Source organism: Diorhabda sublineata, chromosome 3, assembly GCF_026230105.1.
Source record: "Diorhabda sublineata isolate icDioSubl1.1 chromosome 3, icDioSubl1.1, whole genome shotgun sequence".
NCBI classification, from domain to species: domain Eukaryota; kingdom Metazoa; phylum Arthropoda; class Insecta; order Coleoptera; family Chrysomelidae; genus Diorhabda; species Diorhabda sublineata.
In genome coordinates this window covers 22,381,312-22,661,735 of record NC_079476.1, presented here as the reverse complement: position 1 = coordinate 22,661,735, position 280,424 = coordinate 22,381,312, and the positions used below count along the sequence as shown (strand labels likewise).

General features: G+C 31.9%; 25 protein-coding genes across 40 annotated transcripts; 14 read left to right on the top strand and 11 right to left on the bottom strand.

Moving 5' to 3' along the window:
* Positions 1–15,601: 15,601 nt before the first annotated feature.
* Positions 15,602–31,650, top strand: LOC130441375 (uncharacterized). Its single transcript, XM_056775029.1, has 7 exons — positions 15,602–15,832; positions 24,887–25,098; positions 26,775–27,078; positions 27,522–27,770; positions 27,848–28,037; positions 28,092–28,322; positions 29,330–31,650. Exons 1-7 carry the CDS (start codon positions 15,722–15,724, stop codon positions 29,758–29,760), a joined length of 1,728 nt encoding a protein of 575 aa, XP_056631007.1. The 5' UTR covers positions 15,602–15,721; the 3' UTR covers positions 29,761–31,650.
* An 18,002-nt stretch (positions 31,651–49,652) lies between these two features.
* Positions 49,653–53,395, top strand: LOC130441130 (zinc finger MYM-type protein 1-like). 2 transcript variants are annotated; one of them, XM_056774676.1, is made up of 3 exons: positions 49,653–50,003; positions 50,954–51,132; positions 51,188–53,395. In XM_056774676.1, the coding sequence occupies exons 1-3, from the start codon at positions 49,969–49,971 to the stop codon at positions 51,757–51,759; spliced, it is 786 nt and encodes a 261-aa protein (XP_056630654.1). In that variant the 5' UTR covers positions 49,653–49,968; the 3' UTR covers positions 51,760–53,395. The 2 variants fall into 2 exon arrangements, with proteins under 2 accessions (XP_056630654.1, XP_056630655.1); XM_056774677.1 differs by lacking the exon at positions 49,653–50,003 and having other exon boundaries at positions 50,237–51,132; positions 51,188–52,646.
* Positions 51,872–53,319, top strand: LOC130441717 (zinc finger MYM-type protein 1-like). The gene is made up of 2 exons (XM_056775499.1): positions 51,872–52,585; positions 52,702–53,319. The coding sequence occupies exons 1-2, from the start codon at positions 51,872–51,874 to the stop codon at positions 53,317–53,319; spliced, it is 1,332 nt and encodes a 443-aa protein (XP_056631477.1).
* Positions 53,396–54,379: 984 nt separating the features above from the next.
* On the bottom strand, positions 54,380–79,575 carry LOC130441128 (annexin B9). 3 transcript variants are annotated; one of them, XM_056774675.1, is made up of 7 exons: positions 78,437–79,575; positions 77,697–77,744; positions 65,899–66,280; positions 60,254–60,333; positions 59,365–59,611; positions 58,985–59,166; positions 54,380–55,200 (listed from the first exon to the last, which is right to left on the bottom strand). In XM_056774675.1, exons 2-7 carry the CDS (start codon positions 77,721–77,723, stop codon positions 55,150–55,152), a joined length of 969 nt encoding a protein of 322 aa, XP_056630653.1. In that variant the 5' UTR covers positions 77,724–77,744; positions 78,437–79,575; the 3' UTR covers positions 54,380–55,149. The 3 variants fall into 3 exon arrangements, with proteins under 3 accessions (XP_056630653.1, XP_056630651.1, XP_056630652.1); XM_056774673.1 differs by having other exon boundaries at positions 54,380–54,791; XM_056774674.1 differs by lacking the exon at positions 78,437–79,575 and having other exon boundaries at positions 54,380–54,791; positions 77,697–77,874.
* Positions 71,692–82,719, top strand: LOC130441127 (heat shock protein 68-like). Of its 2 annotated transcripts, XM_056774672.1 has the most exons (2): positions 71,692–72,276; positions 80,590–82,622. In XM_056774672.1, the coding sequence occupies exons 1-2, from the start codon at positions 72,136–72,138 to the stop codon at positions 82,492–82,494; spliced, it is 2,046 nt and encodes a 681-aa protein (XP_056630650.1). In that variant the 5' UTR covers positions 71,692–72,135; the 3' UTR covers positions 82,495–82,622. The 2 variants fall into 2 exon arrangements, with proteins under 2 accessions (XP_056630650.1, XP_056630649.1); XM_056774671.1 differs by lacking the exon at positions 71,692–72,276 and having other exon boundaries at positions 80,483–82,719.
* A 922-nt stretch (positions 82,720–83,641) lies between these two features.
* LOC130442207 (protein Pixie) lies at positions 83,642–87,549 on the bottom strand. Its single transcript, XM_056776340.1, has 10 exons — positions 87,270–87,549; positions 86,916–87,132; positions 86,648–86,863; positions 86,389–86,596; positions 86,137–86,323; positions 85,293–85,414; positions 84,808–85,092; positions 84,601–84,716; positions 84,284–84,480; positions 83,642–84,087 (listed from the first exon to the last, which is right to left on the bottom strand). Exons 2-10 carry the CDS (start codon positions 87,126–87,128, stop codon positions 83,805–83,807), a joined length of 1,827 nt encoding a protein of 608 aa, XP_056632318.1. The 5' UTR covers positions 87,129–87,132; positions 87,270–87,549; the 3' UTR covers positions 83,642–83,804.
* Positions 87,550–87,630: 81 nt separating this feature from the next.
* Positions 87,631–88,260, top strand: LOC130441523 (prefoldin subunit 1). The gene is made up of 3 exons (XM_056775244.1): positions 87,631–87,729; positions 87,780–87,892; positions 87,960–88,260. The coding sequence occupies exons 1-3, from the start codon at positions 87,700–87,702 to the stop codon at positions 88,180–88,182; spliced, it is 366 nt and encodes a 121-aa protein (XP_056631222.1). The 5' UTR covers positions 87,631–87,699; the 3' UTR covers positions 88,183–88,260.
* A 376-nt stretch (positions 88,261–88,636) lies between these two features.
* LOC130442106 (DNA-directed RNA polymerase III subunit RPC1) lies at positions 88,637–99,399 on the bottom strand. The gene is made up of 22 exons (XM_056776145.1): positions 99,203–99,399; positions 98,850–98,985; positions 98,214–98,788; positions 97,673–97,762; positions 97,437–97,614; positions 96,486–96,821; positions 96,119–96,355; positions 95,040–95,237; positions 94,607–94,886; positions 94,055–94,163; positions 93,789–93,988; positions 93,401–93,514; positions 92,858–93,015; positions 92,232–92,340; positions 92,004–92,172; positions 91,533–91,808; positions 91,350–91,479; positions 91,141–91,259; positions 90,419–90,572; positions 89,520–89,704; positions 89,001–89,169; positions 88,637–88,933 (listed from the first exon to the last, which is right to left on the bottom strand). The coding sequence occupies exons 1-22, from the start codon at positions 99,244–99,246 to the stop codon at positions 88,715–88,717; spliced, it is 4,185 nt and encodes a 1,394-aa protein (XP_056632123.1). The 5' UTR covers positions 99,247–99,399; the 3' UTR covers positions 88,637–88,714.
* Positions 99,400–99,405: 6 nt separating this feature from the next.
* On the top strand, positions 99,406–109,430 carry LOC130442108 (mediator of RNA polymerase II transcription subunit 24). 2 transcript variants are annotated; one of them, XM_056776146.1, is made up of 9 exons: positions 99,406–99,934; positions 100,020–100,252; positions 100,622–101,313; positions 101,364–101,679; positions 102,093–102,432; positions 102,668–102,798; positions 103,180–103,508; positions 108,388–108,822; positions 109,247–109,430. In XM_056776146.1, exons 1-8 carry the CDS (start codon positions 99,624–99,626, stop codon positions 108,790–108,792), a joined length of 2,757 nt encoding a protein of 918 aa, XP_056632124.1. In that variant the 5' UTR covers positions 99,406–99,623; the 3' UTR covers positions 108,793–108,822; positions 109,247–109,430. The 2 variants fall into 2 exon arrangements, with proteins under 2 accessions (XP_056632124.1, XP_056632125.1); XM_056776147.1 differs by lacking the exons at positions 108,388–108,822; positions 109,247–109,430 and adding an exon at positions 105,512–105,707 and having other exon boundaries at positions 99,476–99,934.
* Positions 103,712–105,752, bottom strand: LOC130442109 (heat shock protein 70 A1-like). The gene has a single exon (XM_056776148.1). It carries the CDS (start codon positions 105,750–105,752, stop codon positions 103,809–103,811), a length of 1,944 nt encoding a protein of 647 aa, XP_056632126.1. The 3' UTR covers positions 103,712–103,808.
* Positions 109,431–109,585: 155 nt separating the features above from the next.
* LOC130441213 (heat shock protein 70 A1-like) lies at positions 109,586–111,734 on the bottom strand. The gene has a single exon (XM_056774785.1). The coding sequence runs from the start codon at positions 111,608–111,610 to the stop codon at positions 109,673–109,675; it is 1,938 nt and encodes a 645-aa protein (XP_056630763.1). The 5' UTR covers positions 111,611–111,734; the 3' UTR covers positions 109,586–109,672.
* A 695-nt stretch (positions 111,735–112,429) lies between these two features.
* On the top strand, positions 112,430–117,901 carry LOC130441716 (uncharacterized). The gene is made up of 6 exons (XM_056775498.1): positions 112,430–112,460; positions 114,758–114,916; positions 115,019–115,141; positions 115,204–115,418; positions 115,475–115,637; positions 115,695–117,901. The coding sequence occupies exons 1-6, from the start codon at positions 112,430–112,432 to the stop codon at positions 115,808–115,810; spliced, it is 807 nt and encodes a 268-aa protein (XP_056631476.1). The 3' UTR covers positions 115,811–117,901.
* A 1,300-nt stretch (positions 117,902–119,201) lies between these two features.
* LOC130441166 (heat shock protein 70 A1-like) lies at positions 119,202–121,448 on the bottom strand. The gene has a single exon (XM_056774728.1). The coding sequence runs from the start codon at positions 121,283–121,285 to the stop codon at positions 119,342–119,344; it is 1,944 nt and encodes a 647-aa protein (XP_056630706.1). The 5' UTR covers positions 121,286–121,448; the 3' UTR covers positions 119,202–119,341.
* A 1,852-nt stretch (positions 121,449–123,300) lies between these two features.
* On the top strand, positions 123,301–125,437 carry LOC130441228 (heat shock protein 70 A1-like). The gene has a single exon (XM_056774808.1). It carries the CDS (start codon positions 123,392–123,394, stop codon positions 125,333–125,335), a length of 1,944 nt encoding a protein of 647 aa, XP_056630786.1. The 5' UTR covers positions 123,301–123,391; the 3' UTR covers positions 125,336–125,437.
* Positions 125,438–126,836: 1,399 nt separating this feature from the next.
* LOC130440916 (uncharacterized) lies at positions 126,837–169,676 on the top strand. The gene is made up of 9 exons (XM_056774284.1): positions 126,837–128,111; positions 146,966–147,048; positions 149,274–149,622; positions 160,332–160,591; positions 162,343–162,496; positions 163,007–163,239; positions 163,391–163,537; positions 163,597–163,961; positions 164,764–169,676. Exons 1-9 carry the CDS (start codon positions 127,149–127,151, stop codon positions 165,138–165,140), a joined length of 2,931 nt encoding a protein of 976 aa, XP_056630262.1. The 5' UTR covers positions 126,837–127,148; the 3' UTR covers positions 165,141–169,676.
* A 148-nt stretch (positions 169,677–169,824) lies between these two features.
* On the bottom strand, positions 169,825–179,714 carry LOC130440917 (ATP-dependent RNA helicase p62-like). 2 transcript variants are annotated; one of them, XM_056774285.1, is made up of 8 exons: positions 179,582–179,714; positions 179,405–179,524; positions 177,138–178,325; positions 176,558–176,796; positions 171,587–171,765; positions 171,097–171,377; positions 170,660–170,883; positions 169,825–170,180 (listed from the first exon to the last, which is right to left on the bottom strand). In XM_056774285.1, coding segments are annotated over exons 2-8 (2,121 nt in total). In that variant the 5' UTR covers positions 179,407–179,524; positions 179,582–179,714; the 3' UTR covers positions 169,825–170,172. The 2 variants fall into 2 exon arrangements, with proteins under 2 accessions (XP_056630263.1, XP_056630264.1); XM_056774286.1 differs by having other exon boundaries at positions 179,588–179,714.
* Positions 179,715–181,341: 1,627 nt separating this feature from the next.
* LOC130441124 (ATP-dependent RNA helicase p62-like) lies at positions 181,342–187,842 on the bottom strand. 2 transcript variants are annotated; one of them, XM_056774668.1, is made up of 6 exons: positions 187,600–187,842; positions 185,238–186,347; positions 184,588–184,826; positions 183,067–183,245; positions 181,868–182,024; positions 181,342–181,763 (listed from the first exon to the last, which is right to left on the bottom strand). In XM_056774668.1, coding segments are annotated over exons 1-6 (1,695 nt in total). In that variant the 5' UTR covers positions 187,602–187,842; the 3' UTR covers positions 181,342–181,755. The 2 variants fall into 2 exon arrangements, with proteins under 2 accessions (XP_056630646.1, XP_056630645.1); XM_056774667.1 differs by having other exon boundaries at positions 181,342–182,024; positions 187,600–187,804.
* Positions 187,843–187,852: 10 nt separating this feature from the next.
* On the top strand, positions 187,853–192,034 carry LOC130441123 (HIV Tat-specific factor 1 homolog). Its single transcript, XM_056774665.1, has 2 exons — positions 187,853–188,325; positions 188,379–192,034. The coding sequence occupies exons 1-2, from the start codon at positions 188,274–188,276 to the stop codon at positions 189,629–189,631; spliced, it is 1,305 nt and encodes a 434-aa protein (XP_056630643.1). The 5' UTR covers positions 187,853–188,273; the 3' UTR covers positions 189,632–192,034.
* Positions 192,035–192,606: 572 nt separating this feature from the next.
* On the top strand, positions 192,607–206,878 carry LOC130441121 (uncharacterized). 8 transcript variants are annotated; one of them, XM_056774664.1, is made up of 9 exons: positions 192,607–192,659; positions 192,816–192,906; positions 194,217–194,417; positions 195,373–195,578; positions 196,363–196,889; positions 196,990–197,185; positions 197,275–197,496; positions 198,046–198,516; positions 201,646–206,878. In XM_056774664.1, the coding sequence occupies exons 2-9, from the start codon at positions 192,872–192,874 to the stop codon at positions 201,948–201,950; spliced, it is 2,163 nt and encodes a 720-aa protein (XP_056630642.1). In that variant the 5' UTR covers positions 192,607–192,659; positions 192,816–192,871; the 3' UTR covers positions 201,951–206,878. The 8 variants fall into 8 exon arrangements, with proteins under 8 accessions (XP_056630642.1, XP_056630638.1, XP_056630640.1 ...); XM_056774660.1 differs by having other exon boundaries at positions 198,046–198,588; XM_056774662.1 differs by having other exon boundaries at positions 197,263–197,496.
* A 6,425-nt stretch (positions 206,879–213,303) lies between these two features.
* On the top strand, positions 213,304–220,418 carry LOC130441120 (venom allergen 5-like). Its single transcript, XM_056774656.1, has 5 exons — positions 213,304–213,447; positions 215,117–215,275; positions 217,019–217,100; positions 217,980–218,130; positions 220,087–220,418. The coding sequence occupies exons 1-5, from the start codon at positions 213,310–213,312 to the stop codon at positions 220,346–220,348; spliced, it is 792 nt and encodes a 263-aa protein (XP_056630634.1). The 5' UTR covers positions 213,304–213,309; the 3' UTR covers positions 220,349–220,418.
* A 3,594-nt stretch (positions 220,419–224,012) lies between these two features.
* Positions 224,013–228,164, bottom strand: LOC130441119 (uncharacterized). 2 transcript variants are annotated; one of them, XM_056774655.1, is made up of 3 exons: positions 228,138–228,164; positions 226,960–227,110; positions 224,013–224,391 (listed from the first exon to the last, which is right to left on the bottom strand). In XM_056774655.1, exons 2-3 carry the CDS (start codon positions 227,077–227,079, stop codon positions 224,188–224,190), a joined length of 324 nt encoding a protein of 107 aa, XP_056630633.1. In that variant the 5' UTR covers positions 227,080–227,110; positions 228,138–228,164; the 3' UTR covers positions 224,013–224,187. The 2 variants fall into 2 exon arrangements, with proteins under 2 accessions (XP_056630633.1, XP_056630632.1); XM_056774654.1 differs by lacking the exon at positions 228,138–228,164 and having other exon boundaries at positions 226,960–227,381.
* Positions 228,165–231,198: 3,034 nt separating this feature from the next.
* On the top strand, positions 231,199–232,969 carry LOC130441118 (uncharacterized). Its single transcript, XM_056774652.1, has 2 exons — positions 231,199–231,544; positions 232,742–232,969. The coding sequence occupies exons 1-2, from the start codon at positions 231,332–231,334 to the stop codon at positions 232,916–232,918; spliced, it is 390 nt and encodes a 129-aa protein (XP_056630630.1). The 5' UTR covers positions 231,199–231,331; the 3' UTR covers positions 232,919–232,969.
* Positions 232,970–239,927: 6,958 nt separating this feature from the next.
* LOC130441117 (uncharacterized) lies at positions 239,928–242,538 on the top strand. The gene is made up of 2 exons (XM_056774651.1): positions 239,928–240,205; positions 242,010–242,538. Exons 1-2 carry the CDS (start codon positions 239,999–240,001, stop codon positions 242,196–242,198), a joined length of 396 nt encoding a protein of 131 aa, XP_056630629.1. The 5' UTR covers positions 239,928–239,998; the 3' UTR covers positions 242,199–242,538.
* Positions 242,539–244,263: 1,725 nt separating this feature from the next.
* On the bottom strand, positions 244,264–252,888 carry LOC130441116 (tektin-2). Its single transcript, XM_056774650.1, has 5 exons — positions 252,658–252,888; positions 251,028–251,216; positions 250,672–250,886; positions 245,655–245,993; positions 244,264–244,570 (listed from the first exon to the last, which is right to left on the bottom strand). The coding sequence occupies exons 1-5, from the start codon at positions 252,886–252,888 to the stop codon at positions 244,264–244,266; spliced, it is 1,281 nt and encodes a 426-aa protein (XP_056630628.1).
* A 4,832-nt stretch (positions 252,889–257,720) lies between these two features.
* Positions 257,721–262,198, bottom strand: LOC130441114 (protein arginine N-methyltransferase 7). Its single transcript, XM_056774649.1, has 5 exons — positions 261,833–262,198; positions 261,391–261,774; positions 260,058–261,106; positions 258,199–258,353; positions 257,721–257,975 (listed from the first exon to the last, which is right to left on the bottom strand). The coding sequence occupies exons 1-5, from the start codon at positions 262,110–262,112 to the stop codon at positions 257,744–257,746; spliced, it is 2,100 nt and encodes a 699-aa protein (XP_056630627.1). The 5' UTR covers positions 262,113–262,198; the 3' UTR covers positions 257,721–257,743.
* Between the last annotated feature and the right edge of the window lie 18,226 nt (positions 262,199–280,424).

Below are 280,424 nucleotides of genomic sequence, written 5' to 3'. Positions count from 1 at the left end.
AAAACATTTATGTTTACGTTTATTGTCGTTGATACCATACAGTTAAACTGTACCCATTTTTAGAACTAATTTACAAACTTGTGTAAGAGTTATTCTAAAAAGAGCTGTTTTGTTCGTTTGAGGACGTTACCCAATTACTCAGGTGTCGAAGTGTCAGTCCAACGTGATAAAATCAGAAATGATTATAAGTAAACAGTTTTGTTATTTCTACACAGTAAAATATTATATTATCACTTAGGCAAATACGTTAAAACGTATTGTAAAAGATATGAACTCAGCACAGCTGACAAATCAAAGCAAAATCACCAGAACAACGTACAGAATAGAATATTCACTAATATTTAATTTAAATAGTAGTAGAAGATGAACCGAGACTGTTTATGTATCAAAGTTCTTTTTATATAAGACAATCGAGGTTCTTCTAAACTCTACTGGTACCCATAGGAAGGTGTCTATGTTATGCGTGTCCAGTTTGTTGAAAATATTCACAATCACTTATTAAACTGATTGCAGAAGAGGTCAGAGCTTTAATAATTGCCTGGCTATCGGATAGAAATATCAGATCAATCCGATTTAAGTATACATACCACTACTGTTGACTTCGGAGCTCGACATTATTATATAAAGCGAGTTTTAGCATTATAGGATATAAGTAAATAATTTCACACCTTTACCAGTTCAATATAACTTGTTTCCTGCTATTCAAAATTGATGCTTTATCTTTTTGTACATTATGATAAGGAACATTGTCAATTTCGAACACAGACTTTGGAGGCAATTATTTTTCTAGCAACAAACTTTTATAATTTATTCAATTCATTCATTGTGCTAGTCCAAATACCAGCAAGAACAATAATTAGTCTTTGTCCCTCATACATCTAATGAATAATCTTAAGGTGTATAGCCTCTTATCTATTTGGGCTCATTCGTAAATAGTAAGAATAACCTAGAACGACATTAATGACAAATAACAGTTAGTTTGGACTCAATACAAGACTTTTAGATGAAATTAAGTTGTTGTCATATAAAACACTAATAATCCTCACCCTTGCATTTGGATCAGAAACCAGCATACTGAGCAGAACCGTCGAAAACCTAACCACAGATTCAGTAAAACGACACCAGAAGTAGAGACAGAAAAAAACTAACGAGTTTGTAGAAGATACTGTAAGATGGGAATTGGAAGAGGGAATTGATAAGTACAGTGGTGGATTTACGAGCAGACTAAGTAGGCTGTAGCCTAGGGCGACAGGCTCCAGGAGACGCTAATTTTATTTCCATTGTTTAAACATTTACGATTTACAAAATTAAAAAAAAAAACTACTGTTCACACGCCGAAGACGACAGTTGCTGATCTTCATGACTCACAACTGAACAAGAGAATTTCAAGTATCTGTTTCGAAGAACAGGCGATGGAATTAATCTCATAGAAAGAATATACCAGATAAATGAGGAAACGCATCAAAAAAGAAGATTTGCTAAAGTACCTGATGAAGATACCGGATTGGCTGCGAGAGATTATTTCAGAATTAACACATTTGAATAATTGACAACTAAGATATCGAATTTAAGAGATCCATAGAGGCGATAAAACATTAATAGCCTACAGGCTAATTATCTTTTGTGTGTGAGGACATTCAAGTACCTAGGTGTAATAATAATAAATGACGGAGATAGGATAAAAGAAGTAAGAAAGATAATATAAGCAGTGAATGGAGCAAATAGAAAAATGCTACAAAGCAAAGAAATGAATACAAAGATTGGCATATATAAAACAACAATAAGGCCCATCATGACTTATGCTGTAGAGGCAATGAGTTTGACAAAGAGGCCGAAATAATGCTGAAAATAGTACTATGGGACCGAAAAAACGAAGTGACGTTTACAGGAGAAGAACAAATAAAGAAATAAAAGAAGTGCTAGAGTAAGATGAAGAGTTGGGCGGAAGTTGGGGAAAGAATGAATGTATACTGGACGCAGAGTGTATGAGGAAGGTGGAGGTCAAAATGCTTGGATTAAGTGGTTATGGATTTTAAAAGAATGGATGTAAGAAGAACTGGGTCTCCCTGAAGAGGACTCTACACAGTTCAAAGGAACGGTCAAGTTCCACATAATGGACGATTTATGGCGAAACCAAGCTCTCTGAGAATTTATATATATATATATATATATATATATATATATATATATATATATATATATATATCCATGAATTTACAGTGTACAAATATGATGAACTTATTTCACCGCAAATTGAGAAGGGGTGTATATATAACTGACGTAAAAATAACTTTAACTGGAAAGAAATGATTTTAATCAACATGTTCATATGAATTGTCGTGTAGTATATTGACACATTTTCGACTGAAATGTTTAAAGTCTTTGTGTTCCTTTTAATGGTTTTTGAATCTTCTGGATATTTAAATAAAGTTTCATTGTTTATATTTCCAAAACTTGTGCAGGTGGTTGCTTTTCCACCGAATTTGGAAAACTTGTTTCCGGTTGGGTTACTAGATACTTTTCTTATTTCGGTAAGATCATACTTCTTCTATAAAGTGAAATAATGTATACTACTTTCCGTTTTTAAAAAATAAAAAGTTACATTTCCACAATAATATAATCTTTATAAAAATTAAGTGATTTTTATGCGTTTTGTGGTTTAATGACAAACATTTACAACTACGAATAAAAGTTTTGAAAATCAACTAAAAACAGTCTGCTATCAGTAAACTATCAATATTTCGCTTAATTTGATCTTTTGTAAAAACGCCGCTTGATACGAGCCAATCAACGTGCAATGCAATATGTTTCACCCAAAAGTATGTAGGTACATAAAAAGCTTAGCTGATTGATTAAGACAAGATCTTGACCAAATTTATCGGTTTCGTGTCATTTTTATGGCGTGCAAGCTGCAATTCTAGGTAGAAATTGGTTTAAGAACATCCAAATGTCGCTCATATCAGCTGATCTATTATTCAAGTCTCTGGTTGTTCAAATATGTCTACAACTAACCAAAAACTAGCCCTTCTCACTTCTATGTGGCTGCTAACTCACCAGGATTGAGGGTCAAGTAAATAAATGCTAGTAACAAACATCTCAAATCAAATAGGAAGTTTTATCCACCGAATGACGTGATGTGATCAACGTTTGACTGGTTGTTAAACCTATCGTGACCAGATTTGTCTCAATTACAACTAGCATGAAATTATATTGGCACCAAACTTTTGAATGGAAGATCTTTCCTGAATTGATTACATGAGTTTCATCTGCGTGAGCTTTTGATCCCAATACATTGTAATGCAAATCAAAATACGTAAAAGTTTTGCGTATTAAAATTGCAGCTAGCTGGTAAATAATTTTTATGTTGTATAGCGGCTCGTAAACTAACATGTTAAGCGACCTAAATTTTTTGTATAATTTTAGTGACTATATTTATTAAATTATATTTTGTAGGACCAGAAAAATGAAGAAGAACTTAACGTGATGTCTCGTATTCAGGACATCAATTACAACAAATTCAATAACAGATTATATTTTGGCCTGAATAAACAGGAACAAACAGGTTTTATTATCAAAGTTGTTCAAGAAAGGAATAAGAGATTTTCCACTTGTGAGTGAAATCAATTTCTATAATTTTTTTCATTATAAGGATGAATATTAACAGCCTTTAAGGTTACACTACATGTCATGTTTAGCAATTCTATATAGTTTATTCAGAACTTATAAGTTAGTATAGGTTAATGTTAATTTGATACTTACAGCCAATCATCTGAAATGATCCAAAAGAATTGATGAATTGCTTCTCCTTAATCTCCTCCATCATCCTCGCTCTCTTAATGATCGTATCGATGGAGCTAAGAAGTTTCAAATATTACAGAATGCATCGAAAACAGTGGAGCTCAACATAAACACAAACAAAACAAAATTTATGACCAATCTTGTTAGTTGCGAAGGCATTTCGTTGAATGGTACCTTTATTAAGCAAGCCAGCTCGTATAAATATTTATGGAATGAAATCCACATCGGGAGATACAATCAGATCTATGGTATGAAGAGTCGAATTGATTTGGCATGTGGTGCATTTGGAAAAGTAAAGCATAACTTCAAATCGTATATCCCAATATTCCTGAAGAGAAAGTTTATTGATGTGTTACAAAGAAAAATTGATGCTGGGCCTTTCTCTTAAGGACAAACTTTCTAATAACCAATTAAGCGAATTTCATAATTAAAATGGAACTGGGCTGACCACGTAGCTCTAAGTTTGCGGATAGACGCTGGGCGAAAAAGCTTTTGAAGTGGAAACTTCATCCAGGTCGAAGATGGTCCGACGATATTAAGAGAACATAATGAATACCTCAAAGAGACGACACAGGTGGATCTAATTATGTGAGGTATATGTCCAGCAGTAGACTCAGATGAGTTGAATGATGATAATGATCAGCAAGTCAACTGTAGTCAGAGTTTACTCGTTAAAGATGGTGATATTTCAAAATGCAGTGTTGCTATATCTAACTTCTTCAGATTCGTTGTTATTTCCAAATATACAGAGCGGCACTAGAATAATGCTAGTAACAGAGATATCGATGGATAATAACTTGTTGAGAAAGGATCGTTCCAAAAGTGAAGAAATAGCTATTTTCAGCTCCATTTGTGTAAACTAGTACACTCGATTCAATCAATCATATTGAAATCGATAAAATTGTTTCTTTTTAAATGAGTCCGTACATCTACAATCTAATTCAAATTTAATTTGATTTTTTTAATTTCAAAAACTCTTTCGTAATTTGGAATATTGCAGTATGATTCTCTTTGAAATATGAAATGAAATTTACGTAACTTGTTGCTTTTATTTTGAATGGTTCGTATTTTAATTACTAAAACTTATATAAAATCGAATAATAGATCAACTAATGGAATAATATGTAACAGAAATCACGTTTAGAATACGTTAATTTAAACCAAATTTTTGATTCAAAATAATGCATTTGTACTAATGGGTATTACCAATTAATCTGAATTAAAAGATTTCTTTTTGAATTAAATTCATGCTCAAACAAATTAAAAATGAAATTAGTCAGTCAGCAACTAGTAAAACAGATAGGTACGATTTTGTTCATTGGTATTCCGATGTTTGTTTGCATTTTCTCATTGGAACAGTTTACATATTGAAGACATAAAGAAAATAGGTAGAAGCATTAAGTAAACAAGTTTAACGTGAGTGTCATGGTTCACTATTTATAGAATGTTACTACAAAGACATTTACAAGGACAACAAAAACCTATTAAATTTAATAAGATTTAAGCTAATAAATGATACATTCGATGAAAACAATGTAATTTCCAACTTTACTTTTGCTAAGCATAACAGAAAACACAAAAAATGATACGACGAAGATAGCTCTGTAAAATGGCAGATTTTCGCAAACCAAATAAAATAAAGTTATTACTTAGACCAAACATGGTTGAATGTTGTACATATGAATGACTATGGGTTGATCCAACCACCACAAGCAGTTGAAAAATTGTTTTTAAAGGTTTATTCATAAGTTTTCAAGCACTAACAAGCATATAGTAATTCAAAGAGTAGGGATTTTCCTTGAGGTGGACATAAACGAACCCCTATTAACTATGTGATCATTAGAAACTTTAAGGGTAATGTACAACAGCTATGAAAAAAACCAATACGATAGTGCAAAAAAAGTTGATAAACATGAGCAAGGACTAAGAGCTTAAAATACAAAAGGATGAAGGAAAATATCCCAGGAAATGAAATGAGGCAAAAGAAGAAGCTATAAGATTCAAAATATTGGAAAGTATTAAGACAAATAGCAGATTCAACCAAAAAAAGACAACAGAAGATTTTCGACAAAAGAGAAATAAGATTAAAAATAAATGCAAAAAATAAAGATACATGGTAAACACAATCAAATGAAAATAGATCTATGATAGTACTACATCAAAATATAATCTAGAAAATGGAGAAATGGAAGAAATAATAAAGAGGAAGTTGAAAACGCAATAAACAAAATAAAAACTGGAAAAGTTTACGAATATTAAGAAAAAATGTTGTACTTGTAGTAAGAGTGAAAATAGGTTACCTAAAATAGAGACTTTTCGTTTATTTAAAGCTAGAACCAAACGCAAGTAGCGTTAACATACACGAGAAGACTCAGAAAACTATAAAGAAAAACCCAGGAAGGAGGAGAATTATATCAACATGCATAGATATGAGGACGGCTTTTGACACAATAGGTAAAGGAACATGTGGATTTGCTTAGAGGAAAGTGAAATACCAACGTAACTAGTGGAAGTAATAAAATGCCCCAAACAGTAAGAGGTCAGATAAGATTGGAAGAAGAGAATAATGTAAAAAGGAATAAAAAAGTAGATCGTTTATTTTGATCATAAAATAATTAAATGTATTACAAAAAGGGAGAGAACTAAATAAATAAGCAAAAAAAATGTATAAATCGTATAAATTTATTTTTCAACAGCAATATTGTGTAAATTTCAAAATATTTTCTATATTTACTTGATATTATCAATTAATTCCAGATCAAAACAATTAACGATAACATTTTCTTTTAGATTTTTCATATTGTCCTTTCAAAATATGCAAATTTGGAACGAGAAGAAAAGCTACAAAACTTACTAATAAACGTAGTTAATGTCAATTGTCATCAAGTTACTGAATTTTGAAAATAAAACATTGCGTTAAGTATATGTAGTATTGAAAGAAATATCGTGAAGTTCGACCAAAATACTTAGATTAAAAAAATTGTTATGTATGAAATGGATGTGGACTTAATGTTGGAAATCATTTACTGAAAAAAGTTAATTCATTAATAATGAATAGGGATTAAACACTCTTATATGCTCAGAAATTTTGTTATGTAAATAAATTTATACCGCTTGAAATGAATTTACACGGCTTGTTACTTTGAAAAAACTTATTTCAAAGTACCTACATATGTAGTGTGCATTTCATCGTAACAGAAATCTACATATAGATTCAGAAGTTGTTTATGACATGAAATTTTCAAAATCGATCGCATTATTTTTAGAAATTGGCTTTAGATCGTTAATACTGCTTAATTTCAATCACGAAACAACATTTGTTTGTTTATTTTTTGTCTAGTAAACATTTATTCTAAAAAAAATTCAATTATCAAAAAACCCGAAGATGTCTGCGTATGGTGATCAGTAATTATTGAGGATTATTCCGCTATTCTCTGTCTGTCCCATTCACCATATCTTGAAGAGGACTTCTAGGTGGATTCCTAGTGCTCTATCTGCTCTGGAAATCATAACCAAACCATGTTCGATAGTGTTACTATCAGGGGATAGAGAAAGACTGTCCAAACTATTGATTCATTCCGTTTCAAGCTAACCATGAGGTTCAACAGCAGCACGTGAAAATGAATTATGATGAATATTGCTTTTAATTTGCATTCGGTTCGATCATCCGATAACTCTTGTTTGTTCTCACCTACGAGACATATTCTTATGAAATAAATAAGAAGTTTGAGAACACTGATTTATATGTTCTAGAGTCCACTGAAGTCGGTAGATCTGGTCTTGATCATTCATCTTCTTAATGTGATAATATATACACCCCACAAAAATTATCGCATCACTCATTATTTTTTAAATATTTTAAATGTGTTGCCTGTTTTTCGAATTTTATTATTATTACTAATTATTAAAACACCAATAAATACGCCTTTAGCAACATTTATTTTATATCAGTTTAATCTACAAAAGACAAAAAGTTTGATTTACCAAAATATAGAAAATATAAAAAAAATTGTACAAAACATCTTTACAAAAAAATGAACGGTGCTTAAACTAAAACCAGCCAATGAATTTCTAATAGCGTGTGTTGCCGCTCCTCGCTATAATTACAGCTTCCATTCTTCTTGGAAGGCTTCTAAACAGGTTCTGGACGTATCCTTGCGGCATGTTTTCCCAGAAGTTAAAAAAAACATTTTGAAGATCATCTAGTGTTATTATTGGTGCCGGATGTTGCTGAATTTGCCATCCTAGATGGTCCCAGATATGCTCTATTGGATTAAGGTCTCGGCTACGTGCAGGCCAATGCAGGGTGGGTATCTCGACCTCTTCTAAGTACTGCCGAACCACTTTAGCAGCATTATCGTGCATTAGCATAGAGTTGTCACCGATATGAGGCATATAGGGCACTACATGGGGTTCTAGGATATTGGTTATGTACCTGTCAGCATTCACTGGTACTAACTCCGTGCGACCCTCGAAAGAAATTCCTCCCCAAACCATGATAGAGACACCACCAAAGCTTTCAGTTTGACAAAAATTAACCTGATCGTGCCGTTCAACACGTCGCTTATATACTGGTACACACCTATCTGATGAATACAGACAAAATCTTGATTCATCCGTGAATAAAATATTGGACCAATCTTGAATATTCCACTTTGCGTGCTCTCGAGCAAATTCCAATATTGCTACTCGATGTTCTCTGGGAAGACGTGGACCTCTAGTTGGTATTCTAGCTCGTATACCTGTTTCTCTCAGCCTATTTTGAACTGTTTGTAGGCTTATGTTATGTAGTGGTATGCCTAATGCTTAACGCCATTAACGATCATCTACTAAGTTACCCTTCTGCGGCCTTGTCCGGGTTAGCTGCCCTGTTTCTTGGTAGCAAATAACAACTCTGGGTATGGTGCTTCGTTGACCTCCAATTACCCCGGCGACGTATCTTTGACTGCGGCCATCTTGTATGAGTGCGATGTTTCTAGCGGCTTCTTCATTCGTCACATGTCTTGTTAAACGTTGAGGCACATCCATTATTAACAAAATAAATTTAAATATTCACTATACAATAACACAATTTGCTTAGAAAGTTCTCAATCTCAATGCATTCTCCAAGACAGAAATGATTTACTCGAGCATTTTTGCTTCCAAAAAAATTTGTAAGAAATTGTGATATTTTTTGCTCATGATAAGAAACAGATTGTCCAAAAAAAACTAAAATTAAGTATTAAAAATATCCTAAAATACCAGTGATGCGATAATTTTTGTGGGGTGTATATATTTCAATTTCAAGTGGCTATCACCACGCATTTCTTTAAAGTCTTGGTGATGATATGGGACTTTTGCCTAGGGTGAGTCTTTCATATCTAACCGTTCCTATCTTTATAACGATTCTATATACAGACATTGAAAAAGACCACATTACAGTTGAATAAGACCAAATACGGAAAATTTCCACATGTTTGCGTCTGTGCCGATTGTGTGAAAGTGTGGTACGAATCGTGCGGAAAACTTTGTGATCATTTAAAATTGAAAATACTAATCCATTTTAGATGCCGGTGGATTCCACAGTTTTATGTATTTTCAATCTCCGATGGACCAAGACCAAATAGTGAATAGATCAATTTTTGTCTATTTCAATTTATAGTGTATAGCTAGAAATAATATGACTGGATTCATATTTTTCCAACCATCAATTACGAGTTAGCCTGAGTGTCGTACACAAATTAAATTAAGCAATCTAACATTCTCAAAATCAGTTAATACCCATTTAAAAATGCTTTCTGTGTTGTTTGTCAAGTTATTTTTTGGATTTTAGAACTCATTATTTCCGGTTTTATTACGAAATGACTACTCAAAAAGTTGCTACTCAAAGAAGCGCGATATTTTCTATTGAAACGTGTTTTAACTGTTTGTAGTGTTCTGCTTAGTATAGGTAAGGGGTAAATATAATCTGAAAAGCTAGCATAATGAAAATTTGTAGAAAATGAATAGGATTCTGACTGATGCGCATCAAATAACTCCACTTGAAGCTTTAAGTTTGTCCTCATACTTTTGAGCTGTCACTGGGTTACCATTTTGCAACCTTACAAGGAAACACTCAGTTTGATAAACTTGAATGCAATAGTGGAGATTAATTTTCAAAAAAAATATTCTGAATTTTGTGAATGGCTCCAAAGCTTACTACAAAAATCCTGTAAAATTTTTACTTCGTTGTTTCGTTTCTTGTTTTAACCGGTACCAAGCTTTTAAGATATTCCCATAGAAATGAATCCATTGTATTTAATTCAGGGAAGCGTGGTGGCCATTCAAGTGGACCTCCTCGACCAATCTACCTATTAGGAAAAATGTTATTTTCTATATTTTAATTATCAATCTCTTTCAAGGTTTTCCTTATGCTAGTAATATGATCTTCGTTATTATGTAGTGTAAATGTTTATTCATTTATTCATCAGAAATTTTTGATTGTCTCTTTATGGCGAATGGCATATAGAACGATCTAAAAATATACAATTTCGCCTTTTTATCATAACGATTTTTTGTGAAATAAATGAGCCTTTAGCCAAATGAAGTTTAAAATGTAAAATAGCACACCTCACAATCCAATAGTTGGTTGGTCAAAACTAGCAAAAAATTAACAAAAAATGTTTAGTAGTGTTTTGTTAATATACTAAGTGCTTAGTTTCATATAAATTATAAAAATTAATCATATTCATGTCCGCAAAGAACACTGATGACTTCATTTATTACTAAATTAAGAATTTAGTTTAAAAAATTAGTATAGTAATCTTTGATAAACTTAGTGTTAGTTCAAGGTTATGGTTTAAGTAGTATTGTACCAATATTGTGTCTTAACTCTCGAGTACCTTCAAAAACTACTGATCATAAAATAAAGTTCTTCTTCCAGTGCCTGTTTCATTCTAATGAAGGTTGGCAATCATCCTTTGGAATTCCTCACGATATTCAGTCATGCGTATTAGATTTATGGCATCACGTACATGGAACAAATCTCGAAGAGTTATCAATCATGAAAATCTTTTTCTACCCAGGCCGCGCCTGCCTTCTATCTTCCCTTCCACGATCAGCTGTAACAAGGCCATTAGTCGATTAAATATGCACAACAAGACATCGAGTTTCCTTCTCTTTGTGGCGGTTTACTGGTAATTGTCCTATGTCAAACCATTGATTCTCTATGTCCTATGCAATTCGCTTATCAACTTTGTCTTCCCCTCTAATCTCACATACTTTTCTTGCTGCCACGGCTGCAGTAAGCTTTTATTTTTAATCATGACTTAACGATAAATAGTGAGAGAATGGTTAAAAGAAAGTGAAGTACTCTTCATAGAATTAGAGACTATTCTTAACAAGTTGCGACGTGTTTTATCTGGTCGTTTTTTATATCGTTTAATATTTTATTTCAGCCCAAAGCAACAGTATCTTCTATATCGTAATCGATAATATCCTATAAAAAATTTGATTACGTCGGACTAAATGTTAATGTTGTTCCTTTAGATTTCTGTATAACTCAATAAAAGTTTGCTGCAACTGGGCATTGCAGTACAGCTGAGCCATGTTGTCGCTGGATCTGGATTGTAAGGATTAAAAAAATATTTTTTAATGAAAATGTAGCCATGAATGTTTCCTTGATTGTATATTTCGTTGAAGGATGCGTTGATTGCCAGATGGCTGTGGGTTCCGTGTCTATCTAGCCAAAAATGCATCTTTCTTTTATTCGATTTATATAGATGTTTCATATATTACCAGATGGATAAGCGAAATATTGTAAAAGCATCTAGAGAATAATGTTTGGAACTACGTCCCTAGATGTCAACATTTATAATTTGTTTATATGTTAAATGTAAAATTTAGATATAATAAAATAGTAATAAAATTTTTTGGTTTCAATACCACTTTTCCGCCGAAATTTTTGATTTATCACATGATTGTGATATGAGAGTTGCAGACGATGTAATAAAACAGCAATAAACGAAAATTAGAAACAATAAAACATTGAGGTATGTAAGGCAAAAGAGATAGAAAAGGAATGAAAATAAACACAATGCATATTTTGGAATATGTGACCAAATAGATACGAAAACTGAAACTAACAGTTTAACAAAAATAAACACACTGAATTACGTCGGGTACTAAACTCATAAATAAAACGAATAAAAAGGAAAACAGAAATGAAATACTTGAGAAGAATACAGCGTGAAATGAAAGATAAACTACAGACTAAAAAAGTAAAAGCATACTTTTATAGTTTAACTGAAATATAAAAAATAATTCTTAGTATATAAGTAAGATGACTGTCGAAAAAATTAATATTCTACAAGCTTGGTACGACATTTTTTAACTACTTGCTTCACCTATTTTAACCAATCAAATTTCTCTATTCGTCGATCGCCCGTTTGGATTGAAATCCTACCTGGAAACAGAATCTATGCTCTTTTTCCTTACCTCCACGAAAAGCTTTTTCTATCTTTCTCAGCTTCAGCTTTCAACCAACGTTCACAAATTTTGAAAAACTGGTTAATAGGGACGGAGTTCAGTGTACTGATTCAATTTAAAATAAAGAAGTGATCAGAAGAAAAAGAAGCCTTTAATTATCAAGCCAAACAACAAAGAAAAAGTCAAGACGTAAGCAACAACTGTCGTCGCTGTTTAAACTTTCTAACGACCGTATACGGTTAAGAGCTACTAAATAAACTTGTCCAGGAGCAGACATCCGATAACCTAAATAAACTACTAAGTGACTTATCGTACAAGACTGAGTCCTACTACATAAGCTTGTCCAAAATAGAGAACCTTGATAAACAATAGAGTGATTAACCATACAACATTATATCCTATAATTATTTCTTTCAACTCAAACCCATCTTCCGGTAGTTAATATTTATTAAGATACTGATTTAATTACGCTCTCGTTGTAGTAGATTCAGTTTGTTATATTGTATGTCCGGAAAAAGGACATCATGAACTCAAATGTTTCTGATAAGGACAATGGGACAAAGTTATTAAATTAGTGTAGCTTCTTGGTTAAGTGTAAAAAACTGCGAATTTATCTGATCTTTTAAACTAGGTAAAACTGCTATTCCTATGATCCAGACAAGAGAAGAGAATGTTGAGAAAAATATTTCACTTAAAATAAAAATAAATGATTTAAATTGGTTTATTATTAAAAATATTATAACTACATAATATATTGAGGAGGTATTTGAATAAAACAAAATGAATGTTGATTATAAATAAATGAAAGTATACGTGCTAAAATATGGCTCACGTTAAAAATTTTATATAAAACAAACAGTAAGATCTCTTGTTAAACATATAAAGGAGCACGAACTTGATTACCATTTCCATAACTCAACCATTTCCCAAAATGTTGTAGAATAATTTCAACCAGAGCAAAATATCAAGAGTTGTGTACTTTTCTTCGGTTTCAGTTTAAGTATAAACAATTGGACTTAGATGGATTGGGGCATTAATATGAAATTAGATACCGCCAGCTTTTTATGAATCGAAAATAACAAGTTGAAGAGAAAGCTGGAAACATCTTATAAGCTATAAAAACAAAAAAATAATAATAAAAGCAGTAATATAATACAAACAACTTTAAACTTGTATATGATAGAGATAAGGAAACTTTTCGGAAGATGCTGAATGGTTGCAGCTCTCATTTTTTTTTTTGATCTAAGGGTTGATGGTGAAGTAAGTAGTGGTGGTGGTGATTCATTGTATTTTTCAATGTTGTCTTTTATGCTATTCCAGACGGTTGTGAAGGAAAATGGAAAATTTACAGACCAATTGATGTGTTAAATGTTTGTTCGATTTTTTGAATACGATGAGAATTTATGGATTTGGTAACCAGAGAATTGATTTGTTGTCTCTAGATAGTCTAGATTATAGAAATCTATTGAGAAAATTTTTTCTATAGTATTTTCTAGAATACAAATAGGAAATCGCGATTTATATACAGTTACGTCTATAAAATCGTTGTTTATTCCACAAGTGTCTGAGGGTATAAGGGTCAGGCGAGATAGCGGAAGTGGGTTCAATAGATATTCAGTCTGAACGATGCCACTACTACTATATGGCATGGTAATCAAATAATTCAGTTTTCATGTTATGTCGCGTGCCACGATCGTTTAGACGAGAAGGTTGTTACAAATTCGTCCAACTTTCATGATTTAGTGTGGAATTATTTCTATCAGTCTAGTTTCAATTAAACATCAACTTTTGTATGGAATTCTATTTTGAAGCGATTCGATTATAATCAGACATTTGGAAGACGATACAAGTTAAGTCACAAATTGGAGAAGGAAAGACTAATAGGTTGAGAAAGAAATGTTGATTTCTACATTATCAAATTCACTTAGTATTTTTGGTCTCACACGTATCTGTATAGATAATTTTATCTTTCTTCTTCTTATTAAAGGCAAAGGTTTTGGTTGGACATATATGTAACAGTAATTTTTGTGGTTGCATGTTTTCCTCTACATCATCCACCTACAGCACAAGATCTTATGATTCTGGTACATACATACTTTTAAAATTAACTCCTACATGAATTAAAAATTCAATATGAGGGTAATTTTGTAAATATCTGAGATGGTACTTTTCCAATTCAGTTTTAGGTAATTTTGTAATCAACAAGAAGCTTGGCGTTGTAAATTAGAAAGCTACAACAACAAAAACCGTGTTTTTGCAATAAATAGTTGCAAATTATCTCTTTCATAATATTATTATAAGAAAAAGCTTGAAAATATATTTGATGAATATCCTAATTAATTTTATTCCTCCTTTTCTTCCGAGTATCCTTCCCAATTTAGCTCAGTGAATGAACTGCAAGATCTGCCGAAAACATTGCCGCAGCACGTGGAAATGTGGAAAAGATCCCGAAGTGGTCGATTTCATGTAATGACTTGGACCTGTACAAAATTGAAATATCCAGGGATGAAGGTAAACGACAATAGATCACAACGTGTGTTTACTGAACAAGTTTTGAAGCAGTTTGTAACGAAAAATCCTCTATCTATCAGGCTCATTTCTAGATGACGAGCTAGCAAAATCATCTAATTTGAAACGATATTAATCCACATGAGATGCTTGAGTGTCCAGTGCTTTGCTGTTTAGTGTAGATTTTAAGCTGGCGACGTTATTGGTCCATATTTCTTAAAAATCGACCTGGACAAGGTTATCACGTTAAGGTCGTATTACCTACTGATTTTGCACGAGATTATACGATTTGAATGCTTTAGACTATTCCTTAGGAGGTTTTTCTGAGGCCGCGAGTATATCTCCAATCTCCAATGGCCATCAAAGTCATCAAAACCCAGGCTATCGGCAAAATTTAGCTTGATTCATGTACGAAATGCTTGCAAAGTTGGAGAAATCGTGGCAGACTGATTGATGGAATATTCCGTGCCAAATGGCATTTATAGGCATTCCAAAATAATTAAAAATACCCTTTTAGTTTTATTTAATTTTAGAGATAAAAGCGCTCCATAAACTTTGGAAACAAATGTATTTATATTATCCAAAATTTTTAATAAATCAAAAATATGATTAAATATTAATGTCAATAATCTGATAAACCCAAGTATATTGAAAGTATAACATAAAACACCCGGTAGATTGGAATTAGGATGAACCTAAATATATTCTTCACCAGATCCCTAGACTGTCACATCCTGCAGTTGTACAAATTGCAGCAGGAAGTCGAATTTACTACCACCTTATGTAACTCATTGCGCTGCTTCCAACGCGCCTCGGATCGATACTCTTTCGTGCTTTGACGTCGAAAGGTGCTTTTAGCTCTTTGTCATGACACCGCTTCCAGTATGCACGTGACTGAACACTTATATACCACGAGGAGCCACCGCTATGGATTCGTCGTTATCGTCGTCATCTTCGTGGGTTTTCTGCGATGTTAAACACGGAAAACGGTAAAGGCAATTTGGGAGACGGCGGTAGCGTGATTCAATCCAACAGGCTCCGCCGTCAGCACGGCTTCCAGCTGCCGTTGCATCCCCTGCAGGTGAGAAACCAGTTACTCCCTGAAGATGATATCCAGATTTTTTGCACTGTTTGAGCTTTGCTGTATTTTGCAGGGTAATTATATTTTTTTGTTATTTAGATTGCACAGTATATTATTAAATACCAGGCTTTTGTTTATTGTCAATGAAAACAATTGGACTTTATGCTTGTATATTTTTTGTATCGCTGAAAATTTTTTAATAAAGGCTACGTATTCTAGTAATAACGTTTGTTTTGCTTTTAGCAATGCTTATTGATGCTATCTATTATTAATATGTATTATTCACATTATTATCATTTTAAAAATTGATGTTGATTCATAGCATTTGATTTGCCGCCATTTTATGAGAATATTACCTTATTATGAGCGATCACAACAAACAGTTTCAGCTGTTGTAATATAATAATCATATTAGAAGATTTTATACTTAGATACTATCCACACATTGGATTACTTTATGTCTGTGCGGGCATTAAAACAGTTACTGAATTTTTAATAAAAAAATATAAAATTACATTTTTATATTATTTGGTTGTACTTACATAGAAATGGCAAGTCTAGAAGATCCCGTTGCTAGATAAATATCCTGCAGAAGAGGTTGACTCATAATCCATTGATGATTTGCTTGCTAACTTCTATGAAATGTCGTTGTTTTAAGGAGATGCTGTCTCCTTCAAATATCCTTTAGCAACTATTATGCAGTCGCTTCAACGTAGTTATATATGCAAAACGAGAAGTGTATTTTGTAATAATACTGAATATTTTTCCAAAATGTGATATTTATAACAATATATAAAGTACAGCGGCCGTGTGTATAAGTTAAGAATTGTCTTTGTTCTCAGCAGACATCGTCCAAATTAATACATCCACTTTTTCTAGTTGCAAATCTTTTGTTTTCCGAATTTTCGAAAAAAACATATATTGTTCATATTCCTGAAAGTCTTCTTTATCATCGAATATTCAACCCACAACGTACCTTCTACAGTAAAGCACAGTTTCGTTTTCTACGGCATTTTCTGACATCTCCACAAAAATTGTCATATTCTTTGGATTTTATTGGTAACAAATTTCGCGTTGCCTTTTCAGTGTTCTTTGCAATTTCGTCTGGAATATAATTCTAGAATTGAGACTTTAAAATTTTAAACATTTAAATATTATCTCAATATTTACCGGCCGCAAATGATTTAAAATTGTTTTTTCATTAACTGATTTTTCTGTTCAGACGCGACCCGTGCCACTGCACCTTGCAAGCGGCAACTAAACTAAAGTATTAAGAATAGACTATAATAAAATTTCTAATCTTCATTGGCAAAATCTTATGATACTGCTATGCTATATTTAATACACAGGGATTTTGGCCTGTTCAAACATTTTTCTATACAGTTTACGGTTCTAAAAGACCAATATAAGATCGAAAACTTGTATAAGCTCAGATACATTTTTGAAAATTTAAAAAAATAGTTAGATTATTCTGTAATAATAACCAAATAACAGAAAACGAAACATACCTATCCAAGTTTTAATAGTTTTATTATGATTTTTATTTTGTCATTGGCCACTGTCACATGACACACCCTATATAACTTTTTCCAAAAAATGCATATCTAGAAATACAAATCGACGTATCAAAGCTGTTTTATTAAAGGTTAAGTGATGAGAATTCATCTTTTTCTTTGAGGAAATTTGTATAATAAAAGTAATCAATCCAAAAAAAAACCAGAAGCAAAATCGACTTCAATGAACTACTAAAAACTCGCTAGACCTTAGCTGTTATGCGTTGAATAGTTATCAACAAAAGTCGAATTAAGGTCTAATAACAGTGTAGCGGAATTCAGAACACTTGATTGATGAGGTTATTTACCCTATCTTAAAACCAATATATTAAGGATAATCGTACTCATAAGTTCTTATTTTAAGAATCTAACTACTCTATTAAGTGGGTTCAGCAAACCCTCAAAATAGAGAAAGTGGAAATATAAAACATTTTGGATCTAATACATTGTATTGTTCTAAAAATCAATATAGCCAGTAGCAGAAAATGAAGTTCTGTAATTTTCAAAAAAATGATTCATTTGTCACCTAACACGAAAGTAAATATGAACGTTGACTTAGACCACTTAGAACATTAGCCCTTTGATCTGTTGCTGATTAATAATGTTAATAAAAACGATTAGAATCTTTCTTATAAATTCTGCTGAACTATAATCACACAATTGCCTTTACTAATAGGTTTTTTTCATTTAGAATATGACTGGAATATAAGTTTCATCTACATAAGTAAACAATAATTTTTATACTTCACACACACTTCAATTTTCTTCAAAATTCTAGGCTTGAATATTTAATTGAATCATTCTGAATATGAATTACGTAATATTTCAATTGTGTCAAGAATAGTTTTATGTAGATAATATTTTGTTTTTAACTGAAGAAAACGAAATATTAAACAAATGGAAGGAACGATTCAAAGAGTTACTAACAGCGGTACATATAGAAGCAGAAAAAGACAAAGAACAGTCAAAAAGAGAAAACGGATATACAACAGGAATAAGCGCAATATCTGCAGAGCCAGGACCAAAAATGAAAAAGCGTGAGGTGATAAAGACGATAGAAAAACTAAAAATACATAAAGCATTTTTATTAGATGAAATACAGACAGAAATGACAAGGTACTTAAGAAACTTGGGTACAGAATATTACTGGATTGCAAAAATTATAGGATATCGCTACTTCATACTACGTACACATGAAATGACACACAGACAACATTTAGAACCAATAGCTCAACGCAAAATTCGATTCTTTTTGATAACAGATACAAACAGTGGGATTTATGTTGTAGCAGTTGATTTACCAATAGCTCAACGCAAAATTCGATTCTTTTTGATAACAGATACAAACAGTGGGATTTATGTTGTAGCAGTTGATTTAGATAAAGCCTCCGATAGTATATGCAAAATACTTATACGGAAAATGATGAGAAATAGAAAAGTAAACTTATGAACATAGTTCAATATATATATATATATATATATATATATTTTGAACTATGTATATATATATATATATATATATATATATATATATTGAACTATGTTCATAAGTTTACTTTTCTATTTCTCATCATTTTCCGTATAAGTATTTTGCATATACTATCGGAGGCTTTATCTAAATCAACTGCTACAACATAAATCCCACTGTTTGTATCTGTTATCAAAAAGAATCGAATTTTGCGTTGAGCTATTGGTTCTATATATATATATATATATATATATATATATATATATATATATATATATATATATATATATATATATATATAATATAAGAAAACGGAGAAAGTGGTACGAGTTATAGAGAAGACGACAAATAGTTTTGTAACTTATAGAGGAGTGAGACACGGAGGCGTTTGAAGCCCGTTATTGTTTCTAATAGTAATGGACAAAATAGCTGAAGAAGTGAACTAAGAAGGAAAGAAAACACACATAGGATACAACACATTGAAACCAATCTACATGGACAAACTAATGTATGCGGAGGACCTACTCAACAAAATAGAATACAGAAGTGAAGTGATGGAATGGAGCAAATAAACATACTAAAGACATAAATAATGTTTTTCATCTTTGAAAATTCGACCAACAATTCGTCAATTCGTAACCAAGAGCATTTACAAGAATCTGATTTTGATTGACAGTAATTGAAAATACACAGTTGAAAGTTACATCAAATTGGTTGGCTTTCAATCTGAGAATTCTTAATGACAAGTTGGTATAGTCGATTTGAATAATTAGTATCTACTTTAAAAATCGATTCTATGGTTCAAACCCACAAACGAATAGGGTAGTTTAATAATAGATTTAATAAAATAGAAATTCTATAGTGCTTAGAATGTTAATTCCGTTTACTTGTTGAATAATGAAGCTATTTATAATATCTGCTTATTCATGAGTTGCAATCTGGTTATTCTCGGTTATGTATATTAGGAAGAATTACAACCACCTTTGGATGTGTTCCAAATGAAGTTAATTTCCTTAACGGGCGAAAATAGTAGAATAACCACAAATTAAATGTTTGCAGGTTAAAAAAATGGTAAATTTCAAGAGGATGTTAGGGAGAATTTATAATTTCAATAATTTAGTTAGTGACTAAGCTGTATTTTTAAGTTCTAAACAGAAAATTAATTGTATGAAGCACAACCAACGCAAAAACTATGGATAGATAAATGATAAATACATCAAATATGAGGACTTTACGATAACTGGAAACAAAATAATAGAATACTATCATAGAGATATGAAAAAACTGATAATACTGGTTAAAAATCTGATTGAAATAGAAGTGGCATTGACAAAATCAAAGGAGATGACATAAAAAACAACTTAACAGGTATGGTCATATAACCTAAAAAGGTTCTAAAGTGGACACCACAAAGAAAAAGAGGATAATAGAAGAGAGAGAGATAATAGAAAGATAAGGTAATGCAGGAGATAAGTGGATTCCAATATCTTGGAATGAGCTAGGATTAGATATATAAACATAGATGAGAAAACAACATATTCATTTAATAATAATAATACGACTTCTTCGCTGGCGCTACAGCCATTTGTGGACACTGGCTTATCAAGTATACCATTCCAATGTCTCCGGTCTCGAACTACCAATTTCTTATACCGAGTTCATTTCCGTACAATCTTGAGGAAGCTCTATCATGATTCATACGTGCCAGATGTCTCGATCTTCTAAACCCTTGCATTTATACCACTTGAGTTCACTAAAATCTATTTCCAGCTCAAAATTATATCGACTCCTCCATCTATCACCTCCACAATATACGCCGCAAGAGCAGTAAGTTTTCATCATTCTTTTTTAAGGCCCAAGACCCGCACCTACAAATCATTACTAGGTGTAGGAGTTTTTTCCGTAGAAGTCTAAGTAAGCCATGATAGAGTTGCTCGCCAGTATAATCCGCTGCCTTATTTCGGTTGTTGTATCACAGAGGGATCGTCTACAATCTCTGATCATCATCATTGTGTACCGTATTTTCTTGTTGATTGCTAATAGTTTCAATGTACTTAGTCTTAATATCGATAATCTAATTCCATTCTTGCTGCTTGGGCTTTAAGGTTAGGAAAAATTTAATTTTCTGTATGAGTACGTCCGGTGAGATCCAAATCCTCTACGAAGTCAGGTACTTCAACTAATCCTTTCGCTTATGTTTTTCTTATCTTATTTCCTTGGAATTATGGAATCAAAAATTGTTATTTTAATTAATTACACATGATATGAAAGCAATATAATTTGAAACTTTAAATGAGTGCAAAACATACAGGACGGTGCTTGTTCTAGCAGCTGCCCCAAAAGCTTTCTCTTAAGTAGAGCTTTTTGTAGCAATAAATTATTAGTTTTTATCATCCTTCTTAATTTCTTTATTCCATGTTTTCATGATTTTATACGTCGAGCAAAAATATATAAATTTTAATAAGTTGACGTTCTGTTTTTGTAACTACGTCATTGTATACAAGGTGTGGGTATTACTTAACGAAATTAACGCTATAAAATATTTCATTTCGAATTCATACATACATTTTGAATTACATAACTTTTAACTCTCCCTTCCTACAACTCCATGTAAACCTTGTATAAGATATTGCTGGTGGTCTTCATCAGAAAACTTACAGCTTTAACAGACTCAAATATTGTTTCTATTTATATACTCGCAGGACGCAGATAAAAATCAAACAATGCAAGTTCTGGCTAATGCCACAGATGGTCTAACACTGGAATTAGCTGGACAACCAATACTTAATAAGCCGGCGCATTGTTTTGATGTAAAATCGCAGTACGGGTTAATTTTTCATTATTCTTTCACAAAACTCAGGAAAAGCGTGAAAAATCTTGATTAATAGTTCAGGAATCTAGTGAAGTTACAAAATATCATAAAGATCAAAAACAAAGACTTTGAACATTGATCTGGTTATTTGATGGTCAGATTCAATCAGATTGTCGATTTGTTATTCTGATTTTTGATGAGAATCATTCGACCACATTGAAAATCCCTAGAAAATACGCCATAGAAACTCATTTACACAATCCCTATATTTAACGGAGAACATCTTGCTTTTTAGAACGTATTCAGCAATCTACTAGACCTCGAGAGGAAGCTTTTATTTTAGCTGGAAGTGCACATTCTAGACATCCTCTTCTATTGAAACAAATGTCATTTGCAATCAGAGATCGTTTATTTAAAACAAATCAACGCCCTGTAAATCATTTTGAAATTACATACAGAATCGCGCCTAGTTCATTTTTAAATCATATCTTTTATTTGAAATAACAAAAACTGATTTTTTTATTAAATTAAAATCCATATCCATCATTTTTCCAACAGCTGCTATTCTCAAATTATATATTGTAGCCCCAAATATTCAAAGATTCAAAACATTACGCGTTTTGTTGGTTGTTGTCATAGCAAAACTTACAGAACCGGAAGTAATTTGATATCCCTTTATTCCTTTTACGCTTGGTCGATTACCCAAAACATTTGAGGAGCAGACAGGAAAACGATAAAAGTCCATTAAGTGTCAAATTTATTGGTATGCGTCATCTTTGCCAACAGCCAACAGCAACCTAAATAAAGTGGAAGATCAATAATGGTCATATTTGGAAGTAACGATGAAAGTCCATGCGTGATTGATTTGTATTTGACTGGTTGTTATCAATATTTTATATCTCAGATAGCAAAATTTCTTTTATATACAATATTTTTCAAATATCCTCAAAAAAATAATCTAAATGCGATAAATCAGGAAATTTGATTAACGACTCTATTCTTCCAGTCGATTTGTCTTGGAAAACTAACATTTAAGTAATTTAAAACAAGGGTGGGGATGCCCGATGCTGTATTCAATGTTCCAATTAAAATAACTCCAACATTCACAATTGTGAGGATTAAATGTACCATTCATAAACGTGGATTCAGTGGAAAATACTGTCTTATTTGTAAAAATAATTGTATTTAAACATTTATTTTGTGAATAGAATTCGAAATATCTGAAAGATGAATTGGTAAACACTATTTTTACTTTTCAAAGGTATGTGTTCATCAAAGACAAAAGAAACAATCTCAAGATCAGTCTCAGACTGTTGTCTACTTGAAACAGATTCAAGAGACTCCACAGCAATAATAATTTCCAGACTTGGAATTTTTAATTCGTGTGATTTTTGGAAAATGGATTCGTGACAAAACGCTTTACTTAAATAGTAGACTACAAAATTTCCAAGCAACGGAAAATTGAAAAAAGGGTGGACTGGTGAGGAAAAACGTTATGGGATTTGTGCAGTGCAATTCGGACTGGCTACTGATTTAGAGATCGGCAAGCGCGATATAAAATTTGATTATGTGCTTCTATTTCCTGTTATTTCTATCTTTTTTTTTAAGAAACCCTTGAAGGTCTTCTTATCATTGTAACCTGGTCATCACAACGATCAATGTTCAATTACTATCGTAAAAATAAGGGTCTCACTCAGTAGGAGTTTCTTAAATTGTTCCACAATATAACACCAACACTCTGTTTTTACACTAAGCACTTGGATCTTCTCTCTCTAGGTCTCTATAGTCGAGGAGCTGGATTGCCTCGATATTACGATTTTTGGTAACTTGAGTGGATTCCTATTTTGAAAATATCAAGGTGCATCAAGAATGTTCCTTATAACTTTATCATTGATTCTCTATTTTGATTGGGTGTAGTTTTTGCTAGCAAATGCCCATAGTCAAATCCTGCAGGTCCAAACAGGTTTCGGATTTGATTATATGTGGTACTTGATCACCGTCTTTTTTTTTGTATACATAATGCTTCTTTTTCTTATTCATTTTTTAAATCTCATGATCTGTTAGTTTTGCAGGTTCCTCTGTATCTGCCAGCTGTCCATCCATCTCTTATGTGGTCGTCCGGGTTCTCTTTTCCCTATTGGTTTCCCTTCAAGTACGATGCGTGGTAGTCTACTCTCTTCCATTCTTCTCACGTGGGCGTACCAGTATCTTTTTCTTTGTCTCCCCCCATCTTACGATGTCTTGCACCCCACATGTCAGTGTTCCTGATTCGATCTACTCTTGTTTTTGCCACTATAGTCCTGAACGTTTTCATTTCGGCTAACCGCAGCATACTTTTCGTTTTGTTGGTTACTTCTCTGGTTTCTTTTTTATTCGTGAAATTTCATCGATTTATTCTTCTTTACGATTTTTGGGTACAATTATTAATTTATTCGATAATTGATTTCCTTCTTACTTTATTATGAAAACTCATGTAATATATGACTCTAACAGGTTTGCTTATTGTCTAGGCAAGGTTTGTTCGGTTCGTATTTGAGACCTTCATGCCAAACTTTGTCAAACGCCTCTGGCACGTCTAAGAAGAGCAGACCTTCTTTTCTTCTAGTGATGTTTCTATGACATCATTTATGCAGTGTACTTATTCCACAGGTCATGAATTATTCGTTTCCATCATAATTGTCAAAATTTGTATCAAACACTCCAAATTTCCCGTTTTCTTGGCACGAATAAGATAAAATTTGTTCCACATTCTAACCAAACTGTTTCACCTCATACAGATTAATCAGATCCATCGCCTCATCACCAGACTTCTTTCTTTATTTTTCTTATTAACACTCATTTTGATTGATTTACCAAAAATTAATAAATACACGGTCGCGGCTCGCTAGTTTCCAATCAGAATCTTCCAACATTGACTAAAAACCTGAAACCTTATCGCAACAGCTAGAACTTTTCTACGATACTGTACTCAGAGCCATGCCCATCTGCAAGTTCAGCCTCATGGCTACCTTCAAAACTATTTTGCCTCAGGTGTACACTACCATATTATAACTTTTTTTAGAGTTCATACATTCTTAAATTTGACCGTGTTTTCTCACAGGTGTGTTACTCTATTTTGACCTCCATTAAATGCTTAGTATTATTGTCAGTAAAAACATAACATTTCATATTATCAGCTTCTGTTAATCCAGAATTCGTAGTAATAAAATTATCTATTTCAGCTTACAGGTTGGCTGGCGTTAGCTATCCTCTCGGGTGGTTCATTTTTAATATTGATTCCAGCTTTGCCGATTCACGTCCAACCACCAGTTCTAGCAGTACTATCTTTATTGCTGTTACTCCATCTCACGACTCATCTGGGCGCTGCATTGGTCGATCCCGCCGAAGCAGCATTGAGAGAAAGAGAACCTGAACCAGTACCACAACTTGATAGGTATGTACTGTCTTATTATTGGTAACGTCACGAGTCTAAAAAAAACAACACGAAATGTTCTATAAAGAAAGGAGGAAGTTAGTTTGATATTTTAAGCATTGAAAAAAAAGCAGAATAACGGAAGCTGGAAAACCGAACAGGGATAAGAATCAAAAACATCATAAGAGGATATCCATCCAAAATCAATTTCTGTAAAAACAAGAATAAAGAAAAGGTGACGAAAACAAAAATAATTGAAAGGTGGGTTGAGTAATTTGAAGAGCTACTAAATAATGAAGATTCAAATAATGTGGAGCTAGAAATAAATGAGTATAGTGTGAAATATGTTGAAAACTGCGAACTATCAACTTTTTAGGAAATAAAACAAGGTACAAAAATTAGAAATTCACCAGAAGAGGAATCAATTTCATCAAAGTTACTGAAATAGGGAGGGGAAAGCCTCACAAGGATACTTAATAATCATTTGATTACTGCGTGGAAATAAATATCAATGCCAAAGCCAAAATTTCTTATTTTCTCTATAAATAAAAAAGAGACATACTGGATTGTGAATATTGCCGAATATTTACGATGTACTCTCAAGGAATAAAGCGATAGATTATAACCCTATGCTGAAAAAGTAATAGGCGACTACTAGTGTGGCCTCAGAGTTTGAAGGTCTACGACCGATTAAATTTTTAGTATCAGGAATGTCAAAATCACATTCTACATTTATAAACTTTGAGTAAGCATATGTACGAGTAGAAAAAAGTTGAACTTCAGTTTTAGATGATTTTAAAGTACCTAGAAAAATATAATACTTGATAAAATTACTTAAATGACTTAAAATAGCTTAACATAGTGAATTCTAAATACATTTTGGCATCCACTAATGATGTGGACTAATGTCTAATTAAGAACTGCACGGATATTGGGAAAAAGATAAATATATTGTGAAGGACAGACGAAACACTTCAGCAATATAGATACAATAAATACTGAACTTGGTTTTAAAAGAGTAACTCAATTCAATAAAACCAATAAAAAATTTTAAGAATTAGAAGTAATTTACAGTTGAGAAAGTTATAAATGATCACACTGTTTACAGACGTTAACCAAGATATCGTCTTCAGAGACTGAAAGTAAACTGTTTATCTTGGTGTAATGGTAGTAAAAACAGTGTGTTCAGTATGAATATCACCAACGATTCCAAAAATTACAAAAAAAAAGAAATAATATACGTTTCTAAAAACTAAACAAATAAAGTGGATCAGACATCTGCAGCGAATTAATGAAAAAAGTGCAGCAAAGAAGATCTAGAGAAGAAGATTAGAAGCAAAAAGAAAGATTGGACGCGCCAGAAAAAGTAGTTAGATGCGAGAACCAGGCCTAGAGAGAATGAAAGTTAAAAATTGGAAAAACGAAACCAGGAATCGAGCGAAGTCTCAAGTCTCAAGTCATCAATTTACTGTAGTGAATAAGTGAATAATGTCCTAGTATTTAGAAAGTTCTACCAAATTCTCGAAAATTCAATAACGTTCTAAATATATCCGAGGAACTTTTGTTGGTTGAAAAAGCGAATTTTCTTAGGTATAAAACAAAAATAATTTATAATGTAACTAACAATAAAACGATAATAAATGTTTTGATATGATTATTTAATTCCAAATAATTACACATAACATCCAATTTTTCAGAACAAAATACGCCCACGTGATCGAAAGCGGCAACTGTCACTTGTGCCTAATTCTGATCAGCGGTCCTAGAACAAAACATTGCAGCTCCTGTAACAAGTGCGTTGCACGTTTCGATCATCATTGTAAGTGGTTGAATCATTGTATCGGCGCAAGAAATTACGCACTTTTCGTAATGTGTGTTTCTACGGCAGTCGCAGCCGCCGCAGTAGTAACGGCGTTAGCCGTCGCTCAATTAGTTTTGCATCATTCCTCGTGGTATTGGAGTAATCAGCAAGAAGAAGGGGATTCAACTACCGACAAAAAGGTAAGCATCTTCAAAATGTTGAGAATTTAGTTAGAATCGTAATTTTTAGTATACAAATCCTTTGAAAAATTATCCAGAGGTATTTTTTAAATATATTCTTCCAATAAACAATGTCGAGAAGATATTGAGAAGCAAACATATTTTTAAATGTTAAGAACAAATGGATCTACCAGCTAGGAAGCAACTTTACTAGATGAGATGTTAATTAAATTGTCTTTTGGTACTTCTGAAGGAATTAAGAAACTACCTTTAATAACTAGAGCGATTACAATACTTTAGAAATGAGTAATCTGTACAAAGTTGAAGGGAAAGAGTGACCTTGAAACTATTTGTAGAGTTAATCGAACGTTCCAATTGGCTTAAGAAAAATAACACTCCAGATCAACAAACCTAACCTAACCTATCTATATATTTCAATTGAGTAAAGTGAGCGTATTTTTCAGGATTCATTTATACCTGATATAAACTCAACAACATCCTTGCCTCCGTCCTCACTGCCGTCCAGTGATGCCGCTTTTCTAGCAGTTGTAGCAGCCTTAGGTCTTCTGGCAGCCATTACAGCTGGCCTATTGCTGCATCTGTGCTTTTTTCACATATACATTTCATTTTTGGGTCTCACCACCTATGAATACATTAGAAATCAAAGACAGAATCCAGTTCCTGCTACCAGTTCTCAACAAGAAGAAGTGCAGGTATATAAAAAATTATTAATACCGTATTAAAACTCTTAGTTTCTCAGTTTGCTTTAACAAGTTATCTTTTATTTCAGATAAATAATAACCCAAATCTCAGACATAGACCTATAAATTTAGGTTGCGGTGAACAGAAAACCAAAACCACGCTATTTACGTGTACAGTTTTGGAGGAAACTTTCTCAAATTGTAATGTCGAACCAACACCAACTCCACCCAGTACTCCACAGGATTGCCAATTGTGCGTTATGTCCAATAATTCTATAGGTAATTTAACTCTATCAATCTAGTGCGGTAAAAATCTTTATATATTTCTTGCAGCTCCCGAAATCAAGCCAGTACAACAAAAAAAAGTTAGAAAAAAGTGGAACTGTTGTGTATCGGTGCCAGATAGTCCGGACGATCCCCATAGTCCCTCCGAGCCAAAGTGTCTTATATCTTTATGCAAGCACAAAGCGAAAAACAAGAATCTACCTGCACTAGAAGGAAGATCTCATCGAACACACGGGCATTGGTCGAGTGCTAAATTAAGAATGATATTTAGGGTGCTGGGTAAGTGAACCAATCGATATGTTAAACTTCCGTCTTATGTTTGCTTCAATTCAATATATAAAAGCTGAAAACAAGTAGCAGAAGTTGTTTAAAGTCGAATTTAGTATAAGAAGCATAAAAATTAGATTACGAGAACCGTTGTATTCGTAGAAAGTAGTCATTATAATTAGTCATCCCTTTACAGTAACTACACTCTTCACCCTCTACTCCCAGCAAGGCTAGAAATCTGCTGATTTTAACGTTTTTAACAGTGCAGACGTCTGCTAGTCGTCCAAAATCGAATAACTTTCGTTGGTACTTTTATTTATTTAGCCAGAAATCCATCGGGACCGAGTCTGGGTTGTACATAGGTTATGAAAGCGTTACAATATTATGTCTATTACCAAAAATTGCTGTTCCCTTAACGACGAATTCGTTGGCTCGTTTTCTTGGTGAAGAATTCACTGTGACGTACCTCTAGCCGCGGACACGTAACCTAGCACATAGCAAAAGGACAAACATTCGTAAACGCTCAATATTTTATGCTGTGTGAACGATCCTTGACACACCAGGCTTTTCGTTAACATCCACCGCCTTTCTCTAAACGGATTTGCCCATTTATACCCACGAGGAGTCGATAAACATTCCTCTCTTTACAGTTCTTTTGTTCTGTTTTGTCAAACTCACAATTCTGTGTTAATTTTTTGTGTTACTCATTTTGGTAACACGTGATTTACATACACTTCACTTAAATTGAACAACTCTTGTTTTAACGTTGATCGCATCAGCATTTCGTCAGTTATTTGTTATTTAATCGCACACATCGTGTAACTATGATTCCTTGCTTCCTGGACTCTTTAATACATGAAATCCTCGCTTTCTAGACACTCATCAGTAAATCCATATAGGTATAAGAACTATTATAGTTAGTGATTAATTCTCCGTTCTCTAGATATATATCAATTTATTGTCTTTTCATTGCCAATTAAAAAAATATATATGTACTAATGTAGAACTTTATATTCTAGGTAATTTGGGACACAATAAACGAAACCCTAGCCAACCCACGCAACTAACTAGAAACAACCAAGTGGTGCCTAATTCTGACCAAATCCTCTCTACTCAACCCATTCAAACCATCAACAATCTAGTACCTGTTACCTATCCAGAGGTAACTAGAAGAGCTAACACTTTACCAGCTCTTCCAGCCCCGCCCCGTCGTAGACTCATAAGTGAAACAGAACTGGCAAACGCGCTTTCCGTGTTACAACAGCAACAACAACGTTGCGGAGCCAGAAGGTCTCTTTATCGTAGAAGGAGAAGGAGCGTCGTCCATAGACCCAAAACCCCAGCCCTTTCTCCTATTAGAGAAAGCGGGCTGTCTAATCCTGCGTCTCCGTCCCGACAAACTTGCACCGTATCAGCATTAAGTGGAACTACGGGCAATCGTCCATTTTAAAATGTGAGCTAAAGAAAATATTGCATGGTCATTTTTTACACTTTAACAAAAGTAAGTTCTCCAAACTATCCACCACCTTCAATTCCAAAATCAAAATCAAATATTTTGCAACCATATGAAGGTTAGAAAATCCTTTAGTGAAAAATTATGCAAGTCTCAATCGATTTTAAAAATTGACCTTTCAATAATTTCAATTAACGCATTGATGTATGAAAGTCTATATCGCTGGCATTAAAAACCTCTTGTAACGTCAAACAATTGTATTTTTGCTATCAAAACTTGCAAAATTCAGTCAAGATTTTCTTCATTTTTATTCCATTTTGACATTCATATTCGATCTATTTGTTATTCTAAATTTATTTCACTCTCATTACTCTGGTGTAGCTGTTACGAGTATAGAAAATAGAAGACATACAAAACTCACAGACATCATAAGCTGTAAGTCAAAATGGAGATGGATAAGTCATGCTGGAAATCAAGACAAAGAATAATCTATCATAAATATCACAACATGGCGGCCAAGATAGACCAGAAATAGGAAAATAACATTGTATGCAAATGACACAAGACAGAATAATGGGAAAAACATTAGAAGATGTCCAAGAGCAGCAGATGGATAACAATTGATGAAGAAGAAAAGATTTTTTGTCTAACGACTACAAGCTACTGAAGTATGGAAAATCGAAGGCAACCAAATAATATTTATCTACATTGGGTACAATAAGGGAAAGTGTCTTTAAAATTATAGTCACACGGAAAACTAGTAGATCCTGTAAAATTAAAATTTGAAAATCACTTGATTTGCCAAAAAATTATCAATATATTTTCCAATATAATTAACAATTAGATATTTTTGATGATTCAGAATTAGATATATTTCTTAGACAGTTTTAAAAACAACGTTGAAATTTAAAAAAATATAATATCAAGTAGCTCGAATATATCTATGAATTAAAATTTTTCCTGAATTAGCTGTTGTCAAATTTGATAATGTTTTGCAGATTGTTACAATATTTATCGACTTGGAAACAACTTTTCAGTTAATAAATAAAAAATACTGCACACTGAAATAACAAAAATGAGGGTGCTAAAGACAAATATTAAAAGTAACACCTGGGAGCGTATGAAATAGAAGACGAAGATCTCTGGCAATTAAAGCCATCACACATTATAAACTTTATAAAAGGAGTGGGATCAAAAGATTAGCTGTAAACACAGGGTTCTCCAGTATCGTAGCAAGAAAGGGGGACACAATAAATCCTTTGGGTGGCAGTGTATACGAGACCCCAAATTCATACATACATACAAACCGAATTAATGTGGAAATATATTGTGTAAACATATTAACATCAACTTATTATTCAATTTAAAATAAAAATTTATACACAGTTTTTTTTTTCAAATGTTTCTGGGTTGAAATAATTTATTCACTATTGTATTGATTTATTTATTATAATTTTAGACTTGACACAGAAAATAGTTTGTAATTTAAGTAGGAAATCTGAAACCGTTGGTACTTTTCATCCTGTTCTCGTTAACCACTACACCAACACTCAAAATGACACTGTCTGAGTTTCCCTTCAGTCTCTGAAGACGATAAATTTGTTATCGAAACGCGCTTCAGACAGTGTAATTGTGAGTGTTAATGTAGTGGTAATGTAAACAGTGTATTCAAATTTTAATCAAAAGTGCTTTTAAGACTAATTTTAATATAAAATATAGGAAGTTTTCAATTGAGGATATTAAATATTGTAACACAATTAAAGAGTTGAATTGATGAATCTTATAAAACAGAACATGTTTATATAAAATGTTTTAAATCATTTTTTACTCGATCAAAATATATCAATGTTTTTGTGTTGAATTGTTAATAAAATTATATTTATTACACATGACTCTTTCTTTCGTATCAATATGGGTTGATCAGACACTTACTTTTGACTAAATTGAACTTATTTCAAAACTTAACTGCACTATCTCATCAGTTTGAACTTACCACTATATAATTATTTCTATTATTTTATTTATTTTTAATCAAATATTGTCATTATTTCGTTGTTAAAAAATTTTAATTATCCTTTTGTCAAATTTCTTAACTGTTTATAGGTATAAAAGCATTTCTAAGCACTGGGCAAAAATTTAGAGGTAAATATTATGGGAAATTTGAGTATCTCTTGACATTACTAAAGGGTGCATTCCGCTAAGCATTCACGGTGACTGAAATACTCTTTTGGGCGTTCCACATAGCGACTACGATCGTTATGGTCTCGACACTCCTTGTCAAGAAGTGGGTGGAAGCGACCGTTGAAAGAATTAGCGAAATTTTTGATAACTCCACTAAAAACTCAATAACTTACAAATTATAATATAACTTCTTAAAGCTTTCGCTTCATTTTTTTCAGTTTTACCATTCCATAATCTCAACGCTCAAAACGCCTCGTAATCAATTCCACTTGGCTTTACGATTATGAAGGTGGATTTATAAACTCTTAGACTGACGCTCTCGTTGCGTCACGTTCGACTTCACATTGGAAAGGCGTTTTTTAATTGCAGTTCGAAATATGTTGAACGCGAACGATGGCGCGGGAGTGAGAGTTTCTAAATTGACTTTAACGCTCTGGACTAAGTGGAACCTACCAATCATGACGCTATGTCAATATGTGATTCGCCAACAATTTTTGAACTTCCGCTATATTCCTTTCGGATTTCGGTACACAGGTAAAGTAAACATCAAATGAGAAAAACACAGAGCGTAATTATGGCGTCGCCACTCAGTTACTATCGATCTCACTTTAAGTATATCCATCTCTTTTACTCTGAACAGCCAGACCAGTGGCGTATCAAATACAAATTCAAACAGTTGATTGTTAACAGTATACTTAAGTTTATGTCAACTTTGTTTATTAATTTATTTATAATACCCAAGTCCACTAAAATTGGTAGATCGCTTGAAATTGGTTCAAGATTATGACAAAAGCGGATAATCAAATTAACAAATTACAACTGGCAATCTTACCAATGTTTAAACACTATTAGTTTGAATGTAATATTTACTACATTTTTAAAAAAATTCTTTAGTTTAACGTTAAATTTTGAAATACGGACTATATTTTTTATCAATTGATTCCTTTTCGCCCATAGGAGTAATGGGTAAGATGGGAAAACCATTTTTTTCTGTTTTTACTATATTGCTTTTAAAAGATGGTCTTATAAAGCACTAAACTCATATCTCAAAAAATAAAAATGAAGGGGACCTAGAAAGTAGGCAATAAAACAAATTTTCCTCATATCTGATAAGCTTAAAGCTTGTTTATTTATGTTCAGTTTATATTGAAAGCATGAAAAATATTAGCTAAGAAAATAGGCCTGTTACCTATTCATTTCCAAAGTTTAAAAGTTTTTAATTAATTTGACTATATTTTACAGTTACATCTTGCATTATTCACGTAAATTCAAGTGTTCATAACAAAGAAAAGTCAACCTAAACATAAATAAGTAAAGATATTTTGAAAAAATTTTCTGGCCTCACAAAAATTTAAAACAGCCTTTATCGAAGTTTGAAAAAATTATTTTCGCCAAATTTGAAACGAAAATCAAATAGAATTTACGTTAGTAACACGTTAAAGATGACAGTAATACCGGTTTTTACTACAACAAATAAATTTCTAGTTGATGACTAATATTGATTCATAGATAAACCGGTATTACAGGTAATTTTCAAATTAGTCATTACGGTGGCGCACATCTATCGGTGTGTATTGGATGTACAAATCTCAGTTTCTCTCGAGATACGGTCGAGGTCGGTGGTGTCGATTGCTTTGTTGTTAAGGACGCGGGTAAACCGTTTTATAATTTCATTGAAATTATTTTGTGTTGTTAGTTGCATTAGAGGATTATCTTCAGGAAAAAGGTGAGTCTTTAAGCTTTCTATTTTTTATTAACGAAAATTATACGTTATAAATTCAATTTAAATTTTATTTTAAGACAATTTAAGTACTTTTTAAATTAGAAGTAAGACTTGCGCTCTGATTAGCAGTTGTTTACATTCAATTTGCTTTGTAACTGCACTTTGATTTTCTTTCCTTTCCATTTATATTTTGAATTTCTCTATTTCCTTTTAGCTCAAACTCAATTTTTCCAGTTTTATTTGATTTTATTTTAATACTTCTTTTTAATCAATTCACAAATTTTCTTCTTTTCTCTTTCTTCTCTCCCATTTTATATTTTCAATAATTCGTTTCTTTCCAATTGTTTTTTTAATGGTCATTTGTATTTTATATTACTTATTCCCTATTATTTATTTTCAATTGACTGTAACGGCCACAACACTTTCTAATAAAATTTCTTCATCATTTTCACTGTCAAATAGATTTGACTTAGTCTATACAACTTTTACATGTAACTAATAATTGATATTACTCATGACAATAACAATGTTATTCAATTTTCAAGAAGATTACAATTTTCTAAGTTCTTCGTTCCAATTATTTCTCTTTTTATCAGTTGGCTATTATCTTTTCTTGTATGTCTGTATTTAAACATTATTTATTTAATAACTTTTTCCCTTTATCCTTCAATTATTTTTTAAATTTAAATTATTCAATTACAGAAACTCAAACGGAATCATTTCTACTCGTTTTCCTGACTCCATAAGAAGTAGTCGTTCTTTTTTCTTACAGAAACACGGACGTCACCATAAAGTGTTATGGGTAACAGCTCAACCGCGTCGTTCAGACTTGGTTTCAACCCGGGCTCTTACTCTTACTCCATACACTATGGAAGACTGAGAGTGTTTTCTGTTTATTTCCAAACTCCATCATTGCTTCTCGTCTATCTCATGCATTTAGAGGTGGTTGTTCTTTTTTTTTTTCGAATAGAAACATATAGGAATCATTTCCAACAGTAATTCTCTTTAAAAAAAGGGGTGCTTTCTCTTTCCTTCGTAGAGAAACTCAAACGGAATCATTTCTACTCGTTTTCCTGACTCCATAAGAAGTAGTCGTTCTTTTTTCTTACAGAAATACGGACGTCACCATTAAGTGTTATGGGTAACATAGCTCAACCGCGTCGTTCAGAATTGGTTTCAACCCGGGCAGTCGCACCTGAGCTCTTACTCCATACACTATGGAAGACTGAGAGTGTTTTCTGTTTATTTCCAAACTCCATCATTGCTTCTCGTCTATCTCATGCATTTAGAGGTGGTTGTTCTTTTTTTTTTCGAATAGAAACATATAGGAATCATTTCCAACAGTAATTCTCTTTAAAAAAAAGTGGTGCTTTCTCTTTCCTTCGTACATAAACTCAAACGGAATCATTTCTACTCGTTTTCCTGACTCCATAAGAAGTAGTCGTTCTTTTTTCGTACAGAAACACGGACGTCACCATAAAGTGTTATGGGTAACATAGCTCAACCGCGTCGTTCAGACTTGGTTTCAACCCGGGCAGTCGCACCTGAGCTCTTACTCCATACACTATGGAAGACTGAGAGTGTTTTCTGTTTATTTCCAAACTCCATCATTGCTTCTCGTCTATCTCATGCATTTAGAGGTGGTTGTTCTTTTTTTTTCGAATAGAAACATATAGGAATCATTTCTAACAGTAATTCTCTTTAAAAAAGGGGTGGTTTCTCTTTACTTCGTACATAAACTCAAACGGAATCATTTCTACTCGTTTTCCTGACTCCATAAGAAGTAGTCGTTCTTATTTCGTACAGAAACACGGACGTCACCATTAAGTGTTATGGGTAACATAGCTCAACCGCGTCGTTCAGACTTGGTTTCAACCCGGGCAGTCGCACCTGAGCTCTTACTCCATACACTATGGAAGACTGAGAGTGTTTTCTGTTTATTTCCAAACTCCATCATTGCTTCTCGTCTATCTCATGCATTTAGAGGTGGTTGTTCTTTTTTTTTTCGAATAGAAACATATAGGAATCATTTCTAACAGTAATTCTCTTTAAAAAAGGGGTGGTTTCTCTTTACTTCGTACATAAACTCAAACGGAATCATTTCTACTCGTTTTCCTGACTCCATAAGAAGTAGTCGTTCTTATTTCGTACAGAAACACGGACGTCACCATTAAGTGTTATGGGTAACATAGCTCAACCGCGTCGTTCAGACTTGGTTTCAACCCGGGCAGTCGCACCTGAGCTCTTACTCCGTACACTATGGAAGACTGAGAGTGTTTTCTGTTTATTTCCAAACTCCATCATTGCTTCTCGCCTATCTCATGCATTTAGAAGTGGTTGCTCTTTTTTTTTTCGAATAGAAACATATAGGAATCATTTCTAACAGTAATTCTCTTTAAAAAAGGGGTGGCTTCTCTTTCCTTCGTAAAGAAACTCAAACGGAATCATTTCTACTCGTTTTCCTGACTCCATAAGAAGTCGATCTTTTTTCGTACAGAAACACGATCGTCGCCATTAAGTGTTATGGGTAACATAGCTCAACCGCGTCGTTCAGACTTGGTTTCAACCCGGGCAGTCGCACCTGAGCTCTTACTCCGTACACTATGGAAGACTGAGAGTGTTTTCTGTTTATTTCCAAACTCCATCATTGCTTCTCGTCTATCTCATGCATTTAGAAGTGGTTGCTCTTTTTTTTTTCGAATAGAAACATATAGGAATCATTTCTAACAGTAATTCTCTTTAAAAAAGGGGTGGCTTCTCTTTCCTTCGTAAAGAAACTCAAACGGAATCATTTCTACTCGTTTTCCTGACTCCATAAGAAGTAGTCGTTCTTTTTTCTTACAGAAACACGGACGTCACCATTAAGTGTTATGGGTAACATAGCTCAACCGCGTTGTTCAGACTTGGTTTCAACCCGGGCAGTCGCACCTGAGCTCTTACTCCATACACTATGGAAGACTGAGAGTGTTTTCTGTTTCTTTTTGAACTCCATCGTTTCAACTCGTCTATCTCATGCATTTAGAGATGGTTGTTTTTTATCCGAATGAAAACATATAGGAATCATTTCTAATAGTATTTCTCTTACAAAAAGGGGTGGTTTTTTTTCCTTCGTACAGAAACTCAAACGGAATCATTTCTACTCGTTTTCCTGACTCCATAAGAAGTAGTCGTTCTTTTTTCGTACAAAAACACGGACGTCACCATTAAGTGTTATGGGTAACATAGCTCAACCGCGTCGTTCAGACTTGGTTTCAACCCGGGCAGTCGCACCTGAGCTCTTACTCCATACACTATGGAAGACTGAGAGTGTTTTCTGTTTATTTCCAAACTCCATCATTGCTTCTCGTCTATCTCATGCATTTAGAGGTGGTTGTTCTATTTTTTTTCGAATAGAAACTTATAGGAATCATTTCTAACAGTAATTCTCTTTAAAAAAGGGGTGGTTTCTCTTTCCTTCGTAAAGAAACTCAAACGGAATCATTTCTACTCGTTTTCCTGACTCCATAAGAAGTAGTCGTTCTTTTTTCGTACAGAAACACGGACGTCACCATAAAGTGTTATGGGTAACATAGCTCAACCACGTCGTTCAGACTTGGTTTCAACCCGGGCAGTCGCACCTGAGCTCTTACTCCATACACTATGGAAGACTGAGAGTGTTTTCTGTTTATTTCCAAACTCCATCATTGCTTCTCGTCTATCTCATGCATTTAGAGGTGGTTGTTCTTTTTTTTTTCGAATAGAAACTTATAGGAATCATTTCTAACAGTAATTCTCTTTAAAAAAGGGGTGGTTTCTCTTTCCTTCGTAAAGAAACTCAAACGGAATCATTTCTACTCGTTTTCCTGACTCCATAAGAAGTAGTCGTTCTTTTTTCTTACAGAAACACGGACGTCACCATAAAGTGTTATGGGTAACATAGCTCAACCGCGTCGTTCAGACTTGGTTTCAACCCGGGCAGTCGCACCTGAGCTCTTACTCCATACACTATGGAAGACTGAGAGTGTTTTCTGTTTATTTCCAAACTCCATCATTGCTTCTCGTCTATCTCATGCATTTAGAAGTGGTTGTTCTTTTTTTTTCGAATAGAAACATATAGGAATCATTTCTAACAGTAATTCTCTTTAAAAAAGGGGTGGTTTCTCTTTCCTTCGTACATAAACTCAAACGGAATCATTTCTACTCGTTTTCTTGACTCCATAAGAAGTAGTCGTTCTTTTTTCGTACAGAAACACGGACGTCACGATAAAGTGTTATGGGTAACAGCTCAACCGCGTCGTTCAGACTTGGTTTCAACCCGGGCAGTCGCACCTGAGCTCTTACTCCATACACTATGGAAGACTGAGAGTGTTTTCTGTTTCTTTTTGAACTCCATCGTTTCAACTCGTCTATCTCATGCATTTAGAGATGGTTGTTCTTTTTATCCGAATGAAAACATATAGGAATCATTTCTAATAGTATTTCTCTTACAAAAAGGGGTGGTTTTTTTTTCCTCCGTACAGAAACTCAAACGGAATCATTTCTACTCGTTTTCCTGACTCCATAAGAAGTAGTCGTTCTTTTTTCTTACAGAAACACGGACGTCACCATTAAGTGTTATGGGTAACATAGCTCAACCGCGTCGTTCAGACTTGGTTTCAACCCGGGCAGTCGCACCTGAGCTCTTACTCCATACACTATGGAAGACTGAGAGTGTTTTCTGTTTATTTCCAAACTCCATCATTGCTTCTCGTCTATCTCATGCATTTAGAGGTGGTTGTTCTATTTTTTTTCGAATAGAAACTTATAGGAATCATTTCTAACAGTAATTCTCTTTAAAAAAGGGGTGGTTTCTCTTTCCTTCGTAAAGAAACTCAAACGGAATCATTTCTACTCGTTTTCCTGACTCCATAAGAAGTAGTCGTTCTTTTTTCGTACAGAAACACGGACGTCACCATAAAGTGTTATGGGTAACATAGCTCAACCACGTCGTTCAGACTTGGTTTCAACCCGGGCAGTCGCACCTGAGCTCTTACTCCATACACTATGGAAGACTGAGAGTGTTTTCTGTTTATTTCCAAACTCCATCATTGCTTCTCGTCTATCTCATGCATTTAGAGGTGGTTGTTCTTTTTTTTTTCGAATAGAAACTTATAGGAATCATTTCTAACAGTAATTCTCTTTAAAAAAGGGGTGGTTTCTCTTTACTTCGTACAGAAACTCAAACGGAATCATTTCTACTCGTTTTCCTGACTCCATAAGAACTAGTCGTTCTTTTTTCGTACAGAAACACGGACGTCACCATAAAGTGTTATGGGTAACATAGCTCAACCGCGTCGTTCAGACTTGGTTTCAACCCGGGCAGTCGCACCTGAGCTCTTACTCCATACACTATGGAAGACTGAGAGTGTTTTCTGTTTATTTCCAAACTCCATCATTGCTTCTCGTCTATCTCATGCATTTAGAGGTGGTTGTTCTTTTTTTTTCGAATAGAAACATATAGGAATCATTTCTAACAGTAATTCTCTTTAAAAAAGGGGTGGTTTCTCTTTACTTCGTACATAAACTCAAACGGAATCATTTCTACTCGTTTTCCTGACTCCATAAGAAGTAGTCGTTCTTATTTCGTACAGAAACACGGACGTCACCATTAAGTGTTATGGGTAACATAGCTCAACCGCGTCGTTCAGACTTGGTTTCAACCCGGGCAGTCGCACCTGAGCTCTTACTCCGTACACTATGGAAGACTGAGAGTGTTTTCTGTTTATTTCCAAACTCCATCATTGCTTCTCGTCTATCTCATGCATTTAGAAGTGGTTGCTCTTTTTTTTTTCGAATAGAAACATATAGGAATCATTTCTAACAGTAATTCTCTTTAAAAAAGGGGTGGCTTCTCTTTCCTTCGTAAAGAAACTCAAACGGAATCATTTCTACTCATTTTCCTGACTCCATAAGAAGTAGTCGTTCTTTTTTCTTACAGAAACACGGACGTCACCATTAAGTGTTATGGGTAACATAGCTCAACCGCGTCGTTCAGACTTGGTTTCAACCCGGGCAGTCGCACCTGAGCTCTTACTCCATACACTATGGAAGACTGAGAGTGTTTTCTGTTTCTTTTTGAACTCCATCGTTTCAACTCGTCTATCTCATGCATTTAGAGATGGTTGTTTTTTATCCGAATGAAAACATATAGGAATCATTTCTAATAGTATTTCTCTTACAAAAAGGGGTGGTTTTTTTTCCTTCGTACAGAAACTCAAACGGAATCATTTCTACTCGTTTTCCTGACTCCATAAGAACTAGTCGTTCTTTTTTCGTACAGAAACACGGACGTCACCATAAAGTGTTATGGGTAACATAGCTCAACCGCGTCGTTCAGACTTGGTTTCAACCCGGGCAGTCGCACCTGAGCTCTTACTCCATACACTATGGAAGACTGAGAGTGTTTTCTGTTTATTTCCAAACTCCATCATTGCTTCTCGTCTATCTCATGCATTTAGAGGTGGTTGTTCTTTTTTTTTCGAATAGAAACATATAGGAATCATTTCTAACAGTAATTCTCTTTAAAAAAGGGGTGGTTTCTCTTTCCTTCGTACATAAACTCAAACTGAATCATTTCTACTCGTTTTCCTGACTCCATAAGAAGTAGTCGTTCTTTTTTCGTACAAAAACACGGACGTCACCATTAAGTGTTATGGGTAACATAGCTCAACCGCGTCGTTCAGACTTGGTTTCAACCCGGGCAGTCGCACCTGAGCTCTTACTCCATACACTATGGAAGACTGAGAGTGTTTTCTGTTTATTTCCAAACTCCATCATTGCTTCTCGTCTATCTCATGCATTTAGAGGTGGTTGTTCTATTTTTTTTCGAATAGAAACTTATAGGAATCATTTCTAACAGTAATTCTCTTTAAAAAAGGGGTGGTTTCTCTTTCCTTCGTAAAGAAACTCAAACGGAATCATTTCTACTCGTTTTCCTGACTCCATAAGAAGTAGTCGTTCTTTTTTCGTACAGAAACACGGACGTCACCATAAAGTGTTATGGGTAACATAGCTCAACCACGTCGTTCAGACTTGGTTTCAACCCGGGCAGTCGCACCTGAGCTCTTACTCCATACACTATGGAAGACTGAGAGTGTTTTCTGTTTATTTCCAAACTCCATCATTGCTTCTCGTCTATCTCATGCATTTAGAGGTGGTTGTTCTTTTTTTTTCGAATAGAAACTTATAGGAATCATTTCTAACAGTAATTCTCTTTAAAAAAGGGGTGGTTTCTCTTTCCTTCGTAAAGAAACTCAAACGGAATCATTTCTACTCGTTTTCCTGACTCCATAAGAAGTAGTCGTTCTTTTTTCTTACAGAAACACGGACGTCACCATAAAGTGTTATGGGTAACATAGCTCAACCGCGTCGTTCAGACTTGGTTTCAACCCGGGCAGTCGCACCTGAGCTCTTACTCCATACACTATGGAAGACTGAGAGTGTTTTCTGTTTATTTCCAAACTCCATCATTGCTTCTCGTCTATCTCATGCATTTAGAAGTGGTTGTTCTTTTTTTTTCGAATAGAAACATATAGGAATCATTTCTAACAGTAATTCTCTTTAAAAAAGGGGTGGTTTCTCTTTCCTTCGTACATAAACTCAAACGGAATCATTTCTACTCGTTTTCTTGACTCCATAAGAAGTAGTCGTTCTTTTTTCGTACAGAAACACGGACGTCACGATAAAGTGTTATGGGTAACAGCTCAACCGCGTCGTTCAGACTTGGTTTCAACCCGGGCAGTCGCACCTGAGCTCTTACTCCATACACTATGGAAGACTGAGAGTGTTTTCTGTTTCTTTTTGAACTCCATCGTTTCAACTCGTCTATCTCATGCATTTAGAGATGGTTGTTCTTTTTATCCGAATGAAAACATATAGGAATCATTTCTAATAGTATTTCTCTTACAAAAAGGGGTGGTTTTTTTTTCCTCCGTACAGAAACTCAAACGGAATCATTTCTACTCGTTTTCCTGACTCCATAAGAAGTAGTCGTTCTTTTTTCTTACAGAAACACGGACGTCACCATTAAGTGTTATGGGTAACATAGCTCAACCGCGTCGTTCAGACTTGGTTTCAACCCGGGCAGTCGCACCTGAGCTCTTACTCCATACACTATGGAAGACTGAGAGTGTTTTCTGTTTATTTCCAAACTCCATCATTGCTTCTCGTCTATCTCATGCATTTAGAGGTGGTTGTTCTTTTTTTTTCGAATAGAAACATATAGGAATCATTTCCAACAGTAATTCTCTTTAAAAGAAGGGGTGCTTTCTCTTTCCTTCGTACATAAACTCAAACGGAATCATTTCTACTCGTTTTCCTGACTCCATAAGAAGTAGTCGTTCTTTTTTCATACAGAAACACGGACGTCACCATTAAGTGTTATGGGTAACATAGCTCAACCGCGTCGTTCAGACTTGGTTTCAACCCGGGCAGTCGCACCTGAGCTCTTACTCCGTACACTATGGAAGACTGAGAGTGTTTTCTGTTTATTTCCAAACTCCATCATTGCTTCTCGTCTATCTCATGCATTTAGAGGTGGTTGTTCTTTTTTTTTCGAATAGAAACATATAGGAATCATTTCTAACAGTAATTCTCTTTAAAAAAGGGGTGGTTTCTCTTTCCTTCGTAAAGAAACTCAAACGGAATCATTTCTACTCGTTTTCCTGACTCCATAAGAAGTAGTCGTTCTTTTTTCATACAGAAACACGGACGTCACCATTAAGTGTTATGGGTAACATAGCTCAACCGCGTCGTTCAGACTTGGTTTCAACCCGGGCAGTCGCACCTGAACTCTTACTCCGTACACTATGGAAGACTGAGAGTGTTTTCTGTTTCTTTTTGAACTCCATCGTTTCAACTCGTCTATCTCATGCATTTAGAGGTGGTTGTTCTTTTTTTCCGAATGGAAACATATAGGAATCATTTCTAACAGTAATTCTCTTTAAAAAAGGGGTGGTTTCTCTTTCCTTCGTAAAGAAACTCAAACGGAATCATTTCTACTCGTTTTCCTGACTCCATAAGAAGTAGTCGTTCTTTTTTCTTACAGAAACACGGACGTCACCATAAAGTGTTATGGGTAACATAGCTCAACCGCGTCGTTCAGACTTGGTTTCAACCCGGGCAGTCGCACCTGAGCTCTTACTCCATACACTATGGAAGACTGAGAGTGTTTTCTGTTTATTTCCAAACTCCATCATTGCTTCTCGTCTATCTCATGCATTTAGAGGTGGTTGTTCTTTTTTTTTCGAATAGAAACATATAGGAATCATTTCTAACAGTAATTCTCTTTAAAAAAGGGGTGGTTTCTCTTTCCTTCGTAAAGAAACTCAAACGGAATCATTTCTACTCGTTTTCCTGACTCCATAAGAAGTAGTCGTTCTTTTTTCATACAGAAACACGGACGTCACCATTAAGTGTTATGGGTAACATAGCTCAACCGCGTCGTTCAGACTTGGTTTCAACCCGGGCAGTCGCACCTGAGCTCTTACTCCGTACACTATGGAAGACTGAGAGTGTTTTCTGTTTCTTTTTGAACTCCATCGTTTCAACTCGTCTATCTCATGCATTTAGAGGTGGTTGTTCTTTTTTTTCGAATAGAAACATATAGGAATCATTTCTAACAGTAATTCTCTTTAAAAAAGGGGTGGTTTCTCTTTCCTAAGTACAGAAACTCAAACGAAATCATTTCTACTCGTTTTCCTGACTCCATAAGAAGTCGATCTTTTTTCGTACAGAAACACGATCGTCGCCATTAAGTGTTATGGGTAACATAGCTCAACCGCGTCGTTCAGACTTGGTTTCAACCCGGGCAGTCGCACCTGAGCTCTTACTCCATACACTATGGAAGACAGAGTGTTTTCTGTTTCTTTTTGAACTCCATCGTTTCAACTCGTCTATCCCATGTATTTAGAGGTGGTTGTTCTTTTTTTTCGAATAGAAACATATAGGAATCATTTCTAACAGTAATTCTCTTTAAAAAAGGGGTGGTTTCTCTTTCCTTCGTAAAGAAACTCAAACGGAATCATTTCTACTCGTTTTCCTGACTCCATAAGAAGTAGTCGTTCTTTTTTCATACAGAAACACGGACGTCACCATTAAGTGTTATGGGTAACATAGCTCAACCGCGTCGTTCAGACTTGGTTTCAACCCGGGCAGTCGCACCTGAGCTCTTACTCCGTACACTATGGAAGACTGAGAGTGTTTTCTGTTTCTTTTTGAACTCCACCGTTTCAACTCGTCTATCTCATGCATTTAGAGATGGTTGTTCTTTTTATCCGAATGAAAACATATAGGAATCATTTCTAATAGTATTTCTCTTACAAAAAGGGGTGGTTTTTTTTTCCTCCGTACAGAAACTCAAACGGAATCATTTCTACTCGTTTTCCTGACTCCATAAGAAGTAGTCGTTCTTTTTTCTTACAGAAACACGGACGTCACCATTAAGTGTTATGGGTAACATAGCTCAACCGCGTCGTTCAGACTTGGTTTCAACCCGGGCAGTCGCACCCGAGCTCTTACTCCATACACTATGGAAGACTGAGAGTGTTTTCTGTTTATTTCCAAACTCCATCATTGCTTCTCGTCTATCTCATGCATTTAGAGGTGGTTGTTCTTTTTTTTTCGAATAGAAACATATAGGAATCATTTCTAACAGTAATTCTCTTTAAAAAAAGGGGTGGTTTCTATTTCCTTCGTACATAAACTCAAACGGAATCATTTCTACTCGTTTTCCTGACTCCATAAGAAGTAGTCGTTCTTTTTTCTTACAGAAACACGGACGTCACCATTAAGTGTTATGGGTAACATAGCTCAACCGCGTCGTTCAGACTTGGTTTCAACCCGGGCAGTCGCACCCGAGCTCTTACTCCATACACTATGGAAGACTGAAAGTGTTTTCTGTTTATTTCCAAACTCCATCATTGCTTCTCGTCTATCTCATGCATTTAGAGGTGGTTGTTCTTTTTTTTTCGAATAGAAACATATAGGAATCATTTCTAACAGTAATTCTCTTTAAAAAAGGGGTGGTTTCTCTTTCCTTCGTAAAGAAACTCAAACGGAATCATTTCTACTCGTTTTCCTGACTCCATAAGAAGTAGTCGTTCTTTTTTCTTACAGAAACACGGACGTCACCATAAAGTGTTATGGGTAACATAGCTCAACCGCGTCGTTCAGACTTGGTTTCAACCCGGGCAGTCGCACCTGAGCTCTTACTCCATACACTATGGAAGACTGAGAGTGTTTTCTGTTTATTTCCAAACTCCATCATTGCTTCTCGTCTATCTCATGCATTTAGAGGTGGTTGTTCTTTTTTTTTCGAATAGAAACATATAGGAATCATTTCTAACAGTAATTCTCTTTAAAAAAGGGGTGGTTTCTCTTTCCTTCGTAAAGAAACTCAAACGGAATCATTTCTACTCGTTTTCCTGACTCCATAAGAAGTAGTCGTTCTTTTTTCATACAGAAACACGGACGTCACCATTAAGTGTTATGGGTAACATAGCTCAACCGCGTCGTTCAGACTTGGTTTCAACCCGGGCAGTCGCACCTGAGCTCTTACTCCGTACACTATGGAAGACTGAGAGTGTTTTCTGTTTCTTTTTGAACTCCATCGTTTCAACTCGTCTATCTCATGCATTTAGAGGTGGTTGTTCTTTTTTTTCGAATAGAAACATATAGGAATCATTTCTAACAGTAATTCTCTTTAAAAAAGGGGTGGTTTCTCTTTCCTAAGTACAGAAACTCAAACGAAATCATTTCTACTCGTTTTCCTGACTCCATAAGAAGTCGATCTTTTTTCGTACAGAAACACGATCGTCGCTATTAAGTGTTATGGGTAACATAGCTCAACCGCGTCGTTCAGACTTGGTTTCAACCCGGGCAGTCGCACCTGAGCTCTTACTCCATACACTATGGAAGACAGAGTGTTTTCTGTTTCTTTTTGAACTCCATCGTTTCAACTCGTCTATCCCATGTATTTAGAGGTGGTTGTTCTTTTTTTTCGAATAGAAACATATAGGAATCATTTCTAACAGTAATTCTCTTTAAAAAAGGGGTGGTTTCTCTTTCCTTCGTAAAGAAACTCAAACGGAATCATTTCTACTCGTTTTCCTGACTCCATAAGAAGTAGTCGTTCTTTTTTCATACAGAAACACGGACGTCACCATTAAGTGTTATGGGTAACATAGCTCAACCGCGTCGTTCAGACTTGGTTTCAACCCGGGCAGTCGCACCTGAGCTCTTACTCCGTACACTATGGAAGACTGAGAGTGTTTTCTGTTTCTTTTTGAACTCCACCGTTTCAACTCGTCTATCTCATGCATTTAGAGATGGTTGTTCTTTTTATCCGAATGAAAACATATAGGAATCATTTCTAATAGTATTTCTCTTACAAAAAGGGGTGGTTTTTTTTTCCTCCGTACAGAAACTCAAACGGAATCATTTCTACTCGTTTTCCTGACTCCATAAGAAGTAGTCGTTCTTTTTTCTTACAGAAACACGGACGTCACCATTAAGTGTTATGGGTAACATAGCTCAACCGCGTCGTTCAGACTTGGTTTCAACCCGGGCAGTCGCACCCGAGCTCTTACTCCATACACTATGGAAGACTGAGAGTGTTTTCTGTTTATTTCCAAACTCCATCATTGCTTCTCGTCTATCTCATGCATTTAGAGGTGGTTGTTCTTTTTTTTTCGAATAGAAACATATAGGAATCATTTCTAACAGTAATTCTCTTTAAAAAAGGGGTGGTTTCTCTTTCCTTCGTAAAGAAACTCAAACGGAATCATTTCTACTCGTTTTCCTGACTCCATAAGAAGTAGTCGTTCTTTTTTCTTACAGAAACACGGACATCACCATTAAGTGTTATGGGTAACATAGCTCAACCGCGTCGTTCAGACTTGGTTTCAACCCGGGCAGTCGCACCCGAGCTCTTACTCCATACACTATGGAAGACTGAGAGTGTTTTCTGTTTATTTCCAAACTCCATCATTGCTTCTCGTCTATCTCATGCATTTAGAGGTGGTTGTTCTTTTTTTTTCGAATAGAAACATATAGGAATCATTTCTAACAGTAATTCTCTTTAAAAAAGGGGTGGTTTCTCTTTCCTTCGTAAAGAAACTCAAACGGAATCATTTCTACTCGTTTTCCTGACTCCATAAGAAGTAGTCGTTCTTTTTTCTTACAGAAACACGGACGTCACCATAAAGTGTTATGGGTAACATAGCTCAACCGCGTCGTTCAGACTTGGTTTCAACCCGGGCAGTCGCACCTGAGCTCTTACTCCATACACTATGGAAGACTGAGAGTGTTTTCTGTTTATTTCCAAACTCCATCATTGCTTCTCGTCTATCTCATGCATTTAGAGGTGGTTGTTCTTTTTTTTTCGAATAGAAACATATAGGAATCATTTCTAACAGTAATTCTCTTTAAAAAAGGGGTGGTTTCTCTTTCCTTCGTAAAGAAACTCAAACGGAATCATTTCTACTCGTTTTCCTGACTCCATAAGAAGTAGTCGTTCTTTTTTCATACAGAAACACGGACGTCACCATTAAGTGTTATGGGTAACATAGCTCAACCGCGTCGTTCAGACTTGGTTTCAACCCGGGCAGTCGCACCTGAGCTCTTACTCCGTACACTATGGAAGACTGAGAGTGTTTTCTGTTTCTTTTTGAACTCCATCGTTTCAACTCGTCTATCTCATGCATTTAGAGGTGGTTGTTCTTTTTTTTCGAATAGAAACATATAGGAATCATTTCTAACAGTAATTCTCTTTAAAAAAGGGGTGGTTTCTCTTTCCTAAGTACAGAAACTCAAACGAAATCATTTCTACTCGTTTTCCTGACTCCATAAGAAGTCGATCTTTTTTCGTACAGAAACACGATCGTCGCCATTAAGTGTTATGGGTAACATAGCTCAACCGCGTCGTTCAGACTTGGTTTCAACCCGGGCAGTCGCACCTGAGCTCTTACTCCATACACTATGGAAGACAGAGTGTTTTCTGTTTCTTTTTGAACTCCATCGTTTCAACTCGTCTATCCCATGTATTTAGAGGTGGTTGTTCTTTTTTTTCGAATAGAAACATATAGGAATCATTTCTAACAATAATTCTCTTTAAAAAAGGGGCGGTTTCTCTTTCCTTCGTACATAAACTCAAACTGAATCATTTCTACTCGTTTTCCTGACTCCATAAGAAGTAGTCGTTCTTTTTTCGTACAGAAACACGGACGTCACCATTAAGTGTTATGGGTAACATAGCTCAACCGCGTCGTTCAGACTTGGTTTCAACCCGGGCAGTCGCACCTGAGCTCTTACTCCATACACTATGGAAGACTGAGAGTGTTTTCTGTTTATTTCCAAACTCCATCATTGCTTCTCGTCTATCTCATGTATTTAGAAGTGGTTGTTCTTTTTTTTTCGAATAGAAACATATAGGAATCATTTCTAACAGTAATTCTCTTTAAAAAAGGGGTGGTTTCTCTTTCCTTCGTAAAGAAACTCAAACGGAATCATTTCTACTCGTTTTCCTGACTCCATAAGAAGTAGTCGTTCTTTTTTCTTACAGAAACACGGACGTCACCATTAAGTGTTATGGGTAACATAGCTCAACCGCGTCGTTCAGACTTGGTTTCAACCCGGGCAGTCGCACCTGAGCTCTTACTCCATACACTATGGAAGACTGAGAGTGTTTTCTGTTTATTTCCAAACTCCATCATTTCTTCTCGTCTATCTCATGCATTTAGAGGTGGTTGTTCTTTTTTTTTTTCGAATAGAAACATATAGGAATCATTTCTAACTGTAATTCTCTTTAAAAAAGGGGTGATTTCTCTTTCCTTCGTACATAAACTCAAACGGAATCATTTCTACTCGTATTCCTGACTCAGAAAGATGTCGTCGTTCTTTTTTTTCGAACTGAAACTTAAATGTTCTCACACAGTGAGACCGAAAGTGTTTTCTGTTGTTGCAAAATTTCTATTCATTTCTACTCTTATTCTATTCCCTACGTATTTCTTTATAAAAATAAAAATCCCTTTCGATCTTATGAGAGTTAATTCATTATTTAGAGTAACCATCAGGATTCTAGTAGATCGTGGAATATGCCTATAGGGGAAACCACGTTAAAAAAACGCGCCGAGTATACTACCTCGTAGGTGGTGCGGAAAAGTATACATAAAAGAACTTCTTCTCAACATGCTTGTTCGTTGCAGGAGACAATGTGAAATATTTTCAAGGCAAGTACATGATCTTCGATTTTTGCGGGATATTTTGCTTGAAACGTGCTGCTACGGATATTTAAGGCCAATTTATCACGAAGTACTGAAATATTTTTGGAAGAAGTTAAGCATATTCAACTTTATTTTACTGCAGGAGAAAATATTTTTGGTTAGATTACGAATATAATTCATGAACATCTTATTGAAAAATCTTATAAGACTATCTTGAATAAAAAAATATGCAATTTTGAAAAGAGTTTATTCATAAATAACATCTTTAATTATTACTAATTAAGATTCAAATCGTTCTCGTAATCAATATATAAAAACATCATCAACTTTATTTTTTTCACACAGGAAATATCTGCGACAAAGTAACACATGTAAAAAATGTACCATCTTCTATATTCCGCACAAATATTAACTAAAAAAGGGGTTGCTTTTTGTTCCGTTTTAAAGTTCGCTTAACCACCCTTAAGTACAAGAAACTTGACCCTTTTTTGTAGTAGTTCATGAGTAATGTGGTAAAAACTGTTACCAGTCTAAATACCACGAGGAACAATTTATCGAATGTACACAACGACGTATATAAGGGGGGGTTAGGGGGTTTAAACCCCCCCCCCCTATAGAACCGTCCATGCATACAATTATTATCATCATTCTTCTACGTAAACAATTATTCAATCTAAAAACTAGACTTAAAGTAAACAAACTTATTTTGAATGCACTTATGTATCAGCAACATTGGAGGAAAATTTGTACGGCGGTTGCTGACCAATAAGGTGGCTGCATGTCTTCCACTCCGCGTTTGATTTCTGCAACGTGGGTACGTGAGAGTGGGACGTCAACAACAGTCTTAAATCTTGTGTACTGAATTACTAGAGTAGTTGTGCGACTTATGTGTATTGTTTTTCTTTATTTTGTTTATATTGTGCCATCTGAGTAAACTTTTTAGTGCTGCGAAGTTTTTTGAACTTGCAAAGTTTGTGGTGATCGCGATAAAGTAGCTGTGCGACATACGTGTGGTGTTTTTCTTCATTTTGTTTATATTGTGCAAATTTAGTAAACTTTTGAATGCTGCGCAATTTTTTAAGGTTGGAAACTCTGTGGTAAGTCTCTATAGTTCCCTAACATATACTTATTTAATAATGTAATTGCTGTTACGTTAAAACTAACTTAAAAATCAACATAAAAAAGAATTAATGCGCTAAGCAGATATAATAGAGGTGGTGGCATTATATATAGCTGCCTATATGATTTCATCTATGGATGAAAAAAGTATTTAATTGAGTACACTTGTAAACGTTATATTTATTAGTTCACTTCACATAATACTGATCTCCGAGTTATAAGTTATAATACATAGTATAGTTATAAATGTGTGATTTAATATATAAAAAAGTTCATGTTTACCTGTATTTACTTAGGTTTAAAAATGACGTTTTTGCTTAAGTTCGGCACTCGATTTGCTAGAGTCTGCTTTTTCTTTTTTTTCATTGGTAAAATGCTGATCAGTCACAAAGTCTTTATAAAAAAAGAGTGTGCATATGTATTTTGTATTTATTTACGTATTACGTAAATTCAACATATGTGGATCGGCCGATCAGCATAACTTATTATCAGCTAGCTATAAATGTTTCTATGTAAAATTAAAATCATATATATTTTTATGTAGTCATATTTCTCAAGTTTTGTTACGCCCGCGCCGCCAAAAACATTCTCTTCCTACGGTGTACTAGTGGTTGAAATAGTCATGTATTTCATTGCTAATTTGCCCAGTCGAGGGTACTGATTTTTATAGACTTGTCATTCCTGAATATAAGAACTACATTCCTGATCAATCCTACGTTACATACAGTAAAGGAAGCAGCATAATAAAAATATGTCAGCTGCTAACCAAATGTGGAGATCGATGAGGTCATAAGCAGAGCCGCCCTTTCAAGAAGTGTACAAGATAACAATAATTGTTACATGTGTAGTCTGTCCATTTGCCTGAAATGTCACACGTAAAACACGTAACTTTCTATGCATTTACACTAGAAATTGTTTTATATTTTAGTGAAAGAAAAATGAAACGTACTTCACAGCAGTCGCTTTTGGCATTTTTTCCAAAGAAGGTGAAAACCAACGACGAATCGAACTCGCAAAACAATGAAAGTACACCCAGTGTGCGTATGGATATCAATACAGATGCTTCAATTCCCTCCAGCTCTAAGAACAAAGATGAAACAGGCCACAGTAAGTTATTTTAATTTTAATCTCACACCCATCTTTAACGTGTTTTTCTTTTTAGATAGCCTGGATTCTGTTATAATGGAAGACGAGTACGATATTGGCAAATATGTGTCAAAAGCTCCAAAAAATGATAATGAAAAATTAAAAGCTTTGAAAGAAACCTGGACTCCTCCTGAGACTTTTAAGTTTCCCGTCACTGGTAACAGAAATCTTTGTTTTCAACGTCATTGGACCCAAAAGAACCCATGGTTAGCTTATTCAAATATAGCACAAGGGGCACTATGCAAAATGTGCGTTTTGTTTGGACAGACCGAAGGTGGTCGCGGTGATCAAAAACTTGGAAGTTTTGTCACAAAGCCATTTAATAACTGGAAAAAAGTTCTGGAAAAGATCGAACAATATCGAAATACAAATTACCATAAATATGCTGTTGAACTGGCAAGCAATTTCGCAAGTGTTATGGAAGGTCAATCCCGTGATGTTACAGAACCATTTAATGCGCAAAATAAAATCATTGCCGAAGAAAACAGACAGAGGCTGTGTGCCATAATAGACACAATCTTATTTTGCGGACGTCAAGAGTTGCCTTTGAGGGGAAATCAAGACTCTGGTGAAATTGGCATCCGTTAAATAATGATGGAAATTTTCGCGCACTACTTCGTTTTCGAGCACGATCTGGTGATGAAGTTCTTAAAAATCACTTACTTACTCAAAGTACTCATACTAGGGCTATGTACGGGCTATGTATGGAAGTGCTATTCAAGAGGAACTAATAGGTAGAGTCAAACAGTCAGGTTTCTTTGCTGTACTTGCCGACGAAACTCAAGATGTGTCACGTCATGAACAGCTGTCACTTTGCCTTCGCTATGTTGACTGCTCTTCTGGAAAGGCTCTTATTCGAGAAGACTTTCTTGAATTTGTTCATGTTAGTGACGTTACAGCTGCAGCTTTAGCTTCGACGATCATGCAAAGGCTAAAATCATTCGGATTAGATTTGAAGAATTTAGTTGGTCAGGGCTATGATGGAGCCGCTGTGATGAGCGGACGGTTGAAAGGCGTAAGAACCATAATTACGAATAAATATCCCCGAGCACAGTTCGTACACTGTGCAGCTCATACTTTGAACTTAGTTTTGGCTCATTCTTGCCAGATCCCTGCAATCAGAAACTGTATCGGGACTATTAAAAGCATAATTAACTTCTTTAGACAATCAGCACTCCGAGATGGCCTTCTAAAAAAAACTGCGGACGAGATTGGAGCACCTCATTCAACCCTTATCTCGCTTTGTGAGACACGCTGGACGGAGAAACACACAGCCGTTGAAAGGTTTTCCGAGATGTTTCCCGTGGTACTTGCTACACTTCAAGCTCTCCAAGAGTCGGAAAGGGAAGTAGCAACCCAAGCTTACCAGTTGCAAGTCGCAATGGAAAATAGCCAGTTTATAGTGTCAATGATAGTTTTAAAGAAAATTTTATATAAAATACATAAAATTTGAACCATGTCCTGCAAAAAGTCAATATTGACTTAGCTAATACTTGCAATTATGTGACAACAATTAAAACAACCTTGCAGAACCTACGTAATGAACAGGAATTCTCAAATCTTTTTGAGGAAGCAAGAAAGTTGAGTTCCACTGATATAAGTGCTCCAAGAGTAAGTGGTAGACAAATAAATCGTAGTAATATACCAGGTCAAACTGCAGAAGTTTATTATCGACAAAATGTGTTCTACCCGTTTATCGAACACGTAACCACCGAGTTTGATGCTCGCTTTAAGTCTCACGAAGAAGCAATTTCAGGAATTCAGTTGCTTCTGCCTAACCAGACTCAAAATACCGAAGCAGCAAAGAAATGTATAGTAGGGATAGGAGCAACATTTCTTAGTGAAGTGGAAATAAAAGGTTTGGTAAGCGAGTATGAGCTCTGGCACAATCATTGGTCTAATCAGGAAAAGCCCTCTACCGTATTAGAAGCTATGGACGGGTGTGACGAACTCTTTTTCCCAACGGTTAAGAAGCTTCTTCAAATCTTAGCGACACTTCCAGTGTCAACTGCCACGCCTGAACGCAATTTTTCCACTCTTAAGAGGCTAAAAACGTACTTAAGAAATAGAATGGGAGACGAGAGGCTTACAGGCCTCGCGCTTATGAAATATCGCGATAAAATTAAATGCCTCCGAAATTATAAATAAGTTAGCTGAAAGAAGAAAAAGAATGAACTTAATTTTGTAACAATGAGTACCTTAAGTTTTAATAAATTTTTTGGCATGACTTTCTTTTTTTTAATAGGTACTCCAAAACCAAGATACAGTTAGCTCACTTTAGCCTATGGGGAGCAAAACAAAAATCAGTGGTTAAACCCCCCCCCCCCATTGAAAAGGTATAAATACGTCCCTGAATGTACAAATACTGACTTGCACATGGTACTGGAGAGTCTGGCAGAAATAACATCACTCAGAATGTTTAGATACATAGACTCTAAAGCAGCACACAGAACTGGAATAGAAGTGTAAGGGCCAAGAACTAAACACTCTGAAAGCCTGGGCAACACTTAAAGTATTTTTCAAATAGAATGCAAAAAAATATGTATCATAAAATCCAAACTACTTTGGGAATGCCTAGTCGAAATCAACGAGCTAGGCGAGAAAAATAAAGCTACTCTGTATTGGATTCCAGGACAAATCGGAGTGGAGAGAAACGAAATAGGTGACGGATCAGCTAAAGCAGGTGCAGACAAACTCTTCATAGGACCTGAACCCTTGTGTGGTATCTGCTACAAAAGAATAGAGAAAGCTTTGGAAAAAAGGTAGCTAGGAATATAACCAGCTACTGGGAAACCTACAGGGGTTGAAATAGACAAATACACTTCTGGAAAGCTATTACCAGAGAAGATTACTGAATGTATCAACCTACTTTTTTAACTCAATTAAAATTTATGATAATTTTCTTCAGAATGTCTCTTTATGGCGAACGGTTTCCTTGGCATGTACAACGATCTAAAAATCTACATATTTCTTAAACCATCATTTTATAGAGTTAAAAAAAAGAGTGGAGCAGGTCCATTTATATGTGCCTTTGCTTATCTGTAGTCTGTCTTGTAGTTCACAAGAAACTAATCGAAATCGAAATTATCCGAGCAGTAATTAGATAAACCATCGAGAGTAAATAATAAATTTTGCTTTTATCCTATTTATAAGAACTATATCCTGTAAGTTGTAAAAGGGATAATTTAGGATAATAAAAATGCATATAGCTTCTCAACATAGTTTACTGTTAAGCACCAAAAAAGCACGTTTATAAACTTTTGTTTGTAGAAGATGAGGAAAACATAATTTATATAAAAAGATTTTTTAAGTAGTAGAATAAAAATGCCCTACACCCTCTCAATATATAAACTTATAAATACAATAATAATTAAATTGGTACATGAAACAACGATTTTTTAAAACTCTTACAATAAAGCTCTGTGATATATTCTCAACAATTAAGGCCACCTAACTAAACAATTAAATAGGTATGTATATAATATATTAATAAAGAAATATTGTAAAAAAGTTCTTTTTATAGTTTGAAAGAACGTCGACAACCTGAGTGAATTGGACTTTCTTTAACCGTAACATATCAGCTGTATGAAAACGTACTTTAATTCACTTGAAGACTCGTCCTGCAAATTTACAAAATAGTGTACACTGAGAAATGTATCCAATTCAATAAAAATGTCAGTTGTGATCGTAGTCTAACTTATTTTCGAATATTTTTGTAATTTGTACTCAATCGAAACGTCAGTTTCACAAGGCAACTCTACTTTTTACATTTTTTTCATAAGTTAGGCTATGTTCAGATTAAACATATGATAGATCTCAGTGTATGGGTGACTTACATCAAACATCAAAAATCGAGTTTAAACTAATGGCAGTATGACGAAAGCTAATATATTTTATTTATTTTTTAAAATTTTAGTGTAAAGGCGTACATTTGAATTTAAGATTACAGTTACAGTGCTTTTTGGTTTATTGTGGAAATTAGTCCAAAATGGCCAAAAGGACTCTCTTGTAATCACCAGAAGTATCGCCCTGGAAAGGATAGGAATGTCAGTATAATACATGCAATGCCACGGTAAATACTTAAGCATAAGCAGCCAATCTCTAACTTATACAAACACCAGTGCATTATATAAAAACTATTAAATACGATAATAATATGAATTTTGATCCATTTTCAATTGTATCAGTGACAATTTAAATTTTCTCGGTTGATGATTATTAACCTACAATAAATAACATTGTAACATTTCATCCCTCAACGTCACTTATTTACTTTGGTGCTTTTATAGCCAATCCCAGGCACTAGAATAGCATCAAAAAATCTTCTAGAACATTTTCGAACCCTCCAGAATTTTCTATAACTTTGTAATCGTATACAACAAACTCCATTCATTGATGTAAGAAGAATAATATAAATAAATTTCTTTACATTCTTATTTTTCAAACATTTCATAGTAAATTGCATTGTGACGTTGCTAAAAAGAATGTTTTATCATTAATTACACTGTTGTCAATTGAATTATGACAATTTTCTTAATAGAAGAGAATTTTGAGTTGTTACTAACAAGGTTTTGTATTGAATCTTTTGTAAGAAACTTTGATTCTTGATGATCTGAATCAGATTTTACGTGGCTCCATACCTATAATGATCTGAGAGGCATTTCTGGTTTATCTATTCTATTTTTTAGTTCCTTTAGGTTGGTACTGTCTGTTAGAAGAAGCTATTTTTTGCTAATTCAAACTAGGCACGTGTCAGCTTCTCTTCAACTTGCAATCAATATCTGGTACCTGTGCACTAGAATCTTATTTTAAATAAAAACTACTTCATTATGATCTGCCGTTCCATGTCAAATCCTTTTTACATGTACATTTGAACAGAGATTGACTAAAAAGCAATAATACAGTAAAAGTACAAATAATGCAAGGAGTAGGTATAAAGCTGAAGTTGGGAAATTGTCTTCATTTTTGATTTCTAGTGTTTTAAATGTTTGCACTCACTGTGTGGTCTACTAGATTTTAAATATCAATGTTTGCAATTTGATGTCTACTGAATATTAAACCTCAAATAGCCGCATTGTTTTAAACATATTTTCTTTGCATACAATTCTACCAATTCCATATAAAAATGTTATGAAATTTAGGGATATCAATGTAAAATCTTCAACTTGAACGCCATCTTACAATATTTCAATAGAACTTGATTAAAGGATATAGGGATTTGTCTTTGGCTAGCATTTGATGTAATTTACAGTCCAAGCGGTATAAGCTAAAATTCTGTATAGTATATAGTAAATGATGTATATTTAGGACAAAAATTGGTTTCAAGTACAAACAATTCCAAACTAGTTCACATGCACAATATCAAAAAAGCGCATTTATGGTTTCAACAAATTAATGTCCAACTCACTATAAATTTGAGGTTAATAATTACTTAGAAAATACTTTCACTAACGATTTAGTCGAAAGATTTAAATTCATTTCTACTTCAATTCCAAGACATTACGAAAGAAATATCTAACAAATTTTTCAATCTAAAGTAATTATTACATTTCTTGGCAAATAAAATCTTTCAAAACAATAAATTATTGTCGAAACTTTATTCAAAGAGGAGAGTGGAAATCCAGTGGAGCAGTTGAGTTTATTATTCATATAATGTATCATAATATCTTTAAAATTACACTGTTTGACTGGATTTTACATTGATGTCATATTCTAAGTTACACACAACATTTTTCAAGTAGATAATGTATTTTCACAAGAAAATATTGAATAGTATGAAGCATATGTCATGAAATATTTTAAGCTTATAAGCAATCTTATAAACAGTTTAGATATCCATGATTAAAAAAAATTTTCAATAATTCTCAGCTTATTCTAAAAATTTATTGCGCTCATAAAAAGTAGAGATTAACTGCTCATATATGTCACCATCAAAAGCTAATCGAGAAACAAATATTTTACAGTCACACTTCAATAAAACAAATATGAATCATTATTTTTAACCTTCACCTAATTTTTATGAATAACATCTTATTCACACCAAATAAATTTTTATTTATTATTATACAATATGAAGATACGCTGATTTCATTTAATGCAATGGGAACTGCTTTAACTTAATCGTCAAAAATGAAACAATTAGTAATGCCCCTAGTGTGGAGAAGGCATCATAAATGACCTTGTCCAGTTAAAAGATCATTCGCTAATCCAATGTCGCGCCTATTTAATTGGAGCAATTGTTTCATAAGAGGCAGAATGTCTATTTATGTGTGTCTTAGCTTATTTCATACCAGGTATCTCTATTCATCTTCGCCGAGTCTACGTTACTTGAAAGACGTGATAGAAACACTTTAGGCTACACCAAAATAGATCTGGATGAGTGACTGGGCACCCAAACGAGCTGGATCTTGCACTCATCACTCACCAGTTCTTGTAGGACTTTCTTTCACTCCAGCACCAGCCTAGAACACATTGTTTCGGCCATTATGGCTTTTGATGCAGCTCTGTTGTCTGAGAAGATTGAGATTACTATATTCCTATGGTGTCCATTACAACAGAGAATACTTCGGCTTGTAATTCAGTATAATATTCCTTAAACAAGAAAAATTCATTTATTTTGAGGTGCTCTTAGAGTCGCCAGTCAACTGCTCTCTCTTCAAGGGATGGTAATTTGGTTATTGACCATCAAAATGGCATGGCCAGTTGTTTCAGCCAGCAATTCTTTGAGGATGTTGTCCTCATAGCTTCAAATTGTATCATTAGATAAAAAAGTGGACTCAGTAAGACTACAAGATTCCTAGTTGAGGTCGAACATATGGACCCTGTGATACTAAGACACTTAAGCTGCAGGGCTATGTCCAGTCACATTTAATTTTAAATCCAGTGGAGAAGTTTTGGAAAAAGACCCGACAAGCAAAGGTCCTTCTGGATGCATCCAAATGTATTAAACTCACTAACGAAATAAAGATTAGTCGACAGTATATTTCCATTCAGCCTGATAAAGGATTGTGTCTCCTCTATTTTTCAGTTATAAAAAACTTCTGAAAGTACTATCAGCTCTAAAAATTAACCTACATAATTCTGGATTCCTTTGACTATATATTTTGGGAAAAATATTCAATGATAAGCATTTTTGACACATTCAACTAATGATTCACATATATCCCAAGAATTCAGTTCACAATGAATAAATTACATGCAATGATGTCATAATGATACCATCACCGAATTCGACGAATCTACTTTATTGGTTAATAAATTATGATTGATTTGAAAATAGGAAAGTATTTAATCAAATATAAAATATTAAATATCTCATAACCTAAGGTAATGTTTTTAAATAATATAAGCTATTCAATATCGCCTTGTATATTTTTGAAAATATTAACAATTGTTTAATAAAAATAAAATATAAAAAATGTTTTTGTTTCTATAAGAGACAATCCCTTATGACAAATGATATGATTTATGAGGTTGAGTTTTTCTACAACAAAGTTTCTCAGTCATAGATAATTATTTTTAAGTTTTTAATTTTTCTATGTTTAAGAAAGTTTCAAACTTGTTTGCTAGATAGCGATAGTTTGCATTAATACTTGAGTCTATATCACTTAACCCTCTTATTTTCGAACAAACAACTCGAAGCATGTTAGCTTGTTGGGTAAGGATAGTTTGTTTTTATTGAAGAAAATCTGTTAACTTATCCAATGATATGTTAATCTTATAAATGAAAAATTATCATAATTTGTAACTTTGAAAAGACAACTCAAAAATAAACAAGGATATAATAAATATGTGAAACTTTGTTGATATTTACCTGTACCCAGCTTTCCAAAGTCTTGCCGTATTTATCCAAAAAGGCTTGTTTGATGTCAGCTAAATCGATTTCAGATCTAGATACAATGATACGAATTAAAGTCTTGTCATTTGTTCCCAAACCAGACATAGCGTCGTGGAGACGTTCAGCGAAGTAGCCGACTTTGCTCTTCACGCATTTCACTGAAGTAAAAATAACATTAATAACAATAATTAAGGATGTTAATATATAAGACATACGTAATAATAATTGATATACGTCCTCAATTACACACTTAGAATTAGTGGGGAAATATTTTTTTAATATTGAAAATCACATTTTCTCAATCTTAATTAATATTATCTACCAAAAAATATAAATATAAAAAACAAAATATTTACCAATTCCTAATAATCCCTTTTCAACATTTCCTGAAAATTCTTTCTTAATCGACTGTTCAATGTCTTTGCCTGTTAACCTCTCGTATTCGGCAAAGGTGGCTCTCAATTGTTGGTAGCTTCTTGTGATCAAGATGGAATTGAAGATAGATTCTTCTGTGCCCCATTTTCCTTCACCGGCTTCAATTAAAGCTTCGGCATCAGCTAAAGCTTGTTGTTCATTTACACCTTGATTTTCATCCCTGTTGGCCTAAAGGACAGAAATAATTCAGATTAACTTGGTAATGAATTCAAATTTATTGCTGGTTACTACAAATAAACAATATTCCAATTTGAGAAGCATTCAGAAAAAAATATGAACTCTGAATTGGTGAGTTAGTTAGAATATTTTTGAAATTACTTTTCAAATTCAATTTAAACTTGAATTACTTAAGTGTACTGTAAAAAAGGAAAACAGAAGATTTTGTATATACAGGTTCTCTACTGTCTAAGATGTTTATCATCAACTAACGCAGACCATAACTCTTTTGGTTTCTAATTTTGCACTTTAAGTCCTCATTTCTAAGACTGTTTTGTTTGACAAATTGTCAGTTTTTAATATAGTCGCATCTAAACTACCCCCAGTTTCTTTGTGGACGTTATCATCTACATATAGTGCTCCGCACCATACAAGGGCGCAGACCATACACGGGACTCAAGTAGTCTTTGTTTCTCATCTCAAGTTGTTACTATTGAAACCTTTTTTAATTCTAACGAAAGTGGCTCTTGCTTCCTCTTGTAACAGTGATAATAACGTACTACATAAGTACCCAGTAAGTAGAAGCACCTTAATTTCTATTTATAAGATAATAAATGTTATCATTAACTAAATTTTTCAAAAAAAGTCACTTACTTGTACTAGGGAAATACACAGTCTTTTAAAGTGGCCGGAAGTATCTCCTTTCAAGTCTTTTTCTAAAGTTTTTCCATACACTGTAAAAAAATGACCATAAAACCATCTGTGTGTATTGTGATTACTAAAACTAAATATAATAAAATATTTATCAAAAAATAGATATTTTTAGTAAAAGCAGATAAATAATTATCATTTTTTTGTGAGCAAGATTTGTTTTGTTTACTAATATGTGTATTTGAATGGTAATATTGATTTATATTTTCATAAAAACAACAGCTATATAGTGTATAGTTGTCTAGTATCTAGTATATTTATATTTCCATACAATATACTGAGTTACATGAAGAATCTTACATAATGGCATGACAATAACCAGTAACCTTATATTTCTATTTGCGTTACTATTGTACTATCAATTTTTAATAAGAATACAAACTACTTTTCAGTGGTATATGCAAGCCATGCCGGAGATATAGTCAAGCTCAGGCAAAAGTTCTTCTGTTTTTACATACATCGGATATAGGGCTAATTTGCTTAAAATATAATTACAACTACTACTATAGAGCAATCTAACGAATTGTCAAAATATGATAAACAAAAGCTTTTGCCGTAAGTTTTTGTGTGGTTTATGAATTTTTTTATTCGATTTTACACCCGATTATTTCCGGTTTTATTGCGAAATTTCTTCTTCAAGAGTTGCTACTAGAATAAGTGCGAAATTTCTTCCCGGAAATGTGGCTTTCTCGTCTTTTTTCCACTCTGCAGTTTTTTGCCTAGTGTAGGCAAGCAATAAATAAAATATATTGGAAACTTGTAGAATATGAGCAGGATGCTGACTAAACGGATTAACTCCACATAAAGCTTTGAGTTTATTTTTGTACCTTTTATCTGCCACTGAGTTATCACTTTGCAACCTTCTAGACTTTTTACTTTGTTTTATAAACATGAACGCAACAGTTAAAACTAATGTACAAAAAACTTCCGTTATTTAAGCACGAAACAAACACAAGCGTCCTAAATTTTTTAAATAGCTTGGAAGTTTAGCTGACTAAAAAAACTGCTGTATTAGTTTCAGTGAGACAACTTTAACAAGTAACTATGGAGTCTTCCCAACACCATAAAGAAGAAGCTAACAGGGGTACATACGAGAAAATCAATTTATTTCCCCACGGCCACCAGTTTGACATATATCAGCTGTTTTCTTAGATTTCCTGTCTCAGGTCGAAACTTTCCATTTCCACCCCTCTCCATTTTATGGTCATTTTTGTTATATTTTCTTATTTTTTTGGCCAAAAAAAGTTTAACTAGAAGGTTCGAACTTCGCATGCAAGTAGGGGTGATGTTGAAGAATTGTCTTTCTCAAGTTCAAAGTTTTCTTCTTCAGTTCTTCTAGGACAAAACGCCCGAAATCATTTTGATCGTTGTAATTGTTGAACTGGACCGCCTCCTATTTAATGAATAATACGAGTATGATCGTTGCTAGGGTGATTTTTTTTACTTCCCATTTTCGAAATTTCTTGTCATTATGACAATTTTTTCTTTGTTGTCAATTGGAATTGAACAAGAGGGTTCGAAACCACCGGGTCTATTGAAATTATGAATTTTCATTCGAGAGAGAAATGAAAAGTTATTGAGGAATAGCAAATTTTCCATATAAAGAAATAAGATTGAGAATTGATATCATTTCCAAGAAATTCATTTTATGGAAAGATTTGTTTGTGTATTAGTTAAATTCTTCATTCGACGAAAAATTCGACTTACGTGATGGATTTCTGCTACTCACGGCTTTTTGGGAATGTCTTTGAAGATATCTCGTCGAAAGAAGAATTATTAAGTGTAATTTCATTGAAAAAAACCCGCGACCTTGATATATTCAAGTAACTCAGATCATAGATTTTGATATAAACTCGTATCAATAACAACTGAGGGGGCTCCTGCAATGACAGGTATTCAAAATGATTTTATAGCTTTTTGCCTCAAAGACGAGAATTTTTCAGGTTCATTTTCATTTCATTAGCTTTCATTATTCTTTCATAACTTTCATTAGCTACTACTTCATAATTCAACAAGCATTTTCTTACTTCAAACAAACAAAAAATACGTAATTGTGAACAAATCTATGCTGTTACATTCAAGATTTCTAGAATTATATAAATAATAGATCGCACAGAATTTCGTCAGTAAACAGTAGATCTTGGGTCTAGTTAAGTTAGCAATATGCTAACAATAAAATTTTCAAAACGACATTATTGCTAAAATAAAAGTTGTCTACTTGGTATATTGCTGTCTATATAAAATTAACAAAGCACTTGGTTTTATTCTATTTATATTTCTAATGATCATAAATAGACAATATATGACGTGTATAATGTAATCGATAATTCGGTGAGGATGACCTTTAAATTTTTTATATGCATTGTTGAAATTGTTGTTGAAGACAAAATTTATGAAACGTTTTTATTTATTTTTTTTTCTGATTTGGAAAAATCACAGAAGTATTTTGAATTGAATTAAAATTCAAAATTAAAATTAAATTTGAGCAAAATATACAAGTATTTTTTATACAAAGCGTGTGGCTTGATCTACGAGAGTTGGATCAGAAGAAAATATAATAAAACCAGAAATAAATTAAAAAAATTGAGGACGCATCACAACGTCTTACCAAGGAAACTAACAGACTACACTATGATTGATTAGTCCGGGCATCTAAGGTCAAGCAACCAACTAAACCAAACTGGCAGTAAAGACAGCGAGAAGTACGAGAACAAACAAAAAGCTAATACGTCAAAATGGACAGGATTCCGAATAGGGTTAACTTCAACTAGTGGATCCATGCTTCAAGATCGTTTTTAGTCTATGAATTTGCCTTTTCTAAAAGTTGCGAGATATACAACGTCGAATCGGATGCAAAAAGGAGTAGAGTAAATCGCACAAACAATAAGACGGACCATTGAACCCATGGAAATTTGAAGAAGAGCAGCCTAAGTGTCCAACAATGTGTGAACAATTTATATAATAAATAAAAGTTTGAAAGATCGTTGTTATTGCTAGACCACTGTGAACAAAAGACGGTAAATGTTTGGGTCATAAAAAATCAAAAAATTATTATTTTCAATAATTTTTTGTTTCATTTAGTTTTTATTTTTTCGGCGCAAATACTTCAACTATATCAAAAATTAAATGATTATGTTAATTATTTTTATAATTAATAATGATTGCCCCAGAGGTCAACGTTACGTGTATGGTAAAGATAAAAATAACACATCTTAAAATAGAATTTTTTTTCCATTATACGTAAACAAACATCCAATAAAATAACTTAGGTTATCATAGGGATAAGTCGCTTTCAATAGAAACAAATATTACTAGAATAAAGACAACTCTTAAGTGTTATCAGTACACGTTGATTATCCATAATTTCTAATTTGAACATAAATCGAATCTCATTATTGTAACCTATAACCTCTCTGTTATTTTTAAACTGTTAGAGTTCTAAGTAGTAATTCCCAACTCTACTACGTTCACTAGGACCTCGAAGTAACGATTATTCCATAGCAATAAAAATTTATATCAGTAAAAATAATTCGTAACTAATATTTGCCTTTAATTTTATGGCTTAAATAAAAATTTTAAAAGCTTCACTATGGTGGTTTATTATAAATTTATTTCTGATGTTCTCTTCGCAAATATATATATATATATATATATATATATATATATATATATATATATATATATATATATATATATATATATATATATATATAAATCATTTCACCTGGGGTAATAGATGTCAAGTTTCATCCACAAAATATTGGTCATTTGTTACTTTTCTTTTACTAATCACTTTTAAAGACGATGAAACTTGCGCTAAATTTCTGACTAAGGTACGATGTAAAAAGTTGAATGTTTTTAATTGTGTATTTCTTAAAGTTTTAACTACCAGGGTGTCGCTGGAGGCCAAATCTGGTGAATACCGATCTTGAAATCATAAAAGATTATAATATGATAGATCGTATTTCATTCATTCATTCATATGTCTATGGCAAATAGTATGTATCACTATTTCATTTTTTAATTAACTGCAGTCAGAGCTCACGATGATGGTGGTATTTAAAATGCAAAGTTGCCAGCTCTAGCTCCTTTACTTTCGTGGTATTTCAAAATATACAGAGTGGTCCTTGTAGTAGTAAACATTGCTAATACTCGTCAGGTTTCTCTAGTAGTGGAAAAGGAATTTCAACGACATTATCTTTGGAATTAAGTAAAATGTACCCCTCATCAAAGACCGTGAAGTCATATTTCAATCGTGGCCTATATTGCCAATGTGAAAGGATAGAAATGTTCTTGCGTCATATTATGTTTGATATATTTATCTTTTTGACATAGTTAAAGTAATAATTTTCCCGTTAATTGAAGAAGCTTCAACTACCATGTGAGAATAATACGACGCGAGAGTGTTTTATCACAAATATTTGTTAACACTTTTTACTATATGAGAATTACATCACAAAATTGCTGTAATCTAGGTAAGTCTCTCATCGTTATAACCTTGACTTGAAAATGTATCGAAACCAACAACTAACAGAATCATAGTAATCACCTCCCAAAATAAATTCACGTACAATTGTTTATAAAATTATTCAAGAGCGCAAGCGTAAGCTATAAATATGTGGTTGGGGTAATAATAAATTTAAATTATGTTAAGTTGCATCGAAATTTGTAAAATAGAATCATAAATTTTGCTCAAATTGTTTTTTATCAGTGATATATTTTTTATTTATAATCCATATATACAAACATTCACGTTTTCTCATATTTGACTCTGTTGACGCATTTCGTTGAGAATTTTTATGATTAATCGTATGCAGGTTCATGTTTTTAACTCTCAACTAGTGACCGTTACACTTTTGGTAGTTTAGCAAACTTTTTACATTGTTTTCTCGTAATTTGTTTGTGAGTGACTCCGCAGTTTCATAACATATTTTAATTTGAAGGTTCAGGAGGAAGATACATATAGAATTGATAAAAAAACATTTTTTGCATAAAATGTTAGTTTGAATCTATATAAATATGTCTGTAAATTTTTAAAACTGAATTCAAAATTCCGGGTTATAGCTGTCGCGTCGCAGGCGGTCGGCAGAGAGAGAGAGAGGGGAAGAGAGAGAGAGAGAGAGAGAGAGAGAGAGAAAGACGTAGGGAGAGAGGAGAAGAGAGAAAGACGTAGGGAGAGAAGGAGAGAGGAAGACGTAGGGAGAGAGAGAGAAAGACGTGGGGAGAGAGGGGTAGAGAGAGGAAGAGGGAGAGAGAGATATATGGAAAGAAAGGGAGAGAGAGAGAAGGAAAGAAAGGGAGAGAGTCCAGTCTACACTGCTTCGTTTTTCAAGGCTACTGTACATGAATGTGGTTTCACAGAAATTGAAGCTTCACCGTATATCCCTGATACGACTCCTTCCGACTATTTTTTGTTCGCAAAGCTAAATGCCGAATTATTACGTAGAAAATTTAATAGGGACAATGAAATTGAAAAAGCGGGGTGTACGAACTCATGGATCGAACTACGTACGTTATTTTTAAGTATTGAGATGTACGTCAAAACAAACATCATATAGAATAAATATTAAGAAAATGCGGGTACTTACGTTGTTCATAAAACTGCGCAATAGTACGAATACCATAATTGGACAAAGTGCACAATATTTCGATGATGGCTTCTTCATCAGTACCCAATCCAGCTACGGCATCGTGAAGTTCTTTGGCATAAAATTGTGGTAGCGGTGTCATAAGGGCTACCATAACATCTTCGAATTTTCCGCCCAATTCGCTCTTCAATTCAGAAACAAGATCTTTGCCGTATGATGTTTTGAAAGTTTCTGCGATTTCGAGACGTTGGACGATACCTCTGCGTGCCAAGACGTCGATGATGGCTTTCTCGTCCGTTCCGAAACCTTTCATAGCCTTCTTTAGTGTGGCGGCATCGGCTACGGGGTCGAAGGGATCGGCCGGGTAGACAGTGGGTGTACACTGCAACGGATAAACATATTGTAGGTATTGTATTTGTACTTATTTGTATAACAGCTTTAAGGCAAGATTCAAGCAGCAGTGGGTCGAAATTCGTTATGTGCCCACAACTAAAATCTAAACAAAAAACAAGGTGACGAGGGCTGAAAAGTTGGCATGCTAGCATAGAGAAAATAGTCTTCTTTAGATAAAATTGTATTGTGTCACAATAGGCTTTAGTTTCACCGATTATCTCTTTATCGACCCAAAAATTCTATCCGGCTAGCAATGTATTGAGGTCTGAAAACTGAAAAAAGTCGATGGGTACCAGATCTGGAGAATACAGTGGATGCGGAAGAAACTCGAAGCCCAATTCATACAATTTGGCCATTATTTTAATTGATTAGGGACACGGTAGATTGTATTGATTAAACAGTACTTTCTTCTTCTTCAAATGGGAAGTTTTTCCGCGATTTCTTCGTTTGTACTCTCCAATAATTCTAAGTAATAGTCGCTGTTTATGGTTTTTCCCATTTCAAGATTAGGTTTATTACAATCACTGAAATAAAACAGCTCTAAACAATCCTTAGAGTCAACAATCACTGTTGTTTGTGGTGGATTGTGAGCACGCGCAACAACAATTTTGAACAGAGCTTTTGCATACGCAAATATCCATTCACAATATGTCCAACAAGCTCCTCTGATATCTTAAGGGTTTCAGTTATCTCAGTCATCCAAAATTATTTTGTGGACTTTTTTGATGTTTTGATGTTTTTGATTGTAATGCTATTATTACAATAACCTAGCCTAACTTAACCTTATGGTTAGGTTAGGTTAGGTTAGGTCAGGTTAGGTAAAATAGGCTGACCAATGACCTTTCCAATTTATGTGTGTTTTTTGTGAAGGACCTGCTATCTACAGTTTGTATCAAATGGATGGAAATAATAGGTTATGGACACATAACAAATTTTGACCCAGTAATCGTTGATGATTATATTTATTAATTATTACATAGCGATATACAAGCCATATATATAGCTTTTATACCTCAGCCCTGTTTTTCTAAGTGTCTTTACATTAGCAATAGTAGGGGGATATAAAACTTTTCAAAAGTCAGTCAAATTTGCTGAGCAACATCAATTTTTTCATTATTCTGATATATTACCCCAGACTTACGATTCTTTAGAAATAACTTATACATAGAGGAAGTTCTAACATGTTAAGGACGTCCCTTTTTTGTTCAATAGCAAATTATTTATGTTCTTGTTACTATTTCATTCATTACAAAGCTCGTTTCTAGGGAAAAGTCGTAAACCGAGTATTTTATAACACGCTAACGTTCCTAGTCTTGTTGGCGCTCTAGAATCCATAGTTTTGATAAGCTAGATCAATAAAGCGGGTCAAATAGAAATATCATAGGCGTGGTGCGCAATTTGTTATAGATTGATTTAGATCGAGTGATACGATAAATAATTATGAAACCGACATCTTATTCCTAAAATATTGACACATTTTTTAACATTATTAGTACAGAGAGGACAAGATAACAAGTTGTAAGTACTTAGTCGACATATTATCAAATTGGTGAAGAGAATTTGTATTTCAAAAAATTTTTAGAACATAGATGGATCCTGGTTAAATGAAGTACATACTTATTATTTTTAAAAGTTTATTATGAAGACATAGATTCAAAACATTAAGAAAAATGGTGCTGAGATATTGAAAAACGGAACCACATCCTTTAGTATAAAGATTGATATGGCGCTCTTTGAGATAATGACTGAAATATTAACATTAACCTCACATCTTCGCCCACAGATATTCAAATCAATATTCCAATAACGTTCAACGTGGCATAATTTCTCATTAATATATTAAATACGTGAGTATTTGCCGCATGACGTAATAGATATTCATACCGTAAACTGAACAAGATTGAAGAACGAAAATAAGAAGGAAAGAGCTAAAAATAAATAAATTGCTGTAACGTTCGAAGGTTAATTTCAGATTGGATGAGTCACAGAAACTTTGCGGGGAAATATTCAAGGTACCTATACCCATCTAGAATCAAAAGTGAAACTTTAAGAATGTTGTTTCATTACGTCATGTCATTGTTTATTTTACGGCAGTGATTGCATTTATAAAAAATATGTAATTATTAAATTTACAGGAAAGTAATATTCTCATTCTTTTTATCAAACTTTATTTCGCTGTCTGTTTAGGTGGAATTTTCTAAGCAAATTTTAACCAACTCATTGATTCAAAATTTCGCATACTTTCTGGTTGTTGATGACAATAAAAATCAATAAAAAAATTAGTCCAATGTGTAATAGTATCACGTTAATCGACTTTTTTTTTAATTTAGAATAGTATATTGAATTGAATTTTACAAATTTCGTAACAATTTTTTTATAAAATAAATCATTTATTACGTAACATATCCAAAATTCTGGAAAATTAAGGATGGTTTTTTTGAGAAATCAATTTTTGCAAAAAAGTTCATTTTTTTAGTTTTTTCGAGTAAAAAACGTACATTTTAGAACAAAATGGTGCTGGTAGGTCAATTTGGGCCATAATGACGGCCGTTTGAAATGAGTGTACTTGTTGAATGCTTAAATAGCTTATCCATAACGTAGACTTACACGTGGCGGCATAGGATTCAAAAAACGTTTTTCGGAAAAATGGAAGCGGCCATATTTCCTCAAATAAAATGAATATAAAATGATATCCCAAAGTTTGAAAAAAATCGATTTTTTTGCCTGGTGAATCCATTTAGAATGGGCCATTTACATATCTCCATAGAAAGTTCAATAATGTAAGTTCAGGAGATCGCGCTGGCCATTCCAACGATCTTCGCCTTCCTAATAAATATTGCATTGCGGTTCTGTCTGACATCTAACGTCTGACTTTAGTAATTGTGGTGTTTTATCTTACTGGAGCGATATCGTTTTCACTGGAATCTGAAGGTTTCCTGGATTAGGATATAAATTTGCTAAAGTTGGACTGACATCATTTTGAAGTAGTTCCAAATGATTCTAACCATTCAAATTGCCCTCAATGGAAAAGAGGCCAATGATATGGATTTCCGGCAATCCCTGCCGAAACATCTAGTCCAGTGAGTTGACCAATAGCGGCAATTTCGCATAACATAACATCTTCTAATTGGATAATATTGTTCGTTATCCAACAAGTAAAACTTTCGCTCACAAAAATAAATTCTATAGAAATCGTCTTCCATAAACTTCTGAGTAGGTATTACTTTATAGGGACGCATTTTATTCTCCTTTAATATGTTAACTATCCATGTATTGCTAAAATTGAATGTTATGCATAAATAAAGCACCGCATCTAAATTGATTCCACCAAGCATTGGCAGCTGATTTTTTATTTTCCAATATCATCAAACTCGCAAAACTGCTTCTATATTTTATAAATTCACTCTTGGGATGCAGACGATAAATCCGGAAGTTTCTAATGAAACAGGAGTTTTGTCCTGTTGCTTTCAGGTTTTATCTCCGTAATCACTTTTTTCAGAATTGAACTTTCAAATTGTTATGGGATTTCCGTTACAATTCAGTTGTATTAGTCACTAACGTTAATCATTTGACTAAAAAACGAAATCTAGATATTACAGAGAAAAGGAAAAACCGTCCGAAAAATATATTGACATATGGTGTTTGGTTTTTAAAGAATGGAAATGCGAGGGGTATTAAAAAAAGACGACCGCTTATTTTACTCAAAACAAAGTAAATCTGAATTAACGAGATTTTATATTTTCCATCGAGTATAATTGCGATTTAAAAAATTTATGATCTCTACGCTTATTGAAACAGATACCGGAAATTTGTAAGGTAATTAATAATATCCATAATTAGATCATTGTTTTCCTTTTTAAAAGTTTTTAAATACATTCCAAGACCGGATAAAAATATCTAATCTGCTCGAGTTGAATTTGAAATATCAAAGAAATGAATAATTACTTCCTTATTCATATTTCCTACAATAGGCAATACTGATAAGTGTAATCAAAATAAGGATAAGTGTTTGTTTAAGTATTACAATATATGTAAATACGAGAAGTTATCGATAATTTATTGTTTTTAGAAAAAGGAATTTCGATTTTTTTTCTGTTTGAAACCTTCTCCGGGTTGCAAGTATTATGGTTATCTGGATTACTTTTTTCACTAAAAATGTTTTCTCTCGATTATTTTTAAATGCGTACATAAATTTAAAAAATATTTTACATCACATCAGGAGGAAGGATTATAAAAAAGTGACAACCTTTAACAAGTACGAAGGGACGGATTCTAAAGTTCGTATGACTTAATTTATTGACATGCGTAATCCGCTTCTCATCGCCTGTAATCGTTGTTTTGTGGTAGATGTTTAGATATCGGTTTATCAAAATTATTTGAATCATATTGACTTTTTCAAATTTTCCACGACTAAGGCGAGAGTTATCTTTAAATTCAATGTTCCCGAACGAAATCGAGCAAAATATTTCCTAAGTATACGGATTTCTGATTCAGGCTATATTTCAAACAATCAACTTTCCTGCGAATTTCTAGGTGTTCTACCCAAAATATCAGAAGATAATTTTGTGTGTTTTTGGATATTTAAAATCGGCGTAAGCTACCCTCAATTTCATTCATCAATTTCAATTTTGGAATCAGATCTATTCTCAAATTCCTACATACTTTACACAGAAACTCTGTCAACTCCTCGAAATGTCAGATAAATTCAGAAACACCCTTCAATATTTATTCCTTAAGTTATTTTTTCTATACTCTGTTGTCTATTCCGATTAAACACGATTTAAAATATATACATACGCTTTTAGATGTAGCAAAGCTGAAATAATAGCTTTTTTATGAAAAAGTAGCTGAGCCGTAGACTTCAGCTATTGTATTTGAAAAATTAAAAGCCCCATGAGAAAAATAGCAGACGCCACAGTTCAAGTTATTTTATATATGAGAAAAGTTTCTATTCTATTTTCTAACAATAACGATTGATTTTGTAATAAATCGATCAATACTCGCCACTGGGGTATTTACCAGAACGGGGATGGAAAACAACCAAAAAGAAAAATAGGGAGAAGAAAAATACAAAGTGAAGACTATAGGTGATAAAAAATTATAACCTAAAACACCTATTCAGTTAATAATAAAATCGTTCATCATCGAAATAAATATTACGTATAAACATTTATATAAGAGTTGCAGAAGAGTGACTTCCGCTATGTTTCTAATGTCATCTGTCAAAATTTCGTATAATTCTAACAGGTAGATTAGTTTTTATATGCATATACAAAATTTTATTTTTGTGTAAATATGAAGAAAACACAATATTTTGTATTAATGAAACCAAGGAAAAGTTACATAAATTATATTCTAAAAATGCTACGTCTCAAAAAATATTTGTTTGTAAGTGGTTATTTGCTTATAAAATGATGCTGATATCCGGGGCCATAAGGAATCATATTGAATTAAAAATTTCTCAAAATGAATTCTCAATAAATACAGAGCGTGATTCGTACCCTATTAAACGTCAGCATAAAGATTTCACATAGTTTCAGTTGCAGATACTCCTAATGCCGACAGCTGACAAGTTGGTTGGAAATTCAATACCAACTACTACTAGGTCAGTTCAAATCCTGTTAGGTTGGATCTTTGAAGGAATAGATGTTTAATAGTCCTGACAAGATGTGCAGATCATAACAAAAAATTGAGGTTAGAATAACAGCTGGAATGTTACGTACATGATTAGACAATTATTTGTAAATCTTTAAAGAATATACAGCTGGAAATTAGTTGTGTGTCAAGTTACACCTTATAACACAGTAATTAATTTTCGACGAAGCTGCTTTTATTTTTTCTAGAATGTATTTAATACAAATAAAACTGCTGTTAGTTTTTGATTATCTTGAGTACAATTTATTGAAAAAATGTTGCAATATTGGAATTATCTCAGTAATCGTAATGGCAGTTGACCGAGACAAAGACGATCGTGAGGTAGAAGTTGTGTCAGTGTCACAAGTCTGATACTTGGTACACCACGTCTCAGAAACCAACCAAAGTGTATCATAGCGTGATGTATGAGGTATCAGAGTTGTGCAGAATGGGACTACACATCATCAGCTCAGAGGTTAGGAGAGACCTCTGCCTCCAGGTCGTTGGCTGCCTCGCTCAACAGCTATTATGACCATTTACAAGCTTTGAAATTATGTATTCCTCACAATAAGAAAAACAGAAATATGCATATACAGGGTGGTTCTAAATTTATGCGACAAACTTGATGTGAATCTTCTCCTTCGGAGGTAGTGAGTATAATCAAGTTTGTTTTTTCAAATTTAAGATAAACATTTGAAATTTGAAAGACCTAAACCATTAATATAAGAGGGTTATCTATTGTTAATAGTATCTTCTATCTCTATAAACAAATTTTCTAAGAAATCAAGAATTTTTATGCATCAAGAGATGTTATATACGACTTACACATTTAGAGAAACCCTCTTATGATTACAATTATTGATTCGTATAGATGATTTTCACATTTCTTATAAACAATAAGAATTTACCGTTTTGATTTGACTGCATGGATTTAACACTAACGGATCCAATCAGGAAAACCAATCATAGAAGACGTATCATTTTCCACCACCAATTTAAATAAAAATGTCTTTGAACAGTCGAAACATGGAATTGATGGGTTATCCGCCGTATAAACCTTGTTTTGCACCTAATGATTTCTTCTTATTCCCATAGATCAAAAATAAATTGAGAGGTCAACGTTTTTCTATACCTGAAGAAGCGGTTGATGCATTCAAATCACATGTCCATTTACATAGATCCAAGATTCGTCGTCTGCCACGATTTTTACTGCATATCTTTGCATCAACACGTGCATTTTGCAATGTCAGTTTTCGCACAGCATCGATGTTTCCTGGCACACCAGTCGACTTTTACGAAATTCAACCTGTAATGAAGTGCGACTACGACTGAATTCATAAAACCAGCGAAAATATAATGCTTCGTCACCAAAAATCGAAGCGAGTTGAGCATAAGCCATAACGCAAGTCATAGAAAATCATCGCACGAAAATGTTCGCAATTTCATTCCATTTTTTGACCAAGATCAATGTTTCAAGTAATGTGTATGACAACACGTTCTGGGTACGTTCGCCATTAAAAATGTCAAACTTTATGATCGTCATGTCAGATTTGACATATCCACATCAATGTTGCCATATCTCAAAACTCAAATAACAACCTTCGTCTAGCTTTGTATAGCTTGGGATACCTCACAAGTACAGATTAGCAAACCAGCAGTAGTAACTACTTGATTGTGGAACTGGGTGTAAAAACTATAAGGATTATAATAAAAACTGACTGAAAAGCAGAGGAATCAGTGAGAAGTGTCAAATAAATGATGTACTTAGATATATAAGAAAGAGGTAAGGTAAATTGGATCAGCTGGTTGAATCCTGGAAGCATGGCCAAAAATCACAAAAGATAAGAAACGTTAGGAAGAGAACGCGAATTATAACGATGGCGAAATAATTGGCAATTTATATCACAGTAAACACCGAGTAGATCGAAACCAAAAAATCGATATTCATTCTTAGAGAGGTACATAAAAAATAACCCGTTTCAGATTTATCAATTACTTTGAGAGACTATATATAAATGTATTATTATTTTCCATATTTCGAAACAAAATTCGTGATGTAGCTCCTGCTACTTTTCTCATTTCAAGCTACATCTTGCAAAATCCGTTTGCGGCTTTTTTTATTTAAAGATATCATACTTACTTCCTCATACCTCTGATGTCTTTTACGAGGTACAGGCTTACGAGATTTTAGAAAGAATTTCCAAGAAAAAAATATATCCCACAAACACATCGTTTTTCAATTAGCCCAGGCAACTTCAATTAGATGTGAAAATTTTCAACAATCTAAGATTCACAAAAACTATTAACGATTTTAAGGATTTTTTTAATGTCAAATAACATAATACCTACTACAGGACAAAATTTTGAATGTTTATACCGATTAGAAATTTATAGGTCTCAGATCAGTACGTCTAGGCGAGCTATTCCACTATTATATGATTAGAGAGCAATATACAATGTTCAAGGAATTGAAAATGCAGTTATTGAAAAATAAAGAGATATCCTTCAAGAAATTATCAGTAGAGATGCTTGGATGAGTTATTGCATTAATTAGATATAAAGGAATACCTTAATTCACAACTATTGGTTGGCGACAAGTAAAATAAAATACTTTTTTTAACTATAAATAGTTTTTTATCGATTATGTATTCTCCATTTTGCTAAATGACCTTTTGCCATCTTTTTTCATCTTCATGATTCCGCAATCATAAAATTTCTGGTCCTTATCAGCAAAAAACTGAACCAGATGCGATTGAAGGTCATCGTCATTTGTGAAAGTTTAACTTTGATTTAAAGAATTCTGCAAGCTTCGGAATAAATCAGTATAATAAACCAGATCAGTGCTGTATGGGGGATGTGGCATCACTTCCCAGAGAAGCTGCTCCAATAGTTTCCCACGAATTGCTAAAGATGTGCAAGTCCTTGCATTATCATGGTGGAACACTAAACCTTTCCGATTTGACAATTCTGGCAGTTTTTCTTTGATTGCTCTATCTAGTTTCATTAATTGTTGACAGTAAACATCAGAATTGATCATTTGGTTCTTTGGAAGCTGCTCAAAAACACAACACCTTTGTAATCGCATCAAACTGATAGCATGAGCTTTGTTTGTTGTCCTTGAAGTTTCGATGTGGTTTGTTCTGGTTCATCGTGTTTGCTCCATGATCGTTTTCGAACTATGTTACTATACAGTACCCATTTTCCATCACCAAGAAAGGTATTAAGCTTCTTAACCAGCCCAATACATTTAAGTGTGATACACGTAGCCTCTTCGCAACCTCTCGAATGACGATTCTTTTCAATTATGACTTTGATTTGGTCATCATCAACTTCAGTAGGATGACCAGAACGTTGTTCATCTTTGAGGTAAAAATCTCCAGAACGGAATTTTCGAACTACAGTTCAAGAAGCGTTTTGATCTTTACTGTGGTCAGTTGTTACAACTGGCGAGTAATAAGGTTGTCCCACTAGATTATGTTAATGTCTAAGAAAATTTTTCAAAAGATCATACAATGTAGATACTATAAAATTTCTAGGATTCAAATAACCCGACTTGCATAAACGATTATAATATGTAATTTTAAATGGAATGTTTTATTTATTTAGAATACATATATTTAGAAATAATAATAAATGTTCTTGTAAATATACATATATAAATAATTATTTAAAAATGGTAAATTAGATTTACAAATTTAGTTGAGGTTAGATTTATTTAATTACTTTAGTTTATAAACACATTCTAAATTTAATTTTTGTATTTGTTAATAACTATATCATTTAACAGACATTTTTACAACATAATATCAACAACTTTTACAGCCAATATTTTTTCCTGAACTCGTCAAGTCATTTATATATTTCTATTATAAACTAGGAATTATTAATCTACGAAGACAGGTTTTTATGTATTAAGTTAAACCTAAAATACAGTAATCCAATCGCCAATATAGAAAAATTCACTCGTATAAAGGATATTTTAGAAAAATATGGAGTAATGTACCTTATAGACAGAACAATCAGTCAAGGAATCTGACAGATCACCTAAGGATTCTAGAATCGATATAGTTAGATAACAGTTCAAATGCATAAGCTTGACGGATAATGACTGCATAATATGCCACTTAAAGTTCCTAATGAAACATTGATGACAAATTTTCTTCACTCACGTATAAGTGTTATTTAAATGAAAGTGTCAACTATGAATTTAAGCCTAAATATCTTTATTTGAATAATAAGTTAACCCCTAAATATTTTCGCTGCAACTTTAGTTCACGTCATATTAAAGAGATGCCGTTCATGTTCTATTTAGAATAAGGCGATTGGTTGACCTCGAGCTAAGAAATTAATGGCGTCTCCAATAAGAGAAGCGCGCGAAACAGTGGTCTATTCAAATGATCGTACAATGTTACACATATTCAAATCTTAGAAGTTTTATGGACATGAATAATGAAATTACGAAAAGAGAAGAGTCAAACGACAATATCTGAGTATGCCATATACCATGATTGGTAGTATTTTCGCAACTGGAATAGCTGCATGGGGGCATTTTTGGAAAACATTCATATTTAACAAACGTGCAACCAAATATAGCGCAAGCAAATTAAAGTTTGGTTTATTATATTTACATTCGCAAGACCATGTGATGGAGAGACGCCTTTAATTTCTTGAAAGGAGAGAATAGATAAGGACATAAAATTCTTCTCTTACACATGGGCGTTATTGCTCGTGTCCAGACTTTCCTATACAGGGACTTTAAAACAATTGGGCAAATGGGCAAAAACCACATTAATTCCTAACAATGTCGAGTCCCAAAAATGTCAATTCAACCTTTGGATAAATTATCTTTTCTATTTTTCATACAAAATAAGATTTTTTTATTTAATTTACTGAATTTATTCTAATTTCTTGTCTAAAATTAACATACAAGATAAATTGTTAATACATATTTTTTTAAATATTAAAAAGTGGGTGGTCCTTTTACGGTTATCATTACCAATCTGAACATCCTGTATATAGAATATAAAACAAAAAAAAATCGGAATTTGAATTTTCTTTTGGTAATAATTTGAAAAAGTACAAAAAATTAACTTCTTAAAAAAAGAATCCAGGTGTTAATGAAATAAGCTGGCCAATAACAATTAGATCATTTGATGGTGGAACAATAGTAGGAAATAAAACAAATAAAAAATATTAGATGTAATATCTCCCAAAAACGTATGGAATAATTTTTCACGTAAACATTTTAGCTAAAAGCGCAATAATTACCACATTCTCCTGTACATGAACCAAAATTTCTTATTTGCTTTTTTGTTTAATCAATTTGTATACTCATTTCACTTTAAATCATTAATTATAATTATTATCATTTAATTTGAATTCAATATAATTATTGCAAACTAGATCAGTATGAAAAATTCTTCAAAAAAAAATTTAATAATAAAATACATAAATAAATATGATAAGTAATATTTTCTCTAAAAATTTAGTCATTTCTTTGCATAATTATAATTTTTTTAAATGGTTACACATTCTTCTTAGTATATTTCATATAATCAAGTAACATCTATTAATAAACCGTGAATCAGAATTACTATCAATATATCTGAAAGACTTTCATGAAATTCGAATTAAATTAAATCTGCTATATATCAAGAATCTATAAATATAGCACAATTTAAATTACATCAAATATATTTTCTGAAAAACATAACGCCCATATGTTGTATAAAAATTGAATTTTTCCGAAAAATAATAAAAAAAGTACTTACTTTGAAAGGATAATACTGTTGGGTCATATTTGCTTGAGTTACTTGTGACTAGAACGTAAAAAATACCAAATATAACTAAATAATATTTAATAACAAATTACAGACTTGTGCTAGTTGCTAGTTAAACTGTTATTGATGAACTGAGTCACAGACCATGAAAAATGCAAATATATTTGAGTGAATGAGACCTCCAAGCATGACATCATAGTTTTAAATAATTATTACACTATAAACCTAGTGAGCAACAACATATTATTTAAGAAGAATTTTAAACCAGATAAGTTATTTGATTCATCATTAATTACTACATATTTTTTTTGTTAATCATAAGTTCAATATCATGTTTTTATATCATTAAGATTATTTAGAAAAAAAGGAATCTAAACTATTACGTTTTATAAAGAGAAATTTATATCGTAAACCGGTTTGTAATCTATTTATAAAACAGGTCTAAATTTAACTAAATCTGGAATAAATATTGTAAATGTAGTAATTTATTACAATTTTTTTTTATATTCAATTATTTTAACACGATATTTTTAACGAAACGAAAATCAATAACTGCCTATTAGGCAGACATAAAAAAAATTACTAAACTTAATCCAAATTTATTGGTAATTATTATATATATATATATATATATATATATATATATATATATATATATATATATATATATATAAATTATTATAGATACAATTGAATAGATATATTCTAATAAAAATCCATGAACTACTTACAAGTTAGGGATGAATATAAATTGAGTCACACCCACCGAGTTCTGTGTCACAAATGCTGCTAAAGAAATACTCTTTTCGTTCACTTGTCATACCAAACCGGCTACGGTGTTTTAATGGACGGTGTTCAAATCGTTTATTTTAAGCATTGCGTTCACTTGACTTTCAAACGATACCACGTTATCTAAACACCAACCGACTATTTTGATAAGTCTATCATGTATTTTTTCATTACAGGTTGATTTTATATATTCTGGATATTCTAAAAATACCATTTACCAAAAGTACCAATGTCGAGGTCATGTCAGAAGTACCTTAATATCTATATTGGTATTTAATCGTACTCATAAGTAACGTTATTAAATATGATTCTGATGTATGAGTAATTTTGAATTGAATCTATTATTTTACAAAATAAAAATTAAGTCAAAGTTTCCATTATTCTAGGAATTTATGGTTCCGATATTTTAGACAAATTGTACTTTGTGTCGACTTCTAGAACTTTTTTTAGTTATTATCATAAAATATTCATTCAACTTTCGTAATACTAGACTAGATTATACATTCATTGCTTTTTTTCTATATGAAATAAGACTAAGTTACTGAATATTAATTTTAAAATTTTCTCTTACACAATTTTTGTCTTAGAAAAGTACTGCGAAATATTTGATAGTAGGTAATGATAATAAAATTGAATTTGTATTTCGTCTCATTTATAACAATAGTCAGCTATGTGTACAAATAATCATAAATTTTCGTTGCTAAGATTATTGTAAATAGATGAATTGTTAAACAATATAAGTCAACAATTTTAGGAAATACTTAAAGTAACTACCATTTAGTGGAGGCATTGTGAGCTAAACGTAATAAAGTGATAATTGCCGAGGATACACATTCATAATATGCATAAATAACTAGTTATTTTTTTCTATTAAATTTGCATATGTTATTTACAATGTATAGAATTAATACTAATTTGTTTTAAAATCTTTTTAGTTTGATAAAGATCTTTTTTATCTACTATGTATGCAACACAAAATACAGCCTTCCCTTATTTATTGAGAATAATGAATTGTAGTAATTATTATTTCAAATGGTATTATTTGACGAATCGAGTAAAAATTATGAAGTAAATTAAATGAATTTTGGATGAGCATTCTATTTTTATGCCAATTTGAAGCTATACCCTTTTATAATTAATTTACATATATATGCTAAAATGATGCTATTTGCATAGGTATATAGTGTAAATGTTTCCTAATTATTATATAAGCATAAAAATTTTCTGGGATGTACGCGTATTAGTTCATTTCCGAGCTCTAATTACAATGCTGTTTCTTACTAATGCCTATGAAGCAATCACAAAGTCTATACAAAACACATGACTAAATAATTTAGTTCCTAATGCCAATGATACATATTTCTACGTCATTATTTTTGTAGAACGAAAGAAACTACTTCCTTTTTCCGATACTAATGAATACTTGCCAATCCACGCAATGAGTTACTGATATTTATTTTGAATATTCAAGACAATGAAATTTTTAACAAATGCTCTTAAAATAAATGCAAATATAAAAAAGAACTTGAAATATCCTCTAACAATTTTCTTTAATTGAAAAAGATTAGAGCCGGTTCTGTTGGGATATAATTAACCATAGAAAATTCCATGCGAATGCTTCTCCAGCGATGATATACCAACTGCACACATATAGTTAAATATTATATTAGGAAATAGAAGTATTGATAAAATTTTCACATAATTGGAAAAAATAATCGTAAGTAAAACTAGGAAATCAATATTCAACTAAAATAAAATTTATAACACAAGAAAGTATTCCAGATTTTTTACATAATGCTTCAAAAAATTATTGTTAAAAATTATGTGCAATCCATCTTTCATCCAAATTTCTAGATGTGCCTGGAAAGTTTTGATAATTGGTACTCCTGATTCATGAATGTTCGGAAACGTTCGAGATTATTCGAGAATGTTCGTCATGAATTTACAGTTTATATAAAAGCGATTCAGGTTGGCGGCAGATCAGTACATTCAAATACGTGAAGTGTATAAGTCACTTATCTGGTATTGTAACTGTGAAGTTTGTGATTTAACTCCAATAACATTTGTCAATACAAAAACAAGCAGAATGGTAAAGTCTCCAGCAATTGGTATTGATTTGGGCACAACATATTCCTGCGTAGGTGTGTGGCAATATGGAAAAGTAGAAATAATTGCCAATGATCAAGGAAATAGAACAACTCCAAGTTATGTGGCGTTCACCGATAATGAACGACTTTTAGGAGATGCAGCGAAAGGTCAAGTGGCGTTAAACCCCAGTAATACAGTTTTTGATGCTAAACGTCTAATTGGTAGAAAATATGACGATCCAAAAATTCAACAAGACATCAAACATTGGCCGTTTAAAGTCGTAAATGATGGTGGAAAACCAAAAATTGAAGTTGAATTTAAAGGACAAAGAAAAATATTCGCTCCAGAAGAAATAAGTTCCATGGTCCTCACAAAAATGAAGGAAATTGCAGAAGCTTATTTAGGAACCACAGTTAGAGATGCTGTTATCACAGTGCCAGCGTATTTCAATGATTCGCAAAGACAAGCTACAAAAGATGCAGGTGCAATAGCTGGTTTAAATGTTTTACGAATTATCAACGAACCAACTGCAGCAGCATTGGCATATGGCTTGGATAAGAATTTAAAAGGTGAAAAGAATGTCCTTATATTTGACTTGGGTGGAGGTACTTTTGATGTATCCATTTTAACAATAGATGAAGGCTCCTTATTTGAAGTAAAGGCAACAGCAGGTGATACCCATCTTGGAGGAGAAGATTTTGATAACAGGTTAGTGAATCACTTTGCTGATGAATTTAAAAGGAAATTTAAAAAAGATCTAAAAAGCAATCCAAGAGCACTTCGAAGGCTAAGAACTGCTGCCGAAAGAGCTAAACGCACATTATCTTCTAGCTCTGAAGCCACATTAGAAATTGATGCACTTTTCGAAGGTATTGATTTCTATACTAAAATTAGCCGAGCAAGATTTGAGGAGTTATGTTCAGATTTGTTCAAAAGTACTCTTCAACCTGTGGAAAAGGCATTAACAGATGCAAAAATAGATAAAGGGCACATTGACGATATAGTTCTAGTCGGAGGTTCTACGAGGATTCCAAAAATTCAACACCTACTTCAAAATTACTTCAGTGGAAAACATTTAAATCTTTCAATCAATCCAGATGAAGCAGTGGCATATGGCGCAGCGGTCCAAGCAGCAGTTTTGAGCGGAGAAACGGATTCTAAAATCCAAGATGTCTTATTGGTTGATGTTGCTCCACTTTCCCTTGGTATTGAAACAGCTGGCGGCGTAATGACAAAAATTATAGAAAGAAATGCAAGAATACCATGTAAACAAACTAAAGATTTCACTACATATTCTGATAATCAACCTGCTGTTACCATTCAAGTATTCGAAGGTGAAAGGGCCATGACAAAAGACAACAACCTTCTAGGAACTTTCGATTTAACTGGTATTCCTCCTGCACCACGTGGAGTTCCAAAAATTGAAGTTACTTTTGATTTAGATGCAAACGGTATATTGAATGTTTCTGCTAAAGATACAAGTTCTGGAAATTCCCGTAATATCACTATCAAGAATGATAAAGGACGTCTCTCACAAGCAGAAATCGACAGAATGGTGTCAGAAGCAGAAAAATACAAAGAACAAGATGAACACCAAAGACAACAAGTTGCCGCTAAGAATCAACTGGAAAGTTATATTTTCCAATTAAAACAAGCTGTTAGAGACAACGGAAGTAAACTGTCTTCTGCAGATAAATCTACTGTTGAAAACGAATGTGATAGTTGTTTGAAATGGTTAGACAACAATACGTTAGCTGAGAAAGAAGAATTCGAAGAGAAACAAAAGGAACTGAGTAGAATTTGCAGTCCAATCATGGCGAAGATACACCAAGGATCCCAGGGAGGAGGAATGCCCGGTGATTATAGGGGAGCATCAAAGGAAAGTGGACCAACTATTGAAGAAGTCGATTAATTTTTTTTCTCATTATTTTTAGACATTCCAAAAATTGTCAATTGACTTTTTGTATGCACACTGTATGCAAGTATTTTTTGGTTGATATTTTTATATTTACACTGTATCCAAAGTATTTATTTTTCAGTTGAGTTTTTATATGTATATAAATATTTATTATTTGATATTTTTAGTTTTATTTTTATATGGTATATTGTTGAAATTCATTTGAATAAATAAATCCAACTCGTATCAGAGTTTTAATCCACCTTTCCCTATTTTTAATTTTATTGTTTATATCAAATTATTATAAATACTTTTCAGATTCAGTCCTTCCTCACTTCCCTTACTAGTATTTTGAAAAATAATTCCACTCTTTGAATATCTTTTAAAATATGAAGTACAGTACAAAAATAAACAAGAACAATCAAACTTATAGAATTGGTTGTTTTTATATGTTGTTTACACTTCATCTAAATGTACCATTGTTCATCTGTTAACTCTTACGTAAGTCTTTCCCACCTCTTAATTGGCCTCGGGATGTAAATAAATACCAAGGCCAATCATTCACTATTCGTGGTCTCAATTTGTCTCGGGGAAATCATAAGCTTTTCTTAATTATTGTAGCTAAAATGACCTTTTTTCCATCAAATTAGAATATTAAAAACAAAAAATAGCTACATTTTGAATAAGTTCTCTAAGTATGAAAAGGATTTGATGTGTTCAAGTACCTTGAAATTTAAGTCAAAATTGTATCTCAAGTATTACTACACTTCCTGATGCTAGCCCATACCAGGATTTTATCAAAGGTAAGGTACAATTAATAAAGGAATTAAAAAAAGGGTATATAGTGAATTTTCCAATTCATTGATAAAGAAAATAAGCATCACTAAAAACATTAAGGGACGAAGATGTAGTGCCACCGTTTCCAGATTACACTAATTACAAAATGTTTTGCTATTAAAAGGTGACACAGAAAAAGCTTTGGGCGAAAAACTTATAGGGGACTTGAGCTTGTTCAACAAGGCTGTTTTTCAAGCTGTAAAAGATCCAGTGAAGAGTGGAACATTGATTGGGGGACTTAACAAACCTTGGAGTCCCCAATATATATTTTTTAAATCTAATACTCAAAATACATAAATTGCTAGGGTATATTAAAAAAAACAGCTTGATAACTGTCTTTTTAATCATGTTGAATACATTTTATAAAATAATAAAAGATTTCAAACTCTCTTGATATTCCTGCGATATAACACTTTTATTAGTACATAAAATCCTTCAATCATCTTAGAGACATTAAAAAAAAATGGCGATACGGTCCAAAATAAATATTAATCCTCCAAAAAGAAATACTGTCCAGCCCGTTTTTGTTCGACATCTTTAACAGACTCCAGCTTGTTGATCCTTGGTCTAAAGTTGTTTGGATCCCGTCTAAATGTGATGCCTAGAAGTTCCAAAAACCGGTTCATACCGGCTAAGAGAGTTTGTGGAGTGTGCGCGGTTGTTTTCACAGAGGGTGAACCCTCGAACACGATCACGCGGTCAGCTAAATAGGTCGCCATAATGAAATCGTGTTCTACAACGAATCCAGTTTTCTTTGCATGAAGAATGAATCTAAAAAAAAGATGAAAAAATTTCTTCATTAGTATATACTTTATTAATATATTAACAATAAGGGCATTATTTGGAGGAAGATAGGTTGGAATTTAGCTTACGAATTTTCTAGAAAAATTAAACTCAATTTTTATAATATTTTGTAAGTTTTACCAAGTTGTCACAAAGAAATTTTTAACAAAGATTAATCTCTTACCGTTTTATAACTTTAGCTGCGACTAAACGTTGTTCGGAGTCTAGATAGGCACTGGGTTCATCAATGAGATAAACATCAGCTGGTTTTCCTAAACAAAGTGTCATAGCAACTCTCTGCAATTCTCCTCCTGACAGATTTTGTACTTCTTGATCAATTATGTCTTCTATCTTCAATGGTTTCATTACATCTGCTATAAACTGAAATAAATTCAAAATTTCTCATTTTAGAAGCACACATTTTGATTTTAAAACATGGGTAATATTTCACCCTTAATACCTAATAATAACTAATACAAAAGCAGAGTATTTTTTAATTACCTGTGGATGAATATATGCATCTCTAATTTTTTCATGTAACAGTTGCCTAACCAATCCTTGAGATTTTGGACTTATCTTTTGAGGTTTGTAGCTTATGTGAAGTTGTGGCAAATCACCTTAAAAATGATCTATTTAGCACAAGAGGTACCTTCAAGAAACTTTTAGATCTAAAATTCCATTTATTTTTATGCAATAAGCTTTAATTACCTGAACCGCTATCAGGTTCTAGGTTTCCCGCAAGCATTCTAATAAAAGTAGTCTTTCCAGTCCCGTTTTCTCCAAGCAATACTAATATTTCAGAGTCCGAAAATTGTCCCTGCACAACTTTCAATTCAAAATTACCCATAGTTTTTGTCATAGCTGGGTATTCATAATGATTCATACGCTTAACTTCTTCTTCTGTAGCAGATTCTGCTACTTTGAATACTAAAGATTCATCTCTGAATCGAAGATTTTCTGTTGGAACAAAACCATCAAGGAAAATGTTGATACCTGCAAAAGAAGATATGATATATTACAAACTCATGGAGTTAGAAAAATATTTTTAAGTGACAACATCTTAAAGATCAAAAATATATCTCAATAGACATTAATTTTAATTCATAATTCATACTTCCAAATTGACAGTGGTTTTTGATCACTGAAGTAAGATAGGTTTAAATAGATTTTGAAAGAAACTTTAATTAACTTACCTTCACGAACTGAGAAAGGCATAGTAACTACACCATATGCACCAGGCACTCCGTACAGGCAGCATATGAAATCTGATAGATAATCCAGTACACTCAAATCATGTTCTACCACAATAATAAACCTGTAAGATAAAAAATAAAAAATTTATAATACAATTTGTTTACTTAAAGTATTGGAACATTTTTAGTTTAAAGGATCTGAGGACAAGTCCATTTTTTACAATATAAATGTAGTATATAGTATCAAGTTGAATATTCACCACTAGACATTGGCACAACTGTAGACAGTATAATATTGATAGTAAAACAGAAAAAAATTTAATCAAAAAATTGTATGATTAGTCTTATACATCAATGGTAGAGTCAAGTATATATTAGATTGAAATTCTTATCTTAATCAGGTATACTAATACTTCTAATCAATGCTTGTAGATTCCCTTGTAGAATCATTAGTTTTTATTATCACAGTACTGAAAATGGAACACAACATGCTAGATATAACAAAAAGGAATTGTAAGAGAATAGAAAAGATATCGCAAAAAACCCAGTGTATCAAATCCCTCAAATGGCAATGGGAAGGAAACTTGGCAATGAATAGACAACAAAAATGACAACATAATCCCCATGAGACATCAAAAGACCCAGAAGAAGACCTAATGTAAAATGGAACCATGATATAAAGAAGCTAGCATGTACAACTTAGCCCAAAAGTAGACACCAATGGGTTTGAATGAAGGATCAATATATAAACATATATAAATGAGGCCCCTATATGAAAAATCATAAAGATATAGATGATGATGATACAGTTTAACATAAATTTATTAGAAATTTTAACACTTACTTGCTAGGATGGAGCAATGAACGAATTGTTCTGGCAGCATTCAAACGTTGTTTGACATCCAAGTAAGAAGATGGTTCATCAAACATAAATATATCACCATCTTGGATGCATACCATAGCACATGCAAAACGCTGTAGCTCTCCTCCAGAAAGTGCAGATATTTCACGTTCCTTTATATAATTCAGATCTAATAAACAAAGTAATATAATTATTATTTAATGATTTATTACAGAAATATTTTCTAATACTTACCCAGCATGGTACAAATTTGATTTAAATTATCTAATTCACTTTTTCTATCCAAAAGTTGACCAACAGTACCTTTAACAGCTTTAGGTATTTGATCAACATATTGTGGTTTGATTAATGCTTTTAAATCGTCCTCCAAAATTTTTGTAAAATAGTTTTGCAATTCACTACCTCTGAAGTGGCTCAAAATTTCAGTCCAATCAGGAGGGTCCTACAGCAAAATATTATATATTATATTGAATAAAGAAAAAAAATTGCTTACCATGAATCTACCTAAATTGGGTTTTTGTTTACCAGCAAGAATCTTTAATGCTGTAGATTTACCAATACCATTAGTACCTACAAGTCCTAATACTTCACCAGGACGAGGAATGGGCAATCTATGTAGCTTAAAAGAATTTTTACCATAGCGATGAGTAGTTTCTTTTTGTAAATTACTAGGCAAATTGATAATAGCAATAGCTTCAAAAGGGCATTTCTAGAAAAACATTAAATCAGATAAAAAACATTATTAAGAAAGTATAACAAACCTTAACGCATATACCACAACCTATACATAATTCTTCAGATATAGTAGCAATTTTGCTATTGGGGCTAACTTCAATACAAAGTTTTCCAAGACGAACTACAGGGCAAGATTTTTTACATTCCTGTCTGCATCTCTTTGGTTTACACTTATCTACGTTGACAATGGCAATACGAGTGAGTTTGTCGGACTCCTCCATTCCTTTTCGCTTGGACATTTTTCTATAACAAAGAAACAATATGTTCAGTAATAGAATTTCATTTCTAACCTCAAAAAATAATTGAAATTTGAAATGTTATATGGATTCAATAAATTTGTATCAACCTTAAAACTAATAAATAATTTATTAATTATCTACCTGTCGTGTAATTTCTTTTCTAACAGAAAACAATATTCAAAACGTCATCAAGAACCGACTTGCCATGAGGAGACGATTGGAAAGGAACTTTTTGAAACTTGAAGCTAGGCGATAAAAGAGTTGTCAATATATTTTCTTCTTTTTAATTTATTCTATAAATGGCCTAATGAACACTAGAACTACTTTTTCATTTCTTGGAATCTCAAAACATATTATCTTTGATACTATAGTATTATAGTATTTAATTTAAACCTCACTTGTCTTAAAATACTTTATTAATGCTTTTTTGAAAAATCAACTTTATAGTAATTGAATCATGGGATATTTTGTTTTTATTCAATCTGTCAACTTACCAGGTTAATCTTGTCATCTGTCAGTTTTTCTCAATTCAATTTTGGTTAGGTCTTTATTCTTAGATAATTTATTAAAAATGGCTAAGGTCGACATGGAATTAAAAAAAGTAAGCAATTTTTTAATTGTCCTTACACAATGTATATTCATCTATTTCAGGCTTTCACAGAGTTACAAGAAAAACAGCTAGAAACTACACAGAAGTTGAGGATAGCAGACATTCAAATAGAAAGTCTGAAAAGAACAAAACAGCATGCGTCAATTACCGAAAGGTAATTTTGAATTCATACAAGAATGTTCTTATGGCAATTAATGATCCACATTTTATTTTTGTCTTAGAGAAATCAGTTCTTTAAATGAAGGCACCAGGACTTATGAATCTGTAGGCAGAATGTTTTTATTAACTCCCATTGGAATGGTGAAACAAAATTTGAAAACCAAGCAAAGTACTGCAGAAGAGAAGATTAAAGTAATAGAGAATAATAAAACATACTTGGAAAATTCCCTTAAGGAGGCAACAAATAGCTTACGTGAACTAGTACAAACTAAAAAAGAATCTTGAACAGTTGTAACTTATATTTAATTTATTGTATGAAAATTGTACTGACAATTTAAAATCTCAATATAACATTGAATTAAATTATATTTGTTACTATCTTCCAAATCCTATACAGGTTTAGTGCTGCTTTCTTCGTTTTGTTGAACATATTTGCAGATCTTTACAGTTCCCAAATATTAATGATTTTGTGGGGTAGGTACAAGGTAAAGGTTGTCATACTTTGAAGGTTTCATCTATGAAGATTACAGTTTTTATTTGTTGTTAATTTTCTTTTTCTGGAAAATCAGTCTATTTTTCTTGATTATATTTGTTAGTCAAAATCACCTTTTCAAAATTTGAATAACTTATACCAAAATATTATATTTATGGGAGAGGGGAGGGCTTTGCAAATATGAAGACACATGTGCAAATATATTGCATAATTGGGAAGGTCTGGCAATATTTAAAATTCACCATCTTAGGAAATAGTTTTTATTTCAAAATATTTTTTACACTTTATCACAATTTTTGCTTTTGACATAACATAAAGAATACATTAATTACATTGTATCATCAATTCCTTGATGGTCTCTTCAAAAAGCAATGGATCTGATTTTGGAGTATGCTCAACACTGGAAGGTTTATTGAGAAGCTTGAAAATTCCAGTTCCTATAGCAGCAGGCATTCCCATTATAATATTTTCAGACACGCCGCTAATCTTATCACTTTGGCCATAATAAGCTGCATCGAATAAGTGATCTGCCGTTTTCTCAAACTGAAAATAAACAGAAAGTTATATTAATGAAAGATATTTCAAGAGTTTATCATATTCGAATACTTACAGAGGCTAAATTTAGAACTGATTGTTTCATTTTAGACAATCCTTGACGTGTTATACCTAAAACTTCACCAGTATGGGTCATTTGAGCTGCTAGTAACATAATATGTCTATAATCTACACTCATACCATGATTCTCCATCACCATTTTAATTTCTGACATGATTGTTTCCCTAAATTAGAAAAACTAATTGAATCAAGCAAAATATATGAAGTGTGATCTAAACATACAATTAATGAATTTCTGTAGTGATATCTTGAAGGAAATTTTAACGTTATGTTTAGTTTGACATAAAAAAATGCCAAAAATAAAAGATGTTATGAAGTAGAAAACGTTTTAAGACTGATAAAGTTACAAAAAAGTTTCTTTCTTACTTTCATGTCTTTTTTTGCAGTTCATAATTTAAATGATATGTAAGGGTTTCAAATTTTCAATAAAAAATAAAATAAGATTACACTAGTTTACATTGGAAAGTATTTGAAGATTACACACTTGAAATGCATATTAAAACGTCTTATTTACCTAGCAGCTTCTATCCCAAGTGTATGATAAACTTCCATAATATTATTTGACACAGTTCTTTTACCGTCTACACCATACGTTGCCATTACTTCCCGTAGATTATTTCCTTCGACACAAAGACTATAAACTGGTCTTCCATGTTTATCTTCCCTAGCTATAACCGCCCTATTAACTGTCGGCAAACCCTGAAACATGTAAGAACATTATCGTTAATGTATTATATGTTGATGCAAAAATATATAACTTGATTTAGTTTAAAAATTTGAACCAAAACTTTACTGTATAAAAATTAAATGTATTTTCGTTATTGGGTGAGTTGTGAAAAACATTTTTATATTTAGGCAACACCTGTTAATACTTAAAATTATATTTATTGAACTGTTAGATATATGATGTAGTGGTGATGTAAATTAATTAGTACAGACAACCTGCAACTGGACATCTGTTAACCCCAGTACATTGAAGGATACGACTACAGTTTGTTATAGATTATTTGGTCCGAGAAGGCTACTAGTAGTCAAATATGTCAAGTTCTCCAATAAGTACCTGAGCCTATTTGGCAACGATCGACGTGTCTTAGTTTGTAGAAAAGCAAATGGTGCATACAACTAAGATAAGCATACGGAGGAGAATCAGTAATGGCATGGAGTGGCATTAATACAGAGAGCCACACTACATGGTGAGCATACATACTTCGAAGCTCACAGGAAATGTTTTTCAGGTTTGTTATTTTAATCTACCTTCACATAGTAATTTTTTGCTCAAATTCATTGCAGTATTTTTGAATTTAAATAAAGAAATGGTCTATAAGATTGTATAAAGATAGACTATTCTAGAAGTGATATCAAAATTTTCATATTGATATTTATACCAGAAATTTTGTTTACAAAAAAACTTACCTTAACTACAACGTTTGGTATTTGCTCTTTCAACTCACTAAGAGCAAAATTCAGCCTTCTAGAATGTTTACTTTTATTTGGATGAACGGTTATTATTGTATCACTTTCTACACAGACATCTGCTGGTTTCAATTTCAACTTTGATGTACATAAACTGAAATTTATTAAAATATCTACATGTTATTCAGGCAAATATCATTGTAAAATAATGGTAACACAATAAGATCTACGAGTCTGAGTGAGAAATATCTACTCAACATTGATGAGCTATACAGTACTAACTTCCTGTTCTCTTCCTATAATTCAAGTTGTCGCTAATCTATTAATATGACTATGAAAAACTATTTACAACAATTAAATCTAAGTTGGAATTTCTACAACTGTTGATTATATTCTTAGCTCATTTACTACCTCTACACCAACAATCACAATTTCCCTCTGACTAGGGCTTCGAGGCTCGAAAGACCAGACAGTGTAATTGATGATGTAGTAGTAGTAGTAATAATATATTTGTTTATAATGTATAAACTAATATTATCGTATATTGGTTTGTTGTAGACTTATTTGAACTCTAGACACAATAGAAAAGAAGCAGAACTTGCAAAATAGAATAAATTAATTACCAAGCAAAGAGAGATTATTCATAAATAAATGTTGAATTAAAACTATGACAAATTGTTCAAGGTTAAATATAAATTGTAAAATCAAAAGCAAAAATTTACCTGTATCGAATTGTTTCTGCATTTACTTCTAATTTTAATAATTTTATTCTTTCATAGTTCAACTGAATTAATAAGAATGCACCTGTTTTGGTATAAACATCATCAATAAAAGTTGATATCTGAAAAAAAAAGGTATTTGCTATGTGTTACACAAAAAAGATGTAATTAAACAGAGCTTTTAACCACTTAAACTACACTAGTATACTAACCTCTCCTAAAGTAGTTCTTTCTATTCTTCCTTTCACCTCTCGAGCAAACCATTGATCAGTATCGTTTACCAAGCTAGCTGTAATTATTGGAGTACTTATATTCTTACTAGCATTTATAATTTCCTTTATCCTAACAAAATAATAAATAAAAATAAGTTTGTACTATATAAAATGAGCACTTACCTAGGTACACCCTGTGTAATGTTCATACTAGCGACGCCAGCAAAATGAAAAGTTTTTAATGTCATCTGTGTACCGGGTTCTCCTATACTTTGAGCAGCTAAAGCGCCAACAGCAGTACCTGGTTCTATTATGGATCTGATATATTTTTGTCCACAAGTTTCTAAAAACGTTACCAACTGGCTACAAGTCAGTCGCTCTATTTCTTTAGCAACGAGGCTGCTACCAAATTTTTTAGTTACTCTTTCGACTCTATCCGCCACAGTATTCATAAAATTGCTAAAAATGACGTTTATTATTATCCATATCATTTTTTATAATATAAATGTAATTTCCGTCGATTTGCCATTCACTGTTTTTCTTTTCTCCCTTAAAATACATGCGATTTTATTATTTCTTACTATTTTCATATCAATTTATCCAGTATAATACTTTTGTTTTGATATATTAGATACCGTGAAACAATGTACTTACACTAATTCGTTTCTGAAATCTTCACTGCACTCCTCAAGAGCATCAGTGGCAATAAACGCTTTTGTTGCCCTTCGTATTTGATCTCCATCCAAAGATACTTCTTGCCTATAAGGACACTTCGCTTTAATATGTTCCAATACCCTTTCAAAATCAACAGGACAGTCTTTACCTATAAACAACAATTGATATTTGAGAGAAAACTTTAATTGAAGTTATTATTTGCAGCACCTTCCATGTAAGTTGGGTCCAGACCATCACAACCATAATTCAACTGAATAATATCTCCTTCTGCATTTCTCACCGATCTATCATAATGTACCACAAGATCTTCTAGAGCCTGAGAAAATAAATATTCTTTAAATAAAAGTATGTTTACAATAAAACAACAATGCTATTAGAATTGCTTTGGGAAGCCCGTTCATTGAAACCTATTTGATAATTGGTTCAGAAGTGGATCCAGAACTGGACCTTTCACACCACGAAATAAATAGTCTCTAATAACCCTTTGGATGACTTAAAAGATGATATTTTTCGAATTAAAAAAAGTAAAAGCATAAAAGTATAGTAACAACTTTCTTATTTTTCAGAAACTGAAAATTTTCAAGGTTTTTTATCTCTTTTAGATCAAATCATCCTTAAAAGTTTTTTAAAAATATGTAGCCATTTAACCCATGGTAAAGAAACATCAGATCTAGAGAATACTCAAGTAAACCCAAGATATAAAAAATCACCTTATAATATTTTGTAATTTCTAAATACTAATTTCACTTATATTGTGGATAAGCAAGTTGAAAAATAAAATAAAATGAATGTTTGAGGTTAAGGCATATCAATTATTGTATCTTTTTTCATACCTTCACTAATCGCCTCTGCATGTATCCAGTCTCTGCGGTTTTTACAGCGGTATCCACTAATCCTTCTCTTCCGCCCATAGTATGGAAGAAAAATTCCGTAGGAGTCATGCCGGAATAAAAGCTATTTTCTACGAAACCTTTTGCTTCTGGAGTTTTGGCTAAAATTAACAATCATATATGACAGATTTATTTATTATCAAAGAAGGTACTAGTTCAAATATTAATGTTTCTCTTGTACTAAACTGAGTACAGAAGTTGAAATAAATTCCATTGTAACACACAAAATGTTTCAGGTGGTTCTGTTACAGTCTGGTCTAAGTAGTTATATTCCTTCTTAGAATGTTTTCGGCTGTGTAATCATGAGGTAACATGTACAAGCATTTTGCTGCACAATTCTTAAAAATGAGGATTTATGTGTGAGAAATTTTGTTCTCCATCAGTAAGTACATAAAAAGCAGTTTTAGAGAAGTAAAGAAGATACTTGAATTCAAAATTTAACATCCACAACATAAAATCACCTACTAATAAAAATTTTATACTTACAATAACGTTCGAAATGTGGCAGGGAGCGATCATCAAATCCATTTGGTACCCTTTTTCCATTTAAGGCTTGTTGGCCAACACAAGCAATCATCTGAGATATATTAATAAAAGAACCTAAAATAAACATAAAAATATAAATTAACTAAATTCATTTCTTTTTCAATCTCCAAATCAACGAAGAAATTACTAATTGCTCAAAAAAATGTTTCCAAGAATGAACAGGATTCAAATAATCTTATAAAGAGCCTAATGGTGGTCACAGCCATCAGAAGATGGTTGAAAAAACTATCCCAAAGGTTCTAGAAAAAGTCAAACAGTTTTACTTCATTTTATTTTAACTAGCTTTAGAGATTGTCAAAATATTAGATGACATTATAATTCAAAATACCTTTTGATCCTGAAAGTGCCATAATAAGAGGACTATTAGTAGAATGTAACTCAGCTACACAAGCTTGACCTGCATGTTCTCTTATCACAGACAATTCTTTTAATATAACAGCTTCCAAAGATTCTTCTACAGTACAACCAGGTTGAGTAGGCAGTTTTCCTTCGTTCATTTGTTTGATATATTCTTGACATTTTGCATAACTGAAAAATAAAATTGTCATTACTTATTCATTAAATTATATTTGTGAGAGATAGAAAAATATTTACCCTGTATTGAGGAGTTTGTTTTTTCTTCTAATTAGATTTTCCCCTGGTGTCACGTCTCCTATTCCAATTGAAAATCCAGTATTCATTAAATAATTTGAAGCTAATCTGGCTGCCGAAGAAATTGTACATAAATATCCTCTTGTTGTAATAATGTGGTCATTATTGTGATGTTTATCTATTTTATTTTCATCATTGATATGTATTTATGCTTATTTGTTATTGATTAGTTGTAGAGAATTTATTTTCTTGCTCCAACCGATTTCTCAGAATTAAATTTTGTTTAGTTTTGCAGTTTTTAAAAATACATTTCAATATAATTTGAATTTGTTACTAATAGATTTTCGTGATTATAATTTGCCACAGAGCCAGCAATAAAATATTTTTTATCTGGCCTACTAATGTATGTTCTCTTTATTTATACTATTTCAATCTACTATTTAAATACCCCAAAATAAAATAAGGACGCACAGTGAAGTTAATGAAAATTTGTGTCATCCATCAAACAAAAGCTGCTTCAAGTCATTATATTAAGATATAAGACAAGCTACTCACCTAACCTCCACATTGCTGTAATTGCATATTCTTTCCCAAAATCTCTCAATATTACATAAAATATATTGCCTCCTTTTCCTCCATTACCAAGATGACTCTTATCCAAAGTTCCAGCAATCAATTCTGAATTTCTTATAAGAACATAAGAATCTTTAACGCACATTTCTCTATTTTTTGTATAAGCTTTACCCTTTGCTTCCAGATTGGCTTTTACTGGATACTTTTTGTTGGGGCGGAAAATCAAACTGCAAATTTGTTTACCAGACCACAAAGGCACAGGCTGAAATATAGGATGAAAATATTACATCTTATAATATTTACAACTTAAACAAGAACAAATATGATTCATAATACATTATATTGTTCAGGATATAACCATTTCTGTTTATAAAACTTACATTATACTTTAATAAAAATCACTGCTGGTATTTACCTTTATAATACAAGGAGTTGGCAAATCTATATTCATATGTGTATCACTGCCAGCTAAAAGGGTTGCTGCTAATTGGGTAGCATGAGAGAAATCTAAAAACGTATCCTTCTTCGTTAACAAATAACCCCCAGTGAGAAAATCTTGGGTGGCAGCGATTAGAAGTTCTCCATTCCTAGGTGTAACCAAATTACTTTTATTCTAAAATCACGAGTGTTTTCATTAAAAACAAATTTATTGATTTAATACAAAAAACATTTAATTGTCGGAAGATCAGTACATTCAAAAACAATAAAGAAAATTAAATTATTAAATTATTTTACTCGGTCTCGATTTATGTTTTTGTTTGTTAATAGCATTAAAATATAAGCCCGAGGCTCATCTCTTTTGATATCCACTTTTTCAAATATGATTTTTCTTCAATATTTCAGATTTCAGAAGCACCTAGATGTATCAAAATCTTTTAGCTTATAAAAAAATAATAGCATATTCTGAAAGAAACATGGACCACAACAATAATAAGATTTATAAACAAATAATATTAGAAATATATCACAGAAAAATTATAATTCCAATAGAAAAGAACAATGAAGATCAACCAAATGTTTCAACAAGTAGTAATAGTAAGAAAAGTATTTGAAACTAAAGCATACAAGAAGACCCAGATGAAAATAGTAAATGTAAAAGCAGTAGCTAGTAAAAGATATGTAAAACAAACAAAGGACAGAAATAGTGGAGGAAGTCAGAAAAGAAAACCCACATTTGTAAAAGTACAAATATTTAATTATTTTAAATGTTTAGTTTGAACTGTTAATGCCAATAACAGCATTTCATAGAAGATAACTGAGACTGGAAACACCATTCAAGGTGAAGAGAGAAATGAAGGATGACATGGATAGATCAAATTAAGAAACTATGGGTACAAGAGGGACCAGAGCTTTCATCCGACACCTGAAAAGGTAAAAAGAAGATCAGTTACTAATAATAATTACTCTTCCATTACAAATATTTTGTAATGCTTAATTTATACATAACTATATTTTTGATTGTTGACAATAGTGAAGCAAATTTATAGTACTTACTCCCATCAATATAAGTGCTTCAGCTTTAGCTTCCTCTGTCTGTGGTAAATGTAAGTTCATTTCATCACCATCAAAATCAGCATTGTAAGGATTGCACACACATTCATTAAATCTGAATGTTCTATTATTGTGAATTTTTGCTCTGTGGGCCATAATTGATAATTTATGTAAACTAGGCTGACGATTAAACAAAACTACATCATTATCGTGAAGATGTCTTTCGACCATATCTCCCAACTAAAATTAAAATGAAGTTTAATTAATTGTAGTGGTAATAAATAGAAAATTCATTGCATAAAATACTGACTGTATGAAGACCACAATACCTAGAAATTAGAAAGGAAATTCATGAGTGTCAATATCTTACCTTCAATTCTTGTGCCAATTTTTCACGGTTACCATACTTCAAAAACTTTTTAAACTGGGATCCTTTTTGTTGTACATAATTAGCTCCGGGCCAAACATCTGGACCATTTATAACCAATTTTCTCATAGCATTAATATTAGCATGAATAACCCTTTCAGGAAAAGTTAAAATTTTAGCGATATGTTTAGGAATACCTACTTGATCAATTTCGAGATTAGGATCAGGAGAAATTACTGTCCTGGAAGAAAAATCAACTCTCTTGCCAGATAGATTACCCCTAAATCTACCTTGTTTACCTTTAAGTCGCTGAACTAACCCACGACCTGGTTTTTTAGGCTACAAATTATACAAATTTTTGACAATATTATCAAGAAAAAATTGCTGAGAGTAATAATTTTGACATAATAGATCAAAATAAAAGTACTATAAAATCCCATGCACGGTGGCTAGAATTATTTACATTAATTTCTAGATCTCTATTTCATCATGTGCACTTTTTATATAAATATGAATACCATCTGAGATATAATGATTTTAAAATATTGGAATTATCAATTTTATGTTATTAAATACCACATTTTATAAGAGTACTGGGTAGTTTTTAAGGGTAAGTAACTATTATTACATCAATGTTTCAAATTTTTAATAATTTTAAGAAATTATTTTGAAACATGTTTCCTTACAACTCCCTATGCAAAAGGTACTTTTGTAATAATTCAATAGATATTTCCATTTTCAACTCCAACTTAAAGGAATATATGTATCTCACTGTAATAAAAAATGTTACTTAATAACATACATTTACCCTCCGAAACTACCCTGAATTGGATAGGCAGTAGTATGAAATCAATTATTTCAATGTCTTATAGTAACTCTCAAAATATGAAGGTAAAATGATGATAAGAAAGATTTAAAATATTATAATTGATTCATAGGTCCAATATTTCTTACCATCATAGCTAGAGGTATTCCTGATAATTCACTATTGATATAAAGAGCAGACTGAAGTTGTAAAAAATCCCAACCTTCTTGGTACATATTTACAGAAGCACCTGATTGTTTATGTTTTTTGATAACATCATTAATAAATATTATTTCAGATTGTTTCATAGTTAAATCATCTTCATTCCTAGAACAAAAAAAGGATTTCACACACCAGTTTATAGAAGAATAAACTGATTTCTTACGTTCCAGCTTTTAACTCTGATATAACAGAAGGTCTAATGGTCACTGGTGGGACTAACATTCTAGTTAAAATTAAATCTTTTGGTTGAGACCTAGAAATGAATTGTTTAATAAGCATATGTTTCTTAATGTTACTTCTCTGATAATTCAAATCTCCTATAGCCAGTATTCACAAGTTTTTCCAAAATCAATTAAACTTAGATATAGGCATGTAAATATAAACACCTCTTAGTGTTTTGTGCAACATCCACTTGTGTTGAAAAAAAGTTAAGTTACTGTTGGTCAAAAGGGAAATACATAATTTTTTCACTTGCCTCTTTTTGTTTCTTAATAATCAATTTTTTGGTGCATCTGATTTAAAAAAATCGAAATAACTGAAAATCAACTAGATTCTAATAAAGTGATAAAAATATTTCTAAAAACAATGTTAGGACTTACTTATTATATAAACAAACAAAGGAAAAGATTTTACAAATTTTTAGAACAAAATAATGATTGAAATCTACTAATGCTAAACAAAGGTACTCAAAATATTTGTTATACCTTTTTGGATCCATAGCTAATAAAAGAATATCATTTTCAGGAATTCTTTCAAATAATTTCAAGACATCAATTGGAGTTAGAATCTCAGCAATTGGACTTCCTGTAAAAGCTGATTTAATATCAGGGTTACTTTCTATGGCAACAGCAAATTCTTTTAGCTGATCATTTAGCAATTGTTGTTTATCTTTATCTCTGTTTCTTTCATGAACTATTTTTAGTACAGAGTTGCCAGTACTACCTTTAGCAGTCATCTTTTTAACAAATCCATTGTGTTCCTTACAGTTCAAACATTTTGTGTTTTTTTTGCACTTATCTATAATTTTCTTTCTTATAGCTTTTTTTGTCATATAACTTAAATGAGGATTAGACAACCTAATTCGATATTGATGCTTCTCTTTTTCATCTAAAAGAACATGGGCACATTTTTTACAAATCGATTGTAAAATGCATATAATACTCCGAAAATAACCAACATGAAAGACTGGCAATTCTAAATCAATATAACCAAAGTGACCAACACATTCATTAATATTTTTTCCACAGGTTTGGCATGGCGAGTCTTTTGAGTTAGTTCCCTAAAAAAGAACAATATTTGTAACATTCTATATGTAAGTTAAATATAAAAGAGTAAATTACTAGTCTTTTGTCAAGAACTCCGTATGGGACAGGAGTTCGTTGGACATCTTGATTATATAGATTTTTAGCTACTACATGAATATGAGACTGTTGTTGCATACTCTCTGCGCTTTCCACACCAAAAGTAACATGGGAGCTACAAAGTAAAATAGTTGTAATTCTATAATAAAATATGAAACACGCCGCCCCAAAAAACTCAAAAATAATTGGTCAATTAATCTAAGAAATGATTGAAAAGAATTTTTTGCTTAAAAAGAACTTATCACTCATAATAAAAACATGAAACTTCTCTGGAGACAATAAAGTAAGTTTTTATTTTTAATTATTAATAAATAAACAATGACAATACTTACATTTTTCTGGCCACGTCCGTTTCCCGGTACTGTTCTTTAGGCATTTTAGAAATTAGTAAAAATCCAATAAATGAAACAATCTATGTAATTCGCTTTAAGCTTACCACATCTTACAACAACTTTTAATTCATACTACATAAAACTTTAGAATGTGTTGTCAATTAAAATAAAATGAGGCTTAAGTTCTTCATCTTTTTTATATAATATCTTCTTATATTTAAATTTTCATACTTTACTTTTATAATTTGGCTCCCCTGAATAAGAAGAAGAAGAAAACACATTCATTTTTGTGCCAAATATAAATAAATTCCTATATGCGGTTATGATTAATTATATTATGACTTAGCTTCCAAGAGCATTTTGATCTACTTCTAGGGGTTATAAATATGTGCTATTTTATGTGAAAATACTAAAACTAATCATGGTAATGGAATCAAAAACAACTAGCAAGACTAGTTGCTTAAAAGCTTTATTATTACGAGCTTGGAGAGAAAGATGGTCAGATTTGCAATGGGGTATAAATATAAAAACTGTTCTTCCTCGAGGAGTTAGTGGAGATGTATACAATTTAGCAGATTGCATTTTGCAGCAAGCGGTTGTTGGTGCTGGAGCAAACCAGTTAGTTCTCAGCTATTTAAGACATTCTCTGAGTGCTCAACTTGTTTCTCATGCAGCTGTTCTACAAAGATTGAGCAAATATAACCAGTTAAGCAAAGTTCATTGTGTATTCAGGTGAAGTTATTTAAATAGATCCAATTTTAATCATGTGCTAGATAAATGTTGTATTTTGATTATATTAAATTCATGTATCTTTCAGTCTCCTTGAATTTTTGGAGGGAATGTTACCAGGTATTACTGTTAGCTGTGGAAAACCAGAAGAAACTGTACTTGCTACAGCTGTCTTGTCAGTAGCCCTATGGTTATTGCATATCTTACAACATTGCCAGTCTGATACAATTATTATTAAGAAAGCATCTGAACTGCTTAGAATAATTCTAACAGATGATTTCTATATATCCATGATGTGTCTTGCTAGGTATAATGACCCTGGTAAGTTTTAGTTTTTTGCAATTGACTCAAATAATATTAGCTTTAGAACTGCTCCAAAAACTGCATTGTTTCAATTATTGTTTTTTGAAGTTTTATGAATTTTAAATAATTATCTAGCAATATTTATCATACAATAACGTAACAAACTGCTTTACTTCATTCATTCAATTAAGTATCCAAATGTTTATTATTTGAATGACCAGAGACAACTATTGGTTTAGTTAATCAAGTCTTTGCTATAGTAGTAATGCTATACCAATCCAATCATTTGTTTTTTTATTTCAAGTTATTTTAATTGTCTCATACAAACACCAAAACCACAAAATGTTCTTAAATATAGTTCTTAACACCTATGTGGGTTATTTTTAGACTTATTTGCTGAAACAAACAGGAAATGTCTAGAGTTAGAAACAATTTTCAAAGAACAAGATGAAATACTCCCTTATATAAGAAAACTTGCTAATATAGATGTAACTATTCTTCATTTGCCAATTAAAACTGAAACTTGGCCAGGTTCTTTAATTCAATGTTGGTTAGAGGTGAAACTAACTGGAAACCCTGGTACTTCGACTGCTATATTGGCACAACAACTTAAAATATTTAAGAAATTGAAAGGATTTAGCAATGCTAGACTATATGCTGAATTAATGAGAGGTAGCTTGATGTCTCTTTATAATGTCAGAAAGACTACACATGAAAGTCAATGGGGTGCTTTTGCTTTTTTAAAAGTACCCCACATTCTTCTGGAATTAGCAGGAAGTTCAGATAGTATTAGTATTGTAACTGCACTAGAGCTGATGTTGCAGCATAGTCCTTTGCTGGATGCCATGGATGCTAATAGTTCTTGTTCAAATTTTGAATGTTTATTAGATGAGTTATCTAAAAATAAATTGTTATCTGAACCACAAGTCAAGATGTTTTTGGAAAAGAGAAAGACACCACCATCTTTGAAAATGGATTCAGGTCCCGGGAATAATATGCCAACTTATTGGCATATTTGTGCAGAGAGTACATTAACTGGTATACTAAAAACACTTTCTTCTGATTATCAGAAAATTCAGGTAAAAAACTACAAAAAGCAGTGGAATTTTTTTTAAGATTATCTTTCTAGGATGCTCTCTTGAAGATGCTACATCAAGTTCTTGCTGGAAACAGCTATGAACTGATACTTGCAGTGGCAACTGTGCAAGATAAACTTGGTACCCTAGTAAACAGATTGATTAAATTCAATGAGTGCTCAAAATCAGCTGGTGAGGCTAAATCTCAGCTCTTTGATATAACATTTGTTATGTTGGTGACCATTGTTCAAAATTATGGAGCAGCAGCCGTATTGGATTCTGATGGAGAGTCATTATTTGAGCAGTGGGTAAGATCATGTATGGTAGAAAGGCACAAACCAAAAGCTGCAGATCAGATACTTAGATTAGGTGAGCAAACAAAGCTTTGATAACTTTGAAGTAGATATAGAAAGTTGAATATTTCAGAATTCTCTTCAGTTTGTATTTGTTTCGACTTAGCTCCAATCTAATAGTATACATTTCAATATAATGTGCAATAAATTGTAAAAAACTTAACTGTTGCACTCTATAAAGGTGTTGTTTAAGTCCACAAGAATGGGAATTTTAAAACATTAATTTATGATCATAAAATGCAAATGCCAGCTAAAGGACAAATCCTCACTAACATATTCCCACTACCCTCCGGTAAAGTGGATAGAAATACAATGGAATAGTTAAGTTTATTATAATTAATCAATATAATCTATTGAAACTTAATTGAAATAATGAAATTTGCTATTTTAAAATTACCATGAAATGAAAATTTGACTTATTTATTTTAGGTGACCCTGTTATTATTCAATCACTGCTAGAGCAATTCAACTCAGGAGAATCTGAGTTCAAGCCAGGAGTGAAATGGCAAGAGATCCTTTTCAATATACCTGGCGTTATGCATGAAGTTCTGGTAGCTTGGGAACAAGGTGCTCTTGTACCTCAAGACGTGAAACGAATTCTTGATGCTGTTAGAGGTAAAATGTGTTGCTTGCCGATTGTTGCTGCGGCATGGTTGTGTGCTTACATGCGAACAGCACCACAGGAAACTCTACTCAAACCTATTAATATGGTGCAACAACTTCTAAATTTGAATATAACTGCCACAGAAGAGGATAATTTGAATGATAGGTTATGATTATTTAGTATTTATGATAAATAAAATGTGGGTTTATCAAAATTAAAATATAATCTATAAATTTTCTAATTGGATAGTATAATTTTTGACCATACACTAACAGGATCGCGAAGAGCAAATCTATTCTAAATTTAATCAACTTTAAAGTTGATAGAGACTATAGAAAACTGATTCATCACAACTTTTATTTTTCAAATCGTCAAATTCTATTGTGTATTTGTGTTTTAGATGGCAGTTGACCTGTGAAATTATTAAAAAGATGCAAAGAGATGTACAGTTACCACTGCCTATAAAAACGGGTCATTATTTAGTTTCCAGACAACCTGCAACTGAACAATTAGGACAAGCTTGGAAATTAGGTATGTCTTTAAAGAAAAAAAACCTCGAGTGCAATTTTATACAGTTATATATAGCATAAAGTTATCCTCTTCGGTAGTAAATTGTTTTAAGATAAAACCTTAGTTATTGAAATGGTATTGATCCCAATTCCTTTTATTATTTTATTCTTTTGATCTTCTTAATCTTCAATGGTATTACCAGACTCCATTGTTTTTTGTTTATCTAACCATCTTTTGGTTTTGTTTTTGTGAGTTTAAAAAGTGGTAAATTTTCATTTTCCATTCAAATTTATAATTTGATTATGAAAAATCTTATTGGAATAATATTCATTTGCCATGTTCCATTTTCTCTACTTTTAACTATAATAAAAGTACAAGTCTTGATATTTTTTAATTTTTGAGGTATATCAAGAGGTTGGTTGGATAATAACTCCGCTGGTGCCCTTCACTGTTTATTAGAAACAGCTGGTACAAGGTGGCTAGTTTCAGCAGTTATTCATGAATTAGTAAAACTTCGTTACAGAGATCAACTACAAAGAGGCATTGATCTGGCTTTGGCAATGTTTCATGTGGACATAGTGGGATGTACACAGCAATTGTTGTCACACGTTTTACCACAATTATTATATAATGATGTACAAGCTGATGGTCTGATGGAACCACAATTACCTGCACTGGCTTACGTTACTAGTTATTGTGTTTATACTGCTTGGGATGCACTATCTTCAGAGGTGAGTTTTTAACACAAAATTCCACCTATAAATACTAATTCTTTCAATATTTTATGAGTGTCTAACATATGTTCAACTATATAATTAATTCCCAAATTTTTTATTTATTTTTTTGTGACATATGTCTTAACTAAGTACTCAATTTTATGTCCAAGTCTTTTTATTATTCTGTTGATAACAGTAACAAAAATAAAACAAACAAATCAAAAAAGAAAAATATATATATTGTATAACAAATAAAACATAAAATTATGTACAATAATCAGTCTTGACAAAAATAAATTAATACAATTTAAGAATTTAATCAACTTCTTCAATGGTCGGACCACCCTGTCTTCCTCCAAATCCACCAGCTTGTTGACCACAGCTACCGGACATTCCACTTGAAAATTGGTTATTATTTTGATTTCCTTGGTATAATTTGGCCATTATAGGACTACATACTTTGGTTAATTCTTTTTGTTTTTCTTCATACTCTTCCTTATCAGCCAAAGTGTTGCTGTCTAACCATTTCAAGCAGCTGTCACATTCATTTTCAATAACTGATTTATCTTCAGATGATAGTTTATCTCCACAATCTTGGATAGCTTGTTTTAGTTGGAAAATATAACCTTCTAATTGATTCCTAGCAGCGATTTTCTGTCTTTGGCGTTCATCTTCTTCCTTGTATTTTTCAGCCTCCGAAACCATTCTGTCAATATCTTTTTGCGAAAGACGTCCTTTATCATTCTTGATGGTAATATTGCGGGAGTTTCCAGAGCTTGTATCTTTTGCGGAAACATTTAATATACCGTTTGCATCTAAATCGAAAGTGACTTCAATTTTTGGAACTCCACGTGGCGCAGGAGGAATGCCAGTCAAATCAAACGTTCCTAACATGTTATTGTCTTTCGTCATGGCCCTTTCACCTTCAAATACTTGAATTGTGACTGCTGGTTGGTTATCTGCGTAGGTAGTAAATGTCTGTGTTTGTTTGCATGGAATTCTTGCATTTCTTTCTATGATCTTCGTCATAACTCCCCCTGCTGTTTCTATACCAAGAGATAGTGGAGTTACATCAACCAATAAGACATCTTGAATTTTGGAATCAGATTCACCACTCAAAACTGCTGCTTGGACAGCTGCTCCATATGCTACAGCTTCATCTGGATTGATGGATAAATTCAAAGATTTACCATTGAAATAGTTTTGAAGCAGTTGTTGAATTTTGGGAATTCTTGTAGAGCCTCCAACCAATACTATATCGTGGATTTGTCCTTTATCCATTTTAGCATCGTTTAAAGCCTTCTCAACTGGTTGAAGCGTTCCTCTGAATAAATCAGAGCACAATTCTTCAAATCTTGCCCGGCTTATTTTTGTATAGAAATCAATACCTTCGAAAAGTGCATCAATTTCAATAGTTGCTTCAGAACTAGATGATAAGGTACGTTTAGCTCTTTCTGCGGCAGTTCTTAGTCTTCGAAGTGCTCTTGGATTACTTTTCAGATCTTTTCTAAATTTCCTTTTAAATTCTTCAGCAAAGTGATTCACTAATCTGTTATCAAAATCTTCTCCTCCTAGATGGGTATCACCTGCTGTTGCTCTTACTTCAAATAAGGAACCTTCATCTATTGTTAGGATGGATACATCAAAAGTGCCTCCACCCAAATCGAATATAAGGACATTCCTCTCACCTTTCAAATTTTTGTCTAGTCCATATGCTAATGCTGCTGCTGTGGGTTCATTTATAATTCGTAAAACGTTTAATCCGGCTATAGCACCTGCATCTTTTGTTGCCTGTCTTTGAGAATCGTTGAAATAAGCTGGTACGGTGATAACAGCATCTCTGACTGAAGTTCCCAAATAAGCTTCTGCAGTTTCTTTCATTTTTGTGAGCACCATCGAACTAATTTCTTCGGGAGCAAAAGTTTTTCGTTCTCCCTTGTACTCTACTTGAATTTTAGGCTTACCACAATCGTTAACAACTTTGAACGGCCAGTGTTGAATATCTTGTTTAATTTTAGGATCATCGTATTTTCTTCCGATAAGACGTTTTGCATCAAAGACGGTGTTACTGGGATTCATTGCGACTTGATTTTTCGCCGCATCCCCCAAGAGACGTTCTGTATCTGTGAAAGCCACATAACTTGGGGTTGTTCGATTTCCTTGGTCGTTAGCAATTATTTCAACTTTTCCGTGTTGCCACACACCAACACATGAGTAAGTGGTACCCAAATCAATACCAATTGCTGGAGCTTTAACCATTTTTTTGATTTTAATTCACTTCCAAATACTTTTACTTCACCAAATTTATTTATACTTTCAAACTTTGTGATAATAATGCACTTGATTCACTGTAACTTTTATGTTTACTTTTCTCTTTATTCGAATATACTGAATAACCGGCGACTCCAGTCGCTTTTATATATAACGCAAAATAGACTCGAATATTCGCGACTAATCTTCCGAAGTTTCTCGAACAAGGGAAACATTACACCCAAATGAAAATAAATTTCTAGAAGTGATGTGATTGTACCAATTGCACAAACAACTTTTCGGATTAATAATGTACATTTTTGTAGATGATTTAATTTGGAGTTGAAAACACATTATTTGGTGAATCAATTTATAATAATTCTACTCTAAATTTATAACATATCATTTTCTAATACTTCATGTATGCACATAAGAATATTTAAAATATATTTTGCTTGTCATTATATCATTATTATTTAACATACCAGAAAATTGTCAAATTCGAAAGTAATCTAATCTTAGATTATAAATCATGAAAATCCATTAATTGCTCAAATGAAGTATTCCATTATTATCTACTCATAAATGTATTGATTGACTTATTTGAATCTTCAAATGAAAAAAACTTTGATATCATTATAGGCATTTAACTTGTTCTTAGTTAGAGGAATGCAAAAGTGTATTTATATGTTAATCTCTATTCTTCAATCATTATTGTTAATATTGAATATTTTAATTCCCAAAAGGTTTGGCTTAGAGAAAAAAATGGGACGAGTAGATGTCTCATCTCAGCATAATCTAATGATTTAGACTTATTAGACAATTCTATTTCTACCGTTCACTATATAGATATACTAATCATTAATTTAATAAGTATGTCTGATATTTGTAAATTTACTATCGTTATTTTGATACAACCAATAGTATAATTTCCATATATATTTTGGATGTAATTATTTTTAATCCTAAAAGTCAGTAGTGCAATTGATCAATACCCAGTTGAATGTACTCTAGAAATAGGCAACTAAATCGATGTTCGAGAACGAAGAAAAGTCGAGAATATTCGGTCTATTTTGAAGTTTATATGTAATTTGAGGTTAGTTAATTGTTTATATATGAAACGTAATATGAACAATTCGGGATAAATTGTGTTATGCGTAATATTAGCTAATTTTTTTGTATAGTGAGGGAATAGGATTTATTATCTTCATCCATTAATAAGTATAATATAAAAGTTTGAGCAATATTTTTTGGGACCAACTACTGTGTGAATGTATGACAGCACGAAAAATTTAAAATAATTACCATTGACCAAGGAATTAGAAAAACTCTATGTCAAATGTTTTTGCTAAAACATAAGCTTAGGAAATTACCATTAACATCACTATCAAGATTAAAAAATATCGGCGGAATGGTTTTAGAGGCTAAAAATATAAGTAATACAAGGAATGTCGTATATAAAAAATTGTTACTAGAAATCATTTCGGAAGTTGTTTTATTTTCCAAATAAAATAAACTATGCAAGATTGTGGAAACAGTTTAACAATGGAAGATAGATCAATAGTTGAAAATAAATGCAAAGGCTGTTTGAATACTCTAGTGAAAAAAGAATAGAACGAAAAAAAATAGGAAGTTATAACTAAGTTTGTAATCATGTTTTGCCAAAATTATATCAAGGATAGAAAAATAGTAATCAATATTCACAAGGAATGTCAAGAGTTTGTGATCAGCAAGCTGGTGGTAGATTTAGATAAAAATGGCTGATCCATCAGATGAAGAAGTTGATTAAACTTAGACAAATAGTTTTTAGTATTTCTAAAAAAACTGATTCTTGTACAAAATTATTTTTTGTTTTGCAAGCTACAAGAAATAAATCTCTTTCTTATAAACATCTTTTCTTTATTAATATTATTCAATCTCCATCACATTAAAAATATATTTTTCTTTGTTGTATTACTCTTCTAAGTTAATAATTTATAAATTTTTTTGGCAAAAAGTCTATCTTATAACTATTGTCTATTTACATTTAAATTCCTTGGAAATAAAACGTTACCAAATGGAAAGGAAAAATGCTAAATAATAGTAACATTGAGAAATATCTGGAATATAAAAAGTTATTTACCTATTTTTATAACACCTATTATGGAAAAATTTGTTGAAATAAATTCTTATGGGATAGTTGAGTAGACAAAAAGAGACTTTTACTTCTTAGATAAAGAAAAAGGAGAGGTATACTATCCCTAAAAACTAAAACGCCCAGGAGTCTAGAGGTACAGGTACAGTCCGGAAAAGGAGCCAGATGGGTACCATAGGGCAGTTTTTGGTTGATATCAATCTCTTAGAATTGTTGAGAGTTTGTCATGTCAGATCAAGACTTGGTGTCCTATCTGGGACTCTACCACAGGGAGGTTTGCTGTGCAGAACTTTATCAGGAGGGGCTACAAATTTCAAGAGCTCATCAGCGGAGTTCTATTAAGCTTGCGGATTCAAACAGTATAGGTCGCCCTACCGCTTTCAATTCGCCTTTAAAATTTCCGGTCGTAACAGTTCCTAACCCAAGTTTAAATTTTAACACGATGTGACCATAATTGAATTTAATCAGAATATATTTTGAATTACTATTATTATGTATTTTATATTTCAGGACTTTGACACAGTACCCCCAGTAGCAAAAATGAGTCGTTTATCTGACACAAAAGAAGAAGAATCTAAACCTTTGGAACAATTGATAATTTCACTACGTCAACTTCTACACATGTTCGAAGGAGTTATTCAAGAAGGATCTATCACCCAACAAACATACTTTGCTTTTTATTTAATAAAATCCCTAGTAGAAGTAAAAGTACCATCTGCTAGTACAGTTTTGGGGGCTATTCCACCCTCTTTGATATCCGATTTATTGAAAACGATGCCGGAATTGTTCAGTTATCCACTTTTATTACATATCCATGATGTTGCAAGCACTTCTGGTAGAATCAACATGGCAAAAGATCTTTGTATTTTAAGGAACTACCACTTGAAAAATGTAAAGGATAATAATAATCGATAAATACTTGGAATATTTACAAGAGCAGTACAGGTATAATTTTACGAGTTATTTCTTGATAATATCAGCTCGATTTGAAAGAATCAGATCATTTGCAAAAAGAAAACTATGAATAAATTATTTTGTCAACTTCATTACTTCAATGTGTGTTTAACTCAAAATCTGGTATTTTGACTTTTAAATCGAAATTTAAAAATAAATAACACAACAATATTTAATTGTTGACAAGTTAATTTAGAATTTATTAATTTTTACAACTTTAAGGCATTTGAGGAGAAAATATATCTTATTTGAAATGAGAGATACTTGTGTTACTTACCAGTATTTGCTGCTCCCTCTTTTATATATATGCTATAAATGTGTCAATTTTAATCTTTGCTGCTATAGCTAATTTAAGCCAGTGAAATTTAGCAACCTCTTTTGTACTAAGTTACAGATACCTTTTCTATTTTTTCAGGATAGGATGAAAATGAAAGGCCTCTGAGGAGATGGATGGTAAACAACCACCATATGAAGCTAAATATGATTTACACTTTTATGTTGCATGTGTATTGTATATAAAAATATGCTTATGATTAGTATTGACTTGATTACTTGAATATATGAATTTTAATATCAATAAAAAATAAGTTTTCATGTGTTTTTGATTATAAATTTCCATTTCCAATCTATATCCCTGCAGATAAGAAAGACTAAGTCACCTTTTTGTATTCTCGTTACTTGGATATAAGATAACCAAACATATTAATTTATTGATCGAATTCTTTAAAGGTTGAGTAAAAAACAAAAAACTGAATAAAAAATAAAAATTTATTTTCTTAAATAAACTAAACAATAAATAATTAAAAAATCAGTCTTTTACAAATAAAATATTTTATTACATCTAATCAACTTCTTCAACTGTTGGACCACCCTGTCTTCCTCCAAATCCACCAGCTTGTTGACCACATCCACTAGGCATTCCACCCGGATATTGATTTTGATTTCCTTGATATAATTTGGCCATTATAGGACTACATACTTTGGTTAATTCTTTTTGTTTTTCTTCATACTCTTCCTTATCAGCCAAAGTGTTGCTGTCTAACCATTTCAAGCAGCTGTCACATTCATTTTCAATAACTGATTTATCTTCAGATGATAGTTTATCTCCACAATCTTGGATAGCTTGTTTTAGTTGGAAAATATAACCTTCTAATTGATTCCTAGCAGCGATTTTCTGTCTTTGGCGTTCATCTTCTTCCTTGTATTTTTCAGCCTCCGAAACCATTCTGTCAATATCTTTTTGCGAAAGACGTCCTTTATCATTCTTGATGGTAATATTGCGGGAGTTTCCAGAGCTTGTATCTTTTGCGGAAACATTTAATATACCGTTTGCATCTAAATCGAAAGTGACTTCAATTTTTGGAACTCCACGTGGCGCAGGAGGAATGCCAGTCAAATCAAACGTTCCTAACATGTTATTGTCTTTCGTCATGACCCTTTCACCTTCAAATACTTGAATTGTGACTGCTGGTTGGTTATCTGCGTAGGTAGTAAATGTCTGTGTTTGTTTGCATGGAATTCTTGCATTTCTTTCGATGATCTTCGTCATAACTCCCCCTGCTGTTTCTATACCAAGAGATAGTGGAGTTACATCAACCAATAAGACATCTTGAATTTTGGAATCAGATTCACCACTCAAAACTGCTGCTTGGACAGCTGCTCCATATGCTACAGCTTCATCTGGATTGATGGATAAATTCAAAGATTTTCCGTTGAAATAGTTTTGAAGCAGTTGTTGAATTTTTGGAATTCTTGTAGAGCCTCCAACCAATACTATATCATGGATTTGTCCTTTATCCATTTTAGCATCGTTTAAAGCCTTCTCAACTGGTTGAAGCGTTCCTCTGAATAAATCAGAGCACAATTCTTCAAATCTTGCCCGGCTTATTTTTGTATAGAAATCAATACCTTCGAAAAGTGCATCAATTTCAATAGTTGCTTCAGAACTAGATGATAAGGTACGTTTAGCTCTTTCTGCGGCAGTTCTTAGTCTTCGAAGTGCTCTTGGATTACTTTTTAGATCTTTTCTAAATTTCCTTTTAAATTCTTCAGCAAAGTGATTCACTAATCTGTTATCAAAATCTTCTCCTCCTAGATGGGTATCACCTGCTGTTGCTCTTACTTCAAATAAGGAACCTTCATCTATTGTTAGGATGGATACATCAAAAGTGCCTCCACCCAAATCGAATATAAGGACATTCCTCTCACCTTTCAAATTTTTGTCTAGTCCATATGCTAATGCTGCTGCTGTGGGTTCATTTATAATTCGTAAAACGTTTAATCCGGCTATAGCACCTGCATCTTTTGTTGCCTGTCTTTGAGAATCGTTGAAATAAGCTGGTACGGTGATAACAGCATCTCTGACTGAAGTTCCCAAATAAGCTTCTGCAGTTTCTTTCATTTTTGTAAGCACCATCGAACTAATTTCTTCGGGAGCAAAAGTTTTTCGCTCTCCCTTGTACTCTACTTGAATTTTAGGCTTACCACAATCGTTAACAACTTTGAATGGCCAGTGTTGAATGTCTTGTTTAATTTTCGGATCATCGTATTTTCTTCCGATAAGACGTTTTGCATCAAAGACGGTGTTACTGGGATTCATTGCGACTTGATTTTTCGCCGCATCCCCCAAGAGACGTTCTGTATCTGTGAAAGCCACATAACTTGGGGTTGTTCGATTTCCTTGGTCGTTAGCAATTATTTCAACTTTTCCGTGTTGCCACACACCAACACATGAGTATGTGGTACCCAAATCAATACCAATTGCTGGAGCTTTAACCATTTTTTTATTTTAGTTCACTTCCAAATACTTTTACTTCACTGAATTAATTTATACTTTCAAACTTTATGATAATAATGCACTTGATTCACTGTAACTTGTATGTTCAGTTTTCGCTTTATTCGAATATACTAAATAACCGCCAACTTCAGTCGCTTTTATATAAAACGCAAAATCGACCCGAATTTTCGCGATGTGTCTTCGAAAGTTCTCGAACAATAAATATGAACGACAGCTGGTAAACATGGTTCTAGAATGGAGAACGGTGTATACCAATTACACAAATATAATATAAAATAAGTAGTTTATCATTTTATATAGTTGGTTAGTAGTTATTCGAAATATTCCTTAAAATAATTACGTTCACGTATTGTAATCACTTGAAATGTTTTAAATGCAGCATTACAATTCGTAGAATCAATTTTATAACCAAAATGGAAAATTAAAACTTTTGTATTTTAAGTAGTTTTAGTATTCAATTCTTTGAAAAATAGCCTTGAAGAAAACTGAATTCTAATTATGTATATAAATAATATGATGTACTATATTATAAAATTAAAAGACTGAGTAAGAAAATTGAGTGCAATAAAGTAGCGGAATAATAGAAAACGGTTGAATAAGGATCTAGAATCCGTATCCATCAATATACTTTCATAGCAAAGCAAAACAATACTGGAGTTATTAGGTAAAATCTGTCATTAGCATTTGAAAGTTTGATAGTATACGTATCATTGATAAAAATAGTTTTAAACAGTAAATTTAAAGCTGGAGATGACGTACTATTTAAGGTCACTGTGTATAGCTAGTGGACTGAATTTAAATATGACCTTCGGAATTGAAATCATACAAAATCGTAAATATAAGGACTTATGGGAAACTATGATGGGGTTAACCCGATAATGATCTGAATATTCAGAAACTAATCGAGTTAATTTGATCGTAGTTTTATGATATAATTCTTCATACCTTTGATAAAGACTGAAAGTAGTCGAAACATCAATATCAAATGCTTTTAAACGAAATTTCAATTGATAGAGACCTATAATCAAACCTTAGCAACAAAATCATTTAAAAGAGATCTTATAAATAAGAAATTTATTTTTATTAATAAAAAGAATAACTAACTTTTAATCCTTAATTTTCAATCCGAAAAGTTACGGGTGTAATTGGTTTACATCCATTTGCCCCCGCTCTAGAAATTTCTGGTCTTTCAATCAGTTGTTTGTAGTTTGTACTGCTCCAAAGCTTTAAAAAAACGAATGGAAACATTCTAAACGAATTAAATTTGTGAAGATTCCATTATTTACTTTATATTTTCTCTAAAGCAGTGGAGCGATTTAATTTTCATTTTTACAGATATTCGTATATTCTATATAAATTTGTTGCTGTCCAGATCACAATACAAAGAAATTATTAAAAACATGTTCTTTAAATTATCCTGCCGTTTCACTGATAACATTTGAAAATTCATGTGGATGGTCTTTGGGTATTTGAACACTGATGGATAATATATTATACACGATATTTTATAAGATTTATCGTTTTAATCAAACTCATTCCAAATTTTTGAAATCATTATCACCTGATTACATATTATTAGAACTGTCTAATCAATAGTGTTTTGTTTAACTCTTACTTGCAATTTTTGTGGAAAATTGGTTAGTTATTTAAAAACAGAGGTTCATTTTTGACAGGTTTTAATACTTAGAGAAAAATGAATCACTTCCAATTAAGATATATATACTTAGGTATACGCTTTTTCAAAATTAATACATTGAAAACAATAACCTTTTCTGAATTTTAACATAAAAATAGCTTATTGGTGTTAACTTTAGTTATCGATAACTCGGCACCCAAGCAGCACAGTGTCGTTATAAAGACGTCAATTATTGGACTTTATTAGTCGGCGACGTCGTAGACCAATAAGCGACGTCCATATGAGGTGACATTTCAGATGTCATTTTGACGTCGTCTAGAGACGTCTTTCGTACGTTTGTTTTCGGTCGTTTTAAGTGCTTTTTAATCAACTATAAAAAAAATTAGAACGAAAGTTTATTACAAAAACTAAGCCCTATACGTGCTTTATAAAAAATTGTACATTTTAAATTGTTGTTTACCTAAAATTTGGATATAAATATAAATTCATTAATTAGCAATGAAAATACTAAACTGACGTTTTAAGTGGAAATGCAATTTGAATTTAAAGATGAAGTGAGAATGTTGTAATTAACAATTATTTAACTATTTTATTAGTAGGAAACAATTATTTTTAGCATCGAATCCTGTCGAGGCTGTCGACCAAGATTTAATTTTGGCGCGTTTTTAATCGAAATGCCACGATACGATACGAGACGTGCAGGCGCATGCGTGCTGGACTGCTGGTGTGAACGCGTGTGCGCGTAATGGCGGACGGCAGCAAAAAGTAACTCTAGCATTTCCTGGGTGATTCTTGTTAATTTCGGCCGTGGCAACAAATTTTTCAAAGTGAGTATAAATCTGCATTATTTTATTACAATTTTGGTGTTGGGAACTGTCTTTATTATTTAGATGAATTGTTACGTTGGCGTTGAATTCCAGAACAATGGTGGAATTTCTCTTGTTCACTCTGCCTGGTTAACACCGCTTAAACGAGAAGTCTTTTGGCCGCCAAAACAGACAACCGGAATTTTATAAAATTATTAAAATCTGGACAAGAGCCTCCCCAGGATAACAGCTGGAAACTTCACCAAATTAAGCGAATTTTTTTCCAGACTGGTTAGTTTTGCTGCCTAAACCTAAACTGCTTTATCACTTTCTATTAAATATCTGTGATTTTTTTCAAAAAACTCGTATTTATTACTTGTTTTTAGACGACTATAAGATTGCGGAGAAAAAAATTAAAAAGGCTGAAATTACCTCAGATTTAACTACAGATGCTGAGGAATCAGCAATTATTTCACCTCGAAGGAAAATACGTCCAAAGAAATTTTCCACTGATGATGAGCAGGAAGAAGTGCTGTCATCATCAGAAGATGATTTTCCAAAAAACAAGAAACCCCTACCTAGACCAAAACCAATAATACGGAAGTCTATTACAAACATTATCTGGTAATGAGATTTATACTTAAAGATATCTGGCACATATAAATTATTAACTGTCTACTGTTTTAGATTATTCTGGCCCAATTCAAACTTTTCCATTAGCTTCAGCTGGACAATCGCAAAGGTCGTTTGAGGATAGTGATTCTACAAATCAACTTTATTATTTGCCACCTCAACATTCAGCAAAAGATACTCAATTGACTAAATCTTCAGGACAAATTATTAGAGGTAAAAAATATAATTGTCCATTTGCATGAATTGTTTAAAATGTATACTTTAAACTGTGAGTTATTATTTATTAGGAGAATTTGTTAATTCTCTATTTTACAGGTTCTGCGTCAAATCAGTCATTTTGCCAGGCTGCTGTTTCGAACTCGTCACCATATAATCCGTCAACTAGTAAAGCAACTGATGTACAGAGCAACATCAGAGCTGTAGTGGAAAGTAATGGAGGTAAAAACCAACAAATAATGTAAAAACTGTTTTGGTACTAAGGTATATTTTGTCAATGCCAGCAAACACTCAAGATGATGTAATCACTTTATTGAAGACCATTAGAGAACAGAACAATCAAATTTTGCAGTGGATCCGAAAACAAGATCGCAGTGGCAATCACGCCAGTAATACAGATTTACCAGATGATATAGGCGTACAGTTTCCTTTGAATTCTCAAGAGGATATTACCAAATTGGTAACATACCTGAGTGAAAAAAATAATTGCCTGGCTTTGGTGGGTGTTCTGTACCACTTAATATGTATTTTACAATTTAAATTATGTGATTCCAGTCGGCATATCTATCGACTTTTGGAGGGAGAGATTTTACTGGACATACAAACCGCATTTTAAATTTTTTGTTCACTTATTCTCTTGCAACTAATTGGAATTTTTGTGGCAAACGAGGTGAGAAAAAGGCTTTTAAAAACTTAAACGTAAAGGATGTGATTATTGGTAAGTGTTTTCACTTGTAGGTGCATACTTATTATTAATCTGAAACAACATTTTTAGGTGCTGTAAGAAAAAGCTCCCCTCTAGTCAGTCAGAAAGAAATAGAAGATACCATCAAGGTGTGGTTGAAACATGCACCAGAGAAATTGAAAAAGCAGCAGCATGGCAACCCGTAAGAAAAAAAGTGTTGTTAGTCAAAGACAACTCTACAGAAGGGTGGCAGAAGCAAATTTAGCACCTGTGAGTCAGAATTGTTATAATACATCTTTAATAGTTAATAATGATTCCAATGAATCATCAAATTCCGTTTTTTTTGCTGATTCAATGTGTGAAAGTGAAAATGACACCTGTTCCTCAAGAGATTTAGATTTTAATGTAAACTCGCCTAATGAAAATTTGCTCTTCAATGATGCGACGTTATACAACCATTTGACTTCCTATTCCAGTAACGTGCCCCCTAACGATTTATTTTCTAATGAACCGCCGCCTAGCGATTTGCATTCGAAATTGTCAAACTGGGCAGCTTCAAGGTACGTTCGACGTACAGTAGTTACTCATCTCTTGCATCCATACCATAATGAGTTACCGTTAGACAGTCGAACGCTGCTGAAAACGCCCAGAGAAACGAAAACAAAATCGTTGTTAAATGGCGAATATTGTCATTTTGGACTTGTTAACGCTTTAAAATTAAAGTTATTGTCAGTGCCTAATATTTCTCAGTACAGCATTATCAACATTTCATTTAATGTAGATGGACTGCCCATTTATAGAAATGGTCAGAAACATGATCTCTGGTCCATTTTAGCACTTGTAAAAAATTTTAAGAGTGAGCCGTTTGTTGTTGGTTCTTTTTTAGGAAGTGGCAAACCAAATTTATTGTCAGCGTTTTTAGAAGATTTTTTAATTGAGTTATCGAACTTACTTACCACGGGCATTGAAATTAATAATAATATCCATGAAGTAAAAGTTCACAGCTTTGTTTGCGATGCTCCTGCGCGCGCATATCTGAAATGTGTGAAGACCCATTCAGGGTATAGTTCCTGTGAAAGGTGCGACAACTCTGGAGAACACCTGGGACATGTCATTTTCAAAAATTTACCTTTTAACAAGAGAGACAACGAATCTTTTCGGAGAATCTCCTCTAATAGCTCTTCATATAGATTTGATCTATGTCTTTTCTTTAGACTATATGCACCTAGTTTGTCTAGGTGTAATGAAAAAACTTTTGCGTATTTGGACAGGACGCGCAAGCCGAGCCAAAATGAGCTCTACTGCATTTCAAAATGTATCTGAAAAAATTGTTTTTCTCAGTAAATGTATTCCAGTAGAATTCAATCGGAAAGGGCGCAGTTTGTCTCAGTTGGCAGATTGGAAAGCAACGGAATTTCGAACATTTTTACTGTATATTGGGCCAGTTGCTTTGTATGGGAATGTCGATTTGGCAATATATGAGCATTTTTTGCTATTTCATTGTTCAATTATGATACTTATTTCTAAACGCCATATTGAAAAATTCGGAGTTCCATTTGCGCGCCAACTTTTGCATTTATTCGTAACGCACAGCGAAAAGATCTACGGATTAGAGTTCTTAGTTTACAATGTACATTCCTTATTACATTTGGCAGATGACGTTGAAAATTTCGGGCCACTAGACAATTCGTCAGCATTTCCATTTGAAAATTATCTCCACCATTTAAAATCGTTAGTTCAGTCTCCGAATAAACCGTTACAACAGATTAATAGACGCTTAAAAGAAATTGAAATGACAGTGTACGAAAAACATGACTCTACTTCACCTGATGATGAACACTTCTGTAAATGTGAATTGTCCCATTTCTTAGGACCAACGCCAAATTTCTCTTGCAAGCAGTATAAAAAGCTTCATTATAAAGATTTTATTTTTTCTATTGCATCATATTCAGAAGCAAATTGTTTTTGTCTTACCTTAGAAGGACTGGTTTTCAAAATAGAAAATATAGTAGTGGATAATAATAGAGCAGTTTTTATATTAGGTAGGAGGTTTCAGGATTACCGTTCATTTTACAAATACCCTGTCGACTCAAAAGAATTCTATGTTTATCGCATCCAAAATTTATCAGAGTATATCGAGTTATTGCACTGCCACAAAGTTTTTTCGAAATGTATTGTTTTTCCTTTCAAGCAGGAATGGTTGTCATTTTCATTATTGCATCATTAGTAATTCCTTATTTCAACTTTTATGTTCTATAAGTGTAATAGTATGTAGTTTTTTAAGATTTTGTAATAAACTGGTATTAATTTGAACGCATTTTTTTAAATTTTTGATCCTACTTATACGTCATTTGTCAAAAGTAAGTACGTCATTTTGACGTCTCACCAGCCGGACTAGGTACGTCATTAGTTGACGTCTGTAGGATGTGACATTAACCCGTCATAATCACGTCATTTTAGACGTCTTTTTAGACGTCCCCATTGGTCGCCAATGGCCTATAATTGACGTCATAGTAACGACACTGTGCTGCTTGGGCAAAAACAATTTTAACAATAATATTTCGAATCTGTTATACGAGTTAATAAATATAATAGCAAGAAATGATTCATTTTTCCTCAATTTTTTGACTAAAATATTAAAACTTGCTACAATTGAACCTCTGTTTTTAAAAAGTACACTATTGATTAGAAAGGTATGATAGGTAATAAGGTCATAACAATTTCAAAAGTTTGAAATGAATTTGATTCAAACTATAATTTTTATAAAATGTCGTGTGATGATATATCCATCAGTTTATTAATGCTAAAAAAATTTAAAAACAAGTTTTTAATTAGTTCTTCGTTATTTGGACAGCAGTAAATTTAAATAGAAACCGTAACGATGACAATTAAATCACTCAACTGAGAAAAAAATACAGTAAATAATGCAATCTTCACAAATTTAAATTTGACTAGAATCTTGTTAGCGGAAAGATCCTGGCAGAATAATAATTGAGTTTATTGAAAAATCGCACATTGTTAGCTCGGTTTTTATTTCAACTACCAAAAAAATATTATTAAATAATTTGAACCGCCCAAAAAAGTGAAGAAAATAAATAAAATAGTGCTCTTGGAAAACGTATACTTCTTACAGAAAATGAAAGCCTTTCATTAAATCAATGAGTAAATAGCTTTATTTTAATTTGTATAGACTAATAATATCAAACTTGTAGTTGTTTTGAAACATTTGAATATATAATTGAATAGTTACTTCCACACATTTTTGACCCTTCTGTATCATAATAGTTGAACTCTTTAGTGGAAGATCTAGAATTTAATACAAAACGATTAAATGTAGTAAGTATACAATTTCTATTTTGGATTTTTTTCTCTAAATGTTTACGATTATTTTCTCTGGTGAACTTTCTTATTAAAAAAGAGAATAATTTTTTAATATGCCATTGACCTAGAGAACTTTTTATTACCAATTTGAAGCTAAACTTTTAAATATAATAATTATTTATAATCAAAATGATCAATTGTTAAGATAAATTTCATAAAGTTAGTAGTAGTAGTAATTTATGATTTTTTGGGTTGAAGGTAAAAGAAAAAAAATAATTTAAAAACTAATTTATTGTTTAATATATACAACAAAATAATATATACAAAAATCAGTCTTAACAAAAAACAGATACAACAAAATAATATTTACAAAAATCAGTCTTTATCGAAAACATAATAAATACAATTTAATAGCTCTAATCAACTTCTTCAATGGTCGGACCACCCTGTCTTCCTCCAAATCCACCAGCTTGTTGACCACAGCTACCGGACATTCCACTTGAAAATTGGTTATTATTTTGATTTCCTTGGTATAATTTGGCCATTATAGGACTACATACTTTGGTTAATTCTTTTTGTTTCTCTTCATACTCTTCCTTATCAGCCAAAGTGTTGCTGTCTAACCATTTCAAGCAGCTGTCACATTCATTTTCAATAACTGATTTATCTTCAGATGATAGTTTATCTCCACAATCTTGGATAGCTTGTTTCAATTGGAAAATATAACCTTCTAATTGATTCCTAGCAGCGATTTTCTGTCTTTGGCGTTCATCTTCTTCCTTGTATTTTTCAGCCTCCGAAACCATTCTGTCAATATCTTTTTGCGAGAGACGTCCTTTATCATTCTTGATGGTAATATTGCGGGAGTTTCCAGAGCTTGTATCTTTTGCGGAAACATTTAATATACCGTTTGCATCTAAATCGAAAGTGACTTCAATTTTTGGAACTCCACGTGGCGCAGGAGGAATGCCAGTCAAATCAAACGTTCCTAACATGTTATTGTCTTTCGTCATGACCCTTTCACCTTCAAATACTTGAATTGTGACTGCTGGTTGGTTATCTGCGTAGGTAGTAAATGTCTGTGTTTGTTTGCATGGAATTCTTGCATTTCTTTCGATGATCTTCGTCATAACTCCCCCTGCTGTTTCTATACCAAGAGATAGTGGAGTTACATCAACCAATAAGACATCTTGAATTTTGGAATCAGATTCACCACTCAAAACTGCTGCTTGGACAGCTGCTCCATATGCTACAGCTTCATCTGGATTGATGGATAAATTCAAAGATTTTCCGTTGAAATAGTTTTGAAGCAGTTGTTGAATTTTTGGAATTCTTGTAGAGCCTCCAACCAATACTATATCATGGATTTGTCCTTTATCCATTTTAGCATCGTTTAAAGCCTTCTCAACTGGTTGAAGCGTTCCTCTGAATAAATCAGAGCACAATTCTTCAAATCTTGCCCGGCTTATTTTTGTATAGAAATCAATACCTTCGAAAAGTGCATCAATTTCAATAGTTGCTTCAGAACTAGATGATAAGGTACGTTTAGCTCTTTCTGCGGCAGTTCTTAGTCTTCGAAGTGCTCTTGGATTACTTTTTAGATCTTTTCTAAATTTCCTTTTAAATTCTTCAGCAAAGTGATTCACTAATCTGTTATCAAAATCTTCTCCTCCTAGATGGGTATCACCTGCTGTTGCTCTTACTTCAAATAAGGAACCTTCATCTATTGTTAGGATGGATACATCAAAAGTGCCTCCACCCAAATCGAATATAAGGACATTCCTCTCACCTTTCAAATTTTTGTCTAGTCCATATGCTAATGCTGCTGCTGTGGGTTCATTTATAATTCGTAAAACGTTTAATCCGGCTATAGCACCTGCATCTTTTGTTGCCTGTCTTTGAGAATCGTTGAAATAAGCTGGTACGGTGATAACAGCATCTCTGACTGAAGTTCCCAAATAAGCTTCTGCAGTTTCTTTCATTTTTGTAAGCACCATCGAACTAATTTCTTCGGGAGCAAAAGTTTTTCGCTCTCCCTTGTACTCTACTTGAATTTTAGGCTTACCACAATCGTTAACAACTTTGAATGGCCAGTGTTGAATGTCTTGTTTAATTTTCGGATCATCGTATTTTCTTCCGATAAGACGTTTTGCATCAAAGACGGTATTACTGGGATTCATTGCGACTTGATTTTTCGCCGCATCCCCCAAGAGACGTTCTGTATCTGTGAAAGCCACATAACTTGGGGTTGTTCGATTTCCTTGGTCGTTAGCAATTATTTCAACTTTTCCGTGTTGCCACACACCAACACATGAGTAAGTGGTACCCAAATCAATACCAATTGCTGGAGCTTTAACCATTTTTTTTTTATTTTAATTCACTTCCAAATACTTTTACTTCACTGAATTTATTTATACTTTCAAACTTTGTGATAATAATGTACTTGATTCACTGTAACTTTTATTTTTACTTTTCGCTTTATTCGAATATACTGAATAACCGTCGACTCCAGTCGCTTTTATATAAAACGCAAAATCGACCCGAATTTTCGCGATGTGTCTTCGAAAGTTCTCGAACAATAAATATGAACGACAGCTGGTAAACATGGTTCTAGAATGGAGAACGGTGTATACCAATTACACAAATATAATATAAAATAAGTAGTTTATCATTTTATATAGTTTTTTACCATTTTGCTGATATTAATTCCCTCAAAAACTTTTTAACTTCACGTATAAACGTATTTAACAAGCAAAATTGCATACAATTTATATAGGAAGCATTCAACATAGCGGTATATCTTCGCCCCAAAATTACATGGTTGTATGTTACATTTTATGAAAAATTCAGTTATCAATGTAACAAGGTTCTACGTTTCATAAGCTTTCTTCTGCTACTTTCACATACAACAACTCTCAAGTTCTCAAGATAGAGTTTTAACGAAATTGTTTTGGTGTATGTTATAAAAAATAACTATGTGATATTCTCTCAGGTAGTTCAACTTTAAGGTTATGTCAAAACGTTTCATGTGTTGATGTCAGGAAGAAATTGGAGAATTAAATTAAAATTAAAGAAAAAAAAGGTACAATTTCTGAAGATGAAGGAAAAGAATATGAATTCCACATAACCGAAAAAGAGAGCATGAGGAATGAACGAAAAAACGATAGAGAAGGAGAAACAGCTGTTTTGTTTTTTGATCCTCGTGTACAAAAGCTGATATTAAAAACTTCTCCTATAAAAGTAAACTAAACATTTATAATATGACGGCTCATTTAAAAATAGGGAAAAAGTATATTGCGCAGTATGGCCAAACACTTTACAAGGAAGAGCTGGAAATGACATTGCAAGTTAATTTTATTAAATTCGAAATAAAGTCTTCACTGATCATCTTAAAATAACAAAGTTAGTGGTTTGAAGTGATAGAATAGAAACAGTTTTTTCAGTTACGCAGTTGCTCAGATCATACCATCATACAAAAATGTGGTTAAAGTTACAATGAAATTTTCTGTCCCCGGTTATTTTTGCATACAAGAAGTAGACGCAGTGCACAGCTGCATAGAAAACAGTTTACGGAAAATGGAATTTTTTTCTCCAATTTCACTTGTACTTTGTTTACTGAAAGTAAATATACGTAGCTCTTGTCGTGTTATGCAGATACAACCAGTGGACTTCTTTGACTTCCAAGCAGGTGCCTCTGGAATTATAGCTTAGTACCATAGATAGATCATGCCATAGTAAAATACAAAACTTCTTTCACCCAACTTTTATAAGATAACCAATGTAGCAATAATGAGCAAACACGAATTAATATCATCGAAGGAACATTCCATCTAAAAACCGTGACACCAGCTGTGCACTATACCACGGGTTTCCCTCTTATTTAAGATACTATTTACCTATTTCCATTTACTCTACCACTACAGAAGCACTCACAATTACTGAAGGTAAACTATGTTCCTTCAGTTTCTGAAGATGAAAACTTGCTTATCGAAATGCGCGTCAGACAGTGTAATTGTGAATGTAAGTGTAATGGTAGTGTGTTTCAGTATAATTAGACAGAAGATGATAATTTCAATAAAGAATTTTCAATCTATTATTGGTCGTAAACTTAAAAGTTACTGTAGACTATGAATTATTGTTGAGCTTAATGATTCACTAGCCTAGTTATATATTTAAAAATAATATTCGAAATTCTACCGTCAAATATTAATACGAATATTGATGTGTGCAATTGGTATTCCTCCATTCCAGACGTTTCTAGAAATATCTCACTTCACTTTATATATGGTTCGACAAACTTCGAAAGTATTCGAGAAAATTCGCGTCGATTTTGCTGTTTATATAAAAGCGATCACATTTGGCGGCAGTTCAGTATATTTGAATTAAACGAATAGTTAATAAGAGAGTAACACAGCGGTTTATTGTGCGAAACTTTGAAAAAAGTATATAGAATTGAAATATAGAAAATGGTTAAAGCTCCAGCAATTGGTATTGATTTGGGTACCACATACTCATGTGTTGGTGTGTGGCAACACGGAAAAGTTGAAATAATTGCTAACGACCAAGGAAATCGAACAACCCCAAGTTATGTGGCTTTCACAGATACAGAACGTCTCTTGGGGGATGCGGCGAAAAATCAAGTCGCAATGAATCCCAGTAACACCGTCTTTGATGCAAAACGTCTTATCGGAAGAAAATACGATGATCCTAAAATTAAACAAGATATTCAACACTGGCCGTTCAAAGTTGTTAACGATTGTGGTAAGCCTAAAATTCAAGTAGAGTACAAGGGAGAACGAAAAACTTTTGCTCCCGAAGAAATTAGTTCGATGGTGCTCACAAAAATGAAAGAAACTGCAGAAGCTTATTTGGGAACTTCAGTCAGAGATGCTGTTATCACCGTACCAGCTTATTTCAACGATTCTCAAAGACAGGCAACAAAAGATGCAGGTGCTATAGCCGGATTAAACGTTTTACGAATTATAAATGAACCCACAGCAGCAGCATTAGCATATGGACTAGACAAAAATTTGAAAGGTGAGAGGAATGTCCTTATATTCGATTTGGGTGGAGGCACTTTTGATGTATCCATCCTAACAATAGATGAAGGTTCCTTATTTGAAGTAAGAGCAACAGCAGGTGATACCCATCTAGGAGGAGAAGATTTTGATAACAGATTAGTGAATCACTTTGCTGAAGAATTTAAAAGGAAATTTAGAAAAGATCTAAAAAGTAATCCAAGAGCACTTCGAAGACTAAGAACTGCCGCAGAAAGAGCTAAACGTACCTTATCATCTAGTTCTGAAGCAACTATTGAAATTGATGCACTTTTCGAAGGTATTGATTTCTATACAAAAATAAGCCGGGCAAGATTTGAAGAATTGTGTTCTGATTTATTCAGAGGAACGCTTCAACCAGTTGAGAAGGCTTTAAACGATGCTAAAATGGATAAAGGACAAATCCATGATATAGTATTGGTTGGAGGCTCTACAAGAATTCCAAAAATTCAACAACTGCTTCAAAACTATTTCAACGGAAAATCTTTGAATTTATCCATCAATCCAGATGAAGCTGTAGCATATGGAGCAGCTGTCCAAGCAGCAGTTTTGAGTGGTGAATCTGATTCCAAAATTCAAGATGTCTTATTGGTTGATGTAACTCCACTATCTCTTGGTATAGAAACAGCAGGGGGAGTTATGACGAAGATCATCGAAAGAAATGCAAGAATTCCATGCAAACAAACACAGACATTTACTACCTACGCAGATAACCAACCAGCAGTCACAATTCAAGTATTTGAAGGTGAAAGGGCCATGACGAAAGACAATAACATGTTAGGAACCTTTGATTTGACTGGCATTCCTCCTGCGCCACGTGGAGTTCCAAAAATTGAAGTCACTTTCGATTTAGATGCAAACGGTATATTAAATGTTTCCGCAAAAGATACAAGCTCTGGAAACTCCCGCAATATTACCATCAAGAATGATAAAGGACGTCTCTCGCAAAAAGATATTGACAGAATGGTTTCGGAGGCTGAAAAATACAAGGAAGAAGATGAACGCCAAAGACAGAAAATCGCTGCTAGGAATCAATTAGAAGGTTATATTTTCCAATTGAAACAAGCTATCCAAGATTGTGGAGATAAACTATCATCTGAAGATAAATCAGTTATTGAAAATGAATGTGACAGCTGCTTGAAATGGTTAGACAGCAACACTTTGGCTGATAAGGAAGAGTATGAAGAAAAACAAAAAGAATTAACCAAAGTATGTAGTCCTATAATGGCCAAATTATACCAAGGAAATCAAAATAATAACCAATTTTCAAGTGGAATGTCCGGTACCTGTGGTCAACAAGCTGGTGGATTTGGAGGAAGACAGGGTGGTCCAACTATTGAAGAGGTTGATTGAAGTTAGTTAAATTGTATATATTATGTTTTTTGTAAATATTGAGGTATTCATTTAATAAGACTGATTTTTGTACATAATTATTTATAACAAATAAAATTTTTTTTTATATTTATTGTCTTTTTTCCCCACTTATAACTGGTACCAAATAATACATTTAATGTATCATTAATTTAATAACATTTTTACCATGCAATTCAGCCCATCTAAAAAATTATTGATGGTAGGAAAATATTATGTTCCAATTTCTATTAAACCTATTGTTTATCTTAAATAAATAAGTGATAAGAGAGTAAATACACAAATAATCGTGATCTTTTAAATCTTATACGAAACTGTTGTGTTCTACGTGAAACTTTTTCCAAAGAATGTGTATTATCATCTTCGAATGCTGTATTTAGACAAATTCTTACATCTTACGTCATATTCACAATATTTACTTAAATTATTTATTCCCAATCATTTAAACAACGAATTAATAATTAACATGATCAAAAACGAAATAATTTTTGCACTATATATACACATAACCTACAGACATATTTTAATGTATTAAAAAATACGTTTGTGCCAGTTTTATTTTGAGTTATCTATTTGAATAATCGTTGAGACTAATCTTGAAAAATCCAGTTGATTACTTGATTAGAAGTTATTTCTGAATTATGTATACAACCTGACGTATATACTTTAATTAAATTTTAAATTAATACTGTATGAAACCGTATAGTGCGCCATATACGTAAGCATGCGCTCGATTCATCGGGTCCTCTCCACTCTATCAACAAGAAATCATTAAATTCTAACCACATGAAAAGTTACGTTGCCAAATTGTACGATTTGTCGTGTATTTGAAATGTATTCACTAGACAGATATTTATATTATTAAACATTATATATAGTTGGAAAGATTTTTTAACAATTTCTTATAAATTTTCAATACTTCAAGAAGAAATATTTAGCGAATTTTAATATCATTAGTTTTATTGAAAATCTCAAGCTAGTGAATAAATAATAATGATTTTTTTTTAAATTTGTGATAAACAAAATGAACTTAGTGGTAGATTTGCAATAATCTCACTATATACCGAAGAAACAAAAACAATGGTTATTGATTAATCTAAAACTGAAGTAGGAAGTATCAATAAAATTTCATATTTAGCACAAATAAAAAAATTCAAATATTTTAGATTAAATAGCCCAATAACAAATTTCATCTGGTAATCAAGTAGATTTGTAAAAATATAGATATATAACCTGTTCAATGCAGTGATTAAACTTTTTTGGATATGTATAATACGTAGAATTAAAAAAAATGACAGTAGGCTTTCTACCACTTCTAACAACTGATAATGGACATTTGGGGATAAATAGGAGTCATTTCTATTTTGTTAATATTATTGAAACCTAAATACGTAATTTTAATAATGGAAATGATACAGGTAGGTATAAATTTAAAAAAAAACATGACAACGTAGCTCAGTATTCCCACTCCTTATTACTGACTATTCAAACTCGGGACGCAGTCGCATGGAAACCGTTTTTATTATTTGGCAGGAAACCTGTTCAGTTTTTAATTGTTTGGTCTTGTAGCTGTATTTATTTATCAATGATTGAATCGTGTAGTGGGTATCGAGCGATTGATGTTTATGATATACAAAACAAATATTCCTCTAAAGATGAATTGAACTCTTCGTTCGGGTTATCTAAAATCATAGTGTAAGTGTCGACGGACAAAATTTTCATGTATTTATTGAAAATTAAATCGAAATATAGGTAATAATATTAACGGGTCATTAATGTGTACGTGCCACCTCCGATGAATAAAAAGTATGTGAAAAGTGACATGGATTCAGGTCTGGGTAGCGATGAAGACCGGCGAAGTCGGACTAAAGAACAAAAACAACTCCATAATCAACAACTCCTCAGCGGTTGTTTTATTGATGCTGCCAGTTTATCAGATGAGTCCGAAATTGTCGATCAAAGAAGAAACGATGAACGCAGGCAAGGTGCTTTGTTATTTCAAACATCAGTACCCCATTTTTCTATGGTTCAAATACCAAACGATGAGAACTTTTCTTTTCCATCAAATAATTTGAATGCTCCCCAATTTCCTGAAACTAGTACCCCATACAATTCTATAGTGCAACTTGATTCCGACGAAGCAGCAAGAAAATCTCCATTAGGTTTTTATGTTGATTTGAATGATGTCAATGAAAGCCCATCATCTCTGCCTAATCCATCAGTTAAGAAAAATATATTTTCTATGGTTATAGATTTTGAAGGTCCAAAAAAAGAGAAACCGGTCAAGTTGAGCTCTTCTTTAATTTCTTTCCGAAAACCTAAACCTACTAATAAGTCCAATTTACTGGGTAAAAGCAGTGGTAGTTTGTCCTCCAGTGTCAGTTCTATAAATTCAAATAGAGATTCTAATTCTGTAGCTGGAACTAGCCGGCAGTCAGAAGAACTAGAAATCAGATCAAATGGTAAAGGGGTTAGTATTGAAGTACTAAGTGCTTCACTGATCAAAAACCTTTCGGTTTCCTCAAAATCATCTAGTAGTAGCGAAAATGCCCCTGAAAAAATTAGCGATGACATTGATAGAGATTCTGCTAAAGAATCTGTTGATGAGGAGCACCTTGAATGTGATAGTATCCATGAAAATGATAAAAACAGATTGGATACTCAGAATGAGCCAGATTTCGACAATGAAGAAGGAAATAGAAAGCCAGACAGTAGCAAACTTGTTGTTAAAAAAACAGGAATCACTAATGGCTTACAGGTAAGTGAGAAAAAACTTGTTGGTGTTTTTAATTTGTTAATTTCTTGGAAATGTTAGTGAAATATTTGCATGTTGAATGAGTGGTACATTTGTCATATTTACAGAATGTTATTTAAAGACACTTGAATTTTATAATAAGAAAAAATAAAGAAACTTTGATTACAAAAATATACTTATTTTTAATTGAAACCAAAAAGAGGCATATAACTGATTATGATGATAAAAAAAGAGATAATTTTCCAATTAAATAAATTCAAGAATAAGCTCAATAAAATAACTTAAAATCTTAAGCAAAAAATTTTGTTTTTATTTCTATTTATATAGTTCAAAAAAATTCCATTTTCATTATAAAATTAGATTTTTCCTCATAAATACTTGAAAGTCTTTGACTTCCTTAATTTCTTCAAAATTACATTCCTTACAAGCTATTTAGGTAAATATTTAATGATAGAATATCAATCAGAAAATTAATAACAATAAATAAATGTTGAAATGATTTATTGAAAATAATTGTATGAATGTTAAAATGTTTTGCTATTTTTGCTGTTTATTGACCACCATAATATTCCAATCAACCCTGATCAAATAATTTTAAATATACTTTTCCTATAAATAAGGTAAAAAATTAACAAATAATGTAGAAGCTGAACATTTTAATTTTAATAACTGATATGAAAGTTTGAATTTACCTAATTCAAAATCTAATCACCCACCAATTATAATAATGAATAAAGTTAGTATTTTTATGAAAAAAATAAAATAAAATAAAAAATTATAAATAAAAAACTCTTATACCTTTTAATACAATTATTCTTACTTCATGAATTACATGTAATGATAAAAAATTAGAAATTTCAGTTTGTACAAAATTCTTGTGATATATAACAAGTAGAGATTGCATCTCCCACCCTTAGATATAGGAGGGAATCTCACTAAGTCAGGGTAGTCGTATGTAACCAATCTTTAGTTCGATCTTTAGAAAGATACAATAATAAACAAATTATAAACTAAATACCTTTCATTTTATTAGTAGGATCCTTCAAATACAATCGACATTTGGTCCTTCGAGCCGGATTCATGTTGGAATTCATTTAGGAATTTTGTTTATCACATATTTTAATTTTTTTTGTTTTTATTAGTTATTTGATTTGCTTTATCCTATTGTTAAAACATATAAATGAGAATCAGGCTCAGATCTATTGGCAACAAAAAGTTAGTTTATAATATTATATAATGCTCCAAAGGTTTTTTTAAATGGCGACATTAATTTTTTCAACATTAATTTTAATCTTGTGCCAAAAATAATTTTTTACTTTTTAGTTTGATTATTGCTGAAACCGTGTTTTTATTTTCGTTTGTCTTAACCGATAATTTATTTGATTTATAAAAGAACATCGATGACTTTCATTTCATGGATCTAATCATGACTTTATATAATCCATATATTTATTTTTTATAACATTCTGTTCATACTTTTCGAAAAAATATTTTAACTGATAGAATTTTTAATCTTATCTTATCTCCTTAATTGCACTTTCTGACTGAGTGACACTTACAAATAGAATATATTCAAAGTTTTTCATTATTAATTTTGATTACTTGAAGACAGTAAATTATAATATCTTAAATAAATAAACGTTATTTACGACTGTAAGATTTTGCTGATTTCAAACCTTGTCGTAACTTGATGACTGACGACGAACATTCCTGACGGCCAAAAACTGAGATACCGATATCATCGTTCACCAAATGGTACTAGGCTATTATCGAATAGTTTGGACCAAATGAATATTTCTTTTTATTGAAGTGAAACCAAACAAGTCGGATTTTTTTACATTGTAATTCTGGTTCAAACCTGTATCCACCACTACACTCCAGAAACGAAAATCAGTATTACGCACACTAGCTTAGGAGAAGTTGCACATTTGATGAAGAAGAAATTGCTTTACCATCAGGAAAACGCTCCTTCTTACACTTCGGTGATTGCTTCGGCTAAAAATCATGAATTGCACTTCGAATTGATTGACCATCCACCGTATTCACCAGATCCTGCCACCAGCAACTCTTTCCTGTTTCCTAATCTCAAAGTTTCATTTGCAGCATTCTTTGGAAAGTGTTAAAAGATTATAGTGTCGCTGGATTATGTGTATAGACTAAGTTGAAAAATACAAATGATTTATTGAATTTTTAGACAACCCTCGTGTTCATAAATAACAATTAAACATTATTTATTATTATGAGATTTGTATTAACTATTTACTGATAATTTTATCTCTGATAGGAATGTTTAACGAAGATGCTACAAATAGTTTTGTTAGGAATGTTCCGATGTTTAGATATAATTATATACTAATCCGTCTATTTTTACGGGTTCTAGGAAATTTCAAAATCCATATTTCATTCGTTTCAAAAATTACTATTTAAAAAAATTACAGTAGTTAGAGATAGAGAGAGGTTCTTTGAAGTGGTTTCGAATGAGATGCAAACATTATTTATGTGGGCAGAGGGATATTTTAGGCAGGGCTGGATTTGAGTTGTGGATCGAAATGAACAGGGCTGCCGAGAGACTTGTGGTGGCGCGGGCAGAGTTTGATCCCGAGCCCCCTCGTTACAAAACGAACAAAATCTTTTTCTTGAACTGGCCCAACGTCTCATTTTTCCGAAGTCCATCTAAAATTCAGTAAAAATGCATGGCATGACCTGAGTTTTCCTGAAACATCTCTTGACCAATAGATTAACAGACTTACAAGATTAAGAAAATAATATAAAACTGACTGTTTTACCTTGGCGTATAATTTCAATTTTTTCACAATTAACCTGAATTAAAAATTCATTAGAATTTGTTTTTTGTCATCATTTTCTATGGAATTTACGTAGTACACTCTGTAGAACATAATAATATGTACGTTGCATTCAAATTAATATTCTAATACCTTCACCTTTGATACTTATTGGTGTGAGTCTGAATGTTTTAAGCTTAGATCATCATTATATCATCTTTTTGTTTATACTTCTCATAATTTTTAATAATTTCTACTCATTGTTTATTATTCATTCCGAAATTACAGTGGTTACAAAATCTTATTTTACCCAGAAGTAATTGTAAATGCTACGAAATAGCCATTGAGAATCAGAATATCATAGTTTTGAACATTTTAGTATGCCATTCGACCTGTTATGCCCAATCGACACTGTACGAGGCATGACAGCGCGTTTGCCTCCTCTCGCCTTCACTCACCTCGCCTCCCTGTCGCTCTGGTTTGTGTCTGTTTTTCATGCTCAAAGGACGTGACGGCGTGAATATAGAATAAAACGAGAGTGTCTATGTTTAGCACTCCTGTCGCTTCCGTTCTCGAAGACTCGAGTGTCGAGAGTCCCTAGGAGTCGCCTTGCGTGATTATGGATCAGGCAGTACGTTTTTGTTATACTCCAACTTGCCAACAGTATAACAACAAATATAAGGAATAGTTTCATCACAAATTTCCTTATAGTTTTACTTTTAATATGCGTTGTAGGTAGAGGACGTTTTAGAATCGGCACCTAGATTTTATCGAACTTTTCGAACGGAGAGGTCCATTGATTTCTTTAGAATTTTGAAAGTGGTTGTATGTTACAACATACATTTCGATCGCTTTTCTGAAGGCTTGCAAAGTATTTTCATGCCCAATAATAGAACAAGTACATTTATTATTTGACATTTCACAATTTTTTCAAACCATCTAAAAAGGAATTCTTCACGTTTGTCTCTGCCATCATCTCTCCATTTTTCTGAAATCGCTTGCCACCAATTCGTTTTTTTAAATTTGGGAACAATAAGTGATCAGAGGGAACCAGATCTGGTGAATATAGCGAATGAGAAATAAATCGCAAAAGGTTTCTTCTTTTTTGTGAGCATTCTCTAGTCTCTCGAATGTTCATTTATTTTGATACATTTACTAATGAATTCTTTTAGTAATACAATACATACAACGGCTCCAGTAAAACATTTATTAAAAAATTGAGAGACTAACTATCTATTCAACATCCAACAACTTACATATTTTTTTAACGAAAGAACTTTACTACCCTGAGCCTGCATCAGCGCGCTAAAAACAAAATAAACTTTTGACAGCATGTTATTAACTTAATCCTTTTGTACATACCTGGTGGCACGTTTAAGGAAAAACCAACTTAACTACATCCCCCTACCATAATATCCTATTTCTTACGTACACGAACCCAAACGTGACGTTTTGAATTTAAGTGTTAAAGGCAATACTTCACGGGGAAGCAAAGTGAGTCGATCTCGAACGTCTTTGTCTACTCAACGATGCTAATAGAAGTTAGGTACGCGCGTGCATCTCGACATAAGTTTAGTTTCACGTTTTGTATATATTTTTTGTTTGTATTTGTATATATATAAGCTTTATGTAGTTAATTGTTTTTGATTTTTGTGTTACCTCTCCACCATCCTCTACCGCTACTACCAATACAAGTGATGATTCAGTCGCAGCAACACCGTCATTGTCAACCTAGACATAACCTCAATACGGAGTTGCTTAAATGATCTACAAGATCAATTCTCGCCACTTGGATTATTGCTAGACGACCTTCAAGGGTTCAAAAGCTTGATGCATCTCTGGACTAAGTGTTTAAACTAAAAATGATTATGAAAAAAAAATGTTTTGTTTCTTTGGTAGGTCGTAAACTTTTCAGACAACCCTCGTTTTGGAATTAGTGAGAAAATGTTAAAGAATAAGGATCGGTGAAGTTGATTATAAAAAATTGTGGCACTGAAGATGCGGATGCTTATTAGTTAATTTTTGTTACTTAATCTCTAACAAAATCTTAATCTTATTTGGATAGATAAAAAAATAACACTCTATATAATACTATTAATAGTAGTTGGCAAATGATATGTCGATACGGTGATAAATTAAAAAGATTTGTTAGAAGTACTAATTTCATTAAGTCGCCGAGCATGACTGTGAATGAATCATTTTCACATTGATTTGCATAAATTTCAATAGCCGACAAAATTTTCAACATCTAAATTTAATTTATTCGTCTTGTCACGTTTATCTAAAACATACTGTTATTTTTGACGGTCATGGTAATCAAACAAAAAGTAATTTTGATATTTTATTACACTCCGCGTATTATCAACGATTGTTCCATGACTTGTTGACACATTGAAAATAATATTTTAGAATTCTAATTACGAGGTGAAATAATAGAATTAGTCTCCTTCAAAGTAAAGCTGGTCAAAATGATATTAGACAATTCACACAGTAGAGTAACGAGCTACTGTATCAGAGAAATATAGGATTCAAGACGCAACATCGACAATGTTTTGTATTTAATTTAGTGTAGAAAAAAATTGTTCAAAACAGCGGATAATTGCATGTGCAGAAGATTTAGCTTCAATAACCAGAACAAAGGAAAATCTGATAAACTAGAAGATGCTGCAAAAAAGAGAAAACAAAGTAAATGGCGGTAAAACAGAATATCGTTGGTAGATAGGGATACAAATGAAATAAAGCCGGAAAGAGCAGAACATATAAGATAAGAAAATATTGTAAATTCGAGTACCAACGAGCAACACTTACAAAACAATCAACAGATTGAGATAAATAAAAGAATAGTGGGTTTTAATAATGGTATAGGAAACAAAACTGGTTTTACGGGAAATGAAGGTATCGAGGAAAGGTTTTGATGGAATAAAAACAAATGAACGACTTTGGGGAAGAACCAGGAACAGTACGATCTGAATAAATACTCATCAGTAATAGTACGTAAGCACTCAAAGAGTGAGATAGTTGGTGAATACTAAAAGGATGCCGGAAAGAATATCTGCAAAAAGGGGCATTGAAGAAGAGAAAGGAGGTACAAGATAAAAACGGAGGCTAAAGAAAAAATGATGATTAGATGTAGATAGAGATCTTTAAAAGTATGTAGTACTCTAAATATGTATAATTACAAAAAAAATAACGGTGAAATATTTGACTTAGTCTTCTTCATAGTATTGTTACATTTTTTTGCCTGTTCCTACCAGAAGCAACATCTGATTTTTCTGAAGCTTAAACTTTGTATTCGCTTGTGCTCTAGTATTGGAAAATACATAACACAGTTTCACTTTCGACTGTTTCCCCGAACAATTTCCCCAATAAAACAATCCTTCGACTAATACCTGTTTTGGGAATTCCGTGTCACCTTTCTTTTATAACCTTCTCAATGTCCTAATAGCATGCAATTAACTTACAGGCAAAGCGTTGGATCGAACTGCTAGGACACTCCTCGGGACAGCAAAGCGAGCTGATCTCAGCGGAGCTCCGCTGCTCCTAGAGAATCGGCACGCGCGACTTGGTTTAATTTTACTTTTTAATATATTTTTGTGAATATTGTTTTTATGGTATATATGTATTTACACCTCTTCGACCCTAACGCCCAAACGCTTTTCTCTGAAAATCGGAAACTAGAGAAAAGGTGGAGCAGTATTTGAAAATATACTGTACTTTAATAAAAAAAAAGGTATCAAAGTTGTATCAAAAAAGGTGAAATTTCGAAAAAAAATTTATAATGATGAAAAATTTCGATAGTTTATAAAATTAATGTACATTATTGATACAGATAAAGCTAATGAAAGCGTTCACTTCATCTATGTGAAGTGTACATTTGAAACTTTAAAATATTGACACACGACGTCGTAATATTAGTTAAAATATTCTATTCAAATTCATTTTAGATCGTAATCTCATTTTCGATGTGAAAAATACAAATTACCATTAAAATATGGCAAGGGCTCCCATTTGAGTAAATTACTGGCAGTTATTATCGAAGGCCACGCATTCATGTGAGTTTGTGATGACATAATTTGTATAGTTGTAATGGAAAAAAATACTGTTTAACGAGTCTCCATATTTGTTCGTGATCTATTCGACCATGGCAGAATTTCGATCTTTTTTCAATAACGCATGATTCGTAAATTAAAATTAATCTATAAAATTAACTAATTGCATGTCAAGGAAGGAATAAAAGTATTTTAATTTTAATTTCTTATTCTTATCATCTCATTGAAGGTTTTTAAATGCGGCTCTGTCCCTCGCAACATGAAACAATTCCTCGACGCTGATATTTGTCCATTCTTTTATGTTACGGAGCCAGGATTTCTTCTTCCTGGCGATGCCTTTCTTTCCCTGCATTATGTTCTGTAGGTATCTGTCGTTGCGTAAGATGTGTCCGATGTTATCTTAACAATTGTCAACAGCTTTCTTTTGCGACTAATGCGTCTATAGTACTTCGTTGTTGGTGATTCTGTCAATCCAGGGTGTCTTCAGGATGCGTTTATAGAAACACATCTCAAATGCCTAAGTTTTTTGATCATTTGAGCTTTCAAAGTCCATGTTTCCACTCCGTACAGTAGTACTGACCACACATAACATTCCATGAAACCTATTCTGACTTGGAGGTTTAAATTTCTGTTTACAAACATTGAGGACTACTTGACAAATGTCTTTCGAGCCATTTCAATCCTGATCTTGATTTCTTCGTCGATTTTAATTTACACGTTTTTATATTTCTACTCAATTAAATACTTTTCCATGCATTTAATAATCCAATTAATATTTGGCTTCATCATCAAGTTTACATAGATGAAGGGTTTGTATGTGAATCGCAACATTAAATCTCTATTCCTTTTTCTAAGTAAAGGTCAATTTATAAACTATAACGCCCGCGTTCCACCGCCTAGTCAACGAGAAGTCGAACGTAACGCCAACTAAAGCGTCAGCGTAGGTGCGAACGTGAGAGTTTAGAAATCCCCCTTTATGGTATAATTCTTCCATAGCATGTTACGAGGCTCATTTGAGAACAGATTATGCATCCTGTCCAACGATATCAGTTCAAGGTCGGTCCTTCTATTCCAGTCTTACTTACGACTTAATGATTACGTTTCACGCCACTGTCAGTTTTGGTTGTATGCTTAAACATCTTCGTTTGTCACAATATCGATTGATAATCCCACTGTTTCGAAGTTAGTGTATATGTTTGAACTCATGAATGATGCTGAATCAAGCTCTTGCTATAAGTAGCTTTGAGCTAGTTCTTTCGTGTAAAACTAACTTGGTAGACCTTGTTTAATTTCACTTTTATCTCTCAGCCTTGAATACGCTTGGGAACATAAAGTAAAATCAATCAAAAAGATGCTGCTGGCTTCTTAATTTAATAGTCTTTGAAGGAAACTGAAATTTGGAGTTGCGTCAAAAAAAATAAATATTGTCGCGCGTCGGTGGTCTGGAATTGTGCATCCTCGACACGTCAATTTACTATTTAAATATTTATCGGAATTCGAATTTAATTTGTATTCATCTATGATATTATAAAAAAAAAAACAAAAGATCTATCTATATGTACTTACTCATATCTAGCTATACGGGTTTGTAATAATAATTAGTACAAACTTTGAATTACACAAATATCGATTAATGTAACTCGTTTGAGTGAAACTATATATATAATTAATATACATTTACTGGGAAAATAAGTTTATCAAAGTTTATCATGAAAGCTTAAATCAAATGGAAATAAATAAATAACCTTAATTCCCAACGAAAGAAAAACTGCATAACCATATAGACCAAGTTACAAAGTAAAGAAGAATAATGTCGTATTTAGCCTCGTTATACTACCCCCTATTTAGAAATATTTTTCCTGAAGTGACTGTACCTACACAACGTTAACTTTTTGGACTCATCCTTGCTCACACTAGGCTGCCGACCAACAACAGTCCTCTGATCGACTCTAGCAGCATCTTCAGTTCAATCTTTCGCGTGAAAAGATGGAATCTACTGTAGCCTAATTTCATTACCGAGCAACGACTTCGTAGATGTCTGACCTGAAGACTCCTATAACTGTATCTTGTAGCGAAGCAAGTCCAATGTTCTAAACAGTCTTCTACGAGGTTTTTCGGAATCATTTTCACATATAGCTTTCTTATTACGAAATATTGAGTTAATATCTGTCTGTCTTCCACGCTTTCAGGGCTTTTCTTCAACATTTTATGCTAACCAAACACTTTACCGCGACTCAGAATGATCACCAAACACTTTCAGTACTTTACTGTAAGTTTGAGCCGAGCCGTTTACTGGCACAAAATTTGATCGCGATCCATTGTTCGAGACGAGCACCACGAACATATAGCTGTAAGAGAATTAATGATTGCTCGTAGTTTCAAATATATGTATGGATGGAGTAAACTCATTTCTTAATTGTCTGAATTCGTATTCAGACTTGTTTAAAATATGTGGAATTCAAATAAAACAAAAAGGAACAGTTTCTTTTCAGAATCAGCAAGATGGAACCTACTTCCGGAAGTTTTCCATTCATATTGATCAATAATTTCAGATTTTCGATATTTTCCATTATGTTTAATTAAAATTTCGCGACCAACCCCCGTATAATCAGGTAGTTTTGATTTGATTTATTGGAGTACATTTGAAAATTGGTCATTTATCATTATTATAATAGTTATAGGGGAGTGGCTATTAGATCGAAAACAAGGTTCTATGAACTTGCTAATACGATGTTAACGACCGATTTCGTAGGAAATACACATAAGAATTAATTGATTGTGGTAAGTAATCTCAGCGTCAACATTTTCTAAAACGCGACAGGTGATTGGATTTTTTTTATATCATCGTAATTTAATGTATCGTAATAAATTGGAAGGTGACAATCACTTTTTCTATCTTTAAAAACAATGAACAGAGGGTGTCTTATAAGTAATGTCGGTTTTCACATCATCTTTACGAATAAAAAAGATAGGTACAGGATCAAAATAGAAATGGAATAGATTTTAAATACGATCATTGATATTGGAATGAGCACCCGTTTCATTGGAACAAGCATCACTTCTAGTCATATATGTAATACTTCTATATGGACAGTTTTTATAAGTGAAAGCTGTTCGAACTAAGGAAGACAACGATTTCTCTATCCTCCGAGGTTTCAGCTCGATTCTGCGCATTCTCAAGCATGCGTAGTATAGCTAAAGTGTTTTGTACGAGAGAGAAAATGAATATTGTTGGCACCGTAACATAGGGCTTCTAGTGAAGTCATCTAAACGGTCATACGATAAATGATGTTTAGTATATTTTTTTGACTTGGGCCAGCCAATTTTATAGTATATTCTCAATTAATTGATGTTTAAAATTCTTCTTTAAACCCGAAAAGAATTATTCTAATTGTGTTTATTACTTTTTGTGTGTGATAAAATAACAAAAATTCCCTGAAAGCCAAATATAGGTGGAGAGCTGGTGTTTATCATTACAAATAAAGTTTTAAAAATCACCATCGATCCTATGTGTGCTACAAAAGTTATTCGGTGTCAAATGTCAAAATTTGAGGTTTTATCAAAAAAAATTTCGAACCAAAATTGTACATCTCAAAATTCTCTACAAAAACGGTCTGCATGATTTTTTTTCTTAGAGTTACCATTCCTGAGATATCGCGATTCTAAGAGTCACATTGTATATTTCTCAGATTCATACTCTTTTAAAGTCTACTTGAACAGTTATTCTTCTTTGGCTTCTTCTTCTTTCTTTCTATTTCTTCTGCTTCTTCATAAATTGTTCAAATGTGGATGAGTCATTGGTCTCTTCATTAAAATGACAGGAATCTTCCTCTATTGTACTCAACTGGACATGATTCGCCGTTAAAATCTACGATTTTTCGTCACGTATATGTTTGATACGTTTTTCAATATCCACTTATTTATTTTATTGTTTATTTTCTGAGAAAAATTTGTAGTCTGTCTTACCTTCCACGGCGGGTCATTTGACTGGTAGTACGATTTATACATTGTTTTAATAGTTTATTTCTAAGATTCAATGCCAAAACTATAAAGTGCCTTCCAGAAAATGGTTAGGTTGGTTACAAACAAGTTTAGTACAACTTTATTGACAACAGTTGAATTTGTTATAAACTAGGATCATTTATTACTATTGATAAACAATTGTTTCCAACGAAAGCAAGATGTAGATTCATTCAATACGTACATAATAAATTCCTTAGTCAATAAAAAATGTTTTTGTTTTTTTCCACGGACTCTCTTTTCCAATACCACTCTATGGAAACTCCTTTGTATGGCAGATTTGCCTTCCTAGGTTAAAGCCTACTCAGCCTGCTAATAAATCCAACAGTGGTTGTCTTGGTTGGTGTAGCTTGAGGTGCAGAGTTTCCGAAAATAGAAACTTTTTGGGTAGTGAGTTTTTTATTTCCAAAGAAAGCAATGTGCCAAATACGTGTCCAATAAACCGAAAAAATTTGGTATAAAATTTTGGTTAGTATCCGATGTACGTGGCAAATATATATTGAACGACTTTGGGTAAAGATAAAAGTAAAGAACCTTCAACTCATTTTGTAGGATGTGGAAGAAATATAACCACGGACAACTTTTTTACACGCCTACGTTTAGCAAAAAAACTGCGATTGCTAGGACAATTAGAGCAAATAGAAAAGAGCTACCAAGATTTTATTTTCTCTTGCAGAACGTAGTAAGGAACCTTTGTATGAAAATTAAAAATTCTCAGTTCGTTTCCTTCAAACACCGCTAACTAATTTCGAACTGTAACAGTATTTTCTGTGACGAGTATACGTGACTCACCAAGTAACCCATTCGCCTTTTTTTGGCTAGTTGTCCTCAAAAAAATTTGTACTCGGAATTATTTTGTTGTAATAATTTTTTGAGTTTCGTTTACGGTTCGCACTTCTAGACCATCGGACCGAGACTTTTATAGTATGGACGATTGTGTGCATATATATATATATATATATATATATATATATATATATATATATATATATATTATATATATATATATATATATATATATATATATATATATATATATATATATATATATATATATAACCGTTTGTCCTAAAATATTATTAAAGGGAGATAACAATAAGTTAACCTAACCTTGCCCAGCGGCGTAACACTTATCAATGTAAGTTGGGAAATATATTTGCGCATGCGGGGGGAGATTCTTACTAAAATTTCAGCCATTTCGGACGGTTAATTCTTGTTTGATAATGGGGGGAGGCCAAAATAAATCGAAAATGAAGATCTCGCTTCGTTTTCGAGATATCGATACTTAACGTTAGTTCAAAATTCGCTTTATTGAGCAGATGGCGGTCAATACCTCGTTTGAAATGAATATTTTATCACTTCAAATTCAATATGAATCTTGTAATTCAATAAACAGAAGATTTTTTATTTAATTTTCATATTATTTACCCTGATACTGAAAATTATGTTGAAAAAAACAGATTTTTATTACAAAATGAACCATTTTTGATGAATATAAGTTAACATACAATAAATACATAAATGATTTGATGTTTTTCATAAGGAATTGTCGGTTGTTTTTCATTATATATAAAATAAAAAAAATATTTAATGATAGTTTGAAGATTTAATTAGTAATTTAATGTAAAAATATCCTCTTTCGAGCAAAAAGTATGTTCTGAATGAAGTTATTTATTTTCGTTTGTTTTATAATCGAAAAGCCAGACTACTGTAGTATTTTATAATTATCTTGGAAAAGGCGTAGCCCCCCATAAGAAAAAAAAATAATAATAAAATAATCCTCAAGCGAAGAAAAATTTTTTAGACAATTTTGGCTGTAAAAAATTCAAGATTTTTGAACTTTTTACACTCGAAGTGCACCACGAGAATGTTAGGTTAGGTTAGGTTGATATATATAAATATTAAATAAAAATAAATTTTTCCAACTTCAAGTTATCGAGATATCGAAAACGAAGCGAGATATCAAAAATTTTATTCTCTATTTTCGACTTATTTTGGATAAATTTACAAAATGACATAGTCAAATCCAGGAACCACGGAAATCGTACTCGTGCCGTAAATGGTATGCAAGTCGTGGAAATTTTTTAAAAATTGAGTATTGAGCTGTCATTGAATATTTATCCAGAGAGGGCTATATGGTGGGTGTTCAATCTCTGATTTTTCGATAATTTTCAACGCAACTGTCTAGGAAGTCCGAGTAATTATCACGTTGACGTTTGATTCCTTAAAGAAAGTTAAAATTTTCGGTGCTTTTTGATATTCAATTAACAAGAGGGAAAAAATAAATATATTAAATTAAAAAAGTGTGCTCAAGTTATAAAATAGAATAAAATCGAATTTCGTCAAAAAATAACTGTTAAGTTAAAAATAAAAAACTAAAAATTTCACTTTGTATTGTGAATACATACTAAAGTTGTAGATCTTTTCCATACGACTTGTAGTTTTGCGGCAAAAAAAACTCACCCTTCCACTTTCGGACCTCATATCGTCAGTAAATTATTTTTGTTATATTGTCTTCCTTTCCTAACGGATTCCATCTTATTACTATTTTGTTTTGTTTTAAAAAATTATCGATTATACAGAAGCTTCCTTACTAAATTTGTAGATAAATTCTTACTCATTCTAATGCTTTTTCTAATTTCATTCCAAGATTTTTCATCATTATCTACTAATACATATTAAAGTGCCAGTACCACCATCACTTCAGACTTATTAAAATTATTGTTGCGTTCTACAACATTCTATTTAGTTATCGTAAGGAATGTAATGTACAATAAAAATTTTTTAAATATGGTCAGGATATTAATAATGCGTATATTATCGCACTTAGTGGCCTAATAAAGATATACATGCTTCGGACGTGTTAACAGTTGCATTTTTGTTTTGTTTTTGATGTGTTGTGTTTATCATATCGAATGGATTCTATTTGTTGTATCGAGGTTAGTAAATATTTTAGTTAGTACACTAAAGGTATTTTCTACAAAAAATGTCTTTTTGATTTCTTTTAATGGTGTTTTTTCACACCAAGTATCAAAAATGTAAGGGGGCTTAGAAAATTGAGAAAAGTGAACACAAATAACTCTAAACTCTGTTTAAATGACTTTTTATCAATATTCAATATGACTACTAATAATAATTTAGAAAAAAAAAAGAATTTATAGACACGATCTATCTTAATTACATTATTTATTTGTACATTAATTATTCACTAACACTTACACACTAATACTTAACATCTAATTTATTTATTAGTTTACTTGCCACTATAACATTAAAATATTATATTCTAGAATCTTCGTTTCCTTGAAATTTCTACTTTGCCCATATAAAACAAAGGTCTTCTTTGAAATCGACATGAGATTGTTCATTTGATCATTGGTTGAAAACATCCTTAACATGTTATAGTATTTTATTTACACCGATACAACAAAGTCCAGACTTTTTAAACTTTACACCATTGTCTATTATATACTGCTTCAACTATTTTCTTCTGTTCTTCACCTTCATGTTTCGAATCAACTAATTCTGCTATCGAATAAAGACTGACTGACTGATCAACTGACCTCGTGTCGTCCCTAAACACCTTTCATTTAAAACAATCTTGATGAATGTTATCTTCTATTACTTTCAAAATAGACATTGGTAGAAGGATGGCGAACTCTCAGGACTGATGGCGAACTCTCAGGACTGATGACGAAATGTCAAAATATCTAACCTCAAAACTAACAGTTTCATGACATTGGTAGAAGAATGGCGAACTCTCAGGACTGATGACGAAATGTCAAAATATCTAACCTCAAAACTAATAGTTTCATGACATTGGTAGAAGAATGGCGAAATCTCAGGACTGATTGCGAAGTGTCAAAATATCTAACCTCAAAACTAACAGTTTCATGACATTGGTAGAAGAATGGCGAAATCTCAGGACTGATTGCGAAGTGTCAAAATATCTAACCTCAAAACTAACAGTTTCATGACATTGGTAGAAGAATGGCGAAATCTCAGGACTGATTGCGAAGTGTCAAAATATCTAATCTCAAAACTAACAGTTTCATGACATTGGTAGAAGAATGGCGAAATCTGAGGACTGATTGCGAAGTGTCAAAATATCTAACCTCAAAACTAACAGTTTCATGACATTGGTAGAAGAATGGCGAACTCTCAGGATTGATGACGAAATGTCAAAATATCTAACCTCAAAAATAATAGTTTCATGACATTGGTAGAAGAATGGCGAACTCTCAGGACTGATTGCGAAGTGTCAAAATATCTAACCTCAAAACTAACAGTTTCATGACATTGGTAGAAGAATGGCGAAATCTCAGGACTGATTGCGAAGTGTCAAAATATCTAACCTCAAAACTAACAGTTTCATGACATTGGTAGAAGAATGGCGAACTCTCAGGACTGATGACGAAATGTCAAAATATCTAACCTCAAAAATAATAGTTTCATGACATTGGTAGAAGAATGGCGAACTCTCAGGACTGATGGCGAAATGTCAAAATATCTAACCTCAAAAATAATAGTTTCATGACATTGGTAGAAGAATGGCGAACTCTCAGGACTGATGGCGAAATGTCAAAATATCTAACCTTAAAACTAACAGTTTAACATCTCGTCAAGATATCTCAATCGCATATGCAACTCACAATATATGTTATAAATGAGTGCAAGCAACGTCTGGATTTGAAAATTTGAACCGAAAATATTTTATCTAATAAAAGAGTGGTTTTCGTAGAGTTGATTTCAGAGATATAGTTTGTTCAAGCTGGCCCGACCTGCTGATAGAGAGAGAAAGAACAACGGTATGCTACTCTCTATCTCTCTACTCTGTTCTGATTGAATTGCCATGACTTCGAAGCTTGGAGTGAAGGTAATGACAAAGGAATCAAAAGCGATTAGCGAGAGATAGAGAGTGATGAACCGAAGCTCTTTCTCTTTATTGTAATAGTACAATCCCACTTTAATGTTTCTTTCTCTATTTTTGATATCAACTTATGGTCGTTTCATCTATCCGAGGGCATGTTATAATACATATAGGTACATCTCATATTGTAATTATCATTAAAAATAGATGTTTCCATAATATCAATATCAAATCATCAATTTAATTTACAATCGATTTTACGATACGACAAAGTTCTATAACCTTAAAATTTTCATATCGTTTATCCTAACACGATATCATATAGGTCAGACTGTCTTTATGTACACTGGACAACACATAAAATTAACGAACATATAATCAAAATTTTATTTATTATCTTAAACTTTCAAATTTATATTTACATCACTTTCGTCGTAATTTGTTGAACCCTTTCATGAAATGTAGGTCGATGTCCTTGAGACTTTAGGTGAGGGTGTGACTCTGTCCATAACCTTGAATGTATACTGTGTTCTTGTACCCGTGGGTAGATTTAATAATAGTTCGTCGGGTTGTTATTGTTGGAATAGAAACTCGATTTTTTAGATAAGAGCTCAAACAACAGATTTCAATTCGTGATATATTCGTTATACAGGTCCAATAATAAACGCCTTGCGTAAATTTTCTGATAATATTGTTTGTATCCATATTTATTTACCTGTTATTTCATTGGCGGAGAGATGAAAAATTATTCGATAGAATTAAACACAACATTATGATCAAGTTGGAGTTTCTGGAACCGTTCGTGATATTTATATTACACAATCATCAATACTAATTGTGCGTGTTGGTGTAGTGAAACCTACAGTCTCTGAAGATGATAACTTGGTTATCGAAACACGCGTTATACAGATGTAATTATGAGTGTTAGTGTAGGGGTAGTGTAAAGATAAATCCTGGGATCCACATATATCTTGTGTAAAGTGTATGAAACTCCTATTAGGTGGGCTAAACAAGAATCTAGACATTTGCCTTTTATTCAAAGAGAAATTTCTCAAATTCAGCGAGGCAAAAATCAAAGAGGAAATATTTAATGGTGCACAAATACCGGTATCTACTGAAGACTAAAAACCTTTGAAGGAAAGATGATCTGGAAAAAGTAGTCTGGAAACCATGGAAGCGGAACATTATAAAGACTTGAACTTTTCGTAGGAAGCTTTAGGATGTAATTTAAAATACATATCTTGCACTCTTATCTGGATTTCTTCCTCGAGAATTTGGGTACTGTGAATGACGAACAAGGAGAAAAATTTCGTCATGACATTTCCTTAATAAAAAAAGCTCTATCAAGAAAAAAAAGTCTGCGATAAGCAGTGGCGTGGTGAGATTAATTTAATTCATAAATTTTTTTAAATAAATGTAGCAGATCCAGAATACAATTATACCAGTTTAGAAACATTGCGTCAAGTTTTATCAACTTGTAGTTTTAAACACAAAAATCTGAATAAACGGATGGCAAGGATCGTTCGATCGCGACAAGATTATTGGCGTCAGATAAAAAACTACCGAAGTTCTAATAGACACATAATTTGTCTAGATGAAACATGGTTTGATAGTTATGATGTAGAAAATTTCGGTTGGGTTGGCAATAGTAAAAATGGCTGTTTGAATGGGCCCCGTTCTAAAGGGAGACGCATTATGATCGTACACTCTGGAATCAAAGAAATAATTTATTGATATCTGGTAAAAAATTGAAAACTGTGCAGCTGATTATCATGAAGATATGACAGTCAGTGCCAATCGCGGCAACTCCTTAAGATACCAAATAGTAGTAGGAACAAAGCTCAAATTTTAGCTGAAAATATTCCTGTCAACGATCGTTGAGGCCCAACAAACAAAAAATTCCCTACTGTTATTGAAGGTAGAGGAAATTTATTATATTGACAAGCTGTGCAAAGAACAAGGTCATACTTTTCCTATTGCATATTTAACCCTTGGTTATGGGTAATATGGGCTAACGTAAAATTAGAATTACGAAAATGTGATTAGTCTCCAGAACCGAGTAAAGAGGTTGTAGAAGTCGCGAAGAAAGTTCTAGCAACAGAACGCCAAGAACTTCGGAAAAACATGTTATCAAAGAAGAAGTATGTGGTATCACCCTGTTTACAACCCTTCATAATTCAATAAAATGATGACTCAAGTTCAGACGATTCTGACTATCATTATTATTTATAAAGATATAAAGGAATTGAAATGTTTTCTTTTTCTTTCGTTTTATTTGCAAATAATTTATTTTCGTTTATGGTTTTCGCTTTTAAATTTCGTTTTTCAGAAAAGAAACGAGTGGTGTATAAAAAGGGCTCAGTTCATATCTACTACCTTGTTTAAACCAAACTCCCTCCCCCCGGGCATGTATATTTTATTCGTCTATTTACGTTCTATAATCTAATTTTCAGTTGTAGCAAGTTAATATGGTATAATAATGATTTTTTTTAAGTTCCAAGTGCATCTGTCTAAATAACGTCGTATAATGATTCGATTGCCTTTTAACGAATACTTTCTTGCATAAGATATACAAATTTTTATAATATGAGGTATCTACGCCTATGGTAGATGAAACAAAATTGTCGGCAAGAGTTTTTATAATCTGCAATTGATATTGGAAGAACTATACGCATTGATAAGTTAGACTCAGAACTCATGGACCGCACAACAAAACCCCTCTCGTGAATCATTCTATCTGGTGGTCAAAACCGCATGAAAATCCATTCAGTAGTTTTAGACTTTATCGGTAAAGACAGACAGACGCAGCTGATCACTTTGTGTTATATGTAGTGACGAGAAGAACTTGGTTTCAATCGATTCGTTAGCCGCTACAAAAATACGTCAATTGTGCTAATTATACGTAGTATTATATTGAAACACGAGACCATAACGTTTCAGTCTAGATAAGAAATTTCTACCAGTACTGCGCAAATTACTTACCACCAGTACAATTCCATGAAGCGAACATAAATAACAGTGATGCGGTTCATGTCGTTATCAAAAAAATAACGAAAATAACATAACTTGTGTGATGTGATATGAATTAGTCTAATTTTTATTTATCGAGGTAAAAGAATGGCTGTTTTGTTACAGACCTGTCCACAGTTCGTTAAACTATCTGATTTGGAATGTCAGAAACCGAAAGTGGACTTAAATTTCACACCGAGGATGAGCAGGTAAGGATTACATCGTATTCTAACAAAAATTTATTTTTTACTGTTTTAACGAAAACGAAACTCTTAATCAAATTATTGTAACACACAAAATATGTAATATATTTTTAGTATTTATTATAAAATATGTTACAGTTTTGGATAAAATTGAAATTAAATTATTTACAAAAGTGTTTTGTAATTTTGGGATCATCATTTCCCTAAAATTATACAGAATACGATTACAAAATTTGCATGTTTGTTGAATTGAATATACGAATGAATCTTTTGTATATCTTTCATATATGTTTATGAAATCAGTCAAGATTCACGTGTGCAGAAAAAAATCAAGATTCAATTACTATCTAAAACAGAAGTATTTATTTTTTTATCCTTTAAAACTACGTTTTAAGGATTTATGTTCTAACCTAAACAAATGAGCGTAGATTTGAAAAAACAATATTTTCAAATTTTGGCAGTCGAAACGATATTTCTAATACAAATATCGCGTAGTTCTTAGTAGGATAGTGAGGGGCCAAGGTCCACTGAACATATAAGTCTTCTAATATTCCCGTCGTGCCCGACTTGAAAGAAAATCCAAAAATAACCGCAATTATTAAAAAAAAAACATTAAATTTGATTCTTTTGCAAAACCTAACCAAATACCATCTATTTCATCTAATACATTTGTCCCATTATTGTTCTTACTATTTTTTGTACTCATCATAGAAATGGCTGACAGCTTCTTCCTCGCATGTTTCTTAACCTCTTCAATGTTATGGAATCGGTGTAATATTACAAACATTCCTCGTATTGATTGTAAATTGATGGTACATATAGGGTTTTCTATTTGTGACATATCCAAATATTTTTATATATAACAATAATAACATAATGATTTAAATATACGAGGTATATCCAAGTTGTAAGCTCCGTTTCTATTTCAGCAGCGCTGCGTTCGCAGATCAGAACATGCGCGGCAGTTACTCTGATTAAAGCAGAAGAAATGTTCGCCATTTTCGGATCGATGCTGATGACGTGTTCTTCATAACTCTTCTTTATCCTTTTAGCTTCAATTGAAAATACCAACGCTTGTGAAATCTATTCTGTTATTCGTTTTCCGAATCCAAAGAAATATAAACCAAGTCAAATTTATCGGTAATTTTACAGTCAAAATGCTATTAGTTATGATAATATGGGTCAAACATATGGGAACGCCCGTGTTTGTTTACTGATAAACTGGTTCCCGCATTTAAAGAAAAGCTTAAGATTAACTGTTCGTAAAGTTTGCAATTACTGCTCTTGCTATGGAATATCCGCAAAACTGTTGATCACTAATTCATGAAATTGTTAATGAAATTTCGAAAACTTTGCTTACGTTGGGTATCAAAAATTGGGTATCTCACTATATCCCAAAAACTAAACATCGATTAATGGAATGGAAGTACACATCGAAAGTTAAGTTTAAGCCAATCTTAACACTTCGAAAACTTATGTGAGCTGGTTTTTGGTACAGAGAAGGCTTTTTTTCATTGATTTCTTACTATGAGACCAAACAATCAATGGACACATTTACTGCTAGACAATCAAGAAATTGCGCTGCGCAATACAGAACAAGTACCGAGGATTATTATCGAAAGTGTTGTTTTTTTTTTCACCGATTTCACCCTGCAAACGTGACAAATAAAGTATTTGGCTAGAACATGTTTGATCATCCTCCGTACAGTTTGGACGCTGCTATCAACTTTAATCTTTTCTTACACCTAAAATTTTTCCTTGGTGATCAACTCTTCAACGATGATGACGAGCTAAAAAAACATATTACCTCATAGTTAAAAACGGCAATATTCTATGAAGAAGGCATTCAAAAACTTGGCAAATATTTAAAAAATTTCGAAAAGGTTTTTGTAGGATAAATATTTTTTCTGTTTTATATAATCAAATGATTATACCTCGTATTTTTTTGGTTTTCTCATTTTGTTTTTAATCCAAAACGGTTTCTTGGTTTATCGAACTTCTATTCAAAAGTCAATAACATTTTCTCGATATGTTTTAATGCAACGCTTATCATTTGGGCGATAAAACAAAGCAGCAATATCAGTTGTAAATGTTTAAAGGTTAACAATATTCAACTACATCAACTTTTTTTATTATTATTTGTGGTCTAACATATTTCAAATTAGTGAAACATTCTTTCAAAATAGCGGAATAACTGAAATTCGATAAGGATAGTGATGTCCACTTTACAGATCCATCCCGGAGAGCTCATGGGTGGAAAGTCCTCTGCTGATGTCACATTCTGTAGGCTACAGGAGCGCGCCACACCCATTGGAACCAGAACACAGCGATAATAATTCAGATTCTGAAAACGCAAAGAAAAAGGAAAATTCATATTCACAACCAAAAAAAAGTGTCAGGAAATTAGGAACGGATCTGCTCAGGATGTTTCTGGAAGAAATCGGACCCGATGTTGTTGTAGAAGTCGATGGTCATAAATTGAAGGCGCACAAGTGTATTTTGGCATCGAGATGTCAATATTTTGCGGCCTTGTTGAGCGGAAATTGGTTGGAGAAGAACGGAAACGTGATTTGTTTGGAGGTAAGTGATTTACAACAATTCTAATATTAAGAATTTAGGGTAAAGTAAAAGTAAACTGTTATATGTAGATAACAGCACGCTTTTACAAGCAAGGGTAAATTAGGGGATTAAATACTTCGGTTTCAACATTACTAGCTGTCTGGGGGTAGTTTAAACTTCAGTTTAACATGAAACGGAGGATCATAACTTTTTCAAATTGCTTACATAATTTGAACTAGACGATGATAATGAAAAAGTTATTGATGCGAAAAAACAAGAAGAAAAACACGTTTTTGTTATTTTCATTTGCCCACTATCCCATTTTTTCCTTTTCCTGGTAACTGTATCATTTTTTTTAGATTCGATTGTTCTTTGCTAAAATTTGTTTATACAACTTATACAACAAATATTAAGGGCCCAAACTTTCATGAAATTTTTTTTGGCTACTTGCAACAAAATTTCAAGATGGCACAGAAAAAAAACACCCTATTGTATACTTAAGAACACCGGTAGTAGAACGATTCTTAAACTCGCTTTAATATGTACACGTTTCCATGCCATTTTTAAACGTGATTTTCCCAGTATACCTTCAGTCTCTGAAGAGGGTAACTTGGTGATCTAAACGCGTGTTAGACACTGTAATTGTTGGTGTAAACAGTGTGCCCAGTACAGAAGTAAGACTAAAAATGCAAGGCGTTAATTTCTTGCACTTAAGTCCTGTTTTACCAAAGTCTCAAAGAACTTGCTAATCGTTAGGTTAAAACTATGATTATTACAAACAATTGGAAACCAACATTATATATGAGACAATTTATAATAACCAATGGCCCTTGCCTAACATAAAATTATCCATAATTCGAACTTTATCCATAACTTAAACAAAACGTGAGTCATTATTATAATTTAACATCTATTACATATTACCAAATGTGTCCTTCAACTTGTATGAATAAGATAATTACGTTTTTTTTTTCATAATTTCAAATATACCTAATTGAATCACGAGCGCTGATTTTATCTATAGATTACTAATGAAGTGTTAAATTTAAATTTTTTTGTTAGATGAACAGGAGCGGACTGGGTTTTTAATTGCAAGGTTATAATTCAATTAATAACGTTTAATTTTATTAAATTGAAAAAATATATTAGATATTAGCTCTCGCAATCGTCTTACAATCGCAGGACCGAAGCAGTAAAGAAAAAAGGGTTAAATTTATTTTATTTTGCTGAAGGGATCTAATGAATGGGTATAAAAACGATGTCGGGTTTAAAATTTTTAAATGATTGGGCACGCCGTAACCTAAATTTACTACACGTCTCTAGAATTCATAATAGCACCGATATAAATTTTTAGAAGTGGGATATTTCTCTTATTTCTTCTTGCAACGCATCAATCGTTTGCTTACGTCACCGGCGCCGATCGAATTTCGCCCGTCAAACTACAGCAGGATCCATGCCGCGTTGTTTTATCATCCTATCGCGTAGTATTTTATCAAGTATAAGTAATCGGTTTTGTTGTAGTAAATAGGTACTTTCATTTTTTCAATAGCATATTCCAAACTTAAAATTTACAATACATATTATTGTAACAATAATGTAGTAGTTTTAAGGTGTTACTTGTGATTTGATTTTTTTTGCATTGGCGTGTCGTCCATACGGGATCTACCCGGAATATTATTTAATCAAAAAAAAAGGTGCCACAAGTTTTTTAAAACTAATAATTTTTAAAATTCACGTTAAACATGGTGCAAATTTGACTTTTGAAGTATTCCTTTTAAGTGAAAAATAAAATGACATTTCTTATGGAAGTTAGTTGATACCTTTTGTTAGTTATCAAGCGTTAACTAAATTAAATTAATTAATTTTTACTCGAACACCATAAGTCCAATAAAATCGTATTTGCTCCAAATTAAATGTAATATATTTGTTTAAACTTTCACAGTTGGTATCTCAAAATCAAGAGGTTCCGTGCACATAAAAACTTCTTGTTTTTACCCCATGAATATGTCATTCTATCGATCTGTCTGTTCATCTGGTACATACCGCGGATTTTAATAGTCTTAAAATCGTTATTTTCAGCAACATAAGAGGCATTTGCAAAGGCAAGTCGTCTGAAGAACCACGAAACAACCCCCGCTCCATTTTTATCAGAAAATCAACTCTTTGTCGTCAAAATAGCTACAAGTCACTCTAGCTAATAGCATTTTGTCAAACAGACCGGCTCTCCTACACAATCGGCGCTGATGACGTAGTACCTATGTGAAACGGATCTTGGGCAGTATAAAATATACCTCTCGAGTTTGTTAATACTAATCCTAGCCCATTATGCAGAATCAACCCATACAGCACTTGGCCTTCATTCCACAATTACAAAAAGGTGTTTAATTCACTATGTCGTTGCAAAAACATAGATTCGGTTTGATTACCAGGTATCAAGGCCAATCGTGGTCAAATATTGTAACTCCAACAGAAGAAAATACTTACATCAACGACGAAACAACCGAAGTGTCGTAATTTTTATCAACTAAAGAAGATAAATCAGAAGAAAGGAAGAAAAGGCAAAATTAATTGAGATATTTGATTAAAACTAACAGACCTGCACATGAAACCATTTTATTTTCTAAGATCCCAATGAATGTTATATTTTAAATTAACTTTATCCTCTCGACCACAGGGTCCTCTCCACTGATTCGCCAAGTCTTTTGGAAATCAAAGCATTCAATACCTGTTTCTTTGGTGTTTCAATTATCGTTTTCGTCTTTACCGACAGCATTATGATCTCATAATAAAAATATTTGAAAAGAAAATAATAACAAAAAGGTCAACTCTCTAATAGCCACTGAACACAAAATAATATCAAAAACACACTAAAACCCAGTAAATACGAACATTCTGATTCCAGCGTGACGTCATGCGTGAGACATGTCAAATTTGAGTGTTCAAAACGAAGTTAAACATGAGGTTTGTTCTAACTGCTAGTTTGGAACGGTTATTGGAAGCGTTTAAAGGATATTTTCTGTGCAATCTCCAGCTGTGCACAGTACTTTCTATCAACCAAGTATCGAAAAACCGTCTATTGCGCCGAATCGTCACCGTACCATGAACGCTTTTTTGATAGGTTGGAACGAACCTATGATATTCTTATTTTAGTTTCCGAACAACGGTGGACGAGATACTATCCGGACATTCTGATCTAATCATCATGATCTAATAAACGAAACCATATATAATTTTATTAAATAATCTGGCTACTTATATCAGGATTTTGAAAAAAGTTAGTAAATCTGTAGTCTTTTATACAAATTAGATCATGTTCTAATTATATTACTGAAATAAAGAGCAATACAATGTCAGGGAAAATTAATAGTGGTCTGTTGTTACAGACGCGTTCTTAAAATAAATACATTTTACGGAAATGCGGTTTCTATAGTTCAATTTAGAGAAACTGATTTAAATTTACGGAATATTTATTAGTTTTGTAGTTGCAGTTGATTGATTATTTTTATATAATGAAATAAATCAGATGATTCACCTTTAGACATAATATTTACGTTTTAGTTCTTATTTTTAGAAATACAGTAGAATTATTTCTGATTCTGGGTTACGTATGCAATCAATAATGGAAAGCTTAATTGTAGGTAACAGTCGATAAGTGAAATCTTATGAACGAGAGATTTTGCAGACGGGTGTGTTTACATATTTCTTAATTCTTAATATCTCCTATCTAGGTATATATTCTCGTGAATGAATGGTCTTGATTTATTGATAATGTATTTTTTCGTCCTAATTGTGATATGTGCAATTAATTTTTAAAATAAATCATACTTTATTCAATTAAACATTCATTCTATATTATAAAAGATGTTCCATTGACGAAAAAAGTAGCTACCAATGTAGTAGGGGATAATATGAAAACCCACAAAATTCTGATCGAGAAGCAACAGAGGAACATCAAGTTTTCAAAGAAAAATAAAATACATCCATATAAAATGATACCAATTCATGAAAGAAGATTTCGATGGGAGAACGTATTTTTGTAAATTATCTAAATTTCACCGATACCCGACCCAGGGAGTTCGGAGTTCTAAGTTACCTTCTTTTGGGAATTCCAAGTGTTCTTTCTTTTAAAACCTCCTTATGTCTGTTGTGTCTTTGGACGCTTCAGACGTTGTTAACCGGCTGCAGTCCACTCGATGATGATCGTTTTGATTCCGTAGTGAAATGATGGATCCATGTTTCATACTTTGTCACATAACGACGCAAAAAATCTAATTTATTCGTGTCAACATGGTTCCGAATCATCAACACGTTTTTTATCGACGCGGCATCTACTTTCAAAGAAGCTTTCTGGTCAAATGTGCGTGCATAATTGTTAACACACTGCCTCCTGATGTCTTCACGGACTCATCTATCCCAAGCAATTTTAGTTTACAATTAGATATAACCAATTTGTGGACTTTTTTGACGTTTTCTGGAGTAATCACCTCAATTGAACGACCAGAACGTTCACCATCGTCGGTGTGTGTACGACAAAGTTTAAATTCAATAAACCAGTATCAAATGGTTCTTTTCGATAGAGCAGAGTCCGGATAACACTTCTAGAGCCATTGCTGAGCTTGTACAGTATTTTTTTTAAATCAAAAAGCAATGTTAAATTAACACACGAAATTGTTTTGAAAATAACTAGAGTAGTTTCACTTAAACGACTGTCACTTTTTATTGACTAATCGAAACGTCATGAAATTTACCACTTAGTCTTTTGAAAGTTGGAAAGCGTCATATGGATTTGATAATAGCAGTGTCATCTATGTGTCAGTCACACGACTTACTGAGTGATGTAGTAGTCGCCATTAAACATAATTATTTTCAATCTCAACATTTAATCTGTTTTTGAATCGATTTCTCTTTGACCCATTTGTATAAACAAGATCTTAAAACGGGAAAGTATATTTGTAGTTATTAACAATTATAATTCTTAGTTTATATATATATATATGTATCGTCATCGCGTCAATAAAGTAATGGGAATATGATCGACCTACATCAACGCACTTCTCTATTTGTATTCGTCACTAATTAATTAATTGGCAATATTGCAAGTCAATGAGAGGTAATGAAAGTCATTGTTTCCAATTTATTGAATCGTCAATTGTTTGTCGATAAATCATAAAGAACAATTACGAGAGTATATTATTAATCACATTCGGACAATTTGTTTATTAAGGTTGAACAATATTAGATTATTTCTCTCCAGCACGTGTTGATTGATATAATGGGTGTGAACGAGGGAAGTAAACAATAAAAAAAGATCAATTTCAAGAACTTCGTTAAGTATAAATGATGATAAAGTTGCATGTCTTTATGATGGTTATTCAATCAATCGATCACCTATCGGCTGGGTGCGTGGCGAACACGACATCTGACGGTCCATATAAGAAATAACAGTCTCAAACAATAATTTGTAAATTGATGTGCATTACAAAAAACTTCGATCGTGTTGCATAAGTTAAAAAAGTGATTATGATGAAAAACTAAGTATAAAAAATATCCATAAATTTTTCTAAGATTTTTCTAGAATTCAGTGTAAATAATCGTGACACATCATGAGTGAAATAATAAAAAATTGTTAAAATATAAAAATTTAGTGATTTGTAAATTTATAATATTTCAACTGGGTTGGCAATAATAGTAAAGGGTTTATTTCCATGAAATGAAGGGATTTTATCTTATTTTCGTATAAAAACTCATTTGAATTTTTTTTAACGTTCTTTAAAAAAGATTGCATACATTTTTTTCGTAAAAATTACCGTTTTCGACTTATTCAATTTTCAATTTTTCAAAATCTTCGATCCAACATTAATAAATCATAACTCGGTTTGGATATATAACAAAAAAACATACATTAAAAACATAAAAATTCTTTTTTGTAACAAAAATTCAAAATTTCAACCACGAATAAGTCAAAAAGTAATGATTTTTCGAAAAAACTCGATAAAATAATTTGTGCTCAGAATGATTTATTTTTTCTACGATTAATAGAAACTACCTCCCCCTAGTTGGAGTGGTATTCACCCCCAGAGTAAAAATATATATGAGCCCAGGGTGAACTTTGCTTTTTATGGTATTTTTTTCAAGTAAATCGATGCGTTTTGGTGGAAATCAGAGATAAAAACCGTTGTTCACTGTACTATAATAAAAATACATATGTATAACCTAAAAATGAAAGTTCACGCTACTTTTTTTTTTATTAATAATCGCCCATAAAATTTATTCCGTATTAATTTGCTTATTTCGTGAGTTTAAAATGTAAACAGAAAATTATTATGAAGAATACACAGATAAAATTTGGTAAATAAAAACTAATTACGGTAACAATGTAGACAAATTTGATTTATAACGTCAATAATATTTGTCTAAAATAAACTTCATTGTTTAACAAATGTTGGATTGTTTGTTATTCGTTGAATTCACGCTCGTAAAATATAATAGTGTAAATAATTACTATTGCAGACGTTCAAAAATATTATGAACAAATAATTCATTAATAATAGTGCTCAGTTTATGTTTTTACTTTTGTTTGAAAATTAATCACTCAAAAACTGATTTCCAATGTTCACCTTGTCTGTTCGAAGTATAGCCTATCGTTTTATATGGTTTTAACCCAAGCTCTTTGATTGAAATTGTCACACTGCATTTTCAATACCTCCCATGCAAGAATTTCGACATGGATCTGAATAAATAGTAATCAGACGGGTCAAGATCCGACCTAAATGTTGGATTGGTAGGAGTTAAATCTATTATCCCCTTCAAAATACGATTTAGCCTGCAGTACATCAATCTAATTACTTTCAATGAACTCATTTCCCGTTCTCCAAAGTTCATGTTTGAGTGTGGACAAGAATGAAAAATCACAAGAAACTAAATCGATGCGTGTTTGCCAAAAAAATTAGTTAAAATGATACTGGAATATTATGGGGTTTTATCCTGGTGACTACCCATGGATGGTCTAACTACAATTTGAGCCTTTATTACTAATTGCTTTAGTTAAACGCTTCATAACTGGCAAGTAGTATTTCTTAATGATCGTGTGACTTTCTGGATTTCATGGTGAACCACATCATGGTAATCAAAGAAAACGGTGAGCATCACCTTATTTCTGGACTGATTTTTTTGTTTAGGCTCATTTTTGGAACCCAAATAATTTGTTCAGTTGCTTACAACGAAATAAAATGGGAGCATTAGAAAAGTTGCCATTGAGCAAAGTGGTTGAAATGCAGATTTAAAAACTTTATTTATGTATGAAAATTCTTTTTGAAAAATCGTATTTTCAGCGATATATAATTTTTTAACTGTAATTATCATCAGAAAGACCATTTTTAGATGAAATTTTTGATGATGAATTTGTTCATTCCAATTTTCCAAAATGTCGCAAACGTAATTTTTAACGATCTATTTCGTACTCTTGAAAGTAAGTTATATTTAAAATTCAGGAATTAACCTAAAATTCGTATTGCAAGACCCATTTTCTTGACTTATTTGCGAATCTGAGAAGCATTTAATACGTTAGCGCGAAATAAATGCGGTAGAAATATCCTATTCTCTAAAATAATCCAAAAATAACATTCCTGTGACTCAATGGTTTATCATATTACAAAGCGTATTTTTAACTTAAATGAAAGATTTAGTCATCCTAAAATGTCCATAAGTTTAACTTTAGTCAGACACTAATATGTCTGAGCTATTTTAAAATTCTACTATACAATTTTTTAAAATTTTGTTGTAACAAGTAATACCAATTTTCGGTAGTCCATTTATTACTTACTTACCGCACGATCGCAGCCGCCGGAATATTTTTCAGAAGTTTAGTAAACTTGCACAAGGACATTCTTTTGAGGATTGATATCACCTTTTTTTTATTTACTTAAGTTTGTGCATATCAGTATTGACATTGACATTAATTTCATCACTTCCGGGCATTTTGTGCAAATAAAATTTTTACCTGCCTGTCCATCACGTTCTTCATAGGAAATGCAATTCAACATTCGTCTCTGTATTAGCCAGGATAGTAGTTGTTTTCTCCTTTAAAGAACGACAAATAATAATTTCGAATTATTAACCTCGTATACTATTATAAAAATACTATTGAGCCATTGAAAAGTTTTTGATTAAGTATTTGAGAATATAAATAACGATTTTATAAGCGTTATTATAAGAAGAACAAATGCTAAATTAACTGAGTTTGGGTTAAACATTGCGACTACTCTCACGTGTCACACTGTCTCTGTCAAGCCACTGTATTGCTGTGGAATGTTTAACTACAGGAAACAAATATCAGCGCTCTCCGTTTCTGTCTTCAGTTAGGAGTCTACTGAGTTAGTGTTTCAATCCCTCCTGTAAATATTTTCAATAAATAATTACAGTTTATGATAATTTTCGTCAGAATGTCTCTTTATGGTGAACAGCGATTTAAAAATCTACATATCTCATATACCATAAATTTTGTCAAATTTAACTGAGAGTACCTTTTTGCTAAAAAATCGATTGAAAATTTCATTTTTGTTATCTTGAAATTGTACAGGTTTTCCCTATAAAAATTACGGATTCATAATGTTCAAATGTATAACTTGGAAATTTACTGATTTCTCAACTTTAAGGGTCTATAACTCAGAAAAGAGGGGTCGCATCAGAAAATCAAATCACATTGTATATTGGGTTTATTGAACTTTCATAAATTTATTTTTGAAAGGGGGCGTAGAAAAATTATACCGTTCTAGACAATTGACATCGTGAAATTAGGTGGTTTCAAAATGTATTTTGAAAGGTGGGGCATATACATATATTTACCTTATTTTTTATTCTAATTAAATTCATATTTTAAACAGTTAACGTGGGAAGCTGGAAAAAAACTAGTTTCGTTCACATACAATGATTACGCCTTATTTTTTTTTAATTATCTGTAAGTGGAGTGACCGAGTTTATAATTTCTTTAAATCTATAATTCAAAGTAACACATACGATTATTATTTTATTAAAAAGTTATATAGATAGTATCTTATGTATAAATAATTTCACAAGGAGAAAGTTAGCTATCGAGTTCCTGCATTGAGAATCCTTCTTAAGACGGGAACCAAGAACTTCTTCTCTTTTCTTCCCTTTCATACACGGAACCAATAACACGCTACAGTTGCCGATATTTTCGCAAAAATCCGGGAGTTACAGTGTCTTGCACAGCCACACTGAATTTTTAAACATCTTTCGAGTCTTTTGGAAGCCGTTTTTGTTGCATTTAGAGGTGGTTAGGTTAGGTTAGGTTAGAAGAATAATGAATTTTGCACTTACATGACCAGTACAACTTTATAAGCTTCGGTTCTACACCTTTTTTTAAATATTTAAAAATGTCAGAAACTATAACCCGGGTTCTGGTAGATCAGAAATCGGTTGATTGCGGATTCTAACCCAGAACGAAATTTAAATGACAGTTTCCGAACCTCGCTGTAAATTTTCAGTGGAAATTACAAACTTGAAACATGGTCTGTAAGAACTTTTGATTTTTATTACTTTTTTGAGCGTTAATTCTTCAATGATATTAGTTGTATAATAGCATAGAGATGTTTAATAATTGTTTAGTTTAGTAGTTATCAACGATTTAGCCCTAAATTTAATACTAATCAGCTATTTTATGATGAAATGCAGAGGAGTATGAAAACCGCAAACTTCAGTAACCTATCAATGACGCTGATCATAAGAATTGATAGTAAACAGCCATTCAAGGGGAATAAATAACATTTAAAGTTCAAAAACCATTAGCCGAACTCATTTACTTCTGGATTAGTTTCAGATCCGTATCGTGTTAACCCAATAATAGTTTCCGAAAAATCCTATACTACTCATGACGAGTTTGTCGACTACAACACCAATATAGACGAAATAACATTTTTTCGCATTTTAAGAAAATGTTCAGACTTTTTATTTCATCATAAATTCTCCACAAATATGACAAAACTTTCGCAACTGAGACGCTTATGGCTTATATTTTTACTTTTGTCGTTTTCTTAACTACACCGAGCATTCACTTTGAAACTCAAATGTAAACTAAATTAAGAGAATAAATGACCCATTCTATGAGAACTTTCTGCTCATAAGTACAGACCAATTTAATGACTCCTCATAAAATTTACTATCTGCAAATAAAACAGGTTCTAAAAAATATTATTTCGTGTAGGCCAGTGTAATGAATAACAAAAAGAAAACTTTCAATTTTGATAACCATATAAAACTCATAAATGTAACTAAACGTAAGTAAATTTACTATGATTGGTATACACAACTTTCTAAAATGACATCTAGTAAAATTTACATTTATATTTAGTATTTAATTTTTGACGGTGGCCGTTTCAAATTTATTGCTTCAATAATAATAATTAAGAAAGTTAACTTCCAAAGTTGGTTGGATCGGTGTAAAAGTAATAAATGTTTTCGCCCGAAAAGTATACGATATAGCTTAAAAAGATTAATTTATCATATATAGATATACGTACGTGAAAGTTGACTGTTTAATTACAAAACTTTTACTTACATTTATCCTTAAACGATTGGTATCATTTAAAAATTGTATATTAAGACAAATCAGTACATAGAAATATACATTTGTATAGTTTGACGAATCAGAATGAAAAGTTTTTAATTTCAAAAATGAAGAAGAGACAGTTTATCGCTTATATTCGTTTCAGGGTTTTTCTTACGAATCTGTGTACTTCGCCCTATGTCACATTTATAGCGGCGCTGCACACGTTCCGGATTCTATCAGTTTAGTTGAACTAGCTTCTTTGGCGGACATGTTAGGATTAGAAGGTCTTAAGGAAGTTGTGGAACATGCATTGAAACAAAGACACTGCCATAATTTTCATAAGCCTTGCGCCGGATGTTGCACGGGAGTTTTAGAAGTATTACCGCTATCAGCTGCTTACGGATTAGATGATTTGTACAGAAGGTAAATTATAAAAAAAGTAACAAATCATTAGCACAATATATTCAAATTATATTTTTATGTTTTGATTGGGGTTGAAAGATGGGGTGGGTAGCCCTTTTTGTCAAAAACTCTTGTACAATCAATGAGGAATTGACGTCATGCAAGACCCTGTCTTCGAGTTACATATGAAAAAACTCGTCTTCTAAGCGTCCCAAATACACTATTATAAAACTGCCCAAATACTGTTTAGCCCGCAGGAACAAATTCTCGATGCACCATGCCGTAGATACCGAAAAAAATTTCTTTCAGTCGGGACCTCGATTTTGTTTAACTTTCCTAGTTACTTTTGTCACTGGTTTCGGGTTTAATTTGAATTAAATCACGATACTTTGTAGAAAAAAAGAGTTTTTGTATGAAAATACGCACTAAACACAAGACAATGTTCTGTCGATTTAAGTCTTGAAGTAAAATTGTAATAGAAAGCCTCCTTGCTATACAGTTATGGACGAATTGACGTAGTATTGTTTGTTTCCGGAATTTACTATTAATTTTTTCGTGCGAACAACAGATCTTATCTTCTATACACTTGTCCTGTGAGGATTAGAGCAAGTATCATAATTTCATTTTCATTTTCAATCATAAGATGTTTAATAGCATTCCAATTGTTTCAATAGTTCAAAAACTCTAAAAGATGAGTGAACAGGTGAATAATTGGGTGAATCCCTTTGTAAATGAAACTTCATCAGGTAGCTTCAATTGATATGGATTCGCAAAGCCAATTCCGATTTTTTTGAATTGAAATGTCACGAAGAACTGGACAATATTATGAATTTGATGACTTTATTTAATGAAATTTTAGTGTAAAATTGGCTTCATTAATTTAATGATCTAAACTATCTTCATATTATTGCTTAGATAGATTATAAAAGTGATAGAAACAGTCAAAACTTTATTTTAACAGAACTCCAAGTAATCAATGAACAAAATTTCGTAAAAACGAATTTAAGACAGCTCATAGTTGGATTGTGCGTGGTCAGGGAACATTGCAAACATACGCTTTCTGATAGGATCGTCGTGCCCTGCTTAAAACCACCAAAGGCCGATATTCTTTCTAATCAACCACCTTATCTTAACATCTTAACGTCACTCTCAAATAACGTGGTGTACGTTTCGTTTGTGACACCTATAATAAGGAGATGTCGTCTGAGATTACCAGGTCCGGCTAAAAGGCCAGTCATCATTACGAATTTTGCGCCTATTAGAGCGGATCAATTGATTGGTAGAAGGCCCATCTATGTGAATCTTAACTTGTTTCATACAAGGCGTCTCCATACATCTCCGCATGTTTTGTTATACGAGCAAACACTTTTAGCCACACCAAACCACGTTGTTGCTTTTCTTGCGGTAGTGACCAGGCGCCTAAATGAGCTGGAACCTGCATCTATAAATCACCAGTTCTTGTAGGATATTTTTGCATTCTAGCGCAAACTTATAGCACACCGTTTATGGTTTTTGAGACAGCTCTACAGTCTAACCAGATTGAGATCACTGTCGTTCTATGGTGTCAATTACAACAGCGATTACTTCGACATTGAACTCGATAGCATGTTTCCCAAGCGAGGAAACTTTTCTTATTTTGGGGTGCTCCGATCAAGTCATTCATTTAGAAGCCATATGTGTACCAGGTGTCTTCATTACTTAGTATTGCGGACTTTGTCAGTGAAATGTGCCTCCAAGCACTTATTATTTATAATTGGGGATATTTTTTTCAGTTGTTTGCAGTGGATAACTCAACATTTTGTACGAGTATGGCCAAGCAGAGCGTTTGCCAGTCTGCCAAGGGATGTGAGAGAAAAGTGTTACCAACAGCATGTTGTTCATATGAATGCAGACAAAGTTTTGGAAACTATATCATCTTGCGATAAGGTATGGACATTTAAATAACAAAATCCGGAAATCTTCATTTGTCAATTAAATAACTATCAAATATTTTTAAAATTTTTCAAATATTTGTTAAATTTCTGACAACATTTGCATCTAGAGAATATTCCAAAAACGTGTCACAATCAAAAACCGATATAGCTAAATCTGAAGGAACGATTGGGATCCGAGGTGGAAGTCCAACTTCACCATGAAATTTTCCACTTAAGATAGTGACTTCAAGATTGGTACCTATGATTTTTTTTGAGTATCTCGTGTCATTACACAATTTTGGAGCGTTCAAATTTCGAAGCAAAATTATAAATGAGCCAATCTTCAATCGCAAATTATGTGATGACATTCCCTTCACAGAAAATCCAGTAAATTATAAAATTCTACAGGATACTTGAATACTAACTAAGAGGACTGAAAATATTTATTGTATCAAGTTTTTAATAAATAATGATTTTATTTTGTACCTTTGTACTCTAGTATCTTAATTATAATTTATTATAGATTCTTGCAACTTTACCGGCGATGCGTTGGGCCGAACCTGTCAGTCAGCTAATATTGCAGTTAACAGACGCCTGTCATTTGTACCATCGTCAGCATTTCTCAGCGGTTTTGGGTTCACAATACGTTTTAGGATTAGATACTGGCTTGGGTTTTGGTGTATGTCAGATAGAAGATCAAATGGTATCGGCCGCTAGAAATCTGGGAGTTGAACAAGCGTGTCGAAGTTATGCCAGGTAGTAGATTTTTTTTTAAATGGTCGCTTACAACATAATTTAATTTGATATTAAAACGTTTATATATATATATATATATATATATATATATATATATATATATATATATATATATATATATATATATATATATATATATATATATATTTAGGTGTTGTAAAATGTTGGATCAAAAATGGACTAGACCGTTTGCTGATATGTTGAATAAAGTAAAACTACAATTAGAACAATGTCTCGTCAGTCAAGCGGATAGGTTAATAAGAAGCAACGCCTGGTTAAGACTCGATACCGCCTTGAGGTATATTTTAACATTTCATAAACGAATTTTACGATTATTTCGATTTAATTTTTTTCTAGAACTCGTATTAAAGAATTAACTCCTCACCTTGAACCGACTAGTCGTCTACCTCGTTCGACGATGTTCCGTAACAAGAAACCCAACAATCTAAAACCGAACGTTCAAAATACCGCCTTAAGTTCCTCAGATTCGTCTCGTAATTCAAGTCCAGGCGTTAATCAACAAGTACGTTTAAATGGAACTAACGGTAGTTCTTCTTTACGTCGAAGTCTTCTTTTGGCTGCAAAAGCTCCACAAGTCCCTCCGAGTCCATCCATAAACCGTAGAAGTACTTTAACCCAACCTACTGCCGCTAGTGCTGCCAAATCTACAAAAGGATCTATCAAAGCTGTATCAAAAGCTACTATAGGCAGAGATAGGAGTGGTGAGTTTGGATTTATAAATATCGAATATCGTAGAGAAATTTTTTACATTGTATATGTATAATTTAGAATATTCGAAGCTGCCTACTATTAGTAGATAGTAAACTAAAAAAAAACAAAGCTCATAATTTTCTGCTTGAAATTGTAACGTTTTTTCATTTGTCAACCTCTGTTCTTATACCTGCAGTTCCCCTTGACACGTCGTACCCACTTACCCATTTCATATTGTTTCTGTGAGCGTCATCGCCGTTTCCCTTTCTTGAAATGTTGTGTCCATTGCATTTATCGTCGACATACCTTGGATGTATTTCATTGTATAAACTTAACGTCATATCACCTCTAATTCTAATCCAATTCTTATGAATACACCATACCACTTCTGATTTCTACTCCTTGCGCTTTCAGCTTTCTTATGAGTTTCGCCATCAACAATTACTTGATTCCTCGCGCTGCTTCTATAGCAAATCCGTGACATTTATCTATTCTTTTAAGAACTTTATAGTCTTCCAGTACATTTTTATGTGTCCTTCCTATATATTTGGTAGCTGTGTAGGCGTAGAAGCAATAGACAAGTTATGGGGAAAGAAGAATATAACTATTTGAATTGGGCAATCTAAGAAAACAGTTGATCTATGTCAAACTACATGGTAGAAAAATGTCTACAAAGATATGTTTCCGGTAGGAAATTTCGCACTTCTTTTAGTAGCAATTTCACAATAAAACTGTTTATAATAAAGTATAAAATCGAACAAATTAATACTTCTATTTATTTATAAATGAACTGAATACTTTTTTTGTTTACAGTTACTATCAAACCTCCAATACAAGTGCCCCCTCCCAAACCATCCACGTCCAAAAGATCTTCCACAACAGTTTCCAGAAATTCAAGCATGGGTAAAAAAGACGTCCCAACGTCTCTAACGACCAAAAGACCTGACAGTAGATCTAGCTCCCCACTAAAAAGCGATAGCCGCAATAGTTCGCCAAGAAAACTAGATAGTAGGGTTACGTCTCCAATAAAAGCTAACGTTCGCAGTCCCTCGCCCTTAAAGGACGCCAGTAATGCGCCGCGAAGGATAACGAAAGGAACGCAGGCAGCGAAGCCTGTTCAAGCACCTACGATGCAGAGGTCTAGCACGTTTTTGAAAGAAGAACCTACTGTTATTGGCAAGGTTCTGTAATTTAGCATTCCTGTTAGGCGAGACTTTGAGAATGTAAAAAAAATATAGATAGCTCTTGATGAAATAAAAAAAAGGTTGTAGTCGAAGCTATTTAAAATTTTATTGTGAAAGCGTGGAAGGTCCTTTTGATAAGGACCAAATATCAATAAAATTTAAATAACCTCCTATCTTGATAAGTCATAAAAATATATAAATTTATTTAATATACCAGTAGTTTTGAGACGAATCTTTTTCTTGAAAAGTTTATTGTTGAGGTAGATTATTTAAAGTATCCAAAAAACCTGTTGCACATTCTCCAAGTTTACCCTACTAGTCTCTACATTCCTAGTCTTTTTTTTTTGTTTTTATTTTGATCTCGTTAGGATTTACAATGTAGAAAATAATGTTATCGTTTGTGATATTTTAAACATCGTATTTTTTTTTTTCGTTTGAGACAGTTACCAAGAGAAGTGTCCACATATTTATGAGTTAATAATAGGTATAAATTTTCTTTCAGTCTCTACAAATCGGTATTACAAAGTGTGTCACCAAACTAAAAATTCTGAATTTTATCACCATTTGACCAAATTTACTTTCATTTTATGATATAAAATTTGTTTTTAGTACATCAATTTATCAAATGCTTTATTTCAGTAGCATCTCATTTATTGGTTCATTTGAACGGTTCTTTTTTTGGTTCACTTTTGATGGTAAAACTAATAAAATTATTTACTTATTTGAAAGAGACTGAAAAATAATTTTACACCAACTTGTGAACAAGTATGAATTTGTTCTCTTGAATAAAAAAATAGATCTATGATAAAAAAATCATAATCACTTCTCTTGATTATTCTAGTTTAACATCTTGGTTCAATAAGAAAATAAACATGATAATTATATTTATAAAAAATTGCTATTAAATGTAGGCGTTTTTAAAATTAACATGTATTTTCTAATTGACTTATTTTAATTTTATATTTATTTTAGTTTGTTTTAAATAAAATTTTGATATTCTGATATGTGGTCGGTACTGATTCTAAGATATAGGATAATCTGATAAAGCAACCATTTTAAAGAAATTTTGCAACTTTTTTGATATCATGCTAGTTACAAAAATATTAAAATAAGTAAACAGTTACACAAATGTCTCAAAGACTGAATTGGATTATTGAAAACTTATGTTTTATACAAAAAAAAAACAAAAATATATAATTAAAGTTATGTTAGAGGTTATATTTCTATTTTCTTTTTAAAATTGTTTTAATATATTGTAATTCAGGGTATCATATCCACTACGACCTAAAGGATATTATGGTATACAAAACCAAAATCATGTTGCAACCAAGAATTTTTGAATCCAAATATTTAGACTCAATTATTAAAAAAGAAGTTGACAGGACATATGTAGTCTTTGTGTCTGACAGTCAGATATATGACAATAATGAAAAAGTCGGAAAAAATTTGGGTAAAATTTATAAATTTCATTTATTTATATAATTTAAGTTCATAATTACTTCTTTTTCGTTCATTTAAACTTATTTACTTCATCTTATTGTAATGTTTTTCTTATTTATTTATACGATTTCTATTCGTGGGTTGATTAATAAATACTGTCTCTTACGTTCTTAATTTATTTAAACATTTTACACTACACTAACTTATAATTCACTATCACTTGAATAATTTATTTAAGATCTTCCATTACTTTGACTATTTCCTTCGAAAAATTTAAGCCAACCAAAAAGCTGTAATATTTTATGTTTGCCTAGCAACGATCAAATTTCAGCGATAATACTGCACTAGTGCAAATTATCGATAATTTGCACTAGTGCCAAATTTTCGTCTAGGATTAATAAACATCATTTGGTTTTAATTTTATATTTTAAGAAAAGGAACAATTATTGTTTATTTTAAATTAAATTTTTCTCAGGAAATAGTCTGCCAAAATGCCCTCTCGTGCATGTCAAATTGTCTCATAATTTCCTCTCGTGCTCATTCGCGCACTCGAGAAAATTAAATTATCGACAATTTGACATGCACTCGGGACATTAATATTGACAATTCGTTTTGTTCACTATGATTATTTATTGTAAACTGAACTAAACTGCGCTACAGAAACTTCTTATATATATCCCAAAAGAATCGTAAAAGTTCTAGTAAATAAAGAAACAAAACATGCTCTGTCAATTTATCTCAATAATTTATTTTTTTCTGAGAAGACAATTTTCAGCCATCTAAGTTGTCTCTCTTACTTCTTATAATCATAAATCAAGAATACCTAATTGTGGTATGACTTGCTGAATAGAGCAAACTACTTTGAGACGTACGGTTTCTAATACAAACATAATTAACATATGTGACGGGAAAAAACTTTTTTAAAAAAATATGTTTATAGCATATGATCGAACATTTTGGACGTGTAAAACCAAGGTTGCTTATTTGAAGATTATAAACAAACTTGACTTAAGAAAAATTCAATATTCACTGGTTTAATTAATGCCTTTTCCGATTGTGATTGATCTAGGCTTAGTGCCATCGGTGAAAACCACAGTTAACCTATTTTCTTCAAATATACTTCACTTTCTAATAGTATAAAATGGAACTGATGGTTTATCTTTGTATATAATTGAATTGGTTTTATAATATTCGTAAGAATTTGAAGTATTAGAGTACATAGTAAATAAAAATGTTATATTTATGTGAATTTTGAAATTAATATTTATACCTTTATGAATAAGATTCGTATATATAAAAGAGATTTAATTAAAAAATTATTTTTGCTAATACATAACCTACATAGAAAATTGTGTTTGCTGGTGTAATCAAAAAATTCATACTGACCCACTTCTAGTATGAAGTTCTAAGAATTTTTTTTAATCCTGCTATTTTTTCATATGTATGGATATCTACTACATATATTTTCAATCGCTCCTAATTATTTCTCGTTTTATTGAATTTGTCCAAAAATTTATATTCTGATTTTTCATTGTACAACATCTAAGTTTTACGCTTATATCTAGGAATTGATCACACAATTTCTTCTTCATTAGTAATATGTAAGACTACTTAAGTTTCATTAACTCAGTACGAATTTTATTCCAGTATTCCATTTTAGTGAGTTTCACTTTAGACTCTTTCAAGCTCATGGAAATTCCAGCTACAGGTTGTAAACGTACCATTGTTTTCTAATTTATTTTCCAATCTGTAAATGTGTCAGAAGTTTGTGTACTCATTAGGAATATTTTAAAACTTGTGACTTATGATTAACACATTTAATACATTCAACCATCTGATTTCCCTGGCATTCTAGTCTAGTTACTCACTTTTTGGGTTATCTATGTATTGAATAATATACTAGTTTTTATTTAATGTTTGATCCCAAAGTTTTTTTTTATTTGATAAACATTTTCTATGTAGGAATTTGTGTATGTTATATTGGGCAATTTGAATTTAAAAAGATGTTAGCTGGTGCCATCTAATGAATATTTTGTCACACATATTTCGCTTTTCTTTTCAATATCAGATAAAGGTTCCGGGCTTTTTAGTATCTATTTTTTTCACTGTTTTCTTCTTGCATCCAGTTCGTTTATTTTTTTTGTTTTCATAAGGTGTTTCCAGCCTCCATTACCTTTCTCGTTGTTTTATCTATCTTCATTCTAATACATACCAATTCAACTATTTCTTATTTATTTCAGTTATTGATTCTCCAGTTGTATTTTGGTAACGTTTTCGTTTTTTACATTGCCCCCCTAGTTTTTACTGCTATCCTGGAGTGTTTCATTTGCATTACGTATATTTTCGTGTCCAGATATGTTACTGTTCATTCGGTAGTATTTTTTTTCCTTTATTAATTCATTAGTTATTTCTGGATTTATCCGCCCACCATGTCAATAGACTTCTTAAGATATTTTTATGTTGTTTCTCTTTTTTTAATTTATATCCTTATATTTACTTCTTTTTTATATCGGTTATTTTGAATTTGACTTTGGTTTTTCTTACATTGACTTCTACTTTAATTTTTTCAATACTTGCTTAACTCTCTATAAAAGGAAATCGTTCATAAAACAGAAGTTGCACAATTTCAATTTGTTCTCTGTTTATTAGATAGTTCAAATCATTAAAACAAAGTATTATTTTCCCTATTTTTCTTGAAATAGTTCCATTCTTGTAATACATACTTAACTAAATTCACTATCTTATACTAAAAATTCATAGTTTTTAAGTCTTTTTTGGCTATGTGCTAAATCTAAATCGCTTTCTACAAATCTTGAAGGTTTCTAGGTATTATTTAAATTTATACCTTTGTATTTGCATGTAATTTATAATAAATTGAAAAGGCTAATGTACTTCGCTAACATGTTTTTATCGTACGACATTTTCTAAAACATTTTGTTTGTATTATAAGTGAAATACATATTTTAAATCTTAGGTGCTGTTCTTAAAAGCTATTTATTAAGTCATGTCTGTGGTAATGACTATCCCTCCCAGGGTATTTTGTAAGAATAGCAAAAATAATGAGATTTCTTCATTTTAAACGAAAGCTTTCATTTTCTACCTTGTTTTAAGCCATAGTTTTAAACTAGACAATATCGAGGTCTCATTATTTCTTGTTGTACAAGATTAATATATTTGTATTTTTTTCATTGGAATTCTTTATGAAGAATGTCTGATGTTTTGTTTGTTGTATAGTGAAATAAATTGAATATTTTTAGCTGTCTTTGATTTAATTTGAACAAATTACCATAATCTTAATAGTTCACAGGATACAAAGCAAATAGAATGAAAAGAAACGTAAATAATATTATAAATAATTCTGTATTAATATCTATCTTAAGTAAAATAAGTTACAAGTCAAAATTAAAACTGTCTTAAGTCTAATCACAGTTATTACATTTTTTTCATTGAAATCCATAAAAAATATTCTAAATAAACATAAAACATGCAGGACATGTTGAAGAGAGACGGCATATCAATTTTATAGAATGATCTATATGGGACGCACAGGAATGCATCTGAAGAATACTGAAACATCGAGTTTCCTCTAATCATCAAACTAGTATGCTAAAAAAATAAATAAAATAACTTATTATGACTATAAACAACCCCAATAATCAATATTTGAATAACCAGTAAATTCCAATTTACTAACGAGCCGGCAAAAGATTTTCAATTGTTGATGTTATGCTAAAATTATCAAACAAATAGTTAGACCCAATTAAAGATCACTATTAGTTGAAATAGTTTGATTGTTATCGGCAATTAACATCAACATTATATGTGACTTTTATTATTAGTGGCTCTTCTTCTCTAACTCAGTACTGATACATATAAATATACATAGATAATGTTGAAATTTGAAGTTACTTTGTGCAATGGAAAAAGGGGTACACATATTATTCTTCAAATTTCTATATAATATAGCACAAAACGAACCATTTACCTGTGACAAAATTGAAATTTGTCTAGTAACCCAAAGTGTGCAATAAAATTAGTTCAATTTCAATCTCATTTCAAGTAAATTTAATATTAAAATTACTTACGTGCTGATCTATTAGCAAATCCATTAGTAGCAGCAGATCTATTTCCCACTATGGCACCCGGTCCACCTCCCATGCGATTTCCTGGGCCTCCACCGAGTCCGCCACCTCCCATTCTACCTGGTCCACTGCTATTGCCCACACCAGAACCACCGCCCATTCTTCCACTACCTGCATTACCGCCTGGACCTCCACTAAATCTAGTAGGTCTGCCGGTACTATTATCCCTAAAAAATAAAATTTGCAAGTAGGAGCCGTTATTGTTACAAATCGAAATTTGTTATGTATCTCAAAGTGTAACTTATATAATATTTGCTTGTACACAAAGAGTTTCTATATAATTTAGCAACAAAATCCAACCTTAAGTAAAATAGATATTCCTTAAGGGCAACCAAAGTGCATAAAATTAACAAATGAATTAAGTAATTGGTTCAGCATACCTAGATCTAAATCCTACACCTCCACTGGTACTATCACCTCCGGATCCTCCTGCTCCATTTCTAGGCCCTCCTGGTCTACCACCACCTCCGCCTCCCAATGACCTACCGCCTCCACCAGATCTATTACCTCCAGGTCCGTTTCGGAGGCCGCCTCCTCCTCGGCCACCTCCACCACGACCACCGCCTCCCATACGATCTTTACCACCGTATTTACTAAAACCTCCACTTTTTGCGAAACTAGAAGGTCGATTCGCGATATCAGCAAGTTTTGGGTTTATCACCTGAAAATATTAATCAAACTCAATTAAATCAGTAAAAAATTTTAAAAATCAAAATAAATTACAAAATGATTATGAAAAGTGATGCACCTTACGAATTTTCAATGTATACTCTCACATTTATTAAAATAATTGAGAAACAAAAATCAGTTACCTCAATTTTGTCTCAGAATTTTTTCAACGTCAATTTATATCTAGTAATTTCTAGTTACCTGATTAGCTTCCTTCAAAACTGATAGAAGATCTCTTGCTTGTCTTGAATTGGCTGGAGTAAAGAAAGCGTAGGAAGTACCAGTTGTGTCTGATCTTCCTGTTCGACCTATCCTATGAATGTAGTCCTCGGAAGAGTTTGGATAATCAAAGTTTACAACATATTTTATTCCATCCACATCTAATTAATACAAACAGATTAGATGATGTACCACAAAACGAGTTACATCACTTTTCCAGATGGACATTTAGCAATTTTTACAAGTTCAATGTACAATAACCGCTCATTTAAAAATAAATTTTTGTATTACATTAAAGAAAAATTCTAAACCAATATAACAACTTGTTATAAACAACAATCGATTTTTATCAATTAAGGTGTAGAAATCTTGGTTAAATACTTATTTTAAAAAAGAAATAAACAAAATAACCAAAATACCACTTTAATGTAGCACAATTCCGACACCTAGATAATAAACGGTACATTACCTTGGCTCTAATATGTGCAAAATAATATGTAAAAATAGCTTTTTTGGAAAAGTGATTTTTTTTTCAAACACTAGTTGAATGTTTTCGACTTCCCAAAAAGTGTAAATTTGTAGTTATAATCGTCTGACAACAAAGCTTTAAAAAATGGCTTTATTTACAACTAGTTATTAAATTCTATTTCTTCTTTTATATAGTTGAGAACCACGACAAATTGTATTATCCAATGGTGTTAAAAATATTCCCTGTGGAGTAATTTTACCTTGGAAATGACTAGGAAAAGTTCATCATGTCCCAAAATTTCCTGATTATTTTCAATATCTATTTTGTGTATGATAAGAGAAATTGGCTAACTAGAATTAGGCTTCCGTAAAGGTGCATTTAGATGGTTACCTATTTCCCTGTTCTATATCTATCTCCTTTGTTGTTAATTAAAATTTTTTACTCTTAACAAAACGATGTTCTAAAATCAGATTTGTGTCAACTTCATTTGGGTAATCGAACCAATACACTTTTCAGAAATTTACTGATATTATAAAAAAAAAATATCAATTATTTTAATTGTAACTACATATTCAAATCAGCCTCAACACTAACTAACAGTTTCCTACAAACTTAACGCATAATTTGTAATTTGGAAAAAAATTATGAAGAAACTTTATGTTTCTATTACTGGTTTGACTTTCTGGCTAAAGTTCGCCAAAATGATAATCTCACCATTCCCAAAGAATGTGTTGCAGATATTGCATTAATTGGAGAATACTTCTCACAAGTAAAAGTGGTAAAACCTTCGATTTCTAGGAGAGTCCCAAAAAACAGGAAGACATCAGACCAGGTCAGGAATCATGACAGATATTTGCATCTTCAAACACTAGGACAAAATTTGTTACATTTACCTCGGTATGTATCATGTATTTAGATTCCAAAAAATGTTTCCAGCTTTTTTGAGATTCTCATGTCAAGAAACCCCTTTGTGTTCAATTTGACAGAAATCATAGGTAAAAGATTTTTTTCAGTTACTTAAAAATGAATATGAATATATGAATAGTGCCTGAGACTGGAGCTTCCTACTGTATAATGAGAACAAATTTTGCGTATTTGGCAATTATTGACTTGTCCCAATATACAAATTGAACAAAAGGCTTGCACTATGTTGCATACAACCTTAATATAGTGTGGCACTGGATTAGCAATGGTATGTAGTGACTTTAATACAGACCAACATCATAATTCATATGGAGAAATTATTTACTTATTAAAATCTTATAGCCCAGATTTCAATCTTTGGAATGTGATCAATAGTCACTAGTTTTATCAAAAACTTCACATTTTATTCGAGCTATAATATTAGAACCATTGAATTAAAGAATGCTCGTCACCAAAATGAAATCAGAAATTAATTTTGTAGCGCTTTATGATTGAAATATTTCCAAGATATAAAAATTTAAATTATGCGTTAATTTAGTTAGTGTATTCATTTGGAAATAAACAAAATTAAAAGACAAATATTTGAATTAAAATTGTACCTATAATAAGAGCAAGTTATAGCTCTGAATTTTTTTAAATAAAACATTCAACTAGAACTAAAAATAGTAACAAATAAAATGGAACGAGAATACTAACCATAAAACTGAATAAAAATCCATGTTGCTCTGAAGTTTTTAAGAATTCATTGTGTTAACAGCTATAGTAGCAATTGTAAGTTGGCTGCTGCAGTGTTGGGATAGTGACGCATACTATTTCTTGCGTAACTTATTACATTTGAAAAAATCAACATTCAGGTACGCATCGACGTCATATTCCTTTTTATTCACTGCAGGACCGAGAGGATGACATTTTTTCTGATATGAAACGCAGCTCGGCCAATATTAATACGATTTCCTGGAAGGTTGACTGATAAGCCGAGCTACATGCAATGGGGCACTAATATTTCACTTCTGGCTTTAATCCTATCAGTCTTCCATGACAACAGATTTTATACAAACAAGTTTTTATGTAAATTTTCCTATAAAACTATCTAACAAATGGAAGTTACTAAAATCGTTGATCACATTTAAATATGGGGCTACCACATAGTCCAGTTAAAAGAAAATAATGAATTAGAGCTCAAAATTGCAAAATACAGTCATAGATTTTTCCAGTACAAAGATATATTTGGATTTCTAAAACATTGAAGAGATATAGAAAAGAAAGAATCCGTTTTCCAGCTGTTGATGTAATTAGACACATTTAATACAAACATAATAGTATAATGAGACATCGGTTAAATTAAACAATGCTCAGTCATCTTGAGTCACTCAATGGTAATTCATATCTTTCATTAAGCTGGAAATTCGTAGTCAAACTAATTTGACCGTAACATCTGAATATTTACAGTTCTACTATTCTTATAAAATAGTAAAAACGAGTGAAACGAATTGTGTCAGTAATTACCACAAAGACTCCTCTGATATACTCAGATAAATTAAGTCAAGATTATGTAGAACTGATATAATATTGAATCGTATAAAGTAGTTCATATATTTGATACACAATAAGTAAAGTTGTTAACGAAATGTTTTTGTTTTATCTTGGGACTAACACATGTAGTACATTTTTATAAAAGTCCATGAGAAAACATCATCAATGTATTTTTGTCAAAATAAAAGCTAATTCCTCCTCATTCAGCTCAATTCCTATAAATTTAACACAATCATTAAATTAATTATTGTAGTGGCAGCCCTCAAGTAAGCCAGAAGTGTGTAACAGGTTTTCAATGTTTGAAGTGACAGAGTGCCCCAGTAGTTGTATTCTAAGTGCCATATCCCCATCGGTCTTCTGATCCACTTCAAAGTGGGGTGCAGACAGCCAGAGGCACCGCAAGAAACAGAATTGCATCCTTTAAGTAAGAACACAACAAAGGCGTATCATAAGCAAAACGTTTTTGTTTTCGTTTCATATTTATATTTAATTGCTATGTACGCTCATCCTGCATGTGCCTCTGAAACAAAGGAATAAACCAGACTGATTAATCAAGTGTCAAAATAAAATATATCAACTTAAGATTAAAAATAAATATAAACTAATGTTATTATTGACCTCGCAACTCTAATATCTAATAAGACTGCTCTATAGTGAAAGTATCAAAGTAGAAAGTTCTATTTTATTAACCAACATCTTCAAGAAATTCACTTATTCATTTTGTCAAATGAAAGCACAAATTAGTATTCTTAGTTTTCCAAAAAAGTTAAAAAAGTCAGTAGTAGAAGTGTGGATAGATAGCATAGATTAAAATGTCCCTAGATGCACACCACTCATGTATTTTTATATAAAGTAGCTGTTGTACAGTGAGGTCTCAGAAATGTGATGTCACTATTGGTGCAATGGCTTTAATGCATAATTATCAGAAACAAAATGTTTTTTAACAAATAAACAATTGCTTTGAGGGGTCTATTTGCCCCTGTGAAAAACTACTAAGCATCGATCTAACAAAGTTTCATCATTTAGAAACTTTTTTTTCCACCAAAAAAAAATTCTAGTAAAAAGTAAATCCTCATTAATAGTGTATACCAAGAGTTTTTAATATACACATGTTAATCCTGAGTATTCTTAGTTACTTAGAAAAGTTGAACAGAATTTAATTTATAAATCAATTTTCAATTAAAGAGAAATAATTATAGAGCTTAACAAAAGACAAATCAAACTATTAGAAAACTCAAAAAACAACAATTTGTATTAATAGCAATAATGATTTTTTGAAATACACATATTTGATTGTGGTATAAAATATTTTTCATCGTAATTTGCAAACTAATGAAGATACTAACAAGTAAGTAAAAAAACAAAAGCAATAATTTTTTTCAGTTCCAAAGAGTGGTAAGATTAGTGTAATACATTTTTGACTGAAACTTATCAATTTAAATTTAATTTTTTGGTGAGTAGAGAACATGTAATTAATGTCTAGCTTAAAACCCAACCCAAGAAAAAAATACAAATTTGACATATTGTCATTTAGGGTTCATAGACCTATACAGTGTTAATTTTGATATTTTCATGCTATTTACTAGAAAATCAGAGTATCACAAAGTATATACAAAAAATAAGATGATTCCTCACCTGAAAAGTTACTATTTGAAAAATTTGTGATGTTAGAACTCAGAGACAGTATTTAAATGTAACAAGCATCATTAACGAAATAAAATCTATTTGTTTTTCATTATGAGAAAGACAAGAGATGATTAAAACCTCCCAATGAATAAAAGATATAAAATCTAATTAGAATTCAGTATGTCAATCTACTACATTATATGAAATATGAAAAGGATGTGATATCTCAGCATCGGGGAAAAAATATATAAATATCAGCTCACCAAACCAGTCTGGAAATCCCACAAAAAATGCTACTATAGACAACAGTACCCAAATTTTAGCACTGATGTTAATATGCAAAATTTCAAAACTGAACATGGTTCGATTCCTAATATCATTTGCATGAACTTAATGCTCACCTAATCCTCTAGCAGCTACATCTGTAGCAACCAAAATAGTGGATTTTCCATTTCTAAATTCATTTAGAACAAAATCTCGTTCTTGTTGGCTTTTATCTCCATGCATGCATACTGCTGGCCAGCCAAATCTTTTTATTGCCCTTGTTATTGCTTCTGCCTTCTTTTTAGTTTCAACAAAGATCAAAATTTTGGCATCAGGCTCATTATTATTTCCTATTTCTTGCAAAAGTTGATTAAGTCTGTAAGAATGCAAATTTTTATTGAGGGCGGACAAAATTGAAAGTTTTGTTACAAAAATTGTGGCTGTTTGTTCTATTCTAATTAGGAAATTTATTAATTTTACTGTTTAATATAAACTTCCAATTTATCAAAACATAATAACCTCATATTATTTTTTTACTATCTATTACATTTTTTTAATTTTGAACTGAAAAAATGCAGCGTTTGCTAAAACAGTAAACCTCAATCAGTAATAACCCCCATATGTATTATACAATTTTTCAATATTGATGTTATTTTAATAATTGTGTCATAAAAAAAAACAATATTTTTGTTACAAGTATAAATTATTGCTACTCACTTAAATTCTTTTTCAAATTCTTGACAAACATCAACAATTTGGAGTATATTATGATTGGCCGAAAGCTGGAGAGATCCAATGTTAACTTGTACATAATCTTTTAAAAAATCTGTAGCTAATTTTCTCACTTCTTTTGGCCAAGTTGCGGACCACATTAAAGTTTGTCTGTCAGGTCTGATTTGTTCAAGAATTTTTCTAATTTGTGGTTCAAAACCCATATCCAACATTCTATCAGCTTCATCAAGAACCAAGTATGTGCATCTTTCAAGATTTGTTGTGCCTTTTTCAAGAAAATCAATGAGACGACCTGGAGTAGCTATACAAATCTCAACACCTCTTTCTAAATCTCTTGCTTGCGGCCCTTTTGGAGCTCCACCAAATATACAGGTATTTCTAACATAGGAGGAACTTCCAAAATCACTGGCCACTTGTTGAATTTGTTGGGCCAATTCTCTGGTAGGAGCCAAAACAAGTGCAATTGGACCATCACCTCTGCTTATAGGAGGTTGGTTGTTGATATGTACTATTGCAGGAAGTATGTAAGCCAGTGTTTTACCAGAACCTGTTTGTGCAATACCAACTAGATCCTTTCCACTCAATGCTATTGGCCATCCTTGAGCTTGAATTGGAGTAGGTTGATCATATCCTTGATTTGCAACTTCTTTCATAACATAATCAGGAAATACAGCTTCATCAAAATGTTGTATGGGATTGGGGGCGTTTCCATCAATGGTTATTTCCTTTGCTCTACGATACTGCTCAACTTCATATGGTGATCTATTAGCTACTGAAGGATGAGGAACATAAAAATCTTTTTTAAATGGCCTCAATTGAATGTTGTCCCATTGGGGTCTATAAAGACGGTTTCCTTGAGGGCCTCTATTAGCACCACCTCTGCCCCCACCTCCTCCGAATCTACCTCCCCCACTTCGAAAACCACCACCTCCTCCTCCTCCACTTCTAAATCCCCCACTTCCTCCACTTCGAAAACCACTTCCACTGCCTCCCCGACCTCCAGCACTTCTAAATCCTCCACTATCATTCCCACGAAAACTGCTGCCGCCTCCAGAATTATTGCGACCTCCACCTACACTTCTGTCATTTCCACCACTGTTGGAGAAATTATCACGACCTCGAAATGAGCCACCACTACTTCCAGCTCCTCCACCACCTTGTCTTCCAAAGGACCTAGAAATAAACATTATACTAACCACATTGAAATTTTCTTAATGTCTTTCTGTTTTACACTATATACACATTCCTTGTATTATCTTTAGACAATATAACATGATTTATTGAAATTTTCCTAACTGGTGAAAGAATAAGAGACTTTAATGTAAAAATGAGTTCGCAATTTTCTAATTATTGTTTTTTACATAAAGTCAAAGGAAACCATTGAATAAAACCAATAAAGCAAGAGACTGAGTATGAAATAAATACAGGATTTCCTGGAAAACTCTCACCAAATGCAAATGTTTAGTTCAAGTTTATAACATGCTGAAACAAATGTCTAAAGAAGAAAAGTATTTTGTGGTTTTGTGAAATAACATTGTACCAAATAGGGCCATCCAATTAAAACTCAAAGGACAAAGGAAAGTCAAAAACTTAATTTGATTGACCTTGAATTTACTATAGAATTTGTTAAATGAATGATATACTAAAACATAATTCTAAGCAGTACAGCCAGATTTCCCTGTTTTCATTGCTAGTGCTATTTAATCAATCCACAATTTTCTAAGTTTACATTCTTGCAATATGTTTTCCACTTATCTGTCCTCCATTTTACAGCTAAATCGCAAATTACTATTTCTTAATCTAGCAAGAGTCACCACTTTTTTCAAACACTATATAACAGTAGCCCATTTATCTGATATAACTATAGAACTTGTTCCTTGTCCAATATAGTCACATCTAACACCACATACTGACTTTTCAAAATTAAAAAACTGCATAATTTCACGACTCAAAGAATTTTATTTTTTCAACCACATACTTCAGAACAAATTTAAAGATGGTTGTTTCTGATTGACTGAAAATCTATCAAATTAAAAAATAAAGGTCCCAAAAACGTGTTGTTGTTTCGATCATTATTTTATAAATATATGAAAATAAACACAACTTTACAATTTGTAGTCAATAGCTATGATAACGAATGCTTAATTCACACGGCCATTTTGTAATGAATGTAAAATATTACAAATACAGAGAATCAAATAGTAAAATATACGATGAACAGGAATAACAAACCAATGAAAAATAAAACTCACATTTCAAAACTTTCAGATGAATGAGGGAAACACGTAAATATTCTAGATTTTTCTTTACGTCTCGAATCGCCAATCGCGTCAATGTATAATCATGTAATTGAGTTACTCTTCGTCATTCACCTAAATAACAGATATAATTACAATTGACAGTAAAATACATAACTATAAGTTTTTTACTTTTACCGAGAACTTTTAATGATTCATAAATCTTCAAATTTTATTCCTTCAACAGAACTGACGTATTTGCTACCACCAAAATATGGCAGAAATGTAACAGGAAAACGGAAGATTACAGTCTACGTTCGTTTTGAAACTCAGAGTACAAAAGGAGCGAGGGAGTGAGAATCATATTATATAAGTTAGACGAAGATAACAAAAACCTTTCTGCCAATCACAGAACTAGCTACAGTTCTCCGAAGAGATCGCCGACTCATTCTAGAACCATAGCAAAAAGAAACATTAAGGATAAGAAATAAACTATAGAAAATAGTTTATTCGACCTTTTAGGAAAATGTGGAATAGAGATAAACTGTAAAATTTAAGAATGCCACTGTATGTTTAAGTTCTAACGCATTGATAATAATTATATAAGTGGCTTTTCGGAAACTAATAGGGTTCACTCGATCATAATCTGAATGCTGAAAATGTAATCCGGATCGCGCTTCAGTTCTTCGGAAAGTGATCGATGACTCTAATCACTTCATAACAATTGGTGAATAACTATTAAACAACTGAATAAAGTAAGGAGTTTCTCGGTATATAATAGTTCAAAAACCTTCCAGAATGGGGGTGACAAAGGATTATAGTATAAATGTGGCAATTGTAGATGAATTGAAATATATGGAGTTAAAAACTTTAATATCATAGTTTATTATTGAAATATTTTGACAGATACTTTTTCATATACAAATTCAGGTAACTGTGAAGACATGCCAACTGATTTTGAAACCGTTTACCAAGTTTTTAAACGAACATATGAACATGAACTGAGCTGAGAATAAATAGAGAGAAAGTATTGTAGCTTGTTCAAGTGAGCCCGAACTGCTGAAAGAGAGAAAGAGTATCGGTATACATTTATATAATACTCCTATATTGACAGTTCTTATGGGAACAAACGTCTCTACGTTATGGTGCCGACAGTATCCATTTTCTCTCTCGGTCGGGACAATTTATCTCTACTGCGCAGGACCGAGCTGAAACCTTTGAGGATAGAGGAATCGTTGTCATTTTGTCTTCCTTGGTCGGAACAGCTTCCACTTATAGGAATTGTCCATATAGAAATATTACATACATGTCGGTATAGTACTTTCTAAATCTCTTTACTATATTCTGATTAGATGATGCCATGATTGCCAGTCGTAGAAATGAGGAAAATAACTGTTGATTTTAATAGCGAATAGAGAGAGTGACAAACCGACGGTTTCCTTCCTATTTGTATACAAAGTCAACTACACAAACCCTCTTCGCGCGAACGACGATTTTTAAATTGCGCATGCGATCGGTCCTACACTGATTTGGAATAAGACCCGCGAACATTCATAGTATTTCACTGTAGCCGTTTTTAATTCCAATTTAGGACAGATTGCATGGGCCCTTTTAAAATTGTAGTTCATTTCTAAATATTTAATTTCCCTATCACAAATTCAGTTAATCATTGATTTTGTTCATGCTAAATAATAATTGTGAATATTTTCGTAAAAATGCACATTGGTGATCATTAATAATATAAAAACTGATTTTAAACGAATCTAAATTACTAAAAGCTAGATTCCCATACATTTTCTTTCTGTTCACATCATAAAATGTATTTCAACAAATTTGGAATTTTTCAAGGTTCCATTGCTCATCCACAGTTTAATAAAAATTCAATAAATTTATATATTCCCTTAATTTAAAATTCACTAATTATAGGATGGAAGAATAAATAATAAAACAACTTTATACTCTTTAATCTGCTTTATTGTGTACTTCGCACATACAGTCAAAGTAATCTTTTAATCTAGAAATAAATAATTTATCACAGAATTACAACCACAAAAAAATTTGTGTAGGACAAAAGGTTCTGAGTAACCTATCAGATATAGAGTCAGATTCTCCAGTCCCTCATTAAATCAATAAGAATCCTACAGTTGATCGAAATTTTTAGTCTCCATTTCATTGGGTAAAACTAATATGAGAAAAATCAACAGAGGGATTCTACATAGGGAGTAAAACTGTTCTAAATATTACATGTCATATCAAATTATAAAAAAAATTATTTAACGAAAAATGCATTTACAATATGCATTCTAATACTGATAAATATTTAAAAAAATCCAACGTAATACACCTGTATACACGATTACACATACTTAATACCCTGAAACAAAAAGAAAAAATAATCAATGATAAGAAAATAAATAATCTTCATACAGTGAAAATGAATTTGTTTCTGGAAACAATGGAAATATTTGAATATCTTACCATTGTTGTATCCTTTCTGGTATGTATTGGGAACACTGAATTTCTTAAAACCCTGATTATAACCACCCTTATTAAATCCACCATTTCCCCATCGGGAACCCCCTTTACCGAAATTATTCGTTTTATTGGCTATTTCATTCAATTTTGGATTTACAACCTGAAAAATAAAATAAAATTTACATAGAAAAAAATTTTTGTTCAAATTAAACGTGCAATTGATTCCAAGTAATTTTTGATTAAATGTAGGGAAACTTGAGGATGGGATCCAGACAGTAATGGTGTGGACACCGAAGGCATATTTCCCAAATTAATATCCCTTTCAAAAGCACTCATGCTTAACCGTCAGTCTCAGTTAAGGCATGCCAAATTGAAAGGACAAAACTTGTGATAGAGTAAATATTGAAACTATTTTGAGATTTTAAAAAGTTCACAAAAATTAATCCAATTTATTACTAATACTTTTTTTACAGCTTGAATTATTTACATAAACTTTTTAGAGGAGCGAATTTGTTGAAAATCAGAGGGTGAGCAGGGAAAATTTCGGTAAAAAATTGCAAAAAATAATTTATAGAGATTCTCTTGAAATTATATAAATTATAAATATAAAATTATATAATTAGGGTTCACACCAGCAATGAAAATTTAGTAGTCCAAAAGGACCATCTAAGTTATGATTTAGTGGTCCAAAAATATAAGGTGGTAGACAAAAGTAAAAAAATTAACATATGCATGCTACACACACTTTTATACATATTTTTACGGCATATATAAATTCTTTTATGCAAAAACAGCACAGTAAATATAAAACATAGATTTTTTAAAAATATTTTGGGCGACAAATTTGTCGTCGATGTGTATGATTTTGGCGACAATTGTGACCATGCTGGCGTGAACCCTATAAATAATGAATAAAAAAAAATTATTTTGGTGACTACATTACCTTTTCTTTTGTAGCTTTATTTGTGAGAAGAAAATTTGAAATTGTGTCAAAAAATGATTTTTCAGAAATTAATTAGGCAATGAAATGTAATTTTTAAATTAAATTTGATCAAAAAAAATTAAGACAAATACACCACCTGTTAAAAGGTTTTTACCTACTCCATACTGCTTCATTTAATTACAATAATGCACTTCCAACAAATTTGACAGATAGTGTAAGTGCGAATCTTAGTTAACACTTTACAAATCAAATTAATTACCTGATTAGTTTCATTGAGGACGGACACCAAATCCCTAGCGTGTTTGAAATTGGAAGGTGTGAAAAATGCGTAGGATGTACCGATAGAATCGGAACGACCTGTTCTGCCAATTCTATGTATATAGTCTTCAGAAGAATGGGGATAATCGTAATTTACAACGTATTTTATCCCTTCAACATCTAAATAATGAAAACAAAGTTATATTATTTGTTCAGCTAAAACTGAACTAAAGAAATTTTGATTAGAAATAAAACAAAATATATTTCAAGATTTTGTATGTATTTTCTTTGAATATTTCTTTAGCTCAGTGACCAAAAATAATGTTAAAATATCCATTACAATTATAATGGGTTAATAATTGTATGTCTTATCAAGTTTAATCTGTATAAATTTCTAGTCCCTAAATAAATAGCAAAATAAATTTTTAGAAATAAAAATACTTAAATGAATTGAGTAAAATAAAAATTTCATACTTATAAATTGATAGACAATTTTATGTTTATTTAATAGAAATATTTGAATCAAATTAAATAAACGGAAAGAAAAAAAATTGAAAACATACTAACCAGTTTCAAAGGAAAATCCATGAAGTTGTGATGTGACAGTGAAAACCCGATTTATAAAGGTATAGTAGCAAAGAAAATTCCTGCTTGCTTCAGTTGACCTTCCGCCACCAAACTGGCGACTCAAAATATTTGGTCTACTCAAACATGGCAGAAAATGACCAATGGTAAGACATTAATGACATCTGTTTTCAAGTGCTCAAAAATCCCACGTCGTAGTAACTCAGGTTTTCTAAGCAGTAGGTAGGAAATAGGAACAAGGAGGGTGTAGAGATGATCACCAAGAAATATAAAGTAAAAGGATTTTCAAGAGTTATGAAGTTAATCAAGATTTCTTATTGTATAAATACTGGAATGTGTTTAAGGATTGACAATCTCGTGATCTATTGGGAAGGTTAAAACAAGTGCCATGTCATTTAAATATAAAATAATCTCTTACAAAGGTCTTCAAATTTTCATTTTTCCAGCTGAACCGTCCCGATATAGGGCGAGACAGCCTTCATAGAGGCACTCGCATGAAACAGAATTGCATTCCTATCATAGAACACAAAAAAGGCAAAAACTTAAAATCGCTCATCGTGCATGTGCCTCTGAAAAAATAAGAAAGGGCGCCCAGACTGATAAGTAAAATTAATATAAACACGCACATATCTTAACTTTCAATCCATCAATAGAAACAGTACAGTTTCAGTGTGGATTTAAATTTAGAAAACGATAGTGTTGTATTGAAAAAGTTTAATATTTAAATTATGTGATAATAGGAAGTTCTGTACTTTCATAATAAAACAACTGTAACCAGTCTGAAATCCCCAATCCGAAATGCTACTACGCCACAAAATGTTTAGTTACGTCTTCCCCAACTGAAGGGGTATTAAAATAAATCACAAATGAACATGGTATAATTCCAAATAAACCGATTTCATTGTTTTCCCGCCCGACATTCAAGTTTGGAACTTACCTAACCCACGCGCTGCTACATCAGTAGCTACTAATATAGAAGATTTTCCTGATCTAAATTCTTTTAAAACGTAATCACGTTCCTGTTGGCTTTTATCTCCGTGCATTGCTAATGCCGACCAACCTACACTTCTTATAGATCGTGTAATTCCTTCAACTTTCTTTTTAGTTTCAACAAAAATTATTATCTTGGAACCAGGTTCCGGGTTGGCGTTAATTTCTCGTAGCAGAGATCCTAACCTTGAAATAAAATAAAAATTTGTTGTACAAAACCAAAGTGTTTACAAACTCGAACAAATATTTGCGATTTTAAATCAGGTCTTCTTAGAGGTAAAAGGGTGTGCAGTACAAATAATCACAGATTATTTCATTTTGCTGTCTCATCATGTGAAGTAAGGATTTTGTGAAAAAATTTTCCATTGAAATAAGCTCTTTGGAAAATATTTGGCTCATTATTATATACATTGAATATAGAATTACAACTTTTTAGAAGAATTGAGAAAATGTTGGATATTAATAAAAAACATACATGGTTTTATTGGTACATTACAAGTTAATCCAAAAAAAACTTCCAAGCTCTGAATTATATTATTTAACTGAAAGTTGTTCAAAATTGATATTTTTTTACTTAAATAAATTTTGTCAACTTACTTTGTTTCCTTTTCGTGTTCCTGGCAGACATCGACGATCTGAACAATATTGTTATTAGCAGATAAATTCTTGGATCCAACGTTTATTTGAATGGGATTTTTCATGAAATCTGATGCCAACTTTTTCACTTCTTTGGGCCAAGTAGCTGACCACATAAGCGTTTGACGGTCTGGTCTCACCTGACTAAGAATTTTACGAATTTGGGGTTCAAATCCCATATCCAACATTCTATCAGCTTCGTCCAAGACTAAGTAAGTGCATCTTTCTAAATTGGTGGCTCCCTTTTCCAAGAAATCAATCAAACGACCAGGTGTAGCAATGCAAATTTCAATACCTCTTTGTAGATCACGAGCTTGGGGCCCTTTGGGAGCGCCGCCAAAGATACAACTATTACGAATATTAGTTGACCTACCAAAATCATTGGAAACCTCTTGAATCTGTTGTGCGAGTTCTCGTGTAGGGGCAAGGACTAAAACGATCGGTCCTTCGCCTTTATTCAATGGAGGTTGGTTATTGATATGAATTGCAGCAGGTAATATGTACGCTAACGTTTTTCCTGATCCTGTTTGCGCAATACCTACCATGTCATGTCCGCTCATGGCAATCGGCCACCCTTGAGATTGAATAGCAGTAGGTGCTTCATACCCTTTGTTAAAGATTTCAGTTAAGATGTAATCAGGAAAATTGGCTTCATCGAAATTCTGAATAGGATTAGGAGATTCACCTTCTACAGTGATTTCTTTTGCTTTACGAAACTGTTCGACTTCGAAAGGCGTTCGGCCTGCTACCACGGGATGAGGTACATAAAAGTGTTTCTCGACGGGGCGCAAATTTTTAGTTCCCCATTCTACTTTTCTCAAACCGTTCCTCTCATTATCGAATCTATCGTTTCTAAAGCTATTCTGATATCCACCCCCGTTACGATTCTGGAAATTATTTTGCCCGTATGGTTTAGAATACGAGTCATTTTTATATCCCCCACCATTACTATTAAAATTACCTCCCGATTTATTATACCCACCCCCGTTTCTAAAACCGCCCCCAGAATTAAAATTGGAAAAACCGGAAGAGCGAGGTTGGAAACTTCCACCACTTTGTTGATTGTAAGACCTGAAATAAAAGTAAAAGTTATCTTAATGTTTGACGGTTGAAATTTCGACGTTTCAATTAATACCAAATATTATGTTCGTATTAGAAATATTGAACATCACATTAATGCAGTTTGAAATGTAATTTTTGATGTTTTCGAGCAGAAATTTCTAACCCCGAAATTGTTCTCAATCCATTCCGAACAAAGCACGCGTATTTGAAACATTCAGAAAATATTCTGAATTAATTTAAAATAATTACCGCTAACAAAGCCATTAACACCCTAGTATAGTTTCTACAAAATGCCTATCGATCGTCAGAAGTCTGATATTCTCAACAGCGTTGTGGGTCGAAACGAGAGATCATAAAAACATGGCGACAATTCTAACACTAACGACATAACTTTCACGATCACAAATTTGACGTTGCAGTTGGGAGTACAGTCAGCCAAAAATAAATAAGAATTTACGAAAATCCATGTGGAACTAAATTTCACATGGGTCCATGCGAAATATTTCAAATTTCACATCAATACTTAGCAGACATATTTAAAACCTTGTAAATTATCATTAGACGCAAACTTGGCGATTATAGACCGTAACATATTTAATACTGCGCATGAACGTGAACTTTAAGAATTGTATTCAATTAAATTGAAATATATATTGATTATTAAATTTGATAAAAATATAGTTTCAATTTCAGTTTGATGAAAAGGAAGTAAACATTAAAAATACTGGGAAAATAAAAAAAAAGTAAGTCTTTGTATTAACCTGCTTCCGCAATCACCTAAAAAGTCTTCGACCTTTGATAATCTGAAGTCTAATATTAATTGATTCTACATCAATATTGTGTGGAGCGAGTTTGAATTCCTACCCTTCAGAGTATGCGCTATATGTATTGATTGTAGTTCAAAGGATGTGTTGGCCTCTAACTAATAAAGGCGTGGCAAGAGAAACTGCTTAGCAACAACTATTATCACCAAACTAATTACACTCAGTTTAAATGAATTTAATACAAAACCACCAATTTATTTCAAATAAAAATGGGGGCTTCAATTATAATTTTTTAGTAATTTGTAATTAGAATGAAATTCACAAAAATGAGATAAAAATTACTATTTGGAAAAATTTAATTGTCTATTTAATTTTTTGTTCTTTAATGTTTACCTAGTTATAATTTTAATGACAAAATTGAGAAATCACGTACTTAAAGCAGACATATTGGAAAATTCCAAAGCATAAAATTGAATATAGAAATTATTAATACTCACATAATTACTTTCTTTTGAACAAACCACGAAATTTATTTCAATCAAGACGATATTAATACTTCAAATACACTTGAAAATGTAAATTTGCAAATTCAATTGAACAGCTAAAGTAACACGACCGATCCCTTCGAAGGTTCACAGCAAAAGAGAATGATTCAGGATGAAAATGTAGAACATCGACTCTGACGGAAGCGGAAATGACGTCATGTTGACATAGTGTTTGGTTGGCTGCTAGATTAGATCAAAGCAAATTAATGCTCTTGAGAATTTTAATTTATTCATGGTGAATAAAAAATTTCACGAGATATCTTTAAAAAAGTAATGAATAATAATCCATTCATAATTCCTCATTGTTCTGAAAAGTATTTCTATAGTCGGAATTCTAAAAAGGTCATTTCTCACGGTTGGTATGAGTGAGAAAAGGATAAATGATACTAGTGAATTGAACAACAAATATAAAAAATAATAATTAGAAATTTTAAATAAATATTTCTACTTACTTATATTGAAGATTCTAACTTCAATAAAATATAAATAGATAGAAACTTTTGTATTATAAATTATGGGAAAGTTATAATTTTAATCATTCGGGATGATGAACATCATGAGACAAATTGTGGTTAAACTCTTGTCAATATTTAGTATCTAAGGTAAAAGATATATTAGATTTAAAAATGAGTGATGAAAATTTAGAAAGTAATACAGTCAGTAGCAATACGAAAGATGGTATTTTTCAAATACTTGAAAAATATCCTTGTATAAACTATTTTTTATTTCAGTTGAAAAAACAGAAAAAGATGAATCTGTAACTTCAGAATCAAACACATACGACTCAAAAAATGTTTCTTATGATGGTGATATTGCAATATATACAGATCCTGTTACTGGTAGCCAATATACCTGGGATAAAGATAAAAATGAATGGGTATTAAAAAATGATGTTACATATGATTTTGAAGATGATACCCACGTTTATACAGATGCAGAAGGCGTGAAGTATTTTTGGGATAAAGAAAAAAATGCATGGTTTCCAAAAGTAGATGACGATTTTATGGCAAGATATCAAATGAACTACGGTTTTGTGGATAATACAAATTTAGAAGTCAAGAAGGAAGAACTTCAAATGAAAATAGAAGAAAAACCAAAGAAAGTTAAAGGAGAAAAAAGAAAAGCTTCCGAACCAACTTGGTTTCAATTAGATGAATCACAAAATACCAGTGTATATGTATCTAATTTACCTATCAATATAACTGAAGAAGAATTTATAGATTTAATGCAAAAATGTGGTTTGGTGATGAGAGATGTTCAATCAGGGAAGTTTAAAATAAAATTGTACAAAGATACAAGCACAAAAAACTTGAAAGGTGATGCTTTATGTACATACATAAAGGTGGAATCTGTTGATTTATCTTTAAAATTATTAGATGGTTATGAATTTAAGGGCAACAAAATAAAAGTAGAAAGAGCAAAGTTTCAGATGAAAGGTGAATTTGATCCTTCTCTTAAACCAAAAATGAAGAAAAAGAAGGATAAGTTAAAAATAAAAAAACAACAAGAAAAACTGTTTGATTGGCGTCCTGAAAAGAAAGCTGGAGAAAAATCTAAGCATGAAAGAATAGTTATAGTTAAGAACTTATTTGATCCAAAAATATTTGATACAGATGTTGGTCTAATTTTAGAATTCCAGCAGGATTTAAGAGAAGAATGTTCTAAGTTTGGAGAGGTGAGAAAAGTTCAAATATATGACAGACATCCTGAAGGAATAGCACAAATAAATATGAGTACACCTGAAGAAGCAGATCAAATAGTTACAATATTAAATGGTAGATGGTTCATGAAAAGGCAACTTTCTGCTGAAATATGGGATGGTAAAACTAAATACAAAATAGCTGAAACAGATTGTGAGATAAGTCAGAGATTAGACAACTGGGATCAATTTTTAGAAGGTAATGAAGACAAAAAAGAAGAAAATAAAGTTAGTGAGAAGAAGAGTGAAAATGAAACTGATCAAGATGAGGAAAAAATAATCTGAAATAAAATATACTTTTTAGATTGACCACTATTTGTTAATTTTCTTCTCGTTTTTATTATAACACACAATAATTCTGTCGCACATTTTGATAAACAAGTTATACTTTTCAGTGACTGAAGGTAAACACACCTACCTTTCTCTAGATATAATCCGTGTTTCTATAACCAAGTTATCATCTTCAGAGGTTGAAGGTAAGGTGATTTACCTTTACCCTCTGAGGAGGTTAATTTGGTTATTGAAAGCACGCTAGGGAGTATAATTATGATTGTTTCATTGTAGTATGAACAGTTTATCAACTATGAAACCTTTGACTTTGTTTTGAAGATGATAAACATTTTTAAATGTCATCATACATCTAGTAGAGTGAAATATGGCAAGTTAGTTTGAGGTGTCCAATATTTTTTTATGTAAATAGAAAAAATAAAAAACAAACTTAAATATTTATTAATTTATAAAATCGATTACTTCTTTCTGATTTGGATCAAAAACTATCATATTTTGTTAAGTTACACCTCACATCAAACAAATTTGGTATGGCAAACCAAAGGAGTTGGAGAAAAGCAGTAGAGAGACTTCCAATGAAATAAATGAGAGGAACACGCTTGGACACGTCGATTTGTATTTAATAAATGATACATGGTGTATTATGTGAGAGTGTAAACTCTCATATTTCATAGGCAACCCCCCATATTATTTATTTTTTATATTCTTCAGAAAATTCAACAGTTCGTTTCCTATCTTTAACTGCTTCTGAAATAACGTTTGTATAGAAATGTCTTCTACGTTACTCATGCATGATTGATCTAATAGTAAGCATGATTCGTCTTTTCAAGACATATAAGTTACAGGGTTTAGTTTTGTATACAGTACTTTTCATATATCCCTTCAAAAAGAAATCTAATGGCATCAGATTAGGAGATCGTGCTGACCATTCTATTGATCTGCATCTCCCTATCTATCGATTTGGAAAAATTTGGTTCAGAAACTACCGGATATTAATTTGGTAATAGGATGGACACATATTTTGGAGCAGTGGTGGCGCTTTACTAAAGCGGCTTTAGTAGTAAGAAAGAAGATTTTAAAAACTGCGTCTGACATTAAAAGAGTAGGATAGAAAATTAAATTCTCATTTGAAAGTCACAAATATTTTAACAAATCTATTAATATACAAATTCATTCAAAAATTGTACATAAAATATATAACTGCTAAATTCATATCATTTTCACTTGCTACACTAGTGCTATTTTGGTGATTCTTCGAACAATAATTGACAGATGGGCACTTTTTAAACTTTTCTCTCATAAGAGATTCTCCCACTTATATCCACCCTACATGATACAATCCAGAAGAACATATGATCATAGTTTAAGTATTATATTAGTTACTCCATTACAATGTAAGCGCAAAATCAAACGTTGTGGAATGGACGTGCGTCACGACTATTATGGTACGGAGAGAGCCAATCAGCACTTCGACGCATCTCTTGTTACGCGATTGTTTGGTCCACAATGTTCGCATGGAGCGGATTAGATGCGGAGCGAAATGTGCATCATGAATTTTTAGGTGAATAAGTTATTGAAATAATCTTTGGATGAAAATCAATTATAGTTATAATAAAAAATTACCGCGTTTCAATTTCTAATCTTTGTTTTTCAATCAAATTAAATATATTGAAAATATTTGTTTTATTCTGATTGTTTATTTTTGTAATAATTTTGACCATTCCGTTCCAAATCCGCTATCGTGTGAACATAGATGACATATTACGTGTGTCACGCTAACTGCGTCAAGAACATAAATTCAGATATTATCTGGAAAATAACAAAATCAGAGAGAACATGAAGTTGAAAAACTATTGGAAGGGAAAAATAATAAAGATTAAATTGTAAATAATTATATTCAATAACTCTAAAAAATATCAATTTCATCTAAAAACTTATATTAATTACAATACACTAATAACACAACTAAATACAAATTAAACGATGTGACGTTTGACACTTTAATGACGCACATGTACTGGCTCTACTATCTACTGCGCTCTATGCGGAATTCAGTGACGCATGCGTCAAGGTGCTGATTGTTCATTCCGCACTGTCTGATTGAACCCTAATATTTTTTATCACAGGTATTAGATAACAGATAAATGACATAGAACTATTATAGTGTAATACCGGCCTTAGGCAATAATTTGAACCATATTTATAAGGCTTCACGAAACTTGTTTCTTTTAGTTTTCTGTACAATTAGGCGAAGTAGATTTAGCTGATTTTAAATCTAGGCTGCTTATATATTATATCTAGCTCGTTTACGAAATAGTTGATTGAATGGGTTAGGTTGAAATTATATTCTAAAATAAGTATGTTTTTTAATTAATTTATCGTACATAGAATATATTTATCCGAGATTAATATAATAAAAGGTCTATGGTGGCCGTGTCTAGTTCGAAATCATTTCATCGTATTGTTTTCTCTCGCCATATATTTATACTCTAATATACTTCGTTTAAGATGTGCCCGGTATCTATTATAAACGCACTTATCATATGACAAATAAAGATACTTAAGAAAAAGAAGAGTTATTAACATCTGTTTAAAATGTGAATTCGTACGTTTTTGCTCAACAGAAAATCATACTATATACACTAATGTTTTTTAAGCTTCTTTACTACAAATTTTGCTATGTTACTTCAAACTTCAAAGGTTGTACAAGTATTTCCTACATTAGATTTAATAGGTGGGTCTTGGCTATTAATGTAATGAAAAAGCTTTTTAATTTTATTGATATTATCCTACAATTCAGTTTTGAATGATACAGATATTAATCTCTGTTCATCAAATATTCCCCATAGAAAATTGATTTCTCAGCTTTATTTTCTCTTTTTGTCCGGGGCGCAATTGTGCGTAGAATGAGAAATCCGAAAATTTGCGCATCGATTCGCTCAAAGTTCGGTTATATTCGGTTGCGCCTAATCGCTTTGCGCACTTTGTCAAGTATCATTTTGTTGGCCGGCCTGGTTGGAGCAAGGTGAGGTTCTGCATATGTTAAAATATTAATTTGTTCGAAATGTTTTATAAATCCTAACAATTTAATGAAATCTTTACTTTGCTTGTTTCTAGTCAATAGAATGTTTTCCAATATCTAGAATCGCGGATAGCTTTCTAAATCCAATTTTTATTATAGATTTTTTATATTGGAAGCCATTATTAATCAGACCTGCTGTCAAATACACTGCTATAATGCAGTACAATAACGTTTATCAAAATAATACTGTGTAAGTATACATATTTCGTTATTCATATTTCAATATTATTCAATTAAACCTTTGTCTTTCATTATTTAAAAAACTTTGAAAAATTGTGAAAATTGGTGTCCACCATTTTGAATCTTGAATATGAAAGGTAGGTGTCAAATAAGAATATTTAATTTAAGAAAGCAAATTATTAATATCAGTGACCTCTAGCCTTATAATTGGTTTTAACTTGACGAATAAAGTTAAGATCCACTAAGTTACTATGTTGAAATCGGTTAGACTTTAATTTAGATAAATATATTTATCAATTGAACATAATTTCAATTTATTTTTTTAATACCCCACAATTATTCTTCGGTCAATAACTATTACTTTTGAAGCAATACATATTTATCTTGTAATTATAATCAATCTCTTATGCTAAACGAAATCTGTAATATTCAATTTTTGAATTTTTAACATAAAAAGGGAGAGTTCAAAGATATATATATATATATATATATATATATATATATATATATATATATATATATATATATATATATATATACACTATGTTTTTGCCCAATCAATATAAATAAATCAATTTTATTTTCAAATGAGGCATTCAATGCTTGATACTTTTGAAATATAAATTGTTCTTTTCTTTCCTGAGCAATTAGCATATGCAGGTTTTAATTTAATAAAACTACAATTTTTATTTAAAATATAATAATAGTATAAAGAGGCTAGAAATTTTATATAAGAAATATTGTTTAAAACCTGCATATTCAACAAAGTTTTCAACTTTGCTTGTAGCTATTCTTCACATTTTGAATTGAGCTGTCTTCAAGAAAGTTTTGTCACTAGTTATTTGCTTCAATAGAACCATTTTTATTGGCTATATTATTTATAGAATACAATTAAGATTACGAATATAACAAACCAAAATTTGTTTCTATCTGATTTATAGTATAATTGAAATCCAATTTTTCTTCAATAGTGTTTTCATGCAACAGTTCCAAATATATGAAATAATTTAAATACAAATAAGTACGCTTAATATTACCAGTTAACTTTTGAACATTAATAGTCACTCCATTATATTTGCTTCAGGAAAATTTTTATATTCTTTAGCACTTAGGAAAATTGTATTAAGCATTAATTAGAGATTTGTGATAAAAGATTTTCAATAAATTTACTAAAATTGAATTGATGGAATAGTGCTTGTGTTAAGACAAGAAATAGGAATAACATTTAATTTTGGATACAGCAATGTTAAATTGTCTGTTCTAAACTGATATTTTTTGTTTGTTTGAAAATATATCGCCCTATTAACTAAAAAGGTTCAGACCTAGATCTGATAGAGGCAATGACCATCACTTCAACAAGCAACAGCAACAGTCCAATTATTGGTGTGGACCCCCGCATGTTATGGCAGCTGTGCAAGATTTCGGAGGCCCAAAACAGCAATACAAAAAGAAACAGAAGCCGGAAAATACTTTGCAGTTAAGTGTACCAATGTGGCATCAACAAGACTTAAAACCATTTAGGTAAGTTTTTCTTAGATTTTCTTATCACTGTTTGTGATGGTCTATAACTAATGAAGTTTCTGGGATCAGTGTAATTTTTCTTGTACCATATTTCATATTCCTATCGAAAAGCAAGGTTGCCATTTGGGGCCCATTAATTTTGGATGATAAATATGACTAAAAAAAATTTGATAAATTGCACCTTTTACCTAGGTACTAGAGACAGTATGGATACAGGTGACAAAATTTTTTTCCTACTGGGTTATTGTCAAAATATCACAAAAACAAAAATTATGTAAACTTCATCCCAATTTCCTTTTTTCCTATATGCTAGGCTTAGTTATGTGCTCTGCTCAATTTTATTTTGCCAGTACATATATTAGGTGAGATATTATTCTATATTTTCATTGTAGGAGCATTATCCTGGATCCTGTCACAATTTCAATTTAATCAGGATTTATTGTTAATCTCCATCTATTGACCCAATATCATTCAGTTATAATCTTGACTAGGGTTCACACCAGCATGGCGACAATTGTCGCCAAATCATCAAGAAATTTCGCCAAAATCATACACATCAACGACAAATTTGTCACCCAAAATATTTTTTAAAAAAACTGTTTTATATTTACTGTGCTGTTTTTGCATAAAAGAATTTATATATGCCGTAAAAATATGTATAAAAGTGTGTGTAGCATGCATATGTTAATTTTTTTACTTTTGTTTACCACGTTATATTTTTGGACCACTAAATCATAACTTAGGTGGTCCTTTTGGACAACTAAATTTTCATTGCTGGTGTGAACCCTAGTCTTGACTGTATTTGTTCCATTTCTAACATTTCTAACTTTGTTGCATGGAGAATGATAGGGAAAATATTGAATCTAACTGTGGACACACCTAGGATTTCTGAGAAAATATGATCTGTGGTAGCAAATTATATTTATGACAACTAGATTATGTTTATTTTTTTAAGGAAAAACTTCTATGAATTACATCATACGGCTTTAACTAGGACACAAACTGATGTAGATAATTACAGAACTAAGATGGATATTATTGTCCGAGGTAATGATATCCCTCAACCAAATTTTTGTTTTGAAGAAGGCAGTTTTCCTGAATACATTATGCAAGTTCTATTGAAACAAGGATTCAATGAACCCACCGCTATTCAGTCACAAGGTAAATTTTAGTCATATCCATATTTTTAAATACCTAACTAGTACTTTTATTTAATTGCAAATGAATATTTATTTCTTCAATTTTTTCTCATTCTTATGTCTTATGTGTTTTTTTGTTATAAATAGTCTTGAATTTAGGTCTCTTGATAAAAAAAAAATGATTTAAAAAACAGAAAAATTGAAGTTTCGATCTATTCTGATCATTATCAAAATCAAGATGATTTTTCCAGAAAAAAATTATAGTTATAACATTTTTCTGGTGTAATATTTTATGTGCACAATAAGCTTTTCTTATTTCCAATACTTAATTTGCTGATGGAACTATGGTGTACTACTGAAGTCTGCCATTTTTAACTGGCAGCTAAACATACTTTATAAATGCAAATCTGCAAAATTTTGTATATGTCAATTCAAATAAATTTATAATAACAAACATATTTTGATAGGAACACTTGTTTTATTTCTAATAACAATATAGAAAGAAGAAATAATTTATCATTCCTTCAAATTCATAATTCCTGTTTGTCCTTAATCAATTTTCAAATACACACAAAAATTTTCAATTACATTTAACTTTTTTTGTTTTGTTTTTCCATTTCCATATTCTTTTTCTTGCTTATCATCAATTTATATTGTAGGCTTTCTATCCTACTCTTCTTCCAATTTTTTAATTGACTTCATTTTGAATACTACTAGTACTTGTGAAATTCTGTTATTAATGTAATATACATTTTGGGAAATGAACATTATTAAACTAATTTTCTTGTAATTGTGATTCAATTTAGGCTGGCCTGTCGTCCTTTCGGGAAGAGATTTGGTGGGTATTGCTCAAACTGGTTCTGGAAAGACATTAGCATATATGATACCCGCGGCGGTTCATATCAACAACCAACAGAGACCACAGCGAGGTGAAGGTCCTATTGCACTCATTCTTGCTCCAACTAGGGAATTGGCTCAACAAATCCAAAAAGTAGCACATGAGTTTGGTACTAGTACAATGATTCGTAATACTTGTATATTCGGGGGCTCCCCTAAAGGACCTCAAGCAAGAGATCTTGAAAGAGGTGTGGAAATTGTGATAGCGACTCCCGGTAGATTGATAGATTTTTTGGAAAAAGGTACCACGAATTTATCAAAGTGTACTTATTTGGTGTTGGACGAAGCAGATAGGATGTTGGATATGGGTTTTGAACCTCAAATTAGAAAAATCATTCAACAAATTAGGCCGGATAGACAAGTTTTGATGTGGTCTGCCACTTGGCCTAAACAAGTTCAGGCTCTTGCTGAAGAGTTTTTGGAAAATTATGTACAAGTAAGCTCTTTTTTCATTTGATTAAATTGAAACAAGCAATTTAAAAGCTTTATGGATAATTTTTTAATTCAATTCCTATGAATTAATTTTTTTTTCGTAGGTAAATGTTGGAGGTTTGTCATTAGCTGCCAATCACAATATAAAACAAATTGTAGATGTGTGTGATGACTCAGAAAAAGAAGACAAATTGATTAAACTCTTGAAAGAAATTGGATCAGATAGACAAAACAAGATCATTATTTTTGTAGAAACTAAGAAGAAGGTGGACGACATAACAAAAATTGTTAAAAAAGAAGGTACATTTCTTTAGATAGAAGAGTCGATAATTATGAATAATTTAACATTTTTGTTATAAAAAAAATTATTTAAGTAGTGTATTTTTCAGGTTTATCTGCTATTTCTATGCATGGAGATAAATCACAACCTGAACGTGATTACGTATTAAATGAGTTTCGATCTGGAAAGTCTTCTATATTAGTTGCGACTGATGTAGCTGCTAGAGGCTTAGATGTTGAAGATGTCAAGTATGTTATAAACTTTGATTATCCCAATTCCAGTGAAGATTATGTCCATCGTATTGGAAGAACTGGTCGTTGTCAACAAGCAGGTAATATACTAACTCTTTAGGAACAATAGTTTGGCCAAGGGGCTTTCAGATAGGTCCGTAGTGCCCCACTTGATGTTACCAAAGGCGATTTCCTTTGAAAAGTCGATTAGGCGTTTTGGCTTGAACCCTTTAATGCCATTAGGCAAGTTGTGAGGCTTTTCCAAGTGTTTAACTGCGCAATTTCATTTATAAAGAAATTTGTTCAATATTTTCCTTACTCAAACAATTGTCTCAAAAAAATTCAAAGAGTAATGACAAAATCAATAGAGAGACAATGCGCTTGAACCTAAAGAGGTGTTTGGTGGTTGGCATGTTAAAACATTATGATCTCATATATAATAGAAGGTAAAATGATGTTTGGTGAATACTTTCCATGAAATTATGAATATTAACAAAACCTTTTTGAGTGTCACAGTTTTAACATGAACCAGGTCTAGAGTAAACCACCATATTAATTAATAGCAGTACTTTCATTGAATATTATGAAATATTTTTCCTAATAGTATTTATTTCTTCTTCTGTTGAGTAATAGTATTTTTTACTTGATAGGTACTGCATATGCTTTCTTCACACAAAACAACCAACGACAAGCTAAAGATCTAATTGCTGTACTGGAAGAAGCAGGGCAAGCAGTCAACCCCAAACTTATGGAATTAGCACAACAAGCCAAAAATTCCAATCAGAAACAACACCGTTGGCAAAACCGCAACAAAGACAATTCATCACCAAGTAGCCAGAATTCAATGGGAAAAGTTAAGACTTGGACCAATTCCAAAACTTTTGTTAACGGAGAATTTAAACAAAACAATGGACCTAGATCAAATAATAATTCATTTAGGAATGATGGAATGCAAAGAACTCAAAGAAACAACTACAATAATTATTCTCACTATCAAAATGGACAAATGTACCAACCGTCATATAGTCCCAATAGTATGTATCAACAACAGCAACAACAGCAACAGCAGCAGCAACCACATCAACAACAGATGTTGGGTAACGGAACACAAAGAAATTATGGTAAGGAATTTTATGGTGGCTCCGTTTTATTTGATTCTGACAGACATTACGAATCTCCCAAGGAATTTATTTGTAAGTAAAAAATCTTCCAAGAAATAACACTTCAAAATTTGTGTAGTTGACACTTGCAACTAATGGTTCCATTCCCATTCATTTTTGTTCATCCTTTTTTTTCATGGCCAAAACTGTGTAACAAATATAATTAATTAGTTGCTGTAATTGTAATAAAAGTAATGGTCAAATGGCAAACACCTCCCAGCGATATTTTAATGTTTAATTTTATATTTGACTGAAACTTAATGAAGGAATTTTCAAAACAAAGTTTTTTTGGTTTCTTTAATTGCAAGAAATAGTGTATTTAAAAATAATTTTTTTCAAGCATGTGATGTAACATGATTTGGTTAAAACTTTAAAATGAACCACAAAGTTCACCAAAAGCATCATTCTACACCTAAAGAGTGCTACACCTATTGTAATGGATTATAGAAGGCTTCTCAAAGATACAAGTGGCACAAAGATAAGATGTGGAACACAAAATAAGCAATTATATGCTAAGGATAGAGGTAAGGACATCCGTTAACCCCAGTATATCCAAGAGTATGATTACAGTTTGCTAGAGAAGTTTTGGACTGGAGAAACCATAGTCTGTGAATGATGACTCCATTTGCTGAATGTTTTGAAATAATCGACTGTATTTAACCAAGGCAAATCAGTAGATGTCTGGTTTGACAAGAGAAAATTTAATCGTGTTAGTGCTAGACTGGATGATATGAGGTTGAATACTATTTTTATATATAATTACAGAAAGATGTTCCAGAGAATTTAAATATTTATCAACAGGTGCCCACGAACTATCTGCAAAGTTTCTGGTCAAATTGGACAAGTATTGAACACCTTTGGAACACAACAAAACAGGAGAATATAGACGTAACGATTACAAAGCGAAAATGGAGATGAATAGGTCATAAACTATGGAAACCAACAACCAACATAACCAGACAAGAATTTAATTATGATACAACGGATAGATCGGTATGAACATTGAGAAGAACTATAGAGAATGAACTGCAACAGATATAGCCAAAAACAGAAAAGAATGGAGAGTCTTCACCAACAAATTATAGGAAACCAACAAAACGACGCATGAGGATAGTGAAACAACTGTTGAAACAAAGAAACATGTCAACCACTTCAGAAAAAGTAGTTTCGAGAAAAACGTGTTTAAAGTTTGTAAATAATACCAGTAGCATAACTCGTTCCACTCGGCCGGCTTAATCGTTACATCACAAAATGTACTGTATCTCCGGAAATAATGGAAATTTCTAAAACAGAAATAAGGGAAATTTCTAAAACACCGTTAAAGGATATATACTTAAGGGTTTAAGATTTGAAAATATGCAAAAAAATTGGTTTTTTCAAACTTCTAAACCAGAATACCCACTTAAAATCAATAAATCAACTGAAAGTTTATGGATGTTGGATATTTATTATTGTTTATTGTGTAGAAAAGCAAAAAAGATGTCCTTCAACATTTTTTGAAAATAAATGTTTTACAGTTAATCACTTCTATTAATGAAACTATATAGGTTCTAAAAATGTTTTTCAACATAGTAGATTATTTGAAATAAAAAATAAAATAATTATTTATATTTGTTATCCACTGATATCATTCAAATTTGTTTTTCATCATGAATTTTTAAGCAGTTTATCATCTTAATAAGAAATGTTTAAATTACAACAACAAATTGAGAAAACGAAAGAATCCTTCCATTTGATAAAATCATTGATAACTAAAAATGTCCTACCCTTCTATTATACTTTCTAGAAAACTTGCGTTCATACAAATCAATTCTTATTCATTTCTGTGTAAGTAAACATTTCTTGTACACTATTCATCTTGCTTAATCGTTTAAATTTACTGGGAACTGTCTATCACAATTGAATGAAATGTTTAATAACCATATTGTCTAGAGACAAATTTCATTAATGAATATGCACTGAACAACATTGTTTATTTAAGATATGCAAATATTTATATTGTTCAGTCCAGTCTATAGTGTCTATTTGAAATAACTATTTTTCTTACTTTAGTATGAAAAATCATTTTATAATAATAATAGTTCAGTGTTAACAAAAATTATGTTAATGATACATATATTTATATTCGTTATACATTGTATTAGAAAGTTTTTTTTGTACACTATATTCATAACAGAAATGTTTTGTTTCTTCTCCAAGGTTTTCATTTATAAATTTTCGTGATCTCTGATATGGAGCTCAAAAACTCATCTCAGTTACTTGACAGATTTATTTCATTCTCTTCTGACTGTGATGATTTCAGTTGGTTTTATTGGTTTTTCAAATAAAGTTCAAAGGCGGTAATTCCAATTTATTTGGTGCCATAATGAAATTTTTGAATGGACGAATTTTATGAAAACTTCTAATTACTTTAGTGTACTTCATTAATTGATACGTAATTTGTTGAATTCGTATTTGCAAGTATCTTTCACAATTTTGACCAATTTATGAGCCTTTCTGTTGGCTTATGACTGGTAAGGTGTTAATGTAACATGATGCATATCATAGTTGCCGATAAAGTTTTATAGTTTTCTATCAGATGGTAGACTGTTATTACAACTCATTATGGTTGAAAAATCAATAGCCAATATATTGAGTATTGGTTGTAGATACATAAAAGATGGATAAAGTCTATCTATGGTTGTATATGTGGAGTATTTGTCCATAATGTAATGATGATACATAATTAAAATTTGAGCTTGGTTTTTAAGAACTTTCAAAAAAAGCATAATTGATAGCTATTTTATTCAAGTTTTAGTTAATTTGACATAGTTCAGAAGCTATAATTGAGTTTATTTGGCATAAGACTTTAAGCAAAGATCATTTTGGTGTAGTCACAGAAAATCAATTCTCTCGGATATTTGACAATAATACCTGTATAAAATAGTAAGGGGGCTTATACATTGCTTATTTTTCAAATTAATGCTGTTAATAAAATAGTGTGTTGTTATAATACCCATTATTAATTTTAATTAACAAAATTTGAGTAAATTTGTCTCTAGCCAAGTTTTTATAGGAACCAAAATTCATACATATATTATCTTTCACTAGGTAATAATTCTCGTTCATATGGAAATCAACGCTACAACGATCGCCAATCTTACCAAGCTCCTCAAACCAACATGTACACGATACCAACACCATACATGATGCAATCTCCCGCTGCAGATGGTATGCAATCAATAATCAACCATAAATTTTTCCAAAGCCGAGGATTGCCTGCTACAACCAATCCTTGCGCATATCAATCGATGGGTCAAAGTCAACCTACTGCGGCCTACAATCAATACGCAGGTGGTGTACCATATGCAACTTATCAATACACACAGCCCCCTACTGCCGCCGTGCAGCAGTAATTATTTTTATTTTGTTTAAATATTTTCATAAATTTTTATTAATATTGGTTAGTCTGTGGTGACATCGGAAGATAATATTTAAACGTGAATAAATTATTGTGAAATGGTTAAATATCTATATATATATCGGAAATTTATCACGATTAGAGTGACTATTTTTTACTATTTATGGTTAATCTAAAATCTTATAATACGAATTTTTTTCTATTGCCAAAATTTTTATTCATGTTTAAACATTAATCGCAGACTGGTAGCATAATACTAGCACGTCGGAAGTCTCTTCCTAAGTTTAACTGCTTGTAATTAGAAATTTCGGTGATCTTTCATTTGATTTTACAAGAAATATATTTTCCGGTTTTAAACCGTACGAATTTTTTTTTATATTATAAATTTTCAGTTCTAAAGTTTGATATTTGCATCATGAAACATTGAAAATATGGAAAGTTTATAAAAATGAGAACTATTTGCTTTTTTGTACAAATATACATATAAAGAAAAAAATCATTTACGTTGGAAAATTAACGTGGAAAAGGTTAAATACTGAAAACTTGAAATGTTCATAATGGATTTTAGTGTTTACCAAAGAAACGTACTCGATATTTAACCGACGTGGTGGTATATTTTCAGTGTTAGTTCTATCGTTCCCTTGAACCCCTTAAGAGGCTCTCCGTCTAGCTGTTTGTTTGCTGCTACGGTAACGACATTATGCCTTTCCCTGCTGATGTTGGCCGTTCAGCAGTCGATGTTTATATATCTTAAGAACTGGATTTCAGTAATAACGGATTAGTTTTTCAATTTACAAGATTGGTTATTATATTCATTTTTGTACTTCATACTCAAAATATTAAAGTATCTGCCTTCCTTTTCTCGAAAATAAAGGGATTATTAGAAATGTCATTTTTATCAGTAAATTCGAAAAAAATTTCATCGAATAGTTAAGACTAATTTCATCTGAAGCAAATCGACCAGGAAAGTAATTATTCTGGAAGTATAGGAAACATGAATAAGTGTCCACATCTTTTAATAATTATTAAACAGAAAAATATTATCGATTCTATAGTTACAATGTTCGTTATTATGGGAATCCACTAAATTAGTATGTACTTAGTGTGAGTTGTTAGCTATTAGTAAACAGTAAATTCTCTGTATGCTGTTGAAATGCACGAAACGTATAGAAGGGGAGTTTTGGGCTTATTTTGTTATAGTATTTTATACAATATTGATGCTTCTTTGTATCAAACAGAACTAGTTGATATAAAGATTAAAAAAAAGAGTTAAATAGATAAAAGCAGTCAAAACTTTATATTTCGTATTTAATAGGATTGTGATATTTACTTATTCCTAGGGACATTAAATTTTTTATTGAAAACTATTTATAGTAACTACTAACTCCGGAAATAGTAGAATCGAGCCGGATTAAAAGAGTCATTAAAACAGGGTATAGTACATTTTTCCTCTCTACTTTTACACTGTGATCGTTACACTAACAAAATAATGTTTAAATACTGAATTACTATATTATATTGTCCCAGAAAATTTAAATACAAATATATATTTTAATTTATTCGGTAAATCAATTATAACTAAACTTGTGATTTATTTCTGTTTATTGATATTTAAATATTTCATTGTAAAATTTTTCGACTCCGAAACTGGTTTGAATTTATTTTCTATATTAAATAATACATTATTCCTCTTTAACTAGATCTTTTTAATTAATTGATTGGAGTGATTTTTGAGCTGCTAAAGCTTGCAGAATTGAGATTTGGTGACTCTAATCTAATTATTTCAAATTTTGATTACTGTCCAAATGTCATGTGAAATTAGATAATAGACAAATCTCTGAGGTTTGTGTTATATGCCTTTTTAAAGCTAGTATAGACTGGGATACAACATTTTTTGTTAGAAACATCAGCTTGTATCTGATACAATGTTAAGCATCCACACTAAGATCAGTGTTGTTCCAAAAATTGAAATTTCTGCTGATGCATATGATGAGAAAAAAGGAGGTGATACACGGATATCCCGTCAACTTTTGCGAATTGGTGGGATACATGGTGGCAACATGTTGCCAATATCTCTGTATTAGCCTTTACTTACAATTTTGGACAACTAATAATTTAAAGACTATTATAATTTAGTGCTATAATAGTGTTTTCACCATAGCATTGTGATTTGGTAAATTAGTGGTAAATCAGTTGATTCGAATTTAAGATATTACTATCCGAATGTCACGCTAAAGTAAAATATTTATGATACACACACAAATATCTCTGGTTTATGTATCTTCAATATTTAAAACTATCAGTAATTTTGTTATGATTGGTAGTAACTTAATGTACAAATGGAACAGTGAAATATGAGTAAGATCTATACCAGTTTTGGGGCTATGAAAAGAATCACAATGTTGTAGTTATTATTGGTTTACTAAGAGATTGTATTTAAAAAAATTGCAATATGGCAATAGCTTTTGAAGTATGGATGTTTGACTGTGCTAATTAAGCCGGAGTGAGAGAGTTGTTACGATTTTTAAAATAGTAAGCGTCGGGTGCTAGTGACTCTCGATCGATTTTTTGATTTTTTTTATATTACGGATCTTGACATGACTGCTTGTGTCGTGTAAATATTTGTAGTATTAAGTATATTTAACTCGTTCGTCGTTTAGCGTGGTGCTTTAAAGCGCGCACGTCCATCTGTGATATTTTAGCGTGTAAAGGTAGCAAAAGAATAATATAACTTTTTCCGAATCGGGAGAAGCGCCCAGATAAAGCGTCGATAAAATAGATCAGTCAATTTTGATGTTTATAGTTTGTTGGAACTATAATAATATAAGGTGCCAGTTGTCGAGAATTTCTAATTTTTAAATTATTTACTTTGAAAGATCAATCTAATATCGGTTTCAATAATTCTTGTCACTTTAGTTGTCGCAATACTGAAAGATCTTGGAAAGTTGTTTTCGATGTCTGCCAAATGTTTAGTTTCCACCAAGCGGACAGGACGAAAACAAAACATGAACATGAACAGAAATTTCGAACAGTTTTGTTTTGAAAAGGTTTTAACACTGTTGTGGGTCCCCAAAGTACTGCGTGTTTACACCAGTCACAAACAGAAATTAATAAAAACTCTTTGTTTTAAATTTGATTCAGTTTAAAGAGACATCGGACACCAGTGGGGAAAGTGTGCCGCGCAGTAAATTTGAGAAAACAAGATGACGAGGATTTATTTTTTCTAGGAGTTACATATTTCATGATAAAAAAGTGAATGTCGGCTTTGAAGTAGGCCATCTTTAAGACAAATAGGAGGAAATATCACATCTAAACTACTTCAAGATCTTGGAGAAGATAAAAGTATCAGAGATGAAGTTTTAAGAACTTTTTAAGAATGTCGAGCACATATTTTGATGATCTGATGCATTTATTTGGCCTATCATTAGCAAGAACAACACCATCAAATTATAGCTCATTTAGGACGAAAGGGAGAAGCTGCTGCAAACTTTTTATAATTACGTCTTATCGATATTGCGAATTTATGTTGACTCAACTTTAACGGTGGAAAGCATCCTTTTTCTTCATTCTGTTTTTGTAGTTTGTGTGACGTTCCACTGTAGATCAGTAAAATGAATTTATTATCAATATTATATATCTTATAGTCTTCTATTTATTTAATTTTTGCATTTTCTTTATCTGTTTAAAATCACATTTTCCGACTCTGAGCACCAAAAGTTTTCCAACAAATACGTTTAATAAAATTTAGTACCTAGTGACTGATGTAAAAGCAATGTGATTTACATTGGATGGAATGTGATATTTTCTATTAAGACTGAAATAACTGTATATTTTTTTTATACTGAACGGTTACTAAGTAAAACATGTGAATTCAACTTGTTTTATTTAGATCGTGTTTTTGTTGAATTAGAAAAATATAGAAGAGCGATTCTCTAAAATCGGATTATGTGCAAATCGAAAAAATAATATGCACAAAAAGAAAGTTATTCCATTATTCTATAATGTTATCAAGTTGCGCCATTGCATAGTAACGATTGACGATTTTATATAAGATTTTTGATATTTTCTTTTAATTTTTTTCCAGTCGGTAATATAATTATATATTCTGGAATGTAAAAATCTCGAAGATACCTCGTAATTATTAGGTGTAGACCAGAACTGCATTAAAATCTAATAGTAATTTATTGATACGCGCGAGTTCCGGTCAGTATTAGTACATAGTATTATCAGAGATCGGGGTAAGGTTTCTACCCTTTTAAAAAAAACGAAGTTTTAGTTGAAATAGATATAACACGATATTTTATTGACAATTCATAATACCAAATTTGATGTCTGTATTAATAACTATTTTGTTATATTTTGGATAAGAAAAAGAGAAGTTGATCAATAGAGCGGTTTTGATACGCATTACACTTGGCATTGCGTCCCCTTATCACTACACCATTACTGCTAAGTTTTAATCATTTCTTTTTGCCAGTTTTGGTTACCCATAATTTTATTTTAGAATCTGCTTCCATTTTCTCCAACTTCATAAGAATCTAAAGCAATTACATAATTTTATAGGCACTGTCAAAGTTTTCGAAAAATTGCTCGCTTTTTCTGGAAAAAAATACCCTCGAGAAATTGCTTGAATTTTTGAAATGATCAAAATAGTGATCAAACTTTTGTGAGTTTGCTTGGATTTTCTATCAAACAAATTGCTCGAATTACGTAACCATCTACTGTGCACTGACAACAATTCATTGTTTAATTCTTTAAATTAACGCCCTTATGGCGATACCAAAACTCTTTTTATTTCCGTACTTACATTGAGTTTGTTAATATGAACATCTTATAATATTATGAGTTATAAAAATTATTAATGTTTTTCCATCGCTCAATTTTCACGTAAATCTACCAGCGTTGACGATATTTGCATAAAAATTGATGTTTTACTAAAAAAAAACCAATGTCCGATCTCTGATATGATTTTAAAGAAAACGTGTTCTTAGTTACGTGGCCCTCGCACGATGAAAAACTCTCTAAACTAATATAATAATTATTTATATACTCTTCTGTAAGTTTCCAGCAAGTGCATTTCTTGTATGTAATACAGTATTAATATTCTAGTTGTAACTTTTTAATTTCATTTAAATTTTGTTCACTGTTTTCGTTTTATTTAAAATTGGATGTATAAAACAAGTCCATGAAAAATTCAAATAAAGGTTTAATTACATCAATTTTTGTTCTTTATACCTAACCTACAAGTTCTCATCCAGTTTGAAAGGCTTTTGATAACTTCAAACACGAAAAACTTATCGAAGTTCTTAGAAACATTGGCACTGACGGAAAAGGTATCCGTATAAATGTAATTGAATTAAATGTATCCAGCTCATCACAGAAAGGAATTATAGCCAAGCAGTCATCAGAGCTCTAAGCTTCAATGTAATGAGGTCCAGACTGGTTTGAGAATGCCTGGAAGTTTAGTTAGTAAGAAGAAAAAGTTATCCTCCAACGGGTTCCAGGATACACTGGAGTGGAGAGAAATGGAATTAGCTGATAGACTAGATGACAGCTACAGAAGAATAGACAAACATTGGAAAAGAAGGTAGATAGGAAAAAGACGTAGTTACTGGAACAAGCTACAGGGTTGACAGATTTCTGGGAAATTATAACCAGGGAAGATCTGGAATGTATCAATCAAGACAAGAATAATATACAAATACTAACAGGAGTCTTGTCTACAGAACTCCAGAGCATTACACCTGGTAGTGTATGAAATAGAAGACGATTTCTAGAAGCTATCCTATATCCTGATTTTTTTAAAATGAGTAGGTTTAATAGATCATAGTTTCTCGAGTACTACAACAGATATGGGTTCTTCATTTTAATTGGACGGTACTTCTCTTCAAAATAAATTTTTATCCCTTCTGTATATTATCTTATTAGTATATGATCCTGTAGAACAGCGTCATAAAGAATTTGTATGAAAATCACTGCTCTACATAAAGGGGCAGATATCACAGTATTCAGAAAATAGACTAAAAGGTCATCAATACGATAAAAAAACATAAATTCAATTATAAAGATTCATAAATTCTTGGAACGGAATCTAATACACGAAAAAGAATTTTTAGAAATGGTTCAAGTTTATAAGAACAAAAAAGATCTAAATAATTTAAGTAAAATTTATAGTTCTATTTTGCAAATTCTAATAAAACTACAAATAATTTCATAGATGGCTGCTATATATTTTTGTGATTAAATTCTAAAAAAATAAATTTTTTTTTGATATTCGTGGTGTAGGTGATCAATTGAATAATATAAGTACCCAAATTATATTTTGATAAAGGCTGAAAGTAGTCGAAACATCAAAATTTTTATCTGTCTTTCAAAAGTTATAAAAAAACAAAAGGTATTCGTATTTCCAATTTTTCATTATGCACTATGTTCATTGTTCCCGTCGGTGTAGTTGGTACAGGTTATAAGATAGATTTCTATTTTTTCGGTATGTAGTCTAGAAGGAGAAGCATCTCAGTGTACCAAAAAATGTTCATTGAAAGGAATCGAATTAAGGTGAATAAATTAAATTCTTATTTGAAAGTCATAACTATTTTAACAACAATAAATTCATAAAAATATATTAACCAAGGTTTATAAAAATACACGTTATTAAATCAGTATCCATTTTTTTTGAAGAATTTAATTGTAAGTAGTTGAGATTTTAAATACTTTCTATTCTCAACTAAACAAGTCGTGTAAAATATTAAAATTTTCAACTTAATCACTTCACTTTGTTTATAATTGCTAATTTCATTTCCACTTGCTGCACTAGCGCTATTTTGATTAGTCTTAGAAATAGTTATTTTCCTACAGCGCGACAGCAGTTGTTCCGAACGACGCGGAGCGGAGTTCGGGCAAGCGGCCAAGTGCGGGAAAGACACTTTACGCATGAGTTGGGAACATTATTTTTTCTACGACCGTATATACAAAAAAGTATACCAACTACATTTTTCTAAAATTATTTTATTCCAACAAACATAATAATATACAAAACTTTAACTAAAAACTACTAATTATTATAAATATTAATATTGAAAACACAATTTCTTGTATTCTGTAGACTAGTAAGAATTGCCGGTCCAGTGGTTTCAACTGGAAGGTAGATGACGTCGATGAGAATGGCATCGGTTGCAGGTCGCATAAAGATGACGGCAACGGTTTTAAGTCATTTGGCAGGTAACAGCTCGGAATTAGTTTCATTTGCAGCCTTCAAAATGGCTTCAGGAAGTTCTTCGTCGGATGAATCCATTAATGTGGTTTAATTTAGAAGATGATTGCACTTATTCGGTCACTTCAAAGACGTTTTGAGCAACTTTGCCTTTTTAGTAACAATTACATGGTTATATAAAAAATATCTGTTTATTTTATATTTTTAATAAATTAAAAATGCTACAAAAAGCTAGAAAAGGTTTAAATTTTATTTGATGGACTATTTCGTAAATATTTATTTACCTGTAGTAACAATAGTTATAATCTCAGAACTAAAAAACTATCTAATGAGGTCAAAATTTGCATAATTTTACTTTCCCGCACGAGTGAAGACACACAACTATGCGTGCGGGAAAGTGGGTTAAAACGCACGGTCGTAGAAAAAATAATTTTCTGTTCACAAATGGACACTTTTTCGGCTTTTCCTTCATTCAAGACTGTACTCCTTACATTCTACACTCCATACTTTTAGGGTACAACTATCCTATGACCTTGATCTTGAAATACACTATTACACCGGATGCAACTGTTCATAATCGTTCGGACACATAAGTTACGAACTCAACACGTGAGAAAAGTGAATTAAAACTGAAACAGAACCAGAACCAGACTAGAAATTTGTTAAATCAACTGTTCAATACTCCTGATTACACTACTATAGTCCAGATATTTCTGATTTTACTTTAATATACATCAGTTAAGCACTCCACTAAAAAATTCAGCAACTTACAAATTATAAAATAACCTCTTAAAGCTTTCACTTTATTTTTTCTGTTTTGCTTTTCCTTAATCTCAACGCTCAAAACGCATCGGAAACCATTCCACTTGAATTTAGGAGCTCTTGAGTGGAACGGGAAAGATCGTAGTCGTAAACGTGATTGTCGTGAGTGCTTAGGGGAATGCACCCTTTGTATCATATATCAATTCAAGTTTTTTATTCTATGTTCGGCAGGTCTGATGGACTGACTAATATTTTGATAGTTTTTTATCCTTCGCACGTTTGTGAAATATTCATCACTCTTTCATTCAGTTAAAAAAAACTTTTCAACAAAATTTATTATTTTCATTTTTTTAAAACAGACGAATGTAATGATCAGTAGCTGTGTGGTATAATTAATTCTCTATTGTTTAAGAATCGGTAAAACACTCAAAGTAATATTAAATAAATTGAATCATAACTGATAAAAGTTCATAATATATGTTTACATTTTATGGATGAATTCTATTTTTATTTACTATCAACATCTCTTGACTTACTAATCGGTTAGTAAGATAGGAAATATGTCACAATTCCAAATTTTCATTGTTTCTTGACGCAAATAGCCCATTTTCACATTACATTAAATTTTTCGTGATTCGAATGATTCACATTAATGAATATGCATTTTAAAATGATAATTACGTTTTTTTGAGTATAGTTTACGAATGAAAAAAAATTTTCATGATGTACTCATTCGATTTTACCCAAAATATCTTGATATCCACTATAATTACGAGGTGTGATCCAAAATTTATGTGAATGAATTTCCATATTAGTGATCATAATATAATTTCAACATTTGAATCAATAATATAAAATTAATATATAATAATATAATCTACCCTACTCTTCCTTGTTTCCACGCAGTCGAATACAAAGTCTTGTAGTTGTAATTTCACTACTTATAGTAAAACTGGATATCAAACTGAAGTTAAATTATAAGTTAATCTCTATTCTACATCAATATTGTTCTATTTTACAGCCCACAGGAAATATGATTCAACTTTTCGAAGACTAAACAAATTAAGGTTTCCAATTACTACAGTATCGAGGGAATATGCTAAGCTAAATCCGACACCAGCGCCGTGCGCAGTAGCTTCCCCACTGTCGAGCCCGGCCCGCTTTTCGCTACGTCGCTTAGTATATAATATACATATATAGTATATAATTTTAGCTCAGTATTTACTTGGCAGCAGTTGATGTGGAAGTGCTGATCGCTCATCCCAAATAAATCGCGGACTTAGCTTACAGTGTTTCATCACCTCTTCCACAAGCTAAAGAAACACTTAGGTGATACGTTATACGCTTACATTGGTTTCAAAATATATTAATTGCGAATAAACAAAAATGCTTTTGGTCCACTTCTTAAGGAATGCATAGAACGAGTCGAATAAAAAAAAACGTGACTTAGAAGAAGGAAAAACGTTGGGATGTGTTGAGAACCACAACAAATTTGAAAAACAAATGGGAACATTGAAAAAAACTATCTATAGAAGTTTGCAATTAAAAAAAAATTTAATACGTGTATAAATAGTGGCGAGATACATTTTATGTAGTTATTTGTAGACATCATTTACAATTCTGTCCTCGTTTTCTTAATGACCTTTTCAATTTTGTAGAATCAATGTTCTTTCATGCATCTTTACTTGTGTGGTGATAAGAAAAAGTTATATAGGTGCAGGTCAGGCGAGTAAGGTACACGAGCCAAGCACGGAAATGGCTGTGTATGTATTTGCATTGACATGGTACAACAACCAGTCTCCTGTCTGCTATAAATCAATTTTTTTAACGAACGCTTCTCAACACTTCCAAATAAACGGTCTGATTAACGCTTGACATAAAAAGAATTGTTTTAATGTTTCATTTCACTTGTAGAAATTGTTTTGGACAGGATGTAGAGGGAGCTTTTCATTGGCTTAGTTTGTTGCTTTGATTTTGAATCATAATCATATGATTCATCTTTATTAATGACATTTGACTAGTTTTAAGCTGCCGTAGCTAAATTTGGCATCATATAAAACGAAATAAAAACAAAATAACCCTAGAAAAAAATCACAGTAGGGGAGAGGCGGGAAATCACACACAGCGGGTATTGTTACGCATGGCCCTGTGTGTCAAAGCGATCATTGAATGTCGACGCTATATAATTGGATAGGCACGTGTCACACACGTATTACAACAACTCTATTGCGATAAATTTCTCTTCTACGCTTGTGTTTTTTGGAGCATTTTTGTATGAAAGTAGCTCTTTTCTGTACCAAGGTGTTGGTCCCTATTGAACTAAATACTGTAAATGTGTCGTGGCAGCAAATAACAATATTTTTCTCATACGTCTGACCGTGTGATTTTACAGAAAGCTCTTGCGGTAATAGATCTTGGAAGAAAAATCCGAGAGGTTTCCAGGTCATTTAACATTCACGAAGCAACACTGAGAGCGCACAGAAAGAAAAACAACAGATCTGATCCAGGATTGGATTGGATTGGATGTTATTTTGTAAAGTATTTTTAATAAATACGATTTTCACATTTCACTGATATTTGTGTAACATTGCCAGATAACATGCATATCATTAACCACACAAATCACAAAACTTCTAACAGAACAAGCCACTTCAATAGCACAGATGACACTAAACTGACAATGAGTTGCGTTTTCTAACCTTTCGCGAAAGAGATGCTCACTACAAGGGCTCCGCACACGGCAAGGCTATTCCGGTTAGTATTGGGTTTACTCAGCAGGTCTACATCCACGTTATTCACAAAATTTAGCTCCATACGATTCTCTGTCCTTCAAGAAAATAGAAGAGTTCTAAAAGGAAAACGTTTTCAGAGCTTTCCCGTTATTTAGAAAGCTACGACAGAGTATGTGAAATACAATTCGAAACAATTCTTCGGGAAATTAATTTAACTTTTGGAAAGATAGTATTTTGTGGGGCTAGGTTTGGGGTGATTTTTTGGTCTTGAGATGGCCTTTTTTGGTGTGGCATTTGTTCAGTTTGTGTGGAGAAAAGGGCAAATCCCATCAAAGGTGTGCATCTCGGATTCTATGGTTTACTAAAACACGTATACACCATACAAAAGATGGGGAAATTATTATTTTTTCCTAAATAACGCAATAGGTACTATCTTGGCAACCTAGGTAATATTTCAGGTGGTCATGATTTATATCCAAAATACTTTCAAAGAAAATGTGAATTTTATCGTAAATATCGTGAGTGGAGGTTTGTTATTCAAATATTTTATAAATTCCATTAGTTCCTGAATAGTGACTAATTGTTCTCTATAAATGAGTGCGATTGTTCTCTGGATTGGATACATATGCGGAAAACTCGACGTAGCCAACATGACTAGACTAATAATCGTTTTGATTATTTCTATACATTTTGCTATGTCTAAAAAAGTTACAGACGATCAAGGTGTTGATTATTGCAGTTTATCTTGTGAAAATAGTGCACATACAGTATGTATACGGAGAAAAGCAGTAAGTAATTTTATTTTTCTTTCGACAAATCACTATTTAAAAAATATAATTATTTATTCGAATGTTAAGTTATGGAACAACCTATTAGGTCGATTAATTAATTTTTATTACAATACAAACATTTATAACAACATATTTGTTTATCAGAATGATGTATAATTTGTGGCTTTATGTGATATGAATAGTTTTATTACATTGTGTTCCTTATTTTGCTTCGTTGTTTGTTTGTGAGTGGATAAAAAATAAAATCCTCCGTAAACTTAAATTAAACAATTAAATTGGATGCATTTTCCGTTCCTATTATTCTTTACTAATTTAAAAAGCTCACTCTAGCGATAATAATGACAGTCTCATCAGTTTTGGTACAAAATATTCAACCGTATATTTTATGAGACTTAATAATTAACGGCTTAATAACTAACAAAGTTTATAACTTGAACTAAATGGAGGGGCCTGTGCTTGAACATCTGTTTCGTCTAATTTTATTAAAATTCTATGTCGCAATTGTTGATAATTTTGGGCTTACAGCCTTCCATCATACACTTTGCATGTTAAAAGTGCCTAAAAATCTTCAGCTGGACAAGACTGAGGTATATTAGGAGGTTATTTTCTATAATGACAGTATACTAAGTCCGGCCAAAACATTATATCGTTTCTAACGTGATGGTGACATACAAAATCAACTAATTTAGTGAGACAATTGTTAATATGAATTTCAGAATAGACAGCTTTTCCCCCATATAAGGTCTGGATATCCCTTTTGCCGAAATCGCACACCGACAAGGTCTTTATCACCGAATTTATTTTTTTTAAATTTTACTTTGTAAGGGCACTCTTCTATTGGTATTTTGGTGTTCGTGCTAATTGATTTGAGGAATATTTAGGACACTTTCGTATTTTTGGGTATTTTTGACAATTTCTCACTTTCCGCGATACAGAACTCTTTGAAGTATGGTGTTTATGCGCTAATTTTCTTAAAGAGACTCCGACTCTGTTTTTTGCTCTTCTTACAAGTATTTCTGCTCTTTTTCGGGTAAAAATTCTTGGTTTCCATATTTTTGGAAGGTTCAAACATTGTTAAACGGTGAATGCTTCTGCGTAAATATTTTGGTTTCTTTCTTGGCAGTTGTTCAATCAAATTATAAACATTTTTTCTTATTTCCAACTTCTAAGATATTTTAATTCAACTGACACTTGTATAACTAATATCAAGAATATTAACTATTTTTTGTTTACAACTGTGCATCATTAGGTTTCAACATTGGCTCGCTTGAATCTCTAATTTTGTCGTACAACGATTTTTTAAAAAAATATTTTGACTGTTCAGGTCGACGCCTTGCAGTCAAATGGTCGCGTGTTCAAATCTGTGAAATGTTCTTTTCGTACATTCTATATTTTTAATTGAATTAATTCGATTTCATAAATTTTAAAATAAATAATTCATGTAAGCCGTTAAGTAAATGAAATTTTAAATGTAAAATAGCATCGATAGCTTAATGGCTTGTGAACGCGACTTACGATCATATAACTAGATAGAATATTACTAGAAACGTGAATAACGAGTCAATATTTCTAATAAAAATTTGTAATTTATTACTCTAAAACTATTATTAGTCTCAAAATTATAAATTAAGGTTTTAGTAATCAGAATTAAATATTTTAATCATAGAGATGCGGACCGGCAGCACATTGTAATTCATTTATGGAGTTTTTAAACGACGAATCCAGACAATATATTTTGGATATTCACAATCATCTACGAAATCAAATAGCTCTTGGATTGGAAACGAGAGGTTTTCAACCTCCAGCATCAAACATGAATGCTCTCGTAAGTATATATTAGACATTCAAGAAAAACAATAGAGAAAATAGTATCTTCTGGTAAACGTTACGGGAAAAAATAGATTCTATAGGTTTCTAGTATATTTATTTCTGAGAACAACATTATTACCATGAAAAATAAGTATTGTCTGAAACATCTCGAATATAAAAAAAGCCGTGAGCAGCAGAGCTCCATCACGAAAGTCGAATTTTTCGTCGAACGAAGAATTTAACTAATACACAAACAAATCTTTCCATAAAATGAATTTCTTGGAAATGATATCAATTCTCAATCTCATTTCTTTATATGGAAAATTTGCTATTCCTCAATAACTTTTCATTTCTCTCTCGAATGAAAATTCATAATTTCAATAGACCCGGTGGTCTCGAACCCTCTTGTTCAATTCCAATTGACAACAAAGAAAAAATTGTCATAATTACAAGAAATTTCGAAAATGGGAAGTATAAGTAGTAAAAAAAATCACCCTAGTAACGATCATACTCGTATTATTCATTAAATAGGAGGCGGTCCAATTCAACAATTACAACGATCAAAATGATTTCGGGCGTTCTGTGCTAGAAGAACTGAAGAAGAAAACTTTGAACTTGAGAAAGACAATTCTTCAACATCACCCCTACTTGCATGCGAAGTTCGAACCTTCTAGTTAAACTTTTTCTGGCCAAAAAATAAGAAAATATATCAAAAATGACCATAAAATGGAGAGGGGTGGAGATGGAAAGTTTCGACCTTAGACAGGAAATCATCTCGCAACTAATTGAACCTACATGTGAAATTTCATTTTTCAGTCGCTTTTCGTTTGACCTGCAGAGATGAGCAAAGGTCAAAAACCACTTTTTCGACTAAAAATTTGTAACTGAACAAAAATTCTTACGCCTTTTGGTATATCAGTAACCAACATATCTACCGAGAGCTGTACCATGGTCACAAAGTACCATGGTAATCAGAGGTTTAATAGAATTTCGAATAAGGACAACTTTAGCAAGTGAAATTACTCTTTAAGGTGTTTCTATTGGTAATAATATTTGATAGATTGCATTGAGTCTAAAACACTTATTTTCAAATAAATTTAGTTTCTGATTTGGAAGAAGACGGGGATTTTATGTAAAAATAAAATTTGGAGTAAATCACGACTATTTCATAATAGCTTTTCAGAAACAGATAGTTCGTTGTATAACCGAGCTCAAATTAATTGAGTTATAAAGTTACAACACTGCATAGTAAATTTATTGAGTATCCTTATGATAAATCTTTGACTGAAATCACTAAATTATATAGTATAATTTTATGGAATATTTTGTAATTTTTTCATTCTGAATTGAGTTATTTTGTTCAGTAAATTTACTAAATTGTTGTGCGTTAAAACTTCCTACACATTTTTGGTAAGATTACCAAAGAAATTCTTTACAGTGTATGACAATGATAGTTTAAGGTCACCCGCTAATCTTTCGACTTTACTTGTTCATTTTCGTTTTTTTTTTCATCATCAAATGATAATTACATTCTTAGTTATTTATTATCTATCATTTGCTCTATGTAGTCGATTGCCTATTTGCGCTTTGGAGGGTACTAGTGACTTTCTTGATATATCAATCTATCAGGAGGATATGATATCTTCTTGCTCTCACTTGTTTGATTTTATCCGTAAAAATAAAGTTTATTGATAAGGAATTTCGTGATAAACAGTTTCATTGTCTAGTGCCATGTTTATTGTTTATTTTATTTTCACAGGTTTATAGCAAACATTTGGAATATGTGGCTCAATGTTTAACAAATACTTGTCAATATGCGCATGACGTTTGTCGAATAACTCGTAAGTATTGAAATACCACCAAATTTGACTCGCCTCGCGCATGACGTCACGCTGGAATCAGAATATTTTCTAGGCTTTAAGATTAGGTTGGAGTTGTTCGTATTTATTGAGTTTTAATGTGTTTTCAATATTTTTTTGTGTTAAGTGGCTATTATAGAGTTGACCTACTGTTATTATTTTCTTTTAAAATATTTCTTTGGTTTCCAAAAGACTAGGCGAAGCAGTGGAGAGGAGCTTGTGGTCGAGAGGGTGAAATTAATTTAAAAAATGGCAAATGTATGTCGTAAGACACAAAATAACAAACACGATTTCTATTTTTTCCAATAATTGTACTTATTTTATATTTTTGTCGATTCTCTTGTAGAATTTCCAACAAACAAAAGGGTTTCAGGTTTCAGTCTGGCTAGAAATATTTAGATAAGATACCACTTATTTATGTGTTATTTATTTTAGCGCGTGTTTGTTCCAACCAAAGGGATAGTTCCATATAATGCAAAGTGTCTAGGTTTAAAACATTGTTAATTTACCTATATATGATTCGATCAAAGAAATAAATAAAATATACCCATAATATATCACAAAAATATTATTAAATTGAACAAATTTCATAATTTTACCAATAATATTTTAAATAGCCTCTTATTCCACGGAACAGGCTGGAAATTATATTCCTTGTAAACCGCATGTGGCTTTAAGAACGTATTTCACATTTTGTTTCCAACGTGACGTCACATTGAGCGAGAAATATGGCGCGAGTCTACGCATAAGCATACCGTTGTATGTGTGTTGTGTATGACAATATACAGTTGTTTGTATTCTTTAATTATTTAATTAATACGACACCCGGTATATTATATTGAAGATTGCTGTTGCTTTTAGATAAATATCCTAGTGTTGGACAAAATATAGGAGTAAAGTGGTTCTCTGGTAAAAAATATGATAATTATAAAACAGTTATAAACGAAACAATCTATTCATGGTACGAACAAGTAACATCTTTTAATTCCTCGTGGGTGGAAAATTTTCCAGAGTAAGTTCAAGTTTTATTAGTCGATTCTAACAAGTTTTAATGCGAGGTTTTTAAAAAAAATGTTTATATTTTTTTAGTAAGCAATCAATATACAATTGTTTAGTTTATAGAAATCTTTAAGAAATCAAAGTTCAAAGGAAATTTGTTTCTAGTCATTTAAAATGTCTTACATTTTTTTTACATCAAAATATTACAAACCCATTATCATACAAATGAGTCTGGGTTTAAATATCCATGAGTGGCCGGTTCTTATCCTTCTTATAATGCTTAATTCATTAACCTAACCTAACCAAGTCACTTGGTGAAGGATGTGAATAGTGTAAGAAAGTAATAATGATGTTCATGCTTCGCTGTCACGCTAATTTGGTTTTTCTTTTTTGAGATTTTAAGTCATTATGGATACTTTGTCAATGATCGTACGAGTTGAAGCTATTTTTGCCTGTTGGTCTATTAGCTTGTTACCTTCGATACCAATGTGGGAAGGTAATCAAATGAGAGGTTGGTAGGAGTCATGTATAGATTGGACAATAGGTTAATCCAGGGACGGGGAAACTTTTTTCTTCGCGTGCCAATTTTTGTTAACGAAATACTTGGCGGGCCAAGTTGAGGCATTTACTAAAATAAAAATATTTAAATTTATTGTGCAATATTAAAAAATAACATTTTTCATAACATTTAGTTAATTGAACTTTAATTAGCTGCGAAGTAGAAGGTTGAGGGGCGCTGGTCTTGTTTCTGCATGACTTCATCATAAGCCGGCTCCAGTTGTGATGCTGAAATTTTTAACAATGAAAAAAGGAGGTCATCTGAAAGTCTATTACGAAGACAATTTTTTAATTATTAAAAACGTTTGTTCGCACAAATAGCTTGTACCAAACGTAGCCATTATTTTCTGGGCGTTGGCAACTATATTTGGGTATTGTGTTCTAGATAAGGACTTATGAAATTCCAATTTGCTGGTGTTCAAAAATAGTTGCCTCAAATAGGTAGTGCGTTCGACGACAGTCGGATTTACGGGTTTTATGCCCGACGTGTACTACCTTTACTGCCAATTCATGAGAATGTAATTGTACTTAATTTTTGTTTGCTGGTCGCGGACTGGATTTCAATGCTTTGCGGGCCGGATATCCCCATCCCTGGGTTAATCGGTAAATATATTTTGAACAGATGAAAATAAGTTGAGAAAATATGATCAGATGGGCAGCTAATAACGGTTGTCGACCATATTTCAAGAACGGATTATATTATAGGGAAACATTTTTAATAAAAGTGACCCCGAGAAACACGTGGAAAATCAGTATTCAAGATCCAGTAGGAACTAGAGGACGTATTTGAAAATATAAAATTAAAAAAGCAAAATTGAATTCTTCAAAAAGTTTTCCGTATTTTTCATACCACAAGTTTTTGTCTATCTTTACCATTAAGAAGAGGGAGAGAGTGAGTAAAAAATGACGGTTCTGCTAAGCCGATTTTTATAAACTTGATGTTGTTTGAACGAGCTTATGTCCAGCAAAACAAAATATATAAATTCTAACCCATTCAATTAGCAAAGTGAATGTTACCTGCAGTGCTTTAAGCTCATAATAATCTTATCATTGCTCCACTTTCTCCATAGTTACCCGGACATATTATCGGAAAATTTGGGAGATATGAGCGAAGAGTAGGGAGAGTGCATGCCTCAGGAGTCTACACATCTGAGAAGAGCATTAATACGATTTTTTTTGTAGTTTTGCTCAGTAGATACATATTTTATTTCGTTTTGTACCTATATAGCTTAAACCCAGAAACTAGAGCTAACAAAAATCTAATTATTTATTTAAAAATAGCTTATTATATGTAGTCAGCAACAGCTAAAATATAATATAAACTAATATTATCGTTTAGCAATAAAATCCATAGAAAACAAAGTTGATTCATTCTGTTGATTCATATCTGTATTAATAATATAATTTTCAGTGAAAGAGGAATCGAAGCTTACGCTCAATTAGCATGGGCTAACACCTTAGAAGTCGGTTGTGGATTGACGTTCTGGTCGGAAGACGGTTGGCATATATATTTTTTCGCTTGTAACTACGGTCCCGCTGGAAACATACCTGGGGTTCCTATGTACGCAATTGGCACCGCCGCTACCGATTGCTCGGATGGTATGGAACCCAATAAAAAATTCAAAGGATTGTGTGGACAAGATAGAATCAATAAGAAGGAATCACTTTATTGATGTTTTATCAAATATTTGTTTAAGTTGTAAATTGATAACATGATAAATTAATAAAGTATTTTGTTTTTAATTATATTTCTAATCGCACGATGTCTTTTATATGTAACTCGGTCGCTCAAGCTTTGTGGAGCTCTTTTTAAGAGATGCTCAGGCGTTTTGTTATACCTTCAGCTCGTTTCCAGTGCCTTCTATCTCCGTCTATCCATAACTATTTCTTTTTACAATTCCTCATCCCTCATCACATCGTTAGACAACCTCTACGGATATGCATGGAAAAACCGAGCATAGGACAAAGTAAGGAACACGTAGATAGTATTTTTGATTATATTTCCAATCAACTGCTCCATTTAAACAGACACTATTATGACTGATATTTTAACCGGAGAAGGTTACCTAAGTCGCTATTTCCTGCTACAGATATTATGGTCGCTGCTGAATGTCGCTGGTGTTTAGAGGAAGAAGACCACCGGTTTATGGCTGGCCATTGTCACAATTATAAACTATGTATTTGATTACGTATGTAACCAAATATTTTGGAAATATGTGTGCCTCAAGTTTTATTTCGGTAACTTTTTTTCGAAATATAACTATGACAACTGAGTAATTGGATTTATTAACAGTCGTATTTACGTATTAGTAATACCTGTAAATGGTTTTTTGTTGGAAAAATTGTACAATAAATAATAAAAAAAAAAACGTTTTTATCAGGTAAACACACAGCGTCATACCCATATATTTATATCAACTTTATGAATATTAACCGATAAATCTAATTTAGTCAAAAAACCAATATAACTGGGATTTCTCAAGTAATTTAAATTATCAGTAAAAGCCCAATGATGTGTGGGAAACACTTGTAATATTATAATATCATTGTAGTCATGAATTAGATTTACACATTTAATTGCAAACTTGTAAATTGAATTTTGTGTTGAGTGCCAAAAACGAATTATAAAAACTTTTATCTTTTCTTCAAAAACCGGAAATTGAATAAAAATATAAAATAACAAAACAAAAGAATCTATCAAGGAGTTTTATAAATAAATTGTATTTGAACAAAAGTTAATATTCTTCGTTGGCCACCATTTGTTCCTATTATAACATCACATCCTTGGCATAATTTCAACAAAGTTGAAATTTTCTTTTATGAGGTTGGTCCCAGAAGTATCTGGCTTGACCTAGAGATGACGGTAGTTGCGCGAAAAATACCAATGTATTAGTCCACAATCTATACAGCATATGTTTCAAGTTTGAAGATGCTACATCGTTTAGTATTTGTTTGGCAGCCATCAATAGTCGAAGTATTCAGTAAATTTGTCATCGTTATGTCATAAATACTTTTATTTGAAAGACCTTACCCCAACCAATATAAAAGGTGAACTAGATTCTACTCTGGGTAAGACTGTTCTTTCGTTGTCAACAGTAAAATATTGGGTAGCATAGTTTAATCGAAGCCGTACGACCTGCGAAGATTAGCATCGTAGTGGCCGACCAGAAATGTTGAGGAAACTGGATGATCGTTGAGTGAAAGTGCGTGAGCATTAGACATAGTAGGGATTGCAAAAAGTGTGATACCACGCATATTAACTGAAAATTTGGATATGAGAAAGCTGTGCACAAGATGGGTGCCGTGTTTGAACACAATTGAACAAAAACTCGTGAAGATGTTTCCATCGAGTGTTTGGCAATGTTTACATAAATAAAGCCGAATTTTTTCGCCGTTTCATTTGGGATGATCGTGGGATAATTCCCATTGATTATCTTGAAAAAGTAAAAACTTATTGCAAAAAACGTTTGAACGAGAAAATCGAACAAAAACGTCTGCTTTTGGCTAAGAAAGAAAGTGTTGTTTCAATGCACCAGCTCACATATCCGTTATTGCAAAAGTTTGAATTGCTACCTACCTATTAGTTAGATTTAGCGAGATGCAGAAATATGAAGAGTTGATGCAGTTAATGGCTATTTTGAGAAGCTTGGGGATCTCATGTACTACTGGGACCATCCTCGTATACTATTGTTTGGCTGTTAGGAATTATTTCGAGGGTTGCTGACAGCCTTGAGCGCATAGGGGGTGGAGGTTAAAAAACATTGAATACTTGGTGGTTCAAGAAGATTAAATCTAAAGCTGCTGACAGCTTGGTAAATACAGAGAGTTGTACGGCGGGGTCGGAATCGCTTACCTGGTGTACTCATAGGTTGCATGCAAATCTTTTGATGATCCCTTGAAATTTTTCGATTTATATATTATTCATGTAATATTGTAAAGTGTGGTAATACAAGTAGGAATTTAGGAAAAGTTGGTTATCAATTCATTTGGTTTATTTGCGTCCATCTAGTGATTTTTAAACTTTCAGTGTTTTTTACTTATATCGTACTGTTTTTATATTTTAAAATTGAAAGAGGTACTTGTTACTAAGTGACATATTGGGATTCCAATTCCGTGATAAGAAATAATGAGTAACTATCTTCTTTCACAAAATGTTATACATTTTATAAAAGCTATAATTCGGAAAAAAGTGTTGTCTATTTATTAAAGGAGTGCATCCACTTTTTTCATATTAACCTCAGTCAATGTGATGTATAAAATATTGAATGAATGAAAGACAACATATCACTTAGCTCCCCAAAAGAAAATTTTAGTCGCAAACTGTTAGATTTATCCGAAGAAGCAGGAGGATCATACTCAGTTTATTTTCAAGTCAAATGACAGCTAGAAGGATCCGTCTTTAGTGGTTCAAAACAACGATCCACTAAAGATGGACGTTTTATTATCCTATATATAGTATTAGAAGACGGTTTTATCGACGATGGATTCAAGGTTACTAGAATAACAGAAGGTTTGTGACATGCGCATGTTTTTGTAAACAAACAATCAGCTGCTAGAACCCAACTACGTCATTATGTTTACATTTTTGTTTTGTTAATATCTTCTTCTTCTTATTTTAAGACTATGTCTTGTGTTTTCAAAGAGGTAGCCTAAGTTGTGACTCCGAGGACCAGCTTTCATACCAGCGCTTTGGTGGTCTTCCAGGCGGTATACTTGTATTGGGTCTCTCTTCCTTTGCGATTTTCGCCAGTCGATCGTCGTCCATTCTATTGACGCCCATCTCACTGTATCCGGAACGTCACACATTCTTCTAATTTCATTGCTCTTTATTCTGTCTCTTAGTGTTTTCCCTGTGATTGGGCGTAATGTCTTCATCTCGGTCGTTCTGAGAATCCACTTAGTAGTTGCAGTCTCCGCCCTCGTTTCTAGTACGGCCATACTCTGCCAGTATGGCCGTTGGGCGGATTAAGTAGCTCAGCGACCATGCTGCCGGTCCCAAGCCCGGATAAATGAGGAGGGTTGTGAGGCAAGGCTAGCTACCTACCTCATGTAAAACAGCCATTTGCTCAGAGAACGAAGAAAGTAGCCTCTGGCTATACAATCGAATATATTTCTAACTAACGAATTTATTGAGACTCACAGCTGTGAAGAACCGGTGACGTTACTTGTCTACTGCGCATCTTGTTATTGTCACAAAACTTCTATTATTATAGTAACCTTGGATGGATTGTTGCCGTTCGAATTAGAACAAGTTGGCGGTTACCGTCACGACATGAAAGTGAAGGTTTTTGAATATTGGTTCGAAAAAATACTAAGCAGGTTTAAATGAAAAGGTTCTGAGCGATTATGATTTATTACTTTTCTAATTAACTATACAATATAATTTAATTAAGCATAAAATAATTAAAATGTCAGTCACAAATTTGTTAATAGTATCACAGAGTAGCTATTATCACACTTTATGTCCCGTTAATAATAATCACAATATATGAATTTAATAAATTGATATGGATCATTTTTTGATAGATTCGTCACTAATTTTTTTACAAACACAAGACGTATGGTTCGTCGCTTTAAACGTTTTATATTCGTCATTGCTACCAATATAAAACGTGAGTAATATGTTTTCATCGGATGCCGCTTGGCATCTTTCGTTGTAATGTTTACAACATCCGGATCCTTCGCATCTATGAAGAATTGTTGCGTAGGGTCTCATCTGTAATAAAACATACAAATAATCAAACATTCAATAACTGGGTTATGGAAAATATACAAAGTGGAATTGTCTTATGAAAAAGGCTGATACTGTTCTTACAGTAGTAATAAATCAAAATTAGTATTCTTTTATTTACCATAATTTAAGTGTGTAATGCTAAATGACGAAAAAACACTCGGTAGAATTTATTTAAAACAAGTAGGATAAATATTCAGTTATTTGACAAAAAATCTTTCTAATAAGATCAAATATAAGGGTGAATCTATTTCTTGTAAACAGATGACGCCATAGCACTTTTCTGTATGAACTGACAATCAGGCAATCTAAGAAACAGCTGATGTATGTTAAAATGACAGCTGTAGGGTAAACAATTGACTTTTTCCTATATACCCATATTAGCTTAGCTTCTCTTGATTTTTTTTGATATTTTGGTTGTTTTGTATTGTTTTTTTTGCTTTATGGTGCTAAAAGGACTTCATGGATACTTTTCAGATCTATTTTAATGAAATTAATGCAGCCAAAACTGAATATTTTTGCAGTGTTTTATTCAGTCTGCAAGTAAGCTGTCGAGCAATTCCCAAAATTTGGAATACTTGGTTTCTTAATGGAAATTAATTGTTACTGTTGCGTTCAACCATGAATGAGTTCTTTTTAATGTTTAAAGTGATAACCCTGTGGTAGCTGAAACGTATAAGGACAAGTTTCCTATATACTTGGTTTTAGACTATATTTACCTACATTAAGCACAACACCGTGAAAAAAGAAAGCAACTAAGCCTCGTTTCCGGGAGGAAATTTCGCACCCCTTCAAGTCGCAACTTTTTAAGGAGCAATTTTGCGATAAAACAGAATGTCTGAAATACAACAAATAACTTCATAACTTCACAAACCTGTATGCCCCACAGCGGTTGTTTTTAAAAGGATACAGCTAATTCTGACAATTCGTTAAATTGCTTAATACAATAGAAACAATTTTTTAATACTGTGCTTACATTCCACATGTTACATAAGTCAACACTAAAGATAAGTTGATGAACTAAGCCATTTTTAGTGATTTAATAGACAAAAATAACCTATAAATTTCATTTTGTTGATGGCCAAGAATTGTAAATAAAAATAGGAAAATTTTCAATTATTGATCCATGCTTCCTACTATTTGTTTTCCTTTTTTGTCTTTGCCTCACTTTGATTTGAACACTTCATTGTAGGTAGAGGACGATTTAGAATACATTCATAGGTTTTATTGAATTTTGCGAATGGAGTCGATAACAAATTAATTCCTTCATAAACTCGAATGTTAGAATAAATTAAACAGAAGTGACTATTGTGCCACAATACGTGAACAAAGGAATATTTGAAATGTTTGAAGAGAAAAGTAACAAGCTGAATGGCATGTTACAATCGGTGTAATCAAAAAGCAAATAATTAATACTCAACAGTTTACCTTATTATTTGATTCATAAAACTGTAACGCTATGTATATATGTACAAATCATCAATATTTTAATTTTTAGATTATGTTTATTGATATGGGTGTTGGTAGATATTAGACTTCTTACAGTGTTTATCTAGAGGAGTTAACTGAATTTATTATTGGTTTTATCTGCTTTATCTTGAACGTTTTTCACAAAACATTTGTTATTTCCGTATCAGAGATAAATATTATGTTGGTTTTAATCAGTTTTCTCTAAAATTTATGAGTATAACAGCCTTAACAAAAGATAATACATTTTTTTAGCTGTAATTTTTCAGTTTTTCTATTTAAATAAGGATTATTGATGTTTGTTGTTGATGTGAATCTATTATAAAAATATTGACTCATTGCTTTGTTTAAATTCTATCAGTGCAACGTGTGACCTTCCCTTAAAGATGTAACTGATCGTGGTATCAAAAAAATGATTTCAAAGTTAATTGAATCTTTATAAAATAATTAATGCACAAATGGAAATATATACAGGATTCATTTTTTTTAAAATACGTGCTGCTTAGGTTCGGTTTGTAAAGTTATACAACACTCTGTATAGTCCGAGATAACTCAAAATTTAACAAATATAATTCATGGTATTACTTTCTTTCTTTATTTACTCTTATTATTATTCCATACATTATAATCATTTTTTAATAATTTTTACATTATGGTAATATACGTTAGTATCCATAAAATATCATTACCCAAATAATCATTTTTCCTCTAGATTTCCGTACCTATTTGTTTGCACTATATTTTTTCAACTTTCCCATTTCCATTTTATTTTAAATAGAGAGTAATTTTTGAATTTCATTTAATTTTTTGATATAAGACAAACAATAGTTGTTAGAGTGGAAATCTGCAAAGAAAAATTGACTTTTTATAAGCCTTGTGCACGAACCATTGAGCTATCGAAGTTATTTTACATATGTAACCTAAATTTGTAAAATCCTATAGTGATCAAAATGCAAAAAATAGCATTCAGTTTAATTAATAATCTAATTAAATTGTGAGATAAAGTGCGGTACAAATATCTTCACTTCCTTTTCATGTTTACCGAAAAAATTTTATTATTTATGTGTTAAAAATATAGACGCTCACCTTTCTCATATATTCCTTGTAGGTACTTTCCCATGCCTCATTTCCAATAATCTCTCTCAAGTATACAACGCGGGGCTGCGGTTCTTTACAAGGGAACATTTCATAAGAAACTCTTGCCATGTGCAACGACCAATCATCACTAACCAAACTTCTACAAATGGAAATGGCCATATTAACAAAAACTATCACTCTTATAAAAAACATCATTTCGAGGTATTATTTTCGAACCAAAAAATGTATACACACAGTTGCCCTCGATTATAGATTATGCGTGACTGATATTTACGTGAAGGTTACTGCAAACGCCGCGTGGTCTCAATTTTAAATGAAACAAATTACATTCGAAACCGGCATTTTATTTATTTTCGTTGGTAGTATCTATCCAATCAAGTGTTCGTCGAGTATATTGGTTGGATGGGGAAACCTCTTCTTCTAGCACCTGCGCGGGAAATATCACGACACACACAGGGAAGTGATGAAAGATAACTGGAGAGTGCAAATGACTCCGAATTCTGGGAAAACCATATTAATAAGTAATTAGTATGGAATTGGAAAAATCTCGAATCGGTAATCTGTCTACAGTCGCGTCATAATTTTTACACTGCGGTGGATTTTTTAATGTTTAATAAAAATGTGTTGGTATAACTGATGGAATACAGAATATAACTGATCGAAGCATTAATTAAGATAAAAATATTAATGAAAGATGAAATATTTTAATGATTGAGATATTTATACGTAGAAGGAGAAACCAGTATAACGACTAATGTTAATACTGGTTTTGCATTTTCATCAACTGGATTAACAACAATGAAGATAATATTAGGTTATTTTTTTCATGTCCATAGCATTGGACTACCAAACTGGTTTTATTTCATATATATAATATGTAGAAATATGCACTAAATTCTCATATTTTCAATGAATATATTCAGAGTTAAGTATTGAAATATATGAGAATCCTTTCCAAGTTGACATTTCAACTGATAGAAATATCAAGGAAAACTAAAGATTTATAGTAAAATAATATGATGACACAGAAAAATTAATAATAAATAAAGGAGCGAAGCAAGGCGATGAACAGAAATGTAACAATAGAGTGAAGTCTAGTATAGTAGGAAATACTAAAGCTGTAATGAAAGAAATGTTGTTGAGCAAAAAGTATTCAAATTACTTACTTAAATACTTAATCTTAGGGCATTTGAAGCTGTTGGCTTTTTCATTTTTTCTTATCCTGTGTCTTTTGTTTTAATGTCTGCCATCTTATTTTTTAATTTTCCCCGCTACCTTAATTTCTTCTGTCTTTTTTTGTGAGTTCGTGCTTCATATATCTTCCGGATTAATCTTTCTTCTCCCATTTGGAGCTGTTGATTTGTTCCATAATCGATTCTCCTAATTTTATTTTCTGTGCCTTCTTCTTTCGGTTTATTATCTTCGTTTAAATTTTGTGTTCGTTCGTTTTCATATTCGTTATCATTACACTGTCGTTGTATATTTTCAAAAGCCTTTACTCCGTTTATTAGTTTTTCGTTTATACAAATTAACATATCAAGAAGAGAAAAGAAAGAAAATACAAAGCAAGAAATTGGAAGATGTGTGTTTGAAGTGTCGAAGAAATTTAAGTATTTGAACGAAGGTGATAGAACAGAAGATGTGAAAGGGAAGACATATGTATATAATAGAGGTTAATACTGAAAATAAAGACTAAGATCAATATTGTTGGATGGATTTGGAAAGAATGGGAAGATGAATGGTGGAAGACGGAAGTGAAAAAAAGGATATTTATTGGTAGATTCTTACGTGGAAATTATTGTTATTTGTATGATTTCAATTACTTATTTAGAGTTGAGTGAACTTTTTAAAACAAACTCTAATATTAACAACAAATATATGCATTTTGAGTAGATGATTTTAAAAAATATTCGACGTGTTCAATTCAAATCAACATTGTCTCTTGAGATTGTAATTCATTCACAAATCAACAAAGTGAAGAAGAGAATGTGATTTTTTTTATAAATAAATTCTTACGGTATTTTATTTCAAAATATCACTGAATCTATATGTTGCAACAGGTTTTCAAATCAAGATAATAATACATCGACCTAAAATTGTGCAAAATTGATAGTCGCATAGTGTAAAAAATTCGACTACAGAGAGATGTCAAAGAACTTGGTGTGACGACATCTTCACCAATAAACTCGTATTGTGGAATGTTGTTACTAATTATTTACATAACGTACTGGAATAGGGAGGTATAATTGAAGAACGTATTCATACAACACTGAACTTAAACTTGGTCATATCAGTTTATTGAGGTCAAGGATCAACAATTTTTCATCGCCGGATGTTTGTTCACATTTAAATTCTAGAAGGTGATTTTGTGATCTCCATCTAGGACTATATTTTCATCCAATTATTTCTTATTATTCACGGAGTTCAAGTTATTAATGAAAAAGGAAGAGTGAAAACTAGGGATTAAGGAAAACCTAACCTAACCTATTTTTATTTAACAACATGCACTTTCAAGCTAAAAAAGAAATCACCTGGAAAACAAAAATATCGGTATTTAAGATTATATACTAGCCAATATTAATATTTATGGAAGTGAATGCTGGATATGAAGTACTTAAGGAGACCAAAGGAAATAACAAGTAAAGACAGAATTAGGAAACAGAAGAAGAAGGGACTCAGCACTACCTTTGGTTAGACATAGGGTTATGTTTATATTCTTTCTGTTGTTAATAAATATTGTATATTGTGAATATTGTAATCTTTTTTTGATCCACTGAAGAAGTGTTATTTATAACTGGGTGAAAAATAAATTGGAATTTGCGACTTAGTTAAAGAAATTTCGTGCCATACCGACCTTACACTACAATTAATAATCCTATAATTTATCTACTATAAATAAAAATGTATTAATGGGAAAAACTTTGTTTTAGAAACTAGTGAAGTCCAGACAGTTTTAATTAATATTGATTGAGTTGAATTAATGTATTAGATACATTCATAAATTACTACAAACACTTTGTATGGGATTTTAAGATGTAGTTCTGAGGAATGAGGTAAATTTCAAAATTAATTTGGCAAAGGCAAAAGTGATGTACAACGAACCGGATATACTAAAAAGCAATAAAAGTGGAAGTAATTAACAAACCAGCGATATTAATATGGCGCGTATTCGGCAAAAAATTGATTATGTTCAAATCGAGAATACCAATCTAAGTCAAGAAAAGAGCGTTTTACCATTGCGTACAATCAGTCCTAATATACAACCTGAAGACTGAAAACCGACATAAGAAAATACCAGGTTATTTTAGTACTTTTGCCGTACTTCTTGCACCTCCAATTAAGAAAAGAGTTACTATAAGTGGTGGGCTGAAAATTTCGTAGGCTAACATAGAAAAAAAGTTTATTTACAACCATATATGCAATGCTGTCATTATTAACGTCATTGAAGGTTAGAAAGTGTCATATTACACACCTCTTATTGCCTTTGAGAACAATAAAATGATTATAGTGGTCATATAATACAAATTCTACAGTATAATTTGTCTTTAGTATCTAAATAGATTTCAGTTTCGACGATAACCTCTTGATCAGTTCAAAATTTCTGTTCCGCGAGCATCTTCTTGACTTTTGCGAATAGGAAAAAGTAGCTGTGGGCCAGATCTAGAGAATGCGGAGGTCGCTGAAGTGATTTGAATGCTAATTATTGTAATTTATCCAACGTTTGATTGATTTGTCTTGATGAAACAGCATGATCCTTCTTCTTCAAATGGAGCTGTTTTTCCGCGATTTCTTCCTTTAAAAGTATGCTACGTAATAATCATTGTTGGTGATTTTATTCCTATTTAAGACAGTCTATGATATTATACCTTGAGTATCCTAAAATACTGATGCTATAACCTTGCCAGTTGTGTTTTGCGTCTTTCCACACTTTGAAGTCGGATCATCACGCATAGTCCACTCCGCTAACTTTCGATTGGACTCCGGTGTCAAATGACAGATCCAGAATCATCAATTTAAATCAAATTTAAACTATTTCTTGAAAGTAATGCTTCAATACATAACGACAGATGTCAAATCTATACACTGTCTTTTGAAGGTTAGAGTTAACAATAATTATATACATTTAATTCTAATGGCGTTCAATACGTACATAATTTAAATAATCCCTTTTATTAAGTTCTGGTTAACTATATTTCGTTTAAAATTGAGTTGTTTTTGGAAAAAATCTTCTCTTATCATAGTTTGCTAAACTTGTAGTGAATGTTTAACATGTCAACTGTAAACAATAATGATATACAAAGCTATAAAATGATATCGGATTGAACATTGAATTTATACTGTTTATAATCTTAGCGTAAAAATGGTTGTATCTGAATTAATATTTATATCATTATTTATTTTCGGAGTAGTATCTGGTAGGAATTTAACAGATATAGAGTTATTTTCTGAACATATCTCCTCTGTATCAGTTAATAGGTACCCATGTAAAGAACCACAACCAAGATTTTTTCAATTAAGGGAACTTATTAACGATGAAATGTACGAACGTTATTACAAAAAGTACATAAAAAGTGTGAGTATTTTTATCTCAATATATTTTTATTAACAATCTTTGGTCTAAACACAAAATTTAGTTTTGGTAACGTCGTTTCATTTGCGTTATTATCAATCTGATTTTTGGGAAGTTGTAGTGTATTTTTTTTTGTTTATGTGCATAATTTGAGTAACTGTTATTTTTTAATAAAAAGAGTGATAAGAATGATGAGTGCTGATTTGGAAACACCACTCCGATAATAAAAAAAACAAAGTGCTATTTGTATTTATCTGTCTTTGTTACTAAATCGTAAAAGTAGTGGTGTCATAAGGGAGCGTGCTTGACCCAGTACTGTGTCTACTATATACATAGGATATACCAAACATGAATGTGGAAGAAGCTACACAAAAGATACAAAAAGTCACCAATAAATTCAACGTAAAGACCAAAAAGAGGAGAATTGAACTTAATGAATGGAAATCGGTAAACATAAAGTATACAAAATAAAAACGAACAACCAAATGTAAATGGAATGGAGATACCATATGGAAACACACCAAGAAATGTCTTCAAAAAGCTTAGATGGAAGTAGCATGTGAAAACGTAAAAATCTAAATGCAAAAAAAAGAAAAATATGTTGACTAGAGAGTCCCAAATTTTAACACATGTTCATACTTAAGCAAATGCCAGATCAATCACCTTTGAATCAAAAATTTCAATACAAAGATCATCCTACTATTGAGGATGCACCATACGATATTTGAAATGCATATCTACATGGGGACCTCGACTTATCAGTTAACAGTTAAGGAATAAATTAAGATATATGCCCAAAAGTACGAAGACAGGATACATAATGTTAATATCGAGATGTTTCAACCGATCGATCAACATTACCTAAACGGACGAAACCTTCGGGCCTGGTGAAAATTTAAAAGCAGATCACAGTGATAAGTTAAAGTTCACAGATTAGAACTAGGTGATACCAATGAGTGATAACTTAGTTTTAAGGATTATGTATATATATTTAGGTTGGTGGTTTGTCGGTTGCGATCACCTGTAATATAACTTGAAAATTGAATTTTATTTCATTCAACTTCCTATAGAACATTTTTTATTTGATAAAGAAAATTAAAGCGTGGTCAAATTATGGTACGAAATTTCTAGCTTAACTCTATTTTATTCAAGTACCAAAACAAAAGGTATGATTAAAACAAATTCGATATTTATTTACAGATAAGACCCTATGGAACAGTTCTCCACAGGTGTGAATTTTCTGGTTGTTGTGTAATATTCAATCAAACTTGTAGAGCAAAGGAAGAAAAACTATCAATCTTAACATTTTATAACGCTGTGCGAGATCAATATTTTCAAATAAAAGCATCTAATAACACTATGTGTGCTTGTTATTAATAACGATTTTGTTCATGTAGGAAGAAGTAGGTTTTTTGTAAATTTTACTAAAATAAATAATACTTATAAATGATAATACACTTTTATTTTGCTTTGTGTAAAAAATATCAAATATTTTTGAAGAGTTTTTTGTATTTTCTAACACCGTAAATAGATATTACAAAAAATACGAAACTAAATGTTAATCGAGCAATTTATATGCCAGTATTGACATAGATGAGAAACATGGACTCTAACTAATAGATTAAAAGGTGAATTGCAAGCTGCAGAGATGAAATATCATAGGCGCGTGCCTGTAAGAGGTGTTACAATAAAGGAAAGATTAACATATGACCAATTACGACAAGATCTGGAAATCATATCGTTCAGGAAGCTCATTGAGCAAATATAGTTAGCTTGGTGGGGTCATTTACAAAGAATGGAAGATTCAAGACCAGTGGAGAGAGCATGGGAAGCAAAATTAAGCAAAAACATAGAAAAACGAAGATAAACTTGATAAACAAGAAAGTAAGCTTAGACCAGAAACCACATAGAGACCATCAAATTTATGAAAATGTTAACAAAGTAAATAATACGAGTTTCCAGGAAAAATACCGTGAACCATTTTTTACTATACTTTATCAAACTTACTCTATTAGTTTGTTTAAAGTGATTTTACAAAACAAATAATTACTAACTTCTAAGCAACTTATTAACCTAAGTGGTTCATTTTCAATTTATGTTATATAATGATGGTATTTGGTTTAACCAAATGAGATTACAAATTTAAAATTGTTTTGACAGTTCACTGGTTCATAAACGCGGCTCAGAATATACAAAAAGTTTATAAAAACCTAACTTAAAATTTATGAGGAAGTCGCAACTAAACCAATTATCGAAAATATGAGAAAAACTTATTTTAGGTATTTTTGTGCTTTAATCGGAGATCTGGATAATGAATTGTAGTTGTTATATGGTGTATGGTATATGTATAACGATTACGCTTGGTTCCAATTTTGGTTAGCCACATTTAATTGTTCAAACTGAGATTTAGTAAGAGATTTGTGGTTGTCAAAGCAACCTCCAGAACTTCTTGATTTCCGACCCAAGAAGTGGAACTTACTTGACAAAGAAAAGTAAAATGGCTTACTTTAATTATTTAATGTCTAAAAGCAGTAAAATAGCCTATCAGTAACAAAAAATATCTCCATTATATTAGCTGTTTTAAGTTTGGAATGGATTTGAGGTGTTTAAGACATCGATATTACAGATTTACTCACAAATAAACAAACAACGAAGCAAAGTGAACAAAATAATGTACATAATCTGTCCGTTAGAAGTGGAATTTACATTACTTCATAAAAAAGCAGCTTCTGCAATTGTAAATGCAACAAAAGATACCTATTATCTAATGTTAAGTAACTTCATTATGATTTGCTTCAATATGAATAGTTTAGAAATCATTTGGTATTATTTAAATTATTTCAGCACGCTTAACCTACGTTACCAGCCTGGTGATATAATGTATCATTTCCCGGACACAAACTGACGACAAAATGTAGTGATATATTACGAAACAGAATTAAATAGAAGAGATGAGATGTCGTAATGGACGCGAAGCCATCTACTCATAGTTATAACGATTCCGCAGGTATACATAAAAATAATTGAAAAATTTTCCCAATAAAATTTCCAAAACTGCCAAATGTTCAGTTTTATAAATAAATTGCAGTTTTTAGCTAGTTGACTACAACATTCATAATGAAGCCTTGTTTTTTCTTTTTTCATTTTTAATTATTTTCTTCACTTTGTTTCTTTACTTATTTCTGAGTGAATCCGTAGTTTCTCACGATATATTTTAAGGTGCTTCTTTCCACTTCATAAACGCTTCCTCTTCACACCGCTGCAGAAAACGCGTGCAGATGTCCCAAAATTCAGAGGTCACCCATCTGTTTAAAATTCCGAGTCGTTATATATATAGGGTGAGCCAAAAACGCGTACGATTTTACAAACTCTCTTGCGTTTGAACGTTATGAGAGGGAGCTGTGCGAGTGGTGGGGATGAGTAGCTCGTTTCTCGGAAATTTAGTCGCGATGAATCACTTCACCGGAGCGTAACGTGCATTCTACATTAAACATTATTACAAAAATGGCGATTCGTGCGCTATTTGTTGGCGTTTCTTTCGACGTCAGTTTGGATTACATGACATAAATCGGTGTCCGAGGGATCGTGGTTCAGAAAGTTCGAAGCTACTGGTTCGACTCTCAACCAATAGCCTACGGGTCGCATGTTGTCGAAAGATCTATATACATCCGTATAAAATTCAAATTGTGCAGAAATTAGAGCCAAATAATTTTAAGACGAGCTTTTGTTGGAATGATGCTGGAACGCTTTCAGAGTTTCAACATTTTCATGTTAATAGACAGAATTGCCGTTACTGGGCTGCAGAGAACCAACGTGCAGAACATCAAAAGCCTCTGCAATCGCCGAAAATAATTGTTTGGGCGGCCATATCAGCGCACGAAATTGTCTGACCCTATTTCTTCCAAAATCAACAGGAGCAATCTGTCACTGTAAATTCTGAACGATACATAGCCATGTTAAGGGATTTTTTCTTTCCGCAACTGCAACAATTTGAAGCCTATAATCGTACGACAGGATTTCAACAAAAGGGCGCGACATGTCATACTTCTAATGCCTCTTTGGCGGTCGTAAACCAGGTTTGCTGGGAAACTGATTTCTCGCCGAGGTGACATTGCATGGCCGCCTAGAAATCCGGACCTAACACTACCGGATTTTTTTATATGGGGATACCTGAAAAGTAGAGTCTACTCCAATAACCCAGCCACACTTAATAAGTTGAAGCCATCCGAGAAGATATAGCAGCTATTTCCCGCGCAATGTGCCAGCGAGTTTTTACCAATTCGAGATCTAGATTCAAGGAATGTTTGCAGCGCTATGGTGCACACCAGGATGATGTTCTCTTTAAGAAATGAATTTCCCAGATGTATATTTCAAATAAAATAAAAAATTTTGTATGTGGATTATATTTAGTTTTGTTACTATTTTTTTAAATTCACAAAACTTTCTGGCCTACCCACTTTTTCAGCCATATCGTTTACGGTACTGCGTCGGTCTCCCAAAATGAGTACACTAAAAAGCGAGTCAATTAATCTATAGCGAGTGTCTCAATGACATAACTTAGTTTATAAAATCGATATATTCGGCCATATTAAAAAACGTATTATTATTGTTTCATTTTAATCTTTCAATGTTATGATCATGAATACGATGAGATGCTATTGAATGAAAACAAACCACAAAAAACGTAAATAGTAAAATTTATTGCGGTATTATTAATGATGTTACTTTATAATTAACTAAATCGAAATTAGATGTACTTACGTCAAAAGTTTGTGGACACGATAGTTACACAACGTGACGGTAACCACGAATTTTCCTTGTTAGTATGTAGCAATAATTTATAAAATAAACGAATTTATAAACATTTCACGGTGTTATGACGTTCGCTAAAAAACATTGAATTAATTGGTAAACCAAAAATCGTCTAGAATCGATAAGGATTCAGCATTCGAAGTATGCAAATACATTAGCGAATGATTAATTTTCAAAGCTATACAAAACAGACTTGGAAAAATTTCAAACACTTCTTGGTATACACGCATATTGATGCAAAATATTCGGGAGTCAATGTTATGCTGTGACATAAAAAATGTTTTATACGAACTCTCGTTTCTGAGGGATATACCTATAATGTCGCGTAACTTTTACAAGGCAACCTGTACGATCTAAAGATAACAACCGTTCTCCATGAAGAGACATACTGAGAAAATTTACAATAAATTGTAACTATTTATCCACTGTATTTTTAATAAAACAATACTCTCTATTTCAAAACTATCTTTTATCATCGTGGCAAAAGTTGTCCAGTTTCTATCAGAATCCAGCAGGTTCGGTACAAGATTCTCAGCAGTGAGGATGTTGGTTGCTCCTTTCTGGCATATTTAAACAACATCCTCACTACTGAAAATCATATTCTCATATATGTAGACAAATTGTGACATATACAAAACAATTAATGAACCCATATTAACACACACACCTAGTCCAAACCCGTCCATTTTAAATTGTATTCCTCAGAAACCGATAAATTTCAGGAGAAGCTTGAATTTACCTACTATTCGTCTCTAGAATTGTGCAAATCCTCATCCGATTTATCATATAGTCGAGATCTTTCCGATTCTGGGTGGTACCTATTTTTTTTTGTTATTTTTCTTCTATTTAAATCACTTCTGGTTGCGATACTGGCCTTATATGCCTGGCGTACTCCATTAGCAGCCTCAGTAGGATGTTGGAGTGGTCCTCACCTTTTAAAATTTTTTTCTGACGGTTTCGTCCTTGTTATCTCTTGGTCCACCTCTAGATAAATTCAAAGGGCGTTTGCTGCTTGACTTAATCTCATATTTTGACACAGGTAATTAAAGTTCGTACAATGATCTCTTCTGGTACCGACAGATCGAGTTCTGTTTTGTAAGCCTTTACAAGTAACTCAAAACCGTTGGATAGTTGATACCAAGGCACCAATGATGTCTCGACAAGTTACATGCTGATCTACCTCGATCAGTTGCATAAAAATTTTCTACACGGTTTTGATGCATTATAGATAGAACGAATGGATTGATGGAAGCCGGCTTTAACGGAGGACAAACCAAAATAAGCATATTTTTCTTGCTAGACAAAAACACTACTGTCTTCTACTTATTTTACAACTAAACTCCTAAATACAGATGATGACAGGTCTTTTAATTGGATACCGTGTGTTTAGTTCTGCTTAGTACAATGCCCAACTACCTGTCTTCTGAGAAAAGCCCGGTTCGGAGTAGTGAACACGCGGACTGAGACCATGCCTTTCGATGTACTTGTACGTACTTCGGATGCGAACAAAACCCGCACCGTGTGACCTCTGCGTAAGACACTATTTCCATTGGCATCACCGTTGATCCGCAATGTCTTTAATGCGTGGAGGAGAACGAAACTGCGAACAACATAATCGATGAATGCCCAACACTTATACGTACGAGGACATCAAAAATATCTGTCCAAATTTGTTATGGTTTTAAACAAGCGTAACTAATTAGTTTCAAAATGCTCCGAGCGGCTCTTGTTTCTGTTTCATTACCAAACGATGTAATTTTTGTAATTATCTAGATTAGGTTGCACCCCTCCGATTTCGTTCTTATGAATGTGAACCATTTCTAAAAATTCTCTTTTCCGTGTATTAGATTCCGTTTCAAGAATTTTTTAATCTTTATAATTGAATTTGTTTTTTTGATATTTCATGGTTCGTTAATGCAGTTCTATTTTTTTTATCGTATTGATGACCTCTAAGTCTATTTTCTAAATATTGAGATGTTTGCCCTATGTAGACATGTTCTTTTGTTTTTTGGTGTTTTAGGTTTTAATGTAGATTTTAGATTTCCGGATAATTATTTTCTTTCACGCTTTCACGCAAAAAATGGATATATATATACAGGGTGATTCATTAAGAATGTCCAATCTCTGAACGTAGATTCTAGACCTCAAAATATGATGATTCTGCCAAACATGTCTTATGCAAATATTGCTAGTTCCCGAGGTACCTATAATGTCAAAGTTTAAATTTTGAAACACATTTTCAGTACGAGTTTAAGGGGTTAACATTTGGTGTGGTGTAATATGTGGGTATTTAATAGGTCCTTTTAAGCTGCCAACCAATTTAAATGGACCTCCTTATTTAGATTTTCTTCAAGAACATTTACACGAATTACTAGAGGATATACCTCTCGCTTTAAGACAGAATACGTGGTTTTTGCACGACGTAGCACCACCACATTATTCTTTACAAGTTCGTCAATACTTAAACGAACAGGTTTCGCATCGATGAATTGGTCGTGGAAGTGAGTTTGCTTGGCTACCAAGAGGCCCTGATTTAAATCCTTTGGATTTTTCAATTTGGTCGCAAATGAAGGCATTAGTTTACAAAGAAAAAATTACTTATCTTTCACAACTGCGACGGAAAATAGAAGAAGCCACGGATGTAATTAAAAATAATAGACAAGGATTATTTGATATTAAGAGATCTTTACGAAAGCGGATCATAATGTGTTGAAGTAAATGGTGGGCATTTTGAGCATTTGCTTTGAAGTTTTTTATTTTTGTTTACATATTTATTATTGTTACATATTTTTACAACTTTTTAGAAGCAAATAACTCGATAACCGATTGAGTTCCACGAATCAAAGAAGAGTAACTTTTTTTTGTAGAATTTAACGCTTTTTAATATTTTTTTTTTATTATTTTAGTTGTAAGTTTAGCCCAAAAAAAGTTTACTTTGATTTAATTAATACAAACAAGTGTAACTAGCGCCCTCTATTAGCAATGTTACATTAGAGTGCAAATTATGATTCCTCATGCCAAAAAACGTAAAATTGCCAATTTTCAAAGAGAAATTGTGAAAACATAAAAAATTATTGCGAAAATCAAAATTTAAATTTAAACTTTGAACTCGTATCTTGAAAACTAGCGATATTTGCATAGGGCATGTTGAGCAGAATCATCATATTTTGAGGTCTAGAATCTACAGTTCAGAGATTGGACATTCTTAATGAATCACCCTATATACATATATATCTATATATATATATATATATATATATATATATATATATATATATATATAAACATACTAAAATTTTAACTAAATCGCAGGGATGTAACCCAATCTACAAAATTACCTTTTTAAACGGTTGGAAAACTTGATACTGGAAATCTCATCTTACGAAAAAATTTTTCATATTACTGTGGATTAGCATATATTACACAAAAACTCTGCAAAACGGACAATAACATAAATACAGGTCGTAATGATAGCCAGTTAGTTACAAATAAGTCTAAATTGTATTATGATCACGTGTGTAATGGGAAATGCTACGTGGTTTTACCAAATTCATTCGAGTATAAATGCTGCGGTATAATATTTGATAGATTAATAATAAATTGAACTCAAATAACTTTATAATTTTGGAGAAGTTTTTTAAAAAAATGGCAAATATTTTTACGATTGTTTGTTTTTGTATAGTTGTTACTGTAAGTGGTATACCAAAAGAAAGATTAGATATAGAATTCGAAAACCATAGCCAAAGAGCTAATTTCTCAAAGTATCCATGTGAAAATTCGCAACCGAGACTTTTTCACCTGGAAGAAGTATCCATGGAAGTATGGGAAGAATATAAATACACTCTCAAAGAAGTAAGTAATTTTTAATATTATTTGCAACAGTCTTTATTTAATTATTATTCTCTCTCTGTTAAGATATTATGGAATGAACTTTCCACTTGTATTGGGATTAAAAATCTTTAGTTAGCTGAGTGTTAATCAAACTTTAGTATGAGAATGGGAAGTTCACGGGTATTTCAGTAAAAAAAAATTTCCTTAAAACATTTAATAAAAGTTATTAGATTTATATACCACTTAGTAATATAATCAATAAATTAATGTCATGATTAGCATTAGAATTTCCTTACACAAATGTGTAAAAGTTCTTCTTTTTATTTGGCGTATTAGTGTATTTTTTACCGTAAGCAATCATTAAAATAAATATTGTAACGTTTTTCGAATTTATTTACGCTCTTTATATTCGTGAGATGAATTAATAAACACTGTCTCTTACGTTCTTAATTTATTAACACACTATACAATAAACTTAACTCATAATAATTTACTTATAAATAGCACTTGAATAAATTCTGCGATTACTTTCACTAGTTCGTTATTTTCACTACGACTATTTATTTAAAACTAAGTAACTGCGTTTACACATTACACATATCATTTATATACCTAAATAAAATTCTACAAAGTTCTATAAGACAAATAAGCAAAAGAAATAAATAAATAGTCTTTTTTAGAAATTATTTAGAAGAAATAATGTGAATAAACCGCCCGCTACTAAAAAAATTGTATATAAATAAACATCAAACAAGTTTTGTCACACGTTTATAAAAAATGTATAAGGCGCCGCGCGAATTCGCCGTATTTCTAAAATTCCATAATAGCTGGACTCTGGGAGGGTCTAGGGAGGTTAGGTTAGGCCCCAAGCAGGAAGTGGCTCCGCAAAATGACTAATTTGATCATTTATTTAAAAAAAAAATGGATTCGTATCAAAGTTTGAATTTCTTTCCAAAAATTGTTTGGAAATTTAAATGAAATGTACGGTATATAAGATTAAATGGACAGTGAAATAAGATTTTAATTTATTTTTACTATGAACTGATTTTGATTTCCTAGTGTGGGTGACAGGGCCGTACTAGGAAAGCATTTTACGAACTTGCTCGTAACAATATGAATAAAAAGATTCTACAAAAATAAAACAAAAGAAATATCAATAATTTCATTTATTTCATAATTTTGTTTTCATTACTTGACAATTCTCATAATAATTGATTCATGAGATGAAAAATATGATTCATAAATAAAAGTTTCAATTAATTCGGTGATTGACGGGAAAACATTAATCGTAAATGTTGTATAAAGAAAACGAAAAAATTCCGAAGCAGCAAATTTTTGAAGGATTTGGAGACTTTACACTTTTTGAATATTTGGCAGTTGCTTATAGAACTGTATATAACAAAATTTATGAATTGTAAAAGTCACGAACGCTAAGTATTTCTTTGAATAAATTACATATATATATATATATATATATATATATATATATATATATATAATATATATAATAAATTATATTTATCTTGTCTACAACTAACTGTTTCGAATATTATTGATAAACCTCTGAAGTGAGTCACCTCATAAGCTAACATCTCGGATTAGTGAGAAACCTATATTGAAAAAAATGAGTGAAAAAAAAATAATGGCTTCTTGAATTTTCTCTTAAACAAATTTCACTGTATCTTGAAATACTAAAAATGTACTAATTTTTATGTGAAGAACAAAACTTCAATTGTATACTAGATCTTCAATGTAGTGATCCGATTTCCCCAAGAAAAACAATTCATCATTAACAACATTGATTAAAATTCATTTATTTTTTCAGATAAGACCTCATGTAACTGTTTTACATCGATGTCAGAATTCAGGATGTTGTGAATTTAACAAAAGATGCAAACCAATATTGGAAAAAAAAGTTGAACTCGTTTATTTTCACACACTTAGAGACAAATATTTTTCCATAGAGGCTATCAATCATAAAAAATGTCAGTGTCAGGATTATATACTAAAGTAAGAATTATAAAAACGGCATCCAATTTCCATGTCACTTTTACCAGTTTTTTGTAAACTGGTACCTGCCTGATGGTAAACATTTGGTAATTTTTCATTAATGCATTCGGTTTTGCTGAAGTGTATTTTGAGATTTGAGAAACTTGCGTAAATGACCGTTGGTATTCTTAATAAAATCAAAGTAATAGATAAAAATGCAATTCAAACAATTGGAGAAGCAAGTGGACTTTTCGTAAAAGAAGGCAAGGCGATAGAAGAATTAAACAAAATATTTTTCATAATAATGATAATATTATTATAATATTATGAATAAATGACAATAATGATAACGGAGCTGAAGAAATAGATTTGAGATGTATTAATGAAAATTTGCAGTACAGCATCTGTAAATTGGTGAAATCTTATTGTATCTTATATATTTCTAAATATATCGAACTTTCAAAATGAATGATTTTTTATTTTGTAATCAATTTAGGCAATGATCGGAAATTAATTTTTCACGCAGCTTAAAAACGTGTAGAAAAATTAATGGGCCGTATAACTGAAAAAATGATTTTATATGATGTTCGATAATATATTTTTTTCTTAAAACTCGTATATTTTTCTCGAGAAACCAGTTTCAGTTGATACGTCCCCCCGTCTTTTTATAATCTAAAATATAACTACATTCAATACGTCATATTGGTTTTTCCAATTTTTTTCATAATTTTTCAGATACAGCTTGATATTTTATAAACAAAAAGTGTAAAAGTCAAATGACAAATTCATGTATACGAGGAGATTCATTAAGAATGTCCAATTTCTGAACTGTAGATTCTAGACCTCTAGACCTCAAAAACAAGTGTATCTAGCGCCCTCTATTAGCATGTTAAATTAGAGTGCAAATTATGATTCCTCGTGCCAAAAAACGTAAAATTGCCAATTTTCAAAGAGAAATTGTGAAAACATAAAAAATTATTGCGAAAATCAAAATTTAAATTTAAACTTTGAACACACCCCGTAGGTACCTCGGGAACTAGCCATATTTGCACAAGGCATGTTGAGCAGAATCATCATATTTTGAGGTCTAGAATTTACAGTTCAGAGATTGGAAATTATTAATGAATCACCCTGTAAATTTATGAAAAATCTCGAAATACGTCAAATCATATATTGTCATTCTTCAACCTGAAATCACCTTAAAATAAAATAAAATTTAATAAAATCTTCGAAAGAAATTTGCCAAAAACTAAAATAGGTATAATGCCAAATATGATAAAACGTAAAATATTCAAAAGAACTATGAATATCAATGATGTAGATGTTCAAGAGTTTCACTTTGGCAGTATTCTAATTATAATCCCAATCTTCAATCGTTTTTGGCGGGAATTTCAAATACCTGTATATTGTGAAATTTTAAATTTTATATATTTTTTCTTTGCAAACAGTATCTTTTCAACTTTTAATTTACTCAATTTTAGCATTGTGTCCAATAAGTAAATTCATTCAACTTTTTATATTTTATACCAAAGTAGGTTTTCCCATCAAAATATTATGAATTTTTCATCATTTTCTCGCAAACTTTGAGGTTATGTCGAAAAACATATGAAGTAAAAGTTTTATTATCTACAACTTTTGTATGAAAAAATAACGTAAAACGGTTTTTATCCCTTAAATAGCACCCAATTTCACTACTTATCTACAGGATATTCCTAATTACGTTATTTTTTAGTTCATTTGTAATGGCAAATAAAACACTAAACTTTCTTCTTATTCACCTTTACTATATCATTAAACTATAAACCAATAAGTAGCGGACTGTATTATACCAGGTGCGTTCACAACAACTTCCCTTCATCACAAGTTCGAAAGTTCTCTTTCATTGTTTATAACCTCAACTATATAATCTAGTCGGCCGTTGCTGTTTCTAATTTTTTTTTTCAAGCTATAAAAATCCCCCAGCCTATAATGGCGAAATTAAATAATACGTATAAATGTATTCAGACAAATGTATTTATTAGATATTGATTACTATGTTTTAATATTGTGCTGAAAAATAATGTCCCATATTCATAAAATTTTGTCAAATATTAAGATGGCGGTATTTCCTTTTCCATTCTGGTTAACTGAATATTTCTATCTGTCGAAGTCGCCGGTCCAGCAAATTCTCCGGTTCTCAATCGGATTCTAAGATCCAAACATCTTAAATCCGTCATCAACCCCTGACCTTTATCCAGTAGATTATTGTCTATTCTAACTTGCTGATCTTCGAGTGCGTTGTAAGTAGCTTTGGCACAATTGATTTTGTCTTGTAAGTCTTTGCGTGTTTGGCGTAACTGAAGAACTTCTTCTTTCAGACCTTTTTCTACTTCATCGCGAGCAAGCTCAACTCCCGGCCTGGAAATTAATACAGTGAGAGTCTGTAATTGATTGATCGATTTATTAGATGAAGTAGTCGTATTACCTGCAAAACTAGGTGACGCATGAGAAAGTACATATTTAAAAACAGAAACAAAATTTTTAGGTAAAATAAAACTGAAAAGTTGTAAAATAATAATAATAGTTTATTATTTTAAAATAGCTCTCGTTGAGCTAATAGATATCACTCGAATTATTACTGTATACTTTGTGTTTGAGGCATCCTCACAAAAAAGTGAAAAGGCGTCAAATCTAGACTACCAGGGGGCCATACAATATTACCTATTTTTGAAATCAAGTCTGTTTGTTGAATCCAAGTTCTAGAAATCATTATTTTTCAAGTTTTACGTTCTGGAGGCAAAATATCCAACTTCGTAACAAATCGTTCGGTATTAACAATGAACAATGATTCCTCTGCTCGATATTTCTGTCTATATTGTCACGTTAGGACTATGCAGTGGTTTCTGAAGCTTGAGTTTAGGAATTTCACTCACCTAGTAACGACAATGTTAACGGTTCACCAGCCCATTGATATGGAAATGGACCTCAAATGGGCCTTAAGTTACATTTTTTCAATTCTTGTGTTAATCGAAGCTTCTATGAATGCAATTTAAGATCAAAATTCGAAATTCGTTGCAAACTTTGTCGCGATGAATGTATCTTCTCGTACAGACTGCAAAACACTCTCAATATTATTTTCGATCCTAGATGTTCTAGGACGACCTTTTGTTTGCTAGAACCAGTCTATTCAAAACAATTCATCTACATTTTAATATAATTAACCCTAGGAGCTTCACTAATTCGCTGTAGTCCATATTCAGAACAGTAAAATCGCCCGGTAACAATGTATGAACGACAATTTTTGTAAAATATACGTCACTAATGACGACTGAAGCGTACCTATCCAATAGTAGTAACCTCCCACGCCCGTGCGTTTCTACACCGCATAAAAAAAATGATGCAATATGCACGTTATATCGCGCCACCCCGTATTCCAACAAACAGTTTACAAAACAGGTGATGAATAATGCCACGGCTGCAAGTTTAAAAATCTAACAGTTACCTGTAGGATCTATTCTCTAATCTTGTTTCAGCCAATTTTAATGCATCGGTTTTCGCTAATAGGGCAATTTCCAAATCTTGTATTTCCTTTAGTACTTTTTCCATTTCTTCTCTCATTTTCAATTGTTGCCATTCAACCTCGTTCCTCACTCTTTGTATGTCATAAATACGTTTACGTAAAGTAAAATCGACTCTATCTCTTTGTGCCAACATATCGTTCCGAGCCCTTTCTCTGACAACGAAAAGAGATTCCCGTAGTTTTAATGTATCTGTTAGTTCGTTGTCTGCCATTTGTTTTGTGTTTTTGGTATGATCTAGCCACGTTTCGTAAGGTACTGAGCTGTAAAAATATTTTAAGGATAAGGCTTTCATTCATTATGTTGCACAATCTATACTGGGTCAGGCAAAATGAACGGAGCATCGAATTTCTGGCTCATAACTTTTTTCAACTATTGGAAAAAGAGGAATAGCAGAACGATACGCACAGATAGTCGCAAAAAATATATGATATAAATAACTGAAAAAGTTCTTGGAAAACTCTATGTTCCCAGCTTGATTGTAAAATGTCTTGTATTAGAAATGTTTAAGAGCTACACAGGTCACTGTTTCAGGAGAAGCTCTTCTAACCAATCCAGGAGGCCTGCCTCCGCAGAAATATACAGGATGATTCATTAAGAATGTCCAATTTCTGAACTATACATTCTAGAGCTCAAAATATGATGATTCTGCTCAACATGCCTTATGCAAATATTGCTAGTTTCCGAGATACGAGGTGCTCAGAGTTTAAATTTAAATTTTGATTTTCGCAATAATTTTTTATGTTTTCACAATTTGTATTTGAAAATTGGCAATTTTACGTTTTTTGGCATGAAGAATCATAATTTGCACTCTAATTTAACATTGCTAATAGAGGGCGATAGTTACACTTGTTTATGTTAATTATATCAAAGTAAACTTTTTTGAGCTAAACTTACAACTAAAATAATAAAAAAATATTGAAAAGCGTAAAATTCTACAAAAAAAAGTTACTCTTCTTTAATTTGTGTAACTCAATCGGTTATCGAGTTATTTGCTTCAAAAAAGTTCAATAAATTTTAATTTTTTCATAAAAAAATTTATTATTCATTAAATATGTAACAATAACAAATTTGTGAACAAAAATAAAAAACTTCAAAGCAAATGCTCAAAATGCCCACCATTTACTTCAATACACTTTATGATCCGCTTTCGAAAAGATCTCTTAATATCAAAATCACATTCGGGAATTAAGCCGTGGTTTAATTTTTCGTTATCTTTTCAAGTAGGCTTGTGTCACTTTTAGACAGTTTGTGTAGAAGCAAAAATTGGAAAATAATAAGAATAAGTAATACATTAGTATACCATTTATTAACAATTTAGTAATTAACAAGTGTAATAGTTATTTATCAAATAATACCTAGGCATAACGATTTTTCCGATAATGAGATGCGCGATATGATTTGTGTGTTTGCTCAGTCAAATTATAGTGGTCCAGCTGCAGCTTGAAGATGTTCACAATTATACCCAAATCGAAGGCAACCAAATTACAAACTGTACCGAAATCTTTAAAACCACTTAGGTGAAACGGGGTCTTTACGCTCTAAAACTGAGCACGGTGCTGCAAAAAAATCACTGCCGATGAAGAAGATGAAATTTTAATTTGAGTTACCGAGAATCCCAGATATCAGTACTCGCCGATTAAGTCTGCAAACAGGTATAAGACAATCATTTATTTTTAAAATACTGAAGAGGGAAAAATTGCATCCATATCATTACACTTCTGAATTTATAACCTCAAGTTTTACCTAAGCGTCTACAATTTTGCCATTTTTTGCAAGATAAACAGAATGTTAACCCAGATTTTCTGGATGCCATTCTTTTTACTGATGAGGCAACATTTACCAGACGAGGAATATTTAATCATAAAAATAATCATTTGTGGGATCCTGAAAATCCACATGCCCACCATTTACTTCAATACACTTTATGATCCAGTTTCGTAAAGATCTCTTAATATCAAAATCACATTCGGGAATTAAGCCCTGGTTTAATTTTTCGTTATTTTTTCTACATTGAGGGAAACACATTTTCAGCACGATTTTAAGGTTCACATTCGGTGTGGTGTAATATGTGGACATTTAATAGGTCCTTTTGAACTGCCAACCAATTTAAATGGACCTTTTTATTTAGATTTTCTTCAAAAACATTTACACGAATTACTAGAGGATATACCTCTCGCTTTAAGACAGAATACGTGGTTTTTGCACGACGGAGCACCACCACATTATTCTTTACAAGTTCGTCAATACTTAAACGAACAGGTTCCGCATCGATGAATTGGTCGTGAAAGTGAGTTTGCTTGGCTACCAAGAGGCCCTGATTTAAATCCTTTGGATTTTTCAATTTGGTCGCAAATGAAGGCATTAGTTTACAAAGAAAAAATTACTTATCTTTCACAACTGCGACGGAAAATAGAAGAAGCCACGGATGTAATTAAAAATAATAGACAAGGATTATTTGATATTAAGAGATCTTTACGAAAGCGGATCTTAATGTGTTGAAGTAAATGGTGGACATTTTGAGCATTTGCTTTGAAGTTTTTTATTTTTGTTTACATATTTATTATTGTTACATATTTTTACAACTTTTTAGAAGCAAATAACTCGATAACCGATTGAGTTACACGAATCAAAGAAGAGTAACTTTTGTTTGTAGAATTTAACGCTTTTTAATATTTTTTTTTAATTATTTTAGTTGTAAGTTTAGCCCAAAAAAAGTTTACTTTGATTTAATCAACACAAACAAGTGTAACTAGCGCCCTCTATCAGCAATGTTAAATTAGAGTGCAAATTATGATTCCTCATGCTAAAAAACGTAAAATTGCAAATTCTCAAAGAGAAATTGTGAAAACATAAAAAATTGTTGCGAAAATCAAAATTTAAATTTAAACTTTGAACCTCGGTACCTCGGAAACTAGCAATATTTGCATAAGGCATGTTGAGCAGAATCATCATTTGTTTACCAGAAGTGTTCGAAAAAATTAGAGAAACCAATCGCAGAACAAGAATCATTTTCCACCAGAACATTGCGAGTTCTCACATCAGTTCAAAGAAAAACGTTTTCGACTAGTCAAAACATCCAATTGATGGGTCAACCACCGTACAGTCCTTATTTGACACCCAATAATTTCATGAAGAAGCGGTTGATGCTTTAAAATCACATTTCTGGTAAATTTCTGATACTTATATTCAGATTGAAATAATTATATTTTAAAAAACTGGGTCTTTTTAATTAAGAAAAAATACTCATTTGTTAAGTTTAACTCATGAATGATCAAATTTGGTGATTAATAATATTTAATTTATTTCGGAAGTTGTCGAAATGTCTACAAGTTTTATAAAACAACAATCAGAGATAAAAATATTATTTCATTGTATTTCTTGTTTCCTGTGTCAATATTGAGATATCGATACGTGCCGTTTATTGACATTAGATTACCTGAAATTATTAATTTGTCATTCATTGTTAGTAGCAAAAAAGTTTATAACATATATTCGTAATTCTAAGAAAATAACAACATAAAAAGAATTTAAAATTATTATTTATTACCCTAGATATTATATTATGATTTACTGAATTCACAAATTGTATTTTTTACTTTCATGAATCGGATGAAATTACGGGGGTGATTGAAAAGTTTCCGAACTCAAGTTGAGTATCATTTTTGAAAGGCAATACACCTACACGAATGAAAGAGGAATTAAGCACTGTGTTCGGAAACTCTGCACCATCTTTTACGACCATAAAATTTTGGGTAGCCATGTACTGACTATGTAATTATAAATATTTAAACTATCTGCGCTTTGGGTGCAGCGTTTGCTCATTTTGGACCATTCTAATGAACATTTCCCAGGTCTTATTGAATCGTATTTTTGTCTCGATTCATAACTACAATCCTTAGATGAAGAAATCGTGATTTCCAAAAGACGCACCTATTCCAAAAAAGGCATAACGGTTTCATAGGCCGAAGAAGTGATAAAAGTTTTTTGAGATAGTCATGGGATCGGGTATCTTCATAGAGAATAACAGGAAATTTTCACTCATCATCGCTTGATAAGATAAAGGAAGTTATTACAAATAAGGAACCGCATTCGAAAAAAATAAAGTACATTTTCTAAGGACAACGCACCTTTTCACTCCTCGGTGGTTGCTATGGATAAAATCCACGAGCTGCGATTCGAATTGGTTGATTAACCACCGTATTTACCAGATTCAACATCCAGAGACTTTTTTCTGTTTCCTAACTAGGCAACTATTACTTGGAAAGGTTTAAAAGACTAAAGCATTGCTGAAAAAAGTGTATAGACTTCAAAGGAAACAATATTGAAGAATAAAAATGCTTTTGAAAAAAATACCTTGTTAGTTTGTTTGATCTTTTTAGATAACTTTCGTTTATGATGAAGACGCTTCTCTATATATGATTTAAAAAGTATAATTTTTACTAAACTGTTCATTTCATCGATTTTAAACAAAAAATTCTCTTTGATTATTCCATTTACTTCTAGAAATTTAGCTATTATACACTTTGTCCCTGTTGAAATTACGGATTTTAAAGTATAGCAGCGATGTTTATGGTGAACACACTTCACACACACCTCAGACCTACAATTACACCGTCTGACACGTGCTTAGATAACTAATAACCGGTTTCAAAATACATTTAAAGGAAGCTTTAAATTTAAAGTGCCCATTAAATTATTAAGTCGCGCGATTCATAATTGCTATTTAGCCTAAATGTTATTTTAATTTGAACTTAAGGTTAAGTCAGAAATGTCAGATGGAAAAATAGGTTTTGTTCGAATTCTAAGTTTTTTTAATAAGTTGAAAAAATATAAGGTTTGTGGCATAATGGCTGGATATCATGCTACATTAAGTTCGAGTTCAAACTCCTCTGATAACGAAAAATATATCGAAGTAGAAAAAACTATTTTGAAACATACCCTTTAACAATGCGTAAAGGATCTATTTTAAAAGTTATATTGGCACAGTTCTTGTCCAAAGTCAATTGATCTTTGTCGATTTCATAAGCTTCAGTTTTATCGTTAATATCAAGATTGAGATAAAATTTCACTTCTTCTAATTTGTTTAGCTTCTCCCATGCGGACTGGCATCTTTCTACTAACATTTTTTTTACATTTTCTACTAAACAAAGTTCCTAAAAGAATAAAAGAATTGCTTCTATTCAAACCGATCAATTTTACTATGGGGTAATTCAATTAAATAGTTGTTATATTCTTAAAATAATGACAGTTCAATAAATAGTAATGTAGTTGAAAAGTATTGACATTTTTGTTACCTTTTTTAATTCGGTATCTGCCTCATCGTAAGTGAGTTCCGTACCTTGTCTACAATCTCTCATAGAAATGCATTCCGAAATAATACCGAGAGGAATTCCAAGGGCATCCAGTTCTCTTTCAGTGTCAAATTTTTCATCTTTAAGTAATTTAATTTCGTGATTCAATCTATCCAAACAAGAAATTAAAACCTGCAACATGAATTAATTATAATTTTTAATTATATAAACTATAACTCGATCCTCCTTGCACTTTGGACATGCGCAAAACAAAAAGAGTATCTGAATATAGAGATAAAACAAGTTTAAGACGGTATAGTTTGTATAAACTGTGCTTAAATTTCCAATTTATGTAAAAAGATGCTTAATTGGGGTATGCTTTCTGAAAAACTCTCGTAACGCCATCTGCATTCAAGACTTTGCTACACAGAGGACGAAACTTCCATGATGTAAAGACTACAAGGTGTGCTATTGCGCACCAACTCGGGATGAGTACACCTTGTCGTCTTTACATCATGGAAACTTCTATCCACATTCGTTCGAAGTGTGAAACACAAAACACTGCACCTGTTTGCGTATGAAATAGAAGACGAAGATCTTTGACAGCTACAGACACCCCGTATTCTGGATTTTCTAAAAAGATCAGCTGTAAACACTGGGTTCCTCTGTACACATATTTTCCACGATTTTGTCGAATATATTTTGTAAATTAATACATCCCATAAATTTTTTTGTATCTGATAATTATGAATTAGAACGAAGTCTTTGCGAGTTAGATTATGAGCGTATTCGTTGTGGGATTAAATTAAACACCAAAGTGTACTAATATTAATATATTTCCGGGCTTTCGAATGATTATATATGCATCGTCTGGGAGATAATTAATTAAGAATTGCGACGTTTTAAGTTTCGTTGATTCTTTTAAACAAACACGTTCTTTTTTATTGCTTCTGTCATTCTGTGAACATGCCCATATCATACCAGTTGTTTCTTAATTTTCTCTTTAGTCAATCTTTCCCATCTTTGATGTCCTAGATGCTCTTCTCATTACGTCAATTTCTGTAGCTTCTATTTTCCTTTTGCTCTTTTCGTCGCCACTTCTCCTATATTAACTAGCCATCACATTTTTTTTATTGTTTCATTATTTTCCAGAACAAGATCCGTGGTCTCTTCACCAATGCAGAGATATTGTGTTTTGTGATATTGATTTGAAGATCCCATTTTTCGTACTCATCTCAAGTTTTCTGGCCATGTATTCAAAATCCTCTTTCTGGTTTGCGTAAATCACTTGATCATCGGCGAATTGTAAAATGTAAAAGCAAGTATCCTCGAAATAACACGTTATCTGCTTTGAATAATAAAATATTCTTGATTAACAGCGACTAAAATAATTTGAATATTAATTTATTCCTGATTATTTGTGGTTCATTTAATTCGGAGAAATAATTCTTGATTTGATGCAAATTATACAAAGGAACTTCCTCTCAATCACAGTCAATTAAAAATTATTTGACATTGGAGTTTATGATAATATACATATAAATTGACCTAGAAAACTAAGTCTTTAAATTCGCATTGTCAATCAATATGATTGGAAACACTGGAAAGACTAAGGGAAGATAGTCATACTTACATCTCTCCATCTATCAGTTTCTGTAATTCTGTCTGCCAATCTGACGTTGTTGTGATAAGTGTCCCATTCTGTTCTAATTCTGGTCTCGTTTCTTAGTTGTCTTAATTCATGTCTTAAACAGAATGAATCGTTTCTTCTTGTATCATTCGTCTGTTGCATTTGCCATTGTTTTGCATACCAATCAGCTAAGCTGATGTGTTGCAACGGTTTTTCGTAAGTAACGACAGACATTTTTATCTTATAGCTGGGATCAAACCTTTTGTTACTAAAAACTATCATTATACGGGTTAAAACGTGGGTGATGAAGATTTGATTAACACATTATTGAGTGAAATCTAGTCGAAATATGTCTTTGGTTAACTTCTAGATTGAGAAAACTGAACAAATCAAAGATATCAGCAGACAGTGTGTATACAATTATGCATGAACATTTCACCACGAGAAAGCTTTTGCCGCGTTTACTGATAGACAATCAAAAACATCAACGTGTTGATGATCAGAGCAGTGTGTACATGTAATAAATCAGAGTTTTGCGTCGATGTATGTCAATGAATGTAACATGAATTCATTACTTTACTTTGGAATCAAAACGATCATCATCTGAGTGGACTGCAGCCTGTGAACCACGTCCAAAGCGTTCAAAGGCACAACAGCCAGCTGAGAAGGTTGTGGCGACCTCATATGTGTCAAAGTTTCACCGAGACAATGTACCGATTCACAAATCGATGGCAGCGATGGTTAAATTGAACGAATTACACTTCGAATTGCTTCCTCATCTACCGTATAGTCCAGATCTAGCCCTCAGTGACTACTGGCTATTGTGATGCGCATGGAATATTGTTCATCAACTATCTCCAAAGGAGACAATCAATAGCGAATACCACATAGAGTTGCTGGATGGTTTCAAGGCAAAAATCAAAGAAAAACGCCCTCTTATGTCGAAGTTTCACCAAGACAATGTACCGATCCACAAATCAATGACAGCGATGGTTAAATTGAACGAATTACACTTCATATAGTCCAGATCTAACCTCCAGTGACTACTGGCTACTCGCAGATCTTAAAAACTACTCGCCGGTAAGAAATTAAGCTCAAATGATCAAGCAATCGCCGAAACTGGAAGCTAGTTTGAGACAAAAGACAAATTCTTCTACACGGCATCGAAAAGTTAAGAGAAAGGTTGGAGTGATAGTTTTGCTCTTAAAGGGCATTATATTGATGAATAAAATCGATTTCTGGAAACAAATGTGTTTTTCTTAGTCACTCAACGTATTGAGTGATATATTATCTAAAAAAAGTCGCTGGCTCGTTTTTCTCACATGAAAATTAATTATAGCAATTTGCAACTTGCAACGTAAAATCTTAACTGTATATTTTGATGGTTAATATGTTCGGTAAGAAAAAGTTGATGAAATAATTAATTTTCTACATGTCGTTATATTATAAAAATTAACATACCTGGGGTCTAAAAGGAAATATTTGTATCAAAATAATTCAACGACAATACTTGTCAAAAGATGAAAACGTCAACAAGGCACCGTAAGTAGTTAAGTCGATGAAAATATTTTCAAAGAGATTGTCGAAAAATAGTTTGATCAATAATAACTAAGCTGCGCTATCGATTACATTTTGTTTTCTAGGCAATACGAAGCTTATTTTGTGAATGCGAAAGAAAGTAAAAAATAGATTAGAAAACACTCGATACGACAAATCCAAAGGGAACCAGTCAATATTCTTAAGTAATTAGCTGAACAGAGGTTTGTTATATTGAGGTTAGGTTGCTCTAAAATTTGTTATGAAGAGGGAAAAAATAGTTTACTTAAGTGACATTTTTAAGTCAAGCTGACATGATTAAAAATTTAATTTTACAAAAAAGCGTGCGTATTAATACTTTCGACACTGGTTAAAAAAAACTTGTATGTATGTATGTATAAACAAAATTAATTTGTAATTAAAAAATTCTGCATATTAAAGTTTCAATTATATAACTAACATTCTATTATTTGTATATTGCAGCTAGAACAGTTTCTTATGCAGACTTTTTCCGATTATAACAAATTTCTTTAAGCATTTTGACATGTATTGTTGCTACTTGAAGATGGTAATAGTTCAGAGTGCTGTTTACCGCTATTTGAAATGTTTCAGTTACTGATGCAATAGGAAACTCATCACGCAGATTGGAATGAAATAAGAAGCAGCAATTCTATTCTTATTTCAAATAGAGTCCTTGATGTACTCCCAAACGACCGTTTATTATTATTTAAACTTCAATTGAATGTAATGAATGATTTACTATTATCATGTAATCATTGTAAATGTTTATTTGATAAAGTGATTAATAACGCAGGTATGAATTAATAAATTCCGGTATCACCTAAACAAATAATAATGCTCATTCATTGATGAGTTCATAAAAGATGACTAATTAATTTGTGTTTATTGGTTTTATAACTAATGTATAGATACTAATGATAATATTTTATATGCTGGTGTAAAATATTTGGCTATAAATAACTGTGAACGGAAATTAAATGCGAATAAAGATTTTTTTTAATATGAAAAGTTAATATTAACATGATCTAGATTGAGACGAGATTATGTAGTATTGTGCTAACACATATTTTTAGTGACATAAGAAACTGAATTATTCCACTTCAAGACACCACTCCAGAGGCTGTTCTAGTACAGTTAATGGTCTCATATATTTATCGCACTAATTTTTCATTACTTATGTAGATAATTTTCTTATCTTATTGTTGAGATTTGTCTCAACGTACCTTATATTTTGTAGAAGTGTTTAAAATTTCAAATTTTGATCAAGTTTACCGTTCCAATGTTTTATTTGATAACTTATAACCAAAAATTCGGTTTCTTCACCTTCTGATAAATTAAACCTCCGATTAAATCGAGTTATTTGTCAAATAAGTGATTAGACAGACACATCTGTCAATTAAACAGTTTAGTAAAAACTTAACCTCAGATATTATACATCAAAAGTGGTTTGTTTATTATATTTATATTTGATTAGTTAATTCTTGGAAATATTCATTATACAAATAATTAAATATTTCATATGGACGCTTTCCAAGATTTAAAAGATTTGTTTGATGAGGAATTGAGGAAATACAACAAATTCCAGAAGAACGATCTTTTTCCGTTCGTCATAAAATTGATGTTAACATTTTTTTATCGTTTTCTTGTTCCTATTAATTATCAAAATAAATTATAATTTTCAGACTAATACAACTTTCTCCAACTAGCGACTAATTCAATTTTAACCTTAACAAAACACGTGCAAATATGATTAAGCACGGATCGTTGTCACAAACACATATAATAGGAAACCGTCAATAGAAGAACGTTTTTTCGCTTATTTCTCTCCTTATTCAATATATGGACAATTGCTATATAAGCAACATTCATAGTGTTACTAATAGAAAACTATTTACTGAGTACATAATAATAATAAAGTGATAAATACTTAGGTTTGTTCTTTGTACCTACACTGCCAGAACTAGTTCAGGAAGTGTACACTAAAGCGTTCTTCGTAGCAGAACCAATGCTAGTCTCGCTGTTCTTAGTAGAAGAGCAAGAGAACTAGTTCACCCAGTTCACTGTACTGCTTGCACTGGGTCCAAGTCAGTTCATCCAGTGCAGTGCAAGACTGTGCAATAAATGTCTGGAAACGGTGGTACTACATCTTCGTCATCGGACGAATGTAAAATATCAAATAGTACTTAATCGTTTTCCATTATTGTTAATACTGCAAGGATTGAATCACATCAAATACAACAATCAACAAACACTTCATTGCTTTCTGCACTATATCGTTCTTTGTATACGATCGAACGAATTCTATACTCATGAACTAGCCTGCACCGGTCCAGTTCAGTACCAGTTCCAGTGCAGCAACCAAGAACAAACATCTTATTAGTTTGGACTTAAACCAACTAGGGAGAAGAAACGGCAAACATTTATTTGACAATTAAAGTTGGTACTAAAGTTATGTGGCTAATTTGACACTTTATTAGAACAAGAAGAAACCGGCCCTTAGTATTGGAACTGATTATTTTTTTATTAACCTTATGGTTAATATTTAATTGTACATATAGTAATGGAAATACACTCCCATTATAAATATTTTTATACGTTTTACTGCATTTCCCTATCAATATTTAGAATATTATTATATCGGTAACTTTTATTAAAAAAAAGCAGCTTCTTGTTAACATCTATGCCTTTTTCGTATGATTGTTTTTTTTACTATTCCTTTTTTAGTCTCTTCAATATGTGAGCACTACTAAAATTTACTTTTATTTGGAGTTTAGAAAGAATTCGATTCAATTTCGAGGTTTTATTGAATTGAGTGCGGTGTCGATAGCAAATAAATAAAACAGAAGTGACTACTGTGCCACAAAACGTGAACAAAGGAATATTCAATGTTCTTATTTGTTTGTTATATAGTTTTTCCAAATTTCTGTGTCATACAGTGTGTCCTATTCATTTATATGAACATACATAGATTTTTATATTGTTTCACAACTTTATTACTTGTTTATCTTCATTAAGTTCTAACATTAATGACTAATTTGGGAAATCAACTTGATACGAATGGTAAAATTATAAAGCATGGACACCTTTTCCACTTTCCATAGATGTATCTAAAATCAATTGTTCATAGAGATCACACTTTATCATTATTTAGATAATAATGGACAACATTTCGACCATTGAATATGTTAACGGTTTCATTTTTCACTACTTTTGAGAAGAAAGTTGAACTACCTTTAAAATAAAGGTTCACTTAACCACGTTCCTTCTAAGATTTTAGGGATTGTGTTTGAATGTACTAGAACAGGGGTTACAGACTGTGAGAAGTGAGGGTTAGCTAGACTATACAAGGTAGTAAATTTTCAAATTTCTCCCTATCTTTAGTATCATTTCTATTCTAGTTTCCAAATTGCGACTGTTTACCTCTTGTATAGTTTTGAATCCTTAGCTCGCAATACCAATCGAAAGTAAATATATAATAAATTTTTTAAAAAATGTATAAAAAATTATAGTTGGAGATTTTAATTTGTTTTATTTATGTACATTTAAAACCTATACTGCCGTTAACAAGATTTATATTTAGAGAATATTTAATCTGTTCGGAATTTGTGGATGGAAACATGCAAACTCCTTGTCGAACGTGTTTGTACCAATCGATTTTTTCTCCTATCTTGACGGGAGAAACAGGACCTGTAGTTATAATATGTCGAGGTGAATCGGTGAAGTACCAATCTGTCCATAAGGCAATACCGTTACAATTGAGATTCCTAGAAAAAAGTTCAGAACAAATATATCAGTTATCTTCCTAAATTTTGAATGGGCCATTCTGTTATTAAAATTTTGATTGATTTCAATTTTTTTTGCATAAAAACTATACATAACCGGTTGCAATGCCATTTTCATTTAATATTAGTTTTCAATTTGAAATTTTTTGTTTATCAAAGATAGCATGTGGGAATATGGAAATGGAAATAACATTATAATACTTACCCTTCTAAATCGAATGTTCCCTTATAAGTTTCAACATTTTCTGGAGGATCAACAATACTAATTGAAGCAAGTTCTTGAACCGGACTCAAGGCATATCCTGGATATTCCCAAAGAGGTTGGGCTTCTACATTGTCATCACTAATATTACTTGATGTCTATAGAATAAAATATTTTGATAAAGACCGAAGTAAGTCGAAACGTCAAATTTTTACATGCTACGAGTGAGTTTATTTTAGTTTTCAAATCATCAGGCAACACTGATGTGAATATGTCAATTCTGTCATGAAGTTTGATATTTTTAATGGTGAACGTACTCAGAACGGGTGCTATTTGAGTTGTTTACAGATTCTTGAGATATTCATCTTGGTCAAAATATGCAATTAAATCGGGAACATTTTCGACGTGGATCAACTCTCTCCGACTTTTGGTGATGAAACACCATCTGGAGCTACTGTGTTTCGCTGGTTTTCCGAATGTTTGAAATTGATTTTTTAATCCCACTCCTTTTAGAAAGTCCAGAATGTAGATAGAGGTTTCATCCTCTGTGCAAAAAAATCTGCACGCCGCATTATTTGCTAAGTCTGTAGCTGATACCACAGAAGGGTTCAGGTTCCGTGAACGGCTTGTTTGTCCCCGCTTCAGCTACATCAATTCCCTTCGCTCCGGTGTGTACCGGAATATATTGTAGGTTAATTTTATTTTTCTTGCCTAGCTCGTTCAATTTTTCTACACAATCCCAACCGATGAATTTGGATTTTATTATATTGGAGCTTAAAATTCTAATGGCTGCTGGACTATCGAACAGGACACTGTTTTTTTTTTATATGGAGTTTTGATTCCACTTCTACAGCTTGGAATTGAGGAAAATTTTTTCTCAAAACTTAACTTTTTTGATGCATCATCCTGAGGTATGTCCCAGGTATGATCATTATTGAGGAACGGTTTTTCTTTGGTGATTCCACCTCTAAACATTCTAAGTGATGTTTTTCCTGCCACGTTTTTCAGTACTATGTGGCGAGGTGGGAGATTCAGCATCACTTCTAGTGCATCTGTTGGGCTTGATTTCACGGCCCCCATTTCATTATTTTTGACAAAGAAGGAACAAATAACACAGAAATAAAATGTAGAATAAACAGAACAAGTACTAAATCACTGAATGGAATAGTGTGGGATACTGAAATAGGAAAACAACAAAAAACAAACTGAGGATATACAAAGTAATAATCAGAAGGACGTTGGTATATGGAGCGGAAACATGGAAAATAAAAAAAGCACGGAAATGGACGTCTTGGGAAGAGGTTAGATTGAGTCAGAAACTGCAAATGAATCTGAAAGAAACAATTGGTTTGGTTCGGACACGTGCAGAGGATGGAGGGGGAAAGAGTGCCAAAAAAAAGATCAAATGGATCCCATAGGAGCTGCAGGTACAGAAAAAGAGGCAATTAGGCATTAGACAACGTCGTATAACGTTTAGAACCTTCTATGGGACAAGGGAAGCTTTCAGATTTGAACTTTTTATATATAGAGGACAAACATCTCGAACATTTGAAATCTTCTTGTGCTAGAGATGATTGAATTAATACATTTCCTAAAAAAGGTGATTTCAATTCTTTTGGTAAATAGCTCCAAGGAGAATTTATGTTTATGTTTACATATCATAAAATACCGGTAATTTTTGTTGTGAAAAATTTTACCCTCCTTTTGGTCTTGTCTGCGGTTAGGTTGAAGATACCCCAATAGATTCTGATAGAGGGCCCATTTAGGGCAAGATCCACCCTTGATTCTAAGATTCAATCAAGACAGACAAACTGAATGAGTTTAGTAAAATGTTTGAATAAAATTATTTTTAGAATACAAACCTGAATTAGACGATCAAATGTGTCCATCTTGAAACCTTCACAAGTTTCCAGAGGAGATCTAATCTTGTATAAGTCCTTAAAGTGAACGGCGATACCATAAATAACGACTTTTTGAGGAAATATTTGTACATCATCAGATACTAGCTGTTTAACATCTCTAAGTAAATATAAAAACAGTAAATTGTCCCATGGTAAAATGCTTGTGCTGAAATATGGCTCGCTAATAATAAAATTAACATCTTTGAGATTTGTCTCTTTTAATTCTTTTAAAGATGGTATCACCACTACGTTTTTTATATTATTTGTAAGTATGAAGTCTGATAGAACACTTCTCAAAAGATGGTTTGATTCGAAAAAATACATTTTTTTAACACCCAATTGAGCTGCAGATAAACCAAAGTAACTTGCATTTCCCATAACTAGAACACAACTATCATTATCTAAATTTTCTTCAATAAATGCTAAATATTTTTTAATTCTCTTAGCATCGTTCATCTGTCCTATTCTGGTTCTTGGTACACTGACGTGTAATCCACAGACACATTCTGGTTGTGAAAAATGTTTTTTTGGTATTTTACTTGAATCAAATTTCGTACTACTAATTAAGCTAAACCAAAGTGAATATTCATCATGACAGCATATTAAATGGATTTCTTCACCCTTCTCTACTTTTACTTCCTCGGGTAAGTAATATACTGCTTGCATCCAATGATCTCTCCAAGGTATATCACACTTTTGCTTCAATTTGGTCCAAGGATGGGCCCAAACTGGAGCACAACTGAGAATTATTTTAGATTCTGTATCCATTTCAAGTTCCCACCACATGAAAACAACCTGGGCAATACCATCATTTTCTGCTTTTTCTGTGAACACACATGAATTTTCAAAGACTAAAGGTGTTTTGCCTGACCAATCAAATTTGAAAACTAGTTTTGGTGATATTATAGTATTAAAAGAGTTTGCAGGAAGTTGACTAAGCTGAAGATCATGCACAGCTGCTGAACCAGCGCAGTTGTCTATGGATTCTGGTGCTTTAATGAGCAGTTTACCTAAAAATTAGTTTGTTGGAATAATTTAACATAAGTGAACTATAGTAAAATATTTTTTTTAATTTCACATCAAATAAGCCAACACAGAAATTAAAGAAAACATCGATGAAAATAAAAGTGTGTTTTCAAAACATCGTCAGAATATTCTCTATCTTAATTGGAAATTTAAAAAAATGATTAGAAATAAATCAATTATGAGATAGATATATTGATAAGAGAGTTGAGGTAAAGCAATAGACTTAGAATTACACTGTCAACATATCACATTCTCACATTTTACTCACCATCATTATCATACACATCCTTAATTTTATTCCAAGTGTGTGCAAGTGGACATTCAACGACATGAGCAAATATAGTAGCAGAAGAAGGTACAACAATGCATTGTTTTTCCAATAAATGGTTATGAGCATGCTGAAATGTTGATAATGCCCCTTCTCCTATTAATTCAGTGTCAAAAACTTCAGTAACTAGAATATTGCATAATTCTTTCATGTCTTCGCCAACAATAATGTCAGTAGATCTCTTAGGTATTATTTTAATTTTATCTGCATATCCATTGGAAACAATTATTTTCTTTGCACATTCACTCATGGGTTTGAAAGCTTCACAAGCTATTACTGAATCAGCTCCATTTCTTACTGCCATCATACTGAGAAGTCCTGTACCTAGAGATGATAAAATGAGAGAAGAATTGAATTTCCCATTCAAATGTATTAAAACTACCTGTTCCTATATCTAGAACGTTAGCTTTTTCTCCTTGTGAGTGCTTTTTGTCTATCGCTGCTTTTAGAGCTTTCTCATAAAGTTGGTTTCGTTCTGTATCGTGTAACATATCTGCAAAAGCAGCTCTAGCAACTTCTTGGTGATAGTCATATTCCTCACTTTGGACAACCCAGTCATTAGACCCAGTAATGGGATTCATCTTCTGAACAAAAATACTCATCTTTGCTTCTACTCTCTTCAAAATATGAGATTGTAATAAATACTTGCATTTAACAAACATATAGGTTATATTTATTGTTTGATGAAATTAAAAGCGAGTTGGATTATGATGCAACCAATCTTACATTTTGTTGAGTATGGTTACATACAGTGTAGGTACAAAAGAAATTAAAGTCTAAACTATTTAATAAAATACTTAGCAGATATTAGCGTATTTCCTATTTGTGGATTTAAGACATGTTATTAAAAATATTATTAATCTATTATCAATTATTTAAAAAGTGTGTTCAGTAAGCGCTGATATAAGCAATTATTAATTTAATTGTTGCTCTAAATAATTAATAGGAGAAATATAAATTGATATTGACAATACTCAAAAGGTCGATATTGTTTCACAATTAATTTGAATAATCCTAATATGAAGGGGTTTAGAAATAAAACGTTCTCAATTTCTTGGAGCAATGTAGAAAATATTCAAATTTCGCGCTATTTGATTGATTTTTCGACAGGAAACACCCCACCATTTTCCGGTCACCATACCAGATACGCAATTTCCCATTTCCGTCGTCTTCCCATTTCGTCATCAATCGTCAAGCATTCGCCAGAGTTGTTAGTGAGCTCCAATGACTTTTTTAAATAATACAAGTAAAAATGGATAATAATAATATGTTAAAGTTATGTAGACTGTGTTTAGTTAAGGACGATGTTAATATACCAATTTTTGAGGAACAAGGTGATATTAGGCAAATTTTCTTGAAAATTAGTTCGTGTCTACCGGTGAAGGTAAGTTAGCGTTACCCGCCATATTGTTAATGTATTCTTGATAGTTGATATTCGACAGATTTTATGTTTTTGACATTGTTCGCCCGTTTTACTGGACTATAATTTGATACTATCGGTTCAAAGTAGATAATGCGATTACACTTTTCCAAATAAATATTTGGAATTGGTATCAATTATTGCATTTATTATTCAATTTAGGCGTTGGCTGGCAATAGCTTTGACTAATTGGTTTTCTCAGTTTAATTTAGTTGCAAATAGTTCCATTTTTTTCCAAATAATTGGGTATATTCCGTTTTACAGGGATATGCAGCAACCTAATATTTTTATGCAAAGATCAATACAATAGGAGGCGTAGTATAGGGCAGGGGGGATATGATTGGTTTATTGTAAAGGGTCGATTAAAGTGTTTAATCGTGTTTGCATTATCTTAACTTCGATTTTTTCTTCATTCTCTTCCATACAAAAATAATTTAGAATCTAGTATATCTTTGACAGTACGTTTGTTTGAATATCCTTTTGTTGGGGATGTGCGTCGGCCATTTTGTATTCTTTACACTCATTTTTCATGACCTTTTTCATACAGTTCTTGCCCAACAACCAAGTTTGTGTAACTTTGTAGCGGGTACAGCCTGTACAGTCGTTTCAAGAGTCTATCAGTGGCGTACAACCCACGCCATCGTTTTAAAAGGGATTAATGCCGGCAGAATTGAATTTTTGTTTACATTCGTGTGATCCTTTAGATTTAAGTTTGGAATAAGAAATAATAAAAGCCCAATGCTTGACAACTCCAATTAACATAATTTTTGTTGTTTTCAATTGGGCTTACATAAAAATAACAGAGTTTTTCGCAGAATTTTTTTTATAAATATAAAATTCTGTAGCCCGATTCTCTGTACAGTAGTATTTAAAATTAAACATCATGGTATGAGATTCAGATAGTTTATTGTGTGAAAATTATGTCCTATCGTTCTCAATCAAAATTATCTGATTGAATGGAATATTTTATTATTGAAACTTATATTTTCCTTGAACATAGTAATTTAAAAGTTGTTCCTCTGTATACAAAATCTTTGAATGGCTCAATCTAATAAAATGATGTAATGTTATATAATAAGACATTTTCATCTGTTTTATTAAGGTTATCAGAAAAAAATGGCCTTGGAAATTGAATCAACTTGATTTGTTTTTTAAATAATAACCTCAAAGGATTTTTTGCATCTATTAACCGTTCTGTATCATATTAATGTAATGTTTTGAATTTAAAATTGTTATTATACAAGAATTAGAATCCATAAAGTAAAATCTTGAAAGTACTAAGATACATCATTTCTTAAGTATTTCATTAAGGAAATCTTTTATACTGAGTATATTTTATACAAATTCCGTTTTATTTTTATTTAAAATGATTTTCATGCTTCCAAAGAGCTTTTTAAAATGGTTAATAGGAATATTTCACATTATACAAAAAACTTATAGCTCTAATAAGTATTTAAATCAATATTTTAGAAAAATATAAAATCTAAGAAAGGTTAACGCCCAAAAGAATATATTTTGACAGAAATTATGATTGTATACCAATAGTCGGGATTGGATTCAATAGTCGGGATTGGATTGATTTAAATTTGCTGAGTTTTTTTGATTATAAGGTTCATTTAAATAAAAGTTTTCCATTTACTACAAGAAGTAGTATAATAAAAATGTTAAAAAATAGGGTTTACAGAAGTGAACAAGAGTATAGCTACAAATTTGATTATATAACTAAAAAATATTTTTACTCATTTCCATACTATAAATGTCTTGACTTGATCAAATGTTTTTAGTTGGTTTCGCGATTTTTGTTCCTTATGTTTAAACAAGCTTTTATTAGCTTCACCTGTACGTGGGTTTGTTTCAGAGCTTGTTTGTAACTCTCCTTTGTGGTTATTACTGTTAGTGTATCCCTCCACATTAATTGTGTTCGTTAGTCGAGGGGACTAGAAATTATAACTAAATTTTCTCTTAGTATTGGGACAAATTTTACAACTGTCTATCCTCTTTTGGAGATTCGCTATACTATTTGCATCAGTATTAATTTAGAATAAAACACCTTAGGTTTTGTTAGGTTTTTGTGAAAACTTTCATCCCTGTACCCTCTGTTGGAAATTTTCAATACCAATGACTAGATCTTATAGAAAAGTTTTTTTCTCGGCAATAATTGAACTTAAAAGTGAAGCTAAGAAGTGAAAAATATATAGTTTAGAAAAACTAAAAAACACGCTTTTGAAGCACATCAAAAATTATTTTCAACCTTTCAGTTCGATGTGCTTTATTAAAAGCGTGATTTTTAGTTTTTTAAACTATTTATCAAGATACTGAATACCATTTTAAATTTTCCTGTAATGTAGCATCTTTAAAAGGGTCTCAGTGAAAATTGTACTTCTTATAAATGGAGAATTTTGAATCCTTGAACTAATATTTCAATTTTTTGCTGGATTTCTCACAATTTATTCACCATTTTAATGTATAGTTTTGATTTTTTTCATATAAAACTGCCAAATACTATGTAACTATTTCTGTCACTTTTCAATTATTTAAAGATTGTCCTTGATTCCATAGAAAAACTTTCAGTTGAATTCCCAGAACATAATATTAATTTAAAACAGTGAAATCAATTTTTTGTTTAAATTACAAATAATCACATTTTAAATAAGTCAATTTTTGTCTTAAGTTTTGCTCAAATTTTGAGCACACGCTGGTTAACGCCTCTGTTTTTCAATGTTAGGGTCAGTGTGATTATAGAAAAAAAAAAAAAATTGTGAAATGTGTCATTAATAAAAGTCACAGATATTTCCTTCAGTAATTTAGTTTTACTTTGTTAATCCCATTGAATTGTGTTTAATTTATAGTTTTATATGGTTTTCTATTGTTCACAGGTATCCCGGGACGACCAATTGCCTAAAAAAATATGTGATGGATGTTCCTATAAGTTAGATATGTTATATGAATTCTGGAATACAAGTGCTAATGCAGAAAAACAATTATTAACATGGTTAGGGGAGGCTGGAATGTCGTCACAAATGGCGGATGGTACAATATCAGCTGTGGCTCAACAAATCAAACCTGCTGATGCATTTGTCAAACAAGAAACAATAGATCCTCCTGATATTCACATGGATGATGATGATGATGATGAAGAGGATAAAGACTATATGAAACAGGAGGATGTGAGTTGTTTTACTGAATTCTAATTATTTTTATTTTTAATTTGTGTTTGTTTACAGAATTCAAATAATGTTGAAGAGCCTCCTCCAAAAAGAGCGCGGCGAACGGCTGCCGTCAAAGCTGCTATAGCACTAGACCAGAACAGTGACGATGATGACGATTCAGGAGAACCAATGACCAAGGTAGGATTGTTGTTTTTTGACATTTTTAGTGATATTTATAAAGGAATCCTTTTCGACATTTTTAAAATATTCATATAGTGATAAGGATAGAATTTGTTACTAATATCTTTTTAAATAACTAGATTTTTGTTTTAAATAAAAAAAAATAGTTTTTATTTAACCCCTTGACTGCTCTGGATGTATATGTTGTCCAAACAATATGTTTTTCATTGTTTCGGCATCCAGTAATGTAAGGGAATATTCTTTTGAGCAGTGTGGTTGTAATTCCATTTTAAAAACGCAAATATAAATCTAAATCAATTAAAATAAATGCTCACATAACCTCAAATCTACAGTGGTGTTCAACCCTTTGACAGCTGTGTGTTTAATCCTTTGATGCATATGTTCCATCAAAAAACATGTTCCTCATATGTTCTGAACAAGTGTTTTGGCACCGCAAACCTACAGTTGGTGTTTAACCATTTGACAGCTCTGACTGTTTTAACTGTTTGATAGCTCTGACTGTGTTTAACTGTTGGATGTATATGTTCGTATAAAAAACACGTTCCTCATACCCTCAGAATGAGTATATTAAAATTGACTTAGTCGGAAGAACACAAATATCTGCTTCCAGCATTCTGTGAAGTGGGCATTGGAATACTAGTTAAGTAAATTTGAAGGATATCATGCTGTCATGTAAGACAATTCCATCTTTAATAGCTCCGGAACATTCCAAATATAATTCCAGAACTGTGATTTGGTTTCCATTTCGCCACCTCCGCTCAAATAGTGTCAAAAGTATAAAGAATTGTGCTAGAAACTCACAAATTTTATCACAAATAATGCCAAGTAGAATAGTTACTATTCGCGGTACCTTTGTCTGTTTTTGAGTTATCTAAAAAGTTAAAAACGAAGTGAGAATTAATTCAAACGCTTATTACTCGATAGATTGTTTTTTTTGGCTTATGACACTATTTGAGGGAAGGTGTGATTTATTAAACTTATCCTAGCAGAAAAACTTGAGTTGCGCATTTGACTGGGTTTGATATAAGTGTTCAATGCATGAAAATGAAACTTCTATTGCTATCTACCTAAAAACTATCAAATTCTGACTGGGATATAACTTCAAACAAAATTATTTACAATAATTAAAAATTACAGTACCAATTATTCATTCTCACATAAAAACTAAAAACAATAATACATTTCTACTATGTGAAATTACTACAGAAAAAGCAAAATAGACCTAAAATTGAACACCCCTAGGATAGGTCTTTGTTGTATAATATATAATTTTCATTAACCTTGACATATTGTATATGAATCCTTGAGTTAATTATGAATATAAACTTTTTTTCTTTTTTCTTAGAATTTTTGATTTGTATATGTTTCAAAATGTTCGTGATTTTAGGTCTCTTCTAATTTGAAATTATGAAAGAAATTAATTTTAAATCGGAAAAGACCTAAAATCAGGAACATTCAGTAGCAATTAAGAATGTAGCGAACTTAGAACTAGCTCAGGTCTTTGTTTTACAATATGTGGTGATTTTCACTAATTCACCCAAAACCTTAACATATATCAAATCTTCCTCATGAATCACTCTAAGGATTTTTGGCAATTATTTAAGAATCTGAACATTAGTTTTTGAGTTAATTACGAAAATATCGAATCTTACAAGCAGTAAGGGTCTGTTTTGTATCACACTAAAAAACATTAATTTTTTGTGAGGTGTTCAAGCATAAATTTTTGAAATAATTTTTCTTTACGTTCGTGTAATGTATTCTTCATTTCTCACATTTGAATTATATTTTTTGCCGAATATTAGAATTTTGTTACAAATGTAGAGAACTTGAAAATTGATGACAAAATCTTAATTTAATAGAATTTTAGTGCTCCTAATTCTTTATTTCTTATTCTCCTTATTCTTTATTTATTAGGTATCTTATATTGTGTTTTGAGTCAAATTGAAAAGTTATTAGAGATTTTTGTAAATGTTGAACTAACTATGGCCATTCAGTAACTTATTAGGAAAACAATAAAAAATTAATAAAACACTACAAGTTATAATCAATGAATCTTTTTGTAAAAGCAGAAGTTTTCTCCAAATTAATAGTATTAATTGGTGTCACTAGGGAAAAGCTATTGAAATTAATTTTTTTTTAATATTCAATTATTTGATACAATCTTAATATTTAAAATTGTTTTTTCAATTCAGGGTATGCCTTAGTCATTTAGGGTGATTGCAGGGTGTTGATTAGATTAAAAATGTAGTTGCCACAATTTTCTTAAAGTTCTAAATAATAACAAATGTCAAAATGGACTGAAGAATCTCTGTTTATATGTTAATCTTTATATTATTTTATGATTTACTTAAATTTTTCATATTTTATTTTGTGATTGTTTTATTTTGTAGTGGAGGAAGCAGTTTTCTTTTCCGTTCTTTCATCTTGAAAACATAATTTTATGTTTTCTCTAATTAGGAAGAACAACATGAAAATTAGTTAAATCCTTACACTACAGTGGTTCTTAACAATCGCAGAATAAAATGATGTTAAATTGATTGCTAAATGCTCATTGAGTTTGTTCTACTTTGAACTAACTTGATGATCATCAGCAATATCTTGTGTCATTTGTGTTGTCTTCTGTCATAATTTATGTATAATCCACAGAATGGATTGAATTCAGCATCTACTTTATGCTGTTTTTAATATAAAGGTTCTAATGGAATACATTTTTTATGACTTGTGGTTAAGGGGAATCAATATTTCGATTATTTGGTTTTGGAAAAATGGTTTGGCAATTACATCTCATAATCTAACTTAACTCTAAATACTCATAATTTCTCTGTTTGTTCATAAATTGATGTATGTCATTTATTGACATGTCTGATAATTTCTTTTACTTTTCTTAACAACCTTGTACAATTGCAGGTCAAGATTGTTTTGATGTAACCAGAAATACTTTACTTTTTGATTACATTGGACAATTTTGAAAAATTGTTAAAAAAAGAGTTAGGAGAAAAGTATTATTATGTTCAAATTTCAAGATGTTTGATGGGGAAAAGTACCCAAAATTAAACTTGCACAAATGTTCATAATTCTAGTTAGTGGAATAAGTTTAAATTTTAGTTGAGGTTTTTTAATTTTCACAATTTTAGTTTAAAAATTATTCTGTTTAATGAAATATTGCCTATTCTCATTTTCATTGATATTTGTTTATAAAATAACTAGTTTATCTTTATTCTATCTGTGATAAAAAATCGTAGATGATAACAAGTGGAAGTTTGTATGTTTAAAACATTTTTATTGATTAACATAAACATAAAATTGAATAGATTTTCTTAAAAGTTACTGACTTTCCATTGTTAAGTAATATAACATTTTCTAATATCTTAAACACATAGATTATGCAGGTTTTAATGTTTAGTTGATATGATAACAATTATTGATACTAGCAAATTATATAATTTCCACCTACGGGTTTGTTTAACAATATACGCCATAGTTTGGTGATTTATTAGCTAAAGTTATTTAAATTTTTTATTTACATTGGGTTGCTAGCGGTTACACAAGGCTAGTTCCATGATGCATTGGTTACAAATGCTGTTTTTCTAGGTATTATTGGATGTTGATTGATTAGGATATGGTGACATGTATTCAATGCATTAATTACAATCCTTCATTTTTGAATAATACTATTTTATCAGTTGGTTACAAGTTTTTTTCAGATATTCACGTTGTCTCACTATTGTTATCTTATACTTCTGAAATGAAATTTTGATGCAAATGAAAATATGAGGTTTAAATTTTTTGTGCATTGGTTACAAAGCTTTGTTTACAAATAATTTTTTATATCGAAATCTATGAGGCGAGTATTCTAGGCATTGGTTACAATGCTGATTTTCTATTTATAATCATAATGTTTCACATCTTTTGTTTAATTAAATCAAAAGTAGTTGAGATATTTTCTTGTCGATAATTATACAAAAATGTAGATTTGGGAGACTAATCGAAATATGAATAGCCATTGGTTACAATGCTTCAATTCTAAACAGTTGCAACTATCAAATTATGATTCCATAATTTTGAATGTGAAGCATATGTTTTAACATTTTTTTCCATTCCATACCAAAATGTGAGGTTCGTTTTTTATGTATTGGTTACAATGCTACTTTTTTAGATAATTGCACTTTCATTTTAACAAATTATAGTTCGGCGTTGGGTACAAAGTTTCGCTAACAATTGATAATTATTTACAAAACTTTTGTATCAATATATGATTCCACGATCTAGAGTATGAGGAATTGGTTACATTGGTTACTGTTTTTCAGAAAATGCCTTGGTTACTTTTCATTTTCAAAAAAAACCTATTAGCTTGTATTCTAAGCATTGGTTACAATGCTAGTTTTGTAGATCACCATATTGCCTCGTTTCTGTTATCTAAAGGCCGCTTGGCATCATGTACAATGCAATGCAAGACACAATATTTTTTTTTAAAGCATGCTCATATGAAGCTCGGCTGATTGTTTCAAGCAAGATCTTGCACTTGCAACAATATCGATTTGATGTCATTTTTATTTCGTGCAAGTTTCCATTCTACGGAGAAGTCTAGTTACTTGTCGCGTTTCAACCAATCTGTCCAAAAGGCTCCAAAAGCGAGAGAGGAGCAGATATTATTATTGTTATTCAGTTATTCACTGACCCCTTTTTTCTATTCCATTCCAGTTTCATTTCACTCTATGAAATTTGACTTTGGAAAAAATTGCATGCAATTTTTTGCACATTGACTTTGAAATCAGATAGATTAATATTTATAAATAACTAGAGATGATAAATTTTTTGTGGATACACTTTATATAATAGAAATTCAATGTTTATTGTTTCAAATTATTCAAATGTGTGCATTTCCTTTTTATTTCTCAACTTTCATATCTAATTTGCATTATTGACATTTCAAATTATCAAACTTATCTTCTCAAGGTATTATTTTTTATCTAAATTGAAAAGTACTTTATGTAATATCTAATTCTGAACTATGATTTTCAAAATTGTCGTTCGTGGTTCGTTCACCTTCGAATTTTTTTTGTGGGTCACTTCCGATCATTGTTGATTCTGAATGTGTTTTAACAGTAGGTGGTAGGATTGGAAGTTCCGTAGGTTCATATGCAGAATCAAAAGATGTTAATGTGAATATACTGTTTATTTACGTCCTTCAGTCTCGTATTTTTCTGTTTTTTTTATTTGGAAACCCAAATGACAAACATAAACAAAAATTAGTAGTAGGAGACAGTCTATAGATAAACTTCTACAGTGGCCCTGAAGTCGTTTTATGTAAAATAAAATCACGAAAAGGCTCGTGATTAATGGTATGTATTTCTGGAGCTCCAATTGTGATCCTCGAACAAAGCTAATTGCTTTTGATTTTACGGAAAAGATGCGATCTACTCACTATTGTTGAATAGATAATTTTGTCATTTGTCAACTTTCAGGGTTTATTGTTATATATTTCAACAATCTTCTAAATTTTTTTCATTAAGATACATGTTAAATTATTATTTCATATGAAACAAAGAGCTAAAAAATTTATTTTTCAATAGTACAGCTTCTAGTTGAATCATGAAAATTCCACAAATAGTGAAAAATTCAAGAATTTTTCGTAAATTAAAAAAAATTCATTTCAGACTCTTTAAACAGTGGGTTAATCTTAACTTAAGGTTTTTTAGTTTCAACTAGAAAATAATTTAATCCCAAATACAATTCATTTTGCCTCGTTTCGATAGGACATTTAGTTTTTTTCCTATCTTTCCCGCCAATTAGTCAAAGTTTTTATGTATAAAAAAATCGTCAGTTTCTTGATTGATATGCTAATCAGCGATTCCTGGTTCAAAGACTCAAGTTTTCACTACGGCTATATTAGCTTCTCCATAGTCCGATGACGAAACATGAAATTCATTCCCGTGGAATTTTCGCTTTTGTGGCTTTCCAGTACGTTCACCTTGTTCATTTTCGAATATCTTTGACAAATGAAAACTTGAAGGCTAAATGTAGCTTAGCTCAAGCTGACGCAGCCAGCTCATATATACATACTTTTATCCCTACCGTTATAAAGATCTACGAACAGTTAATAGTGTCTCGAAGGACCGTTAGTCCTTTTGGATTATAATACGTACAATATATCGAGAGGCGGAATGCGAACTCTCCGAGCGATCCAGCAGCTCGACCCTTGCTCACTATGTTTTCTGTAATTCTGAAAATATTTCGAACTTGCTTTTGAAATTTAAGGGTTAGTTTATGAAATAAAATCGATTTTTTTAAAGCCAGGCTCAGAATAAAACAATTTCTAAAGTATTATTTAATTACATACAAAGCTGAAAATTAGATGATATTAAAACCTGCATAATTTAGATGAAGATCGGATTATATAATAAAACAAAAAATGATAAAAATGTGTCTACAGGTAGAAGATGACAGTGAAGATAGTGATAACGAAGATCACGAACCTGCATTCGTTGATGTACCTTCAACGAGTGCAGATGATCAACCTGGTCCTTCAGGTGTAGGCAAAGATGGAGTAGAAGCACCGTGAGTACTTGTTTTATTTTACATCAAATTGTACCATTCCTGCCTGAATGTACATCGGTGGTTAAAAACTGGTTTCGTCAATTTTTATTTTTTATATTTTGTTAGGTTCTTTTTTAGTTTTGTTGATTATATAGTATTTGTTTTGATTAAATAAAATTTGAATTGAAGAATAAAAATTAGAAATTACATTGTAACATTAAAATAACTATGAAAAAAAAATAATAAGATGAAGTATTGTAGGAACGTTATGTGAAGATGTCTGTATTGTTTTCCTTGACGAAACCAGTGTCGAAATTATTTAGTTTTGTTTGAATCTGAATTTGCATCAACAAATTCGTTTTATTTTTCGAAAGTACATTCAGGCAATTATTTTTTAAACCAACAGCAAATGAAATGGATTGTCCTCAATCAGTAAAAAAGGTCATACATAAAATTTTTATGTCTTCCGATATTTAGAACAGATTTTCTTTTTGCAGTTTTTGTTTTTCAGTTTTGTATGTATGGGGAGATACTTGTGTTCAGTTCTTTCATATTTTATATAAACATGACGAATTAATGTTTATATCGATCGAAAGAAAATATTTTCGAAGTTTTATCTCCAGCATTCAAAATTTATACGGATCTGCATTGAATATTTCCCGATATTTTTCGAGAAAAGTTTAATGGAGTGAGCAAACTGTAAAATTAATTTTTTTGCAATTGTATAGGCATATTTCGGTAACTTGAAAAAAGTGAAAAATGTTGATTCTTTTCAACATTTTTGTAATGGGTCGTGTTTGCCTTATTTTAAAATTGGATTGTGACATATTTTCATTTTGCAATTTGACCTGTTTGAACAAATACAAATTCATCCGAACTTAATGTTGCAAACGATTGGATTATGTGCTACATCTACTTTTTGCAGTACATAATTTTTGATTGTTTATGAGTATTATGTGTAGATGAATTGTATTGATTTCAATTTTTAGTGACTGGAGAATCCATTTATAATTAATTAAAATATCTAAAATCGAATATTTTCATTTTCACATATTTGAGGGTAAAAATCAATTGATAGATTTTGAAAATTTGCTGTTGGTATTTTTGATGTGTAAGTTATATTTTTTTGCATACTTGAAACAAATTTCAATTATTTTAAAAAATTTGAATGTGAATAACAAGTACTCGGATCAATTTTGAGAAGAATTTGTTTGAAGTATGCTAAACACGAGTCTTTTTATTCTTATCGATTAATTTTCAAATTTTGTTGAAATTTTGGCAAAATTTATGCTCATGTTCTGTATTATTTGATACTGAACAAAAATTATGTTCCAAAGCAAATTTGTTTTGGAGTTACATACTCGAAATGTTGGGCATTTTTTCAAGGCTCTTTCGTCTTGAAACAAACTTAACAAACAAAACATTTTCAAAATACTTATTTTGAAAATGTTGATGCAGCGAAAGGACAAATTTGTTTTAGCATCTGAATGTTCAAAACTACATTAGTTTTGAGAAATTTAGTGTCGAAACATTTGTTCTATTTCTATAACTATAAATTATCCAATATTATATTTTTAATTTTGGAATTTCTTCAATCTAGTTGATATTTAAATTAGATGGTGCTTCAATTACTTTTTATATCAAATTTGATGTGAATTTGCAGTTTAGCTAATTCATTATCTACGCCAATTAATAGAAAATAATAGCTGCTTTGTATATGCTACAAGAATTGAATTTTTATTGCCTAATGTGCTTTTCTAGTAGTGCAAAGTTCATTGATGATATTTCAGTGTTTTCAAATGGTCATTGACTAGATTTTGTGATATAAAATCGATAAAGGTATGCGCCGTAAGTTTTCGTATTGTCAACTTGCGAATTTTTTTATTTTATTTAAAAACTAGAAATTTATCTTTGTTGAGAATGAATGAGTTTTTTGAAATTGGTGGATTATGAGTGAGAAAGAATTATTTACCACAAATCCAATTAACAATTAATCTTAGTTTTTTGCATGCTATTGGCCTTTTCATCACTTTTTTATAGTAGAATGTACGTACAAAATTAATTTACTGACCTGGAAATATTGCTAGTTAGACAAACGTCAATTTATTGATTATATCTGTGGTTCACTATTAAATTTGGGATATAATAGGTATATTGAAATTTGTCGTAATTGGGTTCTATCAATAGGGAAAGGGTGGTTGAGGTTTAGGCTATTTAAAACCATCGTTGGATGCTGTCCGATCCCGTGTTCTCGAGAAGCCACTAGATGTTAATGCGAAGATTCTCCTATCCCATATGGTCTTAAATCAAGAACAGAAATGTATTTCTCCAATAGAAGATTCTGATATCCAATTGGCTGTGGAAAATAAAAGATTTTTTTTGAACTTTCTACTTTTTATATCCTTACCCTTGTTTTCTTTTCACGTACTTTTTTAATACAGACAATATTTATTAAAATTTTACATCAAATAATGTAATGATTTATAAAATGAATATTGTTTGTATTATTAAAGTAAAAATACTTCCAAATATTAACATTTGAAGGTAAAATAAGATCAAATAATGATCAAAAAATAATGTATTGTACTCATTAACTCATAAAATTTGTTGTATACATCGATAAAATCGTCATTGATACCATTAATTTGAATTTTTATTTTACCTTTAATATGTTTTGGTAATAGAGGAGAAAGCAGATGGGCCTTTTAAAGGTAAGTGGCGTATCTATAATGTATATTATCGAAGTTGCGTTCTTCATACTGCTGAAGCGACTAGAAACTTCATCACTGAACTACGTGCAGCTAAATCCACGAACGTTGAAGTGACAATTATTAATATTTATTCGTCTTGTGTCTCTTGTGAGCACGGCAATTTTAACACGTTGAGCCCCAGTAGGCACGAAATTGAACTTTGCCCAGCTTAGAGCGGTCCTATGGATCGCCCTAAATATTTAATTCCCAACCTTCTCCACGAACCAAATGACCGTATTTAAATATGTTTTACAGTTTGGTTGGACCGTCCTGAGTCCTTGGAACATAACCCTAAATTTGATTTTCTTTTAGTTTTCTTCGACAAAACTCATATATTTGATTGAAATTTTTAATTTGTGCTACCTATTTTTATTAATTTTTTTGAGGGGTAAAAAAACACGAGAAAAGACATTACAATATGAATACAACAACAAATGGTTGTTACAATCACAATTTTTAAGTTTTTTCGCATATCACTTTTAACTTTGGATTTTACAATAATTTTTTCAACTGTACTATACAATCTCTTCTCACCTTGTGACTTGTACCTTCTTCTTTTACTAGGCAATGGGATCTTTTGGTTTTAGCGTCTCTTGATCAGCAACCGTAGTTTCTTTCTTCAATAATTTTTTTGCTACACTCATTCGTACTATATTTTTTTTTGTTCTTTTAAAAAAATATGGCCAAAAGCAATTTTCCTATATCACATCAACGTCCTTCTCAAAGAAGTGTTGTAACCACGGCTTGCGGCTTCACAACCACTCCTGATCGTCTGTCAATGCTCACTGTCTCATCAGCACGCTTTGTAGAAAGCATCAACACAAAGTTTTAGCGGTAAACTTTCCCTCTAGCACAGAGCGGGCGCACTTCTCATTTCAAATAAGTTTTTTTTTATTTTTCCTTGGATCACTCCATACGGAGTGTAAAAAACCAAACAATATATGGGCTCAGTGAAAGTTTGAAGTTTGGTTAAGGCTCAACGTGTTGTAATCAATTCCCATATGTTTTACTCAATTGGCGAGTTCGGACAAAGCGAAATTCATACACACAACATTCAATTAATTGTTGTATTCGTTAAGATTACTGTACACTTACCTCTCGTAATTGGAACCAACGTCATAGTTAAGCGATTCAAACTCGACACTTGTGATGTTCCATTAACGTACTTTTATTTTTTATTGATGTGACTAACGACGATAAATCTAATTAATTGTTTATAGCTTTTGTGTACAATAGAATTCCGGTTTGTAAATAGATAGGAGGTTCAGGAATATACTCAGATCGCATTAGAGACTTTGGCCGCTTTCTTCATGACATAGTTGAACCTTATTTACGTATCCCGACAGATAAATTTGTTCTAGGTTTAAAATCAAATGGATTTGTTCAAAAGTCCCAAGGGTTAACTGCTTATTACGAAGTATTTGCTCAATACTTCATTCAAAAAACATAGATATAATTGAGGGTTTGTTTCTTAAATTTGAGTTATCTGGAGAATAAAATTAACCGAAGGAAAACTAGGAGTGAAGAAAACGGCCGTACTAATATACTCAGATGGTATTATTTTAGTCATAACGTATTTTTACCATATAATACCCACAACACGATTTTCTTTTCAACTGACTTGGTCATCAATTTTTCATTTTGTCTAATATTTAGCAAATTGTTCCTTATTCTTCTATACTCTTTAGATTATTCTCGTAATAATTATGTTTCTTTAACTACACTTTCTATTATTAGACCCTACATAAAGTTTATCGAAACCAGCCTCAAAAATGAATCGCAAATCTACCTTATTTTCATAGACTTATGCAAATTACTGCGAATGATTTAAGTTATGATGCTTTGCTTTGTGCCTCTTTAGCATTACCCATAGAGCAATGACTTTATATGTTTAATAATTGTAAAATCGTGTTGTGGGATTTGCTAATTTGCTCAAAACGCGTTGTGAGTAGTACCCTCCGCTCAATGATCGAAATAATGCATAATTCGAATTCGCCAATTGAGTATAAATTTTAATTTAATGACACATTTGAGTATTGCACGCTGTTCAAATCAAGTGGGTGTCAATCCAGCTTTTTGTCACAATTTTTTGGGTAACTGTGGTACGAAGCACTCCTTTCGTACTAATTTTGATTGAATCACGTGACGTTTTTTCATGAAGGTAAAAACAGTTTATATTTAGATTATGACGCAAGTACCCTACACTTTTTTCCATTAACACATTTTAGAACTTCATTGTTCTTCTGAAGTATGAATATGAACCGAAAATTAACCCTAGACATCGAGAACTTTTAGATAAATTTTGAAACCTGAAGATTTGCATTTATTCTATAAAGAATAAAAATTGGATTTAATCAAAAAATCGGTTGTGGTTCGTAAAAAGTTGAGTAACATTGTATAAAGACATCATTACATTTTATTATTTAACATTAATGATAATAATTCAAATAGAAAGTGGTGACAGCTCTTGAATTAATGTAGCATTACGAAAAGTTTATTCTGATAAAGTAGAAAAATTACTACATACAAAATAAAACCAAACAATTATTCTGATACAAAAAATAAAGCTTTCAATCCTGTAGATAAGATTAAATTTCTAATATTCCCAGTAGGATTGTTTAGAACGTGATAGGTCGTCTTCACTATTTATGTTCGTGAATTTTCCTGTATTTTGAATATATCGTATGGTTTAAATTTTTTTTTCGCATTCAAAATATCTGCAAAAATAATGGGTGGCGCGAAAAGAACGTATGAATTTGATTTGATAAGTGTGAGTAGGAGGAGCGGGGGTTGGTTATTTCGTAAGTTAGTGCGTCCTGTTTTAGTAGCAATGGCGCAGTGGACGTGTCGGATCACTCTTTCAAATTTATTCAGGTTCTTTTATAATTTCGCGGTTCTCTCGTTTTTTGGCTCTAGAAAATCGAAAAATCCGATTTCGATATTTTTTTTTAAATCTTCGTTTTTACGGCTGATTTATGAAAAAAAAATGAGAAATATTTCACCTGGCGATTTACTACATATAGTTTTAGGAATTTAAATTTGATCATAAGCTCATTTCTTTGCATATAATTGTTCATAGCTTTTTTACAAACGCATTTCATATATTTTTTTGTTAATTTTCATAAACAAAAATTTTCTTAGTCTTCATATGAACGATACTTGGTCTTTAAGAACAAAATTTTTGAATTACTTTTCACTAAATTCAAGCTCTATAAAGGTTTTCTTAAATTGATTTAGCATTAGCAGTCAACATTTTGAAGTACGTTGTATACTATATTGGAACGAATAGACTGGTAAAAACATGAATACGTTCTCTTCAACTTTGAATTTGCTATTCTATGTTGTGTCCTCGAATAGGTGAAACCACTATTATAAAAGAAAAAATTCTCGATTTAAATTACTTTTTTTAGAGTACAGTCCCCAGCTTGGTTAATGCCTAATATATAAAATAATCTTAGTTTTGAAAAGTTGAACATTTAGATAATTTCAAAAAAAATATTTTTCTCTACAACAAAGTGTAGTTCCTAAAATAACAATATAAAATTGGAAGAAATTACAAACAAGTAAAAAATATTTTAAGTCGAACTGTCAAAGATGTTCAACAATTACTAATTAAAATAATTATAAACTATATTCTTGAAATTCAGAAGTTGTAAGTCACTACTTTGAAGAGCAATTTAACAAAACTATAAAAATCTTTTCTCAACGTATAATTCGAAGGAAATTTTAGTTTTAATTTGGTTATTGGGTGATAATCAGATTCTAGTTGCAAATAATTTCTAAATTAACATGGTGAGAGAAGTAGGAACCTTGCGCCTGCTATTTCTAAACTAGAAGAGTATTTACTTACGATATATACAAGTAGACTGGTAAGTACTAACCCCAAACTGTCGCCATACGATATTTGAAATTGTTTTACGAAATGGGAATTTAAGTATGAACTACTTTTATCAGTGTAAATTAATTAATAAATAAATAAAACTGTTCCACTAGATTCTCACTCAAGTTTTTTTTGGTACCTACTCTGCTTATTAGAATCGAAATTGTTCAGTATCGAAACAAGTGTAAATCGAGAATTTAGAATTGAATGGTGTTAGGAACAAAAAATGTTACAAATGATTGAAATTGGCTTTAAACATACAGTAGATGCTAAAAACGTTAATTTGTAAAAATGATAACAGAATCTTATCATAATAAGAAATCAAATAATCCACTTTCTTCGGCTAACCAATATTCAAATTTATTATACGGGGTTTTTACATATTTGTATACAATATTGGATTATTTTTCCTCATTATTGTAAGATTTGTAGCTACTTCAAGCCCATGTCGATACAATTCTGGTTTAATAAACCTAAGAAGTAAAATTTAAAAATGAATGAGACAACTTGAAATAGAATTAATTATTTCTAACCTTAACAACATTTATCTTCAATCTTGTAGGAAATAATTTAAATATGTAGTTGAAAATTTCGATTTATCACCATTATATAAAATTCTATTATTTTCATTTTCTCCATACTGATCGATTCAATTTCTAGTAAGTAGGATACTGAGTGCTAATCTACCTTGAGATAATTCTTACGAAAAAAAAGTATTATTCATTCTAATACCAAATTAAGTCAGGCGTTGCCAAGGATCATTCTCAAATATGTATGATTTTTTATTTCTTTTACTGATAACGCCTTAACCGAAAGTTATTTTCTAATTATCCACTTCATTACCTTTCTAAATTTAGAAAATGATCAATTAAATTGCATTTTCCTCCACACATTTACCCAGTTAAGTTGATATTTGAAAAACAGACCCAACGATGTGATTGCCCAGGGTTTAAACATTCGCTTTTAAGTGCCACTGTGTATGTTCTTCATGATTTTTCAGGTCAAGTCGAATTGTAAGTATTTACATTTCCATTGAA

Excerpts from the sequence above, each read along its gene's own strand:
- LOC130441375 (XM_056775029.1), top strand. The coding sequence starts at position 15,722 with ATGTTAAACACGGAAAACGGTAAAGGCAATTTGGGAGACGGCGGTAGC. Across the intron at positions 27,079-27,521 it reads ATTCAACTACCGACAAAAAG|GATTCATTTATACCTGATAT; the intron begins GTAAGCATCTTC and ends CGTATTTTTCAG. Across the intron at positions 27,771-27,847 it reads CTCAACAAGAAGAAGTGCAG|ATAAATAATAACCCAAATCT; the intron begins GTATATAAAAAA and ends CTTTTATTTCAG.
- LOC130441130 (XM_056774677.1), top strand. The coding sequence starts at position 50,892 with ATGTCACACGTAAAACACGTAACTTTCTATGCATTTACACTAGAAATT. Across the intron at positions 51,133-51,187 it reads CAAAGATGAAACAGGCCACA|ATAGCCTGGATTCTGTTATA; the intron begins GTAAGTTATTTT and ends TTTTCTTTTTAG.
- LOC130441717 (XM_056775499.1), top strand. The coding sequence starts at position 51,872 with ATGTATGGAAGTGCTATTCAAGAGGAACTAATAGGTAGAGTCAAACAG. Across the intron at positions 52,586-52,701 it reads AGTTTATAGTGTCAATGATA|AACCTACGTAATGAACAGGA; the intron begins GTTTTAAAGAAA and ends ACAACCTTGCAG.
- LOC130441127 (XM_056774672.1), top strand. The coding sequence starts at position 72,136 with ATGTATTTAATACAAATAAAACTGCTGTTAGTTTTTGATTATCTTGAG. Across the intron at positions 72,277-80,589 it reads ACGATCGTGAGGTAGAAGTT|TCTCCAGCAATTGGTATTGA; the intron begins GTGTCAGTGTCA and ends AGAATGGTAAAG.
- LOC130441128 (XM_056774673.1), bottom strand. The coding sequence starts at position 77,723 with ATGACCCAACAGTATTATCCTTTCAAA. Across the intron at positions 60,334-65,898 it reads TGCGCAGTTTTATGAACAAC|TGTATGGAAAAACTTTAGAA; the intron begins GTAAGTACCCGC and ends ATTTTTTTACAG. Across the intron at positions 59,612-60,253 it reads TGTGTATTTCCCTAGTACAA|GCCAACAGGGATGAAAATCA; the intron begins GTAAGTGACTTT and ends TCTGTCCTTTAG.
- LOC130442207 (XM_056776340.1), bottom strand. The coding sequence starts at position 87,128 with ATGTCCAAGCGAAAAGGAATGGAGGAGTCCGACAAACTCACTCGTATT. Across the intron at positions 86,597-86,647 it reads CCAATTTAGGTAGATTCATG|GACCCTCCTGATTGGACTGA; the intron begins GTAAGCAATTTT and ends ATTTTGCTGTAG. Across the intron at positions 84,481-84,600 it reads ATGCATATATTCATCCACAG|TTTATAGCAGATGTAATGAA; the intron begins GTAATTAAAAAA and ends AATTTATTTCAG.
- LOC130441523 (XM_056775244.1), top strand. The coding sequence starts at position 87,700 with ATGGCTAAGGTCGACATGGAATTAAAAAAA. Across the intron at positions 87,730-87,779 it reads TCGACATGGAATTAAAAAAA|GCTTTCACAGAGTTACAAGA; the intron begins GTAAGCAATTTT and ends CATCTATTTCAG. Across the intron at positions 87,893-87,959 it reads CATGCGTCAATTACCGAAAG|AGAAATCAGTTCTTTAAATG; the intron begins GTAATTTTGAAT and ends TTTTTGTCTTAG.
- LOC130442106 (XM_056776145.1), bottom strand. The coding sequence starts at position 99,246 with ATGCCTAAAGAACAGTACCGGGAAACGGACGTGGCCAGAAAAAT. Across the intron at positions 97,615-97,672 it reads TCAGAGTTAAAAGCTGGAAC|GAATGAAGATGATTTAACTA; the intron begins GTAAGAAATCAG and ends TTTTTGTTCTAG. Across the intron at positions 89,170-89,519 it reads CTTGGGATAGAAGCTGCTAG|GGAAACAATCATGTCAGAAA; the intron begins GTAAATAAGACG and ends TTTCTAATTTAG.
- LOC130442108 (XM_056776146.1), top strand. The coding sequence starts at position 99,624 with ATGGTAATGGAATCAAAAACAACTAGCAAGACTAGTTGCTTAAAAGCT. Across the intron at positions 101,314-101,363 it reads CTGATTATCAGAAAATTCAG|GATGCTCTCTTGAAGATGCT; the intron begins GTAAAAAACTAC and ends TTATCTTTCTAG. Across the intron at positions 102,799-103,179 it reads AGGACAAGCTTGGAAATTAG|GTATATCAAGAGGTTGGTTG; the intron begins GTATGTCTTTAA and ends TTAATTTTTGAG.
- LOC130442109 (XM_056776148.1), bottom strand. The coding sequence starts at position 105,752 with ATGGTTAAAGCTCCAGCAATTGGTATTGATTTGGGTACCACTTACTCA.
- LOC130441213 (XM_056774785.1), bottom strand. The coding sequence starts at position 111,610 with ATGGTTAAAGCTCCAGCAATTGGTATTGATTTGGGTACCACATACTCA.
- LOC130441716 (XM_056775498.1), top strand. The coding sequence starts at position 112,430 with ATGACCTTCGGAATTGAAATCATACAAAATC. Across the intron at positions 114,917-115,018 it reads TTCAGGACAAATTATTAGAG|GTTCTGCGTCAAATCAGTCA; the intron begins GTAAAAAATATA and ends TCTATTTTACAG. Across the intron at positions 115,638-115,694 it reads CGTAAAGGATGTGATTATTG|GTGCTGTAAGAAAAAGCTCC; the intron begins GTAAGTGTTTTC and ends CAACATTTTTAG.
- LOC130441166 (XM_056774728.1), bottom strand. The coding sequence starts at position 121,285 with ATGGTTAAAGCTCCAGCAATTGGTATTGATTTGGGTACCACTTACTCA.
- LOC130441228 (XM_056774808.1), top strand. The coding sequence starts at position 123,392 with ATGGTTAAAGCTCCAGCAATTGGTATTGATTTGGGTACCACATACTCA.
- LOC130440916 (XM_056774284.1), top strand. The coding sequence starts at position 127,149 with ATGAATAAAAAGTATGTGAAAAGTGACATGGATTCAGGTCTGGGTAGC. Across the intron at positions 162,497-163,006 it reads CTATATCATCTTGCGATAAG|ATTCTTGCAACTTTACCGGC; the intron begins GTATGGACATTT and ends AATTTATTATAG. Across the intron at positions 163,538-163,596 it reads AGACTCGATACCGCCTTGAG|AACTCGTATTAAAGAATTAA; the intron begins GTATATTTTAAC and ends ATTTTTTTCTAG.
- LOC130440917 (XM_056774285.1), bottom strand. Across the intron at positions 171,766-176,557 it reads TGTAGCTGCTAGAGGATTAG|ATGTGGATGGAATAAAATAT; the intron begins GTGAGCATTAAG and ends TGTATTAATTAG. Across the intron at positions 171,378-171,586 it reads TTTTGAAGGAAGCTAATCAG|GTGATAAACCCAAAACTTGC; the intron begins GTAACTAGAAAT and ends TAATATTTTCAG.
- LOC130441124 (XM_056774667.1), bottom strand. Across the intron at positions 183,246-184,587 it reads TGTAGCAGCGCGTGGGTTAG|ATGTTGAAGGGATAAAATAC; the intron begins GTAAGTTCCAAA and ends TTCATTATTTAG. Across the intron at positions 182,025-183,066 it reads TCCTCAATGAAACTAATCAG|GTTGTAAATCCAAAATTGAA; the intron begins GTAATTAATTTG and ends TTTATTTTTCAG.
- LOC130441123 (XM_056774665.1), top strand. The coding sequence starts at position 188,274 with ATGAGTGATGAAAATTTAGAAAGTAATACAGTCAGTAGCAATACGAAA. Across the intron at positions 188,326-188,378 it reads CAGTAGCAATACGAAAGATG|TTGAAAAAACAGAAAAAGAT; the intron begins GTATTTTTCAAA and ends TTTTTATTTCAG.
- LOC130441121 (XM_056774657.1), top strand. The coding sequence starts at position 192,872 with ATGCAGTACAATAACGTTTATCAAAATAATACTGT. Across the intron at positions 192,907-194,210 it reads GTTTATCAAAATAATACTGT|GTTCAGACCTAGATCTGATA; the intron begins GTAAGTATACAT and ends TTAACTAAAAAG. Across the intron at positions 196,890-196,989 it reads TTTTGGAAAATTATGTACAA|GTAAATGTTGGAGGTTTGTC; the intron begins GTAAGCTCTTTT and ends TTTTTTTCGTAG.
- LOC130441120 (XM_056774656.1), top strand. The coding sequence starts at position 213,310 with ATGACTAGACTAATAATCGTTTTGATTATTTCTATACATTTTGCTATG. Across the intron at positions 215,276-217,018 it reads CATCAAACATGAATGCTCTC|GTTTATAGCAAACATTTGGA; the intron begins GTAAGTATATAT and ends TTATTTTCACAG. Across the intron at positions 218,131-220,086 it reads TGGGTGGAAAATTTTCCAGA|TGAAAGAGGAATCGAAGCTT; the intron begins GTAAGTTCAAGT and ends TATAATTTTCAG.
- LOC130441119 (XM_056774654.1), bottom strand. The coding sequence starts at position 227,166 with ATGATGTTTTTTATAAGAGTGATAGTTTTTGTTAATATGGCCATTTCC. Across the intron at positions 224,392-226,959 it reads ACAAGGAATATATGAGAAAG|ATGAGACCCTACGCAACAAT; the intron begins GTGAGCGTCTAT and ends GTTTTATTACAG.
- LOC130441118 (XM_056774652.1), top strand. The coding sequence starts at position 231,332 with ATGGTTGTATCTGAATTAATATTTATATCATTATTTATTTTCGGAGTA. Across the intron at positions 231,545-232,741 it reads ACAAAAAGTACATAAAAAGT|ATAAGACCCTATGGAACAGT; the intron begins GTGAGTATTTTT and ends ATTTATTTACAG.
- LOC130441117 (XM_056774651.1), top strand. The coding sequence starts at position 239,999 with ATGGCAAATATTTTTACGATTGTTTGTTTTTGTATAGTTGTTACTGTA. Across the intron at positions 240,206-242,009 it reads ATAAATACACTCTCAAAGAA|ATAAGACCTCATGTAACTGT; the intron begins GTAAGTAATTTT and ends TTATTTTTTCAG.
- LOC130441116 (XM_056774650.1), bottom strand. The coding sequence starts at position 252,888 with ATGTCTGTCGTTACTTACGAAAAACCGTTGCAACACATCAGCTTAGCT. Across the intron at positions 251,217-252,657 it reads AAACTGATAGATGGAGAGAT|GTTTTAATTTCTTGTTTGGA; the intron begins GTAAGTATGACT and ends TTCATGTTGCAG. Across the intron at positions 250,887-251,027 it reads CAGATACCGAATTAAAAAAG|GAACTTTGTTTAGTAGAAAA; the intron begins GTAACAAAAATG and ends TTATTCTTTTAG.
- LOC130441114 (XM_056774649.1), bottom strand. The coding sequence starts at position 262,112 with ATGTTTGTTAAATGCAAGTATTTATTACAATCTCATATTTTGAAGAGA. Across the intron at positions 261,107-261,390 it reads GGATGTGTATGATAATGATG|GTAAACTGCTCATTAAAGCA; the intron begins GTGAGTAAAATG and ends ACTAATTTTTAG. Across the intron at positions 258,354-260,057 it reads CATTTGATCGTCTAATTCAG|ACATCAAGTAATATTAGTGA; the intron begins GTTTGTATTCTA and ends TTTATTCTATAG.